Below are 288,358 nucleotides of genomic sequence, written 5' to 3'. Positions count from 1 at the left end.
GAGCTGAGCCTTAAATTATTCTCCTAAACAGATCTTGCAGATAAATAGCAGCTGGCTGCAACTTCGTAGAGATATATAGCAAGTACCTAGCTTTCCCACCAATTTTCTTCTTGACTTTGGATATATCACTCAATGGGTTGCTGTTTCCTTGGAGGTGAGAGAAGGGCGATAGTCCTCCCTTCCCCTCAAATATTTCTTCTCTCCTTGGAATTAAATTAATGATGCTTTTTCTACCGATTTGCTCTTTGTGATGGGTCAACTGGTCCCACCCGCCTGCAGAAATCACAGCTAAATGAGCCCTGACAGATGGTCATTCAGCCTCTGCTTAAAAACCCCTAGCAAAGGAGCAGTGGCGTAGCGTGGGGGGTACAGGGGGGGCCGGCCGCACCGGGCGCAACATCTGGGGGTTAGGGTTAGGGTGCGCAAATCCACGGGTTAGGGGGCGCAAATTACTTGCCTTGCCCCGGGTGCTGACAACCCATGCTACACCACTGCAAAGGAGAGTCCACCTCCTTCCTAGGGAGTCCATTCCATAGATGAACAGCTAGTTATTTCTGATGTTTAGTCAGAATCTCCTTTCTGGTAATTGGAATCCATCGGTTCAGGTCCTAGCCTCTGGAACAGCAGAAACAAGCTTCCTCCATCTTCCATGGGACAGCCCTTCAGGTGTTTGAAGATGGCACCTGGACAAGCAGGCCATCAGACTCATCAAACCATAGAGTTGGGGCTTGTAGAACACTCAGCCCAACTTCCTGCTCAAAGCAGGAAATCCAAAGCAAGAGCATTCCCAAGAGATATAACAAACTTGGGGGGCTCTGCTCCCCCACTCGCTCTGCTGACCAACTCTTTCCCACACCATGCAACTACTAAGCCCCTCTTCAACCTTCCCAGCCACATTTCTGAAGCAATGTCTCTCTTTATTATTATTATTATTATTATTATTATTATTATTATTATTATTATTCTATTGTTCAACCCTGCTTGCACTCCTGTTTCCACCTTCACCCTCATTACCATGCCTGCTCCTTCCCCTTCTTTTCTGCCATCACACTTGTACACCACCACCATCGTAAACTTAACTGCACTAGCCAAAGGCCATGGCATCATCCAAAAACATCGACAATCGTTGCATATACAATAAAACCAACCACTTGCACACGGACCAACCTTCTGGATGTTCCTCATCCCACACATTGCAACTACTAAGCCCCTTTTTTATCCCCCCCCCTTCTGAAGCCACCACCCCTTCTATTCTGCAACCCTCTTTGTACACCCTATTTTCCCCTTCTCCCCACCTTGCTCCATTTTTGCACATTCTCCTTTGAGCACCAGCGGCGTACCGTGAGTTGTCAGCACCCGGGGCAACGCAAGTAATTTGCGCCCCCTAACCCGGGGCAAGGCAAGTAATTTGCGCCCCCCCTAACCCCTAAACTGCGAGTTGCCGCTGCCGCCCAAACGACGCCGCTTGCCCGGAGGAGGAGGGGGGCAGAGAGGCGAGGAAAATGCAACTGCCCAGCAGCTGCAGCAGCACCAGCGGAGGCGGGGCTGTGAAGAGGGGCTGCCTGGCGCGTCCTCCGCGGTGAGCGCTGAGAGCCGCTGCCTGCCGGGCGCCTTCAGCCCGGACGCGCACACAGCTCGTCGGTTCCGCAAGACATGCGGCTCCGCTACAGCCTGCGCCCGAGGCTCTTCGGCGACTCCGGAGGCAGCGAGCGCCCCCCCAGATGTTGCGCCCAGTGCGGCCGGCACCCCTGGCACCCCCCACGCTACGCCACTGTTGAGCACAGATGCCTATGTAATCCCTGAGATCTCCCCACCTCATGCATTTACTACCTCCTTCCCACTTCCCAATTGCTACAATTTCTTCTATCCTGCAGCACCACAATGCACCCTGCATTTTCACCTTACTCCTTTTTCCTACACTTCCCCAATCCCTCCTTTTCTCTTATGGTGCCATCTAGTGGCAGCCATGCAAATCACAGGGTGACAACACTCAAGCAACCGCAGTCAACCAAATACAGTGGTACCTCGGGTTAAGAGCTTAATTCATTCTGGAGGTGTGTTCTTAACCTGAAACTGTTCTTAACCTGAAGCACCACTTTAGCTAATGGGGCCTCCTGCTGCTGCTGTGCCGCCGCTGCGCGATTTCTGTTCTCATCCTGAAGCAAAGTTCTTAACCCGAGGTACTATTTCTGGGTTAGTGAGTTTGTAACCTGAAGCGTATGTAACCTGAAGCGTATGTAACCCGAGGTACCACTGTACTGTAGAGACTTGGGGGCGAGGGGGGGCATCTTTGGGATTCCAGTGTGCTCTGCCTGCCCCATAAGTATAGCAGGGCGGCCTCTTACACATTACCACAAAAGAGGGCACAGATTTGCATAAAGGTCGCACAGGATAATGCACACACCTAGATGCAAACTTATAATTAATTATTCTAATGTAAAACCAAGTCACCATAGTGGGTTAGACTGCAAGCATGTGGCCTGTGTGCTTGCTAAGTCTCATGTCCAAAGAGACCAGAGGCCTAGACGGCTGTATTTGGTCACCCACCCCTGAAAGAGGAATGCCCAAAACAGAGGACTGTCCTCTACAACATACAGCACACAGCCACCAGATTGAAAAGTCTCAAATGAATTGGCACATGGAAATTGTTTGAAGTTGCTCCAGCCGGGGACGTGGATTGTCACGCAGCTTTTCTCCCTAATCTGTCCTGAGTTCTGCTTCCAGATGGGACCTCTTTCCTCGCTCAGTGGCAAGACTGCTCACAGCACTCACGTGTCAGCCGCTCAGTCCCCCACATCCAGCTCATGCGCTCGTCTGGGAAGACCCCTTTCACAAGCTGTTTGACAAGGTCACAGCTGCCAGGCACTCATGCATTTAGAGAGGGGTTGTGACTAAGAACTGTGGGCAGAATCAGCTTTGCTGGCTCGCTTCACTTTGCAGCAGAGAACCATCCATGTTCTCTTTACTAATTGCATCTACACCGGCTCTCGGTTCGGTCCCACACTCTGATCAAAGGCAGCGCTGGAGATAAAGGCACTCCCGTGTTTGTAGAAACAATAACAGAGGGTGTATATGTGCCAGTGAGTGTCCACATTAGTACTGCCTGACATTCCTTCCAGACTTCAAACGGCAGAATTTAAGCAGGTAGCTCGTGGCTGTAGGATTCCTTCACCGCATGCTCAGTTTGCAGCACATTAAATCTGGGTTGAATTGTGCTCTGGCAGAGTCAGCCGTGACTGTTTCACAAGGTGCTGAACTCTGCATAGCTTGGCAATATGAATATGCTATCAGCTCCACCCCCCTGCCCCCAGTACTTAATAATCTATACATCACCCCAACTGTTCCTATGTACCTAGAATCCTTTTAGAAGAGGGGAAATGTTTTAAATAAATACTGATGTACAAGGAATAGACCCCCCCCTTTTTCTGGTCTCTTTCCCTCATAAATCATTATTCCCATTTTGTCTCGTGGGATATTTTGGAGATCCCATTTTTGCAATATCTGTTGTTGTGTGAAAATATGCAGTCACTTCCTTTCCATCATTTCTCCTCTAACTACCTACCCAGATGCAGAATGTGTTTGAGTTTCAGGCTTGTGGTTATATCAAGACATTCTATTAAACCGTGCCTGTGTAGGTGAAATAAATACAACTGTGCCAGTCAGGAACACCTGCTTCAGAATCCAGTGCAAGAAGGATGACTATAGGGTAAATTAATATGTTATATTGCAGGTAGAAGAGAGTCTTCGACAAGATGTAAGTGGGACCGGCAACAAATGGTTGCAAGGTGGAATGCTGGGATCTCCAATATTCCAGCCACTTTGTTCCATTTTCCATGTGCCAAATTTTTGATTCCACCCCCCACCCCCATGTGAGTCTGCGGCCGCTGAGCATGCTCAGTCCTCACTGGGCTGCTTTGATTCTCTCCCCGTCTCTCTCCCCCTGCCTACCCACACACTTGAGTTTTTCTTCTAAATATTTTTGTGCTTCTGAAAACCCTGGTGCTCCCCACAAGTCTTATGGTACTGCCATCCAGTGAGCGGATGGTGCCATTTTGGGTAAATAAGCAATGGGACTCTGAATATCAAAATAAAGGGAATGAGAATAGTGGATGTGGTGGGGACACTTAGGTAGTGATCGTTGGTGTAAAACCAGGGTTTTGGTTTTTTTAAAAATGTCTGTAATCATCCTGGCTTTAAATGACCATGTAGCTATCAATCAACAAACAGGGTAAGGTTGTTAGTTATACTCTAGTGTCCCTTGTTTTTTTTCTTTTGACCCCTATCCCCATGACCCTCTGTTAAACTAAGAAGATTCCTAGACTATGTGGAAGCAATCACATGTGCACATATCTGGTAGGCTGGCAAACATCGGCCTAAATCAGATGCATATTATGGGATATCGAGTCTCCTATAACCATCGTGCTCAACTCTAATTAATTCATGAAGGGGTTAAGATCATAGAGTAAGATGTTCTGCCAGGCTTAGCTAGGTCACTCCCCCTCACCTTGCTGCTGTATGAAATAGCACATGAATCTGACTTATTTGTTATATATTTTTACTAAAAGCGGCTGGGCACTGGCAACATCCTTACTTGGAGAGCTTCATTACTTTGTGCTCTGATTCAGAATAGAAGTCAAAATGCCGGTGCTCACAGTTAAAGACGTATATGGCATTGGATTTGAGCATGTGAAATAATAAAGGCCTGCTGCCACACTAACCTGCCCCTGGAATGAAATTATCTATCAAGGCTTTCTGGATTTAGGCAAGGCAGGTGGTGCCTGAAAGAGCAAGTTTCCCAGTGGTGGCCTCCACCTTTGGAATTCCCTCCCCAAGGAGACTTGGCTAGTGCCAGCACTGTTCTCCTTTCAGCATTACATAAAAGCTTAAGGGGGGGGGGTCTCCTCAGCCGTCTAAAATGGTTTCAGCTGCTTTTAAAATAGCTGGTTTACAATTGCTTTATTATTATGCTTTTATGATGATGTATATTTGGTCTGTTGCTTTTATCTCACCTGAAGGACTTTTTTTTTTAAGGGGAGGAATGGAAATTCCCAAAATAAAAAGAGAAGCATCCCAGGGTGGTACAGAAGCCTTTCTGAAATATCTTTTTGTTGTGTTTTCACCCTACTTTCCTGCCCCTCACCCTCCCTTTTCTCCTCTTGCTATGTAGAGTAATCACTATCCCCTGCAGATGCTCAGATACCATCTGGCAATCGCCTGGATACCAGTGGATATTGCATTTTTTGCAGAGGAGAATTTAACCTATTCCAAGAGCTTGCTCTTCTCCCTGACATTCCATTTAATGCCCTCCTCATTAGACAGCTGCTATCTGGTGAAATTATCTGGAAGCCACTCACATCACTGTCACACACAGATAGATTCCCCCCATATCCCTGCATAGGGAGTTGCCCCTTCCTTTCTTGTTCTAGTTGGCACACATCCCCATTTCTCTTCCATTCCCTGCCGTCTCATACCTTCAGTGCATGTGTGCAACTTATCTTACAAATCTGCAGTTAGTAATTTCTCACAGCATAATCACAAACCTACTAAAGCCCGAAGAAACCTCAGAATTACCCAAGGCTAGGCTGCTTGGCCTCTGGCAGTCATCTCTGTTCCCTCACACCCCTGATAGGTAAGTCCATATTACTAATGATGGGTTGTAATCAACACAACACTAAGATTCTCTCAGTGAAAGGCTTATCCTTGTGCTATTGAACCTTCTTCCCCTTCCCCCACAAAAAAAAATCTTTTCTGAGATCCCCCTGCCCTTGAGCTGATTAAAGGGTGCAGGCTCCTAATGTGTTATCAGCACTGGCTACTCCTAGACCAACTAGTTAGTTGGAGAAGGCCTGTTATTCAGTGGCACCTGACAGAAGAGTGGACATATTAAAAAAGGGACGCGGGTGGCGCTGTGGTCTAAACCACTGAGCTTCTTGGGCTTGCTGATCAGGTGGTCAGCGGTTTGAATCCCCGCGATGGAGTGAGCTCCCGTTGCTCTGTCCCAGCTCCTCCCAAGCTAGCAGTTCAAAAGCACGTCAGTGCAAGTAGATAAATAGGTAAATGGTGTTTCCATGCGCTCTGGTTTCCGTCACGTCATTCCGTTGTGCCAGAAGCGGTTTAGTCATGCTGGCTACATGCAGCGGCGTAGCGTGAGTTGTCAGCACCCGGGGCAACGCAAGTAATTTGCGCCCCCTAACCCGGGGCAAGGCAAGTAATTTGCGCCCCCCTAACCCCTAACCTGCGAGTTGCTGCTGGCGCTGCCGCCCAAACGACGCCGCTTGCCCGGAGGAGGAGGGAGGCAGAGAGGCGAGGAAAATGCAACGGCCCAGCAGCTGCAGCAGCACCGGCGGAGGCGGGGCTGTGAAGAGGGGCTGCCTGGCGCGTCCTCCGCGGCGAGCGCTGAGAGCCGCTGCCTACCGGGCGCCTTCAGCCCAGACGCGCGCACAGCTCGGCGGTTCCGCGAGACATGCGGCTCCGCTACAGCCTGCGTCCGAGGCTCTTCGGTGACTCCGGAGGTAGCGAGCGCGCCCCCCCCAGATGTTGTGCCCGGTGCGCCCGGCACCCCTGGCACCCCCCACGCTACGCCACTGGCTACATGACTCAGAAAACTGTCTGTGGACAAATGCCGGCTCCCTCGGCCTGAAAGCAAGACAAGTGCCGCAACTCCATAGTCGCCTTTGACTGGGCTTAAGTGTCCAGGGGTCCTTTACCTTTACATATTAAAACATATCTCTCTCTCTCTCTCTCTCTCTCTCTCTCTCTCACACACACACACACCAACTAAAATCAATGCAATTCATATTTTCTGAATCAATTAAATAGTTTATGAGATTTGTATTACTTTGTGTCACAGAGCTATAGCTTCCACACTGACAGAACATGCTGAATTTTGTATGGCTGCTGATTTACTGGTAAACTGTCTGAACTTCATGTCCTTAACCAGGAATGGGTAACTTGCAACCTTTTAAACATTAGAGGACTACAAATCCCAACATCCTTGATCATTAGCCCTGATGGCTGGAGCTGATGTCATCTAAAGGGGCACAGGATCCTCACCTCTGGCCCAAAACAAAGGTGTGAGGGGGGGTTTAAGGTGCTGCTAACAGTTGTTTGACTTCACCCCTGGGGGTTCACTCCATTGCCTCTCAAGACAGAGGGATGCCAACAATTACAAAGTGAACTGACTCCCATGCTACATAATGCATAAATTAATACTCTGCTGCGTGCTGGCCAAGTACTTTCTGTTCTTTGTATTACTGTCTCCTTCCACAAACCAACACAGTTCAAGTTCCAATATAACTGCCCTTATATTGATTGGCAGTACCAACAACCAAGTTTTCAGCTTTTTTGAGATAAAATTACATTGAACTTCTTTCCTTTTAAAAGAAAGCCATTTAATTATTTAACAAACATCGTTGTGAATGTTCCTTCACCCATTATGGTAGCATTAAAAAAAACATCTTAAATCTAATAACCCACTTGCTTCAAAACCAGTCTTTTCTGGTGTGCTGCTCTTAGAACCTCTCCCTTTCAAGGTTTATTTTTCTATCCACTGCGACTTGATTGACTGTTGAAAATAGGGTCAAAATGAATTTGTATTAAATAAGTGTCAAGCAAAACCTTCCTCGAAGATGTTTTAATTCTTTCAATATTCCTAACTATGCATGAGATTAGATTTAGGAATTTAAAGAGTGAAAAATGTATTTCCCCCACTCCATATATGAGGCATACAGAAGCGGGTAACTGTCAGGGAACTGCCATCGGAGCTGGAGGCGGAGGGAAGGCTCGAAAGGGATGCAGGAGAGGGTCCCAGTAGGGAGAGAGGCAGCCTATCTGCTGGGGAAGGAAATCAGCGTAACACCAGGGATAAAGGGGGGCAGATGGGGGAAGCAGAGAGGAATCTCCAAGACTCTTCGCTGGAGACCAGCGGAGAGAGTACGGGTCCTCCACTGCCCACACCCTCCCTGCGCAGAAGACTTCCGCGCAGGGAGAGTAGGAGGAGACTTAGCGTCAAACAGCTTTTATGCTGGAAAAGGTTTAAGAAACGCCCACTGACGGATTCTGCCAGCGACTGAGACAGTCACGATGCTGGAGGCTGTTCAGTCAGAAAGGGTTAACCAGGTAACTTAGCCAGGAGTGGCGGCAACTTACGCATGAGCAACCCCTAAAACCATTACAGTAACCATTTGCTGGGGGCCCGACCCATGAACTGTGAGCATTCTCCCAGGGTGACCCATCAGCCAGGTCTGCATCATTGTAACCATGTTGGAGGCAAGGGAAGAGTATACAGTCGTACCTTGGTTTTCAAACAGCTTAGTTCTCGAACATTTTGGCTCCTTGACGCCGCAAACCTGGAAGTGCCTGTTCGTTTGCTTCCCGCAGCCAGTCAGAAGCAGCGCTTTGGTTTCTGAATGTTTTGGTAGTTGAACAGACTTCCAGAACAGATTCCGTTCGACTTCCAAGGTACAACTGTATATTAGTTTCTGTAGGATGGAAGTGCAATTTGATTTGTGCAAGTTTGCAGCATGATTGTAAGGAAGAATCACAGAAGAAAACGGAACATCAGCTGAATCTGAGAAACTGACCCAACTAGCTAGAGTACAGTGGTACCTCAGGTTACAGACGCTTCAGGTTATAGACTCCGCTAACCCAGAAATAGTACCTCAGGTTAAGAACTTTACATCAGGATGGAACAGAAATCGTGTGGCGACGGCAGCGGGTGGCCCCATTAGCTAAAGTGGTACCTCAGGTTAAGAACGGTTTCAGGTTAAGAATGGACCTCCAGAATGAATTAAGTTCTTAACCCGAGGTACCACTGAATACACTCTGGAAAATGGCTGGAAACAGCAAGAGTTTGAAAACACTCAAAATGGAAGCTCCGACTCAGTAGTCAAGATTCACACACAGCTACATTTAGGGACTTTTTCAGTCTGTGCAGGAAGCAGGTTCCCTCCCTCCCTCCCCCCATAGGATTAAACTGAAGCTAGAAAAATATTAATTTCAAACCAGAGGGTCATGACCACAGATTCCTAATTTCCACACCATAAGCTGCAGGCACACACCACCTAGGAGATGCGAGACACTCATTCCTTCTGGTGGTGGCCAATTCATGTAATAAGTGTGCTACTTTTATACTTGGTGCTACTTTTATACTTGTAAACTGAAAGAGGGATCCAAAAGATCAATTCACATGAATTGGCTGGAAGGGAAGCTTTGTTTATTGAAAGTGCTACTGCCATTATTGAAGTGGATGCGCACATGTGCGAACTAGTAACTACATCCATGTGTGTTTTCCCACCACATATAAATTTTGGTATGGCTCCAGATCTCAATACGAGTCAGAAATGCACACTTTCCTACATTTAGTTTGGAAGCAGTGCAAGAGATGCACGTTTCTTGAATTTCTATTGGTGCTGACTTACAGAAACTAGCAGTCAATGTGGCAGGGTTAAAAATTAAAGGCAAAAAACAAATGTTATTTCATGTATTTTAATAGCAAACTTACAGGAACAGCACAGAAGACAGACAACATTAAAAACATGTACTTGCATGTAGGACAACTTAGTTAGAAAAGTATAGCGAATGGATGGAATCTACTGTATGATAAAAATGTTACAGACACCATATAGTTGCCATCAATAAGAAATTTACCTATTTTTTTAAAAAATCCAAATGCTGGCATTGTCCAGAAAAGTTTGAGTGGCATATTTATAATTGTTATAAAGTTGAACTGCTGAAATATGTTCACTGAAATGGTTTTTGATAGCAATAATGCATTATATGTCCCCACGTTTATATTAAAAATCCACACACAAATGAAAATGAAAAAGAGCTTGCCAATACCCGATTCTGTCCTCTATTTTTTTTTTTTTTCATTTTTGCAACCATATACTTAGGTACCTTTTAACCCCATGGAAAAAAATATCTAACGTTCATTACTACCAATAACAGGAAGAAGAGATTTATTTTGTTTTGAGAATGACAAATCCATCTTAGAAGAATTTAAGCACGCTCTCCACGTATGCGGCGTGCTAGCTGGATATCTTTTGGCATGATTGTGACACGTTTGGCGTGAATAGCACACAGGTTGGTGTCTTCAAACAGGCCAACCAGGTAGGCCTCACTTGCCTCCTGTTGAGAGAAGAAAATAATTCGAATGTTTTAACCATAGTGCACGGACTCTCAAATAATTACAAACATTGGCACACTTTAGCTATGTCTCTCTTCTAAATTGTCTTATGCAATTGGGAGGGGGAAATAGATCTTTTGGTGCGATAGCACCTACAATTTGGCACTTTCTGCCTATTGATGTCTGGCATCAGATACCTTTGCTGTATCCTTTTTGGCACCTGCCAAAAAGCCTATCCACACATAGATCTTGGCATGCTTTAGTCTCTTTTTAGTTTACTGCTGATTTTAAATGTGTGTTCCATGTTTTAATTACATGATGTTCCTTGTAAATCATTTGTTAAAATCAAGTGGGATACAAATGTTGGTAAACAGAAAACAAGGTATTGTAGCCCTAGAGTTCTGATGCACCCATCTATAAAATCCTGTCTCTGATTAATTCCACACCTGGATTGGGCACTAACCATCATAATTAACGTATGTATTATCTTCTCCAAAACATTCTTGTAGCTTGCAAAACAAAAGCCCCTTCTGAATCCTGATCCACCACTAAGCAAGTGGTTTGTAGCAAGTTAACTCTTCCACAGGGGAACAACAGTTAAAGGATTGTTTTGAGTAGTTACATGAGCATAATGCTCTTTACACAACAGATATTCCCATCCTCCTACTTGTATCTTCCAAAAACTCTCTTCAGAGGGTTGGGGGCCCTCCTGAATAATGGGGGCCATGTTGTAAGGACTGAAGTGAAATGGGTGGAGAATCATCCAAAATCAGGCAGAGGGACTCTTCCTTCAGTGGGATGCAAGCCCTTTCTGCCTGATTTGGGGCAGGTTCCCACAGCAGCCATGACTGAAAGCCCCACTGTTCAGGAGATGCTCCCCACCCCCCACCCCAAATTAAAGGGAAAAAACCTTCTGCAGATGGAGGCAAGAGGAAAGGCTGATTGTGCAAGCTGTTTTCTGCTTGCACAAGCACTGTATAATACTTCGGAATCCATCTTCACAGGAAAAGCAGTAGGGAGATCAGGATCTACTGAGACATCTCTGGGGGATTTACAGTATGACAGTCAAGTTTTCTGGCTCCCAACTATCTAGCAAAACCAACAATTAATAAGTATTTCCCACTCCACCCTAATTTTGGCTTCTGAAAGAAAGGTAGATGTGGATTTTTAATATGGACCAGGCATATGCTCAGAGGTACGCTGTCCTTAATTCTCATTATGTTATCCCTCCTGAGCCACTATATGCACCTGGCTATGGCTGGTAGGTCTCAGGGTTGTGGTATAAAAATTAAAGCCTAATGCTTGCTCATCCTGGGATTAAAATAAGGTCAGGATTGGACAAGAATCTGGCCAAGGAATGTAGGTGTATTGTGGGTTTTATGAAGCAGCAGCACCACTACTGCTACTTTTTACCAGCAATAAAGCGATTTCTTTGATGTCCATGCTGCACTCTGATTTCTCAACCATTCAGTCTTGCTTTAAAAATCATAATCTGGCAATGGGTAGCCAGAAACCTCATAGCACCCTGGCTGGAGGACTGTACACAAGACAAGTGCAGCCTGTGGACCCTATACGGCTGTCAATAAAATTCCTATTCTTTGGTCATCAGTCTGGGACTGCAAACACAGTGGGTGTCATGCACCAACATGACGGTGGGTTGTGTTAAGAGTTGATGGGCCGTAAATAAGGCAGGCTTCATCTAGAGTCTAGATCTAGACTGTGCTGAATTTTTTAGACACCTGTTTTAGCTTGAATTCTGCATATGCTGTGTAGAATTGTACATGTTTCACGCACAAATCTTGTGATATGCCAACATTATTCTTAGGATGGCTAATGGACTTATTTCTTGTACCTCTGTCCCTTTAGAGCAGGAGGTGACAGTGTTACATCATACAAAGCAGGCAAAGCATGCTGCAAAACATTTGGGTTTATGTGAGTCCCATGACTGACAAATCAGTTCTGTCTGGGAACTGTTTCTGAGAATGTCAAATAGGTCTGTAAAGTATTAAATGCTCTTGACCAAACTGCGGGAGGCAGTAAAAGACAGGAGGGCCTGGCGTGCTCTGGTCCATGGGGTCATGAAGAGCCGGACACGACTAAACGACTAAACAAGGCCCCTGAGTGTAGCACTTACAAACTAAGGGCTGCTTCTCCCTTGTTAAGTCGCTGTCCTCACCACAACTTAGCCAAGCTTACATCACTCTTGTGCACATAAGTGTTGCATGAAAAGGGATAATGTGCCTTTCTACTTTTGGAAAATACACTGGATCTGCCTAGAATTGGCAATGTCATGCTCTTCACATTTAGCTACTTACACATCAGTAATTTGTGGAAATAAATCAAGAAAGAGAACTTGAAAACAGCACGAGTTCCCTCTCCATATTTGGAAATCACCACATCTAACACTAATGCAAGCTTTGTGTTTTGTTGGAGAACATGCAGATTGTCTTGCCGGATCAGAACAAGGTCCTCCCACTGCAGCGTTCTGCCTTCAATGGTTTATCTTATAATAAAAGGGCTCAAAAAGTACATCTCACATACCAGGTGTATCCCAACCACATCCTAACAGGTACCCCTTGCTCTTCCTAATGATGTGTGGAAAGAGGAAAGGTGTGTGGAAGTTACTTGGAGGTTTGACAAAGGCAGAAGCTGCTAAGTACAGTGGTGCCCCGCAAGACGAATGCCTCGCAAGACGAAAAAATCGCTAGACGAAAGGGTTTTTCGGTTTTTGCGTTGCTTCGCTAGACGATTTCCCCTATGGGCTTGCTTCGCAAGACGAAAACGTCTTGCGCTTTTTTTTTAAAGCCGCTTGAAGAGGCGCAGTTGTGACGGACCATGCTTCGCAAGAAGAAAAACATCGCAAGACGAAAAGACTCGCGGAACGAATTATTTTCGTCTTGCGAGGCACCACTGTATTCTGATGCAGCGTAATGTAGATCATATTCCTGACAAATCTCAGAAATGGTTTGGTCAACCTTCATGCAGAGTAAAAATAAAAAAATGAATCTTGAAGGGTGGTGGAAAGAAATAATGGATTCATTTGCAGTTCCTTTAGGAGATCTATTTTTGAAATCCTTATGTTCCAACATTTCAAGTTTTAAGATCTTCCTCAAGGAGGTGAATTACTTTAGTTCTCCCAAATGCTGGTAGTTATCTGTGCACCTACAAACACATGGATGCTTACTTGTGAAACCCACCAATTGCGTGAAGTTTTGACTAACCATAGAAACAGCTGAACCAATAAGATGAGCGTATGGAAGTAACCAATCACATACTCCCTCACGTACTAACGGCACAGTGCTGTTAATGGCTGCACTCTGGAAAGGGCTTTTCATGTCATTTGTGATGGTAAAGCTATACCCACATGTGTACTGTCTGAGGCAGTTGTAAATTAAGTCTCATGTATATATTTTTAAAAGTCAGCTGAATTACTTTAGTAGAAAGAGTTTACCTTTAAGCACCTTTCCCCATGTCTTTTTAAAAGCTAGATAATTGTAACTTAGAAAGAAACAATTTGGGACACAAAATGGCTAATTGAAAACAAAGTTCATATATAAGGTTATGGGGTGGAAAACACTGTTAAGTACTCACCTGAAATTATATTGTTCAGACATGCATTATCAGTTCTATTAAGGGGCATCTTGCCATTTGGGGGGTTAAGGGCAGCTAGTAAGATACAATATGATTTTTACCTGCAAAGCACCAATAGCTGCGCTCTGGAAACGCAGATCTGTTTTGAAGTCCTGAGCAATTTCACGCACCAGGCGCTGAAAAGGAAGTTTGCGGATCAGAAGTTCGGTTGACTTCTGATAACGCCTGATTTCACGAAGAGCCACAGTACCTGGCCTTTAAATGATAAACAAAGAAGAAGAAACAAGACAAATAAGCTTTTTGTCTTCATCTCCGAAAAATAGAGCATACAAAATTCCAGAGAGAGAAATGAAAGTTTGAATAACTGTTCCATTCAAGAGACATGAGCATACAAGAACATTTTGTGCAAGACCAACTTCTACAAAATGAAGTAGTGACATGCTAAAATAAGTCAAATTGGTTTCAGCTAAAAAGAACAGTCCAAAACAGAATGCTAGAAACCATTGAAGAGTCTATGTCCTCTTTATGCAATGTAAATATTATGAGAAAAATGGCTACTAGAAGAATATCAGTAATTACAATTTATCCATTTGTGTATACACAGTCTTAAAAACAACATTTAAAAGTGTAAAGCCTGCTATTTACCTGCTTATCTGGAGTCAGCTACTGCCCTCTAGTGGTACAATGCACAAATTATATCAGTTTTACAGTAACAGCTGAGGAGCTAAACTAATTTAAATAAATGAAAAATTATCAGGCTCGGCAAGTTTTAAATAACGCAGGCTTCTTCCTACACCTTCATTAATCAGCAAGCCCTATTACTACATCCTAAACACGACAGAACCAGATTTGTTTTTTTAAACTTAATATTGTGATTTTCAGATTTTATTTTTAAAATCCATTTAATCAATACAATTGATATATTACTATCAAAGGCGATCTTACAGCTTTTTTCGGAGGAAATGTTCGATATAAAATATTTTTATGTTGAAATTTTTCTTTTCCGTCAAGAGAAGAAACAACGGAGACCTTGCCAGTATAATCCGATTCAATGTGAAAGATTTTTAAAAAAAATCCCCAAAGCAAAAAGTTGCGTTCCGATAAACATTTCCGCGTTGTTTGGGGACCTATAACATCACAATACTTTTGTTTGCGGTCATTTCTATACCTGTAGCGATGAGGTTTCTTGACCCCACCAGTAGAGGGCGCGCTCTTGCGAGCGGCTTTTGTCGCCAGTTGCTTCCTGGGCGCCTTCCCACCGGTGGATTTACGGGCAGTTTGCTTGGTACGAGCCATGTTCCCGCGAACTTCTCTTCCTTACACCTATCGGTAAGAAATCACCCACGCGATCACTATACACAGCAGCCACCAGAGGAGGGGGGGGGAAGGGTTTCCGAAAATGCAGATTTATTTGTTTTTAAAACTGCCTTTACAAAGACAACAACAATGCATCGGGTGTTAAGGACCTCCGAAACCTTAAGCGATTAAAAAGCTGCGGATCCACACCTCCGGTAGCAAGCCAAGCAGCCGACTTCCCCGCCTGCGAGCTTGCCACATAAAGAAATCCTTTCCCTTGCAAGTGCTGGATTGGATGGTAAAACGGTCAGGGAGGGGGGATCTAATTTATTTAACAGTAAAATAAATGCCTAGGATTGTAGTAGCCTGCTAAAATGCAGCCCTTGCCCAGGGCAAAAAACTGGAGCGATGCAGCAGCAGTCAAAAAGATGAGAGAGGGGCGATTCCAACACAACACAAGCGGTTCCTAACCCCCTCCCGTGGGCTCAGAAAAAGTGCCAATAATTTCCGAAAACGCCGGGGGACGTGCAGCTGATTTATGGCTTGCATTGAGCAAAAAACAAAAACAAAAATCGGTTTAAAAACAGAAAAGAAAACAGGGGGACTCCCAAGCCTCAAAGTGTTCTCCTGCAAAGCAGCCACCGTTCCCCTCGCCCTGCCGTGCGCGCGAAGGAAAAACAAATGGAAGCCGTAGACGAGCCAGGTTTTATTCCACAAAAGGAAGGGGGGGGGGAAATATCACGTCAGATTTTAAGTGCAAGAAAGCAACGAACTTTTGGGGGGTCAGGTTTTTCGGTGCTGCTCCCGCCTGCCCAATTGCCAGTGCTGAGGCTGCCTCGCTCCCAAGCGCCTCTCGCTGGCAAACTCATCCCCAACAAAATGGAAACAATCACGAAATGCAGCCTTAGACTCCCTATTGCAGGGAGAGAAAGAGAGAGACGGGGAGGGGGGAAAAATAAAAAAATAAAATAGCAACACAATAACAACCCCCCGGAAAAAAAATCCCCCAGCAGCTCCAAACTATGTGGGGTCCGACGGGCTACCGGGGAGAGGAAAAGTTTGGACCGAGAATCCCCCCAAATCGCGCTGGGTTTGGATCGTTTCCTGGGCACATTTCTCCCCTTTTTATTGTTTTTATGCAATAGGGAGGAAAAAAATATGGTCGGTGACCAGAGAAAAGAGACAAGATGGTGAAGCTGAGCAACAACTGTGGGGAGCCAGGGAAGGCAGGCAGGCAGCAGAGTTTCCCCGGGCTGGCAACGGGCTCCAGTTTGCAGCCGCTTCCCAGCTCCGATGCGGGGCGACGAGGGGCCGAGGGGGCAGGTGAGGGGCTGGGGAGGAGGATGGTGGGGGTCCGGGGTGCGGGGAGGGCGCTGGAGGGGGGCAGGAGCCGCGCGAAGTGGGGCTGGGGGGCCCTGCGCGAAGGAGCCGTCTCCTCGGCTGCGCTGGGGACTCGCCTGCCCCCCAACCGCAGCTCTTCCCAGAAGTTTGCCGGAAAGGTTCGGGGGGGCAGCCCGGAGGGGTCCCTGGCTAAGCTGGAGTGAGGGGGGGGCGCCGCCGCCGCGGGAGGGAGCGAGGCTGACGACTTACCCCCGTCCGCTGAGGCTGAGCGCGGCTGCCGAGCAGGCGAGGAAGAGCGAGAAGGCGCTAAAGCTGCTGCGGGCGACGGCGGCTGAGAGCACAATTGAAAGATGGCTGACTCGGGAGGGCCGTCTCCGCCGCTTAGCCCCGCCCAGGCCCCGCCCCCGCCGAGGAGGGCAGCCAATGGCGCACAATGGAGGGAAGGCGAGGCCACGCCCGCGCGGCTTCCTCCCTGCCCACTCTCGGCTTCCCGCGGCCGCCTCTGTGTGTACAAACACAAAAGACACGCCGCGCGCGCCGCAGACGGAGAGCGAGCGAGGGAGCGAAGCAGGGAATCCCCCCTTGGCCCTCCTGGCTTCCTTCCCCTGCCAGAGGGGAGCACGAGACCCCAAGTCAGCGCCCAACGGTCCAGCGGGAGGAGACCCCTAACCGCCAGGATCCGGCGGCGCGAGGTCAGGACCAACGGTCTCTCTGCGTTGCTTCGGGCATTAGGGGATGGCTTGGGGGCCCCTCGCTGCTCCTGGACTGAACTCTCAGCCCCCCCCCCCAGGTTAGGGTGGCCCGAGCCTGTGAGACTCTGGAGGCCAGGGGGGCCAACCTGAATAAAATATAGGGGGCACAAGGTAAGCCCCGTCCCACCTAATCGATCGCAAGACGTGGCACACGGACACCATTTGAATGGCAATGCCCATCAACTGCGGGGGTGGGGACTCCCTAAAATATTTTATTACGGGGGTGAAGGGACATCGGTCCCTAGGAGTTTCACTCCTCTGCTTGAGGCGCTTCACACGCCTGCCGCTTGATGAAGCCTCAAACTCGGGGGCGAGGAGTACTAGCGTTGAACGACTGAGATCCAACACCAAAGGGACTTTCCATGAAGTTTGAGGCTGCTCGATGAGGTGGGTGGAGGGGAACTCATTGGTGAGGAGAGAGGGATTGGAGCCCGATTGCAATGAATGAGGTGGAGTACGATAAAGGGGGTGGGGGTGTTAAAAAGTTTAAGGCCTTTAAAAGTGTGATTTGTTTTTTCAGAGGACTGACATCATTGCAGCACTTGCAATGGATTTTTATGCAATGCGCAGATTACGCTTCAAGTCAACAAGTGGTGAGCAGAAAGTGAGGTGTTTGGAGTTGGTGAACTGGCCCTCATGAAGTCCAACTTCAGTGTTTTGCTCCTCCAGTAATTCTACAACTTGCCTTCCTCAGAATATTCACATTGAAGCTTAAACCACTAGCTCCACCAGTTTAGGTGGCTTCAGTCACTGGCAGCTTACTCTTTTTATGCTCATCTGAAAAACCACAGTGGAACATTGGTTTTCAAACGTAATCCGTTCCGGAATTCTGTTCGACATTTGAAAATCGAGGATCAAAGGTCTGGCTGCAAAGTCAATGTGGAAAAAAGAAAAATGTGCCACAGAAGCCGTTCACCTTCCAAGGTGCATTCAAAAACGGAAGCATTCACTTCCGGGTTTTTGGTGTTCGGCTTACGAAACGTTCAGCAGCTGAGACTTTCAAAAATTGAGGTTTGACTGTACTGGACCTTCTGGACCATACACACAGAGAGAGATTTGTAATGCCCAGATTTAAAGAATGAGAGCTAGCTTAAAGGAATAAAAACTTCATTCCACAATTTCTGTTTTCTGACAGACACTATATATTGCTGTTAAGATTTGTGAAATCTCAAGCCAAGGCTAGCCTTAGGTTTGGGTGGCCCTTGTCTGTGGTCCCCCAATCCTTCCCTTCTAATCTCTCATACACATTCTTCTATGCAACAGGTGCCTCTCAACTCAGAAGCTGTAGTCATAGGATGAAAACTCCAGATGGTCAGGAACACTTTTCACTAAGTGCCCCTCCAGACTAGTGTTTTTGTGTGGGGGCGTGCTCTGCAGTCATTGACACCGTAATAGGGCATAAGTGGTTGATTTATACCGGACCATCAACACATCATTCCACTTTATTAGTTCTACAGTGCTTTCCTAATGTAACCTCATTATTGCTGTGTGGAAGGGCAGTTTTGCACTACAGCACAACTGAAGCAGGATAAACCACCTTCCCATCCTGAACATTTGTGGTATTAAAAGTTGCATGAATTCATTAGGAAGCTATGGGACATGCACTGATTGGAAATGAAGCAATAGTTCCATCCCAAAACTTTTCAAATCCCATCATAAGCACATATCATCTTGAATGTGCAATAAAAAGGATATCTGAAGGGGCCCTGATTTTATCATAGTAAAAGGCTATGATTTTCTCTATCTCCTTTTATACCTTCCTGACATCATCACTAGAAAATTAGTGAGTCTTCCATGAGACGGCTTTTCATGAATGTTTAGGTGCCTCAGAATACTGTATAACGGAGCAGGGTTTTCAGCAAGAGCATCCTTCACCAATGGAAGCGGCATGTTGTAGGCCCCAGTAGCTTTTTGAGGCTATTGAATATGCATGTTGTGCAGTGGCGTAGCGTAGGGGGTGCAGGGGGGGCCGGCTGCACCGGGCGCAACATCTGGGGGTTAGGGGGCGCAAATCCACGGGTTAGGGGGCGCAAATTACTTGCCTTGCCCCGGGTGCTGACAACCCACGCTACGCCACTGATGTGTAAATGATATGGCTCAATGTACCTGAGATTATCTCATGCCATAGTTCTGATAGTTGTTAATGTCAGATTGGTCAAGGGATGGCATTTATTGGTGACTAGGAGCAGCTGCTAAGACCACATAACACCTGTCTTGAAAGACCTACATTGGCTCCCAGTACGTTTCCGAGTTGAGCTTTAAAGCCCTAAACGGCCGTGGCCCAGTATACCTGAAGGGGAGCATCTCCACCCCCATCATTCAGCCTGGACACTGAGGTCCAGCTCCAAGGGCCTTCTGGCAGTGAAGTTATGGGGAACCAGGCAGAGGGCCTTGTTGGTAGTGGCACCCGCCCTGTGGAATGCCCTCCCATCAGATGTCAAGGAAATAAACAACTATCTTACTTTTAAAAGACATCTGAAGGCAGCCCTGTTTAGGGATTTTTTTAATGTTTAATGTTTTATCGTGTTTTTAATATTCTGTTGTGAGCCGCCCAGAGTGGCTAGGGAAATCCAGCCAGATGGGTGGGGTATAAATAATAAATTATTATTATTTTTCAGAAGGAACCTCACTACACCTTCCTTATGACCTGGTAGGAACTTATTTCCTCTCAAATAAGCACTTATCACTTCCAAAAGCCATTTTTCCAGTCCTGTTCTGACATACTTTTCAAGCCAGTATGTAGGTTACACCGACTGAAAAATATTCAAGAAACAGTGTGCTAAGGGACAACTGGTACCAAGTTGATACCAAGTCTGGCTCCAGAATAACTTTAGTGGAGGCACCGTGAACAACTATATCCACAAGAATGTTGTGCAAATTGATCACATTGTGCCTCTCCCATTTTACTAGCCAGATTATAACAGGCTTCTAACAACTCACAAAGGCTATACTGGGCAACACCAAAGTATGTAATGGTGGGTGCAAAGATTTCTTTACTAGGGAAGTCTCTAATATGGACTTTTAAGATAAATGTTAGGTTGGATTTTGCCCAAATTTTCCACTGTCCTGCTCATTTAACAGCATTAACTCCTCAGAAAACCAAGATAAGAAAGAAAGAGAGAGAGAGAGAGAGAGAGAGAGAGAGAGAGAGGGTTGTTAGGTACTAATAGCAGCTTCCTTCCTGCCGCAAAAAAAGCTTCCACTTTTCCTGAAGTCAGGTCTGCTTCTATACTGGCACCAAACCAGTGGAGGATTGTGAGGGTGTACGTGATAAGGATAGGACATTCTCTGTGGTGGCATCTTACTTCTGGAACTCATAGACTCAGAGAATTGTAGAGTTGGAAGGGACCAAAAGTTTCATCTAGTCGAGTCCTTTGCAATGCTGGAATCTTTTGCCCAACCCACAACCCAGAGATTAAGAGTCTCATGCTCAACCAACTGAGCCCTCGTTAAGTTTATTTAGTCCCTTACCTCCCTGGCTTCAGAAAGATTGTCATTACAGTTTTGTTTAGATGTGCTTTTTTTGCTGCCACTGTTTTATATATGTTGCTGCAAACTTTAGTACGGTTGTTTGTAAACCGATTTTATTGTGCTTGTTTTATTATGTTGTGACCTGCCTTGGGGGCCCGTATGAGTGTATAAATATTAAAAAATATGATTCCCTGTCATTAACATACTAACATGCACAACTAGCTTCTGAACAGCTTTTCACTTTGTGACTGTCCCAACTTCTTTTTGAGAGTTGCAAATCATGAGGGAGCAGTTAATTCCACCTGAAGCAGCATTACCTAATTCCTGATATTTATATTACCCAGTGGCCACAAGGATCTTGTGGAGGAAAGGAATAGCTCCACAGAAAGAAGCAGTTGCATCCCATATAACCTTTTTTCTGCTCATCAACGTTTATAACAGTCTTGGTCTGCATTTTGAACTGCTTGTATCAGAATTAAGATATATAAAGAAGGTAGCAAGTCTAGAATTATGAAGTACTTTCACATTCTGTACAGTAACAGAATTGTAACACTCAGATGCAAGCATTCTTGGATGACACAGATTATTTAGTTCCTTTCCAGTCAGTTCAGGCCAATGGGATTGAATGCAATTGTTTGCCCTGATGGATGACCTTTTCAGAGTGCGGTATACATATATATACATATACATATACATATACATATACATATACATGCACTGAAGAGAAGCAATGAGAAACAATGGTAGGTTGTGCCTGTGGGTTTAGGGTGGAGCCTCCTTTCTCAGTACATCTGCCTCTTCTCTGCCATTGTTGCCAGCTGCTGCTCTTCTGCCTCATCATTGCTACCACTGACTTTCTAGACCAGCATAGGCAAACTCGCCTTCCAGATGTTTTGGGACTACAACTCCCATCATCCCTAGCTAACAGGACTAGTGGTCAGGGATGATGGGAGTTGTAGTCCCAAAACATCTGGAGGGCCGAGTTTGCCTATGCCTGGTCTAGACAGTCACTCTTCCTCACCACAGCTGTTGTTTACTTGTTCGTTCCCCTGGAGCCACAACAAGAAGCAGAGGTGAAGAGGAACGGATCCAAGAAGCTGTTGTTGTGCAGGGTGGCCTTCTGGAGTGTGGACCCTCAGCAGGTGTCCAACCGTGCCAACCCTCAAAACTCCTGAATTATATCGTAGGATACAAAAATAATTTCTGCGATGCTTTGGAACCTTGAATAAATTTCTACACTAATGTCCTTATCCGGTTGTGTACTTATGTAGCTGCAGTTGTTCCATCACTCATGGAGCGATGTTAGAAAGGTGGATGTTGCTCAAATCAGAGTTTGTTTTTGTTTTTTAATGGTTGGGAAGGGAGCAGATCTGAATCCACATTTGCTCACTTTGTCTCCCAAACAGCAGGCTGGATTTTCTAATGGGACTTTGCAGCCCTGACATCTGGATTGGTGGCAGATGGCAGTGAGCTCCTAGCACCCAACTCTGTGCATGGTTCCTTATCCAGTTCGGATATGAACTCCTTAAATGCATTTGGGTGAGATTCCATAGTTTTCAGCCTAAGAAGTGTGCTGAGACAGACACTTCAGTGGCGGAACTCCAAAACAAAGTGCCTCTGTGGGCGCCTGGCCCCACCACCACTGGCCGAGAAGCGGTGATGGCTTCCAGCAATATCTCACAAGATATTGTGTGCACTGTGAGATCTCATGAGATCTCACCAGAACCTGCCACTGTCATTGCTGCTTGGTGGGAGGCTTAGGTGGTGCTGGGGCAACACTTTTCCATTTCGCCTCAAGCGACTTAGTGGGACAGGCTGCCATTCCCCTAACAGAGTTATCATTCACAGGAACTCTTGACAAACTAAAGTGACCAGAATTCGGTGGTGGGGTTGAGTATGTGCTTTGAATGTTCTTTAAAGGTATAGTATGTACACAGCCATGTTCATTAGTTTTAGTTGGCCTATTCTGAGTAAAGGGACGCGGGTGGCGCTGTGGGTTACACCACAGAGCCTAGGACTTGCTGATCAGAAGGTCGGTGGTTCAAATCCCTGTGATGGGGTGAGCTCCTGTTGCTCGGTCCCAGCTCCTGCCAACCTAACAGTTCGAAAGCACGTCAAAGTGCAAGTAGATAAATAGGTACCACTCCGGCGGGAAGGTAAATGGTGTTTCCATGTGCTGCTCTGGTTCGCCAGAAGCAGATTAGTCATGCTGGCCACATGACCTGGAAGCTGTACACCGGCTCCCTCGGCCAATAAAGCGAGATGAGCGCCGCAACCGCAGAGTTGGCCACGACTGGACCTAATGGTCAGGGGTCCCTTTACCTTTACCTATGCTGAGTAAACTTGGTTAAATACCGGTACCTCCCTAAGAATCAACTCTATCCACAATTCAAATATTGTTGGACCACAACTCCCATCATCCCTGATAACTGGTCATGATACTCAGGGTGATGGGAAATGGGAGTGAGAGTACACAAGATTCTCATCCTAACACTAGATCACAGTGCATAATGGCAAGTAGTAGGGAACAGTCCATGGCAGGAACTAAATAACCCTGGCCTCAAGTCTAATAGGGAGCCAGTGTGGTGCAGTGGTTAAGAGCGGTAGACTCATAATCTGGGGAACCGGGTTCATGTCTCTGCTCCTCCACATGCAGCTGCTGGGTGACCTTGAGCTAGTCACACTTCTCTGAAGTCTCTCAGCCCCACTCACCTCACAGAGTGTTTGTTGTGGGGGAGGAAGGGAAAGGAGAATGTTAGCCGCTTTGAGACTCCTTCGGGTAGATAAAGCGGGATATCAAATCCAAACTCTTCTAATAGATTTTCTCTGTGTGTGGAAATCTCACACTTTTATTTTGTGTTTAAAGACTCTTAAAACAGTAAGAAGAAACAAGCAGATCCAGTTCATATTTTTTCTTACATTGAACTCCTACTTTTCTGGCTTTTACTTGCTACATTTTTATTAAAACTTGTCCGCACATTATGATATCCAGGAAATTGGTTCAACGGTAAAGGTAAAGGACCTCTGACAGTTAAGTCCAGTCGTGGACAACTCTGGGGTTGAGGCGCTCATCTCTCTTTACAGGCCAAGTGAGCTGGCATTTGTCCGCAGACAGTTTTTCCGGGTCATGTGGCCAGCATGACTAAGCCACTTCTGGCGCAACGGAACACCAACACCAGAGCAGTGCACAGAAGTGCTGTTTACCTTCCCGCTGGAGTGGTACCTATTTATCTACTTGCACTTTTTGGCATGCTTTCGAACTGCTAGGTTGGCAGGAGCTGGGACCAAGCAACAGGAGCTCACCCCGTCGCAGGGATTCGAACCGCCAACCTTCTAATCGGCAAGCCCAAGAGGCTCACTGGTTTAGACTGCAGCGCCACCCGCGTCCCTTTTTTGGTTCAGCAATAGGTGAGCATTAATTATCATGCATAAATAATAATTAATGAAGGAAGGAGCAAAGTGGTTAATTTTTAAGAGTCAGATTCACATGATCAGCATGATCTTTATTGGGTTGCCTCCTACAGAAAGTGAAACTTCGGCATTAATAGACCATTTGATTTAATCATGTCAATTCATCTGAATGGATCTAGTCTATGACTAACATTGGATACTACCCATTGTTGTCTCAGTTTCCTATGAAAGAAGAAGAAGAGGAGGAGGAGGAGGAGGAGGAGGAGGAGGAGTTTGGATTTGATATCCTGCTTTATCACTACCCGAAGGAGTCTCAAAGTGGCTAAGATTCTCCTTTCCCTTCCTCCCCCACAACAAACACTCTGTGAGGTGAGTGGGGCTGAGAGACTTCAGAGAAGTTTGACTAGCCCAAGGTCACCCACCAGCTGCATGTGGAGGAGCGGAGACACAAACCCGGTTCCCCCAGATTACGAGTCCACCGCTCTTAACCACTACACCACACTGGCTCTCTTCTTGGGATATTTGAATATAAAATATCTGACCCTTAAAGAAATAAATCAGCCTGAAGGGGAAATACAGCGATGACTTACGTTTGGCTGTTGTAGCAGTGTTGCAACAAACCTTTAATGAAATTATTTCCTTGTTAAAGAGAATAGTAGCAATTATTAGCTCAGTTGATGTGTAGCTATACTCTGAACCAACTATGTCAGCACTGCACCTTATATCTGATATGCACTAGTATAATGGGATTGGAACCAACAGACAATGTAGCAGAACTGGCGTGTCTCTTGCTTCAGACAGGATGCTGCTATTGCTATACTGCCACAAACCAGTGTATTCCCATAGTTGGGCAGCACAAAGAATCATGATGTAAGAGTTTATCAGACGTTTCTTCCAAGATATGTCTGGTCCTTGACATTATGCAAACACAGATCTTGAAACAGTGCTGGAGTACCACTGTTAAAATCACTGCAAGAGATTCTTCTCTGTAATGAAGCTGTTACTATAAGAACTGGCTTTACCTGTTTAATTAGCATTGGTTACCCAAAGGGAAGCTAAGGACGAGTTCTGTAAAGATGCAGAATGTTTTCTGCTAGAGACCACCCTCTCACAGAATGACGAATTCCCTGGGTTCCTTCAAGGGGAGGGAGAACACATGATAGTAAAAACACTTAAAAACTGATTTGTACAGATATTAAGATATTAGGCATGCACAGGGGGCCTTCCAACCGTAATTACAGTAGAGGTTAGACCATTAGGGCATATAGGGCACTGCCCCACCTATCTCACCTGCAAGGTCTGGGTGGAATAAAATTAGAATTAATCAGCTCTTCCATCTGTCATTGGCTCTGGCTCCACCTACTGTTGACCTCCCTACATTCCACCCTACCAGCCCCATTGGGCACCAGCCACCACTGCCTAATGAGGGTAAAGAGGCCCTGAAAGCATTTTAGTAATGCTACTGTATTTTTAAAGTAAACATATGGCACAGTATAGCCAAGTGCTTAGCTGGCTTTTTTATGTATAAAGATTTATAGACCACCCAACTCTAATTATTCTATGGTTCTATAGTCATGGACCTCTCTAAGCTTTAGAGATGCATAGTGCATGCCATAGTGCAAATGTTCAAAAAACAGTGGGGCACTGTTGCTGTTCCCTGTTTAAAATAACCTTTCTAACAGCCCTATAGTCATTCAAGAGCTCATCCATGAACCTACACAAGCCCTGCCCCTTTCTTTTTAATGTGACTTGCCCCAAAGTGAGTCCTGGTGAAGTTTGCCCTTTCTTTAACTTTTAGCGAAACTAGTCTCCTCCCTGGCCTGCTGACCAACAACAGAAAGTAATGGCATGCAAAAGACAAGTTTTTGTTAGTCACACCCTTTTCCTGCATTTCCCTTGATGGTGCAATGGGGAGTCGCAAAGAGTGGTTCTGTCACTCTTGAGAACCTGTCTGCTTTGTAAAGAGCATTGTGAATGACTCATTATTTACTAAGCAAATGTGTATCCTGCCTTCCCTCCAAGGCAATTGTTCCATTTTATACTCACAACAACCCTGTGAGGGAGGTTAGGCTGAAAAGTGGAAGAACTGACTCAGAATCTCATGGATGAGCATAAGATTTTGAAACCCAGGTCACCCTGGTCCAAACACAACACTCTACCAACTACATATTCAGGGATTGTTCAGTCTTTTAATGTTGAGCTAAAAGGCTTTTTCCAGATCCTGATTGACAGGACATACACTTAACTCAGAATCAAGGTTCCAGTCTTACAGGTTTTAAGCCTTAAACTATTCCCTACTTTGAAGTGTCTTCTGCATTCCTCCTTAGTTGCTGCCCACTTACGATACGTAAGAGTTCTAGGTGAGCCAATACCATGCAGATGTAGGTGAGGTTTCAGTATCCTGGGAATTACTCCCAGTTACTAGAAATTCAACTTGGCATTACAAATAATGAGTTTACAAACCAGTCCTCATCCCGTTTGTAAAACAATGATTTTCTTTTAATGTTTGCTTTATTTTACTTCAGGCTCTTCAGCTATCATCTTGGTCACCACATCATTAGCTCTGTTTTGCAAACTTCAGATGATTACAAATGGTGTCAAACTCTGTTCCAGGAAGCATATTACAAGGCCATGTGATGCTTGCCCTCTCATTTCCTACACATTTTTATATTCATAGACTTAGTTGGCAGCTCTTAGAAATAACCACTAGACTCATTGCAGCCTGTATGTTCATTTTTAGGCTGAGGATGTTGGCGATTTTCCAAATGCTCAGATGCTAATTAGGAAAATTAGAATCTAGTCCTTATTGAGAGTTTCAGTAATTCAGCAGAATACTTCTCTGTGAGCTATAATTAAATTCAGGAACCTCTGTCAAGGGAGAGCAAAAACAAAGAGGGGTGGATACTTATTTTGTCAATTGTTTTCTTCTCCAAGTCTGCTGTACATTGGATTTGCCAATTCTTCCTGCTCTGACACACAGTCAACCAAAACAAAAAGCAAGCTAACACTACTGGAAAGAAACAGCCTGGATGAGGCCTAGCTGGTAGAGCAGTGTAAATTTGTCAAAATACTCTACAATAAAAATATTATTTTTCTGTTGCCTGAGTTTGAATATATTATATCAGAGACTGCAATGCTGTGTCTGAGTCTGGGACTGGTATGCTGAGTTTATGGAGAAGGAAGTAGGCTGTATGCAAGACCCTTCTAAACCCTGGTTCCAGAAAGTGTTAAAATATAAGCCAGAGTGTTTGTTGTCGGGAAGGAAGGGAAAAGAGAATGTTAGCCGCTTTGAGACTCCTTAGGGTAATGATAAAGTGGGATATCAAATCCAAACTCTTCTTCTTCTTCTCTTCTGTGTTGAGGTGACAGCCATTAAGAGAGACAAAGGAAAGGAGCTCTGTGTGAGATGACAAATGGATGGGTCCCTTCCCCCAGTCAGCTCGCAAAGCCCTCAGTTAGTTAGAAGGACAAAGCCAGAGTTTAGAGTTGAAAGTTGGAGTGGTATCACCTAGTAGGAAAGCAGCAAGCTAGAGAGAGAGTCAGAACAATATTTGAGAGCAGTGTTTGATTTCTGTTTGAATCCAAGACTGCAGCCAGAGACAAGCAAGACCCTTGGGTGTTAATGCGGTGAACCCCTCCACTGTAGGCTCAAGTTGTATATATTTGTAAATAAACCATATATCATAAAGACACCACAGTCTCTGCTGGGCCACATTCCAAAAGGAAACATGAGTCCTAGGTAATTGTCTGGAACCCCTGGAATCTTGCACTACTTAGAGATTGCCATGGCAGGCAATAGTATCTTTGTGTCTGAGGCTAGTAAATTACCACAAACTACTATGAGAGAAGGTAGAGAAGGGAAGAGGTTTGTGCAACATCAGTTCTTGTGATTGGCAGACAATATGAACCCTCCAGATTGCCTGGACTGGCTGTAAATATCAGATGCCTGACTATTATTTTGGCCAGTCAGCAGAGCCAGACTTTCAGAGTCTGCTTTCAGGGTGTGAGTGTAATCTCTCTTCTCAGAAACCCTGAGCTAAAAAACAAAACCAAAAGCGAAACATCCTCCACATTTATATTTCACTGCTGAGATTTTTTTTTTTTAATAATACTATTTGTATATTGTTGGTAGTGACTCATTGGCATGTCATCCTTGCTAATCTTCACAAAAATTATGTGAAATGCAGAACCATTACTATTGCTACTATGATTTAACAGGCAAGATAAGGTGAGTCAGGGTGAGATAATATGACTTGCCCAAGGACACCCAGAAGTTTCCTCAATATAGGAAAGAAGCCACAAGTAAAAGCATCTAAAGCAGGAGTTGAGAACCTCAGGCCCACAAGCTGAATGTGGCCCCCACAGGCCCTTCTAGTCCATAGGACTCTTACAGGATTGTGCCCCCTTCCTAGACCACATACGACCACATCCCTCACTGGCCTTGTTTTCGAACCACCCTCATGTGCTTGACTGGAATCTATCCTTGATAATGTCTCTTACTTGCCTTTTGGGAGGGTTTGAATGTAGTCTACTCTATACAAAGGTAAGAGTCATAGCTTTTGCTCTACCCACTTTTTCATCTGTCCCACCACTGGCACATAGCCTCAGAACAAAAAGAATGCCACCTTTGAGCAGAATAAGGTTCCTTACCCCGGATCTAAAAGGTGGAGATCAAAATAGGACTCCATCCAATGGAGCAGATTGCTGAGAGGTTGAGATTTAAGTAGCTCAAATGGTATCTGAACCCAGCGTATCCACTGAATGAAACCACATACAGAGTTTTGTAGTCCAGCCCCATGTCAGTGCCCAGCACAGAGGAGCAAATGCTGGAACCCATTCAGGGTTAGTGCCATCATTACTTTTAATTTGTTTAAATTAGTCCCCCTCCCCCAAGCTGGACAGTTACCATCCATAGGGTAATAAAGATGGTGATATTGCAGCTGTTTTAGCTCAGCAGTTCCAGGGTAAGCTGCTGCCTGACTCTGTCCCTGCCTTAGTAAGCCAAACTGCCAGACTCTTACTAGAGAGGCACTGAGGAAAGTGGTAGCAGACACAAGTTTCCTGCTTTTCAGGGTAAGCCACCAGGATAGTGCTGCTGAGGACCCTCAAACCTGGAACCGACCCTGTTCATAGCAATAAAACTACATTGCAATGCAAAATGTTAACTATGTATCCAGTCTATAGATCATTTTGCCATTCAGTCCTTGAACTACTACTACTACTTGTGTATATGCTAACTTCATATAAATAATGTCTCAGGCCTATGTCCATTGATGAGGTTAGACCAGGGGTGCTGACTCCTAGGGGCTGAACCCCTTTGACCCCCCCCCAATATTTGTTAGCAGGGGGGCTTTGCCCCCTCAATGTTTGTCTGGGCGCAATGCCCAAACACGACACTGTTGTGCACAATGTTGAGGCTTTGCACGATTGCACAAGCCAGGAATGTGGTGGCGCCTCCTCTTGCTGCAGTGGAAGGGAAGCAGCCCATGGCAATGGCAGGAGACGGAGGAGTTGCTGGTTATGGAAGCCAAGCTGCTGTGTGACGCCTGGACGTAACACGCAACACTGTCGCATCAGGCATCTGAGCGTCACACACAATATCTGGGTGTGATGTTGTGCACGATGTCAGCCCCTCCACGCCAATATTTTTCCAGAGTCTGCATGCCTGGGTTAGACTAGTTCAGTAGTAGAGCAGATACCTTCAAGGAATCACCAACGTGGTGCCCTTAGGCACCAGTGTGCCTGCCACTACCTCCCATGGCACCTGCAAAAGGCCTCAGTAAATACCCCTTAAAAAACCCACAATGTATGCGAGGATGTTTGCTCTTCCAGCTCTGTTTCTGTTTGCACTGACTGGGTCTCTCCTACACTGAACACCTGCCTTAAACATTTCATGTCATTCCAGTACTGAACACCCACTCACCTTCTGAATAATGGAGAGGTGCAAAGAGCTTCTCTCTGTTAGTGAGTGTAGTAATGGCTGATGTAGGTTCTTTCACCCACACTGATGCATACATGTACCATTTTGTGGACCTGTCCCTTTTTACTCTTTTAGATCTGACAGCCTTTTTGTGCTATGCTACACCTCTACAGCAGCCATTTTGTGCTATGCTGTGCCCATGTGGCAGCCATTTTGTGTTATGCCACAACTCAATGGCCCACACAAAAAGATGGTTGACCCCTGTCTTATTGGCAGAAGGTCCCAGGCTTAATTCTTGGCATCTCCTATTTAAAATAAAAGGATTAGGTAACAGGTGATTTGAAATAGCTCTGCTCAAGACTGGAGAACCATTGCCTGTCAGAATTGACCATTCTGAGGTAGATGGACCAATACAGTAGTTTGACCTGGGATAAGGCAAGAATGCTGTTTTCCATCAAGACAGTGCTGGTCAGTGTATTGCATTGCCTGAAATGTTGTTTTGAGGTGTGAGAGACCCACATTCAAATATCTACAGTACTTAGCTCTGTGGTCCAGGGCAAGTTTCATTTCCCTCAATTTCAGCTGGCTTACAGGGCTGTTGTGGAGATAAACGATGTGGAATTTCAAAAGCACATTGAAGAGTTATCCAGAACTGGTTAATAAATAAGGCTGAGAAACTGATTCCTGACTGGAAAAGATTCAGTTGACTTGAAATAATATTGATGTAAAAGCCATATATCCTTCCATCCTTCCATCTGCAGTAGTGTAGCACAATGTTCCTGCACACTTTAATGTCAGAGAGCAGAAGCCTATCAACACACTTGATTTAATTACATTTTTGTCACCTAGCATGATGTCATAGTAGCTTAAGATGGAAAAATGTATTCTCAGGTAATACAGCTTTAAAGAATTAATCTAAGAATGCACATTATAATGCATGGGCTACTGCAACCCTTCTGTGAAAGGTGCTGCTGAACAAGGAGTCCACAAACAGTGCTCAGGATGGGGATCATTTATGTCATGCTGGACTGCGGAGATGCTTGGAGCACATCCGAAATGTGGTGTGATGACAGGAATGTCCCAGCTTCCCAACTCCAAGATTAGGAGGACTAGCCTGTGCTGTGGAGGTGTTCCAAGTACCTCAGAGGTGGAGGAGCATGTCAGGGATGAGCTCCAGCCCTCCTTCAGAGCTAGAAAGGGAGGTAGACAACTGTAAGTAACCTTAGAGATGCCCTGTCTATTCCACCATTACTAAACCAAATAAAATTTATAGTGTTTACATGTAAAAATATTTCGAAGTTAAGTAAGGTAACATCTCCTGACTAACATCTAAACAGGTAGTCCTGTTAGTCTGTTGCTGCAAAACAAAACAAAATTCTGTAGTCCTCATAGAGTTTGGCTATAATCCTGATTTTCCCAGGAGAAATCCCTGTTGGACTTAATAAGACTTACCTCTGAGTAGACATGTCTAGGATTGTGCAATTGCAGTTTTAAGCTGCAGTAAAGAGTGTAGTTACAAGGGCGTAAATTCTATTAAACTACGAGAGACTTGCTTCTGAGTAAATATGTAGAGGGCTGTATGGTTATTCATTTATTACAGTAAAAGCATTTTTGCATCTGAGGAAGTGGTCTGTAGACCACAAGAGTTTATGACATAATAAATTTTATCTCTAAACACACCAACCATTTCTTCTTTGAAATTGATCACAAATGCATTAATTGAAAAGGTGTGCAAGTTGATGACTGTAACAAATAAATAAATTGGGGGGCAGCTTGAATTAACATCTTTGCACTTGAGGATAATGGTTTAAATGCACCAAAATAAAAGAGAGCTGCAGCTTCTTGAAGGCCCCCTGCACAGACAGTTGGGTCAGCCAGAGCTGTTTGTTAGCCTTTTTCCTTTTGCATTCCACTTTCCTCGGTAGCTTTTTATTAGTGATGGTGGAAACCCACTTTGTAAAAACAGTATGCCTTCCATCCTGATCTACTTAGAAAGCCTACTGATTTCAGCGAAATTTGATTATGCTTAGGAGAACGTCGGTCTTAGATTTGCTTGCTGCAGTCCCTGCTCTGCTTTTTATGCTCATAGTAAAGCTGTAGTAAAGAGTGAGATTTAAAAATAGAAGGATTCCTGTGGGAGGACATCCCACTACAGCTCTCAGGCTGCCTGTGAGTGGAGCTCCTTTCCTCCTATTGTCAGGCAACGTGATTTTCCTTTGCAGCCATCGAGGGGGTACCTCTAGTCGAGATCCCCCTTCCGCAGGCAGACTTCTCTCCCAGTCTGCAGGCCCCTCGTTTCCTCCCCTTGGCTGACCTCTGCAGCGAAGCTGTCAAAAGCTCCTAGAGGCGTCTTTCCCGACTGCCTGGCAGCCAGTCATTCAGGAGAAAACCTGCCCCATATTAGAGTTCAGCGAGCCCATGACGTCACCCCCGAGGGCCTAGTTGCCATATATGGCTATCAGCTTGGGCGGAGCTTCCCGTTTCATGGCTGCTCCGGGCCTACGGCTGCTGCTCCCGCGCAGGCGCCTTGTTAGCTTTGCAGCGAGCTGCCGCTTTGCCACACAGCGGGGAGAGGCCATGGCTGACAGGCTCGCGGCCAGGCGAGCGTTCACTTGAGTTTTGCCCTTGAAACTCAGGCTGAACAGTGTGAGGTTGCATGCGGCCTGCAACCTGAACGCTGTTATTAGGTTTCCCAGCAAAGGGCGAGAAGCTGGCTCGTTTTGCAGGAGCGGGAAAGGACCCATCACCAAAAGATTTCACCTCCATTTTTAGCAGAGAAATCTTCCCAGGGTGGAAGTTGCTTCTTCTGCGGCGATGCGGCCTCTTTCCTTTGAGCTATTAATAATTGAGAAAAGGAGTTTCCTTTTGTGCACTGGCCTCCAGAAGTCAAGTCAGCCAGCGCAGCCTCAGAGACAGATCTGTCACCACCAGAAATAGTGACAGCTGCCTGTTCCAGATGTGCGGGGCTGATTGCAATACAATGTATTTAAGCGCCGCAGGGGAAAATAAATAAACCCATGTGATGGTAGAATAAACATGAACGACGAGTTCAAATGCAAAAACAGGCTAGGATAGTGCAATCTGATCCTATGCATGTTTAGTTCAGTGAGGATTATTTCCTATGCAGTTAGTTGTGCCTAACCCCACATAGAACCTGGTGGTTACACACCTACCTATGGGTCTTTCCTCCAAATCAAGGAAGAATTAAAATTCCCAAATTTTTTTCCAGATGTGTGCAGATATATTTAACCAGCAACTGCTGTTTTTCCTATGATTCATGCATGTGTTTAGTTCTTTTCTGAACCAGTGGCAGTGAGTTCCACATATTAATTTCTTCCAGGTTTCTTTTAAACCTGATATGTTTATTTCATTGTGTAACCTCTATTTTTGTCAAGATCACTGGGTGATCTACAATATTTATATTAAAACAATCAAAACAGTCATAAAATAATTACACCAATAGCAACATCTGCATTCCTACAGCAAATGAAAGGTAAGGTCCAATGTAGCGCAAGCAAGCATACGTACACGCAATAGTGGTTTACTCTCCAGCTCTGCAACATCCCATGACTCCTAAATCTGTTCCAGAGGGTTGGGAGACATTCTCAAGCAAATTTGGGGTGTGTGAGGGGGCTGGAGGGGGGGATAAAAGAAATTGGAGGTACTGTCATGCAGCTGAATTTCTGTTAAGTGAGTGGACCTCATTGCATGTCATCCAGAACACTTCAATTTTAATTGGTCTCACCAAACAACTGCACTCAATTCCCCCCCCCCCAGGCAAGGCCTGTTTGAAAAGGCAAGTCAGTGATGAAAACCCACTAGTGAAGGTGCCATATGTATCTTCAAGTGAAAGGACAAGAGACAATAAATGTGTCCGCAGCAGGTTGGAGCTGAAGATTGATATACGCAGATGTTTTCCTGCATGTATTTAGGTTCTAGTTCATTATGGAGTTTTATAGGCTCATCTCAACGCCCTGAATTAGACTGGGTGGCATATTAGCAATTAGTGGAGGTCCCATGAGCCTGAGCTTTCTCATCGCTGGACTAGGGGGGAGGTTGCAAAGTCTTATAAGTCCACTGAATACAATCCTCTCCTTCTGATCCAAGTAGGTACAATAAGGTTGCCATACGTCCAGAATTTCCCGGACATAGCCACTATTTAAGGACATATATAAAAAATGGAAGGGGGGAATCATGAAGGAAAAGTATATACAAATATCCAACAGTTGCAGGGGGAAGGTCAGGCAGGCCAAAGCTCAGAATTAGCTCAGGCTTGTAAGAGAGGTTAAAAATAATAACAGTTTCCTCAGCTATGTTCAAACTAAGATGAAGAATAAGCAAGTACAGCACAGTCGTACCTTGGATCCCGAATGCCCTGGAACTTGGACGTTTTGGCTTCCGAACGTCACAAACCTGGAAATGGTTGTTCTGGTTTGTGAACGTTTGTTTGGAACCTGAACATCTGATGGGGCTTCCACGGCTTCTGATTGGCTGCAGGAGCTTTCTGCAGCCAATCAGAAGCCATTATTTGGTTTTTGAACATTTTTGAAGTCATTTTGGAAGTCGAACATTTTGGAAGTCAACTTCTAAGGTACGACTGTAGTAGGTCCTCTGTGTGGAGAAGACTGAGAAATGCTGATGGGTGACAGAGAGAAGGTGGAGAACTACTTAACACCTACTTTGCATCTCTCTTCACCCAAATGGAAAGCAGTGGCCAACCTGGTGAGAACAGAATAAACGATGCAAGGAGGGACTTGAAGCCCAAGCTATTAAAAGAGGTGGTAAGGGAAGACCTAGCTACTTTAAATTAATTCAAATCTCTAGGCCTAAGGCCTGATGAGTTGTGCCCAAGGGCACTACCGTATTTTTCGCTCTATAAGACGCACCAGACCACAAGACGCACCTAGTTTTAGGAGGAGGAAAACAAGAAAAAAAATATTCTAAATCTCAGAAGCCAGAACAGCAAGAGAAATTGCTGCACAGTGAAAGCAGCAATCCCTCTTGCTGTTCTGGCTTCTGGGATAGCTGCGCAGCCTGCATTCGCTCCATACACACACATTTCCCCTTACTTTTCAGGAGGGAAAAAGTGAGTCTTATAGAGCAAAAAATACGGTAAATTAGATTGCTGATGTAATATCAGAGCCTCTGTATAAATTTGAGAATTACTGGAGAACAGGTGAGGTCCCTGCAAACTGGAGGTAAGTGAATATTGTTCCCTTCTTCAAAAAAGGGAAAGAAGAAGACCCAGGTAACTACCAACAGCTTGACGTCAGCACCAGGAAATGTTTTAGAACAGATAATTAAATGGTTGGTCTGTGAGCACTTAGAAAATAATGCTGTGATTACTAAGACCCAGCATGTGTTTCTCAGAAACAACTAATGCCAGATGAATCTCATTTCATATATTTTTTTTATAGTGTTACAAGCTTGGTGGATCAGGGGAATGCTGTGGACGTAGTGTGTCTTGATTTCAGCAAGACGTTTAACCAAGTCCCCATGATATTCTTGCAGAGAAGCTGGTAACGTGAGCTGGATGAAGTAACTGTTAAATGGATTTGTAGCTGGTTGACTGATCAGACCCAAAGAGTGCACCCTAATAGTTTCTTGTCATCCTAGAAATAAAGGACAAGTAGCACCCAGTTCTGGGCACCACAATCTGAGAAACCTTATGAGGAACAGTTGAGGGAGCTGGGTATGTTTAGCTTGGAAAAGAGGAGACTGAAAGGAGGTATGATAGTCACGTTCAAATATCTAAAAGGCTGTCACATGGAAGATGGAGCAAACTTGTTTTCTCCTGCTCTGGAGGCTGGGCTCGAACCAATGGCTTCAACTCACAAGAAAGGAGATTCCAACTAAACATCAGGAAGAACTTTATGACAGTGGGAGCTGTTCAACAGTGGAACAGACCCCTCAGAAGGTGATGGACTTTCCTTCATTAAGGCTTTTAAGCAGAGGTTGGATGGCCATCTGTCATGGATGCTTTAGTTGAGATCCTTGCATTGCAGCGCATTGGACTAGATATCACTCAGGGTCTCTTCCAAATCAACAAATCTGATTCTATGCTATTTGCTTCCTCAGTGTTTCCTGCATCTGCTAGTACCAGCTCTATAGACTGCAAGAGACAGCAGCTCAGCAATGAAGTCCTGGCCTGCCAAGGACTAACATCTGCCTCCTTTGGCAGCCATTTCCAGGCCAGGAGATTGAATTCTAGAGTGGCAGTTTGAATATCTGAGCACTGGGGCGGCAGTGGGAGGGGGGAGCATGCTAACATAATTACTCCCCCAGCACCCCCTACATCTGCCAACAGAGCCAAAAGCTGTGATAAAGATCAGCAGCCGCCTTTTCGTGATTATACACACAGGGTGCTATTAAACTAAGTTTTACTCAGAGTAAACCCTTTTAAATTAATGAACATGTCTAAGTTAGGTCATTAATTTCAGTGGTTCTACTCTGAATAAAACATGGTTGAATACCACCCATTGTAACTCTTGTCTATTTTACTGTATTTTAAATATATTGGAAGCCACCAGAGGACTCTGGCTAGTAGGTGGGTCTAATAGTCCTAAATAAACTTGGGGTGGAGTAGAGCGGTTTAGAATCAACTGAACTGATCCCAAAGGTATTAATAAATAATGTTTTTTGTCATGCATCTGAAAGCACACGGTGTTGGGGCCCATTTGGCACTCACTGGGGAGGGCACTGGATAAAGTTGGTTTAACAACTGAAGAGGTCTTGTTCCTAGGTATCACTGCTAAGCTTCAGTTGGTGGGGGGGGGCACATGGAGCAGGTCTGTCAGTGTTGAATGGATAACATGTGGGGATACACATGGGCAGAGGAGATCCTTAAGATACCCAGGTCCCAAGGCATGCAGGGTACTAAGGGTAAGAACAAGCACATTGGATTGTGTTTAGAAGCTAGCATTGTATTAAACATTGTTCATGAAGCCATAGTCTCATAAGATAGTCAGATGGGCTGAGAGGGGAGAATAAATGTTTATGGATTGAAATTTGCATTTGCGCATTTATTGTCATAATTAGGTTTTAGATTCAATTAATTATTTCAACATCAATTTTTTAACTGAGCTTTTTGAGGAGTGGGAGGCAATAAAACATATACCAACCGATTTTACAGTCAACATGATAGCATCCCATGGAAGTAACTTCAAAGTCAACATTTACACCAGTGAAAATGCCTAGAAGGTAAACCCCAACCTCTGTTATGAAATCCTAAATCATCCCTCAGAATATGAAAATAGCAGAAAGGAGCTCCTGAGCATATGCATCTTGTCACACTGGAGACCCCCAATAGCTTTTACATTTCTGAGGTTAGGAACCAGGGATTTCAGTTCACAGGACTACCTCCCACATATACTTGCACAATGCTGCCTTTATTTAGAATTGAATTATCATCTCCAAGGTCTCAAACTCAAACTATAACTGCTTTACCACCCTTCTTGCTAGACCATATAATTAGATCTCTATTGTCAAAACCATCCTTCACACTATGCTGGATAGTGACAACATCAGTTTCTCTGTACAGTAATAGCAGATCAAGTTATGCAGAGTCCTTATCCAAAGCTACATTTTCATGATTCCCATTTGAGCGGACATTGACACGTTGGGATGGATTCGAAATGCTGTTTTTTTGGCCTTAGAATGTGAATCTCTTATACAATGCCTGGTGACATTTATGTGCACCCTTAGACTGGCTGGAGAGGAGTGCGCTTTGAGTTAGTAGTGCAACAGGGCCTTCTCCTTGCATTGAATCAACACTGCCTTCATTGTTTTGAGGTTGGCTTTCAACTACAGCGTGAGCCATACATGAAACATCCAGCCACACCTCGACATAAGCACTCATTATGGAGGTCCACTCGGGGTTGCTGCCATATCTTCAGGTTGTTCCCACTCCCCTTTCAAAAAGATCTGTTCAGATTTGCGCCATACTTGTTTTACAAGCTGAAGACCCAGGCGCTGTGTGTGTGTGTGTGTGTGTGTGTGTGCGCGCGCGCGCCTATAGCTGGAAAAGCGAGAGAGCTCTTGCACATATTTATGTTCTGCATCTTTGTAGAAAAGGGATGGCTTTGAAGGAGCCTGGTGGTGTTGCTGGAGTCTTGTGCAATTCAAGTCTCAATTTCCCCTGCCTTAGTTCCTCCCTCCCTTCCTCGCCGCTTGCACAAGTCTTTTGAGGAAAGGCCGGGAGTGAGGCGGTAGCTGTTGCGAGACCGAGGGCTGCGCATCGCCTCCGAAACGGGCACAGCCACTTCTGTCTCGTTGCTGTTGCCACTGGCACGGTAACATGGGCAGTCGCATTTACTATGCTACCACCTGGAGAGCCGGGGGGACGGGGAGAGGAGAGGACACAGATCGTTGCCCCGGAGTTCTCCAGATCGTTGCTCCCAAGCTGGCATTGTCAGGGAATATGGCGTTTGCGAACACAATAAACCGTGCGGAAGAGAGAAGAGGAGCGCGGGGGTGGGGGGGGGAGAGGAGGAGGAAAGGCAAGCTCTCCTTGGCGGGTTTTAAAAATATACCAAGCCTAGCGAAATAAGGGGAAGGAGAGTTGCAAATGTTGCTATGCACCCCAGCTTGCAACATTTCCCACTCAGCTCCCCCCGCACAAGACTCGTCATTTTTCAAAAGGAAGTGCACACTCCTGTAACAACAGGGGAGCTTTCCCTCCCGCCCCCTCGTCGTGGCAAGAAAGCATCGCGGATGCATTTCCACGCACCGCAGAGCGTGCAAGCTTCTGGTTATTGGAAATACTGTAAGTGCGGACAGAAGGCCGATGAGCGGAGAGGCAGCCAAGAGGGAACGAAAAACCAAGGCGGGCTGTTGTCCTGCTCTCGCTCCAAAGGGGTAAATCACTTGAAGCGCCGCCATGAAGCTCCCGCCGCCGCCTCCTGCTCCTTCCCCTGACAGCCTGCCAATTACAACCCTGCCTCCCAGCCCCCACCCGCTTTATCTGCCTCCACCAGGCATCCCTCCCAGACCCACCCTCCGTGTCACGTGGGAAGGAGGGAAGGGGGCTGCCAGGAAACTGTGCTGCTGGCCAGGGAACTTCCAGTGCCCGACTTCCTTTTTGCGTCCATTACGTCACTGGTGCGCGCCGGCGGCCGCGCGTCTTTTCCGGGAAACTGAAGGAGCGACGTTTGGGACGGTGTTGCTTGAGGAAAGGCGAAAATGGCGTTGTGGGTGCGGGACTTGCTGGCTTCTGGAGCGCAGCCGGTACCTCTGCCGGCCGAAGATCGATCGGTTTGTGGTTTACTCCGCGCTCGTTGCCGGGTACAGGTAAAAAAAATGGGCTCGTGTGAAAGAAGCGGGTGGGTCTTGGTCCCTGTGCGAGGGGCGGAATGAGGTCCCTCGGGGTTGCTTATGGTTGGGGCGCGGGAGCTGGGAGGACACCCCCCGGAATTGTTAGACTGCCCTCGCCACCCCCCACCCCCAGTTAGCGTAATTAGTTGCTCGGGGTGGTGGTAGTTGTAGTCCCAAAAGCACCTGGAGGCAAGGGGCTACCCCGCTTAGCTTGACATAATTCCCTTTTGCGTTCAAAGCTGGGTAGGGGGCCAAGGAGAAGGGATTTGGTGCCTTTCCTTACGTAGCGAAAGCATGGTGCTTTTCTCACGGACATAACTGAATCTTCCACTTTCTTGACTAATTTAGAACTAGGGTCCAACTAGGGAAACTGAGAAAGTCCCTCAGTGGTGTTTTTGACAGTCATTGTCAAGTACCGCACAGCAGTTAAGAGATTATTAATGGGGCTGATGTTAACTGATTTGGGAAATTCTTTGAGGTGTATAATTCAACACGTGGTAAATGTGTTTTCTGTTGTTGTTGTTTTGCCCCCTGCCAAGAGCTTGGGCAGGTAACAGCATTAAAAGTATAACAAAATGGTACATGATAAAAAGAAGACTAAAGTCCCCCTGTTAAATCCAAAGTCCTCTTGACCAAAGATAGTTTTACAGCTCATTTAGAAAGTATACAGATTCTGGACTTCAAGGTGAATGGAGTTTCACAGTTCTGTGACTTGGAAGCATTTCTTATAAGCATTCATAGTTTCTTTCTTTTTGTCTTATCTATTACCATTCAGTTAACAGAATCTTTCCAAATTTTAGTAGTGGCACTACCAATTTGTGACTCAGTGGGATGTGACTCATATTGTGTTCTCTGCTGCACATATTTGTATACATTTACTTCACCAAGTATTGGATCTTTACACAGAGAAAGAACCAGATCTCTTATCCATCTTTTCACCAGCATACAGTTTTAAATAACTAGATTGGAAAATAATCTAATTGCCAGTTACTACGTATTAAACTGTTGTAGCATTTCAACCTACAGTATATGTTTAATTTTTTCTGACTTGTTTGTATTTAGGGTCTTCCGGAAGATCACTTCTACATAAAGTGTAATGGTCAACTTGTTAATTCTGAAGATGTGCTACAAGAAGGAGCTGTTTACAGCCTGGAACCAAGGCTGTGTGGTGGAAAAGGAGGTGGGTTCACGGTTGCAACTTTGTGCTAAATAATTAGAATACTATGTAACTCTGAAAGTGGAAATTAATATGTTTCTTTCGTTGCTAGGAGCTTGTAAATGTAGCTATGAAAAGCAAAGTCTAGTTTTCTACCAAGCCTTGTTTCTCAAGCTTTCCCAGAATGAGCTGCTTTCTGCCAACACTAAAATGTTTAACCTACCCTGTGTGTAACTGAGCTAAGAGTAATTCTGTGCAAGCACAAAACATTTTCTTAACTACATAGATGCAAAATAAACTTAGTGAAAAATCCTTAACATCTATCTTAAATTTCTGCATGTAGCAGTGGGAAGAAGACAAATATAAATACAAAAGGGTGAGATCACAGTCTTGATGAGCCTTTCCCAACCTGGTGTCAACCTGTTTCAGACTACACCTTCCATCAGCTTCAGCATCTGGTTGGAAAAGGCTGATTTTGAGTAGGCATCCTTGCAGTTTAACACTACATTACCAAATAATCTTGCTATAGTGTTCTCTTATTCTTACCGTTATGCTGCTGACAGCTTGTAATTCCCTCCTAGGTTTTGGATCTATGCTCCGAGCACTTGGTGCTCAAATTGAGAAGACAACAAATCGAGAAGCTTGCAGAGATCTTAGTGGAAGGAGACTTCGAGATGTTAACCATGAAAAAGCGTGAGTCATTTATTTCTCACAGAAAATTCCTCTCCACAGAAATGCAGACTAGTAATTTTTTTTTTGCAGGCTAGTGTGCTTATTTTCAAGGTTGGTTAAAGCAGTTAGCCCCTTCAGATGCCCTTATTACATTATATATAAGGAGGTGAGCAACACATGTAGAATTGCAGAACAAATGCTAGGAGTGAGCCTGAGATGAGTATTGTGGGATTTTTATTCCTGCCTGAAGTTTGATTGGTCTGGCTTGAACTTTGAAGAAGAGTAGAAGAGTTTGGATTTGATATCCCGCTTTATCACTCCCCTTCAGGAGTCTCAAAGCGGCTAACATTCTCCTTTCCCTTCCTCCCCCACAACAAACACTCTGTGAGGTGAGTGGGGCTGAGAGACTTCAGAGAAGTGTGACTGGCCCAAGGTCACCCAGCAGCTGCATGTGGAGGAGCGGAGACGCGAACCCGGTTCCCCAGATTACAAGACTACCGCTCTTAACCACTACACCACACTGGCTCTCCAGTTGGTTTCAACTGTTAATTTTACATATTTCTGCTCTTGTGAAGGGCAAACTAGAAATATGCTACTTAAAATAACTTTCGTGGACAAGGCATGTATTTACCCTTCCTGGCTTTCTCTGCAGTAGTTAAACATCTGGAGGATTTTTATTTTCCTTTCTGGTGTCTCATTGACAGTGACCCCTGCCAAACCCCATCAATTAATAAAGACAAAAGTAATTTTTAATGTGTTTTGGAAGGAAGCAAATGAAAGTGTTTTCTTGTGTTTTGTAGGAAGATGGGAGTTTTTAACACTCACTGTTTAACATGGTTAAACTAAGGAACTCATCCCCAGTAGTGGCCACCAACTTGGATGGCTTTGAATGAAGATTAGACAAACTCATGGAAGGCAAGGCTACTAGGCATGATGGTTGTGCTCTTTCCCCACAGTTGGAGGCAGCGATGCTTTTGAATAAAAGTTGCTGGAAACCATAGGAGGGAAAGAGTGCTCCTGTGCTTGAATCCTGCTTGCGGGTTTCTCACAATCATCTGGTTGGCCACTGTGAGAACAGGATGATGAACTATATGGACCATTGGCCTGATCTCCTGACACTCTTAATTGCAGGTGGGCAGACTCATGTCCAGCTTGCAGGCTTCCCACAGGCATCTGGCCAGCCAGTGCAAGAACTGGGTGCTGGACTAGATGGGCTGTTGGTCTGATCAGCAGACTCATCTTCTGTCCTGTTCCACCCAGAGCTTTTCCTCCCAGCAGTAGGCAGAAAGAGTGCTTGATCTGAAGCTATCAAGCTAATGGCAGAGTGGACGCCTGAAAGTGCATGTAGTGTCATGTGGCTTTTACTCTCTTAACAGAATGGCCGAATGGGTGAAGCAGCAAGCGGAACGTGAAGCGGACAAGGAGCAAAGGCGTGTGGAAAGACTGAAGCGCAAACTTGCAGAGCCGAAACACTTTTTCACAAACCCAGACTACCAGCAGCAGTGTCACGAGATGGCAGAAAGGCTAGAGGATTCCGTTCTCAAAGGTAGCACAGAGAGCAGCATTGGTCGTTATGCTGGATTGCACATCTCAATTGGGCCCTTATTTAGTTGCAGCTAAATAGCTTGTCATTATGATGGTCTGGTGTTGAAGCGTGTGCCTGTGTATTTGCCTTGAATTTTCAACCTCTGGGTTGGACAGCTCTCTCCTTGAATAGAAAGTTTTCTTCCGTTATAGGTGGGACTATGATCCAAAGGTGTCTCTCACTCTGCTTACTGGATGCTCCTGTGGGCAGAAGAGAAAAGAGAATTGTCAGTGATTTTCCTCTTCTCCTGTAGCTTCCATTCCACCTCCCTCACTGTCCCAGGGAGGGGAAAGGGTTTACCCAACCCTCCAAAGCAGATTTTCAGCGGGTGGAATGTGGGGTTGCCGAAACGTGCCTCCTTCCTCTTCTGCCTGCATCAGCATCCAGTTCATGGAGTTCTGCTGAAGGCAAGTCTAGGTCCACTTCCCAGTCACTGACCTCTCATGATCACTACCTCTCAGTGACTGAGCTGCTCTGTTACAGTGGCTCTGACCATGCAGGGATTGCCATGGTGTCCTCCTTGCTGTCACTGGATTAGCTGCTTCGGAATCATCGTGACTTGCAAGACAACCTGCAGGCACAGAGAACAGTTTGTAGAACCTTATGAGTTTGAACTCTGGGGTCTGTGAACAATCTAAGTGAAATTGAACCCTCTTATTTGTGGCAGTCCTCTGCGGGCCTTGGAATGGCACCTCGGCATGCAGATTGGTTCAATGATATCATTGCCTTGTGATGAAAACGTTTGGGAAAATGGCTGCTGAAAATTAAATTCCTTGGTGTTTATTTTGATAGTTGGATTTCGATAAATTTTAAAAGGCTGCTCTGAGAATTTAGTGGAACACTCCCCCCCCCCCGATTACTCTGTGGAAGAGCAATAAAATGCAAAGCAAACGGGATTTTCAAATTATTGATTTTGTTATATTTCTATCCCACCTTTTCTCCCAAGGAGTTCAAGGTCACCAGTTCTCCCCCTCTCCATTTTATCATTGCAGCAACCTTGTGGGCAGGTTAGGCTGAGAAAGGCAACTGGCCCAGCATCATCCAGTGAGATTAATGGTTGAGTGGCGATTTGAACCCTGGTCACCCATGTTCCAATTCAACACTAACCACTATGGTTTGCTATCATCTGCACTGAGTACTGGTGATGCCTTAAATAACATTGTCAGAGCTGAAAAGTAAGCTAAACGAAACTCCCATTTAGTGGGAAATTAGAGAGAAATAGAAATTGTACTTTCATTTCTTAATTCTCATACCTGTTTTTTTATTATGTCTTTGTCTGTGTTTGATTTGAAATGCCAGGGATTAAATGGAGAAGGAAGAGTTGACTGTTTTTGCTCCTTTTCAGGCATGCAAGCGTCTTCTAGCACAATGGTCTCGCCAGAGAGCAGTGAGAGCCGGAAACGGCCGGCTGATTCTGAAAAGGGAGCCACGTCTGAGAAGAAGAAGAAGTGCTTTTGGTGAGCATTGCAGTTTGATCCTTTTAACTAGATGAGAAGGTGCATGAATAAAGATTGTAAGGAAAAGGAACAGAATTGCTTCCTTTAAAAGGGAGCAGGTGGGCGTAAATACAGTGGCATGGATCCTAAGAACCATAAGCACTGTTCTGCTCGTGAAATTAGGTTTCTCACTGCCTCTGCTTGCAAGTAATCCATTGGATCCAAATGAATAACCATTTCATAGCAATCCTCTACAACAGCTCAGCACGTTGAACCCTTTAAGTTCACTACAGAATGCAGCAGATAAACTAGAAGGCAGCTTATTACAGCAATATTCTGTGTAAGTATTCAAGGTGGCAGAGCTCCATGGTTTCAGCAGAGTAATTGAATGAGCCCCTTGGAATTGGGTGGGAACAGTGTGTTGGCAGTTTCGTGCTTGTTTGGGCGCTTATGGTCTCTGACTTTCTACTCTACTTTTAGAAAGAGTTGCACCATTACCGTGATGTTCAGTTACTTCTATGGAATTTTAGTACTGCAAGAGCTTCACTGGAATTGGTCTTGCATTAATTCCATTGTTAGGACTGGCCCTACTTGGTTGCCTCAGGTGGCAGATGTTGAGGGGGTAGTGAGTGGGTTGGTGTCCCATGCAGCCTATCCTGCACCCCGTAAGCTAGCCTGCTGCCTTCAGGTACAGTGAAGGATGCTGAAGTAAGATCCAGTTACCAGTACCCTCAGCTTCTGTATATGAAATTGGGTAGGAAAATGTGTTCTACATTGCCAGAACTTGTGTTCTTTTCATAGTTGTTGAGGCAAAAGGCCTTTGGGCAAATTGCCAAACCTCTGTGCTTTGCTGATGCTATTTGTTAAAACACACACTTTTTAAAAATGGATTTTCATTGATTGTGGCAGGTTGGGGGTGGAAGGTTTGGAGGACCCTGACAGTTCACAAGACAGCAGTAGCAGTGAAGATGACGACTCACCTGGCACATCAGGAAGTTGCACAGTGTCATCTGGCAACCGCGTGAAGATGGTGGAAAGTACAGAACAGTGTCCCAGCAGTTCCGAGGATTCCAGAAGCTGCTCTTCAGCCTCTGATGCAGCTGAGATTTTGCAAGAAGAAGGGAAGGGTGCTAAAAAGGATCTGGTAGAGGATCCACCTATCACTGAAACTGCAGCTATTGAGAAACATGAAACCGCCAGGTCAACAAAGGACAGAGATCAGGCGCATGCCTCAGATCCGCAGGAACCTGTGAGCCAGTTACAGAGCACAGTAAGTATGATGCTTATTATGTCTGATTAGAGGTGTATGTGTATATATATATATATAAATATATAAATGCAACTTGCTACCATTTCCCCTAGCTTCTGTTTTCACTCACAGTGTGATGATTGCAATGTCATGTCTCATCCTTCCAGATACATTTTTGGGAGTGGGAGAGTAGGATGGTGGTGGCTATTGTTATTTATTTAATTTATTTTTCAGTAGATTCTGCTGACCTACACTCACACTCACACACACTTTCAGCTGGGCCCTGAGAAAAATGCTGTCCCATTTATTGGGCTGCTCTGGTCCATGGGGTCACGAAGAGTTGGACATGATTAAACGACTAAACAACAACAACTCTTAACCATAGATCGGGGTGGAGAAAGTGTGGCCCTCCAGAAGTTGCTGGGCTGCAACTCCCATTGGCTGGAGCAAACAACATCTGACAACATCATCTAACAACATCTGGAGGGCCATAGGTTGCCCAACCCTGCCACAGAACCTCTTTGGTTAAATTGAAACATATATACAGGATTTTTGAGTCCTGTAAGGATGCTCCTATAACTTAAACTCAACACGCACCATGTTAGATGACTGCAATATCCCAGATTGAAAACATGTAGTTGTTTTTCCCATTTCCTTTTTGCTGAAAAGCTTTTTGTCTCTTTGGGTATTCATGGCACACATTTAAAACACTGCCTGTTTCCCTTTGTTTTTTGTTAGGAGACTTCAACAATAGATCTTTTGGATTTCAACTCTGTTGCTGAACTGGAAGCCATAGGACTGGACAAGCTGAAGTTTGAGCTGACGGCTTTGGGACTGAAATGTGGGGGCACCCTGCAGGAAAGAGCAGCACGGCTTTTCTCAGTGAGGGGTCTGCCGAGAGATCAGATAGATCCTGCTTTGTTTGCTAAGCCTTCAAAAGGGAAAAAGAAATAATTTTTAAAACTCTGTTTTTTTTAATTTTTCAAGATTCTTCATATTCTGCTGATTTTGTATAGTGATCTCTTTTCCAGGAAAGAAGAGGCAAATTTGTTCAATCTTTAAATACAGTTCTTATATGAGTAACTTGGGGGGGGGGGAGTGAAAGTTTTTGCCTGCTGACTCATTGTTGCCTTTTTTGTGCAAGTCCCGATAGCTTTTGCACAACAAGATCATAGCAAGATCATAGCAAGATGCCATGTTTGTTTTTGTTTTTTTTCGTTGAAGCCTGTTTCCTAAGAGTAGGGAGTGGCAAATGTTTTAAATGCTATAAAGTTGTTTAAAAATAAAAATAAAATTCTAAGAATGGCATTGGGTGATACAGAAGAAAATGAATGATAGGAAAGAAATGCTGTATGTGGTTGTATGAATAGTTAATAAAAGCCAAAGCTACGGACTGTGGGTTGAATCTTCTCAAAGCTGATTTCATGTTTGCGACTGGTGTTTTTAATGCAATACTTGTTGCAAGGATACCGACAAACATGTGAGAGCTGTTACTCATCAACCTGGGGCAGCGCGCCCTTCCAGGCAACATCTATTATAGTAGCAAGCCCATTTTGGGAACAAACATTGTTTGGATGTTTTTCACAAGCCAATGCTGAGGTTTCAGTTAACTGCTGACAAACACCAGATATGCCAAGGCCTACTAATTTCATAAATAAAACCTTAATTCATCTGTAACTAGAAATAGGCAAAGTGGTGTACTTCCTTCTGTGAAAATTCTCCATGGGCTAAATGACCTGCATAACCATAGTTTGACCGTTCATCCATTCTCCCTTGTTCAATCTCTTTTCTCTACCATTTATTTTAAGAAACACACAAGGAGGCTACATCTACACCAATAAATCATATAAAATACAAGTGCATTTGCCATTTATTAATAGATTCCACTTACATCCTGCCTGCCTTCTACCAAACCCAAAGAGGTGGCCTCCTATCCAGGCACAGACCAGCCCCTCCTTTTTATAATTATTGCCTTAGCTGGACAGGAAGTGGTCTCTCACCTGCTGCCCATGCCACCTTTAACATAACATTTCTCACTTTTGCACTGCTCCAAACCCTTTCTATGGCCTCCGGAATGTCCTGGCTTTAAGCAAGGTTTGTTTATAATGTAGTTACAGTTCGTAGCAGGTGCTAGGACTGTCACGAGAAGGGTTTCCCTTAAAAAAAGTCCTGATGCACAGCTTAAATCAAATGATATCTGCTGAAATCTGCATTTTGCACAGGTATAATCTAAAGACTTCCATTTTCAACCAGCAATGCTGATATGAGGGGAAGAGGGGAGCCTCTGTATGCCTTGCTATATGGGAAACTACTTGTGTAAACGGGTACCGGTACATTTCCTGCAGTTCCAGGGCTGGGACCTCCCATCTGGAGTCTGGGGCTGGTGTCTACGCTACTACTTTATTTGTATAAGCTTAGACCGCCCAATTACAATTAATGATTGTCTTTACAGGTGTGGTTCCCAAAGAAATGGACTCTGAGCAAAATTTCCCATTAGCTTTTCAGTGCTCTAGCCAGCCAGCAATGAGCCTCCAAAGAATGCCAATATTTCTGTTACTGAAGTCTTGGGCTTGCAAGAGCCCTGCTGTCAAGTATAATGTTTAATTGAGTACTTTTGCTGAATATAGAGTGGGAAGGACTGAGAGGTGGTTTTCTATGGCGAAGAGGCCAGCTCTTTCCTCCCAGCCACTGCTAATAATGCAAGGATTATTATGCCCAGAGTAGTTACTTGCTCTGTGGATATGATTGGAAGCTGGATCGCTCTCTATCACTGTTTCCAGAGTCCCTGAAAATGTTCATGTCCTCTTATTAGATCATGGGAAGGCGAGTTGTTTTTTAATTAGTTTTTATTAAAGATTCTTGTGTAACAAGACAAATAAATAAAAGTGTCTCCATTCTCAATTCAGAGTCTTTTTCACAGTCCATTTACATTCGGTATGAGACATATGCATTGTGTGGTTTGGGATGGGGATAATGATATTTTATTCCATTGCGTAGTGTTTGTGCAGGGTTTTTGTGACAGCATCACATGGGTAGGTCATACACACACACACACACACACACACACACACACATGTAAAAGGTAAAGGGACCCCTGACCATTAGGTCCAGCCGTGACCGACTCTGGGGTTGCGGTGCTCATCTCGCTTTATTGGCCAAGGGAGCTTCCGGGTCATGTGGCCAGCATGACTAAGCTGCTTCTGGCGAACCGGAGCAGTGCACAGAAACACCGTTTACCTTCCCGCCGGAGCAGTACCTATTTATCTACTTGCACTTTGACGTGCTTTCGAACTGCTAGGTTGGCAGGAGCAGGGACCGAGCTCACCCCGTCGCAGGGATTCGAACCGCCAATCTTCTGATCGGCAAGTCCCAGACTCTGTGGTTTAACCTATAGTGCTACTCGGTTAGTTGTGTTCAGTTGGTTTCAGTGTGGTTTGTTTGTGAGTGGTGGGTGTTTTTGAGTCAGATTAACCATATCGTTTGGTAGAAGGGGAAGAAGGCGAGTTCAACCATGGAAGTAGCTTGTCCATACTTGTTATGTATGCTCTCTTGCAATGTAAATGTGTGGAGTTGCTTTCGCCTATTAGACGTAGGGTTGCCATGTCAGCAGCACCTCAGACCCTGAGATTTCCAGTCCCAAACCTAAGACCTAGGGGTGGCCCAGTGATGTCACAGGGGGAGGGCCTCTTTCCCCTCAGCCACCCACTGGCGGAGGAAGAGGAGTGCGGGGGGAGCGCACCACTCCCCGCAGCGCAATCCCCAGGGTGGCCCCCCACCCATGCTGGGTGCCCCTCCCCTGCCTGATTTCTGCCCCCTTGGTGCCGGAGCATGAAGATCTGCCACTGCAACCACCATGTCCTTCAGTGACATCACAGCTGTTACCCACTGGGTTCTGTTGGGGAAGAGGAAAAGGCCTTGTGCTTTTGTGACATCACAGGTAGTCCTTAGCCAATGGTAACAGTTTGCACAATTGTGGGTGCACCTCAGCAGAGATTTATTTGTATCCTTGTTGATTATTAAAAAATATTGATTATAGCTCACCCTTCATCTGTCATGATACCCGTGGAGGGGGAAACCACACCATAACACTGTTGTGTAGGGGCATTTTTAGCACAATGACTGCATTCCTTTATGGGGAATTTTCCAGGGGCCACATGCCAGAGTTGAGGAGGGCCAGAGGCAAAGGGGAGTGGAGCAAGAAATGTGACTCTTGATTTTGTGCAGTTAGTTCCATTCCAGCTGTGCAAAAGCCAGAGGTTTCTTCCCCTGCCCTCAAATCTCTCAGTCCAGTTAAGCATGAAGCACCGTCACAGTTGAAGGAAACGTGCAAACCATGGAAAAACTGTTGAGGTGGGTATAGAACAAGACTGGTGAGGGACATGGCAAAGGGAGCATCCTAAGGACCAGATGGAGTGGCCTGGAGGGCTGCATTTGGCCTCCAGGCTAAGGTTCCCTAGGACATGCTATGTAGTCATCTATGATTTCCTTTTACCATAGAGTAGGCACAGGCCTCGTAGGCTATCTAGTCTTTCCTGGGCTCAGTGCAGGAAACAGAGGGCTAGAGCATTTCCAACAGTCTCTATTTGAAGACTTCCAGCAAGAGAGAGACCACCACTCCTTGAAGGAACTGAGCCTAGTGTTGAACTCTCTTGCCATTAAGAAATTTCTCCTGATATTCAGCTGAATTCAATTGGGGCATGATAATCTAAATTTCATATATATGCTCACAGGGTCTGAACTGGTGGTGACTGACCAGGAACGAGACTTGGGGGCATAGGAGCCAACTCCTAGAGGCAGGGGTAGCTTAACCCCCACAATAAAATATTTGAGGGGGTTAGCCCCCCCAAAAAAGTTGATGGGCATTACCACTCACATGCTATGTGTGTCATGTGATTGATTGGCCCCTTGGCTTGATCCAACAGGGCTCTTTTAAGTTTTTCTCCTTATCCTCCTGTGACTTCAGCCCATTAGGTCTAATACTGCTCTCTGAAAGTGCCCTCTTCTACATGACAACCTTCTGGTATTTAAAGAGAGCTACAATGTCCAATCCTTCAGTCTTTTCCAATGGTGAAGAGGAGGGGAGGAGGTTGTATGCTGAAAACTTACATAGTGGGGAAATGTAGAAATCATATTTCACTGTCAAACAACCAGATGATCTGAGCTCATGTATCAGCAGTTCATTGTCGTGAAGAATGATACCAAACAGACTGATCAATCATGCTTGATTTTGTTTTTAATCTCCGCCTTTATCCATAATTCTTCATTGACTTTCAAATATGATGGCAACATTTCGCCACCAGGTGTCACTGGGCACCAACTAAATCTACGAAAAACTCTACACTGCACAACTGTTGAGCTAGATTGCTAGGAGATCCTTTACAATGATCATATGTTTTATTAATAATATATGTTTATTGTCTGGTATGAATAGATTATTTGTTAGTTATTCAAAGGTGCTTCCTCTTTTAAAATGGCATCAACATTCTATTTGCTCAGCATCTCCCTACCAGAATCCTTACCCGATTCACTTTAATGTGTGCACTAGAGTGCATAGGGGCAATTCCTATGGTCTTCAGTTTTATATTTAAGACTAGAGCATAACATATCTTACATAGATTGCAAATGAATTTAAGTCTTGACACTCCCGTCTAACTGGTTTAGGGATTAAGATGGCTGTCTGTTTTGCTGGAAGAGCTGTGCATTTGACAGCTGCAGGAAGGTAGCTGTTCAGCTTATTGTCCCTCATCCAGACAGATGACAATGAGAAACAGAGCTGGGTCTGTGCCATCCACATGCAGATGGCACCTCTCTCCAAATTCCAGCAGCTTCATATAGCTGTTAAACAGCATGGGAGATAAGATGGAATCTTGCAGGACTCCACGGCACAGATTCTGTGGGACTGAGCAACAGTCCCCCAATGCTGCCTTCTGGAGCTGGTCTTGCAGGTAGGATCAGAACTACCAAATTGTCTCTCACACCCAGTCTACAAAGCTAATCTAACAGACAGGGCCCACTCACCCATGAGGCAAGGTGAGCCGACTGCCTCAGGTGGCAGAATTCTCTGGGGCAGCAGATCCCGATGTCAATCTTTATTCCTCCTTCTTTTCATGATGTAGATTTTCCCTCAGCCTTTCTTTCATGGCAAAGAGGGGGGTGCGATTTGGGGGTCCGCCTCAGGTGCCACTATGGCCAAGGGTCTTAAATAACTCTGGGAGATTAAGGAGAAACGATAGGGTCATCCTCCCCCTGTCTGGCTCCCCATAAAGGACATCAAGCATGGGGAGCAAGGCCACTTCAGTCCCAAACCCAGGTCTGAATCCAGAGTGGAGAAAGCCCAGCTATTACTGGACTACACCATCTGAGCAACCACCATCCTCTTTAAGAACCTTCTCTAAGAAAGGGCTATTTACAGCTAATCAGTAGTGCTTCCAAACAGTCAGCTCCAAGGAGGACTTCTTAAGCAGTGGTCACACCACCATCTCTTTTGAGTACAGCAGAAACCACTCCCTCAGGCAAAGACACTTTTGTCACACACCCCTCGCTGCCCCTTTCTGGCTACTCCTGATCAGGCAAGAAGAGCAAAGGTTGAGGGAACACAGGGAAGGTCAAACCTCTTGGTCATATTCTTAAACTGTAAAAGCTGGAAATGATCCTATAGTACCTGACCAGGCTAAATGTACAGTGGTACCTCAGGTTACATACGCTTCAGGTTACATACGCTTCAGGTTACAGACTCCACTAACCCAGAAATATTACCTTGGGTTAAGAACTTTGCTTCAGGATGAGAACAGAAATCGTGCTCCAGCGGCGCGGCTGCAGCAGAAGGCCCCATTAGCTAAAGTGGTGCTTCAGGTTAAGAACAGTTCTCCAGAATGAATTAAGTTCTTAACCCGAGGAACCACTGTAGTTAATAAATAATTTAAATCCCTGTACGTAGGAAATGTACAGATTAATACAAGTAAAATTATTTTGGAAAACTGTTTATGCATGTCTCCAAAGCACTTTCCACTATATACAGAGTTGTTACAGCAATCCCCAGCACCAAAATATAGATTCAGAAAAAGACTTTTGTGTTACCTAGTCCTATTAGGCTTCCATGGTTAACTCTCAGAAAGGCTAGGAAGTCTGCTGCTACAAAAACAACAAAGCGTCTTGACTGTGACACAATTGCTTGTGGAATAAAGCCAGTTCACCTGCAGGGGGCAGCAGAGACCATTGCTTGTTGACAGCTCCATTTCCCAAATAGAAAAGGCTGGGAATTTAGGCTCCTCCACGGCTCCTCCGGTTTATTGAGCGTTCATCATGATTTCCCCATAGGGAGGTTATATGATGTCAGCTCTTTACTGAGCACTTGTTTTGATTTGTTTGTGGGGAGCTAGCTATCCCACACTTTTTAGGCCATTCCTAGCTACAAAGATTCTGTTATTGGGGTTTTTTTGTTTTTAAAGTTGATTTGTTGCACCAGAGCTGCTTTAATTGCACAAACCTAATTTTGTAGAAGGCTAGTATTTCTCAAGCAGTGGATGGTAACTGAGCAGTGAGTGGGCCTTGGGCCACTTTCAGACTGGTTTCAGCAGCTTGCCAATTACCCAGAGGCTTGCTAGAGATCTTCAGAGAGACAGGACAGCTGTTTGTGTAGAATACTCTCACCTCTGGATTTCTTGTATTGAGCAGGGGTGGACTAGACCGATTGCCTGTAAAGCCCCTCCCACACTTAACAAAACTCTCAGCACCCTTAACAAACTACAGTTTCCAGGATTCTCTGTGGGAAGCCATGGCTGTTAAAATGGCACAAGAGTGTTTCAAATGTATGTTGACGCGGATGAGACATGAGGTGAAATAAAAGTAATAATAACTTGCTAGTCCGAATCCATACCACCAAAAGAGAGAAAATACATTCCTCCCAAAAAGAGAAGGCAAAAAGGCAATGGCCCATCCCAGTACAGTGGTACCTCGGGTTAAGAACTTAATTCGTTCCGGAGGTCCGTTCTTAACCTGAAACTGTTCTTAACCTGAGGTACCGCTTTAGCTAATGGGGCCTCCCACTGCCGCCGTGCCGCCGCCGCACGATCTCTGTTCTCATCCTGAAGCAAAGTTCTTAACCCGAAGTACTATTTCTGGGTTAGCGGAGTCTGTAACCTGAAGCATCTGTAACCTGAGGTACCACTGTATCCTGTTCTCACAGGGATCACCCAGATGCCTGGGGGAAACATGAGAGCAGGAGCTTTCAAGGAGAACTTTCTTCACTCTTGGGGTTTTCAGCAACTGATATTCAGAAGCTTTGCTGCCTCCAACCACACAGGCGCAGAGCAGAGCCATTGTGGCTAATAGTCATCAACAGCCTTCTCTTCCATGAATTTGTCCAGTCCTTTTTTAAAAGCCACCCAAGTTAGTGGCCATCACTGCCTCCTGTGAGAGAGCAGGTTACATGGTTTAACTATGTGCTGCATGAAGAAGGACTTTCTTTTATGTGTCCTGAATCTTTGAACACTCAGCTTCATCGAATGCCCACTAGTTCCACTGTTATGAGAGGGAGAGAAAAAGTTTTCTTGAGCCACTTCCTCTATGCCATGCATAGTGTTACAAAAACCTATCACGTTGGATTTTGCTCACTTTTCCTCTCAACCAAAAAGTCCCAAATGCTGCAACTTTTCCTCAGGGAGGGGGGCGTTTTGCTCCATCTCCTTGATCATTTTTGTTGCCCTTTTCTGAACCTTTTCCAACTCAACAATATCCTTTCTGAGGTGAGGTGACCGGAAATGGTCCACAATATCACAAATACAGTCACAACGTAGATTTGTATAATGGCGTTATGATATCAGAAGTTTAATTTTCAATTCCTTCCCACCTCCCAACATAATCAGGAATTCCCCAGGAATCTCTGGATGAGACGGCTTTTCCATTAGTCAACTCTTGTATTATTTTGCACTTCCAGAGCTGAAATGATCCTTCATCCATCTTCCATCTCTCGCTTCTAACCAAGTGAGTCTGTGAAAGTAGAAAGTGAGGGAATGTTAATCCAGAATCCTAATGGGCCAACCTTTCATCTGGGAAGCTCAATGTGCTTTTGCAAACATTCGCAGCAGCAGAGTGGGAAAGAGACATGCCGCAATTTCCACCAATCCTACCTAATTATCCCTCACCAATTGCTCTTTTTGTCTACTCACTGTGGCATTATGCATTGTTGGAACAATTACAGTTTCTAAGTGAAGGTTCCAGTGTCGTAAAATTTTAGGCCTTTTCTTTTTTTAAAAAAAAGCACACGCACACACACAATTATGTATCTTTTTAAAAAATGTATTTATACCTACACATGTAGCCTAAATTAAAGGCATGTGGTGCTCGGACCATAACATTACCATCCATTATCACACAAGGGAATGCTTTTATAGCACAGGAAGTAAGGAGAACAAAGTAATTGTTGGTGATGTAAGAGTTTTTATTTGTGAAGGATAGGAGAGCACAAGCCGTTTATTACTGGGGATATAATGAAAGCAAAACATTCAGGGTGGGCACGAGGCAACTTTCTCACAGGGCTGCATAATGTCCCTGGCAAATGTTTCAGTCCTATTTATGTGCTTTAAAAACTCCATACTGGCAGTTGTAACATATGCAGAGGCGGTACCTGTCTGAAAACATAGTAAATGGGTGGCTCAGTATCATTTAATTTTTTGTTTTTGTTCAAGCGCTCTTTCGTGATTTGATCTCAAACTACCAGGATGTAGTGGGTGGGTATTTTTTTTATTATTTATCTGTTAAGATCATGATGTTCCCCTGTGTTATTTCTGTTAGAATTTTATATATATCAATAGATATATAACATTAAGCATTCTGCTTAATACAGTGAAATATACACACAATCTTTAAAAAACAGTAGGAATTTTGTAATGGGGGGGGGGGCTTCCATAACTTTTTAAAATGACATCCTAATTAGACTCTCCTGCTGTATGTGGGAGAATCAAATTAGTTTCAAGAAAAATCCACTTGGTTAGCACATTCTGCTGTGCAATGAGCCCTGAAATTGTACACACACACAAACACACACACCATCCTTTTTTTAAAATGTATTTTTATTAAAGATTTTCTTGATTTACAAAAGTATGTGCAGTGTCTCTCTCTTGTATCCCCCCTCCCATGTAACATTTTTTACAAATCGGTTTCATTTGTTGAGACATTAGGAAGAAAAGGGGGAAAGAGGTGGAGGGGGAGGGAAAGATGAGTGAGGGTGGGGTCGGGTGGCGATGTTTCTATTTTACTTAATATATGTGTGGGGTTTTGTGTCAGCGTTGCTTGCGCAGGTTCTCTGCTGTTCACTTGTGTCCCTGTGGTGAGCTTTCTCTTCTTCCAGAGCTCCAGCTGGTTTGGGCAGCAGCTAAGCAGAGCCACACTAATTTCCACCTTCCCTGGGATGTGGATTGGGCATTTGTCTTTCTGCTTAAACTACCAATTAGGGGCAGCCTTAGAAAGCAGAGGTGCCAGACATCACTTGCAGGGCCTTGTCAAAAGAAGAGGAGGAGGCGGCAGAGATGGGAGGAGAGGAGTGTCAAGTCCTGGTTGCAGGAAGGTTATGGCTTTGTCACAGGGATGGTAAAACCAAGAAAGGAAAATAGCAACCAGTCAAAAACAGCAGCAGCAGCAGCAGCAACAACTGGGGAATCTAATCAATCAGAACAATATATTCCATTCCTTAATTACATAAGAGAAGATTGTGATTTTTTTAAAAAAAACAGATGGCGCAAAGGCTAAAGTCAAGTAACTGTATCAGTGCTCGTAGAATGATGTTGCATGTAGTTAGAAAAATATTGCCATGGTGTTGTTAGAATCATAAGTCAGCTGTAGAATGGGAAGGGACCACAAGTGTCATCTAGTCCAATGAGTTATGTTGAGGTGCATGCCAATAATAATAATAATAATAATAATAATAATACTGTAATAATAATGCCACCCACCTGACTGGGTTGTCCCTAGCCACTCTAAGAGGCTTGCAACAAATTAAACACATGAAACACAGTAAAAAAAATCAAACATTACAAACTTCCCCACACAGGGCTGCCTTCATATGTCTTCTAAAAGTCAGATGGTTCTTTATTTCCTTGGCATTTGTTGAGAGGGCGTTCCACAGGGCAGGCGCGACTACCAAGAAGGCCCTCTGCCTACCAAGAAGTACCAGTTCCTGACTTAGAAGTTCTCCCTTACCCGTCCCTTGGTGATGACATGTTAATAGTCATTAGATATAAAGTTCCATCCATTTGAAAAAAATGTAAGATCCGGACTGGTAGCAACACAAGAATGGGCCTTTTCTGTGGTGGTTCACCATTTGTGACATGCTTCCCCCAGGAATGGTCACCTGGCACCTTCATTAGGCATCCGGGAAAAACATTTCTCTATGAGCTGGCCTTTGGCTGATTAACATTCTGTGGCCCTTTAAATGTGTTTGTGTTATTGGTTGGTTTTTGTTTTATTATGTATTTTGTGTTCTTATTTTGCATTTTTCTGTTGTGAACCGCCCTGCGATCTTCAAATGAAGGGTAAAAGGTAAAGGGACCCCTGACCATTAGGTCCAGTCGCGGACGACTCTGAGGTTGCGGCGCTCATCTCGCTTTATTTTATACAGCTTCCGGGTCATGTGGCCAGCATGACTAAGCCGCTTCTGGCGAACCAGAGCAGTGCATGGAAACGCCGTTTACCTTCCCGCCGGAGCGGTACCGATTTATCTACTTGCACTATGTGCTTTCGAACTGCTAGGTTGGCAGGAGTCAAATGAAGGGTGGTGGTATACTTACCGTATTTAAAACAATAATAAATGTATCTTATTCCGCAGTAACAATCTTAAATAAATGTTCACTGTTAATGCAGCTTCCCTTTCTATTTTTTTATTTTCTTTAGTCATATCCTTGGGACAATTTTAAAGAAAACAATTACAACAGAGAGAAGTATGGTCCAAAAGTATGGTCCAGCCAAGTTTAAACACTTTTCAGCCATGCTGATTTCAGGAGGAGAGATTTATGCATGCACTTAACTCTCCCAATGAAATAAAGGAGGTTGAATGATATAAATGATACCTCAGCGAGATTTTTTTTTTATTCTTTCTATTCATGCTATGTTTAGAGTGGGCAAATTTTTATCCTTTGGGATTCTATTTTTAGTAGGGCCTAACTAGGGAGTCTAATGTAACCTGACAGTGCGTAGTGACAATGTTTTGTCTTCTCCTAGAAGAGTTCCTCATCACTCAAATAAAAAAATGTCTAAGCAGCAAGGCTGTTCACCTATAATTTAGGCAGATACTAAAAGACAGCAAGACGTCACAGGCAAATGCACAGAAAGAAATTAATTTTTTTTAAAGGAAGTGGAGGAGAAAGTGAAGTTGGGATAATTGCTAGAATTACTTTTAATAATCTATAACTTAAAATCCATTCTCATAAATCTTTTCTGCAATATTTCATATAGTTCTCCTTACAAAACTTCTTGTAGTCCTACAAGCATAGACAATTGATTACAATTGTCTTTCGAAGAACTCGCATATTTAGTCCAATCTTTCCAGAATTTCTGGTCCCGCTGGTCCATTAGTTTCATCTGCCATTCCTCCTTCGTCAGTAGTTCTGCCTGGTTCCATTTCTGTGCCAGTAATACCCTTGCTGCAGTTGTCACATATAAAAACAGCCTGATATTGTTCTCTTGCCCAATTCGTTGCCAACTTCCAATTTATTTGCACTACACCAAATAGCATCATAGAAAACTTTGCTACAGTCACAATTAGGTTATAAGGAAATGTTTTGTGACTCCTTTGATCCCAGATTACAACAGGATGTGGAGATGGTGCAATGCATTCTGTAATTGCCTAAATGTGAGTGTGCTACTTGTGACAACAATATAGGGGCATGTCAAATTACTTTATGCTTTGGAGAGACAGTGTGGTGCAGTGCTTAAATGGCCAGGACCAGAGAGAACAAGGTACAGATCTCCACTCAACCATCCAGCTCACTGGGTGACCTTGGGCCAGTAACTTTCTCAGCCTAACCTGCCACACAGGGGGAACCACCTTGAGCTCAATGGAGCAAAGACGAAATAAATAAATTTCCTGCAGCCTCTCCACCACCACTTTTCTTACATTGCCATCTTAGGCATGTCTACTCAGAAGTAAGTTCCTCTGGGTTCAATAGAACTTACTCTCAGGTAAGTGAATTACAGCCAGTTCCACAGACTTATTCTGTTTGCACATATCCATCTGTTTTGCAGTCTCTTACAAAGATTAGATTTTAGCTCCTTTCTTGTATTTATTTTTTGTTTTAAATAGGATTATTTTAAAGCCTTGGAAGCCCCATTCAAAACAGACTACATTATCCAAATTATAAAACAGCAATTGTTTGTGTGCATATTTTTAAAGATTCAAATAAAATAATCCACTGTATTCATTGTATATTTTATTGTTTTTCTTAGTATGTCAAGATGTACAAAATTCAGGGGAAACTCATCAGTCACATTGTTTGTATGTTACAAATAAAAAAGGACGAGATCCTGCAATCATATGGAGCAAGCATCCTTACACACAAGTCCCACTTATTACAGGGTTTTTGGCTCACTTTTTAACCCAGAAGGTACATAGATCAGCCTTCTGATGGAGATAGCAAATAAGGACAGAGAATATATATGGATTCTATATTATTAATAGGTAAGTGCTTTTTATGATTCCTAAGATAGTTTGTGGTATAATAATATGGTCTGATTGTCATGGCCAGGGCGTGCTGGCTGCCAGGAGCTGAGACGTCTCAGAGGCTGGGGTGGCTGCAGCAGCTGCCTGGAGGACTCCCAAGGAGAGGCGAGAGGAGAGGAGGCTGAGGGAACACTGCAAAAGGGAGGGTGTTTGAAAAAGGGTGAGAGCTTTCCGCTTGGCAGGCAAGGGGTGACATAACTGGGCTCCTGAGCCCCACAGGGGTGCTGCAGAAAGAATGGTATTGGTCAAGGGAGCCGTGCACTCTAAAAGCTTGAAAACCTCTACCCTCAATACACCCATTTACTTTTTCTCCACAGGAGTGAATTGCAGCCATTCACTGCCATGGGAGAAAGTTACACTGCACTCTGGGACACTGTTGCAAGTGAAAGTAAACCTGTCCTCCACCCCTGAGACCAAGGGCTTAGTCTTTACCCACAGGGATCCTGCAAGAGGTGCTGTAGGACTCTGCTTGGAGACACATGCAATTCATCTCAAAGTGCTCCTTGTAGGATGCTGTCCTCTCATCATACAGATGCCTATCCCTTGTTTTGATGGGTGTTTTGTTAGTAAGAACAGAAGAAGAAGAAGAGTTTGGATTTGATATCCCGCTTTATCACTACCCTAAGGAGTCTCAAAGCGGCTAACATTCTCCTTTCCCTTCCTCCCCCACAACAAACACTCTGTGAGGTGAGTGGGGCTGAGAGACTTCAGAGAAGTGTGACTGGCCCAAGGTCACCCAGCAGCTGCATGTGGAGGAGCGGAGACGCGAACCCGGTTCCCCAGATTACGAGTCTACTCGCTCTTAACCACTACACCACATGACAGAAGAACAGTCATGAAGGACTAATGAAAAATTCATCTACTCCAGCAATCTTTCTCTGGTGCTGACAGCTTTTAACAAACTGCTATCGCTCACTGAATTTGGGATTATATCCTACTTAGCTGCTTTGCCGTGGAAAATGATAGCTCAGCAACAAACAAACAAACTCTCAGTAAATAGAATATAAGAACCCAGTAAGACCAAAGGCCAATTTAGTCCCGCATCCTGTTCTCACAGTGGTCAACCAGATACCTATGAGAAGCCCACAAGCAAGACCTGGTTGCAACAGCACTCTTCCCACTTGAGATTCCCAGCAACCTCTTGTACAAAGGCATCCTATCTGCAACAGTGGAGATAGAGCATAACCATCGTGGCCATGAAAGGCAGACATACAAGTTATATGCTGCAAAATTCCATCCAGATTGGAACAACCTGCATTTGCGACTGCAAAATTGTATACCTATGACAGGAGAGGAACCAAATTATTGTTCAAATGTATGAAGAAGACCAGCAACCGAATTCAGTGTGCCACGGGTGATATGTGGTTAGAATTAGGAGAACTAAACGAGGAAAAGAGCACCCTGTAACAGGCTGCCTCTTGCCTTTCTGCCCTTCTGTGTTTGGTGTGTGGCTAGACCGCTGCTATATGGTCCATGATGCAGCCACATTTTTCTACAATCATATTAGGGAACTCTGCCACCTCAATTTCAGTGTAGTTTCCCTTCTTGACAAGATACATCATGGGGAGCGGAGAGCTCTCCACCACAGCACAGGTTCTCTCTCCGTAGCCGAAATGGCGCAGCAAGTTCTTGGGTTGCCGGCAGCCACCCACACAGTGGTAAGCCTGGTAGCCGGCCGGCTCGATAATCCAATACTGTGTCCAGGTCAGCTCTCGGAAATTGATGTAATGTTCCTGGCGGCAGCAGGCAGTCTTCTCAGTCAGGGTTCCTCCTTCACAATCTCCAGGTCCCCTGCCGAAAAGTAGATAGTTTTATGTCTGACATGTGGAAAGACCTGAGCTAGAGACAATCTGGAGCTTACAAATGTTAGAACTGGCGCAAACATGCTTATTCTTCTAGTGTTTAAGTGTTGGTATGTGTTTGATTGTCTATTACCCTTTCGAGGCACACGTGATATCTTCCCACACGGGCTTCATACATACGTATCTTCACAACAACTATGTGAAGTGGGTTAGAAGGGCAGAGAAATCCAATCACCTCTCCTTATACCAAACTTGGGGAAGAAGGGTTGGGTTAGGTGGAGGGGACTCTTCTTCCAACTAAACCGACCTCCCACCGGCCAGTGCTGATGTTGTCAACTTTCCCCTTCTGCCCTCCAAATGTGTGGGTGGGCAGTAGGCCTAACCAGAGGGAGCCGGTGGAAAGCCATGAAATGGTGTGTTCTGAGGGCAGAGAGGAGGCAGGGCTGAGCCATGAACTGGACTCACTGCTGTCACATAACAACATTAGACCCCACCGTCCTGTCCCTTACCTGCACGCCTTGGTTGCCCTGAGCAGCAAGGGCGTGAATGTCCTGCTACTCCACAAAGGCCTCGTGCTGACGGTTTGGTTTGTACCCTAAGATGGGGGTGGGGAACCTGTGGCCCTCTGGATGTAGCCGGACTGCAACTCCCATCATCCTTAACCATACTAGCTGGGTCTGATGGGAGTTGGAGTCCAACAACAACTTGAGGGCCCCAGGTACCCCAACCCTGGACCAAAAGATGGCAGCTGATCCAGACTCAACCAGTGGTCTCCAGGTGAGCAGGGATTTGAACCCTGGACTCCCTGGTCCACTCTATCCACTGCATCACACAGTTTAGCAACAATAAAATCTGTATTTCTCCCTAATAAAACATTGTTTTAATGAACCAAACATAATTAGTTTCACCTATTCTTTGTCTGTGTGTGTGAGTGAGAGAGAGAGAGAGAGAGAGAGAGAGAGAGATTCACTTGCAACACAATCCTACCCATGTCTACTCCAATGTAAGTCCTATTGAATTCAATGCAGCTTACTCCCAAATGGGTTAGGATTGCAGCCTAACCTTTTCTCTCTCTCTCTCATAATGGTTTGTGTGAGTGTTTGTCTCCAGTATACTGCAAGAATGTAGCAGTAATCAGCAGCTTTTGGAAGAGATTAGTTGAATGTCGGGATTTTTGTGTACCACAGTATAGATAGCTGTATATCCAATGCAACCATTGCATCTTTTAAAAGCAATGCAAGGTGGATGAGTATCTCAAGATCAGTTCCAAAAGTACAATGGTAGCAAGTAGAGGGGTAATCCTAAACAAAATTACCTAAGAGTTACTGCCACTAAACATAGCAAGGAAAGTAAATATCCCTGTTGTCATGCTGTAGGACTGCAATACTGAGCAAAATCAACTGAGCTTACTTTTGAGAAAACATGGTTTGGATTGGGTCTAAGGGCTATCTAAACTGTGCCTGAGTTTGTCTTCACCATTAAAGGGCAGAAATAAAATTCCTCGGTCACCAATATGATTAAAGTTTGAAACTTACCCATAGTCTTCCAGGTTAAGGGTATAAAGCACCAACTCAGGCTTGCCCAGTGCTTTGTCCGAAGGATCCTGAGAAGTAAAGCGCACACTTTTGGCCATTTCAGAGGCATAGCTGCCTAATCTTTCTCCTTCAATCCAGATCTCCAGGAGCATCGGCCCCTGCATCTTGGTCTTTAGCCAAAAATGCACTGCCTGGGTGACATCGAAATTCCTCCAGCCAGACTCCATAAGTGGAACTAACCTAAATGGACAAAAAATGGGTTAATAGTGGAGAGAGAACCTAGAATAAAAACACATATAGAGGGATATATCTACTAGCTTCTTTATTCCAGAATAACAGACTGAAATTGAAAGAAAAACATTGGAATGAGTGAGTATACAATATTTGTTTTCAAACAAGGAACTGAACTAATAGGACTTTTGCCTGATCTCAGAGCCTATTCACATATTGCATTCTGAACTTGGGTGGAAAAGGCGCCTCAGTTTAAAAGGCAAAATAAAATCCACTTAGGTTAGAAATGCTGTAAAAGCCTCGACTGCAGACTCTTGATCTGAACTTTTGCATAAAGGCTTCCCTTATAAGTAACAATTCTTTATACACCCCTCCCGCAGGGTGCATTAAGATGTATGCCTGACAGTGAGGTAAACAGGTAAACCCTGCTTTTGTAATTGCAGAGCAACAGATTAGGCAGACAAGCTCTTCAAGAAAATAAGAATGATGATGATCATCTTAATAAATGATCTGATCTGGGAAATACTGTAAGGAAATGAAGACAGTTTGAAAACCATGCATCTATCTGAGAGAAGGCTTGCCCCCTCTGCCCTGGAAACAGCCCTGCTGAGTGTGGTTCTATTCAAGTGCACCTCTCCTGAGCCATTAGATTAGACTCCTCCTTCGTACCTGGAATCAATCAAGGAGGTCCGGTTGGTGCCATTCTCTTGGGGCTGCACCCAGTACACGCTCACCCTGGCATTCATGACTGGCCGATGAGATGGCTTGATGGGCAGGTGTTTCCTCTCCAGGGGCTTTTTGAAAAGCTTCAGCTCAGCCATGGTGACTTCACTGTTTGCTGGTATCCTGCCTTCCATGTCAAAGATAAGTTTTTGACGGGTGGTGTCCGAATAGAGAATGTCTCCAGGAATATCTGTTATGCATTTGGAAACAGCTGAAATTCTTATATTCATCATTGTTTTCGTCTGTCACTTAAAACAAAGACTTTCCTTTTATGTTACATCAGAATAGGGAGAGGAATCATCTGATCCGCCGGATATTATTGGACACCAACTCCTTTCAGCCCCAGCCAGCTGGTCCAGTGGTCAGTCCAACAACATCCGACTGGTCACAAGTTCCTCATTCCTGTGACAGATCAATCATATCTTCTTCATGTGCACCCCAGTGGATAAAGAGAAAGACAGTTTAATAGGTTGTTTTTCCAGTTTGGGACATTTTGTACATATTTTGGTTCTGTATAAATGCAGGCTGTTATTTTAGAATAACAGAAAAAAAGGTTTTAAGTTATGCATCAGGAAAATCTTTTTAAGAAAAGCTTAGCACTGGAAGGAGTTGTCTACAAAAGAAATGAAATCACGTTGCAGTTACATTATTTACTGGACACCAGTTCTGAAGATATGGCAGATTGGTACTCAGTGCGAATCTACTCTCTACTGTTCCTCTGTTCCTCTGCAACTTCATCCCACACTGTTCCTCTCTCCCAACCTCTGGGTGATGGAAATATGCGCTAGTATGGACTGTGTCAACTACACAGCAGGAATCAGTGAGAAAGGCAACTGTTTACGCCCCCCCCAATTTTTTTTACTCCAATTGCAATACTTTCTGCATTGCGAGCTTAGTACATAAAACACAAACAGAGATCATATAAAGGTGCCTCTGGTGCCTTTCTTCATTAAAAAAAAGAGAGATAATTGTGCTAGATAATACACTAAGTAAGTATGTGCTACACAGTCACTAGCATAGTGAGTTGAATTGTGTCACACACTCCCTTGGTTGTTGAGAAATAGTACAACCCACCGTGTGGATGGAACCCATAAATAAGAGGTTCCCTATGTACTTAGAGCCACCGTGACTTAATGGTTAAACCAGCTACCATACAGTATATAGTCATTTTTTCCACCTAATGCCTATTTTAAACCTTCAGTCCCCCTCCCCCGAATGTACATTGCTGAAGCAAGCATGTCTGGTCTGGTCAATGCCTGGATGTGTGTCATGTAGCTTGAAAGCTACATGTACAGTGCCTTTGGTTCCATCATGGAAGAAAGATGTAATATACATGTAAGAAAATAGATAAAGGAAGTACAGATACAGTAAGCAGGCTAAGGAGGGGGCAATCCTACATCCACTTCCCTTGCAAGCCTCATTGAACTCAGTATGGCTTATTTCTTTGTAGGTATGGATATGATTGCATTGTTACTTGAGAATATGTCCTTTTGACATATGGAGTAAACACACAAGATTGTGCTGCCCTTCAGGAAAGGGATGCAAATTAATCCAGTGAATTTCTAATAGCAGATTAACTGTATGAATACCACTTGCAATATAATACATAATAACATGAAGCATGAGATACTTATTCAAGAGGTATACATTCCCATAAATCAATCCTGTTTAATTGTTAAACAAGTCTATTGCACCACCTTATCATCATATTTAGGGACAAATGTATTGTATATACAGAGAGACTTAAGCTGAAAAAATAATCTTTGGGTATAAATTTAGGTTTGCATTTCTCAGAGATACTGTTATAGTGATTTGCATAATAGTTATTACACAGCCTGAATCTATAAAATTCTAGACCAGATGCCAATTTCAGTTTAGGACTGACTTGCTTTTAGTTACTTGTGACGATAACAGCAAAGTTTACCTGCATTGCCAGGAATTCCTCTCAGGATTCCAGCTAGACTTGGCATTGCTCTCCGCTTCTCTCGGCGGCGCTTCAGCATAGACATGTATTTATTCCTTGTATTTTCCGGAATGACCAGATTTTCCATGTCTGTCCTCTGAAGAGCAGGGACCTCAGGAAGCCCTAATTTATCCAGCAATATCTGTTTGAGTCCTTTCTGGGTAAATCCATTCGCGGTGGCAGCTATGATGAGAGCACAGGTTACCAAGCATCTGAGATTCACAGCCATCCTTTGCCTAGCTATCGGTGGGGAGAAGAGCCCCTAAATCTCTCTCTCTCTTTCTCTCTCCTCAGCACAAGCTGTTCTTGGCGAAGAAGAGACAGCTCTGCAAGGTTTCAAGCTGCCTGAATGGGAAAGGGATCTAATGTGGTGGGTTTATATAGCAAGTCTGATCCCACTGGCATTACAAATTCCACAGGCAGAAGTGAGGCAGGGGGCTTGGAAGTGTTACATCCCCTTTGATACATCCAAGCTATAGTAACACCTTCCAGTGCATTTGAACTTAAAACAGAAATATTTAGAAGACTCTCTACATGTTCCCAAAGCTCTCTGTGGCCCTAAACAACTCGGGTTTCCTCCAGTCATTCTCTTGTTGTCTGCCGAATCTCCATGAAGGAAAAGACATGGCAACATTATGAAGTGCGCTGTGTTACCTTTTTTGTGCAGTGAATACATAAACTGGGCAGGGTGGGAGGGTTGGGACTAATTCTTGGACCACTTAGCATTTGTAAATCACATCAATTACTGTTATTAATAAGATTAATATTAGGTCCTGCTTCATAACCCAGAAAACCTCATGCAAAGTCTTGTGGATATCAGTGGAGATATATACCAGTGTAGAGAGCAACTAAACTGCCTTTCTGCCGGGTGCAGATCTATGGTGTTCACATACATAGCCAATGTAGCTCAATGCTACATGGATCACACAGAATTCCTTAAATTTGATCATAAAGATGGAACACACTATAACTTGTAACATATTAATTCTCCTAACAATAGCTACATTAAAAAAATATATCCAGAACAATCTCTCTAGTTCAAGTACTTTCTTTTACCAAGTTAATGAATTACTACAGTTAAACTGTTGTTGTTGCTGCTGCTGCTGCTGCTGTTTAATAGTCATTAATCATAACACTTCAGTAGTTTATCTCCTTGAACCAGGCAAGGTTGAATGTTAGATTTCTGAAACATACAGGTTGGGCATTTAAGGCAGTATTCAACTACCACATCGTTTTTCAGGAGAAAAACCTGGTAAAATCCCATTACTGCAGTAACACCACTTATTACAGAAGACAACCATCTTTGAGAGGGAACAAAGCAACAATGAACTCCTTTCCTCGGGGGTTATTATCCTTCTAATATGGGGAACGTTTGCCTTGTTAATCTCTGTGACATTTCCATCCACAGCAAAGAAAAGCATAGTTACTGAAAAATTAAGCACATATGGAGAGCTCTGCTTGATCATATTGTATATACACTATCATGCATGGGTGTTGCCAAGGGGGGGCAGGGAGGGGCAGCTGTCCCCAATCAATAAAAATAAATAAAAATACACAGCAAACTGAGGTTCTGCCCCCGCAACAAAATGCCTGCCCCCCCGAAAAATCCTGGCTATGCCCATGCTGTCATGTCCAACATCCTGTTCCCCACAATATTCAGCCGGTTGCTTATAGGAAGCCCACAAACAGAGCATAAGAGCAGCTGTTCTTCCCTCCTGAATAATAATACTTTTATTATTTATATGCTGCCCATCTGACTGGGTTGCCTCAGCCACTCTGTGCTCCACAGCAACTGGTATTCAGAGGCATGCTGCCTCTCATCCTGTAGATAGCAAATACAGGTTCACAGCTTAGCTTTACCTTCCATTAATTTGTCTAATCCCTTCTGGAATCACTTGGTGGCCATCGTGACATCTTGGGAAAGCAAATTCCATAACTATGCTCTGTATGTCGAAGTGCTTCAGTTTGTCCTGAATCTTCCACTACTCCGCTTCATTGGAAAATCCTAGTATTATGAAAGAGGAAGGCAAACTTATCTACTTTTTCCACACCAACCATGGTTTTGAAAAACCTCTATCATGTTTCCGCCTTATTTCACTTGTTGCTAAACTGAAAACCTTTCCTCATACTTGCTTCAGCTTCCTGTTTGTTATTATTATATTGTTCTCTCTTTCCTTATATCCTTACAATTTATAAGGTTACCACATTTTTTTCAATGAATCAGGGGACACTTTTCAACTTCAATGGAAAATGGGGACGTCTGGTAACCTTACCTTACAACCCTGTGAACTAGGTTAGGCTAGACCACAACAGTGTATATGTGAAGTTAGGTTCACCCCCTTCCCCGATGTGCAATACTTTACACTTGTTTACATTGAACTGAATTTGCCGTTTCGATGCCCTTTCATCTAGTTGGAAAGATCCTTTCAGAGCTCTTTTCAATACCTTTTAACACTCTAAATAATATCGTGTTTTCTATAGATTTGGCTACTTCACTGTTCTCCCCAAACTCCAGGTCATTTATGAACAAGTTAGAAAGTTTCAGTTCAAATAAGGATCCTTGGAGGGACTTCACTTCTTACATCCTTTCAATTTGAGAACTGTCAATTTATTACTACTCTCTGCTTCCTGCTCTTTAGTCAGTTATTGACCCAAAATAATCTGTATTCTTATCCCATTATGTTTACTCAGGAGCATTTGAGCATCCAAGTGTACACTGTCAACCTGACCACCCCTATCCACACATGCTTGTTGACACTCTAAAAGGTTTTAGAGAGGCAGGACTTGCTTTTGCAGGCCATGCTGATTTTCCATCACCAACACTTGTTCTTCCACGCTCTCATGTACCCTGCATCAAGTGTGCTCCCATCACTGGTTTGAGAAGCAGAGCACACACACTAGCCACAATCCTGTTGCTTCTTATGCAATACTCTGTCTTGATACATTTCTCCCGTAGTGTAATGTGTAATGTGTTCACAGCATAAGTCTTTGATGCTTTTATACTCAGCAATGCTTTCTATGAAAAATAAATTTCAGTTCAATGGAATGGTGGGTTTTCAATGAGGTTTTAATAAAAAGGAATGTACAATTCCAAACAAATGTAATATATATATTTTTTAAAAATACACCATAATTGTAAAACATCATTGGTCATGACCTACTGTAGTCCTAGAGAGATCCCTTACATGGCAATTGTGTATTTACAAGAATCCCCACCACCACCTGACCATAATTATCACCTGTTTGCAGGAGCTTTGCTAGAGTCTTAAAGGACTCAGAACACAGACTCACAAAACATATTTGCATAAATGTAGAGAGTGCCTCTGGGCAAAATAAGATGGCAGGTGGCTTCAGTCACACCAGCACTGCACTTTGTAGCATGCCCAGCTGCCCTGTAAGCAAATAATTTAAGTTTTAAAAAGGGAGGGAAGGCGTCTTCCACGAGAGAATTTTGTACTATGTGAAAGTTGCAGGATTTATTTGGATAGCCCAAACAGCATGATTGAAATGCAAACTTGCAATCTTGAACTGCACCTGTATTAGACGTCTCAAACCCTGTGAAATAAGCCCCCTGAATATTATTTTCTTTTAACCAATCTAATGCAGGATGAAATACCCAATCCTTAGGCATGGATACAAAAAGACCTTCATAGCCCATTTTCCAGGGAAGAGATCATAAAGCATTTTTGTGTATTCTGAAGGAATAGAAACAGAATTATCCAATACAGCTATCCACTTTTGGAATCAGGACTTACAAAGCAAGCATGAACTTTGACCATTGCTGTCACCACAGAAGTACTCTACCCAAAAGTGTGAACGAAGTTCTGAATCACCTGCTCATTATTTTCATGGATTTAAGCAGTATGTGTTAAGGTCTGTTAAGCATTAATGATAAATACCATCTTCTGGTGGTGCACTGCAGTGAGGGACCCTAGATTAGAAAGTGCTTTCTTTCATGTCTGATGTCCAGTCTAATAGAAAGAAAACCCTTTAATGCCAAATGTGTATTGGAAGCAGATTTATGAGCTCAACAGGTAACGTAAAATTATTAGGCAAACAGTTGAAGCTCAGTTAGAAAGAAAAAAATGTGGATTGAACTCTTTTTCACACAGTGGTGATTATCTCCTCCAATTGCTGGATTTACTATTCCCTTTTTGTCATGCAAACAAGAAAAGGCAGGCATTTTATAGGAGCTCCTTCTTTGTGATGTGTATTGGAATCTACATGGTGGATTTAAAATGTCAGACAAGGGATTTAAAGTGTCTGCAAAGAATGAAATATAAGAGACCAGCCAAAGACTACATGTAAAGTTTATAGTGGCCATTTCAGCAAATGTAAAACTAGTTTTTGCTATCTAACCATACCATAAGGATCACCTGCTTTGTTGCAGGTGTGTATTTGCATAATGACAACATTCTCTTTCATCAATAAATCCTATGTGTTAAGTGGGAAGTGTGATAGGCTCAAACCTAATTGTAAAGATAAGCATTTCAAACACATCTGCAAGAGAAAGTATGACAGCATATTTGCTAGAGGTGGCTAGTGCCTCAGTTTATTTAATCTGATGTTTATTCTTATGCTTCCCATAGTTGTCAATGGGCCATGTTACAAGATAGGCTCTACCAAAGTTTACTGTATTTGCAGGAATGAGATGCAACCAAGCCAGACCTGCAGCAAAATGAATAATCCTTCAATACTGGAAAGCCCAGACCACACCAAGCGAAGAAAACTGGATACAGGAACTCCTGCAACTACTATACAAGATTACAGTATATTCTATATACATAAAATCAAGCTTCTGGGAGATTGGAAGTGCATTTTTGGACCTCTTCACTGAGTAATACCCACAACGAGAAACAGTGGGAGGCACAGGGTAGTGAGGGAAACCTGCCTGACTTAATGGATGTTAATCTAGGACTACGGCAGAGCATTGCTGACATTCATTCATCCTAACCTTTATCTAGGCATGCAAACCTGAATACTGTATAGCAGGCATAGGCAAACCTGGCTCCCCAGATGTTTTGGGACTATAATTCCCATGATCCCTAGCTAACAGGACCAGTGGTCAGCGATGGTGGGAATTGTAGTCCCAAAACATCTGGAGAGCTGTTTGCCTATGCCTGCTGTATAGCATGCTAGATAACTGAATGTCAGAGATGAAAATGCTGTATCCAGGCAACGCAAAGTGCCTTAGAAAAGAGAAAAGAGGAAGCAAGAACGAGGTCAGGTGGAGAGAGACTAAGGGTCTGTACTGTTACATTACAGTGGTACCTCGGGTTAAGAACTTAATTCGTTCTGGAGGTCTGTTTTTAACCTGAAACTATTCTTAACCTGAGGTACCACTTTAGCTAATGGGACCTCCTGCTGCTACTGCGCCGCTGCCACACGATTTCTGTTCTCATCCTGAAGCAAAGTTCTTAACCTGAGGTACTATTTCTGGGTTAGCGGAGTCTGTAACCTGAAGTGTCTGTAACCCGAGGTACCACTGTATATGAATGTGAAAAACTTAATAAACCATGGACTAAAAACAAACACCAACTATAGCATTTAAACTTTCAAGCTTCAAAAACCACTGTTTGAAGTTGGTTTGTTTTAAATGAGACGCAGGTTGTCAGGCATGACAAAGCAAACCGCAGTAAGTATGTAAAAACGGAAGAGAAAGTTTTTGAAGTCTTCCTCACACCATGTAGGGGGAGGAGGGAGCACAGGAGTCTCAATGTGGTCTATGAGGCTGTTTCCCCCAAACCATGTCCACCTGTGCAACACCTGACATCATTAGGGGAGGTAGAGATGTGGCTGGATCAGTGGCCTGACTGAGCTCCCTGCAGGGAACTTGCCGACTTCCCAAACACCCAATAGTCAACTCTGAATACTGGAAAGGGCTGCTTTCCCCCATAGAAATTACTCTGATTGTCAAGATTCTGAAACCCTTCTCAGAGTTTTCTTGCTTGCAGAGGTTAGATGATGATTGGGGAGGTGGCCTTTTCACAGGAGGCATCATGTGTTTAGAATATCCTCCCTAGGCAGATCTGCAAGATAACATTATCATCTTATAGACAACAGGTTAAGATACTTTTTCTCTCTAAGGTTTTTATAATGGACGATCAGCAGTGGTTCTGCTCTTTTCATCCAATTTTTATTTTTATATTTTAAAACTGCTCTGCTCACCCTGGCAGCAACCTCTTTGATGGTCTTAGGTGTATGTAGGTTTGATTCAACTGTGTAATTTTTATTGTAAGCCGCTTTGGATTTTTAAAATAGAAAAGCAGCATATAAATATTTTAAATAAAAGCAAACATTTTCATAGAGAATCAAAGGAGGGTATTATTTGCTACAGCCCTCCTCCTGTGTAAATTTAAAGAAGAATTTGCATTATTTGTCCTCAGGGATTATATTTCTCCAACATGAAAAGCATGTGTTCAATACATAAAATGTGGCACATTTCAAGTCACTGTTACTGCAGACCGAGTTTTTACTTCAAGTAGGCTATATGAGATGGTGCATGTTATTGTACGAGTTAGTGGACATTATCTATACCCCATCCGACTGCACTCTGCAGCAGAAAATCGTGGGTCAGTTTTAAATTATTTGCACTTAATTATGCTTTGAATTATATTGAATTATAGTGAATTATATTGCAGTGTGCCAGGGTTTTCTGCATAAAAGACCTTTCTATGGCACTTTTTAGAAAAGGGAACAAGGAGCACAACAGCTTAATTACTTTCCTTCAGCTAGCTATTGCTCACTTCCTCTTTCCTCAGGAGTTGAATTTTGTTTTGCTGGTTGGAGACAAGACGAAAGTTCAGCATACCAAGACCTGGTAAGCATTGCCTGCCTGACTTATGTATACAAACATAGTTTACCAGAGCAATGAAAAACAGCCAGATTATTGCATGTATATTGTTGGACTGCTTTTTATTATTGCTGTTTTATTATCGCTATTTTATGATTGTTAAATTACATCTTGTTCTATCAGTGATATATGCTTCCAGAGGTTGCATTCCTTTAACAGGGATCTATGTTATATGCCATTTTAAAACGGCATGTAAGATAACTGAAGATCTATAGAATTAGAAAATGATGTAGAATGGTGCAATGAGAGAGGCTTGCTATGGATTTCAGCAGGTGGTGGATTACACCTATAATTCATTGACATGCAAGTAGGTTTTCTGAATGTGACTAATTTGACTAAGCTCTTGGTTTCCTCTTACATCTTGTGGCTTCAATTTGCACAGGTTAATTATGCATTGCATAAGAAAAGTTCTTCCTATAATTAGAATTCTGTTGACTTTTAATTTCTCCATGTGTCTCTTGTTCCAACAAAGGAAAAAGTAAATGCTGCTCCATTCATTCCCACCCCTTTTAAAGGTCCTTCTGCAAATAACAGCAACTTCTACTAGGTGTTATTTGGATACATTAATAAAGACCTTCAAAGGCAGAGCCTGTCACAAACCTCATGCAAATAAAATACAAGGTGATTTGCATTTCTAAATTTCCTAGAAGGTGCTGGCCCCATCACCTCAGCCAAAATACATATTAAAGACCAATCTAAATAAGAATTGTGGAGAAAGTCTCCTGCTAAAGACCTGCGAGATGGTTAGTGCAAAGAGCTTTAATTCTCCAACTGTAAATTAGGAAAGAGGTGGCACTTTGCTAGATCTTGGTCAAAAAATTACAGAGACTGCTGTAACATTTCCATATATGGTATGAATAGTACATACACTGACTGTTACACATTATTAACAATAATATCATTTGAGATTCTGGAACAGTTGCTTGAGTTAAGTGACAGAACCTTCCATACTCAGAGGATTTTAAAAAACATTTACTCAAAGTATGTAGTACTTTGGTGTTCACAAAAAGTATAACTTCTGTTTCTCTCTCTTAGCATTTGTGTGGCAGGGCCTAAATATATATACAACTATCTTTCCTTTTACACTGGCTCAGTTCCTACATGAACTCTAGAACTCAAGATCCAGCAATAGTATGAAACTTCTGTGTGTGACATAATGAAAAAGTCTTAAAGGCTTTAAAAATGTCCAGGGGTCACAATAAAGCTCTTTGAGAAATTAACATATATTAACTTCCCATTTATTAAAGCTGGGGCTCCCCAGTGGGAATTGCTTTACTCAGGATTTTCCTGTACATGTTTGTTGTATTTATGACTCATTATTCTTTAAAAAATGACTTTCCTATATTTTAAAAATGTCATATTTAATACATATAGTTAAATCAGCTATGTTAAAATTATAATAATTAAAAAGAAGGTAAAACTAAGCACAGGTGTGTGTATGCAGGTGGTAGCTTGAGGGTCATTATTTCTAGGAACCATCTCTTCAAGCCATTTAGGGCCAAACTATGTGAGATTACGGAGCTCTCACGTGTTCAAAGGGATTTAACCTCTTTTACCTCTTTACTAAGATCTTACAATATGGATATCACACATGTTCAAAGGGACTTTACCCCTCAGGCTCATATATACTCTTTTTAACCTGGGATGGGGAAGCTGTGCTTGACTACAACTCCCATAATATCTGAACATAAACCTAGCTGGCTGGGACTGATGGGACATGGAATCCAAAGACATCTGAAGGGCCACAGCCAGTTCCCCAGTTGTCTTAAACAGACAATCTGAATTACCGTAAACACATTTTGAGCAATGACAATTTCCATTACCAGTTCCCAATAAAAAATGACCTTGCAACACACTGTAAATGCATCCAAGAAAGCCATGCAGAGCTATCCTGTTGTTGCTTATACTTTCCCCGTGCTGCATTAATTTACAAAATACTAGTCACATGCTTATTTGCAAGACAGAAGATTGATGAGACGTGACTGCTGTTTGATAAAGGATGACTCAACAAATATGTTACCCATGTGCTAGGAGAATGCACACTCTCTATATGCGATAAAGGCGGTGGCAAGGGCTCGGAGCATTGCAGAGAAAGAAATAACTTCTAAGAATGCAGGACTGTTTGGTGGAAGCAGCAGCAGCAGTAACCACCCTATAGAAATGAAGTATAAAGCAATTTCAGGGTGGGGGAAGTAACCAACACGAACATGTAACAATGAAAGAAACTAAAATTGTGCAGAGTCGGGTAAGAATGCGGGGTGGGGAAAGAGGGGATTCATGGGTGAGAATTTTTGTGCCAGCTCTTTCATTTTGTGCTTTCAGTTACTACAAATCTGGAATTATTTTATCATGCTATTCTGAACTATAGCCAGCGCCATTCGGAACACGCCTGAATGAAGAGAATCCAAGAGACATTTTCTGCAGAGAGTATATGGGATTATAGTGGAATTCTTCTGTGGTCTGGTTTGGTTCTGTTTTACTAATGTAGGGGTGTGGGGACTTGTGGGCCCCCAGATGTTGCTGAATTACATCTACCATCACATTTCCCAATCAGCCATGCTAGATGAAGCCAATAGGAGTTGGAAGTTAAACCCCATCTGGTGGGCCACAGATTCCCCACTCCTGTGCTAAAGTCATTCCTTTGGGGGGATGGAAGCTGGCACCTCTCTATCTTATTAAAATAATGTAATCGTACATTTCCCTTTCACATCCCTTTGCTGCCTCTAGCTACACTGCATATGTCACACCAACAAGAGCTCCCTGCCTACCTCAAAGAGCAGCACTATATTGTGTTCACCGCATTGGGTATGTTCTGTGAGATTATCAGTGGGAACTCATGCTGCCTTCCTAAAGTGCAAAGGAGGTGTGAATTAAATTACTGTCACTGCAGAGCTGTTAACAACGCGAGCATCTGTACTATTAAAATTAGAACTGTACAAATGGAAGCTCACAACAAAATGCTCCCATTCAAAGTTCTAAGCAGCTTGAAGAAGAAGAGTATTGTAGGGTTGTGTGCAGATCAGGTAGCTGGGGTCAGATAGCAGCGGAGGTTTCAGAATAGAGAGCAAGGAAAACAGAATTTTTTTCCTGTTGTGCATGCATGAAACCTTTTACTACTGCCATGTGATTAAAGAATTTGCATACAGGGTTGGCTTCCAGGCCTGAGCTGCTGTTGTTGGTATCTGTCTGTCTTGGGAGACAATGAAGTGCGCCTTGGGAGTAGAGTGAAACCGTTTGAGAGTTACAGCACCTGCTGTGGTTGTAGAGACTGATTAGGGAGAAGCTGCTGGGGCAGATGAAGGCATCCAATTGTGCTGATGCAGGTGTACCATGGCGTTTCTTCTTCCTGCGCTCCTCCCAGCAGCGGTCATTCGTCCTCTGGCCATTGCTGTGGATGCATGACGTAACTGTCTCAGGCACTGCAAGGGATTCCCACACAGTGGGGTTAATGTTGCCAGTCACGTTTGCAGATGTCTTTATAAGAGAGTTGGTCTCGCAGTTGGGTAAATCCCCAGGACCGGATGGATTGACTTCAAGATACTACAGATCTTTGAAAGAATGGTTAATACAGCCTTTAAAAGAAGTCTGTAATGAAATATTGGAAGGGAAAAAGGCACCAGAGTCGTGGAAATAAGCATATATTACACTTATACCGAAAACAGAGATTGAAAAGACACAGCTTAAGAACTACGCACCTGACCATAACACGCACGTAGTTTTTAGAGGAGGAAAATCCGTAGGCATGCCACCCGTAGGCATTTCCTCCATAACATGCACAGACATTTCCCCTTACTTTCTAGGAGGAAAAAAGTGAGTGTTGTGGTGCAAAAAATACGGTACCGCCCCATATCACTGCTTAATGTGGATTACAAAATTTTTGCAGACATTTTGGCTAGAAGATTAAAAAAGGTGCTAACAGAAGAAATTCATAAAGATCAAGTGGGTTTTCTCCTGGGCAGACACTTGTCTGACAATACAAGGAATATACAGTAATTAATATTATAGAAAAACTACAAGTGAAGATCAATACTAAAGCAGTTTTGATATTCGTGGACGCGGAGAAAGCCTTTGACAACATTTCTTTGAGTTTTATGAAGAAGAATTTACAGGGGATGGGGGTTGGTCAAGGTTTTGGAAATGGTATAGGTGCAATTTACTCAGAACAGAAGGCTAAATTAATTGTGAATAACGTAGTGACGAAAGAATTTAAGATTGAGAAAGGAACACGACAAGGTTGCCCAATTTCTCCATTGCTTTTTATATCGGTCCTGGAGGTTTTGCTAAATATGATTAGAAAGGACCAACTGGTAAAAGGTATACAAGTGGGAGCCAAACAGTACAAACTGAAAGCATTTGCTGATGATTTGGTATTGACTTTACAGGAGCCAGAATCTAGTACTAAAAGAGTTCTGGAATTGATTCAAGAATTTGGTCAGGTAGCAGGTTTTAAGTTGAACAAGACGAAAACTAAGGTTTTAGAGAAAAATCTAACTGAGACTGAGAGAGATAAGTTTCAGAAGGAGACAGGATTAACACTGGTTAAGAAAGTGAAATGTTTAGGGGTTAATATGACCGCTAAGAATGTGAATTTATTTAAGGATAATTATGAAAAATGTTGGACTGAAGTGAAAAAGGACTTAGAAATATGGTCAAATTTGAAGTTATCGTTGTTAGGTCGAATTGCTGTGATAAAAATGACTGTACTGCCAAGAATGCTGTTTCTGTTTCAAACATTGCAAATTTTGGACAAAATGGATTGTTTCAAAAAGTAGCAGAGAGATATCTCTAGATTTGTCTGGCAGGGCAAGAAGCCTTGTATAAAATTTAAGATATTAACTGATGCTAAAGAAAGAGGTGGATTTGCCCTGCCAGACCTTAAACTTTATTATGAATCAGCTACATTTTGTTGGCTGAGAGAATGGATGCTTCTTGAAAATACTGACGTGTTGGATTTGGAAGGTTTTAACAATGTATTTGGTTGGCATGCATATCTGTGGTATGACAAGGTTAAAGCACATAAAGCGTTTAAAAACCATATTGTCAGGAAAGCACTGTTTAATGTCTGGATAAGATACAAAGATCTGTTAGAAAATAAAACCCCGAGATGGCTGTCACCAATGGAAGCAAAGGCTCAGAAAAAACTCAATATGGAGGCCAAATGGCCGAAGTATTGGGAAATTCTGGAGCAAGAGGGAGATAGACTAAAACTGCAGAGCTTTGAAAAATTAAAAAACAGAGTGCGAGACTGGCTCCATTATTATCAAATAATGGAGGCATATAATTTGGACAAAAAATTAGGCTTCCAGGTGGAAAAATCAAAATTGGAAACAGAATTGTTAGACCTCAAAGTCAAGAATTTGTCAAGAATGTATAACTTGCTGTTGAAATGGAATACTCAGGATGAAACGGTGAAATCTGCTATGATCAAATGGGCACAAGATGTAGGACATAACATTATGATGGCTGACTGGGAACAGTTATGGACCACAGGTATGAAGTTTACGGCATGTAATGCCTTAAGAGAGAATCTAATGAAAATGATCTATAGGTGGTACATAACACCAGTCAAGCTTGCAAAAATCTACCATTTGCCTGACAACAAATGTTGGAAATGTAAGGAGACTGAAGGTACATTCTTTCACCTTTGGTGGACATGCCCAAGGATTAAGAACTTCTGGGAGATGATTTATAATGAAATGAAAAAGGTATTTAAATATACCTTCCTGAAGAAACCAGAGGCCTTTCTCCTGGGCATGGTTGGCCAATTGGTGCCAAAGAAGGATAGAACTTTTTTTATGTATGCTACAACAGCAGCAAGAATACTCATCGCAAAGCACTGGAAGACACAAGATTTACCCACCTGGGAAGAATGGCAGATGAAGCTGATGGACTACATGGAATTGGCGGAAATGACTGGCAGAATCCAAGACCAGGGAGAAGAGTTGTTGGAAAAAGATTGGAAAAAATTCAAAGTATATTTACAGAAGTATTGTAAAATTAATGAATGTTAGAAGGATGCTGGAATGAAGTTACATGGTTTTAGCAGAGATGTTATAAAGAACTAAGTAAAAATAGATTGTTAATGGGCCTAAGTGTAAAATTTAAGGTCAGATTGTGTTAAGATAAATTATAGAACAAAAATTGAGAAAGATGGAAAGGATTTGCTGAAATAGCTAATTGAACAAGAATACAAAAAAGGGAGGTGTGAGGAGGTCGATGATACAAGTAAATGAAAGGTAGAGATATAGAGATATTGGATGTGTTTTTTTGAATGTTTTTGCTTTTCTTGTTTTGTTGTATTGTTGTTTTTCCCCTCTTTATTTTTGATGTATTGTGAACTTTTTACTGTTTTCTTCTTCTTTTTTTCTGTAACTATTAAACTCTTAATAAATATCTTTTTTTAAAAAATAAATATAAGAGAGTTGGTCTCACAACAGGCCTTGTGCTTGAAGCCAGCTCCCCATAGAGCACGTCCTGGGGGATGCTGCCATCTTCATTTCTGTAAATATGACCAAGCCAGTGCAGGCGTCGCTGAGTCAGGAGTGTGAATATGCTGGGAATGTGGGCTTGATCATATTCACATATTTGTTTGAGACTCTGTCCTGCCATGCAATGCCCAAAATCTTCCTGATGTAGCGCATGTGGAAGGCATTGAGATGTTGCTATTGGTGAGTGTAATTTGCCCATGACTTACTACCATAAAGCAGTGTACTCAACATGCAAGCCTGGTAGACCTTTGTCTTGGTATTGGTAGATCTGGGCAAAAACATTTTGTACAGCATGTTTTGAATGTCAAGTTAATTCAAATTCTAAATAATAATAGCAAAATCCAATAGATAATTATACAGGTGCCTTCTGAGCTGGCTCAAACTGGTCTGGGCTACAGCCTAATGTTCATGTAACAGGAAAGACTGGCTTGCATCTGCTCAGTATTACAGATGAGTGCAAAAATCTGATTTATATGGTACTTGTGTAATAGTCTCACTTTATGTTATGAAGGTACATGTAAAGCATCAATGGTTTACATCTAAGAAGCATAATATGTGACGAAAACTTCAAAAGGATCTGGAAGTAAAGTGTCAAGAAAATGAATTAGATCTATTAATTAGGGTTTCAACAGGAAAGCATTTAACAGCTAATCTGGCCACAGTTCAACATTCACCACTCAGAAAAAACAAAATGCCTGTGTAGTGGAAATGTTGTGACCACAGGGAGCAGTTATGTAAGTGGTAACTCCTCGTACCACCTGCTGCCCAAAATGTTGAGGATATGTACACCCTACAGGGGCGCTGACCACAGAGGAAAATCCTGCTGGGAAGGATAAATGGAAAGGTGAGATTTATCTGAAATTTGTATGTCCGGGTGTCCAGTAATCTAAGCCACATATGAAGAAAGTCACACAAATGCACTTGCATATTTAGTTTCCTTTGGTGTTAAAGAGCTGTTCAGGGGATATGTGGTATCTTCAAAATAAAATTGTTAAAAGGATTTAAGAGAATCTTGACCCATGTCACAAACACAACTTTTTCATTTATTCCCAGAAATGAAAAGTGCTTGCTAACTAGTGAGCAAATGTGGCTTTTGCCACCAGAAAAACAGTGCCAAACAAAAGCAATTCTGTTCACAAATTGGGGCTTACAGTGATTAGTTGTAACCTTGTGTTTGTGCTGTGGGGTGCAGCAGGGCACTATTCTGTCTCCGATGCTATTTAACATCTATGTGATGCTGTTGGGAGCTATCATTAGGGGATTTGGAGTGAAGTGTCATCACTATGCTGATGACATTCAGCTCTATTTCTCTGTAACATCTGAATCAGGAGAGGCTGTGCAAGACCTGGATCAGCGCATAGGTGGGCTGGATGAGGACCCATAAACTAAGCTTGAAACTTGGCACGACTCAGACAAAGAACATTTCCCAGGTCTCAGTGACCGACCAGTTACTTGCTCTGAATCAACTTGTACTCCCTCTAAAGGAGCAAGTTTGTATTCAGGTGGTGCTCCTAGATCCTATCACTGGAGGCTAGAAGCACCTTTTACTAGCATTAGCTGGTAAGAAACACAGCTGATGAGACAATTTTTTAGTTTGTCTTGAATTTTCCAGCATTCAGCTTCCTTGAATGGTCCTGAGTTTTAGGATCATGGGAGAGGAAGAAAAACTTCCTCTTATACAATTATGCATGTTGTGGAGAAAATGGATATCTTTCTTCCCACCTTAATCAAAATACACCACAATCCTAACCATGTTTACTCAGAAGTAAGCCATACTGAATTAAGTGGGTATTATATCCAGATAAATGAAGTTAGGAGTGCTTTTGAGCATGTGTAGGTTGTTTCCCCCACACCACTAGGTAGAACCACCAAATCCAATTCCAATGAATTTGAAGGGATCCGACCTTAAATAAAGTCACAGAGCTTCTCTTTTCAGGTAGGTAGGCGTGTTGGTCTGACGCAGTCGAAATTATAGATATTGTCCAGGAGCACCTTAGAGACCAACCAAGTTTGCTCTTGGTATAAGCTTTCGTGCACATGCACACTTAGGTATCTGAAGAAGTGTGCAAGCACATGCACACTTAGGTATCTGAAGCACACGAAAGCTTATACCAAGAACAAACTTAGTTGGTCTCTAAGGTGCTCCTGGGCAATTTTTTTATTTATTTATATATTTCGAGAGCTTCTCCCGTTAGAATACACAACCTGTGAAGGGGCCACGAAATACTCGCATCTTCGTACAGCCTGCAAACGGCGGCAGACCTGTACTTGAAAACGAGGCTTGCGTGTGTGTTATCAGTTACCAGCGAAGCAGCAGCTGCCTTGTTTCCTCCCGCCGCACCTGCGAAGATTTTACAAAACGCAACGACCACAGCCTCGTTGTCACCTTACAGAAAGCGGCCTGCCGGTGGTGCCCAAGGGCGTGTCCGCCAGGGAAGGCCGTTCTCCTGAGGCCACAACAAGGCTTGTCGCAGGTGGAGGGAGAAGACTCACACCGAGGAGCGGTGGGCAGGGCCGGGCCGGGCCTGGTCCACATAACGGGGGCGCATGCGCGGCTCGGGCAAGTCATCTGTTGCATTCGCGACGGGGGCGGGGCGGGGTCACCTGCGCCCTGGTCGTTCCCACTTAGCAGAGCTGGTGGCTCAGGTAACGGAGGACGAGGCCATTTCTGGCCAAGGGGTTGTGCGCGGCGGTAACCGGGCGGGCTTTCCTCCTCGAATTAAAGCAGAGGTGGGAAGGTGGGGGGTGGGGGGGTCCTTTGCCCCTGCCCAGCAGGGAGAGCAGCAGCTCCCCTTCGGCTGCTTCCCAGCCACTTCCTGCTCTCTTAAAGTGTGTGTGAGTTGTGCCCAAGGTGTGTGTGTTTTGTGTGTGTGTCCCCGGCACCCACCTAAGCCTCCCTCCCGGCTCCTCTTCCCGGCCCCTTCGACTTCAGGCAAGTCCCCTCCGCCCTCTCTTCACCTGGCTTCCATTTTCTCTTTATTATCAAGTGGAGGCGACTTCCCTGGTGAATTGTGCGCCTCTTAAACAACTTACTCGCACTCTTTCGCCACCTCTAGTTCTAATCTCGAATGGGCCCGTTATTTTATGGCCACGTTTTGTTTTACAACTGTTTTTTTAATGGCTTCAGAGGCCCCGAGTCTATAACAGCTGTATGAGTTGGCAGAAATCCAGCCGCTTTCCTGGTGGGGAGAAGCTGCCCAGTTAAATTTCAGCAGGTTCTGTGGGTGCTAAAGCGCAAGCCCCCTGCCAGGGGGAAGGGGAGGGTGGCAGCCCTAAACTTCTAGGGACGAGGGAGGGGCAATTTTAGACCCTTCATCCCTACTTATCGTAGGGTAGACGCCCACATTTTCTTAATATATCAGAAGTTAAGTTGGGCTGTGATCTAATTTCTGAGCCTCTCCCAAGCACCTGCACTGGGCAGGCTATTGCTGGTTGACATTTGTTAATAAATAAAATACCTTATTCTTCTGTTGAGGAAAGTTTGGGCAGGCTTGATAATTGCTGAGATGATGTGTAATTATCAACCGCTAGTGATAGATCTGGGATGGCTCTCTTCTGCCCTCTGCAGGTTGTAGACTACCCTGAAATTATTTTTGTTGCAGGCAAATCAGAATTTCAGAAACAGAAGGGCATTCGTTGTCCTGTGTTACCTCTCTTGTGGAGCTGTGATTTGGTAAGTAAAATAAGTGCTGCTTTCTGGTTCATTCCCTTGAAATTAAATTAATATGTAGGATGACAAGACACGAACAAGCTTCATCTCTAAACCAGTGTTGCCCAAACTTGGGTCTCCAGCTGGTTTTGGACTACAACTCCCATCATCCCTAGCTGCCAGGACAAGTAGTCAGGGATGATGGGTTGTTGTTGTTGTAGCCCAAAAACTGCTGGAGACCCAAGTTTGGGTGGCATTGATCTAAACAGATAATCCACCCATCAACTTTCCTTTTAACCATGAACTGCATCTGTTTTAGAATGAGGCCTAACGTCATAGAATTTTGTAAAGAACATATTGGATGTCTTCATTTGGATGGTTTCTTGTGTACACTGTAAAATTACAGCTCTGAAAACTTAAAAGTTCCTTCATAAGAATGCAAAATCTGATTTTACATCGGATTTTGCTTTGCCACTTGCTGTGAACTCTTAAATAATTTTCTCTTTGCATTCATCTTTAGATGCACAACTTCATGATGGCTGGTTGTCACCTACAATTTAAAAGACTATTCAGTTGTTTATAGCAGCTGGATGGGGCTGAACCAGTTACCTTCATGCTTAAAGCATGAAATTATGAATATGTCTAAAACAGTTTAAGGTATTGGATAGCTTTGATACTTGGCTTTGCCCTGCAAAACCTCTGGAACAGGTCTTCCCTTTTGGGGCTGATTGGCAGTTTTGAGAGTGTGCTGTGGGCATCACTCCACCTGCTTGTCACAGTACTCTAGGTCATTGCTTCACCCCAGCAATAGAAGCATAAACACTGGGACGCTTTGCTTTCCCATGTGGTTTGGATCAAGGTTGGATCCGGTTGAATTAAAACTTGCTGTCTTGAAATTACAAGATTTTTTACATGCAGTCCTCCAGAACTACTATAAAATTAATACTTGTGTTGATCAACTACATTCCACAGTAAAAATCTGGTGCCTGCCAGTGCCAACCAGAAAAGCATACTTGAGGGCCTTTATTATTTTTACATAGTATGTGGACACAGAGGTGACCTATTATTTGGCGGTGGTGAATTTCAGTCTCTGTTTCTCTCCATCCCTCTGTGATATATATGAATGAGAGAGAATGATAGGGGAGATTCTATGGGGGCATTTTTTGTGTCATAGCTGAGCTAGAAAATGACAGATCTGTGGTGTTTACAGTTCCATCCTGCTGCAGGCTTTTCCCAATTCAATCTTTTCATACTAATTCCTTCATGACTTGGGCCTTGATGGTATAGAACATAGAGGTAGGACTATTGTGACAAAGTACATACTGGCAATAAAAGTTTATGTTTTGATTGTTCCATGGAACTGTTCCAAAGCTATTTAAGTAATGGGGAATAGTTGTTGTTATTAATATAGATTTTGCTTCAGCCATTCTTTTCTGATTTTTGTTGCTCTATATATTATCTATATATATAATGCTTTCCTGCCTGTTGTAACTTGCCCTATAATTTTGTTTTCTAAGTGAAACAACATGATTCCATTCTTTGGAGATTTGTGGCTGGCTCACTCCTGGAATGGGACTAAAACAGATTACCGTGGTGGCAATGGATCCTACTGCTACAGCAGAGCACGGGGAAGTACTGTGCTTCAAGGTGTAAGCTTTGGTGGAGTTCCTATTGTCCTTCTGCTCGATGTTACTTGCTTTTTGGTAAGTTAATTTTAGAAGTCTCAGTTTTGGCAGATAACTTCCTCTTATACAATCTTCAAGTTCCCAAAGCAAGGTCTGAGAAAGGGCCTAGTAGGGCAATGGCTCAAGAAGTATGGTCAGTGTGCCACGTCAATTGAGCATGTGTGTTAAGACAAGTCCCAGAATCCTCTGCAAAAAAGAGAAGCTCTGTGGCGGATATGTAGAAAGTGTTCCCTGTAAATAAGCTGGACTTATTGTCCAATCCAATAGGGCTTGTGTTCTTAAGGGTGAATCATCATGTAATTTAAAGGTAAAGGAACCCCTGACCATTAGGTCCAGTTGTGGACGACTCTGGGGTTGTGACGCTCATCTTGCTTTATTTGTCGAGGGAGCTGGCATACAGCTTCTGGGTCATATGGCCAGCATGACTACGCCACTTTTGGCGAACCAGAGCAGCGCACGGAAACGCCATTTACCTTCCTGCCGGAGCGGTACTATTTATCTACTTGCACTCTGACGTGCTTTCAAACTATATTTCAGAGTACCATGTTAGAATTACCGTAACATGGGTTTGTTTGAATTCTTTCTTGTGAAGCTTAAGACAAGAATTTTGCACCCTTCACAGCACGTTTTATTCTTTTTGCTCTAAAAAAGGCCCTGTCCAGTACTAGCCATAATCTACTTTCTGGTGTTACAACAATAAAAATCCAAAGTTTTTGTCAAGTATGAAAAATTTGGTCCTGGCGCTCTTATGGCGCTGTCGTATCTGAAGCCAGCTTAACATGAAATAACGAAACCTTATGCCTTTGAACGAATGTTACTTCTTTTCTTTTAGATTTTATTGCTGGTCTTTTCTTTTATAAGAAAAAGATTCTGGGATTATGGTCGTATTGCCCTGGTATCGGAAGCATTGAGGTAAATGTTTATTTATTTATATAATGCATTTGCTTATTGCATTTATATTCTTCTCCAAGGAACTCGAGGTGGTGAACATACTTCTCCCCTCCCCCACTTTATCTTTGCATCTACCCTGTGAGGTAAGCTAGGCTGAGAGGCAGTGACTGGCCCAAGGTCACCCAGTGAACTTCATGGCCAAGTGGGGATTTGAACCCCAGCCTCTCAGGTCCTAGTCCCAACACTCTAACCGCTACAGCACTTGCTCTCAAGAGGTAGGAAACATGAGTGTCAAAATGTTACATTGGCCCCCACAGAACATTGGTAGATACAGAGGGCATAGTGCCATGCTGTTGGTGACCAAGGGTGGTATCCATCAAAAGTGTAGCTATGTTAGTGCAAGGACTTCTGGCTCTTCAATGCAACTTATCATTTCCCTTCTCTCGCCATGTGCCCCTGCCCCCCAAAGCAGACTTGTAGGGAGTGTGTGAGCAGAGAAACTTACTGCCCCATGTAACACTTTGATATACAGTGGTACCTCAGATTAAGTACTTAGGTCCGTTCTTAACCTGAAACTGTTCTTAACCTGAAACACCACTTTGGCTAATGGGGCCTCCTGCTGCCGCCACGCCGCCGGAGCGCGATTTCTGTTCTCATCCTGAAGCAAAGTTCTTAACCCGAGGTACTATTTCTGGGTTAGTGGAGTCTGTAACCTGAAGCGTGTGTAACCCGAGGTACCACTGTAATAGGCATTGTCATAGACCACAAACACCAACAGTTCTATGGATTACAAAGAGGAGGAAATGTGACACTAAATACATTGTTAGGAATTGCTTCAGTAGTGGGGTTTTTTTTAATAATAAAAAAGTGCAGCATGTGTGTGTGGCGGGTGTGTGTGTGTGTATGTGCATGTCTGTGGTTCCCATGAAAATTACCTGATCATGCATGCTATTGATTAAAAAAGAAAAGCCCATTGTCAACGATGAGTTTAGAGCATTGCACCTAGTTTAGCCCTGGAGTACATTTTTTTTTAATTTGTGAAACCACTGTTTCGTTCAAAACTTCTCTTGAGCAAAACAGCTGTATAAGACTAGATCTTTAGGAAGAATTGGCGAGTGCAGGGCATGTTTGTCTCTTGCAGTGGCTGAAACAATGCTTACTTCCAAGCGCCCATTTCCAGTTGCTGCATGCGGAGGTCAGGGTTTGCAGAAAACAAAACATAATTTTAATATGAAGGTTTTGCAAAGGCTGCTCTTGCTCAAAACCTCTGTAGCAAAACTGAAGGGGAACAAACAGCTACAATGTGCAAACGTGAATTGGGAGTGAAGGAAGAGAGAAATGTGAAGACAGGTGGTGAAGAGTTAACCTAAGGACACGGAAGAAGGAAAGAATCATACTTCCTGAAACTTACCAGAATGTTGTCAGTTTCATATTTGAAGGGCGAGGGGAGAAGTCTTTGTGTAGCTTCCTCCAAGGCTGGGTTGCATCATGGGTTATTTAGAAAGCTATACCCTCTGCTGAAATAGGGGAACATGCCAGCAAGGGAAAGAAGAACAGCAAGCAGACTTCCTTGACCAGCTTTCTGGTGACAGATCCAAAAGGGATATTCATGTTGCCCATTGTGGAAGCTCACAACATTTGCTGCTGTGCACTTCCATGGTTATTTTTATTAAGGGTGCACACGTTGGTAAAGAAATACCTGCATGAATTCCCAGTTGGGAAAAATGGAAATGGAGGGTAGGTGTTATGGTTCCAAGGGGTTGCTCGAGAGCAAGCAGGCAAATGCCTCCCTGCTCGGCTGTGAAGCCTTGCTTTTGATGCCAAAATAAACTTTATCTGTCCAGAGCGCCACTCTCCCGTGGCTGGCTCATTCACTAGCAGAATCCGTGAGTGGGTGGTCCTTAAACCTTCCCCAGCAAAGTAGTTTCTTGACTGTGCCTCCCCTCTCGGCGTGAAAGCTTACTGCGCAAGAAGGGCGTGGGTAACGGAGGACCTCTCTCCTTCCCGCTTTGCCTAGGCAAGGTGTCCTGGCACTGCCTCGCCTCCTCCAAGCCCTGAAGCTCCTCTCCACTAGAGGTGTGGCTACTCTCCTCCGCTGAGGAGGAGCTGCTTCCCACAATCTTTGGGGGCTCTCTGTAATCCGTCCGGGTTTTCCTCTCTCCCCCATGAGCCAATGGCAGGTCCCTGACAGTAGGTATGTAATTCCTGAGCGGTGGGGACATGCACACACCACATGAATACTTCTCGCGGACCTCTCACTAGTTTGGATGGGATCCACTGGTTTAGTAGTTAAGAGGCAGGAAATGTAAACCACTTATTTGGGAACATCCTTGCACCAATGGGCTTTTGGAAATACTGGATCTAAGCTATGTATTGTGTCACTGTGTCTAGAAATTAAGAGACGGTCCTCTTAGTCATAGAATGAGATCTAGAAAAATATTGCTTTGAGGTCTTTTTTCAGGAGCAAAGCATTATAATAATAATAATAATAATAATAATAATAATAATAATAATAATAATAAATTTTATTTATATCCTGCCCTCCCCAGCCGAAGCCGGGCTCAGGTCGGCTAACAACAATAAAACAGTACAAAAGTACAACATAAACAACATTCTAAAATCATTCATTATAAAAATTAATTAATTCAAGCCACTAGCAACCATTGGGCCAGAGCTCTGCGAAGATTGCCGAGGGAGGGAGTCAGGCTGTGCCCTGGCCAAAGGCCTGGTGGAACAGCTCTGTCTTGCAGGCCCTGCGGAAAGATGTCAAGTCCCGCAGGGCCCTGGTCTCTTGTGACAGAGTGTTCCACCAGATCGGAGCCACAGCCGAAAAAGCCCTGGCTCTAGTTGAGGCCAGCCTAACTTCTCTGTGGCCTGGGACCTTTAAGATGTTTTTATTTGAAGACCGTAGGTTTCTCTGTGGGGCATACCAGGAGAGGCGGTCCCGTAGGTACGAGGGTCCTAGGCCATTTAGGGCTTTAAAGGTTAAAACCAGCACCTTAAACCTGATCCTGTACTCCACCGGGAGCCAGTGCAGCTGGTATAGCACCGGGTGAATGTGATCTCGCAGCGAAGACCTCGTAAGGAGTCTCGCTGCAGCATTCTGCACCCGCTGGAGTTTCTGGGTCAGTCTCAAGGGCAGCCCCACGTAGAGCGAGTTACAATAATCCAGTCTGGAGGTGACCGTCGCGTGGATCACAGTGGCTAGGTCAGGGCGAGAGAGGTAAGGAGCCAACTGCTTAGCTTGGCGGAGATGGAAAAATGCCGCCTTTGTTATAGCTGCAATCTGCGCCTCCATGGAAAGGGAGGTGTCGAAGATTACACCCAAACTCTTAACGGACGGTGCTGGCACTAATTGCGCCCCCGCAAGAGATCTGAGTTGCCCCCCCAATCCCATATCGCCCCGTCCCAGCCACAGGACATCTGTCTTCGAAGGATTTAGCTTCAACCGGCTCCCACGTAACCATCCAGCCACAGCTTCCAAACATCTGGTCAGTGTGTCTGGGGCCGAGTCAGGATGGCCATCCATCAACAGATAGAGTTGGGTGTCATCGGCATACTGATGACAACCCAGCCCAAAACTCCGAACAAGCTGGGCGAGGGGGCGCATAAAGATGTTGAAAAGCATCGGGGAGAGTATCGCACCCTGAGGTACTCCACACACCAAGGAGTGGCGCGATGACAATTCCCCCCCAAGCGCCACCCTCTGTCCCCGACCAGAGAGAAATGAGTGCAGCCATTGAAGGACTGTGCCCTGGATCCCCACGTTGGCAAGGCGGTGGTCCAGAAGTTCGTGATCGACCATGTCGAAAGCTGCTGATAGATCTAGAAGAATCAGCAGCCCCGACCCGCCTCGATCCAGCTGTCTACGAAGGTCATCTGTTAGGGCGACCAGAGCCGTCTCGGTCCCATGACCAGCGCGGAAGCCGGACTGGAATGGATCCAGAGCCGATGTTTCATCCAGAAACCCACCAAGCTGTTCAGCAACCGCTCTCTCAATCACCTTACCCAGGAACGGAAGATTCGAAACCGGGCGGTAATTGGATAGATCTAAAGGATCTAATGATGTTTTCTTTAAGAGCGGGCGCACCACTGCCTCCTTCAGTTCCCCTGGGAATATATTGATATGAGAGTTAATAATTTCTACAGAACGGATTCTACAGAACTCCCCCCTCCCAATTGTCTTAAAATGTTATTCATGTTTTCACTGTAGTATGCTTTCCTCCTAACTATTTGTTTCTTTTCCCTTTGGAGTATTTCTGTTAGCTGCTTTATTTGAGCTTCTTTTAAATATGCTTTTGAATTTTAGCAACTGTTGTTAAGTCTGGTATTCTAATTTTGCGGTCTTCCTTTGTGTATTCTAGTGATACCGCTGTATCTGGTGATTTAGCCAATCCTGATGATTTGGACCCCGATGAAGTCAGTAGTATTTTGCATTTTCTTATTTCCCCACCCCACCCCCCAAAAAGCCTTCCAATTACTTTGGGTATTCTCTGAAACATTGTGTCCTGATATCATTAGGAGGCTTAGGACCAACCCAAAGTGTTTTTCCCCTGTAAAATAAATTACAAATATAAATTTATAATTTGATCATTCTGCCTCCTACCCAAGCAGGAGAATCGGAGAGCTTTTGGGTGCAGGAGCTGTTTCTGCTCATGCAAAGGGGATAGCTTCTAATTACTCCCAGTTTCCTGTTCCAATTTGCAGCCTCTTGCACAGAATGGCATGCCATTTTGGATAGCCCCACAACCCCAAGAGCAGCTTTTCAGGGAACATGTGGATCCCACTCGTTCAAAAAAGAATATTTCTGTTTCTTCTAGGGTTTTTGTTCTTGGATGATATCTGCCTTTCGAATGAGGTGAGTACGCAAAGTAGGAGAGATCTGAGTGCTCTTTATGCTATACATTGCTTAATAACAGTTTCTTAGCAGTTTTGGAAACAGAGGGCTGTACATTTTTAATGTTCTATGCTTTATCATTGCAGCGATTGGATTTTGGTTAGCCGCCTTGAGAATTATAAATTATAAGGTGGAATAGAAAGCTTTTATATTAAATGCAAGAAGGGACAGCACTATGGTTAAAATGGTTAGAAAAACAGTTAGTAAGCCCACAGCTTTGAAATGAGATTTGAATTGTGTTATATAAAGGCATTTATAAATCGTTTAATTTTTTTTAAAAAAATATCTCTAATTCGTATCCCAGTATGTGTGATTTTTTTCTTTTTCTTTTTAAAAAAGGCTAATCCATTATTATATGAAGCAAGCCTACACACTTCTTTGATCTTTTACCATCTTAACAGCTGGATAGACTGGCTGTGATGACACAAGTCCCCAAATAAAAATTCACTAGGGAAGGATCATTAGATCTTGCTGTTGACTCATTTATATGAGCTTGCCAAGAAAACCATGATTCTAAATTGGAGTTTTTAAGATGTTCTCAAAAGTAGGAAGTGCAAGCTTCCTTAGGGACTCCACTTTCGGTTTCCCACCTCTGCAATTTATCTCATTTCAGGAAACTTTTTTCCAGTTATAATGAATAGTAGTGTACTTCTGCTTCTCACTAAAATGGTTTTCAGGATCACAGATCTTACCTACAGCTCTGTGCTTTGCAGTAAATACTGTCATGCTTAAGGGTTAGATTTAATGTTGCGACAGAACTGCCAACCTTATGATGACAATTAAGAAAATACCCTGCTATAATAGTTAGTTGATTTCTGATTTTAAAATTTTATATGGTTTTTATGTATATTGTAAACCTCTTTGTTTTTTAAAAATTAAATAAACAAATGAAATTATGTATCTCTGAAATAAGAGGAAATAATTTTCAGGTTGGTATATTGAAATTGTGTAATGCTGTCTAGCTCAGTAGTTTTTGATGTCAGTATTGCTGGGTTCTACAGTAAGGAAAGCTGTCCTGCCCCATTACAAAAACATTCATTTTATTTATTTTTATTGTGTTTACTGTGTCTTTCTGCATCTGCAGGATATTGTCTTTAGTGTGATAATTCTGTTCAAAAGTTTAGCTGTATTTCAAATTGGCATTTGCTTTTGGTTGTGCAAATAATGCCTCCATAATCCAATTTTTAAAAAGTTTTTCATTTTGTATAAAATTGAATAAGGAGAAAGCACTCACATTCTGTAAATTGTAGACAGTGGGCCAAATGCCAGTTGTTCTTTCCATGTGGATGTGCTTTTGTTTGAACCCGTTCAGCATCTTTTTACTGCCTAGCCTCTTTTGCTTCTGTATCCATGTGACCTTTTATGATACCACCATATTGTACAACACAGAGTATTTTCAGTCTGCAGCTGCAATGCAACCCTTAGTCAGCCTTCTTCTTAAGCATACACCCACCTTTGTAAAACTTGGCAACTGACCTGTTCTGTTATTTGTGGTGCAGCGATGAAGAGATTCGTGTAAAATGTGGGGAGGATGCCATTACCTATCTCGCCTTTCAGCGCCATCTCATCTGCCTGCTGATTGTAGTCAGCATGCTGTCTTTGTGCGTCATACTTCCTGTCAATTTATCAGGCAACTTACTTGGTGAGAACCTTTTATGACTTGGTGTTTCGTGTCGCTTTTAATGCCTTGATGAGCAGGGTTCATTTACTCTTATGTAGGTGGGATATATCATAGTTATTTCATTTTCTCCAGAAAACCTTTGGGCATCTGGTAAAACCTCTGTTGTGGCCTTGACAATAAATTACTGCTTCTATATTGGAGTAGCACATCTGTTTTGATGATAGCCTATTACTACTCCATGGAGAGTATAAACATATGCATCGGTATTCAGTAACTAGTTTTTTTTGCCAAGTATATTAGATTCTCACAATGTGCCTAGATTAGCTGGTGTAGGTAGTTTTCCTTCTGAACCAACAGCTCCGGCTTGGAACACATCCTAGGCTGTTTTAGCCATTCTGTTCACAGTTGTAGCCACTGAAAATATAAGAATTCCATGTCTCAGCATACCAAAGATAATGGCTATGAACAGAGCTAAACAGTCTTTTATCCCAGGATGACACAAAAAGTGAGTAAACAACTCCTAATAAGCCTGAGGCCTCTTTCCATCACTTTTTAAACTAGCCTGTGTTTACATGACCAAGGGGGTTTGAAAAGTTAAGGGGTGATTAAGTTGGCAAAAAGACTACATAAGAAGAGGATTGTATAATGCATAATACATTCAATGGAACTGAGAGTGGTACGCTCAAAATCTGTCTCTTTTTACATGCAATGCTTAAGGCGCTGGAGCTTGTAGGTAAGAAATCAATAAAACTAAGAAGGCATGTTTTTAATATATATATATATATATATATATATATATATATATATATATATATATATTATAATAATCAATATCTCTAGCCAGAGTTTGTGCTTTCTCTGTCTTTTAAAGGAACCCAGAAGCTCATTTTTAGCATTTATTCTTACTGAGATAATATCAAAGGAATCAGGATGTTTATACCAAATGGTTATAAATAATATCCAAGTGGTGGGCCTATGCTATTCCACAGTGGCAAAGAAATTAGAACCCCCTACCTACTCCTCAAACAGCAGAAGGGAGTGGTGGCGGCTTGCTCCTTCTGCCTCTTTCCTTTATATTTCCTGGGGGGGGGGGAGAAGAGTGTTTTCTTCCTTCCTATGTGATTTTTAGGCTCCAAAAGGTGCTGCATAACTGTTGCTAACCTAATGGGCCTGGGATAGGTTCCTCTGTGGAATCTGGCAGAGGGACCCAACTGGTGCAAGCCTGCTTGTTTGGAGTTTGTCTGGGGTGGGAAGGTATTAGCAGTGGGAGAATGGCCGTGTGTCCAGCCCTTCCAAGGGAAGGGTGAGCACAGAGATGGAGGATACATAATGACGTCAATGGATTTTAAGGTGGAGGAGAGTGAGTAACAGGTTATCTATTTCTTTCCTCGCTAACTCAACGAGTCCTTCAACTTGGCCTGACTTCTCTTAGTGCATGCATTCTGATATTGCACGCCAGATTCCCAGTGACTTGATCTTTGAGCACATGTGATAGCTACTGCAGTGCTTTAGGATATGAGGCTGGGGGTCATTTCTGCCCCATTTCTCCATTATTTTGTACGGCTGGAAGGTAAAAAACTCGAGTCTTGCTTACTTACCCTTGACTGTAGCATCCCTGGTGTGTATACTGATGACATGTTCTAGACTAATAATGATTTTTATCTGTATTACAAACTGCTTTGAGATTTATAAATGAAAGCAGTATATAAAGGTAAAAATTATAATAAATCAGTGGTAATATAGTGATTCAAGAGCATTTTGTTCTTTTAAAAAGAATTAATTCAAAGTGTGTAGACTGTGTATACTGTCCTGTTTTTCAGATAAAGACCCTTACAGCTTTGGCAGAACTACTATTGCAAACCTAAGAGCAGGGTATGTAACTATTGAGATGTTAACATCATATATGTATATTGTGTATGTACTGTAGTATTTACCTGAGTCTCACATTCCTTGATTTTACCACTTGGGGACTTCCCCCCTGCCATATAAGTAAAAAGCAAGTATTGTATGTAAAGCAGGCATGGCAGAACAAGATATACGGAAAGTGTACTGCATTTTACTTATCCCTGGTTTGATTTGGAATAGACTTGGGTTGCTATTGGAAGTTCTGTGGGGTCTAAATGCTTGTACCTTTGCCCTCAAAGTTAAGGGCCCTTCAGGTTGACCTGTTTATTGCGCTTTCATCCTGAAACATGCTTGCACAAAGCTTACATGGATTTTGGGTTGTAGGTAATCTTTCTTGAGCATTCTCAATATACATTTTTAATATATTTAATATACATACAAGGTATACATTTTTAAAAAGACACGTGTCCTGTATGGTTTAAGGGGAGGTTGTAAAAGGTAACATAGTCAGTCTTATGATTGCTATCCTGCCTTGCTGACCACTAAACAGTCATAAATTGAATAGTAGCTTAGGCAAATGTTATACTCCAGTCATTTCACTTCTAATACATCAAAACTTGTGTTCCACAGCAACAGTCTTTTCTGGCTACACACTATTTTTGCTGTTGTGTACATGATTTTGACCGTTGTCTTTATGAGACATCACACTCAAGCCATCAAATATGAAGAAGAAAGCATAGTAAGTTTCTATATTCTTAAAAATGTGTATTGCTACTTCTCCTAGTGTAAGCTAACCTAAAACCAGAAAAACTACCCCTTGACAAATCATGTATGCACATTTCTGATTTGTTGGGTTGTGGGACAAGTCTGCAAAACAGAACACACACAAAACCAAGAAATTTGGTGGAGCTTGTATTCCGTTCTGTTACAGCTGGGGGCGGAAAGCGTTTTTGTGTGAACGGGGGGAGGTCAGACTTGTAATCCTTGTTTTTTTCCTCCTTTTCAAATACACACAGTCCAACTTGAAATATATAATAATGTGTCTCTTTTCTGGCTTCTTCCCTAGTTCAGAGTCTCTGAGAAACTAATAATTTCTGTTCTGTAGGTAAAACGCACATTGTTCATAACTCATCTTCCCAAAAATGCCAAAGCAACAACCATAGAAAATCACTTTAAGTAAGTAAAAAAGAGAGAGAGAGAGGGAGGCTGAATTTCTATTTGAGCTTATTTTTCTTTGTTTAAAGGGTCCTTGTAGTTTTAAGCTCCCTTAACGAAATACATAACTAAGTTATTGTTTAATTTTACCTACAGACTATTATTAAAAATTGATGAGCAAAGCCTGTCTAAATGTAGGTCTTGAATTTAGTGTCTACCCTAGCTGTGTTGTGTGTAGTGAGAGCCAAGGATTGCTAAGCTACTAGACTTCCTTCTTAAGGAGAGACCTTGTCCGTATTAGCTGGCACCAGGGGTTAGTCCTATCTACCCACCCACTACAAGAAAAACTGTAAAAAAGGGGGGAGGCTAGCTGGAATGGTACAGAAGAGCAAGGGGCACTGTATCTTGACAACTTTGTAAACTTGTGCCAGCAATTAATTTTAAATTAGCATAAGAGGGGGTCGATAGAGCAGTCAGAGGAGAGCTTTCCAGCACTTGGCTAACTGCTTTGTATAGAATTTGTGCTCCCTTCCCATGTCACCAGAATGTGGGTAGCCTTCATTATTCCTCCTGCACTGACACAGCAGGAGCCCGGAACCTTGGAAAGTGTAGTTTTCAAGGCTGCAGTAGCATGACCAGGGAGTTTGGTAGGCCATTTCTGGCACCTGGCAGTAGCTATTGCAACAGTATTCTAGGGGTTCTGCACCTTCTAGGCTGTGATAGAAGTGTCCTCCTTCTGGCACCTGCCACCAAATCAGTTTTTTAAGAGGACAGCAAGTCTGTGCTTCAGACGACTTTGAGCCCCAATCACAATAGGCTTGTGTTAAAATGTCTAAATTTATATTCTGAGCCTACTTATTTTTAAACACAGTGTTTGTCACCATCTTATTACAGTTTGTAATTATCTGTTTCATCCTTTTGCAGTGAAGCGTATCCAACCTGCGCTGTACAAGAGGTCCAGTTATGTTATAATGTGGCCAAACTCACCTCTCTCTACACAGAAAGGTACCTGCATGAAAAATGTCCTGGTGAAACGGCATTCACTTCGTTTTAAAATACGTTAACAGCAAAATGATCTGGTGCTAGAGATGATCACCAGTACCAGGCTGCTGGTATTATCTTTGCTGTTGTTAAGAATATTTCAGCCTTGCAGAATCAATCATGAGATACTATTAAGTTTTGCATACAGAAACAATATTTTAGCAAGAGAAAGTTATAGTTTTCTATACAGAGGTACAGAGTGACCTTTACCACATGTAGCCATAATGTCCCTACAGTGTGAAACAGCCCTGTAGCTGTTCTTAACTCCAGTTCAGTTTGTGGTTCCTGAAATTGCAAAGCAGTATGTTGGGGTTTGGTGATTGAGGATATCCAGGTTCAAATCTCTTATGAGGCAAAGAAGCTCAGCGTATGATCTTGGGCCAATTGCTGTCTCTCAGCTTTAGTCTGTCCTAGAGGAATATCGTGAGGGTAAAATAAGAGAGCCTCATGGATGACTCCTTGGGGAAGGGTAGGACAAAAACACAATATATTCAGAAATATAGAGCATGATACTTCCACATTATAGGAACACCATCGGTCTACATAGTGCATACCTGCAAGATTTGGCATTCATAAGCTGATACAAGTTTTAGATCTTTACACATGTTGCATTATATGTATGTATTTGGGCTGCTCTGTAACTCTTACTTATAAAAATGTGTTTCTAAGATGGGCACATAGTTTTGGGGAATTAATCTGTTTTTGCATCATGAAACCTTATGTGTTTGTGCCCAGAAAAAAGGCAGAGAAACATGTTGCTTATTATACACAAGCGTTTCAGAAGAGTGGTAAACGATGTCTCATTCACACAAAATGGTTTGGCCAGTTCTGCTGTTGTGATGTCAGAGGTTGCAAAAAGGTAAAGAGCCTGTTTTATTACTTGTCTTAAAACTGTGTGGAAGATAAAATGCTTTGTAGCTTTTGTATATGATGTCTCTGTTTAAAATTGGAAAAGCTTAATATATGAAAAGTGAATACAGTACTATTTCCAGATCTGAACTGTAAGAACTATTCAACACAGTTTTTGTAACAGAATCTTCCTTTCAACAGGAGGATGCTATAGATTACTACACCAAGGTTAGCAATAAATATTTGAGCGAATATTTGAAAGAGGAAAAACTAATTTATGAGAAGCCACTGGGAATGGCTTTTGTAACATTTGAGGAGAAAGGCATGGCAACACAGTAAGTGTTTTGTTCTTTTAATTCAATATGGTCATCAAAGCGGAATTATTTACACTAAATGAAACACAAACCAATCCCAGCTCACCCCACCCCCTGCCCAAAATCATTCATGCATCTGTTTAAATACCACAGGAAGTCAGCAGATGGAACTCAGAGTACATTGCCTTTTCAGCTCATCCGAGGTTTTTCACCCATTCCTATCCTCACATTTAACTAATTTTAGCTGGCAACTGACTTTTGTCTTAATCAAACAATGAACCTCTTCTGTTTGAACTGCATTTATCTGAAAGACCTAAGGATCCAAATTCCAGAAGAGTTTCTGTATTAATTTTTTGGCAGTGAAAGCCACAACAAGGTTGTTAATGATATTTAAAGTATTTGCAGCCTGAATGGCCTACTCAGAGTTAGATTACTTTTATATGTTATAACTTGTGTCTGCATACACAGTTTTAATCTAAGAAACAATATTGATTATTACCCTCTGGTGGCTGTGTGGCACTGAAAGGTTACGCAGGGGTTGCTTTGATCATGCATAGTAACTTTCCTATCAGTTTCTCTGTACATTATCAAGTAATTCCAAGTATGAATGCTGAAATATTTTATTTTATTGCAGTATTCTTAAAGATTTCAATGCCTGTAAACGTCAAGGCTTTAGGTGTGTTTCAGAACCTCAGCCGTCAGCCTACAGCAAGGAACTCTCTGTTTCAAAGTGGAATGTTGCATATGCTACTTATCCAGAGGATATCTGTTGGTAACTTTATTATTTTTATTTATATTATTTATTAGATTTATATACTGCCCTTCATAATAAGATCTCAGGGCAGATCACAGAATAAAATACAGGATAAAAACAAGTAATTAATTTAACAAAACAGCAAAAGAATAACCGCCCTTCTCACAGTCATGTTTAAAAGGGATAAGGCATCACCCTGCCTGTTATTTCCTACTTCAAATCATGCCTCTTTCTTCCCTGCCCCATGCTTTGTACTTGTTTAAGCAACAGGCACATCTGTTAATACCATTATTGCAAAGTATAGAATACTTGCTGATCTGCTGTGTCTTCTCACTTGCAGGGAAAAGCTCTCAGTTCAAGGGGCGAAGTGGTGGTTTCTTTGGCTTAGCATCAACTTGTTCCTGTTTATTGTGCTCTTTTTCTTGACAACCCCTTCCATCATTATCTCAACAATGGACAAGTTTAATGTAACCAAGCCTATTCACTATCTTAATGTGAGTAGCCCATTACATTCCGGTTTCATTCTCTGTTAATGCCCTCATGGGAAAACTCGGAAAGTGTAGATGAGCTGGAAATGGTACAGTCCTATGTAACACCTCCCACAAAGATTTTTTAGAGGGTTTTGCCCAGAAATTGTAATTATGCAAACACTCTCTTTCTTCTTAATCTTTCGTCAAAGTCTGTGTAACTCAGGCTTCCTCAACCTTGGCCCTCCAGATGTTTTTGGCCTACAACTCCTATGATCCCTATCTAGCAGGACCAGTGGTCAAGGATGATGGGAATTGTAGTCTCAAAACATTTGGAGGGCCGAGGTTGAGGAAGCCTGGTGTAACTAGCCAACTCCTAGCCACCACCTCTGTATTCTTCCCACAGACTAAGCCATATTCGGTGAGTTGGATACCTTTCTTAAAAGCTAATATAACAGATATTCTTTCAGCTCAGTTGTTTTCAAGGTGACTATATAGAAATGGGCTTCATTGCTTTCTCTTTCCTCTCCATCTTCACAGAACCCTGTTGTGAGCCAGTTCTTCCCAACACTCATTCTGTGGTCCTTTTCAGCTTTGCTGCCAACAATAGTATTGTACTCAACGTTCCTTGAATCGCACTGGACAACGTAAGAATATATGTTCCTTTTTTGTTAGTTAAAGACCTCAAAATTCTGTGGAAGGAATTTTATAGAAAGTAGAACCGCAAAAACTAGCAGCTTCCATTCCTCCCAAGTAAACACTGATTTTTAATGTAAACATGCCATAATGCAAAGGTGAAGTTAGACATTAATCATAGAGTTGGAAGGGACCATGAGGGTCATGCCGTATTATATAACAAGAGCCACTCTCTTTTTCCCTAGCTGAGTTAACTAATACAGTCTATCATGTTTTTATTTGTTTTGCTAAAGTTTCTAATCAGGTGTAGTGTTTGACTTATGGGAGCCTTCACTGAAAGACTGAATGTTTTTAAGGCAGACCTGTTGTGACTATGGATTGCTTATGGCAAGGATTGGGAACATCCAGATTTTGTTGGACTCCAATCAGGTCGATGGTTAGGAACGATGACAGTTGTCACCCAACAACATCTGGAGGACCACAGGTTCTCAATCCCTAGCCTACGGCACTTATTACGTGTCTTCCATTTTTTTTTAAAAAAAAGTTTACCCTTTATCAGACAATCCTAGCATGGGTAACAGCTTAGTTAAATCATTACATTTCCAGGGAGCTGAAAACACAGCACTGAACTTCAGTAATTAAAAACACCCATAGAGCCTCTCTTGGCTATCAGTTGCTGGGCAGCTATAATCCCATACATGCATGGGCAAACAGATAAACGTTTGGGGCCAAAATGCCACCAGCTTTATTTCTAGAAGAAGAACATTCCACTATCAAGGCACCACCCCCAAGAAGGCCCTATCTTATGCACTGTATTTCTCCTGGTAGTAAGACAATGAGAAAGCCTACCACGTAGTTTGAAGGGCCGAAGCAGGCTGATTCAGGGGTGGTTTTTCCTTCAGATACCTGTACATATAAGACAATACAGTGGTGCCCCGCAAGACGAATGCCTCGCAAGACGAAAAACCGGCTAGACAAAAGGGTTTTCCGTTTTTTGATGCGCTTTGCAAGACGAATTTCCCTATGGGCTTGCTTCGCAAGACGAAAACGTCTTGCGAATCTTGCGATTTTTTTCGCTCCCCCCCTTTTCTAAGTCGCTAATAGCCTTTTAGCCGCTAAGCCGCTAAGCCTTTAATAGCCGCTAAATCGCTAATAGCGCTAAGCCGCTAATAGGGTTGCTTCGCAAGACGAAAAAACCGCTAGACGAAGAGACTCGCGGAACGGATTATTTTCGTCTTGCGAGGCACCACTGTACGAGCACCAGAATACTCAGCCCAGTAGAATATAGGCAACCAATGTAGATCTTTCAAGTTTTGCATTATATTATCTTGGTAGACACTCCAGTCAGTGTTCTTGTCAGCTGCATTCTGCACTAATTGTAGCTTAATTAAAGGAATAACATAAAAAATAGCCCCCCCCGCGCAAGACACATTTAAAAGGCCATAGATTGTTTAATCAGCCGAAGGCACCAAAAGCTATGTAATGAGGGCGTCAGGCGAGCCTCCTTGGGAGAGCATTCCACAAATGGGAGGCCACCACAGAAAAGGCCCATTCTCGTGTTGCCGCCCTCCGGACCTCTCATGGAAGGGACAGCTCAAGAAGGGCATAAGATGATTATCACAAAGTCTGGGTCAGTTCATATGGGGAGATGTGGTAATTAAGGCATTGTGGTTCTGAGCCGTTTAAAGCTTTATAGGTCAAAACCAGCACTTTGAATTGGGCCTGCATACTAATTGGCAGTCAGTGCAGTCGGGCCAAATAGTAAAATTTCATTTTTTGTTACCTGTAAGAACTGGAAACGTAGAAGGAAGACAAAGACCCATGTTTTATAACATAAGTATGTATCATGTGATTAATATATATATATTTTTATATAGGTCTGGTGAAAACAGAATAATGATGCATAAGGTCTACACTTTTTTAATCTTCATGGTGCTAATTTTGCCTTCACTTGGTTTGACCAGGTAAAAACCCAGGGCCGTAGCTAGGGGGTGGTGAGGAAGGCCTCAGCCAGGGGCACAGGTGGGGGGGACGCACAAAATTGGCTTAAAAATATGTCCATAAATACATCTATAAATAAAAATACTGATTATTGCCTCATAAGAAAAAGTGAAAGTGAAGTGCGTGAGGAATTAAATGGGTGGGGATTGGGGGTTGGAGGAGAGGCGGAAAGAAGAGCTAGGGGGAGCAATCTGGACTGTTCCGCCAGGGGCACAAGATCACCCTAGCTATGGCTCTGTAAAAACCACATTAGAACCCCAGCTTTCTAGTTAAGACACTGGATTTTTTGTGTGTGTGCTGAAATTTTTGGCGTACTAATTACATACAAAAGTCGTTTACATTCTTATGTCATGGAAAGCTAACTTCTTAAACTACTTACTTTGGCTTCTTTTATTTCATATTAGCCAGTGCACATGTTGAGGCACTACAGCAGGCATAGGCAAGCTCGGCCCTCTAGATGTTTTGGGACTACAGCTCCCACCATCCCTGACCACTGGTCCTCTTAGCTAGGGATGATGGGAGTTGTAGTCCCAAAGCATCTGGAGGGCCAAGTTTGCCTAGGCCTGCACTACAGTGATGTTTGTGTAAGCAGGGACAGTTGAATCCATATCATCCCACACCTGTGCTCAAGCAACAGAACATTTCCACCTTCTTGTTGCTTTCTTAAACCATATTTTGTTTTGGTGTAGTGTGCAATGAAACCTAAATCCCATTAAAATAAAAGGGATATAAGGACACAGTTCATTGTTTTTTCCCTCATTGATTTCAGTGGGACTTAAAGGCCAAAGCAGAGGTGGCACAGAAAGTCTTGGATTGTTCTTTTTATTTTCTAACTTAAAAAGCAGCTGTGAGGGGAGGTGATGGTCTTTTATGTGCTGCTGGGATGTGTTAACCGTTTCCCCAAAGTTCCCCCACCTTTCTTCCTGACAATATTCAGGCATCTGTTTTCCCCCTCCCTCAAATGAGGCAATTTCAAGGGGTTCAGGGAAATGGTATCTGCAGAAAGAGCTGAACACCCCTTTCCTGAGCATCCATACCCCATTCAAAATTGGAGGCCTCACAGCAGCTGCTTTTAAGTTTGGTTAATTGTGTTTTAATTAAGAAGTTGGGGTAGATCCTTACACAGATCTCCCAAGTCACATCTGTTTTGACCTTTAGCCATATATAACTTCCTATGTTTTGTAGGCAAATGTTCAAAACAAAAGGGTAACTAAAACTCTTAAATAACAATGATGTGCTTAGAATGACCATTTTGTTCACATGTTGGCTGTAGTGAATTATGGAGACTAATGCTAGCATATTTCTTTCAGTCTCGATGTCTTCTTTCGTTGGGTGTTCGACCGCGCATCTGAATCTAGATTTAGATTAGAGTAAGTAGTTAAGATCCTTTTTCTGCCTGCCCAGGGGCTTGTATGTCTTCTAGATACTGTGAACAACCCTACATCTGTCTAGAATATTCAACCATTTGCTTAACCTGCAAAAATAAATTACTCTAGGAGCCCAGAAAACATTATTGCATTTTGTCTTAACAACATTGTCCATAAAGGAGTGACTACAGAATCTACTGGTTGATGCTTACCCTTTCCTTGAACATAAATTTAGAACTTTGAAATGAATAACTAAGAGATTCAACTTAACAACATCTAGAATCTAGGTTAAGCATGTAGCATATTTGGTACCTTCAGTGTCTCTTTTGCTTCCTGTACAGTTACATCCAACATTTTACAATAAATGCAATGCATATAATATTGAGACATGGAAAGATAAACAGTTGTTTCATTTGAAAGACTTTTATAGAAGTGGTAAATCTCCTTTCTGAAGAAGAGATTAAAGAGAGTCTAGATGATGCTTCCCTAGCTTGGCTGTTATGGAGCCAATTATCGTTATTTATGTGTATTATCACTGAAAGTCACAGGAAGATTCATATTTAAATATATGGAAGTTAAACGCAACATCTTTTACTTTCTACAGAATATAAATTATTACTCATTGCTATTATACGAGCCACAACCTAGAATATGCTATGGCAGGAGGACAAGCATGCATTCAATAAAATTAAACCAAATTTAACTATTTTCAATTAAGCAATTATTTTCAAAATAAGCAAATTATCAAGGAAAATGCAAAAAAAAAGGCAGCTAGAGCAATTTGAAAGGATGGTGCTTAGAAGCTGAATGCCTGCCATACATAAAATTCTAGTAGACAAAGGTTACAGGTGTATTCCTGATTTCAAAAATGTGTGGGAATAGAAATGTGATATTCAAATAGAAGTCACAACCTCGGAATAAGCACACATTCTTATATCAGCACAAGCTGGAGAGCTGGGTTTAAAAATAATAATCATAAATGTTATCTCATAAACTTTCTCTTAACAGTTCTGAAGCGTTTCCTTTGGGTTGGAGGGGTGCCAGGTGGTTGGCAACTACTGCCACGTGCACTGTAAATCCCCTAAGTTAAAAAACCATCTTGCTTAATTACTAAACAGCAGGTTACTCCGTCACCACATTTGGCCCTCTGAGTTTGCTGCATCACAAATAATTATTAGTTCATCATCCAGTTGCTACTAGAACTGCTATTGCAATTTAAAATGGACAATCTGGAATTCTGGTTTCAGAAACTTTGGCAAAAACATTGTTGGAGAAATTAATGCAGAAATTGAAAATAGTTAAATGTGGTTTCATTTTATTGAATGCGCAATCAATTGTGAGCACGCTGCCATAGCATATTCTAGATAGAAGCAGTACTCCTGCATTTCTTCAATATTAGCTAAGTCTTTTTCTTTCTTTTATTCAAACACAGTTTTGCCTTGTTATTTGCCTCTTTCTTTCCATTTAGCTACCTTTTCCAACTTAGTTTACCTCCCAGAGATCGGGCATACTGGGGCATATAATGAGATCTAGTAGAGTTCTCCCCAGAGCAGGCAGGGGTAGGGGATGTTAATTGGTGACCAGATGAGGTTTTTCACCACCTTCTTCTTCATCACTCACTTGTGTTTCTTCTTCTTCTAAAACTATGTGCAGGTGTGTCTTTTTGCCTGACCAAGGAGCTTTCTTTGTGAACTATGTGATTGCATCGGCTTTCATTGGCACTGGAATGGAGCTGTTGCGCTTGCCAGGACTCCTGGTATACACTGCTCGCATGTTTATGGCCAAATCCAGTTCTGAGAGAAAACATGTTAAGCAGGTATGAAACCTAGACCTATTGCACAAAGAATTTTATATTCCTGTTAACCATACACAGCAATGTTTTGCATCTCTGTTCATATGGGCTTCCGGCATTCATCCCTGCACTCTGGTCGTCCTGATAATTTCAATCTTGTTGGTGATTCCCCAGCTTTCTGGTGGCCTTCTGTTGGAGCACAGTTAATCTCTATCAGCTCAAACACAGCAGCTAGCTCCCCCCCCCCCATTTTTCTTTTAGGAAGCATAGAACATTTTCCATCTAAGGACCCCAGCATTTGAAAGTATTTACAGATCTGGCTTTTTGTTTAACTTCGTAACATGATTCAGTTCTCCTGAGTAAAGTGGCATTCTCTCAATTGTCGCAGCAAATTTCTGGCAATGCAACTGATATGTACTCATGCTCCCAAAGGTTGCTGACGCATGTCTGCTAAAATGTGGCATGCGTCACTTTTAAAATAACCGGTGTATGGAGAGAATAAGAGGCAGAATATTGTCCCTGCAACACTTAACACAAATGTTTTATTTCCTTGTAGCACCAAGCATTTCAGTTTGCATTTGGAGCAATGTATGCGTGGACACTCTGTGTGTTCACCGTCATCATGGCCTACAGCATCACCTGCCCCCTTATTGTCCCATTTGGTAAGTTGGCCGGTGTGCTGGAATTGTAATAGGACAAACAGGAGGGCTTGGTGGCTTGAATATTGTATTGAGACTGATAAATGTATGTGTTATACAGTGGTACCTCTGGTTACGTACTTAATTCGTTCCGGAGGCCCGTTCTTAACCTGAAACTGTTCTTAACCTGAGGTACCACTTTAGCTAATGGGACCTCCCGCTGCTGCCACGCCGCTGGAGCACGATTTCTGTTCTCATCCTGAAGCAAAGTTCTTAACCCGGGGTACTATTTCTGGGTTAGCGGAGTCTGTAACCTGAAGCGTCTGTAACCCGAGGTACCACTGTACTAGTTTCTGTGCCGGCGGAAAAGAGCGCGACAACTTAAATCATTTTGCTGCTCTCAATGGGAACTTAGTATAGTGCTGGTTAATCTAAATACATGTTCCGCATGCTTTTTAGGTTTGCCTCTATATTATTCTTAGTTTTCATTTGTATACTGTTTGTTGTACTCATTAGTATAGCATAGTATGTTTTTATCTGAAAGGGGTTACGCATTGTAGGAAGTGCAACACGAGAAACATTAAAAGGTCAACATAGACCAGTAAGAAGACTAGGCTATGGATTTTGCGGTTTTGAGGATGAAAAAGGGAGCTGCTAGCTCATGAAACAACCTATGAGAACATAGGTCTCAGGTGTAGATCATACTTCCCATATATTGCAAATGTCCTAAAACATAAGATACTTTAAAACAGCACAGAATAATCGCAAGAATATCTGGCTCATCTAAAAAGGAAACTAAATAGCTGAATAGGCCTGTCAGCATAAAGTCTTCAAGACACATCAAAGGCTTAACAGCATTGATGCCTGCTGGACAAATATTCACAGGGCTGGCAAATTATGGTACACCTGGTATAAAAATGTTTAACATTCTTATTTACGGTAGTGCCTAGTTTTATTGTCTTTGTTTTCTGGAAAGTATTTTTTTTATTCCTACAAAAATCATTCTAGATACTAAACAAAATGTGGATTCTACTAAATGTAATCTTTCATGCCAGGGATCCCAAATAATACATAGCAGAAAACAAACAAACAAACACCAGCTGAATATAGCAACATACTTGGAAAGATGTATCTGATCTTTGTTTCAGTTTGATACAGCAAACAGGCACCATTTTTGCCAACTGAATTTTGGTTAGAAATTGTGTGCTTTGTTTTTCTGTAAAATCTGGTTTCCCAGAAACAAGCATTGGTTTTTATGTTTCAATTATAAAATATTTAACACCCTTATATAAGCTATATGTTTGTCTTCTAATAACAGTTAAGTTGCGGTCCTGCTTATCTGGGAGTCAAGTCTCATTGAACTTCTGAGGAGACAAGCATGGCATTTTTCTTCTTCTGAATGGAGATCCTGTTCTTTATACCACCAAAAGTGTGGTGGTTGTGTTTTTCCTTTGCAATTATTAAACAAATAAAATTATTAACTAAACAAAACCATAGTGAATTCCTCAAACACATGGTAACAGAATGCTGATAGTTCTTCACAGCTGAACAAACACGTTACTAGTGTGCATCACAAAATAAACATGAAAAAAGCAGAATGTTGGATGGGATTTAAAACAACAGAACTTTGCTAGTTCACACAATTTAAAGCAGAGACGTATCGGTGGAAAGAGCACATGCTAGAGCCTTTCCTCATAGCATATAATGGCATCCCACAAGAGGAAATGAAGCATTTGTATAACCTTATAAAACTGAAGCTGCTAATTTATTCAAAGTCAGTAGCAAGAGTCTGGTATTTTATATGCTGTTTACCTTTTGATTCCTGGCAATCACTGAGTCTACAGGCACAAGAACATTTTGGTGCCTTGGCTTGTATAGAACAAAGGGGACAGTTAGCATCTTCATGGTTCTGTGGTGAGAAATGGCAGCAGAAAAAACATTTTTGTAACTCTGACATTATTTCCTATTTTCAGGATTAATTTATTTGCTCCTAAAGCATACTGTTGACCGCCACAATCTCTACTTTGCATACCTTCCTGCAAAGCTAGAGAAACGAATCCATTCTGCAGCTGTGACTCAAGCCCTTGCAGCTCCAATTCTCTGCCTGTTTTGGCTGTATTTTTTCTCCTTTTTGAGGCTAGGTAAGTATGTGTGGCGTGCAAATGGTCAGACTTCTGAGAGGCTTATGTAGCAGGCAAGTAGTAATTTTTGTTGTTGAACGTGGATATCTGCGCTGTGTGAGTGGGAGCAAAGGGCAAAGATACAGCCGAAGTGTAGGGCTGCCAATTCGGGGAACAGCTAATGGTGCAGTCCCAAACACTGAGACCCAAGGACATAGGCAGATCTTCTAGCGCAGGGGTAGCCAGCAAGGTGCCCTCCCCATGATGCTGGACTATTAACTCTCAGCGTCCCTGGCCAAGTTGCCTGGGAGTGGTGGAAGTCAGTCCATCGAGCAAGGCCGGCCTGCCCATGAGGCAGACTGAAGCGGGTGCCTCAGGTAGCAAAATCCCAAGGAGTGGCATCCCCACAGGTGCCTTATCCACCCCTTGCCATCGCTGCCGGAGAACCCAAGAAGTGGCAGCGACTTCTGGCGAGACCTCCTGGAAATCTTGCTGCTACTACTGCTTATAACGCGGGGGGGGGGGGGCATAATAATGTGTCAGGGAGAAGCGGCTGCAGCTTCTGGGTTTTGGCAAGATATGGCCGGAAACCATAGCCATTTCAGCCTGATAAACAAGGCTTCAGCGTGATAGGGGGCCGGCACCTTGGTATTTCAACTCAAGCGGTGAAACAGGACAGTTGCCCTCGCCACATGGCAGAACCCTGTTCTAATTTAAACGGCAGAAGAATAGTTTTCAAATGATACGGTACATTCCCATATTTCAAGATTTGCATGTGTTACCTGCTTGCTTGTGTGTGCGGCTGCTGAGATTTCCCCACCCTCTTATCTCATTCCCTATTTTATTTCATATTTTGTAAACATTTCTCCTTAGGTTTTAGAGCACCTACAACTTTATTTACATTCCTAGTTGTAGCCATAGCAATTTGTGTTTGCATCGGCTATACCTGCTTTGGCTGCTTCAAGTACCTCAGCCCTCTGAATTATAAGGTAAATCACTCTTATTGTATCTGGGAGTTGCCAATCATTTCTGCTTCACTTAATTTGGCACTTAACACTAAATCCAAAGCCAGTTGAGCTACTTTATTCATTTATTTGGTGGTTTTTGTATGCCACACACTGTCAAATATGATTACAGGGTGGGTTACAATCAAATATAACGCATTTTAAACAATAAACCGTTAAAGCAATTACATCAGTAAAGCTAAGTTCTGACTAATTAATAGCTTACCCTAGCTGTAAATATTTATGTTAAAAAAGGAGGGAGTTCTTCCTATATAGCTATGTACTTGCTTCTTCGTGTTAAATGATAGAACTGGGAGTACTGGCAAACAGGAGCAATACAGTTAAATATTATGTTTTACACAAGACTGGGCATATTTTCACAAATTTTAATATTTGTCTCTTCTCTATTGATACTTGCAGACAGAGAAAAAAGATGAAACGGGGACTGATGGTATTTCAGTAACAACAACTCGAAAATCTGCTGTAAGCATTTATCAGAAAACAATTATTAATTCTTCTCGGCAAAGCAAGTTTCTTGCCAGGAAAGGATTTGTTTGTATCAGCAAGTTCTGTGGTGACAAAACACTTGCTTTGGTTGCCTTCAGGCCTAGCTGACCTAAAGTTCTTCTGTTGACAAAATATATTCTTGCATAGGTTTTAGGTGCAACAAAGACATATTTAGAAAACACATTCTCTACAAAGTAATAGTGTTCAGATATGGCCGTCTTACTTAGTTTGAACCAAATATTCCAAGTTTTGTCCTTAATCATGGGGGGAAAGATTTTTGTAGAATCATGAAACACTCATTTCTGGTTTAAGAATCCAGAGAGGAACAAAACAACATTCAGCCTCCATGCAGAAGATAGGTGGGAGAAAGAAGAATAGGGGATGAGATAAAAATATTTGATCCATTTTGAAATTATCATATCTTGCCTCTTTAAATTATTCAAGATTCCAATTTTCTGCCGTTCCAGATGTTTGTACCCCATGTTCTACTGCGTTCTCCTATTGAAAGGTCAGTTATGGATAATTTGGATCACCAGAACTATGGCACCATGGGAAAAACGTCTGTAAAAAGGGACGCTGTCATTCATGTCTCTTATCCTGAGGAACCCACTTTCTTTGGAGAGATGTAAACATGTGTGTCTCCTCGTCAGGGACTAACATAAGGTGGCGCCCTTGGACCTCCGGAGTTCACAAAATATTCTGTGTCGCACAGTCTGTTTCTTCCAAAGGGAGCACCGATCTGGGTTTCATTTGCAGTGCTGATTTTACAAAGTTGCCACTTTGGGTTTGGTCATTTTTCTAGGTCGTTGCACAGATTGTGGTACATTTATACCGAACAACAATGCTCAGAGGAATTATTTTGGGTTTACTTGTTTGCCTTTATGGAAAGATGTGACTGTATAGACAAATGCTAGATCACTGGGACCAAAAGAGTTGTCAAACGTGGCACCTACCTTTTGGGGTTTGGGTTTCATTTTTTGGTTTTTAAAATTATGCCTCCTGAATTTTAACCATTCTGTTAAACACTTTTGGCTTAGGTCCAAAGGGCACTCCTATTTTGATACCAAAAAAAAGCCAATCAAATGTGATCTGGGGAGCCCTCTAGTCTTCTTCCAATGCTCCAGTTGGCTGAGGTGCTGGTTCTCTTAAAAAAAGACAGACTATTTTTCTGCAAATACAGTACAGAGATATGATGTTCCAAAACTATAGGAGATGACAGGTTGTATTTATATGAGAACTTTTAAGTAGGGGCTAAATTTGTTATTATCTGGTCACTATTTTAAGGGCTTCTTACAAGGGAAGTTTATGAGCCAAACAATAAAGGATATGAACATTTTATCACTTTTAATCTCTCTGCTTTATCAAACAAAGATCTGCTTTAAGTGTCAAGATTACCATAAGTATGTAAGACATTTTTTTAAATTATGAAGTAGGTATAAATGTTTACCAAAGGCTATGTTAAAGGATAATTAAGCAATCACATTCAATAAAACACAAATTCAGATACATTTTGGTGACTTAAGTGTATTGATTATCATAAAACTTTATGAAATGTTCAGACCTACAGTGTTGGCATAAGAATGCCCACATTTTGTGCCCTAAAATTATGCAAATTAAGCATGTTTTCTTTGCTAGCCTGCCAATATATTTTACTTTTGCTAGCCATGGGGAAGGGTATAGGGCTATGCAGTACATGGAAACCCACTCCCTAGCTAGTGGAAAATCTGCTAACTCTTGTGTCGTGTTTATGGGCTTCCAAAGACATTTGTGGTTCAAAACTAGGTGCTGGATAATATGCCTCTGAAGAACTGACATGTAAGCACAGTAAATAAAAAGTAGTAAAATGAATTGGATTAGTAAGTCCATTACATGAATGTAAGCAGCTATTTGGTTCCCAAAGTTCACATTATAGTCTCCATTTGCATTTAACTCTTCTATTTTATTGCTTGCTCAGAAGCATGTGTGATTGTTATTTTTTGCCAGTTCTTATCCGCAATAGAATAATTTTATATTACTTGAGGTCTTCAAAGTATTGTTGTGTGTGTGCTTTCAACACAGAACTACCAGCAACCTACTCCCATTTTCCTACGTTGATACTAATTTTTCAAAAAGGTACCATATTTTTGCTGTATCCTGGATCTTGTCCAGAACTTCATATTCAACATAATTGACTCTTTGTAATCAGGAAGGACTTACTCAGTTTTGACTTGCTTGAACTGTTTTACAAGTCGTGATCTTGTTCTGAATTTTAAAACTGTATGGCCTGCAACAGTTGCAGTTGTTAGTTTTGGAAATTACTTACCCAGAGTCTGCATTTTGTAGAGTTTGTAACAGCTGCAGGGGACTGCTTTGGATAGTTTGTGGCCAGCTGAGCAGGGGCAGTATTTCAACTCTAAATGCAGCTGTTCAGTAGAACGCCAATAGCGAATAAGCAGAGAAAGGCAACTGGGCTGAAAGCTGCTGCCTACGGTTGTTGATACATAAAAGTCTTCACCCTTGCACGTTTATTCTTAAGTTATTGCAACTATGTCTCCTAGCAGTTGCATGGTGTGATATCACGCCAGTCTGCATATAGTGCAAAGTGCTAGGATGGCAGCTGGAGCAAATGTGCTGTTCCCCTCTTCCTGACTGCCAAGCCTGGCATTCTGGCATATTTGGTCATCTTTCTCCTTGCAGCCTGCAAGCAGCTGTCCCTTGGGTAGCACTTAAATCACAGCCAGCTGTCTGTCTTCTGCCTACATAAATGTTTTAATTTTGAACCCTTACGAAGGAATGTGGTAGGGATGGGAAGCTGGAGTTGTCTCGAAATGTGCCAGATTTTCCCCTATTCCACTAATCTTCACCCCTAACCTGTTCTAGTATATAATGGACTCTGGGAATTTTGGGCATTGCAGTTCTGTACACCAATGCTCTCTCTAACAGAATTCTCCACACCTGCACCAGACTACAATTGCTAGGATATTTTAAGGGAGACCTTAAGAGGAGCCTGCTAGATCAGAATAAAGGCCCATCTTAGCCCAGCTTCCTGCTCTCACAGTGGCCAACCAGCCAGAGGCATACTGATTTAGAGGGTGGAGGTAGAATGTAATCATGACAGGTGTGTGTCAACGTATATTGTAGCGCACGGGTGGGCAACCTGCAGATCAGGGGGTGTCTGTGAGCCTCTTAATTTCTTGCAGACGGAAAAGAGGTAGCATAACGAATGAAGGGTCTCTCTGTATGTGTGTGTGTCTAACCACTTTTGGGTCATCTTCATCAACGTGCAGTCCTCCAACAGATTACCCCTACGAAATGTGGGCACCCATGATATAGATTGTATGCATGGAATGGATGTCTAACTATTCTGTGAGGTCTGTTTTGGAGCATATCGTGTCGCCCTCCTCTGTTTACATTATAGGGTATGGATTACAGTATACATGCCTGTTGACAGCTGGCAATGCTCATCTTGAACCACTGCTTTGGGATGTGGCACAAAGTATTATCTGGATCAAACTTCAAAACCCTTCCTCCTTGGAAAAGCAGACCCTTGGAGGGTTTGGGGGGTTTGTTTTTCTACAATCAAGCGGTATATAAATGTTGTGAAATAAATAAATAGCCACATGTTAATCTGAAATCCCCCATCAGTTTCAATCATATAATTGGTCTTAAAGTGATGAATCAGAACCCACTCGCAGCCTGATCTAAGATGGGTCACAACAGCATCAGCACCATGGTAAATATGCAGTTAAAAAAAGGGGTTAAAGGCTGAAGACTGCTGAATTTATATGAAACTACATAAGCCAGTTTTAATAGCATTGGTATGGTGGGCAGGGTGAGAAAGAGAACCAGGAAAAATACTCCTCTGTCATCCTCCCCCCTTAATGTGCAACAGAAATGCGGGGAATGTATTTGTAGAGAAAACAATCAGAACAATGTGAACATGTTATTAAATCACTTTTGCAGCAACTCAGGGGACAGAGTGGCCTATGGACCCCTATCCATTAGCTGGAAGGTGAAAGGTTAATGTCAGTATACAGAGCAACTGCTGCAGTAAGACTTGCCGCAGACCAGAAGGGAAATATAGCTGGGCTTGAGTGGAGAGCAGCCTGAGCCACAGGGTACGCTCAAGAGAGCAGAGTGCGTCCTATGCCACCCTGGTAAGCCAAAGTTACTTTGGCACCTGAGACAGAAAATCAGCACATTTATTAAATGGTCACAGATGAGGCCAAAAATTAATACACCAACATTATACAATTCCTAATACATGCGCAGCTAAAACTGATGGTGGTTATATAAAGTAAGGACACAAGCAAACCATGCTGACAGTAAAAAATAGAGTAGTAATATATTACCTATCTGTCAGTTTGCTGTGGACACTCAGAATCTGGGACCTCAGGGCCACGCAAGACAATACATCTGAAGCTGTGCCTTTAGGGGGCAAGGGGCCTGATCCAAATTGAGATCATAGTGTGGGGCAAAGGGTGGAAGCCTACTATGCTGAGCCAAAGGACCCCACACTGGCAATTTTTGAGTGTTTAAAAGCTGCCTGTAAGAACACAGGCACATAGCTAGTAATGTGTCACATAGTGTTGCTCTCACTCTGGTGTGGTGGACATTTTTGTCATGAGTGCTACATGTGTCTGTCTCTAGACAAATTAATTTGAAAAGAAAAAGGAGCACCAGTGTATAGTCACAAGTTTTCCTTGTAGCTACAGTGCTATGCACTTTTTTGTTGCAGCAAGCCCGATCTCTGAGACCATGATAACATGGTTGTGCAAATATGTGAACAGGAAAGGAACACAGTGTCCTTGTAGCACAGGCAGCATTTAAATGGGAAGGTCAATATTCTAAAATGGGGAATCTACCACTGACCTCTTTTGGAGAGAGCAGCCCTTTGCAAGGGGATGGAATGTTAATGAGGAGCTGGCGGCTAAGCCTGAACATACAGGCTAATGGATGCAGCTCTCAAATGGATAGAGAGAGTTGGCTCTAATTAGGTATGAAAAGGTTAGGGGGGAGGAACCCTCAGTGATTAATAGGAGCAGGAGACAATACGTACATATTTTAGGTGAGCTCCTCGCTTCATATCTCCCTTTTGGTTCCGCTGCTTTAAAAGGGCACCGTTTTCAGAAGATGGCAGTTTGGATGTTTTCTGAAAATTCGGCTCCATTAAAAAAGGAGCTCATCAACTTGTAGTTGCCTAATCATATCTTCTTCTCAAAGCCATGGCTTTAATAAAACTGGAGTATGCCTGTTATTCATCTGTGCAACTGTGGGAACAAAAGCCCTGTTCAGAGCAGAATGAAAAACCGGCTCAGGCTGGAAAGCTTTGAAAACAATAAAGATTTATTTTGACCTTGCACTAACCTGTGCGTGAGCATGGCTAAGAGTGTCGAAAGCCACTGAGATACCAAGCAGAAGGAACGGGGTTACATTCCCCAGGTCCTCCTTTCTATACGTGTAATCCATCAGGGTAAGAAGCTGGGTCCTGAACCCAGACTGGAATGGATCCAGATAATATTTCATTCAGAAATGCCTGCAGTTCTGCTATAACCTGCTAAGTCATCATCCCCTAAAAGGTGGGTATTTGTGGTTACAATCCATTGGGTCCAGAGCCAGCTTTCTCAGTAGCAGCAGCACTACACAATGAATTGTTCACCATGCCCAGGACCTACCTGGGCAGCTCCAACCTCCCACCCCCTGCTCAGAAGTGATGGGCCAGACAATCGCAGCAGGTCTCTTGCCTCCAGAGGCTTCCCCTGCTCCCAGAAGTGTGAAACTAAATTCCGCTGGGTCAGTCCCCATCTCTCCTGCCCATCTGGGATTCATTACTACAGGCCGGTGGGTGGTCAATATGAGCAGCTGAAGACTAACAATGGCAGGTCCGAAAGATAGAAATAAAGACCTTTTTTTTTAACTTTTATTTTGCTTTAAACAGGTACATATAAATATAGACAACCAAAATTACAAAGGAAAATTCCTTAATAGTAATGGGGGAAAAACTTTAAAAACTACAAAAAATATTGAAGTACATGACACAGAACATAAGCAACTATGGGAAAGATAAAAGAAAAGAAAAATAGAAAAAAAGAAAAAGAAAAAGGAAGATGAGCCAAAGCAGGAAAGCTCATCTATTGTACACTTCCGTCAAGCTCACAACAGATCATTACTCTTATCAATTATCTCTATCTGCATTCCAAAGGAATCCCTCATCTTGGTATCAGGGAACATATCTCTATGCGGTATCATTCTATATTTTTTTTTAAATAAAGACCTTTTCATTCTCCTCCTTCCAGACTCTTTGGTGCTGAGTCAAGAGGGCCCTGCAACAATGATGAACAACTGAAGGCGAGAGGTGGGGAGGGTGCTGAATTCTGGCACTGCACGGGGCACCCCTGAAATCTTAAAGCCCAAAGTCTGCCACTGCTCCAGCAGTAATTAAGCAAATAAACATAAAACATTGCAAGGCATCTATCAAATGCTGTTACTCCTCTCCATCTGTCAGCAGCTCAAGTGCTGGTCCCTACTGCCAAACCTTTGGATGTCAAATGGAAGTGTGGAGTATCAACACACCTGGAGAATATTTACCATCAACATTTGCACAGGGCCATTTTGGAATTGGAAATTAATTCCAGCTCTTCGAAACCCTGAGAAACTGGAGGAAAATGTGGTATCTTATGACATATTTCCCATATTCTCATATTTAGGTTGGGCTGTTTAGTGTGGGATAGCTCCGGTGGTAAAGGCACGAGACTCTTAATCTCAGGGTCATGGGTTAGAGCCCCACATTGGCTGAAAGATTCCTAAATTGCATGGGGTTGGACCAGAGTGACCCGCATGGTCCCTTCCAACTCTATAAGTCTGTGATTCGGTCTCTTGAACTGTGAGAAGTGCACAAGGCTTCTGAAATTGCCTGAAAGAGATAAATTCTAGGTAAGGAGCTTCTTGGCTTGCCTGTAGGACAGAACATGAATAATACCATTTTGACATCTACTTCCCATGTGGCGGTTGCTCTGTGTGTGTGTGTGTGCTTTAGTTGTCTCCAGTTACACAGCATAGCAGCTGCCAAGGCATCTGAAGTCTTTATATGCAAAGGCAGCTTTCTTGGTAGTATTTATTCTCGCCTTCCAAGACTCCCTCCCTCCCTCCCTAACAAAGATGGTTAGCACAAGAGCACAGTGGCGTGTGCAGTAGCTTTCCCGCAATCCCCTTTCCCTGGGCCGGGCCCCTGAAGTGGGGCTGCTGCAGGAGGCAAGACGCAAAATATTTCTGCACTTAAGAGTGGAAAACAGGGTCTGGCAAACATCACTTAGTGAACTTCCTTCCCACTTATTTTGTCTGTATCGTGACAGATCAGTCTACCGGGGAACATTAATTTAAATTACTGTACAGCTATGTTCCCTCGCTGTAACAGATGCTGGTGTGCACAAGGAGCATTCTGGCGGGTGACTTCATGCCCTGAAATAGGAGACCACACGTGGGGGATGAAGACGCGGGAGGACAAATGAATGTCACTCAGAAAGCCAAGGAAAGGAACAAAAAGGTGCAGATAAATAATGCAGGCAGAGCAGCCTGTGGCCACCAGAGCCGGTTGCTTCAGCAATTTCTAAGCTAAGTGTTAGGAACATAAGAAGTGGCCTCCTAGCAAGTCAGGCCACTGCTCCATCTAGCTCAGCACTACCTACAATGCCTGGTAGGATGTCTCCTACCAGGGTTTCAGGCAAGGGTCATTCCCAATCCTAGCTGGAGGTGCTGGGAATTGAGCATGGGACAATAACATGCAAGGTAAGTGCTTAATCACTGAGCTATGGCCCTTCCTCATTGAGGTATAAACTAGACATAGGAAGCGGCCTTACATGTAGGGCTGAGGGGGAAATGCGATTCCGTTTGCATTTAAAGGTGAACCTGCTTAGATTTGCACTTTCTGAAACAGTACATGAACTGAAACACAACCACCTTTCGAAATTCAAAATTATCCAGTCAAGAAATGTAGACAAAAATGCATGCCCTGGGATAAAAAGCACATAAAAAGGCATAAATTAGTGAAAATTGCATACATACAATTAGAGAAAAGTTGGGCAGACTGCTCTGCAAAAATGTGTACATGGGGCAAAACAGCATACAAACGTGTATATTAGGAAAAATCCATGCTAAAATGCTGATTCATTTATATGAGGACTTAAAAAGAAAATACAAAATGGTGTGGAAATATGGGGAAGTGAATTTAAGATTGGATAAAAAACCAGAACCTGAAATTGACAGATTCACCCAACAGTTTACCAGCTTCTCTGCAATAACATAACGGGGAACTCTGTCAAAAGCCTCACTGAAATCAAGATACACATCCACAACATTCATTTGACCCACCAAGCTTGTAACTATATATATAAAAGATATGCTATTCGTCTGGAATTACTTGCTTTTGAGAAACCTATGCAGGGTCTTAGTACTCACAGAATCCTTTTCTAAGTGGGCGCAGACTGACTGTTAATAATAAATAATAGTAGTAGTAGTAGTAGTAGTAGTAGTAATAATAATAATAATAATAATTTTTATTTATACCCCGCCCTCCCCAGCCAAGGCCGGGCTCAGAGCGGCTTACAAGCAATAATAAAAACAAGTTGAATGATTACAACTTAAAAACAAAATTAAAATACAACATTAAAATATTGAGACATTAAAATATTAAAAGGGAGGGAATCAAATTGGCTCCAAGCCAAAAGCTAGGCAGAACAACTCTGTCCTGCAGAAAGAAATCAGATCCTGCAGGGCCCTGGTCTCATGAAGCAGGGCGTTCCACCAGGCAGGAGCCAGAGTTGAAAAGGCCCTGGCTCTGGTTGAAGCCAATCTAACTTCTAGGACCTTTCCTGGTATCGATGTCAAGTTGACTGGTTGGGAGTTACCTGGTTCTTCTTTTTTCCCATTTTTGAAGTTGGAGACAACATTTGCCCATCTCCAGTTTGCAAGGACCTCACTTGTTCTCCAGGAATTCTCAAAGATTATAGAAATTGTCATGTGCATGGATGGTGATATAGCAATAGTAACCATTAGAATGAAAATCATCCTAATTCACTGTTCACTCTTCTGGGCACTACACTATATAAACTCATCACAAGGTCAGCTTGAATGTGCCTCAATTCAATTTTTATCTAGCCACATGGGAAGAGAAACAGTGCTACAAAAAAAGAAAAACACCCCAGGAACTTCAGCAAAAGCTACCCTAAATGCAAAGCATTTTTATCATTTTTAATCTCAGTTACTTCTTAAGTGTGGGGGGAGGATTCCCTACAGTGGTGATTACAACAGCCCACAACCCAACTTCTTGGCAAAGTTGCCCTTTTCTACTTTCCCCACAAACTGCAAAATATCTGCTGCAAGGAGCTCTGGTTCCTCAAAAGCCGCAAAATGTCCACCTCTGGCCATGTAGCTGAAGGAAACAATGTTCGCATACTTCTGTTGAAGCCATGACTGGGGCATATGCAGGACCTCATGTGGAAATGAAGCAATTCCTGCAGGGACTTGCACAGAGAGCCTGCAAGAGAACCAAGAGGGAAAACATGGAAACTCTGTTCCTTGCAATGAAGGGACCTCTTCAAACAGGACTCCAAACCACAGGCAAAACAGGGAAAAGGAAGGCCGAGGGCACAATTTAATGCATGTCTACTCAGAAGTAAGCCCCACTGAGCTCAACAGGTTCTGCACCCAGGTAGACATGCTGTGGCAGGGCAAGCTGTGCTTTCGCTCCAGAAATATGGCAGTGGAAGAAACTCTGGCGGAGATGCTGTTGAGCCTGAGTCAGCAGAAGACTTTGCGCAACGTAGGATTAGCACCCATTCTGAGGATTTGTGAAATGCCTTGTACTAGCACATATCTTAAGCTCCTGTGCTGGCAGACCTTGCTCCAGAAGCATATGTAAAAGGCAAGGACAGAACTCAGTCATGAAGTTGGAACTAACTCAGGGATGGGAAACGGGGAGGTGAAGGTCTGGAGAGGACCCACAAATTATATTTCTCTGCCCTAAGCATCCCCATCACATTTGCCGGTGGGTCTCTGTTGCCTTCCTAAATTCCAAACAAAGCAGATTGCTGCCGCTTGCCCAGAAGGAGAGGCACAGGGAGCCTGGCACAGGGCGTGGCAGCAGAAGCACTGGTTTTGCTCTGCTGCCACGTGCAACCGCAAGTGAAATGACTGAGCTTGCCTGAGAAAAGTACAAGGACATAGCTTCATGAACCTCCTTGGCCCTACTGCAAATCCACATGAGTCTGCAAATGCATTTAGGACATTTGTATATTATTATTGCTGACACTGAAATGTCTGGATGTGCATTTCACAAGTCACCAGGAATACCTTTGTGTACGCTTTCTGTCTAAACTTGGCATATCTGAGTAAATATGAAAAACTGTAAAAGGACACAGGGCAACTAAATGTGTGTGCGCGCATGTGTGGTATGAAAAGAGCTCTCTAAAATAGGCAGAAGAATCTCTTACTTCTCATGCTTCTGGGTGCCAATTCCTTTCCCAATATTCTCTTTGTAAAAACGCATTGAGGACACTATGCACCCAGATACCCAGTAGATCATGATGTTTGTGAGAAGATCATCCAGTGTGAACTTCCTGAAAAATACAATCCAGAAACAGGCACATCAAAACTCGTCAGCTATGTTTCATCATCAACATCTGCAGCCTTTTTTCATCCTTAGCCTAAGCTGGCACATTGTTACCAAAATCTGGAGCCGTTAAATATTAAGGTCATTATTATTTTATTCTTTAGATTTCACGTCCTTTCCCTCTCAAGTGCTCTGTGCAGGTTACAATAATAATAATAATAATTTATTATTTATACCCCGCCCATCTGGCTGGGCCTCCCCAGCCACTCTGGGCGGCTTCCATAAAAACCAAAAATACAGTAAAATATCACACGTTAAAAACTTCCCTGAACAGGGCTGCCTTAAGATGTCTCCTGAATGTCAGGTAGTTGTTTATCGACTCCCAAGACTACAACTCCCATCAGTCTTAGCCAGCATGGTTGGGAAATGCTGATGTAAGATCTCTGTCAACACATCAACATTTGGTTCAGAAATGTTATCTCCAGCTATTTCCTAAATTTAGCGTGAGTCTCTGGGATATTGTTGGAATACATTCTTCCTTCCATTTATCCTGACTCTCTCTATTTTTCCTTGTTGCTTTTTTTTTTTTAAGGCGGCAACAAAATGATAATCTAGTAAATCAAGCCCTTTCTTTGTTGACTCTGTGGGAACAGGGACAGAATATGGACAGCAAACCCCTCAAGCACTTAACATTTATATAATATACCCATTTATAGAATTGCTTAAAAAAGAAAGAAAGAAAGAAGGCGGCTCAGTTATTTTGCTAAAACCCTGTTATAAATGAGTTAAAGCACATAGATCTACTCCCTTTCAACAGAACTTATTGTAAGGGAAGTTCCCAGAGGATTATGTCCAATTTAGATAATTCACTGCTAGGGCCTCAACATGTTCAGCTGTCCAGGCAGTCAGGAGATGTGAAGCTGACTGTGGCATAAGAGAAGCCTGTAGAGCAGCTAATTTGCAGGCCATAGGACTTTGTTATAAAGGCTAAGTTAAGGCTTCTTTCCTCTCAGAAAGGGGTCTAAGCCATTTTTAACCTGCAGGACTCCACCACAAAACAACCCCAAGTTAGATTGTGGAGCAAGTTCTCCCTGCAAATTCTTGTTCGGCATAGGAAGGCTGCCACCTTCACAAATGTTTCTCCTGTCCAAAGGGGTGCGTTTGCACAATACTCATACATGCATGGTGACCCTAGATGTCAACAAGGACATGCAAGAACATGTGCTCTTCTTTTGAGTTTTCTGACTGAGCTGCGTTTCAAACCTTCAAAGCAGGTGAAGAACTGGGCACTACAAACTAACTTCAAAATCACCTGCAGCATTTGATTTCTTAAATTCAGCAACACTGCAGTCCAGTGCCTCCCTGCTCAGTCAGATTTAACTGCAAACCAAGTTGCGCTGGCATTAAGCCGCTCTGAACATGCACTACAAAGGCACAACATAAACACTTAAAATGAATAGACTGTGGTAAGTTGTGTTGCATTTGGTTCTCTGAGCCTGCCAACACGACTGAAAGCAAACACGGCTGGACCGAGACAGGATGGGGCAGCAGAACAGGGAGAAGTGTTGCTTCCAGGTTCACAATGCTGCTGTATATGAAGCTGAGGATCTCATGGAGGAGGTGGGAGGAAGGAAAAGAGTGGACAGTCCAAACGTAAGAAGGATGTAGATAGACGGGGGGGGGGGGAGTATGGGGGCTATAGGGGAAGATGTTTATACCTCTCTACTCCCATGATGATTCAGCCCTCTGGTTGGAAAGAAGACCAAGAAGAGTGTCAGCTAAGCATCCAACACAAGAGGCGATTGTGACACTAATCTGAGAATAGTGTAGATAGGTAAACAAGCATCAAAGGTAAATAGGCATCTGTAAACCTAGAGAGAGGGGCAGGGAGAAATGACACCCACTTTTCTAGTCCTCCATCTTCTAGATCTCGAAAGGCATGATTGGTCCATGTAGAAAACTTCTCCAAGATGTATGCAGCCAAGCCCACAGGAGAGTCATTCAAACCACAGCCTAAACAAGAATGAAAACCAAGGGTTCGCTTTCATCCAACATATTTTCAGCTAACTTCTCTCCCCCCCCCCCACCGCCCTCGGCCCCAAATAAACACAAGACTCCAGCTGTCTGAAGCAGCTGCTGATTGACAAGACACTAAATAAAGAGACACTTGGCAAGTTGATCTGTAGGATGAATTATGTACCAACAGTATTAACAGCCCTACAGAATAAACAAACATGCTGAAACAGCTTTGAGGATTTTGTTTTTTAAAGTTATAAGGGGAAACTGAAGCTTAAACCAGCAGTGGGATAAAGCTTTGGTAACAGAGAAGGACTGGGCCTTAGTGGCAGAGCATTTGCTATGAATGCAGGAAGTCTAAGGGTCAATCCCCAACCTTTTTGAGGTTGGACTGGGACAGACATCCGTCTGAGATCCTGGAGAGCCACTGCCAGTCAGTGTAGACACTTCTGAGCTACATGGACCAGTGACATGACGCAGGGTAAAGAGGGTACCTATGTTCCTATGGAGGCCAGACAGCCAGAATCTTTCCTTATGTTGCCTGCCTGTCTCATTGGTGATAGCAGCTCTGCTTCCCTGAAAGGCAGAACTGCTTCCACAGGTGGGAGAGCAGCACAGTGGAGCCTGACCATTATCCCACCATGCTAGCTCTGATTTGTCCTGCTGTGGCTTACCCATGAAAGAATCCTGCTAAAATGCTCAACCCGACACAGCTTTCCAATACAGTCAGTGGTGTGACCAGGGCAAATGCAGACATCATTTGTGAAAAGAATCAGCTTTGCGAACCCTAATATCCCGTAGAAACCAATGGCACTTTCAAAACTGTTGCTGATAAAGGCCGTGCAGGTGTTTCCTGCATCAGCTTGTTTAAAACTAGCTTTGATAGGACCCTTTAAATCCAAATATAAAGTCCACCGTGGAGTTCCCCAACAAATAAATAAATCTCTCTTCTTTTTGGATGGTGCCATTTTGGGCACATTTACCGTAGACACTTTGGGCAGTCTGAGTCTTTAAACACCCTCATTGCACCTACTGTATCAAGACACCTGTGTGTCATCTCTGTTGTCACCTGTTAATATTATTACCATTAAATTATATATTAAATTTGTGTATCACCCTTCATCCGAAGATCACAGGGCAGTTCAGAACATATCTACACTGACATCATATGGCAATCTTTTGCCACAGCATAACATGGAGTCCTTTACGAAGCTCTCTGTAGAGCCTCTTATTACCATGCCATTGATGCCTTCCGCCTATACTCTTAACCACAGCATTAAAAGTAGGCAGCACTTTTGGGCGCATTCACTAGACTGGGTGGTGGCGGCAGTGGGAGAGAAACCAACCGCAGGCTTAATCTAGCCGCTGTTGACACTATTAGCTTTTAATCAAGGTGTGCTCCCTCACTCACTCCAGTCTATCCTTCACTCAGGCAAGCAAGAGTCATTATCGGGAGTTGCAGGACACATTTGAGCCAGGCAAAAATGATCAAGGAAGATAAGAAGCAAGGAGGGGAAGGGGGTGTGACCTCAGGGTTTGGCCTGGGAGAGTCCTTAGGGCCAGAGAGAGAGGCCTGGTGCTTGCAAAAGACCCGTGGGTCTGGGGTTCTCCACCTTTGCTATATACAGAAACAAACAACATATGTACAGACTAGATTTAATCATTTTTTGAGTCCTCTTGAACTAGATCAGTATATGCCATTTCTGCAGCAATGCAGTAATACACTATGCCAATTAGGGAAATTATTTCAGTGTAGTGCTATTGTCACTCAGCCCTATAATTTAATCTGCATATACCTGAACGCATGATCCATTTTTTCTTAATTCATTTTTCCAATCAGGTTATAAAAAAGATAATTTTAAACAGAGGCACTTAAAAGTCTGGAGACCTAATCACAACAATACAGTCAAGCTAATTCACTTGCGTATCTAGGTGAAAACCCATTAATCAAATTTGACTGTTTTCTCCCAGGCATTGTCAGCTCATCCAAAAGCTCCATGTATAAAGAGGCAACATTTAAATTGAGTAAAATGTGCCAATGGTTCAGTGTAAGCTAACTAGTCCTCCAGAACAGCTCAACCCAGAGGAGATCAAAGTGTGGGATATTTGTAAATGAATAAATAAAACATTATAAAAGCACCGTTAAGCCTCCAAAAGCAAGTCTGACGCTGGCAGTGCTGCTCTTGGAACTTCTCACCGCTTGGGAAAGTGGGTAGCATGGAACAGTACAACTCTGAACACAAAAGTTTATTAACTGATCAAATATAAATTGACTACTTGGAAGGACAAGCAAGTTTTTTTTTTTTTAAAAAAAAGCCTTTTACCAGCAGTGTCAGGCTTCGTAGAATGTAGGTGAAAGTAGCCACCTTCCCCTAGGATCCTGTAGAGCACTTTTGTCTTAAAAGGAAACATCCGCTGGACATCCACATCCTCAAAACCAAAGAGTCCTGGGAAATACCGTCCCAAGGTAATTGAAAGAAGTTGCTTGAAATGCAGGGTAGTCACTGTTGCCATGTTTAAGTGAACACCTTTCACGTGGCTAAAATAATTTACAAAAGTTAGATAAGTTATCCACAAAAATATTTCTTTTTAACTCCATAGATTTATGACTTACCTGGAGTTTAGATGGCACTGTTGCTGTTTTGAACAAACATATAGGCCAAGCCCACTGGAGAAGAAACAAGCAGCTCCCATTAGGAAGCCGGAATCTTGGGAGTCTCAGGACACACTCAGGACTCTAAGTTTGGGGAAGTAGTTGTGCAATTCCAGCATGTTTGGTTCCTACAGTCTAGCTGGCAGGGTGCTCGAGTCACAGGGCTTCCTCTCCCCCTGGGGTATGTTGCTGATGGGGGAACATCGTATGCCAAATGATTTAATCTAAATCAGGATGGAGGTGCCTCATTTTCATAAGTAGCCAATATGCTGCTTAAAGAACAAATCTGTTTTGCATTTCGCCTGTCAAGAAGATGAACACTCACCTTGGAGCTATCTGAGCCAGATTGGTACTGATCAACGAGCCCCAATCCCCTCCTTGGGTATAGAATTCCTGGAAGCCCAGCCTGAGCATCAGCTTATAGAAGACACGGGCAGCACACACAGAATCAAAGCCTATAGAGAGGGGAGGAAAGTTATCAAGTAGGACTGCTTTCCGCCTCATCCCAAGTGCAAACACAATCTGTGCAATACTAATTTCTAGCTAGATTTAAGGCTGCCACAGGAATTTTTCCCCCAGTCACACTGAGCATTTATTTACTACATCAAGTAAAAGAGCAGAGACAATGCAACCTTCTGATCCACACCTTGCCAGAAAAGCAATAGCCTTTACACTCAGTTTGCACAACTCATCATGAGTTTCTGGAGTGAAGTGTGCAGTTTGGTCCTCTGTCAGAGTTCTTTCCCTACTCCTGTGTTATTCCCCCTTTAAGCGGAGATGCCAAGGACCAAATGTGGGACCTTCTCCAGGAAAATCACTGTGACACGCACACTCTCAGTCTAACCTTCATCACATAACTATGATGAGGACAAAAAATAGCAGCCCTACTGCCCTGAGCCTGGAAAAACAGCAGGATACAAAGGGGAGATGAATCACAACTTGTGCACAGAAGCCTCTCCCTGCAATGTCGCCACCCCACTCCATGCTGAGCAATGGTAAAACAAGGGTCCCAGTTGTGCAGAGGCTTCTGATCACCTTCAGTTGAATGCAGTGAGAGGCCCCTTTCTGAATGTTTGCACTGAACAAGAAAAGGGCAGCAGGAGGAGGGCAGGGCATTGTGGGTGGGACCACGATGCACTGCCCAGCTACACATCTAGACTGGATGCCTGGATGGGGCTAGGGTGCCAAAGCGCAAATAAAGCTACCTTATGTGTACAGCTTTAGTATTTGTAGCTCCCTGTCCCTAGCAAGTACATTTGAGTGTTTCAGGTATATTTGCATAGACAGACATCTACTGCTCTATTTGAAACAACACAGGTACAGAATGGAGGTCAAAACAATCTTGGGAATGGCTATGGCTCCATTGTAGAGCACCGGTGTGTGCAGGTAGAGCTGGGAGAAATTCCTATGTGAAATCCTAGAGAGCCACTGCCGGCCAGTATAGACCAGTGGTCACCAGCATGGTGTTCATTGGTGCCCATGAACCTAGAGAGGTCTGCCCTGCCACCTAAGGTAACTATGAAATACCTTCCCTGCCCCTGAAGAAGCTAGGATTGAAAGAAGCATTCTGTCATAGACGACAGGATAGACTATGCTGTGCACTTGGTTGCAGTGTGTGAGCGTGTATGTGAGTGTGTGTTTTAAGCACAGCAGTTCCTGCTGTTAATAAATGTGCCCCAAAATGTTGGCAACCCCTGTCACAATCAATCCTGAGCTTGATGGTCTGACTCAGTACAAAGCAGCTTCCTCTGTTCCTATGAATTAACAAAGATAAGTGCTGTACACGTACCACTTCCAGATCCTTCAAAATAATGCAACATACCTTGCTTGTGAGGTGCCTCGGAGAAGCCGTAGCCAGGGATGGAAGGGCAGATTATTTCGAAAACATGCTCGCAACTCAGGCCATGGCTCCCTGGATCCATCAGGAGGGGGATTATTTTGTAAAATTCGTAGACTGAGCCAGGCCAGCCGTGGACCATTAATAACGGCTTTGCAGACTGGCCTTCAGCCACATGGGAAGGTTTTACATGAAGAAAATGGACATCGATTCCTATGGAAAATATACATACACATAAAAACTTTAGAATATTTATTAATACAGATTAGGTGGGCATAAACATATACTAGATATATCATTAGTTACTAGCATAACATTATTAAATGGTTTTGTGAATGAGATTTGCTACAGGGAGGGTGCTCTGGAGAGTGATGGTTTGCTGCCTTGTGATTTTCTGTTTAGTAGGAAGGCAGTCTTAAGTGTGCTCACCGAGTTGGTCCTTTGAAATTCCAGGGACCAACACATATGCCAAGTTCCTCATCTGATCACTGAATCACATGTCAATAAAAGAGAGACTTTGGTTTTATAAGCCAGTAACTTGTGTGCGCTGCTTCCTAGCATAACTGGGAACCTAGGTTCAAAAAACAGTTACGAGCTCTTTGACTCAGTTGCTAGATGCCAAATTGATAAGCTGGAAGTAGATGTAGTAGTAAGCATCACTAGCTTCACTTTAAAAAACAACACCCCACACGTAGCCTAAGTCAGGGGTTGCTAACAAGGCAGCTGCAAGTATACAGGTGCCCATTCTACTGTAGCTAATAAAAAAGGTTGTGATGTGTGCTTGGTTGTGGTTGGGGAGGGAGGGCTGGTATCCATGACAGTTTCTCTAGTTTGCTAGTGTGCCTATGGGCCCCAAATGGTTGCCAACTCCTGGCATAAATCTATCCAAGATTACCAAAGAGACTACCTCTGTCACATTAGGACTTGGAGCATACAAATGGCCACTGCTGGATCAGGCATAATACAAGAGGCTGCTGCAAAAAGAGACTCCCCTACGCTCAGCAGCTCAAGTTGTGAATGGACTGGAGATCTACAATCACAGCAGCAGGTTGAAGATGTGCAGTGCTGCAACCCTGCACTGCTTCCACTCCGATGTTGCTGTACTTTTAGTGCAGGGAAGACTGATATCTTCTATCTAGAGAAGACCCATTTGAATTTCAGACTTGAAAGGTGCTAGCACTGAAAAACAAATGTTCTTCTCTGTGGATCCTAGAATCCAAAGACCTCAAAGCCAAATTGGGAAATCTAATTTTATTTATTTAATTATAGGATTTCTTCCCTGCCCTTCACCATAAGATCCCAGGGTGTGTTACAACAATATAGTAAATAAAATTTAAAGTCACATGACTTTAAATTTTATTTACTACATTGTTGTAAATATATAAAAAGTACAGAATAAGAAAACAATACAGTCAAAGCAATCTTACTTTAACAAACTCATGGATAAGCAAACTGATTTCATGCTGAAAACCCATGCAACACAAGGAAAGCTCAAAGACTGATCAGAGCACTATTGGCTACAAACCTTCAATCTTTGTTTTGAACTGTGGGAATTTGTTAAGAACTTCCACTTGCTTCTTCCAGTTGAACTCATTCCTCCAATAAGCGACAACCTTCCTAAGATAATTTGAATTAAACCCATATCGAAAGCGACTATCCTCTAATGGCTCGGCAAACCTCACCTCATCAAGTCTTCTATGTAAGTACTAGACCCCACAAATGTGTGGGAGGGAAAAAGAAGAATGAGGAAATGAAAAGAAGAAGAACTGAAAACTCACATGAGAGTTATATGCAAAAATTAAAATACTTTTTTCTCTCAAATCACATCCACACCACATATTTAAAGCACATGGCTTTCCCCAAAGAATTCTGGGAAATGCCGTTCACCCCCACAGAGCTACTATTCCAAGCACCCTTAAAATAATGTTTTCCTCCCTTTTCTTGCTGTGACTGGTGTCTTTCTGGTAGTTTTGACTTGGCATAACACACATTTGTGTGAAATCTATACGAGACCTTTCTATGCAATATTTCTGTGGTGTGGGATGGACATCCATTTCACACTTGTTCTGCACCACCCACATGTGCAATTCTGGTTGTGCTTCTATTGAGAATACTGAACTTTTATTCTACTTCCACTGCAAAAACAACTCTTCTGACAATACATTAAGTTCTTTTGTGAATGCTCCACAGAATGTAGGTGTCATGAACCTCAACTGGTTATTTCACATGACATTTAAAGAGAGAGAGGGGCTGTACGCTCTCGCTGCGCTGTTTGTAACACAGGAATACTCTTCTACTAAAAGAGGGGAAGTCACAAACATTAACTTCCCACCAACACTCATGTTGCCCTATTGTGTGAACCCTTTTATCTAACCTTTCTTTCCCCCATTCATTGGAGGCAATGCATTTCCCACTCTCCTGATAGGCTATATAGAAGCTTTATGTGGGTTTGTGCAAGTATGGCACAAAGAGAGAGAAAGCGAAAGAAATTTGGGGCACGATTTGACCGATCACACAGCAGTGCTCTTAGAACCAGCTGGTTCCATTTGCCTGAAACAAACAAGAGAAAGTCACAGCCATTAGGATGAAGCTGGACTTTAAAAATCAAAGGCTCTCTCCCCTGAGAACTGAGGACAGGGCCAACACAGCAGCAGATGTTAAAGACAGCTAAAATTAGATTCCGCTCTGTGTGCATTGTACCCTTCTGAATTTCATTGTTTTAAAGCTATTATCAGTGATGTGTGATACAGAAAATAGCCCAGGTTGGGTTGATTAACGCAAACAGACAACTACAACACGTTATTGTATTGTTCTCTGTTAATAGCACAGGCAACGGTAGGGTCATATCCAGATTAATATGATACAGCCGTGACCTCTGAACAAAACCGCTTGTAAAAATTACTGCTGGAGAGAAAATAACTGCTGTTAGTATTTACACAGCAAGCCTACATTTCAGCATGTATCATATTTTCTATATATCTATAGTTCTTGGCTTGATTTAAAAATCAACTGAAACTGATGCGACTCAGTTGAATGCTTTAAGCACATTTTATACATTTAAATTATCCAAGTTAAAATTAAGGGGGTAGTAGAGCTGGTTACAAATGTAAACCTAAAGGAACTCAGATTTATGTTGCAATTTTAACCGAGCACATTTACTTGGCTATAAGTCAGAGCTTTCCAAACCTTTCATGTTATTGACACACTTTTTAGACATGCATCATTTCGCGACACAGTAATTAAGTTTTTCAGCCCCAGAAGGAGTGCGGGAAGCATTTGCGTGACACACCTACACACTGCAGCCGACACACTAACATGTCGCGACACACAGTTTGGAAAGCTCTGCTATAAATGCTACTGAAGCATTTTTAACAAACCGTGGTTGAGATTATGCTGCTACCCTAGAATTTCCTGCTGTTTGTGCAAACTCTGTGACAAAGAGAGTCTTCTTACATTTATCTCGCCGTCTGATGTTTCCACCTTGAAAGGATATATAGCTGCATCTTCTTCAGAGTCAGGCTTCTGTCCTTTGCCCCACCATCCATCTCCCATAGATAATTTGTCCTCTTTCTTCTTGGTCAGAAACAGGTAAATGATTGCTCCCAAGACAACAGCCAACAGTATTTCAAGCAACATCATGACTGCAAAAGAATCACCACAATTATGGCAATAATGACATTTTGGTACTGGTACCTCCCCCCCCCCAAAAAAAAAATAAATTTTAAAAGTGTGGCAGTTACTTTAACAACTTCATGGTGAGTACCAGCACATTATTATTTTTTGAAGAAGCAGCGGCAGCAGCAGCACTGGTTGTGTGCATGCTTTTTCTCTAGAATGCTTATATTTTAGGACCAGAATAAAAACAGTCTTTGGGCTGTTTTGATAAAACATTATGTATTTTCTTTAAACCGTATGACATAAGATACCAATTAGACATCACTTCATAGTAGCTCTCCTCAAGGGTTAATAATGCAAGGTGGTCCTGTTGGACCTAAAGCAAATATTTGACTTCACCTATTTTCTGTTACTGTCCTACCAGTCATTCCCTCCTGTTTCTTCTTAAAGTTATTTCCATGCGGACTGTCACTAAGATGCAATAAATCTTAAGACAAGAGTCTTTTTTTATTGATGCATAATTCATAATAGTTGTTTCAATTTGGGTCACAGGAGCTCAAAGGCGATATAAGCCTTATTCTTTTTTTGGGGGGGGGACTCCCTCCCTCAGTTACCCTTTCCTACAGAGCACACACAGCATTGCAAGCTGAGCCTCCTTGAAGTCCTGGTGTAATTAGCCTCTCAATATGGGTTCTCAGGCAAGGAACTGACCTTTTGAAAAATGTGTCTAAAAGTGTGAAATCTCTGTAGAGAGCCACATGTTGTACGCTGTACCATTAGGACATAAATATGGAATTCAGTCGGGTGCTTGTGCTCTTAAAAACGAGAAAGGCTGCCTTCTGTATATCCCCCTGCCCCATGAATATCTTATTTACCCCCATAGCGATTTCAAAGCATTGAATTAACTCTGTGAAACAACAGCAACAAGGCTCCATCCAGCCCACGAGAGACTGTGCAGCAGAATGTGTTATAAACATGCTTTTGGGGGGAAATAATTAATAATTCCCTGGGTGGCGAGGGCCTTTGAAATGTGTTGTTTATTAACACATTAGCCCCACCCCCACATTTCTCATATTTAAAAAGTTTCTCAAAATAGTTAAGGAGAACCATTCTTTCCATAGGGGGTTAAGTTAGGCACATAGCTTTTTTAAAAAATGAACTCAACAGAATGGTTCAGTATTTTAAAAATGTATTTATTCTTACATTTATAGCATGCCTTTTCTGCAAAGAATTATCAAGGTGGAATACATGGGTCCCCCCCTCCCTGTGAGGTAGGTTAGGTGAGAGACAGAGACTGGTCCAAGGAGCACTGAGTGGGGCTACGCAACACGGTCTCTCTCTTTAAATGCTCGTTCAATGAATATGTGAATGTAGCTAGTATTATTATGTTAAAACAGGGCTATGTGTATTCAAAAATAAATTAAGCCATATAGACTCTTGGGTTTTGTTTTTCCTTTTCTGGTGCATAATCTTGAGTGCATGAGCAGTGCTGGTTCCTCAATAAACACTCCAGGTTTCCTATTTAATCTGCAGCTACCACTGCTAGTTTGTGTGGTCCCTCCAAACCAGGATCAAACCATGGGAATGCATAAGCACAAGGCTCATTCACATAATACCATGATCTGCCGTTACCCCTGAATGGAGCTACAGTGGTACCTCGGGTTACAGGCACTTCAGGTTACAGACACTTCAGGTCAGTGGCGTAGCGTGGGGGGTGCAGGGGGGGCCGGCCGCACCGGGCGCAACATCTGGGGGTTAGGGTTAGGGGGCGCAAATCCACGGGTTAGGGGGCGCAAATTACTTGCCTTGCCCCGGGTGCTGACAACCCACGCTACGCCACTGCTTCAGGTTACAGACTCCGCTAACCCAGAAATAGTATCTCGGGTTAAGAACTTTGCTTCAGGATGAGAACAGAAATTGGGCAGTGGTGGCGCAGCAGCAGCAGGAAGCCCCATTAAAGTGGTACTTCAGGTTAAGAACAGTTTCAGGTTAAGAACGGACCTCCGGAACGAATTAAGTACTTAACCCGAGATACCACTGTACATAACTTGGGTGCTATGCAGGCTGGGATTCCTGCATTGCAGGAGATTGGAGTACTTAATATTTGTGGGGTTTTGTGTCAGCGTCACTTGTGCAGGTTCTGTGCTATTCACTTGTGTTCCTTTGGTGGTGAGAGAGGTTGGGGTTGGCCAAGGTGTGGTTGTTTGTTTGTGATTGGCTGTGGTGATCTTTGTTTTTGTGTGTGAGTGGGGTGGGTGGGTGTTTTGGATCAGGTCAGCCATATTGATGTGTATGCTGTTGGTGGATTTTTGTCATTGTCTTGTTTGGCTGTGTACGTGATAAAGGGGAGCCATACCGGGGTGAAGGCATCTTCTTCTATTTGTCCATGTGTCAGTTTCAGTTTATTGGTTAATTTTTCTAGTAAGGCTGTTTCCCATACTATTGGTACCATTGGTCCATGCTTACTCCTGACAGGTCTCTCCAGTGTCTGGTTGCTGAAAGTATGTGGGTTATGAGTTCTTTGTGGCGTAAATGGGAATTATTGTCTTGGAAGATGTTTAGTAGGGCCAATTCTGGGGTGATTTCTAATACTTGCTTAGTTATTTTACATATTTCTCATATGGCTGTTGTCCAGAATAGTTGGATTTTGGGGCACTCTCACGACACGTGGGCACTCCCACCAAAAAGAGGGTATTGGCAAAGGGCAATAGCTGTTCCAATTGTCCTTATTCTCATGTGAAGACAAACTCTGGGTGAATCAAGAGAAGAAAGCCTATTGTATGCAGCTGACAGCAAGGGAAACAAATGAAAGCCATCATGTTCTCTCTCCATAATGGAACACTAGAGGATCTGCCAAAGCAAATATGCAACAGAAACACTTCAATGTAGCTGGCAATAGCACCAATACTTTAATGTGCTGGGATTTAAAGGAAGAATTTCTAAATATTTATCCATAACCACAATGAAGTAATTATCTTAGAAGCAGAAGCTAGAAAGGGGGGGGGGATTTCCCCATTTGGCTTCCCCACCTCAACACTTAATTGCAGTGATGCATGCTTTTATACCGAAATAATGAATATATTGATCAGCTTTGCACATAACAACTGTAAATCAATTATGTACAAGTATTCAAACAGCAAAAAAGTGTTATGAACCAATTGTTAAATCAAAACAGCTCTGATATTTAAAGGCTTCATGCCAGGAGACTATTCAATGAATGGAAAGTGTGTGTCTAGCAGTGCTTCCCAATAGCTGAAGGCATCTCCACTCTCCGTTACTGAATTATTTGGAGCATCTGATGGGTAAAAAAAATGGGGGTTGGTCAGCTAACAGGTCAAAATAATAGTAAAGTTGAGGTGCTAGATTTGTTCTTGGAGGTAATGATGGCTTGGGTGTGGGCCAATAAATTGAAGCTGAACCCTGAAAAGACTGTGGGGTTATGTGCTCCAAGTTCTTGAGTCCAGGAGGTGAGGAGTCAGCTTGTTCTGAACATGGGTGCACTTCACTGGAAGAAGCAGATTTGTAGCTTGGGAGTACTCCGGTAATGATTATGTTATTACATTTTGATTCTGCTCCTCCCTCAAAGAGCTCAGACCAATGCATATAGTCCCATCCCCCCCGTACACCATTATCTTCACAAGAACCATGTGAAATAAATGAGGCCAGGGATGTGGGACTGGCCCAACATCCTATAATAGGCCCTGAAATTTCAGCGTCTGGGATGCTCCTGGCAGCCCTACTTTTTTTGGGGGGGGGTTAATCAGGATAGGGATTTCAGCATATGGATAGGCTTCCCCCCATCTCTTTCCCCTTGCCCCATCCCTATGATTCCTGAAGCTGCTAATTCCACCTGCCTGCCCCCGGTTGCCCAGGAACTGCTGTTTGCTCCTGGGGTGATTTTTCTCAGGATCACGGCAAGGGAGCAGGGCTGTGTGTGTTAGACTCCTCTCATGTTTGCAATCCTAATTGTGCTCTCTGCTATACAATAAAATTCCCTGGCATTGGCTGGCTTCTAGCTGAGCTCCTCTGTTCCATGTTACAGCCAAACCATTTACTCAAAGCTCTCAGATATTTTCACGTGTTTAGGATGTTGGACATGTTTAGAAGCAGTGGACAGGGAAGCCATATCAGAATGCTCAAGGAATCCAGACCCTAATATGAGCATCCTTTGGATGTGGGGTAGAAAAAGTATTTGGAAAACAAACCCGGGAATGGAAAGAGAAGAAATTTCCACTTTAGATATCTAATAAAACGCATTCAACCTGGTCTGTGTGGCTTGCAGAGTTTTAATTAAAATTATCTGGGCAGAGGGAAAATATCAGGAACTGTTCAACCCAAGAGCCTCAAGAGAAGAAGGGTGGGAATCACCTTCAATATTAATTAAGCGGAGACAAAATATCTTTGGAGAGAGGATACAGGTAAATGGGTTCTATTTTTATTTTCTGACAAATCTTTTAGCAGTTCTTAATATACTTGACACAATTTGCCACCTGCTAGGGAGCAATGGTGTCATTCTTGTCTGTCTTTGTGTGAACCAAGTTTAGGGCAGGGACCCAAAAACCTTTATGATCCACAGATTAATGCTTCTTCCTCAATCACCCCAGCTGCTCAGAATCTCCAGAATTTCTAAACTGTATTTTGAGACTACGGAAGACTATGGGAGACTACAGGAGAGGGAGGGAGGGAGGAAGAAAGTCAGTGCTTACAAGGGATGGACATGGGCAAACACAGCTGAATGTATAGCAGAAAGGGTTAAACTTCTGTCCAGTGGATGATGTCACCAGGAAGGGGCAGCTTTGTTTGTAATATGTAAAGTACTTAGAAAAATCAGATCTGCCTCAGCTCTATTAATAATACAACATGTATTTAGCCTTTATTTCAAAGAGAACACTGTTGAGCAACATATCCTCATAGCACACCTTTAATATCCTCACTATATCAATATCACCTTTCCAAGACAGGTAAATCATGTGTCCTTTAAAAATTAATCATAGCATCATACTGCTTGATAGCCCCAGACAAGCTACAGAAGTCTGGCAGTGGTAACCCTCAGAGGCTATTTTCATGTAGTAAAAAAGAAAAATCTGACTGAGTGGACAATGGTTCTCCTCCTCCCCCCCCCCATCCTTTTTTTAGATCCAAGCCACCAGATACATAAGTATTCCTTCCTACATTTTGCCAAAAGCTTTCATTATTCACTTCCATCTTGTGTGTGTGTTTTTTAAATGTTATGTATTGAAGTCTACTATAAATAATGCAAAACAAGTATATTAGTAATGGAACAAGAATAATTTATAGATTAGCAATTGTCTTCACAACTCAAATTGGGAGAGAGGAGACCCAGAAGAGAGAGTATTAAAGTTTTATGAGTTAATTTGGTATTAAAAGTAGCATAAGTCAAGATTTGTATTAATGTCTTGATTAAGCAACATTCTCCCACAGAGAAAAGTATTAACTTTCTCTCACAGACATTTCTCCAGAGTATGCAACTTCGTCCCAAAGACATTGATCCACTTATAAAACATGCATGGTCAATCTGGGCCAATGGTGAAAGACTTCACTGTTGCCATCCTCCATACATATGGACTGACTAAATGCAAGCCAAGAAAACAACCCATGAATACATCCAGGGAGTAATTCATCTAACACTGCAAAGTAACAAGCTTGGTGGTAGGGAAATCCTGTACAGTTGCACCCCAAATTTCATCATAATACTGTACAGAATATCAAGATGTACCCAAAAGAAAGACAGGGAAAAGTGATCTATTACTAACAATATCCAGATTATATTTTAATTGCATCCCTATGGAGAAAAAAATGTCAAGACTCAAGCTGAGTTCCACTAAACTAAATTAAACCCAAGGATTTTGTGCATCATTTAGCCTGGTCCTTTTCAGCCAGCTCAGTTAGGCAACAAAATCCAGTCACTAGACACTATTTTCCTTTCATTCAGCAAGCATGCCAAGGGAGGTAGGGGGAAGCAAGTTGAAATAGGATAACAAGATTCCCTGGGCTTTTTTCTAGAACCCACTGCAGGAAAGTTATCTAAAAAAAAAAAAAAAAAGATTAGAAGGAGAAACTGCAGACAGCAGTTCAGTAGATACCAAAAAAACTGGCAAGTAAAACAAGCAAGCTACAATAAATACTAGCATAGCAAAGCACATCTTGGACATAAACTTCAATTCTAATCAAAACCAGGCTTAGAAAGACATCTGAGGAACTACAGTTGGAAACATTCCACATTGTTAGCAAAACCGCTGCTGAGTGATCAGTTCTTGCTTTGGGGGGATGGGAAGGGACTCTGATGTCCCCTTATCTTTATTAACTCTGCAGTGAGCAACAGTTTGATATTAGAAAACAGTACAAAATACAAAGTCCTGAAGTTTACTTAAAAAGCAAACAACCACTATACCCCTGGCTTCAAATTCTGCTTACTCTTCTTACAAACTGCAAAGAAGTACAAATTCAGTGGTCTCTTGGCTGCTGATAGTAGATTGCAGTAAGTCACCAAACCTGCCCCTCTGCCCAACAAAAGTCGGAAGGATGGAATCAGAACAGACTTCTTCAAACCTAAGCTCAGCCTTCAGGGTACAGTCTGGAATCCTTACTGAGTTATAATATTAAAAAAATCACACTACGAAAACCTTCAGTGTGCAGTAGCTTGCTAGCAGGATATTTTGAAAATGCAAAGCACTACTAATACAAAGGTAAAAGGTAAAAGTAAAAGGTACCCCTGACCGTTAGGTCCAGTCGCGGACGACTCTGGGGTTGCAGCGCTCATCTCGCTTTACTGGCCAAGGGAGCCGGCGTTTGTCCACAGAGAGCTTCCAGGTCATGTGGCCAGCATGACTAAGCTGCTTCTAGCGAACCAGAGCAGCGCATGGAAACGCCGTTTACCTTCCTGCCGGAGCAGTACCTATTTATCTACTTGCACTTGACGTCTGATCGGCAAGCCCTAGGCTCTGTGGTTTAGACCACAGCGCCACCCGCGTCCCTTACAAAAGTAGGGATATCCATATACACTGTGTTCCATAGCAACTGGCTCCCACTTCTGCTTGGGATAACGGGCCTCTTCTTCATACATAGAAGATCCCTGCATATCGACTCTTCTCACTACTGCAGAGTGATAAAAACACAAGGCACTCTTTTCTGAACTACCACATAATGGCCAAGGTTACAGTGGCATGGCAGACGTCCAAGGGCAGTAAACAGGCAGCTTTGTAACTTAATCTACACACAATAGAGAAAGGAACAGGATTAATTGCAAAAAAAACACCATATTCTTTGCTCTCTCACTCTCTCTGACTACACCCCAGCAATTTCCAGAAAGTTCTAAAAGAACATGGATTTAACTTGGGTTACCTTCTTTTTGGGACGCGGGTGGCGCTGTGGGTAAAACCTCAGCGCCTAGGGCTTGCCGATCGCATGGTCGGCGGTTTGAATCCCCGCAGCGGGGTGAGCTCCCGTCTTTCGGTCCCAGCTCCTGCCCACCTAGCAGTTCGAAAGCACCCCTATGTGCAAGTAGATAAATAGGTACTGCTTTCTAGCGGGAAGGTAAACGGCGTTTCCGTGTGCTGCACTGGTGCTGGCTCGCCAGAGCAGCTTCGTCACGCTGGCCACGTGACCCGGAAGTGTCTCCGGACAGCGCTGGCCCCCGGCCTCTTAAGTGAGATGGGCGCACAACCCTAGAGTCGGACACGACTGGCCCGTACGGGCAGGGGTACCTTTACCTTTTACCTTCTTTTTAACCCTCACAGTAGAAATCCAAGCAGAAAAGAACAAGAGAAAAACCACACACATGTAGTCAGTCTTGTGGAGGGTAAACGGCAGTTCCAGACTTCATGTCTGGGTAATTTCAATTGACAACTAAATCACAACAGGTTCCTGAGCTGCAAAATTTTCTGAATGAGTGACTTCCAGATGATATTAAAGTTCTCTCTATGGTGGCTAATCTGTGACACATGTGCAAATCAGCAATCCTTGCAAACGCCTGTAAACGTTTGTAAGGCCTGATGCAGTCCACTTGCAACTGAAATCCTTAGACAGAACCTGGAATCCCAACGCCCTTAAATCTAAAGGACTCCTTTGGGTTGTTTCATGGGTTATTTGATGTTGGGCTATATTTTACAGACCTACATTGTGTACTTGCAAAAAAAAAAAGTATCCTTTAAAAGTTCAAACCTTAAATAAATAGCACACAAACCGCAGTAACATATCACATACCAAGCGGAAGCAGTGCAGCCCAGTTCACCTGTCAGGGATTCTCCAGTTGCACCTACCCTGCATTGTAAATACTGCATTGGACTGGGGAGGACTTAGACTAGAGATGTTCAAAGGGCTCTTCCTAGTCTATAATTCTGAGATTATATATATATATATATATATACCCCGAAAGCAACCCTCAGTTTGACGAGTTTCCCAGGGAACTCACAATGGGATGCTTCACTTGTGGGCATAAATGAGTTTCTCCCGGGATCTTCGACAGGAACCGCCACGCGCACAACAAGTTCCCCGTCCTACTTTAGCCCTTTTCAGACGTGACGTGACGTGACACTAAAAAGCGCCTTCGCTCGCGCCTTGTGTGAATGTTGTCGATGCGGGATAAGCCGCAGAATACCGGCAAGCCGCCGACTGCGCATGTAGGATTTACATTACCGTTATCAGCCAAATGAATAAGCCTCACGTGTAACAAAAACGCCTCAGAAAGAGCCCCTCTCGAAGTTCCCCCGCGTAGCCCAGCCTTGCCCTCCGCCGTTCACAAGAGCGAAAGAGGCGGGGCGGCCTTTCTTCCCACAGGCTCCGCCGGCGGCGCTGTAGCCGCCCTCTCGCATCGCCCATTCGGATTAAGGCCGCGGGGGGGAGGGTCGAGGAACTCGGCCGGCAACAGAGGATTCTGGGAGGTGTAGTTCTTTGGGGGCCTCCATGTAACGGTTGGGGTGGTGTGTTGGGTGCTCCACCTGGGCTCTCAAAACCTTCTTCATCCTGCTGCCCGAGAAACGTTATGGCCGGCGGCGGGGGAAGGTAGCTGCTGGGAGCACCGCAGAGATGGAAACCAAGGTCGTAACGCGTGTCGTTCGGCGAAAGTCTTGCGTTGGGTTGGACAGCAGCTTCAAGATCCGGGATGGGTTTGTTTTCGCTGCTGCGTGTAACGCGCTTCAAAGGCTCTGAAGGCTTCTTTTCTTTTGGCTTAGGACACGCAACACGACACATCCACCACTGCTCCCCACACCAATTTGAAGCACCTGACTCCCCCCCCCTCAAAATAATCCTGGGAACTGTAGAATTTGGCAGTTCTGTGAGGACTAAACTGCAGTCCCCAGGATTTCTTTGGGGAAGTCATGTGCTTTAAATGCACTTTAAAGGTGTGCCGTGGGTGTGACCACATAGTGAAGCGATGCGCGCCTTAGGCTGTGTACACATTGGTGTTTACTCTTGAATCTGTAGAGTTGGAAGAGACCACGAGGATTATCTAGTCCAACCCCTGCATTGCAGGAACCTTTCACCCAACATGAGGCTCAAACCCGTGACTCTAAGATTAAGAGTCTCGTGCTCTACTGACTGAGTTAACCCCCTGGATCCCACTGGTTTTTGAGTTCATGTTTGCACATTACCCATGGTGCAGAGCTATCCTATAGTTTAGTGAGAAATGCTGATGTTGTGTTTTCCCTCAAACCAGCTTCCATTTGAAAGGAAATATTAAGATGCGTTCGCTTTGCAGTAAACTGAGGTGTGCATATTTGAAACTCCATTGTGCATGTGTGCATGACAGCGTATGTGCAGATGACAGTTTCATGTGTAGGAGTCGGGGTTGGGAATTCAGGGGCAAGGAAACCAAAGAGGTAAAGCACATCACTTGAGGACATCCACACACCCCTCTGGTGTGTACCTCAGCATGCAAATGTGACTTGAAACACAGAGGGGAAATTACCTTGATGCATTTTAACCCAATACTGTAATGTGTTCAGAAATTGCTTTGCATAGGATTTTTTTCCAGCCTGGAGGCTTAATACAGTACACTTCCATTTTCTCCCACCTCTATAAGGAAAGTTTGTCCTGTTCTTGCTACATGTTAGATAATAAAGGATAATGGTGATTGGAAGAACATAATGGGGAGGGGAAGATTCAAAGGGCTATTAAAAATTGCATGTATGAAAGGGGATGGAAGAGTGTGAATTAGGTGGCTGTATTAATGTATAAAAGATGAAGTGAGAGGTCAGGTGGAAGAAGTCTGCTTTCTGATAAATCCACTGAGTTACAGGGCCCTCCCTCAACAGAGTTATGCATGTAATTTTTTCAGCATTGGGGCCCAAAGCATCCTCTTAAGCCCACACGAGGGGAAGTGAAAGAAAAGCAGAAACCGACACAGCTCCGAAGCTGGTTTGTGCAGGTTAAATGAAAGAACAGAAAATCCATTGTGCCAATTGTCCACTTTAAATTAGGCCTGTATTGGGTGGTGTTCAGAAATGGCAGACTGAAATGAACGTCCCCTGCAAATATATGGCTACGTACCAGTGTTCAGAGCCTGCTGGGCAAAAGCTCAACCTGGCAGAACATGGTTATTCTAGCATGCATATAAAACCCATTGCTGCTAGTGTTTATACTCATTCCATTCTCTTTAACAGCTAACAGTGGCTTTTTACTGAAAACACATACTGAGTTGTCGAAGAAATCATGTCAAATGAATTCTGGTATGCAGCAAGAAAATAAACACGTAATCTCACTGGGGTTATGAAGTGCAGAGGAGCTCTAGTCTCTCTGTGCAACAGTAGGGTTAAGCATATTTCATAGAGTCCAAGTATTTAATGACCCAAGTTTCCACAGCTTCATTTGTACCAGAACTAATCTTCATATGGTTTGTGTTAAGAGCACATTTTTCTTTGTACCTTTACATCAATTCCACATGAACCTCCCACATAATATAGTGAGAGACTATGGCTGTGTACACATTACCATTTACTCCGACTCCAGTGCACTCCCGTGGCTGGTGTTTAAAAAAAACAAGTACACAATCCAAACGTATATTGTAGCATCTTGCAAAATACTGTTTTCCCTCATAGCACTTCTCATCCAATTTGAAAACAAGCTGTGGTTAAGCTGAGGTGTGTAAACTTTAGATTGCTGTTGCACGTGCACAGATGACAGTGCATACGCAGATGAACAGGAGTTTCGGAGGGTTGCAGACAGGGGGAAACAAACTGGGTAATGTGCAAGGAAACAAATACGGTAGTTATGTGTACAGCTACGTAAGACACCACTTGAAACACAGCAGGAGGGAATGGCCTTGTTACATTTTAAACTGCTAAAGTGTATGTGCCCTATATACATGTTGCTAGCTGCCAGCAGTAAACACAATACCTTTTATTCGTTTGTGCTAAAGGCTTTTTGAAATTACAGCATCATAATTAAATACATTCCATCTATGGGGAGTACATATCCCAACCATCACACACATAAGCAACTTGCATGCTCCTCTAGACATTATGCTTAAGTTAATAATAATAATAATAATAATAATAATAATAATAATAATAATATACCCCACCCATCTGGCTGGGTTTCCCCAGCCACTCTAATCTAATTACAGTAACCTTTATACTAAATGCTATCAATGGTAAACATGGTGTCATACCAGCAAAATATAGTGGATATGCTTAGGAGCACTCCTTAGTGGGTCTGCCCGATTTTTGCATGATAGTGCATAATTACTTGCCATCTTTTCGTAATGCCAAGCACCTCTCCCTCAACTTCATTGTGATTAGGGATGGTTAGTAAAAAAAGATAAGATGTTGACACAAGACACAAGTTTAATACATTAGTGATAAGTACACCTAACACGGTTATTTTGGATATGCATCCCACCCTATCTTTAGCAATGCAACTCAGGTCAGAATCTCTTATTCTGTCACCCGGCAGGAAGCAATGTATTCTTAGAAAACTCACCTTCAAAGTGTGATTTCTCAGCACAGCACAATCTACACAGTAGCAAGCTTGGGGGACCCCAAAGACTTACAGAAGTACCAAATTTTTTTTTTGAAAAAAATTGGGATGAGCCCAAAATAGCAGTGAGGATTGAGCATGTTCAATGGGCACATAATGCTGACTGCTAGAGGGTGGGATGGAATGGTGTATCCTAGAAAGGGGCAGTCAGCTTGCACCCTGAATTGGAACACTCCACATCACATTTTGTTATATGCCTCACTTGTAATAAGCTAGTTTTATAATTCTGGCTCCACTGCAGATCTTAAAGTTGGATAGAGGCAAAGTGCTATTATTATGTGAAGCTATAGAAATATTTTGCAGCCCTTAATATTATCCCTTTAAAGTTCAAAGAACTTCTAGTAGCAAATTCCCTGTAATTTATTTATCATAGAATAAAACTGAGCACATTCAGTTATGTGCAGAATTCATAAATCAGTGTCAATGGAGTGTTTTACAAATAAACTGACTTTATCCCCCCACATACCCCAATAAATCCTTTACTTATAATAATAATAATTTATTATTTATACCCCGCCCATCTGCCTGGGCTTCCCCAGCCACTATGGGCGGCTTCCAAAAAAATATTAAAATACTGTGATACATCAAACATTAAAAGCTTCCCTAAACAGGGCTGCCTTCAAATGTCTTCTAAAGTCTGGTAGTTATTTTTCTCTTTGACATCTGGTGGGAGGGTGTTCCACAGGGCGGGTGCCACTACCGAGAAGGCCCTCTGCCTGGTTCCCTGTAACTTGGCTTCTCGCAGTGAGGGAAGTACATTGTTTGGAAGTACATTAAAGCTTCTTTTGGTGCACTGCATTTTCTAATGGGACTGCATTAGAATTTGTAAGGCGACTCAGCCAATTCACTCAAAAGTTGTAACTCCATCTTCAAAGTTTAGTACTTAAACCCTGCTATTCCTTGGAAGTAATGCCTTCCCAAACCTTTTTCACTTATACAGTTTCTTACACTTGGCCCTTACTAAATGTATCACACTAACACATCACTTACTCAAGAAAATGTATAGATTTCATAAACATGCTGACTGTATTTAAAAAAACAAACAAACTAGGTAAGCATTTATTCATATACTTATTCCTATTTTTTCCTTAACCTGCAGGCATCGTTAGTGTAGAAAATCTAACCTGCTGCTCTCTATTTTCCTAGGGTTCCTTATGTAAGCTTTTCACTACTTTGCTAGAATGACTTCTGCATCCTCATATAAAATTAAAGGCTTAGAAGGCTTTTTATAATCTATTTCAATGGAATTTCAATCCATAGTAAGTACATAAGATTAGGCATTCATCTTTGTACACTCCATCCAAGATTTAGTTTAGGTGAGCAAACAAGATTTCACAAACTTCTAGGTATTATTCTATTTCAGTTGTTTTCAAGGGATCCTGTGTATCTTTGTTTGTCTACCTTTAGCTTTTTTTCAGATCTCTCTCACCCACTCTGGTTTTATATTGTTAGATCCTGCATATGGATATTTCTGAAAAATATACAGTTATGTAAGGTCTGGATCTATGAGGGTGGTATCACCTTGTCCCTTGACAGATAAATATTTGATACAGAATTACTGCATATTGTGACAGTACATTGGAATACTTAATTCAGTACAAACACTGAAGACAGGGTTTTTCAACTCTTTCAAAGGCATTTTAAGCATCTAGGAATAAGGCATCTTTTAAAAAATAAAATAAAATAAAAATAAATTCACATTATGCCTCATAGCGATCAATTGTCAAATGCTTTATGTTGCCTTTCTTTGCATGCCAACTTGACTACTCTTCTTGTTCACCTGTGGATGTGCCAGCATGAAAGGTTTTAGGTGTGGTACGAGATACAGTAATTAACACACGTCGTTAGCTAGCTCAGGGCAAAATTTGGTATACAAACATGATCATTCACTGGTGTCAGTTTTCCTTATATGAATTCTTAAAAGCAATTTCTTATCAGGATCAAACTACAGGGGAATCCCCACTTATAACAGGATGCCTGTGAGTGGGGATTCCTCCATTCTACCTCCACCCCGTTTAGGCGCTGAAAGCAGTGCATGAGTCACCAGGAGCCTTTGTGATGATCACTTGAGAGTGGGGAGAGGCTGTACTGCAATAAGTACTTCCTCATGATTAGAACACACACACACATCTCTAGGACCTCTGAACTCTCCTTCCTGCATTCTGTAGAAAAAACATGTTTCCGCTTTTAAAAAACTAATGGAATTTCTTATATTTGTACAATCAATTTCCATGACTATGGTCAAGTCATCTAACAATATAAAAATAACATGTAATAGTATGAGACAGTGCATAAAACAAAACACAGATAAAACGTCAGGGAAGGGGGGGGGAGTAATAGGAAAGGCCTTGAGGTTATTTCTAGCCTGGCTAGAATGTGGATTTTTAGGAAGAAAATGACGCCCTAGCAGGCAATTTTTTAACTCTTCATTGAGACCTTCATAACCATTGATGGACCAATATCCCAAGGCCTCCATTTGTATATTCACACCTGCTTTTGATTTTTGGAGGGGATGTTACTGTGGGTGTCAGGAGGCCATTAAGAACACAGCATTAATATAAAGTCCACTGTTCTAAAAAATTCTAAGTGCCTGGTTTTGATATAAGGTATGCTGACTAAGTAAAACCCATAATTACTCCGATATATGCCCTTTGTCCCCCTAATCAAGTAGACCATGCTATCAATACTTTGCATTGTACCATCCCCACAAATATAGATTAAAAAAAAATCAGAGGAAGGAAAAATTAAGCCCAGTTACATATTTCATAAGGTATGCTCTTGATTAGATGTGATAATACTGTATTGATGAACCACTTTTTAACTGCAGCATTACAGCAAGGATGACTCAGATGCTTTTAATAATCATTGCATCTAGCACATGGTAGCCTCATACAGAACTGAGAAAAGGAAGTGGAGCCAGTTACCAATTAGGATCCTGAAGAAAGTGAACAGTAGATAAGCAGCTAAACAAGTTCACTCTGTTATACGAAATACGCAGTAGCAAGCTGCAATTGTAATTGTGCTAAACACATCCCCTATGTGCCATCATAGCTACACGTTTATAGGATGCTAGTGGCTTTTCAGTATGAAATATGGTTGCCTAGTCCTCAGCATTCTCTATAGATGAAATCCCAAACACAATTATCTGAAAAACAACCACCACTACACACCATGAAGGTCTGACTAAAAATACATGGGATCAAGTAGAATAAATGAAAATTTAGGGAACAAGAAAAACAAAAGTAGCCATTTTCTAGGAAACACATCCACCTGTATGGTGCTACTAAGATTATATACTTTCAGAGCCTCTAGTATTTTAAGAATAAAAGAGCATTTTAATAAAAAATAAGAGATCAGTCATTTACCATTCATTGTCACTCAAACCTGAGGCTGAGAAGAATCATTTGCATACACAGTACTTGGCTTTTACAAGCAAATAATTGGCCATGTTCCATCAGGGTAAGTCATAAACCAGTGCATGTTGCTGCTCTCTTACTTAGTGTGAACAGCAGCAACCAACCATGATTTCCTAACCCAAATAAACCAGAATTAGGAAGCCAAGAACAAACACTGCTCATTCACAGTAAGATATAGAGCACAACCTTCCTCAACAAGGCATTAGGCAAAAGCTGAAATACAACCCTTGACTAGAAAAGGTTTTAACTGTCATTTGAGTCATGTAGAAGTAATCTATCTGCCTATCCAGCTCCTTAGAACCTGTATGTTTGGACTTAACACTAAACTATGGTTTAATGTTTACATGGTCAGGTCAAGATATGGGCTTGGCTCATTCTCCCTCCCCCAGCACAATCACAAGAGACAGTATGATCACAAGAAGCAGTATGCATGTGAATACCAGTCGGTGGTAAACACAGATAGCTAGTCTGCTGTTCTGCTCAATTCCTGCTTTTGGGTTTCCCATAGGCATCTGGCTGGCCACTGTGAAAACAGGATGCTAGAACGGATGGCCTGATCCAGCAGGTTCTTTTTGTTATGAGAACAGAAGGACCAAAAAGCAAAGAGGAGATCAAACTCAAAGCATGATGCCAGTTATTCCCATCTGCTTGCATTTATTTTATTCCATGCTCCAACTTTTCCCTCTTCCTCTCCAACGTTTGCTCAGGCTTCACCCACCTCAGAGAGGAAAGGTAAGAAAATGTAGTCCATAACGTTCTGTGTACACAAGGCAAAGGTATGGCTTGCGCTCATTGTACGAACTGGTGTGCATGTACAGAGAGTAAATGGGCTGCATAGTTCAATTTTTTAATACAATGGTACCTCTGGTTACATACGCTTCAGGTTACAGACTCCGCCAACCCAGAAATGGTGCTTCAGGTTAAGAACTTTGCTTCAGGATGAGAACAGAAATTGTGCTCTGGCGGCGCGGCGGCAGCAGGAGGCCCCATTAGCTAAAGTGGTGCTTCAGGTTAAGAACGGACCTCCGGAACGAATTAAGTACTTAACCTGTGGTACCACTGTATCAGGGTTTTACACAAGCAAAAAAGAATATAGGGTACTTTAAATGCAGACTGCGGGCGGCGCTGTGATCTAAACCAGAGCCTAGGGCTTGCTGATCAGGTCAGCGGTTCGAATCCCCACGACAGGGTGAGCTCCCGTTGCTCGGTCCCTGCTCCTGCCAACCTAGCAGTTTGAAAGCACGTCAAAGTGCAAGTAGATAAATAGGTACTGCTCCAGCGGGAAGGTAAACGGCATTTCTGTGCGCTGCTCTGATTCACCAGAAGCAGCTTAGTCATGCTGGCCACATGACCTGGAAGCTGTCTGCAGACAAACGCCGGCTCCCTCGGCCAGTAAAGCGAGATGAGTGCCGCAACCCCAGAATCGTCCGCAATTGGACTTAACTGTCAGGGGCCCCTTTACCTTTAAACGCGGACTATGACTAGGTTCACTATGTTGAAGAAATCGGGGAAAACAAGTGCTTTAGTAAGAAGCTTATGGAAGGCAGCTGGCCTTTGAAATGGTTGCAGTATAATGCTGAAAAAATAAGCAAACACAAGAATGAACCTCTCTATAGCACACCAACTGTAAAAGGTGAAAATGACTGGAGTTCAATCCCGATGAGAAGCACAGATTTTTATATTAATGCAATATAAATTCTGGAGAAAGGCAACATTAGGAGAGGCAGTGGAACTGGCAAGTATTTTATTTTGCTGATCTCATATCAGCACTGGCATCAGACAAATCACCATGCTGTATGAAGCATACTTGTGTAACCAAACGCCCTTGTAATGGTTTCTACAGCATATGAGGACAATACGAAAAGACTGCTTTCTTGGAAAAGAGGCATCATGAAAACAGTTATGATTTGACACTAAGTACATACATACATACAATTTATGTAGTAGCTAAGCTTTCCCTCTCTCAACTGCTGTATTTAACAATATGTAATACCACTCATACTGTAGCACCAATTTTAGTGTTTGGTGATTATGATACCTTTATAACAACAGAAACATTTAAAGCTTAAAAAGTGAAAGCAATGTGGTAAAGGACATTTTAAAAACGTGTACAGATGTTTTAGCTGCAACAAACCACATTGGGCAAATCCAGAATAAGACACTCCAAATAAAGTCCTGAATCTGTTTCTGTGAACACTTGCATGTCATGAACAGAAGTTTATTCCTTATCAGATTTTAGATAACTACTAAGTAGTCGATATATATTGATGATTTTCAGGCCAGTATCAGTTTTTCAGATCCATAAAATGTTTATACACAGGCTTAGCTGTATTGCCAACTATTTATTTTGGCAATTTTAATCTGTTTTGGAAGATGCTATCGCTAACTCAATATATCCATACATAAAGGCTTATCACACCCCATTTCTACATTAGTAATTCATTGTTCTTCTCACTTTAGCCAACACAGCAACATAAAATTCATTAAGAACAAGCAAAAACTCTATGATAGCATCTTGAAGTCCCCTCAGAGGAGCACACTTGCTTCCTCCCATTTATTTTTAAGCAGAGTGCTGAGATTTACAAAAGAAAACCTACAAATCTACCCTAACATATTTTAACCTTCAGTATTGCCAGCAGAGGATATACTCTTTTGCTCAAATTAAAAAAATAAATAAAGGCTTTCAAATGAAAGCATATAGTCCTCTAACCACTCTGAAGTGGAGCCTGAAAATCCTTACAAAACCCCTTTACAATCCACTTTATGCCACACTTCTTCTGTCGAAAAATCTGCCCAAATCCAGTGATATTTTCCTCCTGTGAAATATGACTGGAGCATTCATTTTATTTCCAGCTATTCAGTCTGTTTCCATGACAACACTGCGGGATTCTTTGGCTACCATGAGTCGCATTAGTTGACTGTGGAATTTCTCTATCTTCTTTACATCTTGAGCCTGGTCTGTCCTATAGAGCAGACACTGAAAGAAAAAAAGGGTGGGGGAGATAATGATAGCTTTAATTTTGATTTACCCAAGACATCAAGAAGATGCTTTTTAGAGAATGTTGCACCAGAAATAAAAGATATTGTGCTATATCGAACAACATTTGTTTTGAAATTTGTGCCACTGTATTTTGAGAACACACAACTTTTTCCACAGTCCAATTTTGGTTTACAATGCATGGTACTCTAACGATAGAAAATACCTTTCACTTAAGTTGTTGCAAGGATGGTAATGTCAAACAGTTACTCATCCACACTGTTAGAAACACACTTCTCAAACAGCACATGCAACCCAATGAAGTGCAGATTTACCTAGAAGCCCTACCAAGTTTAATGAGGCTTTCTCACAAGTGTGTAGAGAAGTTGTAGCTTAGGTATTAGATAGCATATTATAGCTGAAATAGAGCATAAGGACACTTTTTAAAAAGCTGTCCATTTAAATATGCCCTTATTCCTACATTCCTAGCCTGTGAAAAGGGCAACTACTTTGATGTTAGGGCCCGGTTTGGCTGGGGAGGGCGGGATATAAATAAAATTAATTATTATTATTATTATCACAGTGCTTTCAGGGAAGTTAAGAAAGCTGCCTAAGGTTAGCTACCTGAACCATGGCTCCAACCTCAAACACTATTTACTGAGTGGAAGTAAAGATTAAATATAACTGTGTAGAATCTTTCCCCAGAAAACGTACCTTAATTTTCTTATTTACCTGAAGTCTTAGCCCATATCTGTTTGCCTTCAGATATGGGCCAATGAGCATGCAACATGAGGCATTCCAGACTCATAATGTTGGCAGGAAAAAAATATTTCAATTTCTTCCACGAGAGACTCATTTCACCAAACACTGTATTCTTAATTTCTGACCCATTTTTTATTAAAAGACAACACTTCTTTTAAAAGCAGGTTAACTATGCAGTGTGATACATCTTTATTCAGATGTAAGTTCTGCAATATTTTGTGGTGTAGCTAACAAATTTATTTAGAAGCAGCTAACAAATTCTGAAAAGCTAACAGTAAAACTGGAACAGAACCAGTTTGTTAAAACTGGACTTGTGAGCACAGCAGGTTATGGAAAGTCTTAAAGGGGGACCAGCCATTATTGTTTCTAAAACAATATCCCAGGTCTTGGTTTTATACAGGTGCAAAAAGAGCCGATTTAGCACATGTTTTGCAGGTACAATAAACATCACAATTTCATTTTATTCAACTTTTCTGAAACAAAGCAGATTCTCATTTCTGTTCAGTTGTTCAAAAACGACGACAACAACAACAGCAAGAAGCTTGGTGCTGCACTACAATGATAGCTTTCAAAGGAGCGGTGTAACAGTTAGCCTGCTAGCCAGGATAGCAAATACCAAATGATTGTGTCAAACAGAAATAGCCATCACCTTGATTTGTGAGTTTCAGACACATCTGGCTTGCCACTGTTAGAAAGTAAAAGCTGGACTACATGGGACATGCAAAGGATTTCTCATATGCCCTTCAATAAAAAGCTAACGAAGAACTAGAACTGGCCATCCTATGGACTATAGCGCCTAATCGTTTTAGCATTCTTTGGGTAAACTCAAAGAGCTTTACATATAGAATACACAGGAATTACATTTGTTAAATGTACTTTACTGTTAACATACTGTTAACATACTGTTAAAGTCATTTCTAATTATGTGCTGAAGCTTTAGTAGTTTTTTTTTTAAAAGTGTATGTTGTTGAGTCCGAGATTAATATTTCACTAATTCCGAATTTTAAAGTGCAATGCTTTTTTCTGAAAGCTTAATGCCCCACCTAGTGTGGTGTAATGGTTAGAGGGTCAGATGAGGATCTGTGAGATCAGGGTTCAAATCCCCACTCAGCCATGAAGCTCACTAGGTGACCTCGGGCCAATCACTGCCTCTCAGCCTAACCAACCCCACAGCGTTGCTGTGGGGATTAAATGAGTGAGAGAACCATTTACACCATCTTGAGTTCTATGGAGAAAAAGGTGGGACATAAATGTGACTGGGGACATATTATTATTATTTGCAATAAATAAAAATAAATAATCTCATAGCCATACCTATATATGGAAGACTTAAGGAAACGGTTTGAAGGCATTAAAGCTGATAAAATAATTTCTCCATTGAGCATTTAGGGTAAACTTTGACCTACAATAGGAGATGCCCCAATAATCTACCAACTTTTTAAATATTAGATGCCAGTGTTGTTCAGGAATTCTAAGAAACACCACCTCCACACACACACACACACACACACACACAAATGTAGTTCTAAAATCAGCGGTCAAAATCAGTGTAGTGCTGTTTTGAAATGTTCCACAACTGTGATTCAAAATGGCTTCTAATAATATTCAAATATATTTTTTTTATAATGATTTTTATTGCATTTTTTCCAGATTACAGAAAGAACAGAAGAATAATATTCAAATATAGATGAAAAATTGCTCCTTGAGCTCAGGTACCATCAAGCCTAATATTGTTATGATAACATAGGAGGCATCCAAATGCATTGTTTGTTGTTCAATCATTTGGTTGTGTCCGACTCTTCGTGACCCCATGGAGCAGAGCACTAAACATCTACTTTCAGTGGAGGAATGTCAAGGGGGCAGAGGCTGCTTAACTCTTCATCTCACCATTTGCCTGTGCAGCAACCTTCCTTATTAGCCCCACCCCTACATACAAGGGATGATGCAAACCAGAAGGAAATAAGCTCAAGATAGGGAGTGAGATTTGCATAGACCAATGGAGGAACTAATAAAGTACCACCTGTGTTGCTGCAAAAACCACCACATGCAATTTTCAGCTGAATATATTAGAGGCTATTTGTCCAAATAATATAGTTTGGGGATCCTTTTTGGCCCAGAGGGCCAGATCTTTATCTCCCCACACCCACGGGTCAACTTTGGCAGATGCCCCAGACATTTCCCAGCCTGCCCAAATCAATAAATTGCAGGAGCTTTACTTACAACTACATCATCTGTTACTTTAATGCACAGATTACCATCACAGTGCCGATATTTCAGTACCACACGGACCTGAAATGAAAGAAGCAACATCTTATGGGTGAATAAATGGCTGTCATCTTCGCACTCAAAAGCACAGAAGCATAGTTTTTCAGTCCACCTGTGAAAATAGCTTTGCGGGGATTAGTAGTCCTTTCATTCATTTTACTAACCCGTTTGCCCAAACCCTACCTTAGGAGTCATTTGACTCCTAAAAGGAACGCACACCAATTAATCACAGGTTTCTCTGTCTGCTTCCCAAATCTAGACCGGCTTCTCGAACTGGAAGAATGTGACTGTGCAAAGTTCGCATGAATGCTTACAACGCCATCTTATATGGAAACCACTACCCGAGGGATATTTTCCTACAGCCATTTAAATGTTTCTTTCCCCCAAAACCCGGGGTGAGAGCCGTTCTGGTCGTAGAGAAAACCAAGCAAAACAATTTCACAAATGAATTCAAAGGAAAGAACCTTAAAAAATAAACCACATGAAGACTTTCAGGATCACAACTACGAGCTCTGGACGTTTTAGTCAGACCGGCGCGCCTGTAATAGACGTAAATCAAAGCGAGGAGCTATTAGGTATTGCAAGATCCTGGCAGATCTTGTGGGCGAGACATTCGACCAGACACTCTCTCCCGCCCCTTCAGCAAAAGCTTGCGAGCCTCCTCGCTTCCCCCAAATTACCTTCATGGGGTCGGACATGTAGAGTTTCTCGGCCGCGCGGGTGAACTCCTCCCAGGTCTGATAGTGCGGCATGGCTGCTCCACTTCCCTTCGGACCGAGAATGTACAGCTCAGCGGTACAGCTCAGAGCGGGCAGCAAGATGGCTCGCCCAGGCGGGCCGGATTCAAGCAACGGGCATCGCCATTGGCTTGAGGGTGCGCGCGCGCACCAATAGCGAGCCGCGTTGTTCAGAAGTGGCTTACTCCTCTTTTCCCACCCACCCTCCACCGCCTCTTCCTGCGCCAAAGGGAATTCGCGGGATGGAATGCTGCCATAGAGAGGAGCAGAGAGGCTTCCGGAGCTTCGCCTAGCGAGGAGCTGAATTCACAGCGCCCCGCGATGGCCGGTAGGGGGTTCCGCAAGTCTTGCCTCTGAAGCCGTTCAAAGACGGCACTCTTTTTTTGCCAAGGAGGGAGGGCGGCCGTTGGTCTCTGCTCGGACAATTCAGAAGGGGGTGCAAAGGGCGAGTAAGAATCCCGTTTTTCTTACCTTCGCTCAGTATTCCCCCCGCCAAAAAAAATAATCCTGGGAACTGTAGTTCCACCCCAAGCTACAATTCCCAGCACCATTAACAAAAATTCCAAGATTCTTTGGGGAAAACCATGCGCTTTAAATGTGCGGCTTTGGATGTGACGGTAGCAAACTAGCAGTGCTGCATCTTACAGAATGGTCTTTCATGTAATGTGGGGCTTGATATAGTATAAACGGGACAGGCAACGAGGCTGGCCCATAGCTGTCAAGTGTCCCTTATTTGAAGGGACAGTCCCTTATTCCAGCGCCATGTCCCACTGCTGTCCCTTATTGATGGATGTCCCTTAAATTTCAAAGGAAGCAGCTCCTCTCCCTCCCTCCCTGCTGGCCAGGGAGGAGGGAGGCTCCAACTGTCTTGCTTGGCTGTGTTGCTCACCCAATAAGAAGTCTAAGAACGACTGGGGGGTGGAGCTTGCATGCCTTGTGTGTGGCTAGTTAATGCAAGCTGAGGGGTTTTTTGAATGCTGGACGCCATTTTGTTGCATGTGCTGCTGCAAACTTTGTAGTGCAAAGCCAGGCCAGGGAGCCATCTTAAGTTGAGGCTGCATAGGCCTTGTGGTGCCTGTGATTCAGATTCTATTCAGTTGAACCTCTGGTTACAAAGTTGGTTGGACAGTGTTCTTGAAGCTACCAGCATGAGAGCCAGTGTGGTGTAGTGGTTAAGAGCGGTAGTCACGTAATCTGGGTAACCGGGTTCGCTTCTCTGCTCCTCCACATGCAGCTGCTGGGTGACCTTGGGCCAGTCACACTTCTGTGAAGTCTCTCAGCCCCACTCACCTCACAGAGTGTTTGTTGTGGGGGAGGAAGGGAAAGGAGATTGTTAGCCGCTTTGAGACTCCTGAAGGGGAGTGAAAGGCGGGATATCAAATCCAAACTCTTCTTCTTCTTCTTCTTCTTTGACCAGACTGCAGGAGGACAGGAAGACTGGAGTGCCTGGAACAGGTGAGGCTGCAGGTCCCTTATTTTGGCTGCTGGTCCCTTATTTTCAAGGCTGCTGGTCCCTTATTTTCAAATCTGTAAGTTGACAGCTATGGGCTGGCCTAGCCTGTGCCATTTCTTGTGATGTGCAGTCAGCCACTCAAGGCTGTTCAACTGCAAGGTAGAGGACATACATCCCCAGTCTAAATCAGTGGGTCCACAACTTCATTGTGGTTATGTTTGCTGTGCAACTTACATGGGAGTAAAAATAAATGTACACAAATGTTCACACAGGCTAGTTTGTTTTTCGAAATACAGTACTTGGCATTCTAAATCTTAGTAGCCTTATTGTTAAAGAGAATCTTGCAGTAGGTTTGGAGAAGTTGTTGGTTGTGCATATGAGAGACAGCAAGACTAGGGGTGGGGTGGGTGGAGGGAGAAAGCTGGAAAAGCTAGACATTTTGGGAAGAGGGACACACACTCTGAAGTGAAGATGCTTTTATGCTGCTCAGCTTATTAAAACTAGCAAAGAGACAAAAGAATTACTCCATTAGGTTTTGAAAAAGAAATTGTTTGATTTTTCCCTGGCTAGAAGATTCCTCATTAAGCAAGAACTTACATGACCATCTACAGAGGAGAAACATTTTGTTCTAAAAATGTCTTTTTAAACCGCTGAATTTGAGATGTTCTAGATCCAGCCACATCTATTTCAAAGCAAAGGCTTGAGTCAGAAGAGGCACTGTAGTTTAGCCAATAGCTGAAATGAAAGCTGCTTGCTTCAGCAAGAGGCTGAAGGTGAGACAATTTTTAGAGATCCTAGCTTTCCTAAAGTCAGTAAAAGCTAGTTAAAATTTATTGGAACAGCAGGAAAAATATGCAAGCTTTTCAGATTAACACAAAATGTGAATGCATAGATGGGCAAATGTTGCTCCATAATTACAAATATAGCAAGCATTATTTGTTGTTTCTGCCCATTCTTAAAAAAAACTTCTATGATTGCCATCATATAGCAAGCAAGAATAGCAGCCTTCTATTATCTGCCTTAGGGGAGATGTACTTAAAACCCAGAAGTTCCTGATCTGAATTACAATGGAAACTGCTGTTTTAGATTAGCCAAAATGAGCAAGCCTCAGTGGTGTACGGCCAAGTAAACAAGAAGCAAAGCACCCCACAGAATAGCTCAGCAAACCAGAAGTTGAATTCTGCAGAGTAGCAGCTCTGGACTCTCCAGCTAGCAGCAGAATAAGCAAAATAAGAAAGTGCAAGCCATGTGTTTATTGGCCGCAAAATGATGGAATGTGGATCAAAGGGTTGTAGGAATTGTGGGAGAAGGTGTGCTGTTATTGTTTTTTCCAGCATTCTAGGGTTGTTGCTTGTGTTTGGGTGAAGAATGCCACCCAACTGTGCTGCTAATACTAATAGATTGTTAGTGTGGGCCAGTTTTTGTGGTGCTAGGTATTCTGTTAAGACATTATTAAATGATGTGCAATAAAATATACTTTCAGTTTTAAAATATCCAGGTCAAACTATACATTACACAGAAAACAGTGTAATGAAAGCCCATTAAAGAGTAATACTCTTAATTGCTCCCCCCCCCCGCCCCGCCAACAGCTCCCTGAACTGATGGAGTTTTATTTGGGCACCAGGTTAGCTGAATCTGGGCTATTACAATGAAAAACACTTAAAATCAATGAAGCAACACACCATCCCAGTAGCAGAAAACTTAAGCAGCACCACTAACCAAACAGCATCATTAGTCCATCAACAGCCTGGGGAAATGGACATTTTTATCAGGTGCCAAATATGTCAAAGAAGACTCGAAGTGGACCACGGGTCACATAAATGGGGAGTCAGAGCGGAAAAGGCCCTCTTGCTTGTCATTGTCCTCCGAGTTTCCCTCAAAGGAGGGAGCCAGAGATGAAGATCTAAGGGTAGGTTCATCTCAGGACAGAAGAGGCATTCCTTGCTGCCTGCTCTCTCTTCTATTTCTCAGAGGGCAGGTGGAAATAATGGCCTATGGTTTGAGAGCCTAGCCCTCATTTGAGTTGATGTTCATTTGTGTAGTTTCGCCCCCTCAGTGGTGCCATCACAATGAAACCTTGGCCAGTTTCAAGCAGCATCCTTTGTAATGTGTAGTTATAATGTGATTATAATTGTTGCTATAATGCCTCTAAGCCTGAGCAGCTGCTGTTTACACTTGTTATTGCTCAGACATATATTATGTATCTTACCTTTGGCTCTTTTTTTCTGCCTGCTCACCCTCCTGCCAGGCAATTAGATGCAATTACACATTATGAGAGAAATACGTTTGTCTCACAGTGCTAACATGGGCGCTGGAGGCGACATTTGCAGGGAGAACTGGTGAGGGAGCAGGGGGTGCTTAACCCTTCCCCTGCCGGCTGATTCTTCCCTGCAAACTACGGTTTCATGAATCCATATCCAAACAGATTCTTGGATCGGAAGAAGCCCCTTATATGTTAAGAGAGAGAGAGAGAGAGAGAATGCATCACCAAAAAGGAAGATCAAAGATTTGCATAAAATTGGCATTTTAGAACTAATTATTATACTAATACAATACATCTCATCCTAGTCCCAATGGCCATCCAACTGTTGTGGGGCTCCAAATCTCATCAGCCCTAGCCAGCGTGGCCAGTGGTCAGGCATGATGGAAATTGTAGTCAAACAACATCTGGTGTATGTGTGTCACAGGTAACCCCCCGCAGGTAACCCCCCCGCTGAGCAGTGTAATTCGGCCCTCACCCAGCTCCATGTTTGAGGGGGCACTAGATAGAGTACCCTAGGGTGAGACCCCTCTTATGTTTGTAGGCCTTTTCTGGTGGATGACAGCCAGTAGGCAGCAGCAAGGAGTATCTGGCCAAAATGGCAAGTTCTTTCAGCTTCAGGAGAAATGTAGCTCCTTTTTAATAGGCTGGATTTTATTTTGTTTTAACCATGTGCAAGTGTTTCCTGATCTTCTAAAAGCTCTGCCATATTTATAGTTTTGTGGGGTTTGGTATTGGGTGTACAGTATATGTGCCTGTCCCATCCTCCCTGCTCCACTCCCAAAAGCATGAATTTATGTCGCCTGATATGGCTTAGTTTCAAAATGAGAGATGTTGTCTGAAAGTCACGTTCCTTCTTTCTTAAATGGAAGGCATTCCCTCTGCCTACAGAGCAGTTGATGTTTCTCAGGGAGGAAAGCAGGGCACACTGACATTTTTAAAATCACTCTTTTCTTCATGGAATCTGTAAAAAATCCTGGTTTGAGGAAGGCACCAGTCCTACCACTTAAAAAAAGATACTAGCTCCTAATGCCTCACAGTTGTGTTTAATATTTCTGAAATCCCAGCTGACTTATCTGGGCCTTGGCATTAAAAAAATCTCAGAGACAAAGCACATTGTAAAAAATATTTGCATCAGTGAGAATGGTTAGCTTCCTCCCCCATCCCTTTCACATCAGCTTTATTAACAACTTGAAATAAACCCTGCATATAGCTCCACCACTGTCTTAAAGCAAAGCAACACATTTTTCTCCTGTGATTTCCATCTCAGGTTGTGTGATAGTATCACAGTCATTTAGGTCCTCTCACAGGAGAAGAGAAACAGGTGTTGGGCGTTCGATCAAAAGCAAGTCTTTAAACCCTTTGGGGTTCATTCTGCTCTTGTACACCTAATAGCTCTCCTATACCATCTATATTATCTTCTATAAAATCTGCCCAGCTATAGCTTGTGCATCAACTGCATCTGTTTCTGAACCAGGATAGCCTGGCCTCAGTGACCCACATTTTAGCATCACTTCAGATTGATTACTCTTTGTTTTCCTTGAAGACCGTCTGTAAATTACTGAGATGAAAGGTATCTCCACCTTAGTTAGAACTAGGATATTTCTTATCAAGCATCTATTTCCTAGCTATCTTATTTTTCCCTAAACTCCAAGTCTCCGTGTGATTATATCCAGGGTAAAGTGTACTCCTCCAAAAGGGATTCAGTATTAAGTTGAACTTCTGCAGAACATTTTAACTCTAAATGCCAACACTTAAGAGGTCATACAAAGGTGTTTTCATGTCCCTATTTTCCCATATGCTCCATACCACACATAAGGTATGGTGATCCCTTATGTAAACTTATTCTGGTTATATTTCAGCTACCTTTGCTCTGCAAGAGAAGAAAACTGTGCCTACACATGCCTATAGAAAAGTGTCATTTTGAGGATGTTGCCAGGTAAGAAGGTACAGGATTGTAGCTTTAGAACACAAATAATCTGCATTTAAATGTATGTGGTCAGGGGAATGTGGTAGCAATATATGTCCCAGTTAGAAAGAATGGTTGAAATGATCTTTCAGGTACTGTATCCTGGTCCCAATCTGTATAGGGTTTTATATGCCAAAACTAGCATCTTGAACTTAGACTGGTAGCTAATATTAGGCTGTGCAGTGTTTGGCTTTGATTTAGGACGATGTTTTAGGAATACAGTGTTGTATTCCCACAACTCAGTGAGTGTGGATCTGGGTCCTTGGCAGAAAGATAGTTTGGCAATTACTACTTTCTCATCCTTCCCCTGCCCTGCAGTTTCATGCAGACGGATCATATGCCTATTTACTCAGAAGTAAGTCTCACTGTGTTCAGTTGCGTCTACACCCTTGTAAGTATGTACAAGATGCATACCCTTGCAAGACTTTGCCTGAGTACAGCTGCACAGTTCAAGTCTCTTGCACTAGGGCAATCTGGAAATACTGAAACTGTGCCAATACAGGAGCATCTATGCATAATCTTATTTATTTTGAGCTCTCTTTGGCAGGAGATAGAATTACTCTCTTTAAAAACTTATAATTGCATAAACAGAATAGCTCCTGCTGAAAGCCAGTGAATGTTTAACATTAGTGAGGTTTTGTGCCTTTAAAAAAATCTCTTTCTGAACTTGTTATTGCAGAGAAATTAAATATTCAAAGCCTTGGGTGGGAAGCGTGTGTGAAGAGAAGCTTTCACGAAACTCATGCATTATGTATATGGGAGGGGATTCCCTCTTTCTGAATATGTATTTCAGATTCTGGCAATCGGCTAAGTAAAATCACTTCTTTCCATGGTAGTGAGTATTTTTAACTTCTCTTGGAGAGAGAAAAAGCAACTCCCTCAAGATGCTAGTGGGGGGAAAGTACTAGCTTTTACAGAAATTAGGCTAGTCTTCTGTCATCCTGAATATTTCCAGAAACCTGTGAGTTTAGAAAAAAAGATTTCCTAGGGTCACTCTTCAATACTGGGGTGAAGGGTAAGCATTTAGGAAGTGTGAAAAACTACCCTGCAGGTAGCTTAGTTTCCAGTACAGTGTCATCTAGTTATTTTCCCTTCCGAAACTTTAGCGGTTTTAGGAAATTGTGTGATCTGTGGTCCTTCAGGAATGCAGAAGGGAGTTTAAAAAGTCTCTCCTGAAGGATTCTCCCCAACAACTCAAAGAAGGTGTCTACATTCAGTCCTGAATTGGCAACATGACCCCATTTTAAGGTTTTGGAATGTACAGTAATATGTCATTGAGAGACTAGTTACATTCCCATGAATCGCCTTCTTCAGATGAAATGCCAAATTAGAACACCTTGCTGTTTCTCTGTTTCCTTAAATTTACATTCATTTGCATACGCCCGCCTCTCATGAGATCGCATATGGACAGTATCTTATGCTTCTTCCATTTCTTTGTAGTTAAAGATGGCAAAAGGCTTGTCGTAGATGCCTTACTGTAGCTGCCTTTTCTTCTTGGCTGGAGTTTTCTGCTGGGAAATCTGAAACAATAATTTGCAGGCTTGTGAACCAGGTCTCCAGCTAGCTCCTGGGCTAAAGGTTGTTCAAAACAGGACTTCTGCTTCCTTATATGATAACCAGTTGATACTGATGTCTTAGGTCCCTTCTATAACATACAGTACATTTAACACACTTTTTTGCTGCTACCCACCCCCAGGAATCCCAGGAACTGTAAAGTACTGGGAATTGTAGCTCTGTGAGGGATCTCCTAACAACTACATACTACGATTCCCAGAATTCTTTGGGGCAGGCCATGATTGTTAAAGTGGTACAAGAGTGCTTTAAACATACAATGTGGATGTGACCTTTGTGCTCCCCAGCTCCCCCAGCTGATAATAGATTTGAAGCATCTTAAGTGAGGAGCATCCTCTTAATATCCCTGAACTTTTAACATTTGTTAACCAAGGCTGGATCTAGACACCTCAAACAAGCGTTTCAGTTAAACGTGCTGTAAATTTAAACAGGGAAAACAGGTAGAGAAAAACGGGAGTCCACATCGCCATCTGGTGGCATAATGTTATACTGCATATACAACACATATAAATCGCTTTTTCTTTACCAATCTAGCTGAGTCCCGAGCTGTCCTCCATTTTCACGCATAATGATTGTAAAACAGCAACAAGAACATAAGAATGCTGGCATACCCCGCCCGTTGGTTTGAACCTTTTGCTTTTACTTATTTAAAGCAAGGATTACAGAGAGACAGCTAGCCAGCATCGCATTTGCCAACAAACATGAACACACAGTTTCTGTGAACTAAACTCCCTGCGGAAGTGTGATGGATCATGAGGTTTCCATTTTTTGGAAGACTGCTGCTTCTCATTATCAAATCTCTGTGATCTCCAGTTTTCTGGAGATCTCTCTAGGGTAGTGTATAATGTTCTTCCTCCATTTCTATTGAGACAAGCGGCTGTTTTACAGGAGGACAAGCTCCTCCTGGAAGAGGAACGTTAATTTGCTTTGCTGGGGATGACTGCCGGTGAAAGACTGACATCACCCTCCCCCTTTAACTAGAAAACAAATCCCAAAAATGCAATAATCTGCATAACATTCCCATGTTGTTTTCTTCCAAGAAACTGCGGCAGCTCCTCATATGCAGTGCACATGTAACACCAAACACCAAACCAAAGCAGAGAGTCTAGAGCTTGAATCAATATTCCAATTTTTGTTGCTGGAGCACAAGCAATAACCAAACTGGTCCCCTAGGGAACCACATAGCTCTGAAACCTGCTGCCACAAGTGGTGGTGATAGCTACTAGCTTAGATGGTTTTAAGAGGGGAATAGCCAACTTAACTGAGAATAGCTCTATCCATGGCTGTTACCCATGATTATTAAATTGATACTATAGATGGGTATGGTAGCATGCAATGGAATACAAGCTGCTGGGAAGCAGCAGTGAGAGAGCACTATTGCTTGTAGGCTTACCAGACTTCTGTTTATATCCTGATTGGCCACTCTGGGAGGCAGGAACCTGGGCTAGAGGCACCTTTGGTCTCAGCTAGCAGGGTTTTCCCTACGGTTTAGTTGCTAAAAGTCCCCCTTTCAACATCTTTAAAATATTGGTAGCCGTAGGCTAGGTCACAAGGTCAGCCCATACAAAGCTGTACCACAATTTGAGAACCAGACATCCCTTGGAAAGTAGTGAATGGGCAGAATAAACTTGAGATATCTGTAAGAAGCATTTTCATCCGCATTATTCATTCATTCATTCATTCATTCATATATACCCTGCCCATCTGGCTGGGTTTCCCCAGCCACTCTGGGCAGCATTGACAAAACATGGGAATCCATCAGTGATGTGCAGTCAGTGGAATAGAAGGACTAGGCTAGTCCCCTAAATGTTCCCCTGGTGCCTCTTTCCCAAAGCCCAGGAAGCTTCTGTCCGGCTTAGGGAGGGAGGAGTGATGCTCATGCGCGTGACGTCAAACACACACACACACACACACACACACACACACACACACGCATTGCCCTCACAAGTTGGCGCTTCTGACTCTAACAGTTCCTCAATGAAAAATTTCAACACACACCTCTGGAATCCATAGGAATTAGTTTAGCACAGTGATTATCTAAAAATTGTACCAGGTTGGTTCATTAGTCGCTGTGGCTACTGTGGTGCAGGGTATAAGTCACAGCCACACTATGCATTTAACACATTCTTATATCACTTTAACAGTTATGACTTGCCCCGAAGAACCCTGGGATCTGTAGTTTTAAAGGGTGCTCTTTGAGGGGCAAACTACAGTTCTCTGGATTCTTTGGGGGAAGCCATGTGCTATTGTTGTTGCTTAGTCATTTAGTCATGTCTGATTCTTCATGGCCCCATGGACCAGAGCACGCCATGTGCTATAAATGTGCTATTTTTTTTTTTTTTAGTACCCCTGCCCGAACGGGCCAGTCTTGACAGACTCTGGGGTTTCTGCGCCCATCTCACATCTATAGGCCGGGGGCCAGCGCTGTCCGGAGACACTTCCGGGTCACGTGGCCAGCGTGACAAAGCTGCATCTGGCGAGCCAGCGCAGCACACGGAACGCTGTTTACCTTCCCGCTGGTAAGCGGTACCTATTTATCTACTTGCACTTTGATGTGCTTTCGAACTGCTAGGTTGGCAGGCGCTGGGACCGAGCAACGGGAGCGCACCCCGCCGCGGGGATTCGAACCGCCGACCTTTCGATCGGCAAGCACTAGGCGCTGAGGCTTTTACCCACAGCGCCACCCGCGTCCCCTATAAATGTGCTATAAATGTGTTTAAAATGTGTGGTGTTTGAAAACTGTAGTTTGTTATGGGTGCTGGGAACTGAAGTTCTGTGTGGGGTCTCAATAATAATAATAATAATAATAATAATAATAATAATAATAATTTATTATTTGTACCCCGCCCATCTGGCTGGGTTTCCCTAGCCACTCTGGGCGGCTTCCACAAAGACCAAAAATACACTAATATGTCATACATTAAAAACTTCCCTGAACAGGGCTGCCTTAAGATGTCTTCTGAATGTCAGATAGTTGTTTATCTCTTTGACATCTGATGGGAAGGCGTTTCACAGGGCAGGCGCCACTACCGAGAAGGCCCTCTGCCTGGTTCCCTGTAACAACTCTTAAGCTACAGTTCCCAGTATTCCAGGAAGCCATGGCTGTTAAAATGGTATGAGTGCTTTAAATGTGTAATGTGGATGTCAACATAGTTTCCCATGCAGAACTGAGAATTTCTTTTTTTTTTTAAGTGCTGATAAAGACAAAAACTAGCCACCACATATGCATGTAACATGGAAAATTGTGTGGTTTTTTTAATCACTAAAAACTGGCAACCATTTACAGTAGGCGCTAATGTGTAAGAATTCTACTAATCCCCAGCCCTTGTTAAACAAACTTGAGTTTGCCCTGTGGCGCTCTAAGGTGAATTTTCTGTTACAAGATTGCCTGGAGAAACTGGAGAACTGGATTCTGAGAGCACAATAAGGTGTCTCTGCTGATGAGAATACTTTGACCTCCTAAAAGTCCACGATAAGATATGGTTAGCAAATAGTGGCATACATCTGTTTAAATGGAAACTGGAGGAACCATTTTGGAGTGAGATGAGTTTGGGGGACCTGTTCTGCCCAGGAACAGCCACATCCTAATTCTTAAGCATAACAAAGACCATGGAATGCCTTTCCCCCAGGAGTAGGTTTAATTCAATACCCCATAAAGCTTGTTATGTATTCTATTCACTCCTCAGAGAAGTATCATGAGGGTTAATTATTTTCCTGCTCTGACTCACAGTGATTCTTGTGCCAGAGGATTCTGGCAGGGAGTGTAATCCTAGTGATACCCCCAGTAAGGAAGCCATTGTTAGCAATGCTCACGAAGAAGCGCTAATGGACCCTGCTGCAGAAGCTAAGAGCTTTGGCTCAAAGATTAAAGGAGAGGCAGGGGCCTAGAAACCTTAAGACCATTGCACTGCCCTTAATAAATTCTCACCACAAATAGCTTTTTAGTAGCAAACAGCAGACAATGCATTTTCTCTCATGGGGCTGAGCTGCTTTGGTAAAAGGGAAAGCATACATTATTGAAGCTAGTGCTGGAAGCTGTTTGCTGCATCAAGAGCACTATAGAGACTGAATCTTAGGTCAAATCTAAAAATGGTATGTGCGTTTTGAGTGCCAGACACTGGGAACAGAAAAACGGACTCTTTCCACCATGACCGGTGAGCTTCTCTGATCAACGTTGGCTAGCCTGTAATGTTAGTAAGCTGCCTTGTCCCGGACGATCGGTTTATCCAGCTTACACTTGGGTTGGGGAATCTGTGGTCCTCCAGATGTTGTTGGACTACAACTGTTGGTCATGATAGCAGGGGCTGCTTGGAGGTGGGAGTCCACCAACTTCTAGAGGGCAACAAGTGTCCCATCCCTGATTTGCATGTGCCAACGGTGGTCCTTCAGGTTCTCAGGCAGGAGTCTTCCTAGCCCTACCTAGAATTGCCAGGAATTGAACATGGAACCTTTTACATGCAAAACATGTGCTCTCCTACTGAGCTATGGCAAATCCTAGATTAGCTATGTTTTTGTTCTGATTCTGCAAACCACTCCTGGTGTTCATATATTCCCATCCTGGTGAAACCAGTGCAGTCTGTTTCTAGGTATATCAAGAGTAGTTTTATTTTTCATGCTAATGAGACTGTTAGTACAAGGACACATCCTGCCCAATGTACAATAATATTTTGTTACTTTCAGCTATCATGTCTTCATAGTTGTTCAGCCTTTTCTTTGGTCTGAAGCTCTATTTGTTTGTGGTTCTCTTTGTTCCAGGTACATAATTGTTGATGATCCTTTTGGTCCCTTCCAACTCTACAATTCTGTGATCATGTAGTCTTTTTTTTTTTTTAAGGATCAGGTAGTAGGGAAAGGAAAATACCTCTGCCAGAGACCCAGGAGAGCTATTACCAGTCATACTGGGCTAGATGAACAAATCTGGTATAAGGCAGCCTCCTATGGTCTTAAAATTTTAATAGTACAGTGGTACCTCGGGTTACATAGGCTTCAGGTTACAGACTCTGCTAACCCAGAAATAGTACCTCGGGTTAAGAACTTTGCTTCAGGATGAGAACAGAAATCATGCTCTGGCGGTACAGCAGGAGGCCCCATTAGCTAAAGTAGTGCTTCAGGTTAAGAACAGTTTCAGGTTAAGAACGGACCTCTGGAACGAATTAAGTACTTAACCCGAGGTACCACTGTAGTAGGAACAACGGTAACATATTTCTTAAGTCCCGGAACTGAAAATCCCTGTATGAGCCTTTAAAAGGATTTTAGAGAGCATTTAGTTCTGCATTACCAGAATGTGGTGCATCCTTTGTTTTTCCCAGTCCCACCACAATGAGACTTTTGTCAGTTTTGCAAACAGATAACGTGTTCTTCTTGGCTCCATTTCCTACCATTTGTGGCTAAGCTCCTATGGTTAGAAGTGTCTAGCAGCTGCAAAATACATCTAAAAACTGTATCACTATTTGTCAACAGCAGCTACCATTGGATACAGTACAGCTCTACAGTACTAGATAAGAAGGCTCTGTGCGTGTGTGCATGCTCGTGGGTGCGTGCATGCATGCATGGACAAATGAATGTGTTATTTGTATGGTGTAAATAGTAAGAGAGGTTTGAAAGGTTTCCATTTTTGTTCTGTGGACAGAGGAACAGAAGACAATATATATGTATGCTACAACAGCCGCCCGAATACTGTTAGCCCAAAGATGAAATGAAGAAAAGATACCAGTGAAAGAAGAATGGAAGATCGAGCTAATGGACTATGCAGAAATGGCAAAATTAAGGGCAAAACTCAAGAGACTACGATAAATGAGAAATTTAAAAAGAGTGGTAATCGTTTATTATTTATGTGAAAAAATATTGTAAACAAGTTGATACACTGGCAGGCTTTTAAGTAAACGCTTGCAACTAGTAGAAAATTAGATAAAATTAAGGGAAATAATCATGGACAAAGTTTAAGAATGGATATGTGGAAGAAATTGGTTAATATAAGGAACCAGAAGAGTGTATGGAGGGAAGTCCAGAAATTTAAAGAAACTCAAAAAGAAGGTTTGTGAAAAGGCATTTGTTTTTATTTGTAAAAAGGTAACTGTGAAAAACTAATAAAAATTTATTTGCAAAAAGAAAGAAAGATCTCAATTTTTGTAATTTTATGCTAAATCATAGCTTCATTTTCACAAGGTATACAAAATGGTATATCCTCTTTTGTAGCAGTACTCAGGATGGTGCACAAGTTTTAGGGTGGCCTTGTGTGCTACTTTACAGAGGACATTCCTCTATTTGGAGATTGCAAAGGACAGCCTGCTATTCAAAGGAACCTTCTATTTGAAGAGCTGTCCAGTCTATGCCTGGATTAAATATAAAGCGCCATGAGAAGGGGAAGCAAGGTCCCTGAAGGTAACACTGGGATAGCAGGCTAAGCAGTCACATAGGTAACCTGGTCACAGTCTTCCTCGCTATGGTGCAATGTACAGAATTTCTATTTAAATTGCAGCAATTATTTCTAAATTTGCAACCATACATAAGAATTAGCATATGCAAATATGTGTCCTGTATTTTGGTGAACGATTATTATTTGAGGATTATGGGTAGGTAGCAACCCTAAATTCTTTATACAGTGGTACCTCAGGTTACAGACGCTTCAGGTTACAGACTCCGCTAACCCAGAAATAGTACCTCAGGTTAAGAACTTTGCTTCAGGATAAGAATAGAAATTGTGCCGCGGCAGCAGCAGCAGGAGGCCCCATTAGCTAAAGTAGTACCTCAGGTTAATAACAGTTTCAGGTTAAGAATGGACCTCCAGAACGAATTAAGTTCTTAACCTGAGGTACCATTGTATAAGATTGGTATATTAATATTCGGGGGTGTTTAAGGATGGAAGGATGCAAGTTCTGTAAAAAGTGACCCTAAGTGCCCTGTCTTTAAGTTCAAGTCATTTTGATTTTAGAGTTTTTTGGCGCTGGTGAAAGTTTATGCAAAGCCAAGGCTTGCACATAGTAACATGATGAGTGGGGAAGGAATAAAGGGGCAAGGAGTCAAAGTTAGAAGGGCAGGCTGCAAAAATAAAAATTAATGTTATGCTGGCAATCGTAATATTAATCTGGAATTATCAGCTTTCAACCTCCAGGGTGGACCTTAAGCGGAAGTTTTTGAAAAAACTTTTTTTTTAATGTAACAAACCTATGGAAAGAAGCTTTTAAGCCAGAGCAGCGCACAGAAACACTGTTTACCTTCCCGCCAGAGTGGTACCTATTTATCTACTTGCACTTTGACGTGCTTTCAAACTGCTAGGTTGGCAGGAGTTTTCTATAGGGTGCTTGCTCAAAAGCCTGGAAGTTGACTGCAGCTGCTCATTGATAAGGGAATGGTACCCTGTACATGCTTAGGGAAGGCATCTTTCAGTATCTTTCTATAGGTAGATAGAAGTTAGGTCTAAGTTACTCAAGGTTCCCTTGCTAAGGAGATACTGACCCACTGTATTTCCCACTGAAGTTCAATTCCTCATTCTTTATTCCCTGCTTTTCACCACTTGCCATACATTCTAAGGATTCTTACAAAAAAGTGTCTGTGTTGTTTCTCTTTGCAAACTGCTGTGCTTTTCAGTCTCTTTCCTTCAAAAAGCCTTCATTCATCCAGCATTGAAATGTATATCCTCCTTTGGGACCCGGGGGAGGGAGGAGTATCCTATCATTTATGGACACCCAGAGACCACTGAGGACAGAAACTGAAGATCTGCTTCTCCAGATGAAACAACAGGAGGAATTTTTAGACCAGCCAGGATATAATTACCTACACTGGAACAGAGCCAAGATCGCACTAAGCTTAGCAACAGCAAAGTCCTAACGGCGCAAAGGGGATTGAGAGAAGCGAAAAAGAAAAATACAATAACCCAAGTGGGATGTCTGATTTTTACCATCTGGGAAGCAGGTTCTGCTGGTTACTGAATACATACCTTCAAGGACTAAGATGTGAAAGACAAGGGAAATGATCAAAAGCAAGGGGAAGGGTAGAGCAGGGAGCCTTCTGTATGGTGAACCTTCTGCACACTGTCAGTGGTGACAGGCAACCTATGGAACCAATTAAAAATGCTGCACAAAAATCACAGGGATTTTCTTACTGAATCTGCAATGTGAAAAGGTTGGGTAAAACTGTTCAGCTTTGGGTAGGTTTCTATGAACGGGGTTTTACAATCGAAAAACACTCTTTAACTTAGCAGCGTTAATTTAATAAAATGTTTAATTTCCATTTGCATTCCAGGGCTAATAGAATGCTAAATGCATAAAAGAAATTAAAAGAAAAATGTGTGGCCCTTAAGAACATTAGGAAGGGCAGGGTACACACACACGCATACACAGTGCATATTTCAGACTGATTTTTTTTATTTAAAAATTGGAGCACCCAAAGTTGTGGCCTGCCCATTAGTGCTACACATTTTAGCAATTGTTATAAACAATTAAATTGCATTACATAACCAACTTGCATTCCAGAGGCCTTTGCTGAAAGAAGATGGTGTGATTGTCCTATGTGGTTGACCTTGTTATGGTTATATGAGATATAAAAAGTAACCACAACAAATGCACTTAAAATGCACTGCCTTTTGCAACTTAATCTTGAACACATCCAAGCCTGAGTCTTTAAATCTTGCTACAGATTTCTCCCCATGCCATTGAAATCTCTTTGTCCTTTGCTAAAAACCCCAATGGAGCTCCTGTTAAAAAAACCCAATTTATATAATCCTTTTATTATAAATCCTCCACAACAACCTTGTGAGGTGGATTAGTCTGAGTGTCTTTCCCAAGGGAAATTCGCCATTCAGTGTGGCTTTGATCCTGCTTTGTTGACATCCAGACAAAATGCTCTCTGCTCCAGAACAGCTTCCTTTAGAGAGCAAAGTGGCAATCCTGCAGTTAGGCTGCTTAATTCCCATTGACTTCACTGGGATTTAGTGCAGCTCAGCTGTGCCTAAGGCTTCAAGCACTGGCAAAGCCAGCTCATTAAAATGCATTTGGTAGTCTTCAGTGTATCCATGCATTTGTAGGCTTCACATAGAAGACGTGGCTTAGGCAGCACATTAAAATGCTTGGAGGTGGCCATGTGAGCAAAATGTTCCCATTGGGCAATATGAAAAGAAGCACTGAAATAAGAGAAAGCAGTAGAAAAGCAATTAGATTTATTACTGTTATTTTTAAAAAATAGTTAATTATAAATGTATTAATAGCAGAGCATCTCAGAAATCTAGGTATTGTATAAATACAGACTCTGCTCAAATCTGGGGCGCGGGGCACAAGAATAAGGGCCACTCCACCCTTCTAATGTCTTTTCTGGGAGTTTGTATGACTGGGTCCTGCAGGGGTCGGTCTTGTCTCCCATGCTGTTTAACTTCTATATGAAACCACTGGCCAAAGTCCTGTGGAGTGCGCTGTCATCAGCATCCTGGTGACTCACTGCTCTATTTCTCCTTTTCATCTTTTGCAAGTGAGGCAGTGGAAGTGCTGAACTGATGCTGGTCGCGGTAACAGACTGGATGTGGGCCAATGCACTGAGGTTCAATCCAAAACAGACTGAGATGTTCTTTGTTTCATCTGGCTAGATGAGTGGTGTACAGCCCGTTCTAGATGGGGATCACACTCCCCCTAGGTCCACTATCATAGCTGAAGGCAGGAATGCCTTCCGCCAGTAGGCCAGTGCCTCCTCATTAGGGCAGGAATAACCTGGATTCAGTGATCTATGCTGCAGTAACTTTAATATTAGATTGCTGCAATGCATGGAGCTGTCTGTGGAGATGACTCAGAAATTGCATCTGTTGCAGAATACAGCTGCAAGACTGCTGACATGAATCAAGCAATCTCAGCATTTAACTCTGGTTCTAGCAGACCTGTACTGGCTATCTGAACATTTCTGAGCCCAGTTCAGCTGATTTTAACCTTTAAAGGGCTATAAAGTTCAGGACTGCAATATCTAATGGAAAACCACTTGAAAAATGCCTGAACCTTGCAATCATTGCGTGAAGCCATTCTCCAGATGCCCCCTGGGAGAGTTTGGGAGGGTGAAGACAAGAGAGATTCCTTTTTTTTGTCAGTGGCTCCCCTTCTATGATATGTTGCAGAATTTCTCACAATTCACATTAGTTCACTTTTTTGGGGTGTTCAAGTACTGTTCTTTGGAACTACCCCCACACCCCAGCTTATGTGCTTCATCAGTTTTTATGGGGAGTTAATGAATCATTTTTGGCTCAGCAAAAAGGGAAATTTTTATTTGTAAGCTAATGCCTAAGTATATACTGACATTACTGCTTCCAAACAACATCTCTGGCCATTAGCTACAATGGCAACAAATCACCTGTACTTGGCTAACTCTTTCCTTGAGTACCGGTAATCTGCACCATGCAGCAACTTTCCTCCTACAATTTTACTGTTCCACTTTTTCAAGAGGGGCACTACTGCCTCTGAAATATGTTACTATAAACTTTTCTGACGTGGCCCAGGTCTTCTGACATTATGTCAGTGACTCCTCTTCCCTCCCCTAAAGGTAGAATAAGAAAGGCCTCAATGTGCTGCTCATAATAGTGTTAGCATAGTGGTATCTTACTACTTTTCACTCTTAAAGGGTTAACATATTCTTAAAAACAGATTATATAAAGCCAGAAAACTTTAAATTGCATGCAGGGAACATAAATCTTTCCATGACTTATCTTCTTGTTTTCAAATCCTTAGGAAGAGTTTATTTGGGTTTACATATTCGTTCATCTGCAATGTTTACAGCCCAAATACTCTAGCAGTGATTATCACAGGAGAACTTGAATCCAATTAAGCTCATCTGTGTGAAGCATGTTGGAAGAGAAAAGGCTTAGCAAGGCAGCTCCTGGGAGGCGGAGAGCACAATGTCTTTTATTGTGCAATGGGAATGCAATGCACTGAGAAAACAAAAGCTCAAGTAAACTTGACCTTCCAGTTTCAATCAGCTAAGCTAAGCTGTGATTCTTTCTTTTTCTTTCTAAAACAAAACTTTATAGTATGCTCTTTGAAAACCACCATTTACGTTTAATTATGTTAAGAGAAGAGAACAGATGTACTAACAGTATATTGATATTATAATAACAGTATATTAATAACAGTATATTGCACTGAACGCAACACAGTTTACTCCCGGAAAAGAGTGCATAGGATTGCAGCCTTATTGTGCTTTCTCAGTCTGAAAATTTAGGACAATAGCAGAGCAATCCTGTATTTATATTACGCTAGGGCAGAAGAGATGTCAGTCAGCACTAAACTGGCAGAACAGCCACCCTATCTAATCTGTGTTCAGGCTAGAAGGGGAAGGAGGAAACTCCTAAAACTGCTTTTACCTTCATAAATTGTGTCATGTAATATGGAGAAACACAATAAATGATAATGGGCAGCTCCAGACTGCTGTTTGGCTGTGTGGGTGTACTTTGCAACATGCTTTTGATGCAACAATAGTGCATTAGTGATAGATTTATTTTGCTTTGGCTTGTTCTGCAGTGTACGCCAATGCTACCACATCATTGCTGCCCGGAGGGGCTGTAGCTCAACAAAAGTTGAACAAAACAAACCAGAACATTTGTGATATTAAAACTTAAAGGATTCCAGGCAATTGTGGGATATGCACTGATGAGGCAGTATGACTGCCCCAGTAGCATCTTCATTACAAATCATCATTAATGTGTGATAGAAAGGATATCTCCAGGAGCCCATGACAAAGATATGATGAGAATAAGATGTGGTGTGCAGTCTCTGTGAGAAACAGCAGTAAAGACAGTGGGGAAATGACAGATATGCCCACAGTCACTGGAAAAGCAGCTCCACAGCTCACCAGGCAAGGACTGTCCCCACCAATGGAGTGAGCCAGACCCTCCAGGTGTCCCTATTTTTCAGGGACACTCCCAGATTTATAGAAGCCATCTGATTTGAAACTGGAATGTCCCGCTTTTTTTTAGGAGCTCCTTATTTTCATCAGAGAAATGTTGAAGGGTATGGAGAGCTTGTCATGATGATGAGGTAGACATGCCCCTTAGTCCATCCCTGCATCACGGCACACAATATGTTGTCACAGCACCCCCAGGCCATCTGGCATAGTGACATAGTCAGCCGTAGACCCACCACTGCCAGTCCACAGACCTCCCTACAGGCAGAGGTTTGAGTCCTCTTGTGGTTGTCTTAGCTGTCAGCATTTTATGAGCAGAACAGACGGAAGGGAGAGGAAGGAAAGGCCACACAACACAGCACCCAGAAAACTCCCTGGTGAATCCCCCGGCTCCTACATGGACAATCCATGTGAATTTCTTCACATGCCCTGGTGGGCAGCAGCACCCAGCAACAGAGTGGGTGCCTTAACAGTCACTGTAGTTGGGTTTCTTCCCTTCCTTCCTTTTGGTCTCCTTTGCCGAAAACTACATAGCTATAGGTCTTTTAGCTTCTCCGTACCAAAATCCGTTTGTACTAATTATTATCACACAGTAGAGCCAGAATCTATTTGTCCCACAAACTACGTAAAATTACCCTGTAGAATGCTGAGCTCTTGTTTTTTTAGTATGCTGTTAAAAATCAAATTATATAGGTTTAGCAACAAAGCTGTTATTAGGGCCAGTGGAAGGCTGTGGGAAGGGTAATACTGTGGATTCTGCACATCTCATCATGTTGCTCCATAATTTGCCAGAATCCAATTGCAATATTACGGCTCCTTAAGGATATTAATGTTACCAGTAAACCATGCCCCCTTCCTGGGCTGGAACTGCTTTTTCAGCATGTCTTAGCCTGCCCTACGATTACAAAGGGACCCAGAGTTGCTGCTATTAAGACGAATGGCAAAACTCCCTGTGGAATCAGGAATGTGAGGATGGCAGAAAGAACGATGAATCTGTAGGAATGAAAAATGGGGAGGGGAGAGATGAAACCGGGTGAATAAACAGCACATTCATGGAAAGTACAAAGCTTTTGGGATCTGGATGAGACAACAACTTAGCCCATTCTAGGAAATCCCATTACATCAAGCCCTTTACTATAAAAACACCCAAAAACAAACAAACCAGCATTAGAATGCAATTTATATTTACTTACTAAATTTACATTCTGGATTCTGGATTTTGTACAAAATTATACATAAAACTTTCTAAAAATAAACATCCATAAAGCATAATGAAACAAAGATATAAAATGTATTCCAGGGGTTCCTTTCAACTCTACAATTCCATGCTTCTATGACCTTTTGGTAAGATGCCCTTAATGGGTGCCCCTCATTGCCATTGCCATCCTTTCCCATTGGTTGCCCTCTTTCTTGAGCCTAGTTAGGTTGCGCCAAGTTAAAGCTGCCCCTGTTCCTTCCTCCTGTCTCTGCTTCCACAGCTGGAGAGGGAAGGTGAATAGGTACTGGGATGTAAAGCATTCCTATATCCTAAAAGGCAATGTGTTACAGCACGCTGAGGCACACTACTACAAGAAGTAGGGCCTATGCAAGACCAATGGCCAATGCTTCACCTATGTTTTAGTTCAGGGTATGTTCACAAGAGCGGTTTGAAACACAGTGAGTTCATTTGCTCTTGTTGCATTTCATGTTGCATTTACATTGTGTTGTTCCCAGCAGAGAAGGGGTGAGGAGGTCTTCACCTGCTGCACATGACCTTTTTGGTTTCCCTGCCCTGTAACACCCTCCGCCCCCAGGAAGCTGTTATCTGCCTATGGATGCTCTATGCAGGAACAATGGTTGTCTCAAATGTTCACATTATTGGTTATTCCACATCCAGTTTTCCAGTCGACTGACGCTGGTTCAAAGTGGTGGTGGTAGCATCATACATTTAAACAAATCTGTAAATTCATGCCTTTGCATTGAGTTTGTCCCTTTAGGCTTTCTGCAATCTGGCCATCACGAAGAGACTTCTCAATATGTCAAAGGACAAAAAGGAGAAGACAATCAAAGAGCAGAATGGAAGAAGTTCATTAGAAACCAGGAGTTGATAATGTGTGTGTGTGTGTGTGTGTGTGTGTGTGTGTGTGTTCAATTACCTAGCACATCCTCCATGTCAAGAATAAGCCACAAAGGCTGTATTTCCTTCTGCCTGGGGACCCACGGGATACTTATTGTACAGCTCCAAGACTGAAAATGGTTAACGAACAATAGCTTTTAGCTGCAACGAAAGTCAAAAACACCACAGAGTTTTCCAAACATGGTTTTAAAAAATAGCTTTTGCAACCAATTATCACACCACGAAAGTATGTGCCAATCTCATCTAATATATATCTAGTGAACATCAGCAAAGAATTGATGGCTGTGAAATATTCGTCAACAGAGATATATAAAAAGTAAGTGATACATAGCAAAGGAATCTCTTCTTCCAGTTACACAGTCTATGTAACCATTGTGGTCTGTGACACAGCTCCACTAGATTTTTTCCATGTTTATCCAGCCGAGCTTAGCAAGCACATCATGCATTCCATTCATTAAATCTGTGCAGGAAAGTACAGAGTGTGACCCTAAGCAGTATTTTTACTACCCGTGAGCTTGTCAGACGGGGGGCCGCTTAGGTTGCTGCCAATGCCGCTGTCAAGTATTTGTTTCAGTTTAAGAGTTTGGTGCTGCTGAGGAACCATAAAGTATTATTTTTAGGGTCTGATTCTCCCTCCACTTATGCTGATGTTATTCTGTTTACTTTCTGTGGGACTGCATGCCTGTGAAATCTGTGTAATGAAGAAGATTCAGGCTCAGATTTCTGTTCATGGACGAGGCCTCGAAAGCTGTCAAGGATGATGCATGCTACACTGACATTATTCAGTTCAATTCAAGCCAGAGCCACTTATCTCTCTCTTGGCTGTGAAGAAAGCACTGTTCCCAAGGTACTCTTGATAACAGTGACGATACTGTAAAAGCATGACACAGGCCTCCTTCTGCCCCATATGTTTTCAGCATACAAAAGTCCTTTAGGTTACAGCTTTGTTCCGTGTAAGAGAGTCCTTACTGAAACCATTCTTCAGAGATCAGCTTCAAGTGTGAAAGGTGGGAAAATCCAACACTAGCCTTACTTAAAAAGGTCACTGAATTAGAGTTGAAAGAAATTTGGGGGTGGGCTGACTGAGTTCCCCAGGCCAATCCTGCTGTTTCCTGTCAGATTTATTCCCAGTTACACATGCAAAAGATGAAACATCAGTCAAATTCTCCAAGCTAATATTTTATTGGGTTGTTTTTTTAAAAGTTCTCTTTATTTCAATCCCAGTTGCAAATGTCATTGGACTTCTTAGGTGAAAGGTAAACTTAATAAGTTGATACTTAAAATTCATCGACAAATATTAAATGAATCTTCTGCTTTCTGTTCCTTCCAGGGAGCCAGAGTGAGGACTGGGGTTCCATTGAACCTGAAGCCTCTTGGTACCTCAGGTACTTAATTCATTCTGGAAGTCGGTTCTTAACCTGAAACTGTTCTTAACCTGAAGCACCACTTTAGCTAATGGGGCCTCCTGCTGTCGCTGCACCGCCGCTGCATGATTTCTGTTCTCATCCTGAAGCAAAGTTCTTAACCCCAGGTAATATTTCTCGGTTAGCAGAGTCTGTAACCTGAAGCGTATGTAACCTGAAGCGTATGTAACCCAAGGTACCACTGTAATCCTGAATATTATAATCTCACCTACCAGAAGCTATGCATTAAGCATAAGGTTCTGGGTGCTGGTGAAGCCTTCCTGCCTGTAACCACAACAACCAGGGTAAATGGGAAATGAGGTAACAGAGAAAGCTATAGGACCAAGGTGAGAAATTACAAGCTTTGCTTAAAACTCAGGCGGTTATAGGTCCACAATGTGATAATAAATTGTTGTATTTCAAACTGTGCTGAATTTGTTGTCATGGCAGTGGCACTTGTGTTGTGGTGTTGCATAGGCCTTGTTTATCATCAACTTGAAGCTGCTGAGTGAGTTGGAAGGGACCCAAGGTTCATCTAATCCAACCCCCTGCAATGCAAGAATCTCTGCTAAAGATGATGTAGCATGAGGTACCCTCAATATAATGATGACACACAGCTCTATTTGTCCTTTTCATTTGAACCAGGAGGGGCATTGATGCCTCAATATCTCTTAGAGGTCTGGACAACTCTGGATGGCTGCCACCCCCTTTAAACAGCAGGTTCATAGTCACAGAGTGATGTTTGACCTGGGTTTTTCCATTGGGTGCTCAAGTTGGTTCTGTGGCATGAAGAGCCTTTCTGCAGTTTAGACTGGTACACCAGCCAGAGTCCCTTCATAGACAAAAAGGAGCTTGCAACAGTTATCCATGCTCTTGTGAGGTCAGATTAGATTGTTGCAATGCATGTGTAGTGGGACTGCCCTTGAAGACTGTTTGAAAGACTTTCAGAATATGGCAGCAATCTTACTAATTAACACATGAGCCTGAACATACTTCACTTGTTTTTAAATGTCTTCGCTGGCTTCCCGTATGTTTCCATCCACAATCCATGGTGCTGGTTTGGCCATTTAAAGTTCTCAGTATCTTGGGACCAGGCTACTTGAAGGGCCACTTTCTGCACACTATAAACCTGCCAGTCCTTAAGGTCATCCTCAGAGGCTTTCACTTGAGTGCTCCCACCTTCAGATGTTAGACAGTTTGCAATGGCAGAAAGGGTCCTTTTGGTGGTGGCTCCTACCTGTGGAATATCCACAAGGCACCAACATCGTTATTTCTGAGATTACAGGGTGGCAAGGCATTTTCATTTCCCAAAGCTTTAAATTGAAGCTCTATGGTTTTGACCCATAAATAAAAAGTTGGACAGCACATGTCAAAAAAAGGTAAGGAATATAAAATGAAGAAATTCCTGTAGTCAGTGCATAGTAGCTTTACCTCAGTGCTTGTAATGAAAGCTAAAGGGAATAAAGGTCTTAATAACCAGTTCCATGAATAATTCCTTAATTAGACTTCATCTTTAAAATCCCCAACTGATTCACTACAATTTCTTTTGATTTCCCCAACATAAAATATTAATTGTATTGATTTTAGTTCCATCAAGTATGCTGACCTTATTTTCATATTTCCCAGTATGTTATGTATTTCCACTCTGGATTTATCAGAGGTGTCTGTTTCCTTTACAAGTAGTTCCTTTTGTCTCAAGAGGCATGCATTTCATAAACCATATTCACTAAACCACATTTCTTGAAATATTTCTTCTTCCTGTATACAAATTTAATATATAATAAAAACAAGCCTGCCATGTACTTCTGAACAATTTCTACCAGTATTGGAACTACTAAGACGTTTCCAAATAAACCCAAGCTGTGAAAATAACTTCTTTGAGCCCTGAGCCCTTCCTGCCTGTCCAAAGCAAGACTTCAGGTTCCCATAGCTGATCAAGGCTTAAAACTGTTTTCATAAAAGCATGCAACTAAGTGATCTTGGCAGTCTTTTGTGTCAAATGTGCCCACAACCTTAATTCCCTTCACATCACACAACTTTTAACAAATACAGAGAAGTATATGGTATAGAAAATGTATAATCATAAATACATCTTTGTTATAGGTTAAAAACTACCAAATCAAGGAATATTTGGGTGGGTGCCTTGCTTCACTGCTTGACTTGGCTGGAAGTACAAAGTAGAGTTTCAGACATATAATGTGCTAAAAATCCTTTGTCTCGGCTCAGTCCACAAGTGATAGCATTGAACCTCCTGATGATGTATTACAAGCCAGTGGTTTCGCATTGCAGTCTCCCTTTGAAGTTCCTTTACTTTAGGATGGCCATTCGAAGCTCACTTCAGCGTATTCAGGGAGGTTGAAATATTGCCACTTTTGATGTCAGGTTTGTCTCCGTTTATTCTTTTGCATAGAGATTGGCCTGTTTGTTCTACATATGTAGAAGGGCATTGCAGGCAGAGGAGGGGATATATATCCCATTGGAAGATGGGCAAGGGAATGAAGCCCCAATTCTATGGATTATTAATTTGTTATTAGGAGCAGCCAACTAACAGGGCAGTGAAGGGGGGTGGGCAGGTGCCTCTTCTCCTGGCACCATCGACAGGAATAGCAGGAAGGACAGAGATCCAAAACAGGGCCTTCTTCGTGGGTGCACCATGGGTGCCCAAGGAAAATTGGGCATTCAGGAAACATGTCGTCCAGACCTTTTTTTGACAAGAACAATAGTTTTATGGTGTTTTTACACTGTTTTTGGTTCCATTCTGTGGAATACTGTTTCAGCAGAGATTTGACAGTGGGGGCAGTCTGTATATTATTATTATTATTTACTGAATTTATATACCATCCTATACCTGGAGGTATATATTTTTATAAGTAAATAAATAAATGTCATGGGAAGGAGTTCCAAATGATAGGTGCCACCATGCTAAAAGCCCAAATCCCATATTATTGCAAAGCAGTCTTCCTGAGCTGGTAAGATTGTATCTGCAGCAGGCCCTGTCCTGCAGATTTTAGCAATTTGTTAGGATTGAAGGGCTGAGACTATTATTGTTATTTTTTGTATCCTTATCCCATGCTGTATAGGTCTTTGTATACCAGTATCAGCAATTTGAGCTGATGTAGAGTGCATTCAGGGCTGGCCCAAGACATGTTGGAACCTGAGGTGAACTACAAAATGGCAGACACCCGCCCCCTAGCCCTGCAAGGGAAGAAGGAGTGAAGAGTTACAGCAGGAACAACAGGGGTGCCAACTTGAATAGCATATTGGGGAGCCCAGGTAAGCCCTGCCCTGCATAATTGATCCCAAGACATGACACGACACACCCCTCCCCCATTTGAACGGTGGTGCCCATCAACTTTGCGGAGCCAGACTCCTCAAATATTTTATTGGGGGGGGGGCAAAGGACCTTGGCCCCTAGGAGTTGGCTCCTATGGGAACAAGGGTGGGAGGAGACTAGCAGTGCCTCCTGGTCATCAACATTTGAGGGAGGGCTGCTGAGAAGCTAGCAGATCCAGCCTCCAGTGAGCACACCACAAATATCACTGTCACTGTGGCAGTTGTGGCGGCAGCAAGCAATGAATTTATTGCAGGCCAGATCTGCTGCCTCTGCGGATCCTGCCACCTCACATTGCCTCACAGATGGCCTGGCCCTTGAATGTATTTCAGTAAAAATGATATTAGGTCAGTACTATTGTTCCTAGAGTAGCCATGGGGACACAGCTGGCCTTTGGGTCGGCCACAGGACTGCTCTATGTGTTTGTATCTCTGTTATGTGGCCTGTTCCTGCTAGTGAGTAGCTGTTTTAGGTTGGAGGGCTGTCTGTTAGCAAGTACAGGCCTGCTGCTCTGGGCTCAAGATGATACATTTGAGTGGTTTTAGCTGGAAATTATAAGTGACATGTAATTTTCTGTCATTTTCTCTTCTATGTCTATCCTTCAGTAATTATTCTTGGCTATCGGGCCAGACTTGTTCATCTGTCATCATCCGTACCACCACAGACTCATAGTACATTAGGTGGCTATTGTAGTTTGAGGAATGACTAATGTAAATTCTTAAGTTATGAGTCTCTGTCTGATGAGCCTGAATAGATGCAGTTGTATTGAGTGGCTTGACTGGAGACAGTAGATGCTGTGGTGTGCTCTGCCTAGAATTTAGAAGCTGGGTGGAAACACTTTCTAGGAAGTCATTGTCAGGGGGGAAAGTGTGTGCAGCAGAGAGGAACAAACAAAGGAAATGCGACATAAACACATATCCAGTAAGGCTGACTTTCCTTGCTTGCTCCCAAAATAGGGTTTTGACACTGTAAAATGGTAATAGTCATGTCATGCAGGTGGAATCATAGAACCGTTGAGTTGGAAATGATCCCAAGGATCATCTAGTCCAACCCCCTGCAACGCAGGAATATGCAGCTGTCTCATATGGGGATTGAACCTGCAACCTTGGTGTTACCAGCGCCACACTCTAACCGACTGAGCTATGCAGGCCAGATAAGCATCAAGACTTTTTCCCTGCAAGGAAACTGATTGTGTAAAAGCCTGGAACTTCTTATCTCATGTTTAGATGAAAGCATGAAATGATGCTTAGCTTATATATAAATTGGGAAATTCTTACCAAAACTCTTGGAGAGTGAAGACGGACCAGAGAGACCCCCTGGTTGCAGTTGCAGGTGGCAACTGATTTTGGAAGAATTCCAGTAATTTTAAAATATAACGCAGCACCCGGTGATACAGCACTGAACCAAAATGGGGGTGTGGTCTCTTGCAGTACAAAGATGGTCTGGGGAACTGCATGAGAAATGGGATGTGCTTGGTGACATCATAGCTGTTGCTCTCCACAAACTTGACGCTGCAGAATGCTAACGTGGGAATAAGAGAAGATGGATCTCTATATGCAGAGAACATGAATAACAGGGAACCCAAATATGTTGTAGGAGCACATTCCCATGAAGCTATTGGACATAGAGCTGGTCATTTTGCTTTTCTGCTTTGCAATTTTGTACACAAAAGAGGAGCTTGCCCAGTTCCAGGGGATCGCAAACACAGCTGCAGACCACACATATTGAACATGTGTTTGTGCTCAAGCCTTTGTTGCTTGCTTCTGAAAAAATGTAGCAGCAGTGACTCTGAGAAACTGAGGCTAATTCCTTTTAGCTAAGTCCTGCCATTCCAACTTTAGCCAGTCCTTAAATATTATGGCGATAAGCACATGCACTGTTCAGCCACTGGTGTGCAGTGACATTTTTTTGCAGGGGAACAGTTAGGGCTATAAGTGCCAGCTTGCAAAAGCGATGAGGAACGGATGTCATGCGTGTGAGCATAGCACCTCCCTCCCTAAGCCGGGCAGAAGCTTACTGGGCATTGGGAAGGTGGTGCCAGGGGAACATTTAGGGGACTAGCGTAGTCCGCCTAGTCCAATGACTGCATGCCACTGTGCTCAGCCCAATCAAAACATAGGGCTGGTCCATAAGAAAAGTAGCAGACTATCTTCCCAATAAGATGAAATAATGCCTAGATTCATTGAACAAAATTATGATAATCAAATACTTTTGGGCCTGGTGTTATTACCTATCCCACTTCCACACAACCAAGTCTTAAATAATCCCATATGGAAACAATTCGTGAGTCTTCCTTCCCTTGCAGTGAATTTCTGGTGACAAGAGTTTACTTATAATTGTATTAATGAGGTGGTTCATATTTTAGAAGATTATTTCCAAGACTCAGTTTATTCAGAGGCTTGTTGCTACATAAACATTTCAAATTTGACATGATTCTATGATACTTTAGGAGGGCTGTTTTAATTTGAAAGGGGACTGGTTTCAATAGGAGTTAATTGCGGAAGAATGTATTATTAGACGACATGAAAAAGGATGTCAAGGTCTCACCCACCCCTCCATATGGTTCTCAGTTCATGCTAGAGGTCTTGAAGTTGAACTGAATGGTTGTTATATGTCTTCTTCAATTTGTTAAAACAAAGTTCCTGGGTTGGATTTAGACATGAGCTGTCTGCGTCATAGTACTAGACCCCCCCCCAAAAAAAAAGTGGTCTCAAAGGACATTTTGAGACTCACCCTCCTTGCCTTAAAGTACAAGGCATTTTGCTGGACTTCATCTCACACTCCTTCACCCAATAACATGTGTAAAAGGTGGTAAATACAGTGGTGCCCTGCAAGACGAATGCCTCGCAAGACGAAAAACTCACTAGACGAAAGGGTTTTTCGGTTTTGCGTTGCTTCGCTAGACGAATTTCCCTATGGGCTTGCTTTGCAAGATGAAAACATCTTGCGCTTTTTTTTAAAAGCCGCTTGAAGAGGCGCAGTTGCGATGGACCATGCTTCGCAAGACGAAAAACATCGCAAGACGAAAAGACTCGCGGAACGAATTATTTTTGTCTTGCGAGGCACCACTGTATGTGAGAAAGAAAGCAGATGGAAGGCATCTCCACAGACACGTAGATGCTTTATATCCCAGTTGCATTTTTCAACATACAAGCTGCTTTTGGGTGTAATATGTGCTTTTGTGTGTGATGGTGAGCAACAGCACAGAGTACTGTAAGCTCTCCCCCCCCTTTTTTTTTGCTGCCTGTGGCAATCATTTTGTGCTGGTTTCCATAGAACCTTTATCAAGACCTTTGTCCAGCCCCCTCAAGCACGGGTGTAATATTAAACATTGGGTAGCCATTGTGGTACCCTCTAGTGTTGCTAGGCTACAAGTCTCGTTAGCCCCAGCCAGTCTGGGTAATGGTAAGGAATTATGGGAATTGCAGTTCAACAAAATGGAGAGGGTGGCCAGTTGTGGGGGAAAGGGGGGGTTAACAGAGGCGTTGGTGGGTATGTAAAGTTGGAAATCCGAGTGAGCAGGGATGGCAGCTCCTTATGTGTGTGAAGAGAGAGAGAGAGAGAGAGAGAGAGAGAGAGAGAGAGAGAGAGATGCACACAGAGAGAACAATGAGCTAACACCCGCGTTCTGAGCAACCATGGGCTTACCATAAACAATGGTTTAGTATTACAGTGGTATCTTGGTTTACGAACTTAATCCGTTCCAGAAGTCTGTTCTTAAACTAAAACGTTCTTAAACCAAGGCACGCTTGCCCATAGCATTTGGGAATTTATAAATGGAACACATTCAACAGGAAGCAGAACGTGTTCTGCTTCCAAGGCAAAGTTCACAAACCGAAACACCTACTTCCGGGTTTGCAGCGTTCTTAATCCAAGTTGTTCATAAACTAAGCTGTTCTTAAACCAAGGTACCACTGTACGTGCATAAAGCAGACTCAATCATAGAATCATAGAGTTGGAAGGGACCAAAGGGTCATATAGTCCAACCCCCTGCAACTCAGGAATCTCAGCTAAAGTACGGTATCCATGACAAACAGCCATCCAACCTCTGTTTAAAAACCGCCAAGGAAGGAGAGTCCACCACCTCTCGTGGGAGTCTGTTCCACTGCTGAACAGCTCTTACTGTCAGAAAGTTTTTCCAAATGTTTAGTCAGAACTTTTCCATTCATGATGGAATACAACAGGAAAAGGGAACTTTTGGCCATCCAGATGTTGCTGGACTACTGCTCCCATAACCACTGACCATTGGCCAGGTAGGCCAGGAATGCTGGGAGTTGGAGTCCAGTGGCATCTGAGGACCCCAGTTTCCTCATCCCTGTAATACAAGCAGGAAACATGCAATTTGTGCAGACTTTGGAGACATTTTGACTGCAGGTTTCGCTTCAAGGCTGCCTTTAATATGAGCCAGACTATTTTAAATCCATTTTGACAGATGATTTTACCCTCGCACTTGCTTTCAGATATCCCTTATCATGTAGCTATGACCTGAGAGGAAAAGGAACCGTTGTACAACAGTGAAAGGAATGTGTGGCAGCACAGTGTTGAAATGCTTAAGAGTGAACTATTCAGCGCTTTCGTGCACACCAGCCTCAAAGCAAAAGTGCTGAAGGGGTAGTGGTGCAGTAGGAGTGCAGGATGTTTCCTCTTATTGGGCCTCAGAGATATTGCTGCGAGACTCCGGGACTGAATTGCTAAGGCAGTTAGCCGGTCTTGATCGCTCCAGTGATAGCAGTTCATCAGGCAGCTATGGATTCAGCAACCAATGAAACTATATGAGAAAAAGAGAGAAAATGGACCAATTAAAATCACAAGGGGATGCATTAGAGAATCCTATTCCTGGAAATTCTGTCTGCACAGTGGTTCATTTTTTATAGGTTTTTCTCTTCCTGATTTGGCCTATCCATGTGGCTCAATATATATGCATGCCAACCAGTATGTACTCTCTCTTTTTAATGCAGTGGCTGCATACACAGAAACCCATTTGTAACACAAAAATGTAGATTTTCTCAATCCAGAATCATGCATGCTCATCCTCAATGTGCTGCTTTCCATTTCGATTGGTTCCAGATCCTGCCATCCATAAGGGTGAGTGTGGTTACTCGATACATGTTTGAAAACCCTCCCCCTTTATTAGGTTATCTGTGCCTCTTTCTCCCCACACATGACCCAAGTGAATGAAGAAGGATGTGTGACTGCGATCTTGCTATATGCCCACCCACAATGTCATTGGGCAGGTGTGGATGCACTCATTGCTGGGACCACCTACCTCTGTTTTCAAATGGACAACCTGGCGGGGAGTCAGTCACATACAGAAATTTAGGTTTGCATAGTTAAGATGTTTTTAAATGCTCTGATGCAACAAATTCCCTTTAAAGCAAACATACAAATAAAAACCTAGACTTTTGTGCTTAGCAAGGGACAGGGAAATGCACTAAAAAGTGTAGGTGCTAAAAATAAACTTGTACCGCTTAGAAACTTTGGTAACTGAGTGGTTCATAAGCACTTTGAATGAATAAATTGATTAATGGGGAAACATATAACCACCCCCACGCAAGCGAATCAGGGCAAATGTGCTCTGCTGTACAACCTCCCTGCAAACAAATGCTCATTAAAGACCAGCCATCTTTCTGAGAGCTCATCCAGCCTTCCTTTTGTGTCATGCTTCTAGGCACAGGTCCATGTTTTAAAGCTCTGTGTTTGAGTGCCTTGGGGGGGGGGGGGCTGGCACTTTCCCCATGAAAACCTGCTTTTTCTTGCTGAAAACAATTCTGCAGAAAACCCAAATTGCCATTTGTTCCAATTCAGCATTAAAGAGTAGGTTTTCCTGGGGAAAGAGGCAGGGCAAAAAAATAAAAGTGCTCAGACTGGAAAAATAAAGATCTGTACCTAGAAAGTGCAGGGCAAAAGGTAAGTGTGAATGAGCCCTAATTTCTGTGTAAGCGTTGTGCAAGCAAAGCAAGACGAATGACTCCTCAGGAAAAAGGTAATCTGGAAGATCACTTCCTTGATCACAAAGGGAAAATGAGCCCGCAGTACGATGAAGCTGCTAAAAAAAAAAAAAAAGCTATTGCAAGACTGTATTCATAATGCATAGTATCCAGATCTCAGGAAATTTAAAGTTCTGTTCTATTCTGTGCTGGCCAGACTGCCTGTGGAGTCCTGTCTCTGGTTCTGGGTGCCGCTCTGACAAACTGCAGCTGGTCTGGAGAAAGGGGACCAGAATGGTGAGAGGTTTGAAAATGAAGTCCAAGGATGAACGGATGAAAGAACTGAGGATGTTTAGCCTGGAGATGATAAGATAAGAGCGAATGGGCTGTGTGTGGACAGTGATCTTCAAATATCTAAAGGGCTGTCAAGCAGAAAGAAAATGGATCAGACTTTTTTGTCTGTTACTCTGCATGGACTCTGTTGCATGGACTATGTCGTTTTCCTGATGTTTCCTTACCTGATCATTTTTGTGCCTTATGCAATCTTCCACATCTTGTAAAAGCCACTTCTGGAAATTTAGCAGAATCTAGCAGACATTTAGCACTCTGTGCATTGCTCTAATGCAGGCATGGGGGATATTTTCCAGTCCAAGAGCCACGTTGCCTCATGGACAACCTTCTGTGGGTCATATACCAGTGGTGGGCACACACCAGATGCAATAGTGGGCAAAGTAATGATTTTGACTCTTACCTTTCTACAGTAGGCCACATTCCAGCCATGCAGAAGTCAGGAGTGTCTACACCACCACCACCACACCTCTTTCCATCAAAGCATTGCCATAGTTCAAGGATCTATATTCCAGCCTGGCAAAAGCACTCCGGAAGGGTATGGCTGGGGAGAGTCCCAAGGGACTGACAGAGCAGTTCCTGAGGACCACATTTGACCCCTGGCCTGAAGGTCCCCATCTTTGTTTTGCTGAATTTGAGACAGTATTCTGGAGCAAAGTCTTCTGCTGCTGTGCGACAGCAGTTAATTTGCATGCCGTCCTCCTCTGCTTGCTGTTTTGCTGTTTTGCCCCACAGCAGGTGAGTGGGAGGCCTTGTGACTCCCCTGGCAACGGTTCACTCCTCCATGGAGGAATCCCAACTCCCTCATTAGGAATCTGAGAAGCATAGCAAGCGATTCAGCGCCGCTTGCCGAAAATTCCAGTTCATCTCCAAGCCATATTTAATGGCTTCCTTGGAACGCATGGCTTGTTCCAAATGTGTGGCGCAGAATTGGGCTGTGTGTGCAGCCACTTAGATGTCTGTCTTTTGACACCTTGTGCTACAAATCTGCTCCACTTCCCAGTGGGGAGGAGTTGCGGTGGACCGCGTGACCATCCACTCCCCACCGGGGGCAGGGGACCTTGTCCCCCGTTGCCTGGGGGATCCCGGCCATGTCAGAGCCCGGCCAGCCAACCCGCTGGCCTGGGGGGCGTGGCCAGGGCCGTTTAAACAGAGGAGCGAGCCAGAGGACTTCCTCTTTGGCTCACTTCAAGTTGTGGCCAAAATTTGCCCAATAACATAAACCTAATATTTCGTGTCCTTGTGTGAGTTATTTCCAAAGAGGGGGTGGCTGCGGGGTCTCGACACGCAACCTGAATTGCAATCGATAGCTGCCCTTCAAATGTCTGTCAGTTCCCTAACAGAAGGAGAGAAGACACAGAATGCTAAGGAACTGATACCTCTTTGGTTGCAACTTGGACACTAAGGCTGCAAATCTTAACCTAACCATGTCTTCTCAGAAGTTGTTATTTCATCTGAGGATCACAGGGCAGTTTACAGACCCAACAAGTTAGTCCTATTGGATTCAGTAGGATGTCTTCCCGAGTAGATGGGGGTTAGGATTGCAGCCTAAAACGTACTTTAAAACTTTACAAAGCTGTCAGTTTCTTTCCTCTTTCTACTTGTTGGTACAGTTGCTGGGGAATGACTGGTTAGTTCTTACAGCATCTTTTCTATTGCTCAAGGCAACTTCCCTTAACAATTACAGTGTTAAGGGTGTTCCCCCAGTCACCACAGTTAAGTAAACTGATTCCAAGAGCATCCCTTAGGGCAGTGTTTTTCAACCTTTTTTGGGCAAAGGCACACTTGTTTCATGAAAAAAATCACGAGGCACACCACCATTAGAAAATGTTAAAAAATTTAACTCTGTGCCTATATTGACTATATATAAAGTAATTCTCTTGAATAGGAATCAAATAAACACAAAGAAAGTATTTTATAATTACTTTATTATGAAATAGTAAGTAAACAGAAATATGAAAAATTATAAAATACTTTATTCAGTGCGCAACCTGGGCCTGTTTGGCTGAACACAAAGCTGATATTCTGGCTGGAATCGAAGGTTGCGGACCGTTCTCTGCTCAGCGGGGATTGATCCGCTGATCCCTGCTGAGCTGGCGGATGACAGCTCTGTCTCTGCACTGTGTGCGGAGAGGGAGATGTCAGAGCCCCGCTGCTCTCTATGGGGAATCGGATGAGAGCGGACCGCCTGTCCGCTCTCATCCGATCCCATCCGATCTGATCCCCACCCAGGACGGATGGAAAATAGGGTGGACACAGTCCGGCGCCCGCCTAGTGGGTTGTTTTTTTTTAATCTTTCGATTTTTTTTTAATCTTTCGAATTTTTCAATTTTTCCCACGGCACACCAGGCAACATCTCACGGCACACTAGTGTGCCGCGGAACAGTGGTTGGGAAACACTGCCTTAGGGCACTGGTATTATCAACTAGTTGACATTGCTAGCATTACTTCCCTTTCATGTATGCTGACTGTATCCTCCGATTGCGACCACACCTTTTCTCTGAGTATTGCGATGGAAAGTAGTGCTGGGCTGTGCACACAGAGAGCTGCTGGCTGGGATCCAAGGGGGTGCCCGACAAGTTCTGCACGCCTCAATGGTAACATCTTGGACGGGGTGTTTCCAGCAGCGACTCTGCATGGTACAAAGCATACCCACCCTCTCTTGAAATGGGATGTAATTTCAAAAGCAGTGTTTAAACAGGGAGGGAAAGGCAGCAATCCTGCTAGATCTTCCTATTCCCTTAGGTATCCCTAAAGTAGCTCTTTGGACCCCGGCCACTGCATCTGTGCAAACCTGTGAAGTGCGTTTCATGTAGAGACACATTCCGAATTTGGCAGAGTCCCTCTTGCTTCAAGAGCTGGAGCGTTTGAGCAGGTGTGACTTTTTCAAGTCACCGAGGGAAGGCAGAAAAGCCTTTAAAAGTGAAAATAAAATGTGACCCACATTCTTCTCCCAAACAAAGGTTTGATCACATCTGTGAACAAAGGGGACATTTTCTTTACCTGTGCTACTCTGGCAAGGTAGCATTACAAAGTGTCCTCCTTCTGCCCTGCCACTGTTCTAATTTTAGTTTTAAGCTCTTTCTTTTAGCTAAGTAACTCTGCAAAGTGCCAAGCCCACTGGTGGCACTAAATAACTAAAATAAAGCCTCAGCACTAAGTATAAGTGGATAAGGCCTGCACAGCTTGTGTTACCAAGCTGAAAGCACCTATTGTGCCCTTCCAGATTCCTGACAACTCATTCTCCCTATATGCCAATTTTGCAGTACCAGGCAAGCATAAAAAACAAGCACTATAGTAAACTGCTGGTGTGCCACAAAATATGGCAAAACATGCCTTCAGCTTGGCAGGTCTCAATTTAGGCAGGCTTGAGGATGATAGAGAAGTTCCTAGAGCAGGCCTGTTGTAGACCAGACTGGCTTTAGATCAAACACCCCAAGCAAGGAGTGTCTTCTGCAAATGAGTTTGAGAGAGCCTCAAAGAGAAGAGTTGGAAGGATCTGTCAGTTTTGGTTCTCTCAGTTTCTCATTTTTCCAATCTCAAATTTGGTTCTTTTTTTTTTTGCAGAAATTTGTGGTTTTCTTTTTAATGCCTATAAAAATTCATTAGCATAACACACTCTTTCAATATCTAGTTTTGACTAATGCACACGTTTTTGGAAGCAATTATCTTCAATATAATGCTTTTTGTATATTATTTTCACTAATATCTTATGCACAATTTCCCCTACTAAGTACATTTTTGCAAACACTGTTTGGTTGGAGGACTGTATCACAAAATTCACATAAGTGTGAATTTCGATGGATAGCTGTGTGTTGGTTGGCGCACAGTTTTGGAAAGTGTGAATTTGATAGTGGTGCATCAAAGCTCTCCTCTAGCCCTAGTCTAGACATGTGGATATTATTGAATATTATTACTCCACTTTGAAGTATTTCACCCAAAATAGTATTTTTCTGGGGTAAATCTAGAGAGACAAAGATGTCAGCATACAGACAATTTAAGAAGGAAATATTTTTCTACTTTGGGTCTACATTAGTGTCGTTACAGATGTATCACCAAAAAAAAATGGTCAAAATATCACACAGATTTGCACAACATTTGCTTATGCTGATTTATATGTATAAATGAACATTTAGAAAGAATTACAATAATTTAAATCGAAATATAACTCCCAGTAGTGGAGAAAAGTGTGACTAGGTGACCTATGGTATGTGTCTACTCCAGGGGTCAGCAAATGTTTTCAGAAGGAGGCCGGTCCACTGTCCCTCAGACCTTGTGGGGGGCCAGACCCACCCTCTCCTGAAAGGACCCCCCCCCACCGCCACTCATGCCTGCCAACGCTGCCTCATCTTCAGCAGTGGCAGCAGTGTCCTCTGCCTTGGCCATGGGTCCACTGGGTGCAGAGCCCAGGCCGCTGGCCTGGGCGGCAGAGGCAGCCTCCCCACTACCACCACTTCCTCTCACTCGGCTCTTGGCCATACGTGCCCGCCTCAGTGGGAAGGAAGGGGGGTTGCCCAGAGACGTCCACAGCTTCAGATTGGCTTCCTGCAGCCAATCCGAAGCCATGGCAGCGTCGATGTCAGTCCCTGTGTGGTGAGGCCTCCACGCCGCGCCGGTTTAGCATGGGGACTGAGCGAGCAGGCGCCAGGGTCTGCAGGCCGGATTTACAAGCCCAGTGGGCTGCATCTGGCCCCCGGCCCGTAGTTTGCTGACCCCTGGTCTACTCCTTTTGCTGTCCAGATGTTAATTGCTGATGAAAATCTTCAAGGACCCTGCTCTCTCTTCTCATGGTTCTTTACAGTGGTGCCTCGCAAGACGAAATTAATTCGTTTCACGAGTTTTTTCGTCTAGCGAATTTTTTGTCTTGCGAAGCACGGTGTCGGGAAAGTTTTGGAAAAGCTTCAAAAATACCAAAGTCTTCAAAAACCTCAAAAAAGGCTACCACACTGCGTTCTATGAGTTGCTCCTCGAAGTCAAGTCGCAACTGTATTAACAGTGTTAAGAAAAAGGAAACAAACTTGCAAGACGTTTTTGTCTTGCGAAGCAAGCCCATAGGGAAATTCGTCTTGCGAAGCAGCTCAAAAAACGCAAAACCCTTTCGTCTAGCGAGTTTTTCGTCTTGCGAGGCATTCGTCTTGCAGGGCACCACTGTATTTTAAAGAGGACTTGCATCAGGCAGTCCTTAAGGTAGAGTAGGGATGTGGTCCTCCTGATGTTGTTGGACTCCAGCTCTCATCAGCCTCAGCTAGCATGGCTAATCTGGAAGCTCATAGGTCCCCCATCCCTGAAACAGACAGGTCCTTCAGAGTAGAGTGTCTGCTGTAAAACAGGATACATGCCTACTTCAGTCTGTGGAGAAAGAATGCATCTGAATACCAGTTGCTGGGAACCACAGAAGAGGAGAATGCTCTTGCCCTCAGATCCTGCTTGCAGGTTTCCCACAGGTGTCTGGTTGGCTGCTGTGGGAACAGGATGTTCTACTAGATGGCCCATTGGCCTGATTGAGAAGGCTCTTCTTATGTTCTTAGTTCTCTGAGCCAATCGGCAACCTGGAACAAGGCTGGCCCATCTGAAGCTAATGATGAACTGATGCCTCATCTCCCTTTCCATATGCTGAAGCTGACCAGATGGGCAGTTGAATCTTATTTCTAAGACAGTTGATGGGATGCCATCACTCAACCTAATGGTAAGATTGGCCTTGCAGTCCGACTTTTTTCACTTGCAAAGTTACCTTTGAAGTTGGTTTCTCCGAGTGGTCTATTAATTGTTAATTATTAAAGGCACATGGAGCAGAAGAGAACCTAGGATGCTTCTTCACTATTAAACAAGACATTTGTCAAGTAGGTCAGGATGTACATGGTGTTGAAACAGAAGTTTGGTGTGAGAGAATCCCCTGTGTACAGGGGCTATTTCCTAAAAGGTATAGTCAGGGTTTTCCCCTGAAGTCTTTCACTCAGTTTTGATGAATGGACGGACAACTGGATTGTGAAAATGCATTCAGATTGAGTTCATATATCACAGTGTTTAGTTATAGCCTGTTGCTGCATTTGAACTACAGTGGTACCTCGAGTTAGACGCCTCAGGTTACAAACACTTCAGGTTACAAACTCCGCTAACCTGGAAGAGTTACCTCAAGTTGAGAACTCTGCCCCAGGATGAGAACGGAAATTGTGTGCTGGAGGCACAGCTGCAGCAAGAGGCCCCATTAGTGAAAGCACGCCTCTAGTTAAGAACAGTTTCATGTTAAGAACAGACCTCCGGAAATAATTATGTTCGTAACTAGAGGTACCACTGTATTGGTGCTTGCACAGTCTAGAGTATTGCTTAGGTTAGTTGGTGTAAGCAAAGGTGACATGGCATCCCTCTTACCATGAACCATATGATGGGGCTGTTGAAGACTTTGCAGAATAAGTACTGAGCAGAGCTGTGAACTAATGCTTTATTATCTCTAAAATGGTCAAAATATAATGTCATATTCTTTAAAGTATGAAAGGGGAGGTCTATTGTGAATACTTCACTATAATTTATTGTATAGATTTTACCTTTCCCTGGAGCTTACTGCTAGATATAGTAATTATAACAGCATGTGCTAGTGATATAGAATATTATAGAACCCTTTCTGTCTTTTTATAGAAACGTTAATTCATCTGGCAACATGTTTGCGATGTTCCTTCTAAAACATTTAAAGGGTATTTTTGCAATTGTGGTTCTGTGTATTTTGCATCTCATGGATGATGTATCACTTGCTAAATTTGAAATCCAAATTGTGACTCTGGCTATGGCTGCTGCCAGGAAGCAAATGCTACAAGGAGACAAGTACTTAAGAACCAATTATCATCCCTTTGACTTTCCAACTTGAGGGATGTTTCACACAAGACAGAATTCCTACATGAGGGCTACCACTTCAGTGTAGGAAACACCACGAGAAGCCTACCCATATCTTATGTCATCTTGCGTACACATCAGATTAGCAGCAAGCTTCAGTTGTGGGGTAACTGGGAAAATAAAAAGAGCTTGCCACACATGACAGTCTCTCTCCCAACCCCCAATGATATGGTTCTGTTAATGGAAGGCTCTTGAAGGGGTGATTTTTGCCAAAAAAAACCATAAACCACAGCACCCTTCACCATGCCCTATGCTGTTGTGAAGGTTCCCCTGGAGCAAAAAAAAACACTTTTTTTGGGGGGGGGATGCAGGAAGATTGGGGAACTGGTGAAAATCTAAGTGGTGTCTTTCTTCACACAATGTATAATTAAACTATGGAATTCCCTGCCATGAGGTGTAATGATGGCCACCAACATGGATGGCTTTAAAAATTCATGGAGGATAAGATTATGCATGGCTACCACCAAGCTGACAATGTTCTTCTACCTTTGCTGTTGAAGTCCGGGTGCCTTGGAAAACCAGCTGCTGGGAATCACAAGTGGGGAGACTGCTGTTGCATTGGCGTCCTGCTTGTGGGCCTTTCCATAGGTATCTATTGGCTACTGTGAGAACAGGATGCTGAGCTAGATGGGTCTTTGACCTGATCCATCAGGGCTCTTGAGATTGGGGTGAGTTATATATATATCCAATCATTTTCTAAATGATTTTGATGGCACAAAATCAGCAAAGACCAGGGGTATAATTTTTATGAAAAAGAAAAGCTCTTGATTGCCACTTGAGCAGTGGTTGGCCAGCTGATGATGTCATCAGAATGGAGACATTGGGAGGGGACGGTTGTCTATATATATCTTCAAGTTTACTGTTGGCACTCAAACTAAAGATCTATATCGATGACTGTGGCTTCTGAGCAGACCACGTAATTAAATACGCGGAATTGCAAAGATAGCTTTTTCCTAATCCTTGTCCATTTGGATGCCAAGCCGCATCTCCGGTATAAATGAGAAGTGAGGTACAGTACTTCCAACAAAGTTGAGAGAAGTCAACTGAGCAGCAATATAAGTGATGAAATTGCATCCCTTAATGCATGTATATACAGACTGGTGGTAAATAGTCCCATTAAGAGGCAGGATGCGAAACAAGGACTCTGATCTGCAAAGTGAAAGGATGAGGTCAATGATATCATAGACCTAAATTAAGATGCTGATGGAAACCATAGCAAATTTTAAAAAACCAAACCAACTGTGTGAGAAGTCTGTAATGCGTTATATCTGGCAAGATGAAGCTAATGAAAAACAAGAGGGTGAACAAATACATGAGCTAGTGTTTTCCATGTATGCTGCATGTGATAGTTATAGAAAGGTCTTGGATTACAAATGATAATTTGGAGCATAGAATATACTCCTTCATTGGTGGAGGGGCAAAGACAAACCCTTTGCTATAAATAGGTTCATAAATGCACACGAACAGATTTATTCTCCTTAATTTAGGGCCACTCTCCATTACTGATGTTCTGAAACAAGGGTTCCTTTCTGGAGAACATCGTCTATGCATGGCTCCTACTTGCTGCCCCATAAAGAGCTAGTTAACTTTTTCTTCTTTCCTCTTTCTATTACAGCCATGCTGTCGGGAAATGTTATATTTGTCTGTGTTACAGAGCAGAGAGAATACAGAAAGCTGGAGCCAACACCTAGGTTACCAGGGGAACCTGCTCATGGATCTGGTAGACAGTGCCAGAGACTCATGGACAACTTTTCACAGGAGGGGGGGTCCTGCCACCACACCTGCTGTTGGCAGTAACTCCCGATTATAATAGAGTAGACCATGTCCCATATTGCTGTATAGTCAGCAAGTCGCTCCAAGTCTCTGCTGCCAGGCTGTCTTTGTTGGAGCCTAGCCCAAGCTTTTAGAAGCAGGAATGGTGCAGCTGTGATATCCGATTGAAGTTCCGTTGCTTGGAGCAGGTCTGCATATTAAAAGAAAATAACATGGGATCAGGGACAGAGACACTAGTCGGCTGGATGTGAGTTCAAAGGGGAATTAAGGCTGGAAAGCAGGACTATTTGGGTGCGCTAGAAACTGGATCGCTCGGCTGAAAACCAGTGTGGTGCATTGGTACTTGAACTAGAATCAAGACCACCACTGAGACCACAGGTGAGCTGCACCTAGACTACCTCCATTATGCTGGGATGGGCGACTGGGATTTATATGCCACTTCAAACCATTGTTTCCAAAGCAGTATACAACAGGAAAGTAAAAAAAAAAAAAAACAACAACAACCCAGATCTAAACAACAGATCCTAAGAACACAAAGTTGCATAAGTTATGTATAGTAAACAAGATAAAATGGTCAGGGAAAACCCTCTTTAAAAGTAAGTTTCCAGTAGCTGCCTGAAAACAAACAAAAAAGATAGATGCTTGTCTAAATTGTGTTCAATCTTTTTTATATTAAAAGAAAACTCAGTAAGGCAACATTTTGCAACATTTCCCTCTGCGATTGGAATGCTTCGGTTACATTTGTGTTTGAAACATCTTGGTTGCATTTTTTCCACATTACATAAGCCACATCTTCAAAGAAAAGCCCAGTGTCTGAGACAGGTTTCATCTGCAGTCAGAAAGCTGGCATGGCCCTCCAGGAAAAAGACAAGAGACTGAAGAAATATACTGAGTGAGAAACAGGACCATGGCACTGTAACGGTAGCCGATCACATTCCTAACTTGACTATGCCTTATTAGGAATGTATGTATTCTGTAAGTGAAAATAATATGTCAAACTGAAATACAATATGCCTCCTATACATAACCATATGCAAAGTAAGTTCCGAGGCTGTCAACTAGTTTTCCTGGAGCAAAGTCTTTGAAGTCAAGAAAATACTCTGATTTGTGGATGCATAGCCTGAATGCCTTTCCTGAAAGGTAACTGTGGCTGCAAACCTTTGGATAAGCACAAAATTAAAGAATTTGAATGAGGAAGAGCATCTTTGCATGAGGCTTTTAGTGATGTGTTACTAGAATTAGGTGCGTTGCACGTGTACTTTTTACTTTTTAACATATAAAACAAGTAAGCTTGTGTCATGATAGTGCATACACAAATCTGTCCTAAGGCTCAGAGCAATCCTGTACTCTTAATTACACCTGGGTGGAGGTAGGGGAGATACTTGTAGAGTAGCTGCTGCATCCTATATGTGATTGGCCCAAGAATGGAAGGAGGAAATGCACAACAGAACAAAAAGAGTAAAAATGACAGACATGCCTACATCCCTGGCAACCAATCAGAGACTGTGCTGGTGACAGTGCCCATATGCTTCCCATACATGGAGGGAACCAATAAACTAACTCCCACTGCATCACCACCCCCACAATCACAGCACCCACAGTCCATCAGGCCCAGTGGCACAGCCAGCAGTGAGGCCACTTATTGGAAGTCTCCAGGCAAAACAATAGGCATGAATTTGAATCCCCTTATGCAACCCCCTGCCATTATTTTTTTGAGCACACTACAGAAAGAGGAGGAAGGAGAATCCATGCAACACAGCACGCCCATAGCTACCTTGGCAGGTCACTTGCAGAGAGCACACATAGCTCAGTGTCTGGGACCGATGGTCAAGCAGACCCATCCATGGTATGAAATGATTCCGTTACCAAGGAGCTAAGGGCATGGGGCAGGACATGGAACAAAGGTAACTGTAGGCCCATATTGATCAGTAGTTCACTCCATAGGATAAGGAACATATTTTTCAAAGCAGCGGTGAGACTTAACACTCCACTGATGTCTTGGGGCTTTTGCCAAATCCTGAAGCTCCTCAACTGACAGGTCTCAAGTCTAGAGTTATTCTGTAAGATTCCTTAGTCTTACAGCACAATCCTATTTTTATAAATAAGATCTATGCAATGTAAATGAGCAGAACTGAGGGTTAAAAGTCATTTGTTGCTCATAATTTTTGATGTAAATGCTGGCATAATTCTGTGCAGCACAAAGTGTAAAAGTACTTTGTTCAGAAGTATAAAAAGCTCAATGGGCCTTGGAGTTTTCATGTGTGTTTGTGTTTTTAGTCTTATACTTTAAAAATCCATTGACGTCAACAAGATGTCCATAAGAATGGAATGCCTGGAAGATATTTTAAGAGAATGAACACCATCATTGTCAAAGTACAGACAGTGTTGCACATGAACTGCAATGTAATGACACAACAGGAGTTATTTTTAGGATTGTCACCATTGGTCAAGGCAGTTCAGGACATGTTACTAAGGACCTTGTTCAGAGAAGGACAGCTGAGTCAGATATCAGTAGCAGAGAGCAATAATCCCAGAATGCCTTGACATGATTGTGGGTGTTTGCAATATCAATGATATCCATTGATTGATTGATTGATTGATTGATTGATTGAATGCCCCTTAGCCCTCAAAGACGACACCCAGGTGCTAGTTTACAACATTACAAATTCCATTTTAAAAGGTTATAAAAACAGAAAGCATTAGGAAGAGAACCAAAACAAATCCACAAGCAGGGAGAAATTCAATCAGAAGCCTGGTGGAAGAAAAAATTTGCCCACCTAAATATAATCAATTAGGAGAGCAATTAAACTCTCTTGGAAGGGAGATCCTCAACCCAGGAGATACAACAAGAAAGCCCTGTTGAACCCATGTTTTCTATCAATAAACATTTTCAACTGTGTTTGTTTTGGAGGGAAAACATGGATGTCAGAGGGCATGAATGATTCTACCCTTCTAGATGTTTGCTTGAAAACATCAGGGGAGAAATTCAATGTTGCATGAAGGTGATCATTCTGCCACACCAAGCATTTTGGCCTGTCAGACAGAGAGATTTCTCTCTCTCTCTCTCTCTCTCTCTCTCCCCCCCCCCCCAGTTCTAGGGGTTCTCCTGACCCACCTGAACCTATTTTGGGGGCCGTGAGATGGGGAGATAGGAACCTTACTGCACAATCAAAAGTCCTTGAGCAGGGCTCCCAACTGGTGGAACGCTTTAAGTGAATCATACCCTGTACATATATTTTTGAAGCATTAGTTATTTTAAAACATTTCTTTAATTCCTTTTGTATGTGCTCGGTGTTTCAGTCAAGTCAGGAGTGGGGCATAGCTCAGTAGTAGAGCACATGCTTTCCATGCAGATGGTCTCATGTTCAGACCCTGGTATTTCCAGGTCAAGAAAATACCATCTGAAACCCTGGAGACTTTCTGGCAATCAATGTAGACCAGCCTTCTCTAGCTTGATGCCTTTCAGAAGTTTGGGACTGCAACTCCCATCATCCCTGACCACTGACCATGGTGGATGAGGTTGATGAGACTTGGAGTCCAATATCACTCTCAAGGAATACAGAGAGATAAATCACAAGCTAAACAATTCTGTGGTTTACAAAAACTCATTATCAATAATGTACAGCATTTCAACACCTTCTGTTACATGTAATCTTAAACAAATATACCATGCCAAAATAATAATGGCATGCGCAACTCAGTATCTCAAAGCCAAGCAATCCAAATATTCCTGAAATAAGTCCATGAGAGAAACTCTCTATGTGTATAGTTGTGCTGGTGTGGTCCCAATGGAACTTTGACATCAGGATACCCGGATTTCAATCTCTGTTTCATGAATCTTCTGGTTGACGTGAAAAGGAACTAATGGCAATTCAATGTTCTACCAAATAGATCAGCTCCAACTTTAGAAGTCCTTGTTTTGGAAAGTCAAAATTTCAAGGCCACAAGGAGCAACTGTCCCGGTTTCTGATTTGATCCTGGAATGTCCCACTTTCCCTTAGTTCCTATTTTCATTGAAGAAGAAGAAGAGTTTGGATTTGATATCCCGCTTTATCACTACCCTAAGGAGTCTCAAAGTGGCTAACAATCTTCTTTTCCCTTCCTCCCCCACAACAAACACTCTGTGAGGTGAGTGGGGCTAAGAGACTTCAGAGAAGTGTGACTAGCCCAAGGTCACCCAGCGGCTGCATATGGAGGAGCTGGGAATCGAACCCGGTTCACCAGATTACGAGTCTACCACTCTTAACCACTACACCACACTGGCTCTCAACATTGGAGAAATGTTGGGGGGTATGGAGTCAAGGAGATAAGTAACTATACAACCTTTAGAAGATATTTGAAGGCAGCTCTGTATAGGGAAGTATTTTAATCTTTAATGTTTTATTATGTTTTTATATATGTTGGAAGCCACTCAGAGCGGCTGGGACAACCCAGTCAGATAGGCGGGGTATAAGTAATAAAATTATTATCATTACAGTGGTGCCCCGCAAGACGAATGCCTCGCAAGACGAAAAACTCGCTAGACGAAAGGGTTTTGCGGTTTTTGAGCTGCTTCGCAAGACGAATTTCCCTATGGGCTTGCTTCGCAAGACGAAAACGTCTTGCGTTTTTTGCAAGTTTGTTTCCTTTTTCTTAACACCGTTAATACAGTTGCGACTTGACTTCGACGAGCAACTCATAGAACGCGGTGTGGTAGCCTTTTTTGAGGTTTTTGGCGATTTTTGAAGCTTTTCCAAAACTTTTCCGACACCGCGCTAGACGAAAAAACTCGCGGAACGAATTAATTTCGTCTTGCAAGGCACCACTGTACTCTTATTATTCTTATTATTTTATGGACACCCCTATTTTCATTGGAGAAATGTTGGCAGGGGAGGTATGCAACAGTGGTGCATTTTAACCAAGCACTCACCAGTGTCAGTAGTACAGTGGTGCCCTGCAAGACGAATGCCTCGCAAGACAAAAAACTCGCTAGACAAAAGGGTTTTCCGTTTTTTGAGTCGCTTCGCAAAACGAATTTCCCTATGGGCTTGCTTCGCAAGACGAAACGTCTTGCGAGTTCTTGCGAGTTTGTTTCCTTTTTCTTAAAGCCGCTAAACCGTTAATAGCTGCTAAGCCGCTAATAGCCGTGCTTCGCAAGACGAAAAAACCGCAAGACGAAGAGACTCGCGAAACGGATTAATTTCGTCTTGCGAGGCACCACTGTAGTGACAATCTGGCAGCCATGAATGGCATACTTAAAGTGGCAATAAAAAGCTGGATCTTCCAAAGGAATATTAGAGAAATAGCAGATTGTGCAGAGTGAGCCTGCCTACTACATAAAAATAACGTCTGGAGCTATGAATACATGGGGCACATTTTATATTTATATGGGGAAATATAGCAATCCACAGCAAAGTCAGGGTAAGTAGAGGAGATTTGACAAAGCCATCAAGGTAGAATAATCAGCTGAAAAGCAGCAGAGCCCTGAAAAGTGATACGATTTGTTAAACCCTGATACATCACACTCATCTGAAAGTAAAGACCCTGGAACTTACAAACCAAAGAATTACAACATAATATAGTAATAATAATAGTACCGGTAATTTATTATTTATACCCCGCCCATCTGGCTGAGTTTCCCCAGCCACTCTAGGCAGCTCCCAATCGAGTGTTGAAAACAATACAGCATTAAATATTAAAAACTTCCGTAAACAGGGCTGCCTTCAGATGTCTTTTTAAAAGAGGATAGCTGCTTATTTCCTTGACATCTGATGGGAGGGCGTTCCACAGGGTGGGCGCCACTACCGAGAAGGCCCTCTGTCTGGTTCCCTGTAACCTCACTTCTCACAATGAGGGAACTGCCAAAAGGTCCTCGGCGCTGGACCTCAGTGTCCGGGGTGAACGATGGGGGTGGAAACGCTCCTTCAGGTATATAGGACCGAGGCCGTTTAGGGCTTTAAAGGTCAGCACCAACACTTTGAATTGTGCTCTGAAATGTACTAGGAGGAGCCAATGCAGATCTCTCAGGACCAGTGTTATATGGTCCCGGCGGCCACTCCCAGTCACCAGTCTAGCTGCCGCATTCTGGATTAATTGCAGTTTCCGGGTCACCTTCAAAGGTAGCCCCACATAGAGCACATTGCAGTAATCCAAGCGGGAGATAACTAGAGTGTGCACCACTCTGGCGAGACAGATTGCGGGCAGGTAGGGTCTCAGTCTGCGTACCATATGGAGCTGGTAGACAGCTGCCCTGGACACAGAATTAACCTTCATCTCCATGGACAGCTGTGAGTCCAAAATGACTCCCAGGCCATGCACCTGGTCCTTCAGGGGCACAGTTACCCCATTCAGGACCAGGGAGTCCCCTACACCCGCCCGCCCCATCCCCCAGAAACCGTACTTCGGTCTTGTCAGGATTCAACCTTAATCTGTTAGCCGCCATCCATCCTCCACCCGCCTCCTGGCACTCACACAGGACATTCACCGCCTTCACTGGTTCTGATATGAAAGAGAGGTAGAGCTGGGTGTCATCTGCATACTGATGAACAGCCAGCCCAACCGCCCTGATGATCTATGCAAATATTATACACCTTTCCTCCTTGCACACCAACAGGAAGGCTTTGCCATATCAAGAAATATTTATAATGATGGCAGCCTGCTTATGTTTTTACAGTGGTCTCCCTACAGTGGTATTTATGGCTTGGGGGTAGGTGGGAAATGGTCACCGGTGTAACTCTTTAGTTTCATGTTTTGACTTTTTTCCATGTCCGCCCCCACCCCCAGCATACCAAATGGAGGCTTATCAGTATATAGAACATAATATATTTCTGTTTATCTTAAAGTAGCTGCTGGAGACTCAGTTTTGCATCATCAGTATAAAGATAATCACATATAGAGTTTTGGAACATACTATCAGCTCTTTATGGACACAGAGGGAGCATATGATTCATGCCTCAGTGCAACCAAGGGATTTGATCCAAATCCCTCTGAGTCACTCGGGTCCTTTATCCTTCAGGCATATTACTCTTCTTCCACCTTTAAAGTGCTGTTTTTGGGGGTGGACAATGAGTATGCACAAATGAATCTGGCTGAAATAAACACAGAACATTGCATATGAGTAAGGCTTATTCATTTTGTAGGGGAAGGTCCATGGGTCAGTGGTGGTATCTGCTCTGTATGTATATGGAAAGTCCCACATTCAATCTCTGGTATCTCTAGTTCAGTTTCCCAACCTTGGGCCTCCAGCTGTTTTTGGACTACAACTCCCATCATCCCTAGCTAGCAAGACCAGTGGTCAGGGATGATGGGAATTGTAGTTCAAAAACAGCTGGAGGCCCAAGGTTGGGAAACACTGCGAGAGGTGGCTGTGAGCCTTCCCTGAAATTCTGGAGAGTTACTGCCAGTCAGCGTAGACAATATCAAGCTAGATTGACCAATGATCTGAATCAGTATAAGGCAGCTTCCAATATTTCTAGGTTCTAAACTATGCTTTTCCTCTAAACCTGTAGATTTCGCTGTTCCCAAATAGTACAGTGGGGTTTTTGGAAGGCGTGGCATAGATGCAGTACAGATACTACTGTAGCTTGCTGTCTTCCACAAATAACTCCTTAAAAGGTTTGCCTCCTGCTCCTTTCCCCTCTCTGGGTAACAGTAAACCAGTCTACCCTTGCCCCACTAATAATAATAATAATAATAATAATAATAATAATAATAATAATATCCCGCCCATCTGCCTGGGTTTCCCCAGCCACTCTGGGCGGCTTATAGCACATAAAAAATTGTAAAACATTAGACATTAAAATTTTCCAAACAGGGCTGCTTTCAGACGTCTTCTAAAAGTCAGATAGTTGTTTATTTCCTTGACATCTGATGGGAGGGCGTTCGAAATGGCGAACACCACTACCGAGAAGGTCCTTTGCTTGGTTTCCTGTAACCTCACTTCTTGCAGGTGAGGGAACTCCCAGAAGGCCCTTGGAGCTGGACCTCAGTGAACGATGGGGGTGGAGACTCCCCCTATCCTTCAAGTTGGTGGAAAGGAACCCCCTCCTTTTATCCAAAGAGCCCCCAGAGAAGTCCCATATAAGTGTTGCCTCTGCTTGTGAACTGAGCCTTATTCTTCCTTCCTGGTTCTAGTATAACTTTATTTATAATATTGTGGGTGAGAGAGTATGGATAGTGATCTAAATATTTTAAGAAGATAAAGCGTTTGATCCAGAATCAGGCTGCAATGAACTCTTTGGGACTTAATTCTGAGTAGCATGCATAAGTTTGTGCTATATGTTAGTTGAACTTTATGACTGAATTGTCCCAGTGATTTCGGTTTTTGATTCAACAAAACTCAATAAAGAAGAGAAAGCAGAACGAGAAAAGAGAAAAAATTTTGGAAAAGATAAAAGAAGGAGAGAAAAAATTAAGGTCAAAACCAAAGTCCCAGGAGATTTTGAGGGAGATTAAATTGTATCAAACACAATATATGGAATTGATGAACCAAGAGATAGAGTGGAAAATAAAGCAAATGAGACAAAAGACATTTGAGTCGGCAGACAAGTGTGGCAAACTCTTGGCATGGCAACTCAAGAAAAGACAGAAATTAAATACAGTTTCAAGTTTGGAAGTGGATGGAAGGACCATATCTAAACCAAATGAGATAAGAAACTGTTTTGTGAGTTATTTCAAAAAACTTTATTCCCAAGGATTACAAAATGAAGAAGACATAGATAAATTCCTTAATAAACATGGATTACAAAAAATCTCTCCTCAAAGTAAGGTGGATCTAAACCAGAGAATAACAGAACAAGAGATTGAGGGTGCCATTCAGGACATGCAATTGGGCAAATCTCCAGGGCCAGATGGACTGACTTCCAGATATTACAAATCGTTAAAGGAATGGTTGATACAACCGTTAAAGGATGTCTGTAATGAGATCTTAGAGGGAAAAAAGGCACCTGAATCGTGGAAAGAAGCATATATTTCACTCATACCAAAGACAGAGACTGAAAAGACTCAATTGAAGAACTACCGCCCAATCTCGTTACTCAATGTGGATTACAAAATTTTTGCAGACATTTTAGCAAAAAGATTCAAAAGAGTATTGATGGAAAAGATTCATAGAGACCAAGCAGGCTTTCTCCCAAAGAGACACCTCTCAGACAATGTTAGGAATATAATAGACATTTTGGAAAAGTTAGAGGTGAACATAAATACTAAAGCAGTTTTGATATTTGTGGATGCGGAGAAAGCCTTTGACAACATTTCTTGGAGTTTTATGAAAAAGAACCTTCATGGGATGGGGGTAGGACAAGGTTTTGAGAATGGTATGGGTGCAATATATTCCGAACAAAAAGCTAAGTTGATTGTAAACAATGTAATAACTGAGGAACTTAAGATAGAAAAAGGAACACGACAGGGGTGCCCAATTTCCCCATTGCTTTTTATTTCGGTCCTGGAGGTGTTGCTGAACATGATTAGAGAGGACCAGCAAGTTAAAGGTGTACAGGTCGGAGCAAAACATTACAAGTTAAGGGCTTTCGCAGATGACTTAGTTCTGACTTTACAAGAGCCATACACTAGCACGAAAAAGGTGTTGGAGATAATTCAACAATTTGGCCAGGTAGCTGGATTTAAATTGAATAAACAAAAAACTAAAGTCTTAGGGAAGAACCTGACAGATATGGAGAAGAATAAGTTTCAAGAAGAGACGGGTTTGATGGTGGTTAAGAAGGTGAAATACCTAGGGGTTAATTTAACATCTAAAAATTTGAATTTATATAAGGACAATTATGAAAAATGTTGGTTAGAAATTAAAAAAGACTTAGAAATATGGTCAAATTTGAGATTATCAATGTTAGGCCGAATTGCAGTAATTAAGATGAATGTATTGCCTAGAATGTTATTTTTGTTTCAAACTTTGCAGATTATTGACAAGATGGACTGTTTCAAGAGGTGGCAGAAAGATATTGCGAAATTTGTCTGGCAGGGCAAAAAGCCCAGAATAAAATATAAAATATTAACAGATGCAAGAGAAAGAGGGGGATTTGCCCTGCCGGACTTAAAATTGTACTATGAGGCAGCAGCATTCTGCTGGCTGAAAGAGTGGATGCTCCTCGAGAATACAGATATCTTGGACTTAGAAGGTTTCAATAACGCATTCGGTTGGCATGCATATTTATGGTATGACAAAATCAAAGTGCATAGTGCTTTTAAAAATCACATTGTAAGGAAAGCGCTGTACAATGTTTGGATGAGATATAAAGACCTGTTGGAAAACAAAACCCCTAGATGGTTGTCACCCTTAGAGGCGAAGGCCCATAAGAAAGTTAATATGGAGGTCGGATGGCCAAAGTATTGTGAGATTTTAGAACAGGATGGAGAGAAACTGAAATTAAAGAGCCATGAAAAACTAAAACCCAAAGTACAAGATTGGCTCCACTATTATCAAATAACGGAGGTTTTTAAACAAGACAGGAAAATTGGCTTCCAGGTGGAAAAATCAAAACTCGAGACAGAACTGCTAGAACCCAATACTAAGAATTTGTCAAGAATGTATAACTTGCTGTTGAAATGGAACACACAAGATGAAATAGTTAAATCAGCTATGATTAAGTGGGCACAGGACATTGGTCATAATATTATGTCTGCTGACTGGGAAAGGTTGTGGAACACCGGAATTAAATTTACGGCATGTAGTGCCTTAAAGGAAAATGTGATGAAAATGGTATACAGGTGGTACATGACCCCAGTTAAGCTAGCAAAAATTTACCATTTGCCTGACAATAAATGCTGGAAATGTAAGGAAACTGAAGGTACTTTTTATCACCTTTGGTGGACATGCCCGAAGATTAAGGTCTTCTGGGAGATGATATATAATGAAATGAAAAAGGTATTTAAATATACCTTTCTTAAGAAACCAGAGGCCTTTCTCTTGGGCATTGTCGGCCAATTGGTGCAAAAAAAGGATAGAACTTTCTTTATGTACGCAACAACAGCAGCAAGAATACTGATCGCAAAGTATTGGAAGACACAAGATCTACCCACCGTGGAAGAATGGCAGATGAAAGTGATTGACTATATGACATTGGCGGAAATGACGAGCAGAATTCGAGACCAGGGAAAGGAGACTGCGGAAGAAGATTGGAAGAAATTCAAGATTTATCTTAAGGACTACTATAAACTTGATGAAGTTTAGAATGTCGAGATTCTATAGAGAGAAAGGGTTGCAGTAATATAAGATTAGAATAAGAAAGGACTATGATGAATTAGAGTTGGAAAAAACATTTATAAGTTGCTATAAAATTTGGACATGAGGATGCAGAAAGGGGAGGTATGGGGAAGTCCGAGGAAAGAAGTTTATGAAATGACATTATGAAATTATATTTGTTTGTTTGTTTGTTTTCTTTTTTGTGTTTGTCTGTTATAAAAACTTTTGTAAAACTAATAAAAAATATTATTAAAAAAAAAATGAATTGTCCCAGTGATTTCAATGGGACAAAAAAAATAGGGGGGGGGGGAATGACCAACTGTGCAATCCTAAACACATATTCTCAGAAGCTAATACCCATTGATAAGTGGGATTAGGGTTGCTGCCTAATTTAGGATTTCAGCCTAAGAAACACTTGCCCTGAGGTGTGTCCCTCACCTAGCTCAGTAGTACTTAGTCAACATGTATAGGAGTGCACTGTCAGTCTGTATCCAGCCCAATAAGTTTATGCTATCTTATTGTTCATTACCAATTGCAACAAGAAAATAAATAACCCAGGAATAATATGGAATAGTCATATATTAGAGTAGTTCAAGAACGTTCGCATCCTGTCTACACAGAACCCCTCTCAATAGAATTTATTTGCAGAATTTACAAAGGGAAGACATTTTGTCCCAGCTATATCTGTTGTCTGGAGTCCTTTCTTTGAGGGGTCCTCCAGATATCTTTGTTGCTGCACACTGATGATGATTTGTACTTAGGATGCTATGAGGCAGTGGCAAAATTAGACTTTATTTCACCCAGGTCAAAGACCCAGTTTGGCACCCCCGCACACACATCTGCGCGCGCACACACACACATTGGGAACCTCAATGGCACCCCTCTGGAGGCTTCACCCAGAGTAAAAAAAACTGGCTAGCCCTTCTGTAGCTACAGCACTGTATAAGAGCAGTCACACATGATCCCATTTTTCAGTTTGTACATTCCCTACAAAGGTTTTGGGGTGGTCAAACAGCTTTGCTTCCAAGCAGTACATATCCCTTAACTTCCTGGTGAAATCCCATAACTTTTTATACCATAAAGGTTCTGGTTTATTTTTGTTCAGCTTTTGCTGGATCCCTCAGTGGCCTTTGATACCATCAACCACAACATCCTTCTGGGCCGTCTGGAGCAGGGGTCAGCAAACTTGCAGGGGGCCGGTCCAGTGTCCCTCAGACCTTGAGGGGGGCCGGACTATATTTTGAAAAAGAAAATGAACGAATTCCTATGCCCCACAAATAACCCAGAGATGCATTTTAAATAAAAGCACACATCCTACTCATTTAAAAATACCAGGAAGGCCCCACAAATAACCCAGAGATACATTTTAAATAAAAGGGCACGTTCTAGTCATGTAAAAACATGCTGATTCCTGGACCGTCTGCAGGCCAGATTTAGAAGGCAATTTCGCCGGATGCAGCCCCAGGGCCTTAGTTTGCCTACCCACGGTCTAGAGAGGGGCTGGGAGCTGGGGGCACTGTTATACAGTGGTTCCACTCCTTCCTCCTGGGCCATGTTCAGAAAGTGGGGGGGCATGAATGTTCGGACCCTGGGCTCTCACTTGTGGGGTGCCTCAGGCTTCCGTCCTCTCCCCCATGCTTTTTAACATCTATATGAAGCTGCTGGGAGAGATCATCAGGGGGTTTGGGCTGGGTGTTCATCAGTATACAGATGACACCCAGCTCTACCTCTCTTTTCAATCAGAACCAGTGAAGGTGGTGAAGGTCCTGTGTGAGTGTCTGGAGGCGGCTGGAGGATGGATGGTGGCTAACTGAGGTTGAATCCTGACAAGACAGAAGAACTGTTTTTGGGGGACAGGTGTGGAGGACTCCCTGGTCCTGAATGGGGTAACTGTGCCCCTGAAGGACCAGGTGTGTAGCCTGGGATAAATTTTGGATTGACAGCTGTCCATTGAGGCGCAGGTCAATTCTGTGTCCAGGGCAGCTGTCTACCAGCTCCATCTGGTACGCAGACTGAGACCCTACCTGCCTGCAAACTGTCTCGCCAGAGTGGTGCATGCTCTAGTTATCTCCTACTTGGACTACTACAATGCACTCTACATGGGGCTACCTTTGAAGATGACCCGGAAACTGCAATTAATCCAGAATGCGGCAGCTAGACTGGTGACTGGGAGTGGCCACCGAGACCATATAACACTGGTTCTGAAAGACCTACATTGGCTCCCAGTATGTTTCTGAGCACAATTCAAAGTGTTGGTGCTGATCTTTAAAGCCCTAAACGGCCTCGGTCCAGTATACCTGAAGGAGCGTCTCCACCCCCATCGTTCACCCCGGACACTGAGGTCTAGCGCTGAGGGCCTTCTGGCGGTTCTCTCACTGTGACAAGCGAAGTTACAGGGAACCAGGCAGAGGGCCTTCTCGGTAGCGGCGCCCGCCCTGTAGAATGCCCTCCCATCAGATGTCAAGGAAATAAACAACTATCTGACTTTCAGAAGACATCTGAAGGCAGCCCTCTTTAGGGAAGTTTTTAATGTTTGAAGTTTTATTCTGTTTTCAGTGTCCTGTTGGAAGCTGTTCTTGTTCTTGTTGTTGTTGTTGTTGCTGCTGCTACTGAGCTATACCCATTCCAGACAGCAATGATGCGTAGCACTGGGGAAGCATCACATAACAAACAAAAGCTGAATAAACCCATCATTAGTGCACTATCATAGTGTCAAGAATATGCTGAAGAATACATCCATAATAAAATATCGGTCTGGAAGGGCCCTGATATAACTGTTATTAGCCATCTGTAATTGCAATGCCCTGTAAGTTCATTAACCATTCTTTTTTTATTGTCCAGAACAAAAATGTTTAACATCAACTCTATTAAACTTAATTTAATTTTAAAAGTATGGGATCCAAAGGATAATTATAACAAACTGCCGAAACAAAATTTAAAAATTCCTTCCAGTAGCACCTTAGAGACCAACTAAGTTTGTTATTGGTATGAGCTTTCAAAGAAGTGTGCATGCACATGAAAGCTCATACCAATAACAAATTTAGTTGGTCTCTAAGGTGCTACTGGAAGGATTTATTTTTTTTGTTTCGACTACGGCAGACCAACACGGCTACCTACCTGTAACCATAACAAACTGTGTTATTTATAGTACTGCTTTTGATCATTTAGGAGGATTAATTTACTTTGGGGCATTTCCATCACCTGTGGAGGGTGTCTCCCTTTGGCTCATAACTGTTCAATTGTTTAGTTAATTCTTATTTAAGCTCCTGATATGGGGAAGTGAATCCTTTAATACTTTCATTTGTTCAGCTTAGATAGCAGGGGTATGATAAAGCGAGCAATAATAATAATAAAGCACAATTTTCACTGCATGCTGAGGAGCAGCCTGCATTCTTGATGATACAAACAACTGCTTTGCCGTGAAGTTGGATAAGGATTGATTTCATCAACATCTGGTCATGCATCAAGTGTCACACGAATCAACTATAATACAATCAGTTGTGTGGAAGAGAAAGGAAGGAGAGAAATTGCTTGCTCTAACGACTTTATTATCTCGCAACAAGAGACAATATTTATTCACACTCTTACCTGGAAACCCTAGAGCAGCATCTAGGACTGGATTCAGTTCAATAAACTGACAGTTACCAATCTGGACAAACCAGAGGTGCTCTGTTTCAGTGAGAAGGCCATTCCCTGAATAGGGTTGCTGCCTCAGGTACAGGATATCTGAAGGACTTTCTCTTCCTGTATAAGCCAAACATTGTCTGAGGAGGTTCCCCTACATGTTGGGTGGTGGAAACACGGGAGACAACACAAGAGCCCTGTTGGATCAGACTGAAGGCTTAAATAGTTCAGCATTCTGTTGTTGCAGAATATATTGTTGCAAGCAATATATTAGTGCCATATCACTCTCTCTCCTTTGTGACTGTGCAGTGGAACTCTCCTTCTTGAGAGATTAATTTGGCACCTTTGCCAAGTTTTTCACTGCCTTTTAAAGGTGCATATATTTCAGGAAGCAAGGCTGGATCTGTCTGCCATATTATTGGTATTTTATCTGCCACACACTTGAACTTAGTTGTTTTATATTACAATCAAACATCGGTTGTCGAACAGCTCCATTTTCAAACATTTTGGTTCCTGAATGCTGAAAACCTGGAAATAACTGCTACGGTTGTCGAACATTTCGGAAGTCGAATGGTCTTCTAGAATGGATTACGTTCGACATCCGAGGTTTGACTGTATTGTTTTAACTGAAATGTTATGGAATCAGCACTGACATTGTTTGCTCTGTTTTATAGTATAAACTGCCTTGGGCATAAATACACTCAAAGGAAGTTAATGAATGAATGAATGAATAAATGCATCACTGCGGATACCTAGGTGAGAAATGTACATAAACAATCTGTTTGATGGAGGGTAGAGAGGGATGTGTGAGTGTGCATATTTTGCTCTGTCCACTTTAGCCTTTGCCACCCACAATCATCGACATGTAGCCCCTGGAACATTGCTCAGAAGACAATGTGGCCCTCAGGCTGAAAAGGGTTCCCCACTCCCATCTCACGGGTATGTTTACACACAGTGGGTGCTTCCAGGTTTTTTCTATTTTCAAGATCAATTCAATCACACACTGGCAAATTCCACTTGTGCAATTATAGTTGATTGGGACATTTTGTGCAACAAACCCACTTCCCCAAAAGACTGGATTCTTTGTGATAAGGAAAGAGTCAGGAAAATGCACTGGGAAGGTGTGGGATGACCCTTGCTTTGATGCAACATCGTCTAATCTCCCTGCAAACAAGTAAGACTGAATGCGAATTGAAGAGCCAATGTTGTCTAATCTCCCTCAAAACAAGTCAGGATGAATGGTCAATAAACTGTGCCCAAAGATGGGGGGAGTATTTTTCCTTTCCAGGATAAACCTTGGAGCGGTTACTCTTAAATGCAACATTAGCACTTCTTCAACCTTGTTCTTACGATGCGTTATTTTCCTTTTATTTCAGCATTTCTACAGAAGGCTAATCATATCTAAATTGGAGAAATAACTCAGCTAGAAATAACAAGGAAGTAGCCAGCAAATTCTTATCCATGGAGAATAAACATGTCATTATTTTTTAAAAAAACAAAAATAAAAAGCAATATAAGCTAACAATGCAGAAAACAAGGCAAATGTCATTGTGATGGGGTTCAGCTTCGATGATTAATTTGAGAAGCTGAAGGAACAGAAAGGCAGTACATATCATTTATTCATGGCCTAAAATTAGACTTTCGTCAAGCCTTTGACCTAACCACAATAGTCTGTTACATTTAGAACTTATGCCAGTCCTCAAACAAGACAACCTCATACCTAACCTTATACACACACTTACTTGGGGAAATGAACAAAGTATTTTGATCATGCCTTAAGCCGTAATGGACTAGAATCCCACTTCATCAGGTTGTCACAGCCTGTATACCCTTTGCATGGTCATTTAATTCCAACCTTACACCCACCCCTTCAAATCCATATGTGTGCATATTTATCTGATGACTAATGATTTATGCATCTGATGAAGTGAGCTCAAGTCAACGAAAGCTTATGTCATGATAAAGTCTCTTAGTCTTTATGGCGCCACGAGACTATTTGTTGCTTTTTGCTGAAACAGATGGACAAGGCTACTTCCCCGGAAATATTTGATTGTAAGTCCTACTGAATTTCGTTTGAGTTATTTCTGAAGAGGCATGCATGGGACTGAGCAGGAAGCCAGAATATTTGGATACAACCAGACATACAGCCCAATCCAATTATACTTACTTGGAAATAAGGCCCTTCTGAGTTCAATGGGACCTACTCTCAAGTGTGCATTTCAAAATGTGACCTTAAGTGCACTTCCAGGATAGAACAATGGAAACAAACGAGGTTCATTTCCAGGCGAATATGCTGAGTACTGGTGTTATGCATAGCATAGGTGCAGCTAAACTTGGGTACAGCAGTGGGATTTCTTCCACGGATTTAATATGCTCTTCTTCCTGAACCATGGAAGAGAAACCAAGATTGGAATTGAAACAGGAGTCATATTCCCAATTGGGACGCGTTAACTGGAAAGTGGTGCGCACTGGTGGCAATCTGCACGCTGAATACAGGAGGACCACGCCGAGACTAAAGTCCAGAAACTTTAGGTAAATGTGGATTGAATAACAAGGCGCATGGGAACCAGGCAAAGCAGAGAAGCAACCGGGGCGTTGAGCAATAAAGAATTCAAGGCAGGTCTCGCGGTAGAAAGGACTGAACAGTAACCAGCGGCTTGAACGGTAATATATGCAACGCACGTGTCCTTAGTAACCTACACGGCACGCAGCCGCTAACAAATGCAGGATGCTGTGCGGAGCAGAACATCGAAATACCGTATGCTTTAAGCACGGGAAGCCTGGAGGAGAAACCAGCAGTGGAAAATTAGCCATTCCGTGCCCATAGTCCCTTGTGACGATCTGCAAACGGCTCGTTCCAGAGAGGGCAGTCTTCTGGAGACTGCAGATTCCAGCCTTTTCGGTCGTAGGCTCGGGAAGTGCACCACCACCACCGTCGTCTGCGATGGCGGCGGGGGGGGGGGTTTCAGCTGCGCGCCACACCGGCACACGCGCCCAAGGTGCGCAAGGGAACCACCCGGGCGGTCAGCAGGGGTCGCCAAAGCGTATGAGCTCACCGCAGTGGCTTCCTCCTCCTCCTCCTCCTCCTCCGCAGTTGGTTGCTCCCACATCTCTCTACGGCGCTTCCACCAACCTCCCCCCCCCCGCGCCAGAACCCGCATGGAATGCACAGGGAATGCAGAGCAGCCAAGGAGGCGGGGCTTGCTCTGCTCCGCCCCCTTGGCGTCCCCCCTGCGTCCCCGCCCCCCCTATGCAAGCCGGCGTCTCGAGCGAGCCGCTCGCGCGCTGCCCCCCGCGTTCCCGACGCTCCCACCTTCTCTTGTTCTCCCCTCCTCCCCCCCCCCGCGTGCGCCATTCCTCCCTCCCCCCTCCCTTTCTTCCCTCCCTCCTTGGACTCCCCGCTGTGGTCGGGTTGGGCCAAAGCAGCCGAGCCGGAGGGCGCAGGCAAGGCAAGGCGAGCCAGTCTCAGGGTTGCCAAGGCAGGGACTGGCTGGCGCCTGCGGGGGGACCCCCCCTCCCCGCTGCTGCTCCTCTTCCTCCTCCCCTCCCTCCCTCCGCACTCGTCGCCTATTGAGAACGACCCAGCCGGCTCCTGAGGAGAGAAGAGCGAGGAGCGGGGGGGAAGACGCCCCCCCCGGCCCTTGGGCAGCAACATGAGGTGAAGTGTGTGTGCGTGTGCATGCATGCATTTGTGTGTGTGTGTGTGTTTGGGGGGAGCCTTTTTGCTCTTTCCTCCTCTGCAAGGAGGGGAACCATTATGCCGAGAGGGGGGCCTTGTGGGTCCGTGTCCATGGAGGGCTTTTTTTGTTGTTGTTGCGACGGTTTGGGGTGGTGGAGGAGGAGGAGGGGGAAGAGGTTGCAGCCGAGAACGGGGAAGCCTTGCGCGGGTGGGTTGAGGAAGGGCCCCCTCCCGAGTGGAGCGACTGAGGGCTCGAGGGGGAAACCCCGACGGGGTGGGCATGACTGGGGGGGGTCGTCTTAGTAGGGAAGCCGCGGGCGGGATATGGGAAGTGTCGGCCGCTTTGGAGGGAAGGAGCTGCGGCGAAAAAGCAGGGTTGTGTGTGGGGGGGGGAGGTTTCTTCTCTCACCCCCATGTTTTTCCCCTCTCCCCCCCCCTTCCAAATTTTGCATTGATTTCCCGCGGTGTTGTAGTTGCATGTCCTTCTCCCTATCTCTCTCTCTCTTCCCCCCCCCCCCGCATTGTTCTTTTCTCTAGAATGGGGGGAAGTTTGCGTGTGCGTGTTTGCCGGCAGGAGAAAAAGAAAAGGGATTGTGCTGATGGTGTGACCATAGGGATAATAATGGCTCGTCTGGCGTGCAGAGCTTTTGTTGCAAGCAAGGGTTGTGGAAGAGCTTTTGGGGTGTGGGGGGTGTACAGAAAGGAAGGGGGAAAGGTGACACTGGTTCGTTTGGAGGGTTGAAAAACCACCTTTATTTTCTTTGGGAGGGGCAACTGGAGCTGGAGGGAAGAGGACGGGCTATTTTCGGTGCCCTTTATTCGCGGTTAAAAGCAAGGCATAGAATCACCTATCCGTTCGCCCCAGCTACAGAATTCAAGGCGTAGAAGTGAAAAAGAATCTCCCCCCCTCCAATCTGAAATCGGCGTATGTTGCATTGCAGCAGCCCCTGCTGGGTTTTTCTTTGTGTAATCGATAAATAGGAGAAAATCACATACACAACACTAGCAATGACGAATATGTGTTTGGGTGGGTTTTCTGTTTTTGCTTTAAAAGGGGTTTCTTCACATATTGTCAGTAGTGAAGTGGGTATCTCCCCTCCCCCACTCCCATGCCTAAACGGTTTTTAATTTCTGTATTTTATATTCTTTCACCACTTTGACGCAAGACTTTGAACAGGGGACTTGCTAGGCTGTTGACCAGGCTCCAGGGGGACCCTATCCTTGTAGTTTAAACTATTGAGATTGGGACTAAATTACTCCCCCCCCCAAAAAAAAAAATGCTTGTCACTGTATTTGAATTTCCTTTGTGTTAAAGATTAATGACCAACAGTTGCCAAGCCCTTTAGAATGTAATACAATAAGATTCACATGATATGGCCGACCACTTCTTTTAGTGAGACAAAATGTCAAGTAACTTGACTTCACCAGGAATTTTAAGTACTTTCTTCTGAAAAAAAGTTTAGCAGAGAACGTACATAAGCTGTGCAGTCTTGGCAGCCTGCACCCATGTTTAGTACTGTTTAGTACTTCTCATGGCTCTCACTTGGTCCGTTTATAAATCTGTGGTTTTGTTCATTCATTTCATTGTTGGGTGTCCTCCTAGTGTGTGAGCGAGGTATAAATGTATTTTACAAATCCTCTGTGAATATATTGAGGAAACCAGCTATATTTATACAACGCACAACCAGAAAATGCCATATATTGTGTGTTCTAACTGAATTAGAGCTGAGTGCCCTATGTATTTGTTTACCTTTAGTTCAGTATAGTATGGATTACATATTAGCGTTTCTGAAATCTTCCCATTTACTTTTCCAGTGGTGTGTATTAGTATATTAGAAACAGATTAGAAATTATAATGTTCTTATATTTGATGTTCTAAGTTCAAATATCAGAATTTCTACAACTTTTGTTTGCATTTGATTGTGTCTTAGAATGCCCAGATACTACAGAGATTGGTTTTTTTTTAAGGATGGTTGTGAGTTCTTTTGTGGACACACTAAAACCCTTTTAAAAGTGCCTCCCATTAATTGTAGGGTATGTCTGTAATGTGTTGAACACATGGCAAAAAGATGTATTGATATGTGTTCTAGTGTTGGTGTTGATGGGCTACTGTGTATTTAAACGTATGTCAGCTAGTTGAAGTAAGCTGTATTCCTGGCAAACATTTTTTCAGAAGTGAGGACATTAGTACGCTAAATTGGCTGCCCTTGATTTATCAGTCAGTCATTTTACCGTACAAACTTCTTCCAACATAACTTGCACAATTAGTTTTCTTAAACTTTAATATTTTCAATACTTTTTAAAGACTAGAACGTACGTTCTTTGGATTTTTATTGCAAGTATCAAGTATCCTAAATGCACACGAAAGGTTTTAACTAAGCAAGTACATGAAGGGGGAGCAAACAAGTTTGTTACTATTTAAAACACATACGGTACTTTAAAAAAGTATTCCGTGATCTATTGGCTAATTTATTATTATGAGCATAGAATTTATCCTAGCCAGAACATAACTGTTTAGTAGTGACTTTATGTCCCTGCTGTATCTTTAAGTGGTATTCAAGTTTTGTGGCCTATTGTTCATAATGGGTTGATAATACCAGTTTGAAACAATAGGTGCTGCTATAACTATATTCATGTACAAATAATGGCTTTGAAATGTAATTTAATATAATAGCAATGCAATATTTTAAATGTAAGTTAATATAATTATATAATGGCAAGTTAATATGTATGAAACAAAACAAGAATAGCTGTTTTAAAACCTCATTTATTCTGTTAGCATTTACAGGAACATCTTCTGTGGCATGGTCCTATTAAGCCAGTGTCACGAATTCGCAGAAGTATGGACTGAGTGTTTTCCCTGGAAGTAGTGAAATCACTATTTCTATTCAGTACAGATATGTAATGTAGCAAATTTGGTTTTGCTCTGGTTTAGAACTGCAAGTCACCATGGGAATTGGGGCAGGAGGACTCCTGATTCTCAGTGTCATTGGTCTACTCTGGAAGGATTGTGAAGACAGTACAAGAAAAGAGTGTATAGTCTTTCTCTCCTCTCCTCTTGGTTGCTTAGGATTCTGAAAAAATGAAACGAAGTCAAGGAGATGCATTGCTGTGGGCACTTAGACAAGTAGGCCAGTCAGGTGGGTGACCTCCCTCCACTTTGCCATCTTGGTAAATGTTGTATTGTGTGAAGTGTTGGGGAGATTATTCATCTTCTAGTATGGTGAAACATTGAATATTTTTAGTGGTTTTGACCACAGGCATGAATATACGCAGTTGAGGAGTTAGATATCATAGAATCATAGAGTTGGAAGAGACCACAAGGGCCATCGAGTCCAACCCCCTGCCAAGCAGGAAATATGCCATTGGTGTTTTAAATTCAGTTCCTTTGCAACAATTACTGTTGGTGCCTTTGAAAATGGTTATGTCTAATGTTGGTAATACTCAATATCTTTCAGTAATAAGGTCTCTGAGTATGAACAAGTACTGCAGAGTGGTGGGATAACATGTTTGAGTCAAATCTGAAGTATTTGTAAAGCAGTCTATATGAATAGCTGTTTTTTTTTAGCTTTCGTTATCTGAGCGATCAAGTGCTGTAGACCATTGTGAGCTTTTGCACATGTTGAAATAGTAAGTAATTTAGATGTTTTAGTGCATTTATGCAACTAATAACATGTATGAAAACTTGGTTATAATATTGATCTAGGCAATACAGAGGCTATACAAAAGAGAAGCATTTCAGCAATAAAAAAGCAATGTAGAATTTTTCATTATATCTGGGTACAGAGCATATGTATTGCTTCCTTTGGACTCAGGTTCATTAAGTGGTGTCGCTTGAATGAACCAATAATGGGCCATCTTGAAGAGATATGTATCATATTATATAACATGTCCAGGGATATTTCTTACTTTGTCATTTGAAATATGATAAAACCAAAGCTTGAGTTTGAGTATGGTTTCTGAAACATTTCTCCCCCCCCCCTTCTTTCCTCACTAGTGGTTTCAATCAGATGCCACACTTAGCCACAACCTGCAGATAAGCAAATGAGCTACATTCTGGTTTTACTCCAAAGAAACCACAGTCTGAAGCCTAGGTTTGTTATTTGCTTTCTGATCATGGATAAGCAGTGTCAAAGTTGCTGCTTCACTCCTCCCCCACTCTTGTACCTGGTATGGCTTATTGTGTCATCTGGACCTGGACTTGTGATTTGTTTATTTCCAAATAACCATAAGGCAGAAGCCAAGGTTTGTTCTTGACTTACCACTTATGGTTTGTTTGGTGGCAACAAACTGCAAGCTTGGGTTCAGATAACTCAACAAGCCAGACTATGGTTTGTTCCCAACAGCATGAAAAGAAATGGGAGAAAGAATGAAGAATGACACAATTTAATCAGCACACTGCTTGTTCATATTAAGCCTTTGGGTTATAGTCAGCTAAATCATTGTACATGTGGAATGACTTTGAGGATAACGTATCCTCCCCCTCCCCCTTCACACCACCCACAATTCTATTTCAGAGGGTTAGGGGAACCCCAAGAGCAAATTCTAGGGCAGCACCCCCTACTCAACCCTATAAAAAGCATTATACAGAATAGTGGTTTGCACCACCCACTAAGGAAGAGAATGACACAAAAAGAATTCAAAACAGTAGCAATTAATTACACATTTATTAAAAATCCAATTAAAACTATTTAGCTTAATTCATCAAAATTGGTGAACATCATCCAGGGATGCCAGCTTTTCAAAGTCTTAAAGTCATTTATGTATCCAGCACCTCCCTGCTGCCCCTTTGCCTCTTAGCACCCCCCAGGGTCAGAGGGGGGTCCAGCTTTTTGAGTCCACAGCTCCCTTGACTAACTACATTCTTTCTGTGGCACCCCTGTGGGGCTCAGGAGCCCAGTTATGTCACCCCTTGCCTGCAGAGCCGGCAGCCCCTCGCCCCTTATCAAATAGCCTCCCTTGTGTAGTGTTCCGTCAGTTTCTTCTCTCTCCTTGGAAGTCCTCCAGGCAGCCACTGCTGCCGCCCTTGGTCTCTGAGCTGCCCCCCTCGCCCCAAGGAGAGGTGCCTCCTCACACTGCCCCACAGGGACCTGGAAAGCACCCCCTGGCCAGCCCCAGAGGCACCATTAGCCTGGGGAGCCTGTAGCCAGGGCTGCTGCAAGAAACAGCTGCACAAGCCTTTGGGAGGTAGAGACACAAGAGGGCATCAGAGAGGGAGGTAAGGAAAGAAAGAGGGACAGAGGCTAGTGTTGCCCACGGCACCCCTGAACATCATTCAAGGCACCCCAGGGTGCCATGGCACACTGGTTGAAAACCACTGTCCTAGGCAATCCCACTGCTTCCCAAGGGGTGGTACCAACCACTTTGGGAACCAATGATTTAGTGTAATGTGTGAACCAGGTCACTTCTGTAAAACAAAGGAAGGTGTTTTTGGTGTAATGTTTCACTGTGGTGTTTTTATAGATTGGTAACTTCAAGTTTTCCTACATTTCACTGTGGGGAGGGGTAATGGGGAGAGAGGATTTTCTAAAGGTCATGCAGAATTTTTGAGATCATTTATTTAGATATCCATTTCCTTTCAGATGTGCACATCCATAATGTGAAATTTCAGCTGAAAGTAAAAATAAGTTTTTGCTAATATGTAAATATGAAATCATTGGTAGTATCAAAAGCAGTAAATTCAGCACATTACAAGAAAACAAACTGCCTGTGTTTTTTCCAAAGAAAGTATTTTCAGTTACTTTAGAACAATCTGATACTCTGTTTGGGACACCAAGGTGCTTCATGTTATTTTAGAAATGTAATTTATAACTTGTGTCTATGTTTATACATTTTTACCAAGCTTTAATGCAATGTCTGATAAAAGGAGAGAAGACCTTACCAGAGGGTTGCAACAGTACAAACAATATAAACTCAAAGTGTGTTGAACATATTATTGGCATGACCATATAGTCATACCATAAACTGAAAAATCAAATTGTAATACAACTTGGGGAAATGTCAGTGTTGCTTGTTCCTGGGGAAAATAGGTTTACCTCACAGTGGTTGAGAGTACAAGGGTGTTGTCTTGTTTCCCCCCATATTAATTATTAGGATGAATAGTTGAACATGTTTGAATCCAGTGCAGATCCTAGTGGCATTTCCTTTTGGTTCTATAGTGGGCTAAATGTTTGACTTGAATGGCCCTGCTATTTTCAGTCATCGTTTCCCGCTTTAGGATTTTCTTTCATACGATTATAGACATTTAGGAAGCTACCTCATACTGAATCAGACCATCTAGCTCAGGATTCTGTATATTGATTGGCAGTGATTCTCTAGAGTTTTTCCATCTGGGCTCTCGGTCAGTCCTGCCTGGATAGGCTAGAAATTGAATGTGACACATTCTACATGCAAAGCAGTTGCTCCACCACTGAACTGTGGCCCTTTCCCCCTGTTAGCCTCTGAGGGAAGTGTGCCTGTTGATTTTTTTCAGAAATGTGACATGCAGGGGACAGAGATACAGACTAATGATACCTTCCTAGGAAGTGCTTTAGTCCATTTGTTGAGTCCACAATGATGATGTTGGATCCACAATGTTTGATGCTGATGTTTTTTACTGCTCAGCTGTCTGATGCCCTTTTAAGTCGATGTGACATACTGAATTGGGGTTTTACATGTGCCATATGTAAAATAAATAAATAAATAAATAAATACAGTGGTACCTCTGGTTGCGAACGGGATCCGTTCCAGAGCCCCGTTCGCAACCTGAGAGGAACGCAACCCGTGTCTGCACGCATGCATGGGTCATGATTCGCCACTTCTCCGCATGTGCATGAAGTCATTTTGAGCATCTGCGCGAGCAGCAAAACCCAAAAGTAACCCCGTTCCATTATTTCCGGGTTGCCGCGGGATGCAACCTGAAAAGATTTAACCCGAAGCGTCTTTAACCCGAGGTATGACTTGTATGTAAGCATATGCTCTCATCAGTGAATTATCTATGATTTTTCAGGAGTGCATGGCCATAAAAGTTCAAATTCAACTGTACTGGTAAAACTTCAGTGTCACCTTGACATTGTCTGTGTTCAGTCATACATTCCAACCACACCTTGATAAATGAACCCCAGGATCAAATCTGGGTTGCAGCGCTAGGCAAACATTGATTCAGATGTAATGAATGTCCAATGAAACAGGCCCTGGCAGTTTTATTCACCATAGTGAATTGTCGTTGGGTGAACATGATGAGCAAGACTTCTTCACATACTTGAAGCGCGGCAGATAGAGAGGTGGGTGGGGATTGTCTGCTAGGTTTCTGGTCATCTTGCTTCCTTCCTGTGTCCATGTTTGGGTGTTTGGCAACTGCATGGCAAAGTTTCCAGAGCCCCACTGATTCCATTTTCTGGAGCAAGAAAGAGAGGGATGCTTTTGCTGCTGTGCAGAGATACAAGACACATGCAGAGCAGTAGCCCAGGTCAAGCTTGGCTCGATGTTTTCAAGCAGGAAAGAGGGGTGTAGAGGTCTTCTTTGCAGCTGCTGTTGGTATAGGGCCAACAATCTGGCAACAGTTTCTGGCTTGGTTACAAATTCCAGTCAAAAAATTGTGGACTTTGGAAGAAGCTCAGACATAAAGTCAAACATGGGTACCTCTGACTTACCTTATTTTAGCTGTGGTTTAATATAATGTCTGAATTGAAGAACTATAGTTGCAAACTGGAATTGAAAGCCATGTGTTGAAGTGGATTTGAAAAACATGGTTGGTTTGGCATAATGTTGAATTGACAAATTGCAGTTGAGGCAATTTTTCTACTTCCAAAAACTGCTTCATTGTAGAGATGGGGAGGCAGAAAAAGCAGACAAGCACTGTAAACATGATTAGACCAATGGTTTATCAACTTATACCATAGTTTGTTCTAAACTGGTTAGCATGAAGCAATGCTCTCCCCAGGGATGTTTGCCTGGCAACTTCATTACATATCTTTAGTCACCAAGCAAAAACATTTTTCTATAACCAGGCTTTTGGCTAATTAAACATTCTATAACTTTCTATAGCCTTTTAAATGTGTTTTTGGGAAGGGGGTATTGGTTTGTTTTTGTCTTGTGTATTCTGTGTTCTCATGTCATATTTTTATGTTGTGAACCACCCTGTGATCTCTGGATGAATGGTGGTGTACAAATTAAATAAATGTCTGTCTGTCTTGCTGGTCTGGAGCTATACCAAAACAAGTTCTTTTTAAAAATAAAATGTGTGTGTGTGCATGTGTATGCATTCGAGCACACACAAACATAAATATAGTGGGGATACTGAACACCATGGTTTGTGCAAAAGTGTTTCCCTTTGACATGGACAGTGATAAAAATTCCTTTTCAAGCAGACTTTGGACTGGTTAACGTCCTATATATACCCTTTTAAATCTGTTTGTGGGTGGTTATTGGTTTGTGGGTGTTTTTTGTTTGTTCTTGTTTTTATTATGTATTTTGTGTTTTCATACTGTATTTTGATTTTGTGAACCTCCCTGAGATCTACAGATGAAGGGCAGTATACAAATTTAACAATAATAAAATGTTTTGCCTTCAATTACTTCTGGAAGGCCTTGGACACTTGGTCTTCATGCTGTCATGCTGAGCTAAGTCTAGGACTGTGACTCTCATCTTAAATGAAGCCATTGTGTTGTGGAACGGAGGATTGCTACCCAACTGCTACTCAGTTCTTCATCTCCAAATTTGTGAGGGAGGCAGTCGTTTGCTGCATCTGCTATTGAGCAGTGAAACATTCATTGTCATGAGTGAAAATGTGAAAGCAAAGGTGTAGAGCGCATGTGTCGCATACTGAAGGCCTAGGTTTGATCCCCAACTTATTCAGTTAAAAACAAAACCTTGGCTAGTAGGTTCTCCAAAGGACCTCTTGCTTTCAAATTATGAAACCATTCCGAGGGAATTTGCATTGGCATGCTTGATAATAATGTTGCAGGCAATATACCGTATATTCTGTCCTGATAAGAAGTAGTGGCTTGTGCAGTTCCATTGTCTTTACAGAGCAAGCATGTGCAGATGTCGGGGTTGAGGGATCCAACTTGTTTTTGTTTGTTTGTTTTTGTTTACTAGAACTCTTAAGATTCACCAATCCAGAGCTGGGTGCAAAATGATGGGTTTGGAGTCAGATACCAAATGGTGACCCAAGGGACAGTATCTGAAGAAGTGTGCATGCACACGAAAGCGCATACCAAGAACTAATTAGTTGGTCTTTAAGGTGCTACTGGAAGGAATTTTTTTATTTTGGCCAAGGGACAGTGTTTGTTATCCATGCCATGCCATGAGCTATATACAGTGTTGGCGCATCACATGCGCATTTAACTTGCGCTGAATCAATTACATGTGCTCAACTCCAGCTTGTAGCTTTCAGCGTTTAGTTTCTCTCCAGGGGTCCCCAGTGCCAGCTCCCTTGGCTGCGGCAACCAGCAGGGAAGTTGTGGTGCGGGAGAGACCAAGGTAGAAGGGAGGAGGAGGAGGGTGGTGGCAGGGAGAGATGCAGGCTAAAGAAAAAGGCTAGAATAGATGAAGCTGGCACTTCTGTCTGCATCCCTCTGTCTCCTCCCTTCCACCTTTGTCTCTCCTCCTCCTCCACTGCAACCATTGCCCAGAAGGCTGCCACCGCCACCAAAGCTGTTCACCCCACTGTCATGGTCATCAGTGAGGGAACTGGGTTACTGCTCCTGACTCTCACCACAATACCCCAAAGAGGAGGGAAAGCAATATGCAACTGCCATGTGTGGAGGAGTGAAGGGGAGATAGTGGAGACACTGAGAGGGCTTCTATGTGGGACTTCATCCCGCCACCCTTCCTGCCAGAAAGCAACCAGGTAAATTTTGGCTATACAGTATGTGAATTTGTGTATTCATGCTGCCTCTGTAACTGGACCTTCACATATAATGTGACTACTGTACACTATTATCGGTTGACATGCAAAAATACGTACAAATTTACTACAGATCAGCAGGGATCCTAACAGCCTAATATGAAAGAAGAGGACTTTTGTTGTTGCTGTTGTTAAACAGTTATGAGTTGGAAACTCTTTCACGTCATCTACCGACCCACCAGTAGATTCTGATCTGTCTTTTGCCCATTCATTTTTAGAAGTTGGAATTGGGGGTCATATTTATAATGGGTTTGGCATGATTTATACAGTGGTGCCTCGCAAGACGAAATTAATTCGTTCCGCGAGTTTTTTCATCTTGCGTTTTTTTCCGTCTTGCGAAGCACGGTGTCGGGAAAGTTTTGGAAAAGCTTCAAAAATACCAAAGTCTTCAAAAACCTCAAAAAAGGCTACCACACTGCGTTCTATGAGTTGCTCCTCGAAGTCAAGTCGCAACTGTATTAACAGTGTTAAGAAAAAGGAAACAAACTTGCAAGACGTTTCCGTCTTGCGAAGCAAGCCCATAGGGAAAATCGTCTTGCGAAGCAACTCGAAAAACCAAAAACCCTTTCGTATTGCGAGTTTTCTGTCTTGCGAGGCATTCGTCTTGTGAGGTACCACTGTATTGATCACTGAGCCCACTAATGTCATTGCAACTTTGCAAATTGAATGCAGTGTTCACTAATACCAGTCCACCTTTTACTGCATAATTTGGTGGATGTTGGGCACATTCCTTGAGCAATCTGATCACTCTCTGTCAAAGGAGTTTTCCCATTTGCCAAAGCGAATTCATTTGGGTATTTTAAAATCTCAGTACTGTAAACAGCTCACTAAACTGACTGTCAGTGTTAAACATTCACTGATAAAATACCTGAGCAGATTTACTATTATACCCTGCATCTGAGTTACATTTGAAAATCATTCAGAAATATCACCTGATCCAGAATATGGAACACCAGTTATTAACTGGTCCTGGCCAAAGAGAGCAAACTGCACTGATGTAATAAGAGTCCCATTGATTAATAGGTTTTCAGGTGCAATTCAGTTGCACTGTTTTGTTTTTTAAAAAGTATCTACCGTATATGTTGTTTTTCAGACTCAAAAAATCACAATACAATAGAAATATAAATTACTAAATGCAACAACAATAATAGAAAAAACACATAGCATTAAAATCCATTTACCGTATTTTTCGCCCTATAAGGCGCACTGGCCCATAGGACGCACCTCCTTTTTTTGGGGGGGGATGAATACCAAAAAAAATTATTCCCCCTCCCCGCCGCGGGGCTTGGGCGGGGGAAGCCCGAGCTTCCCCCAACCCCAGCCCACAGAACAGGCTGCTGCCTGCAAGCCTTGCGAGCCTGCGGGAACTCCCGCTGGGCGTGCAAGGCTTGCGGACACCTGCCCAAAGCACGGGGCGTCCTCTGGAGGACGCTTCGGGGTGCAGGCTGCCGCCCCAAGCCTTGCACGCCCGGCAGGAGGTCCCGCCGGGCGCGCAAGGTTTGCGGACATCTGCCCGAAGCATGGGGCGTCCTCCGGAGGGCACCCCGTGCTTCGGGCTGCAGGCTGCCGCCCGCAAGCCTTGCGAGCCCGGCGGAACCTCCCGCCGGGCTCGCAAGGCTTGCGGATAGCTTCCTGAAGTGTGGAGAGCGAGAGGGGTCGGTGCGCACCGATGCCTCTCGCTGTCCAGGCTTCAGCGAAAGCCTGCATTCGCCCCATAGGACGCACACACATTTCCCCTTCATTTTTGGAGGGAAAAAGTGTGTCCTATAGGGCGAAAAATACGGTAAATGTAACAGCAGTGGAGATGACAATTAACAATGACTGCAGCAGGCAAAAGCCTGCTAGAATAAAAAAGAGTTTTACCAGCCAGTGAAAGAAAGAGGGGATTTTGGAGTTCCTGAAAATAAAAACTGCATCACTGAATGGACCATAACAAAGGATTCAAATTAAGCCCCCATCATCTAAGAGTGCAGGGGGGGAACAGGCCAAGAGTGTGCCTTGCAGTGTGGGTGGGTCTTTGAATTGAGAGAAGCTGTGGAAGTAGTTTTTAAGGTTGAGAAACTCCTTACAGCTACAATTTTGAGAACCCTTAACAAGCTACAGTTCCAAGGATTTTTTTTGGGGGGGAGGGGATGTTGCTGGTTAAAGTGATATAAGACAGCTTTGAGTATATTGTGTGGGTGTCACTTGTGTGTTCTAGATCATACATTCATGCAAACACATTTGTGTACACTTGTACTTGACTGATACATGTAATAATATATCTTTAGTTTAGAGACATGGTACCCCAAAGGGAGATTACCCTTTAAGTCATAATATATATATATAGAGAGAGGAAGTCAACAACAAACCAGAATTCAGAATTTTAAAAATGTAGAATTTTATTACAAGTTAAGATATTGATTAATATAAAAGTTGTTACAGAATGAAAAAGGACTGATTAATCAAGTAGCATTAAAGTTGGATTGGCTGCTTAGTTGCAGCTAGGGCAGTTTGAGGTGGGAAAAGCCCCTTACCAAATAGAGGGAGAGATAGTAAGAGATACAAAAATAAATAAGTGGAGCCCAACTGGTATAAGAGGAGGAATTAGATATGAATCATTATGAATCACTTCCCATGGGGCATGCCAAAGCAGTTTACTGATATAAAACAGTTGCCTATCCAAAAACAATAATAGCACATACATAAAATCAATTCAAATTCAAGACAGATACCAACTGTGATAAAGATTTTTGAAGACTCCTTAAAATAGGAATGTCTTTAGCCTGTCTGATATGCAATGAGAGGGTTCAAAAGGGCAGGTGTCACCATGACTAAAGGTCCGATTCCAATATTGTGCAAAATAGACTTCCTGATAGGATGGTATCTGCAGGATGCACTCTCCTGCAAAGTACAGTGATTGGTTAGGTATGTAGGGGATGAGATTATCTTTTGGAGAAGTACACATTGCTAGTGCCAGTGGGAATAAACTTAGAGCGGAAGAAAAGAGCACAGTTCAAAAGGAAAGGGATGCTTCAACAAGGTCCTTCTAGAGGTGAGAGGAGGAGGTGGTGGGAGTGAACCTGGAGTTCATCATTAGCACCAGACTGATTAATGTCCCTGAACTTGCTGGAGCTGTGGATGTCCAAGCTATGCAAGTCCCTGAAGCTTGTGACCTTGTGAAACTTGCTTGAGTATCGCTGGGAGAGGAAGCACGTTCCATAAAATCTCCTAACTGAAGCAAGTTCAGAACAACAAACCAGAACATGGAAAGGAATATCAAGGAGCAGGGAAGGAAAAGGGGACCAGGCTAGCTAAATAAAGGAAGAAGGTTGGAGCAGCCTATCCAATGAAGTAATCCTCTTCCTAGACCCATAGAACAGCCCATCCAAGAATGTGTCCAAGGCTCACCATGATGGGGGCTAGAGCAGCCTGATCTGAACCAAACAGTTCAACTTTAAGACTTAACACTGAAACCTAGGTGGAAACCTATTGCTTAAATAGGCCAGACTACACCTGGTGAGAATTTCCTCTCATGAGCCAGAAGTGAAAGGGTCTTGATAGGTGACAAGGAGTTGCCATGTGTGTGGAATGGATGCAAAAAAACGGTGGTAGTGATTTACAGGTGACCTGTTAACTGCAACCAGGCTCTCTGGAGAATCGAATTAAAGGTGTGCTTTTGGATAGCTTGATTAAACTATGTGTTAATCAAAACTAAGATGAGGGAGACATAGACATGTCTGGAGCTACAGTGGTGCCTCGCAAGACGAAATTAATTCGTTCTGCGAGTTTTGTCGTCTTGCGGTTTTTTTCGTCTTGCGAAGCACGGTGTCGGGAAAGTTTTGGAAAAGCTTCAAAAATCACCAAAGTCTTTAAAAACCTCAAAAAAGGCTACCACACCGCGTTCTATGAGTTGCTCCTCGAAGTCAAGTCGCAACTGTATTAACGGTGTTAAGAAAAAGGAAACAAACTTGCAAGACGTTTCTGTCTTGCGAAGCAAGCCCATAGGGAAAATCGTCTTGCGAAGCAACTCAAAAAACCAAAAAACCTTTCGTCTAGCGAGTTTTTTGTCTTGCGAGGCATTCGTCTTGCGAGGCACCACTGTACTGGTATGCATACTTAATGAGAATATTTCATTAGCTGAGGTCAGCAAATACAAACTAATTTAAAACATTGGAAAAGGTTTTGTATGGGTGCTTCTGAGAGAAGTTCTTCCTTTACTAGTCTTTCTCTGGAGCCAACTGAAGAAATTTTATGCTCTCAAAGTAGTAAAGGAAGCTTAACTCTGATACCAAAATAAGTATTGCATATTTCTGAATTTACCAAAATGTCCATTAAAAAAAACAACCACACTTTTCGCCCCTCCTATGGATTCATAATTTGTGGAAATGGTAAATTTCTATGAGGGTGTAGTTATTCTTTAGAATTATTTGTTATCGGAGTAAACTGGGGCACAATTTCTGAACGCACTGAAAATGGTCTTGTGGGTGTATGGGAGAGAGTCAAAGAGCAGGCTGAGTAGGGAGTTCTAGCAGTGGACAATCAGTTCATTAGATGAACTGCAGCTTTCCTCAAGACCTAGGTTTAGTTTCCTCTACTGCTTGACTTCCCTTTTTTCCAGAAAGAACTGTAATTTGGCAAATCAAAAGGTTTTTCTACTTCCCTGCAGTAGATTCTTGTTGCCATGCAACAGTGTTACTTGGAGCACAATATGTTAAATTGTTTGCTCTGCATATTCATTTTATTCCTCTATATACCTGTTGTAACATCAGGGTTGAATCCTGTTGTGCCTTCAGGTGGTAGAAGAGCTTTTGATCCAGTGGAAGCCTCTGCTAATGGAAGAGGAGGGGATAAGGCTTTTGCCCACACCCCCAGTTGTTCCAGAAGGTTGGAGGCATTGTGGAAGAGAGCAGCGTGGAAGGTGGTGTAGGGAGCTACAGGGGAAACAGGGAATCTCCATTTCCATTAGCCGAGATATCAAGGCTCTTCTGCAAATGGAAGAATTGGACACAACACTTAAATTTGTTAAAGATTGGATACAAGTTTAGATCATTTAACATATGTTATAACCCTGGTTACATAAAAAGTGACATAGTCTTTATTCGCCAAAGATTGACACACCTGTATAAATATGAAAAAAAAATGCTGATTTATTCTAGACTATGGGTTGAATCCTAACCATAGCTGTCAACGTTTCCCTTTTTTAAGGGAAATTCCCTTATTCCGAATAGGATTCCTCGCAAAGTTGACAGTTATGATCCTAACAATCATTAAGTGGAGTTTTACACATAGAATAGGTTGGAATAGACTTTCCCACCCACTTCTTGGCAGTTCGCTGTGTCCCTCTGAAAGTCTACTGACCTTCAGGAACAACTTGCAAGAATTGGTGTGGCGCAGGTACCTCATGGTACCTCATCTAAAATCTGATGTCTTGTACCCCACCTTGTGCTCAAATGAGTTCTATTACAATCTCAGGAAATGAATATACATTTGAAACAAGGCAGAGAATAGAGTGCTGGAGGAAGAAACCTGAACCACCGAGAATGATCCTTATAGGGTAGGGGTGGGGAACATCCAGTTTGTGGGCCTACTTAGGCTTCCCAGGCCTCTCAGTTTGGCTTACAAGACTATGCCTACGTATCAGTTACCTGACATCATGATGTCATATGATATCAGGCACAGAGATCTGTTGTTACCTTTGATCTAAGCATTGTCAGGAGTGATGAAGCCTTCACCCTTCAGATGTTGCTGAATATAATTCCCATAATCCCCAACAAGACTGGTCAATAGCTAGGGATTATGGGAGTGGTACTACAGCAGTATCTGGAGGGCTAAAGGTTCCTCACGTCAGCACTAAGTGTTCCCACAGTGCTAAGTTAGGAGATACGGCTCTGCTGCTGGCTTTTAAAGAGCAAAGTTGTGCCTACTCCCTGTTTCAAATTTGAATTGTCTGATGTCATGTGATTGACAGGTGGGTGGCCAGTTGTCGATCCAGTCCTGAAAAGGCTGAAAAAGCTTCCTCATCCTTTTACAGAAGCTTGCCTGTAAGAGCAGACAGTCGAGGGATGGTTCAGAGCTGAGAAAAGAGTGTGGCTCACAAGGACTCCTTGGACAGCAGGAAAAGATTATTTTATATTTACCTGATGATGCTATCCTGAGTATATATTTTTCTCCTCTTCACATTGGGCTGCACCAGTGCTCTTTAATGGGCTGTAACAATATTAAGGATACTCTGTCTGTAGTCTCACAGAGAAAGATTATAATAGCAGCCAGTCTGAGAAAGTGAATGCAAACTTAAAATAGCTTTTAAAAGTCAAAGCTGCTTTTTAATGTTTGATCAATATTGTGTAGATCACAGCTTCAGAACTTCTAAAGCTTTTAACTTTGGTAATTTGCTTTTTTGTAACTTCTGTTTTGTTCCGTGCTAAATCTACTCTTAAATTTCTTTTCCTTGAGAGTTTGCAGCACCTGTTTCTCCTCGACTGGGTGCAACAGACATTTGGGACTCAATGCATGAGTGATCAACTGCTTTTTTGTGGCTTAACTTTAAAAGCCCCCTCCCTCCGTGTAAAGTTTTTTTAAAGGCAATTTTTAATTAAATATTCAAAACGCTTTAAAAAAATGTATAACTATAGTTGGATGATGGAACAAGTTGCAGAGGAAAACTTGGAGATTGTCATTGACAGGTAAGAGGATATTGGCTGAATATTTATCTGTCTTGGATGGTTTACATACAACATATTGAGCATGAAATCTTGAAGTTCTGGATATTTTTGTTTCAAGTTTTCTGGCACAAGGTATGGTTTTAAGGCAGTGGATTGGAGAAAGGTGAAGGGAGAGGATATATAGCTAGGCTATATCTTGCCTGCTCATTTTTCCATTCATTTTTATGACTTTGTTTTTTAATAGATGCATGTTGATACATGATACAACATAAGTAATAAAACAAACTTGAGTGAGGGAAAAAGCAGCTAGCTGCCTTTTAATTAAATTCTACATTTGTCTGGAAGATCATAGGGCAATACCAGTCTGTCTTTAATAAATGTGCTTTGATCTTAAATGCCAGCCGTATTGTTTTGGGCAATAGTACTTTCCCATTTTTGGGTGGAAACTTCATAATGGTATTGAGATGAGGATCTAACTGTTTCTCAGGAGTTTCCTCACGATTTTTGGAAGATATGTTGAGGGCTGTGCCACTGTCTAAAGATGCATGCAGTATAGCACTCTGCTATAGATAAATGCTGAAGAATCATTCATGCCAGTGTCTTTGAGAAAGGAGCATGTATTATAGTTCTAGAACTGCACATTCATTTACCTTGGAACGAAGATTCACTGTTGAGCCGTACCATGCCTATCAGTAGTAATCCAAGAAGGGATGTTTTGTTTCAGTTCCCAGGCAGTGGAAGAATAGTCCTTAACCTGAGGTGCACCATTGTAATCATAATACTTCAACATAGGAGGTTGTACCTTTGAGTCTTTGTTGACATGTTAAAGAATCTTTCAGCTGACTCTAGGATTACATGCTTCTCTTACAATTTGCTGTCCACATGTCCTAGGACTGGCCTCTGTGCGTTTCCAACACAAGTTTCTGTCTGTACAGAAATGCTTGCTGCTTGCAAAGAGGGATCTATATTCACCGAAGTAGGTCTGGCAGTCAGGTATCTCTCTTACACCTGCAATTCTGTGGTTTTTATTTGCTTTTTCATTTGCTGTAGGGCCAAACTAGATTTGTGGTGTGTGGTTGCATTTTGCAGATCTGGGTTTTGTTTTGGTTTTTTGTTCTTGGGACACCAGGATGCAATAGCAAGATCATGGCACAGGGGAAGAGATTGCTATTGCCGCCTCCCCCATACTTACATATCACAATCTCAGTCCTGATTTAACCTCCACACGCCTGTTTATTCCTAATTTATCCCCCCCAACACACACACACACACACACACACACACACACACACACACACCCTGCCATGAAATCATGGGCCTGCTCTGTGGCCACAGTGTATTCTCTAATTTAGCAATGGGTTTTACTGTGTGAAAAAAATCATGAAGATCCAATGAGCACCTGTGTCTTGGATCAGTGTTTCTGTGGTGCTGAAAAGAATGGGAACTTTGATTTTTACTGTGCGGTTTACAAATGTACCGTGGGACGTGGGTGGCGCTGTGGGTAAAACCTAAGCGCCTAGGGCTTGCCGATCGCATGGTCGGTGGTTCGAATCCCCGCGGCGGGGTGAGCTCCCGTCTTCGGTCCCAGCTCCTGCCCACCTAGCAGTTCGAAAGCACCCCTAAGTGCAAGTAGATAAATAGGTACCGCTTTCTAGCGGGAAGGTAAACGGCGTTTCCGTGTGCTGCGCTGGGGCCGGCTCGCCAGAGCAGCTTTGTCACGCTGGCCACGTGACCCGGAATAGTCTCCGGACAGCGCTGGCCCTCGGCCTCTTAAGTGAGATGGGTGCACAACCCTAGAGTTGGACACGACTGGCCCGTACGGGCAGGGGTACCTTTTACCTTTTTACAAATGTAGGCTTTAATCTAATGGTGCGTTTTTTTGTGTGACCCTATGCAAAACCATGTACGCTTCAGGAAATCTGCTTTAACTCTATTGCCTTCCGAATGCCACATGTGTGCATGTGCATGCCTGTTTCCCCCCCTAGTATGTGTGGAAGCAGGGTAAGAAACAGCCCAGGGGTGTTGGTGCCCATGGTACCCTCAAAATTCCAAATGAGGCCAAACTGTTGGTGGCCACATATCTCTCAGTCTAATCCACTTAAGAACATGAGTACATCAGACCAAATGCCTATCTAGTCCAGCTTTCTGTTCCCACAGTTGCTAACCAGGTGCTGTTTGGGAAGCACACAAGCAGGACCATGAGCACGGTAGCACTCTCATCATGTTCTCCGGTTGTTGTGGATAAAGTGTTGGTGCTGATGAACCATGTATGCTGCCCTGAGCTCCTTGGAGGAAAGTTGGACTGTATATATAATAAATAAAATATATGCCACTGTTGTGCATAGCTAAGGTTTTTCCCTGGTCCTGTCCCCCCCCCCCTTCCCACCATAACCCATAAAATAGCATTTATTTGTGCCATGATAAGCGATCAGATGACTGAAAATCTGCCATTGGTGTTGGTATTCTTTCAAAGGTAGGAATGTAGTATTGCATAATTCCAGTACTTAGCCAGTCATAAAGCATCATTGCCTTTCCCCTGTAAAGTGGAGGAACAGTTTCATGCTGCTTGCATTCACTCAGTCACATCTTGAACGTTTTCTAAAATGCTAGAAGGCATAAAACCCGTGAGCCCTGCCACATTACTTACTGGTGATGGTATATGCCCAACATGATGGAAGTCATTGTGACATGGGAAAACGCTTGCATGCAGTCTTGGAACTGCAACTCACTTGGAACTGTACCCATTAGTTTAAATCAGGGGTCAGCAAACTTCTTCAGTAGGGGGCCGGTCCACTGTCCCTCAGACCTTGTGGGGGGCCAGACTTTATTTTTTGGGGGGGATGAATGAATTCCTATGCCCCACAAATAAACCAAAGATTCATTTTAAATAAACGCACACATTCTACTCATATAAAAACACGCTGATTCCCAGACTGTCCGCCGGCCGGATTGAGAAGGCGATTGGGCCGGATCCAGCCCACGGGACTTAGTTTGCCTACCCATGGTTTAAAGTGTTATGCTGGTGCTTACCACTCTTATTTTCTTATTTTAATGATGTTTATTTTAATGGTTATATTTTTGGAACTCACCCTTGGCCCGTGGGGTGAAGAGTGGGCTAAGAGTACAAATCATAATTTTTAAAATAGATCAGTTTTACTGCTTTGTGTCACATGAACATTCATGGGTAAATTTTGCCTTTTCTGTGGCCACGTGACTGTTGTCCTGTTCAGTGATTTTTATTTATCCGTGTGGTACTAAAATTGCTTTGATTTTCATAAAGTGTCTGGCATAAACCATCACAGCGCTACTGGAAGTTTGTATTATGAGCTCTTATTTGATAACATATGCTTGTTTAGAAACAGCATTGATTTACAATTTCACAGTTTGCTTGTATCAAAATAGACAATAGTCTGTAATTGCATGTAGATGTTTATATATTCTTCTAATGCAATATATATCAGTAAGCTCGTTTTAGTGCAAAATCTCTCAGTTGAGAAGAATCTTAGAATTAAAGTGCCTTTTGTTTGAAGAATAACTCTGAATACATTATAACTAATTTCACTGAGATGTAATTAGCAGTACTTGTGTCTTTAATCTTGCAGCTGTACCAAATGGCTGACAAGGCAGGTGCATCTGATCTTTCCACCTGTTCACAGAGCACCAAAATATATATGGAACTATTTTTCCTAGCTTTAAAAAAAATAAACTTCACTTTAGACGATTTTCTTGGCAGTAAACCTGTAGCCTGAATATTCTAAAAATTGCCCATAGTAGTTTGTATCTAGTCTAACTGCTGAACAAGTAATGCTGGCCATTCTTTTAAATGTATTATTTCATACAGAGATGTGCATTTATCAAACTTATGGTTGGAACTTCTCATCTATGATGACATGATGTGCAAGAACTGATTTGCAGTTTTGGAGAGAAAATTGTTGCTATAACTGTTCTAGGGCTTGCAAGCCTGGCACTGTTCCCCCTGCCCCCGCCCCGAAAAAAACCCTCATTTATGACTAAGGAACAATAAGCTATTTCTTTTTGCAGTTAGGTTCCCTTCAAAGCACTGCCAACCCAACTTGTTGTGTCTCTCCAATTAAATTCTATTCTTTGTGCTGTATTAGTTAAGTAAAGTTTTGCGGACCACTTTATAGCAAGTGACTGCATTTGGATGGTGATGATCTGAACTGGGTCAATATGTCACATGGAAATAGGAATATGTACAGTTTGTGAAATGCTTCATGATAGCAGATGAGCCTGTTTGGAACAGCTTAATTCCTTTATGGGATTCCCACTGTTTGTCCTTCTGGTACTGCTGCCTCAGCAACCAAATCTGCAATTATTCAGTCTCATGGCTTGGGGAATATGATCTGCAACCTAGAAATAATAGTCACTTATCATCAAAATAGAGATTTGGAAAGTGCAATAGGTAAATGAAACTATTTCTTACTTTGGGCTAAATCATATATTGCCTTCTAGGAGTACTCCTCTCAAAGTTGTAAGGCGATTCTTCACTCTGGAGTTACTGTAATATGTTAAATATGATGTAGTGCAAATGCTGGTAACAAGAAACTCTTCACTGTGCTTCAGCAATTGATCAGAGACCTAAAATTTCAAAATACCCATCTGCAGTATCACTGACAATATGGATTTTTTTCTTTGTGATTAATACTTCACTTTTCCAAACTTTTGGCAACATATTTCATTGTCAGCATCTACAGCAGGGATGCTGGGTTTGGGGGGAGTTGTATAAGGTAGAATATTCTAAACCAAAAGTTTTATGTAGTGATTGTAGTTATGTGGTGATTGATTTTATGAGATGTAATTATATTTATGTAATTTTTAATTTTACTTCTTACTTGTTTGTTGAAAGTTGCCTTGAAGCTTTGGCATAGGTGATGCACAAGTCTAATAAATAATATAATATTAATTTCACATTTTCTGTTTTAGCAAATTCATGGCAGAACTGTGCTGGTGAATGGATTCTTGACAAAATGGGTCAGAATTGGAGTGGCGAATCTCACTCTCCCAGTCTCAGTAACCTAAGGAGCAATGCCAAAAGTCTCTTGACTGGAGGAAAGGAGAGCAATCCTGGCTTTCTCTCAATCAGAGGTTTCTATTACTGTCCTCTACCCAGCCAAATTCCATCTTAAAATTAATGCTCTGTGTTATTCTGCCTCCAGCATTGACCGTTTGAGGTGTGTTTAGGGTAATGTGTACTTTGTTCTTAACCTGTAATTGTGATGGAGTTTCTCATGGCATCTGTAATTTGTGATTTAAACCATGAGATATTCAGATGAAATTGGCAAGATTAGAACCTGACTTTCTAGAGGCACTCAAAAGCAAATGCAGCTGGCATCATTGCTGTGGAACATAGAAGGGCTTAATCGGATACATGGAGCATTGGCAGAAAAAAATGAGTGTTTCGGAGTATCAATTTACGCCAGTAATGCCTTATTTGTATAATTGGCATTATGCTGCATTGTTTATTGTAAGCTGTTTGTGCTCCATGAGAAAATAAAAACTTGGTTTAAAAGCACACCAAATTCTACATCATGCTATGATAGACCTGTTATGATGGAGTCTTGGCTGTTGCTAACTCACATTCTCTCAGCATGTACCCTACAAATAGCCTTTTAAACAGTTATTTCTAAAGATGCCTTAGGCTGCAGTCGTATACCCTTCACCTACTACCTTTGAGTAAGCCACACTAAACTAAGTGAGGTTTACTTTGGAGTACACAAGACTGCATGGCTAATAGGCTTAACATTTTAAGCTGGCAGTTGTAATAGTTAGGCCTGCTAGGCCTGTGATTACAATGAGGATTGCTGGAATAACCCAGACCTTCCAATATTGGCGGGAGGGGGGCTTGTCCTGTGGACTGTTCCTGAACTGTGTGAGTTTACAGTAATTAGTTGTTAAAACACTGAGGCGGCATAGGATATTGGGAATGTCATGATGGTTTAGATGTAGAGATATAAGAAGATGGGATGCATGCAGGAAGTAAAATTGATGAAGGGGAAATATGGAGAGAAGTAGGAAGTTGAGGCCCCCAAGGATTGGTATTGAGGCGTGTGTGTTTTAACTTGTTCATAAATGATCTAGAATTAGGAGCATGCAGTGAGGTGGTCAAGTTTGGTGACAAAGATACTAAATTGTTCAGAGTCAATAAAAGGAAAAAGAGATCATGAAGAGCTCCAAAAAGACCTCTCCAAACTGAGTGAATTGTTGGTAAAATGGCAAATGTAATTCGTTCTGAATGAGTGTAAAGTAATGCATGTTGGGACAAAAAGCATTAATTCCACATAAATACTCATGGGGTCTGAACTGGAGGTGAACCTCCAGGAACCTTGGGGTCATAGTAGATTGTTTGATGAAGATGTCAACCCAGTGCGTGGTGACTGAAAATAGCAGATTCCATGCTAGGGATCATTAAGAAATGGATTGAAAATAAAACTGCCGGCAACATAATGCCATTATACAAATCTATGGTGCAGCCACATGTGGAATACTTTGTACATTCCTGCTTGCCACACCTCAAAAAGAATATTCTGGAGTTGTAAAAGTTTCAGAAAGAGCAACCAAAATTATCAAGGGGATAAAGCAACTCCCCTATGAAGAAAGGTTGTAACTTTGGGGACTTTTCAATTTAGAAAAAGGCAAGTAAGAGGCAACATGATAGAAGTATAGAGAATTATGTGCAGCTTGGAGAAAGTAGATAGAAAAAGTTTTTATCCCTCATAACACTAGATCTTTTGGACACCCTATGAAGCAGAGTGTTAGAAGATTCAGGGTGGATAAAAGAAAGTGCTTCTTCATAGCTAAACTATAGAACTGACTCCCATAAAAAATGATGGGCCAGATTGAGTGAAGTCTTTCAGTGTGTGAGCTAGTGCAACTGGAGAATTGTCAGAGAGTAGGCCCTACTGAGTAGGGCATAGTGTGTGTGTGAATGTGATTTTTAAGTGCATTTGGAACACCCAATAATATGTTTTGAAACTAGTGCTGTTCACATTTGTCATATCTTTCCTTTGTTGTTTTATCATCTAATTGTAGAGTTGGAAGGGGCCCCGAGGGTTAATGCATTTTCTTGAAACCAATATGTCTCATTGAATAGGATAGATATTGTTTGTCACTTTAAAACTGGTTTTCAAATTCTCTGTCTTCCACTTCCAGGGAATCCTGTCCTTCTCTTGTCATTTGTCACAGAACAGAATTTTGCAAACAGTTTTGGGTTTCGTGCTTTGAGGCAGACTATGCTGATGTCAGTCTTGCATAGTCTAAAATAGGAAAATCTCCATGATCCATAAGAATGCATACCCGGGGCCACTTAACACAGATTAGTTATGCTTTAACAATTAAGTGGGCCTGATAGGAACCTCTTGAGCTGGACAGAATAGCTGGATGTACATGTACGTTCAGTGAAATGTTTAAACAAACAGACATGCACACTATACAATTGGTTGTATCTTTTCAGCCATTTTTATCTACATTGTAGGGAATGTTTAGTAGCAGTGAACAAGCCTGTCTTCAGAAAAGCCTTTCTGCCAGTATTGATTGAGTCATAGATGATTCCCTGATAAGCTTCCAAAGAACTCCAGGATTCACCAGTTCCAACTTGAAAACCACTTACATAAACAAATGTGAGCAAGGTCATAGAAGCATAGCATTGTAGATTTGGAAGGTATCCCCCTTCTAGCCATCTAGTCCAACCCCCTGCAATGCAGGAATCTCAACTAAAGCATCTATGACAGATGGCCACCCAACTTCTGCTTAAAAACCTCCTCCACCTTCTGTGGGAGTCCACTTTTGTCTTAGAAGGTTACTGCCGTTAACAGCATCTGAAGTGATAAAATACTTCCTGTTCAAGTCCGCATGGAAATAATTGAATGGTAATCCCTCTAAAAGAATATTGGCCATATGCCACACTAGGGGAGTGAGTCAGTAGTACGGTCTTTACTAGCATTGCCAATTATATATAGGTCAGTGGTAGATGATGTAATATAGGTTATTTCCTGTGGTCATGAAGCAGAGAGTTTGTCATTAAAGTGTGTGTGTGTTTTTGAAATAATGCTGCTCATCTAAAGGATACATACAATTGAATTCTTGGACTGTAACGTGGATTGCTAAAACATGTACTTTGAAACTATTGGCTCAATTTATAGAAATGTGCCTCATGATTGGCTGCTTCTCCCATTTTGCGCATTGTTTCCTTCCTGTACTTCCTTCCCTGCAGATTAAAAAAAAAATTTTTTTTTGCATCATAGCCTTTGGGGGCTAATCTAGGCTTCTGTTTGTCAGAGCTAGCTGGGATATTTTTGATGGTATGCTAGTTGTATGTTCTTTAGGTGAATTGGATATCTTGGTTGTTTTAAGCTAGCTGTGTTGGTCTGACACCGTTTTACTTTTTTATTTTTATTTGGTTGTTCTAAATATGTTTTATTTTATGCATTTATATTTTGTTGTAAACTGCTACAAATATTTTCTGTAAATAATTAAAAATAAAAATACTTAGCTCTGATGTCTAAACTCCACAAATTATGTTAACTGCTTAACTATAGATTTCCTCCAATGTTGATTAAAAATGGATTTCTAGTTCTGGTTTGGGTGGCACCCTGTGTACTAACTGGTTAGTGGGAGCATATTTCTGATGGCCAAAGCATGGTTTGGCTGACTTCTTAACTGAGCTGTTGTATTTGGTGTTGTCTATAAATTTAGATGCATTTTGAGCAACTTTCTGTGGCATAAGGGCATTGGGATACTGTGCTGGTTTGGAACTTAGAGATATGTGCCATAGCAATTAAATGAAACTGCACAATAGAAAAGGCACAGACGGTGCCATTATGAGATTTGACATTTCAAGAGCTGATTTTAAATGTGTTCATCTGTATGCACACATTGAATAACTACTGCTTTTTATCTAGCCCTGGAATGATAGAAATGAGAGCTCGATTTATGAAAAGTCAGTATGAGCAGAAGACCTGATTGCATTAGCTTCAAGAAGCAGTGAACGTTTTAAGATTTTAAAATGCCCTTACTGCTTAATTTACCGCACGCGGTATCCAAAACAGCTTACAATAGAAACTAAATACAAAAACAAAAAAACCATCCAACAGTACAAAATCTAAAGTACTTTATTCATTCATTCATTCATTCATTCATTGCATCCCAACTTTTTCTCCAAAGTGCACAAAGTGGTGTACATGGTTCTGCTCCTCTTCATTTAATCCCCCAAACAACCCTGTGAGGTAGGTTAGGCTGAGAGGCAGTGACTGGCCCAAGGTCACCCAGTGACCTTTATGGCTGAGTTGGGATTTGAAACATAGTAATAATAATAAAAATAATTTATTATTTATAACCCGCCCATCTGGCTGGGTTTCCCCAGCCACTCTGGGCGGCTTCCAACTGAATATTAAAAACAGTACAGCACCAGAAATTAAAAACTTCCCTAAAGAGGGCTGCCTTCAGTTGTCTCTCAGGTACTAGTCTTATCCACTATACTACACTGCCTCTATTACTACTGTATAATAAGTACAGTACAGACATATGTCTGAATGTTTCCTGTCTCCTGAATCGTGGTTGGGTTGTAGTAAAATTTGTCTTGGGTGTGCTGTGGATTTAACTTCTACACGGGAGGCAATGTCCTGCAGTCTCATTATGTGAATGAAGGGAGTGAACCTTCCTCCCTCAATCTCAACCAATGGGAGAGTTCCTATGAGGAAAAGTGTTCACTTAAGTACAAGTCGCAACCATTTTGCGCTTGTCCAGTTGATACAAGACAGGCAATGTGTGGGTCTTTTGGGACACGGAAGAGGGCGGAACAGGCTTAAGCATGCTCCACTGACATGTGCAGTCTCCAAGAATGGAACCCCGTGCAAAATGGTTGCCATCTGTATACAGAATTCAGTCACCTTGTAGATAATAACATCAATTTGTACCATTTTTTAAATAGATGAAAACGGTTGACATGTTGTGTGGAACACTTCCAGTCACCATTATTTTTTACTATTTATGTGTAGTGATTTATAGCCCACCTTTCTTAAATTATGGAACATAAGGCTCCCCAGCACCTGTTTGACCTTCATTAAGGGTGTACTAGGCATGTGTACTAGGACTACTGTTTCTTACTGGAGCGTCATCAAAATATTCATTAGCAGATGCTGTGCTAATAATAATGACACTAAAGATCTGGAATGCAGATTGAGAGACTTGCCTTATCCCTTACATACCCAGTAAGTTAATGTGGTCTGGGAGAGCAGCTTCTTCAAGTTCTGAAGATCTCAGAAGCTTCCTCCACAGTAGGGCTGGGCAATATATTGGTATATCATCCAAAGCGGTTGGACGTCTATATTGTGATATAAGTTTCATAATATTTGACCTGGCAATATATCGCAAATCATGATGTGTGTGTGTGAGCTATGCAAAAATCACAGTGGGAAAAACCATGAGGCCAGCCAATGTTTCTCTTGATTCCTGTAGCCCCTATTAACTCTGCCAGCTCACCTCTCCTCTGCCTCCTACAAGAGCAGGGGCTGGCAAAAATCACAACGGGGGGGGGGGGGGACAGTGAAGTCAGCCAGTACCTCTACATAGCCCCATTATATCTCAGACATCATGATATATTGGCGTATCACGTTGTTTAACTGGTGTTATATCATGATGTTGAAAACCAGATACTGCCCAGCCCTAGCTGAAGGGTGGTCTTTCAGTTCTTGAAATAAAATAAAAACATACCCATATGGTTTGACACTAGTTAAGCAAAATTATTTCCCCTATAGCTAGCAAGAGGATAGAGAGCTACAGTGAAGGCACTTTTGATAGGCTTTTAGTTGAATCAAGTAGTACTCGCTCAACGGTGGTGCTAGCCATTGTGGGCTTTTTTCCCTTTTAACTGTCAAGATACTGGGAGGAGTTTCAAGGCTAGCGCCTGCCATCTAATATGTTTTGCAGTCTTCACTGAATATTTTGCATCTGTTTTTAAGGCATTCCCCCCGACTCCTTGTTTGTACTGATTCTCACTTCACAATTTGTGCAAAGCTTTTCATAACATAGCATTAATTAATAATATGAATGGTGGTTCTTCAGTGCAAGAGACGGAACAGTTCTCCTTTAAAATATCTGGTGAATGCTAAAAAAAGAACAAAAAAACCTGCAGATGATTAGCAAACAGGTTAAGAAATGCCGCCTAGTCTACAATTATTTATTATTTAGCAAATAGAACTTTTTAGAAAGCTTAAGAGCACTTGCTGATTGATACGGCATTCTTGTTCCCCAAGAGCTGTTCTACAGAAGTGATTTATAACACTTAGGTAGGTGGCGTGCGCACTCCATACATTATTCTATTTGTATATGAAGAAAGACAATTTTTCTTTTTAAAAAAATTCCACCAGTAAGTCTTAAATTACTTCTACTGTTCTTGTAGAAGAGTAACAATTGTGCTTAAGCACTTGAAAACAACACATATTCCTGTGGTAAAGTGATCTGCTACAATGGTAAACTGTTTCAATGCTATCTCTAAGAGTTTGCCTGTCTATAGTGTGTAACTAACCCCTTGTTTGGGGGTGGGGGAATCTAGATTACTATTTTAGACGTTCAAGAACTAAGGGTTGTATCCAGCTTACACAATAGACTTTTCATTCCTCTCCTCTTCTCTGCAACCCTCTGTGTACCCTCAAAATCTGCACCAGAGACAAGAATACATTTCCCCTCCATATATTCTATGTGTATACTGAGCAGTTGTGACTGTGAGAGGAATTAAGTCATTTCTCAAAAATTGCTCCGTGGAAATTAGTTATGGCAGAGTTCTGACAGAGACTGCATAGACTTAATGCATGAATGGTAATGCTGCTCTAACATGGTAGGTACAGTCGTACCTTGGGTCTTGAACAGAATCCTTTCCGGATGTCTGTTCGACTTCTGAAAATTTTCAAAAACCAAGGCGCCACTTCCAATTGGCTCCAGGAGCTTCCTGCACTCAATTAGAAGCTGCGGAAGCTGCATCAGACGTTCAGCTTCCAAAAAAATGTTTGAAAACAGCAACACTCACTTCCAGGTTTGTGGTGTTCGGGAGGCTAAATGTTCGAGTCACAAGGTGTTCCAGAACCAAGGTACGACTGTATCTTGTAAGCTTTTCTGTACAGCTTGCTCAAAGTTTGTTACAAGAAAGTGAAAGGCAAGACTGCGTACACTGAGATGTGGTTTAATGCATCACAATTCCAGGTTGCCTTAGAATACCAGCTGGTATTCCCAGAATAGGATTGGTTGTCTAATATGTATCCTGCTTATTCTGCAGCATGTTGCCATCATGAACATCATGAAGTAGCACATATGTAGTAAGCAGATGCTTAGCAAGCACATATTTACTTGTTTGCCATAAGCTTGCCTTCAAGCATTAGTGTTCAGCATTGGAATATGTAGTGAGCGTTCATTGTATTGTGAAGCTGTCCTTTGATAGTAGGTGAGTGCCAGAACCTTTGCAGCTGAAAATGAATCTGTTAGATGCTTCTTTTTAACATATACAGGGATGTCCAATGGGTTGACTGCAGCTAGCGGCTCAGTTAATTTCCTCCGTGGGGGGAAGCATCCGGCCCTGGCCCTCACTCGTGCACAATCGCAAAAGCGGCAGATGGGGTAATCCCTTAAAAAAAGCTCAACAACTTGGACCTGCTCCCCTAAAAAAAAAATCAACAATTTTGGTGTCCCCCCCCAAAAAAATGGGTAGATCACTGCCAGCTTTTTATTGTGGGAGTAGATCGCAGTCTCTCGGGAGTTGAACGTCCCTGACATATAGTAATAAAATTTCCTGCACTATTAATAGTTTAATTCATAAGCATTTTTTAAATGCTAAAAATAGCATACTTGATGGATTGCATATTGTGCTCATATTCAAACACCCATGCAAGTTTTGATGTCACAAAAAATGAGTACTTGCCTCAAGTAGCTGTCATGTGCTATGAAGACTCATTGCTTCCTTGCAGGCTCAGGGCATCTAGTGATCAAAGAGGGCAGACAGTTCTGCCCAAGACTAGGCCAGTCTTCCAAAACTTTGTGCTCTGTATCTGGCTGGGGCTGATGGGGTTTGTTTATTTTAAAGCATTTCTAGGTGGGGCCTGCTAAAAGTGGCTTACAACAATAAAATACAACATACAGAAAAACATGACTCTACAAAAGAAATAAAATTGCCCCCAACCCCCCCCCCCCGAAAATCCAGTAGAACAGCAGAGAATAGCCATAGTCCGAACAACAAAACATCGCTTATGGAAGGCAAGTAAGAAAAAAGTTCTTCCAAAATCCTTGAAGCCAGGGCATTTGATTGCTTTTCTACTGAGAGGGACTTCCAGAGTCACAGGGTCCCCATGTAAAAGGGCCCACAGCCTTATGTCCAGTAAGATCCAGCCAGGTGGTCTGATCATCTCACTGGCAGTATCTGCATTTTGGACCAACTGCACCTACATTCTAAAGCAGCTGAAGTTTCAGTAGAATCAGTTTCGATAAAATCATTCCATCAAAGAAAAACAACAAAAATTTCAACAGCAAGGACATTCTTATCAAGTAGGCCTTCAACCAGCTTGTCATATTCCCATCAAATGCCTGGGATAAAAGATGAGTTTTATTTTGGTGCTAAAAGGAGGTTAATGATGACCTCTTTTTAGACCTCACTGGGGAGAATTCCACAGCTAGGGAATCCCAGCCCAAAAGGCTTTGCTCTTTGTGAACCTTCCTCACATGGAGAATGCCCTCAGATGGATAGGTTCGTATTGGGAGAGGCAGTCACATATGTATTGTGTATTTTAATTTCTTGCGGATCGAGTTGCATTGTTTCGGTGTAATCTCCCATATGAAGGAGTGATGTGGAATGATTCCTTTGGAGAAATACCATGATTAAACAGTTGAGGAATGGTTTTGCAGGAGTAGGACCTGTCTGTGCTGCTCTATTTTTTAAGGTATTTTTAACCTGCCCTTAAACAAAATTTCTGGGATGGATGCATTGTGCTCATCGATCTTTTCTGCACAACCTGTGAAATCTTCCATGCTGATTTTCTGCTTGTATTCCTTCATAACACTTTATGCAGAAGAAAATGTCCTTGCCTGAATGCCTGTGATAGTCACTTTGTAGTAGCTTGGTAAAAGTTTCTCCAGTTGAGTCCTGTATACACTTCACTGTTACCTACTACATTTAGAGAATGAGTTCAGGAAGGAAAAGAATTATAGCATATGGCTAAGATTTCAGTGGCATGTTTATTTTAGGGACCAGTTACATTCTTGCAAGACTACTCTCTGACTTAATTAGAAATTGGGACATTACTTTCAAGCTTCTAGTCTAGTTGAGCACTCAAAAGTCTTAAGAAATATCCATTGCGGGGGGTTATACTTTTACTATGAGAATTTTAAGATTGTCTGACAAAGAGCAGCAAACCATGAAACTGGCAGATATACCCTTGGCTGTGCTCCAGCTGCCTGTAGCAATGTAAGTACACACCATAGCTCTTGCTTGTGATAAAATGTACAGAAATTCTGCTTCTGAAAGATAATACAAACTTTTAAATTAATTTAAATTGTTGTTGAAAAGAGGTTGATTTCTTTCTGATAACAAGTGGAAAGAAATTAATTGTTGCACGTAGTTTTTTATATGTAGCAAACTATTTTTAGCACAAATAGCTTGAGCACTACAAAACAATTAACAGAATAAGAATTAAAGGTACATTTGGAAGATGTTCCTGCATATGTGACTTTCTGACAGACATAAGGGAGTGGCTGATATGAAGCGTTTTCTCCGAGTACTTATAAGATAGTTATATTTATCCTTTTGAACCTTTTAGGATTAATGGTGAAAGTCATTCTTTACTGGACAGTACTTAAACTGCTCAGGTACTACTCGTTTTCTTATTATTAGGATGAACAGAAAGGTTTATCTGGTTTCTCCTTGCATCATAGATAAAATGTTTTTAAACAAAAAACAAAAATGGGCTGTGTGCCAAGAAAAGGTTTTTGTACCAATATAATTTTGTATCTTAGTCGCTTAAAGCATGCTGTTTTTCAAAAACATTTTAAAAGGGGAAAGTGAGTCATTACTGGTGTTCCAAACAAAGTTAGTGTTTAAGATTGAACTGTTACTATCTCAGTAATGCCATTTATAACTAAATCCAAATAAATATTACATTTAACTAGCATAGTAAATTATTTTGTTAGGAACACAAATCTTCAGTTTATATAACAGTAGCATAATCTATAACATCATTTCCCTAGGGGAAAAACTGCAACTGAAAAGGCAAAGAAAAAGCGACTTTGAATTGATTTGCCCTTTAATAGATAAAGTTTGTTCACTGTAAATCATGGGTGGCATTCTACTAAAGTTTAGAGTAGACCTGTTGAAAATAATGGGCCTAACCCAGCTCATTTATTCCTGTGGTTCTACTCTGAGTAAAACTTAATTGAAAACTAGCTCATGGTTCCACAACACATTTAAAAGGGTATTGGATGTTCATCAACCCAAGACCTGGTTTCCCTCCCCCCAGCAGGGTAATGAATGAGTAGGTCTGATATGTATAAAAATATATAATGTGTATAAAAAAGGATTCAGAGCAGGAGTTAGGGGGGAGGCTCCAACAAACAATGCATACCAGTAAAATACTGCATTTTCTCCAATACTGTCCCTCATTTTGATACACTGTGCATTGAAAGCTCTCAGTCATTGTGCTTGCACATTTTGATTTAGTTCTCAAACTGCAATTCCCTCTGGAAAAACTAGATAAGTATTCTTGTCTTGTCTAGCTAGGCTTCATGTTGTCTATTGGTGACGGTGCAAATACTCTGGGGTTATTGATTTGGTTTTTCCGTTTATAGCATGAAGAGACTAAATACCTTTGCAATAAATAACACAGCTGACATACATTGGTGTACTCTAGAAACAGCCTTAACTAAAATAACTTCTACTTTGTACCAAGTATAGACAGGGGTATAAAGTCTGAGTAAGGCAAGTGGCATAATCTGTGTTTTGCATCCAATATCTGCATCAGAATTGTGATGAAGATATCACTAACATGCCCCTAAATGCTTTACCACTGAGTATCTGCTTAAGATCTTAAATGCCAGAGAAGCTAACCTAGTCAACATGGTGAGCTCTTTGGTCAGGATCCAGCATTTAACATTGGAATGCAGTTTGCACATAACATTAGAAAATAACTATGGTTTAACACAGATTAGTAGCATGCTGGTACCCACTGCTTAAAAGGCTTCTACAACAAACCACAAGCTCTAGCTGCTCGCTTATTAGTGCAACAGAGCTGCTACATTTGTGTTGGTGGGTGATCTGGACTAATTCTGTGCAGGTTTATTTCAGTAAGCCAGTTAAATATGAAGAGATTACTGTCTTGCTGCAAGGCTGCTATATAAAACAGGTTATAGTTTTCTAGGTAAAATCCGAAGTCTTCATAAATAACCCCAATCCAGGTTAATTGTGACCTCTTTTTCCTCCACCAACACTTTAGTTTTTACATGCTGAAATCCTGTACCCACTTATCTGGGAATAAGCCCCTTTGAGCACACTGGGAGTTACTTGTGAGTAGACCATGTCTAGGATTGTGATTGTGCTGTAACAAATGTTTAAAGATAGATTAACGTAGTTTGTGATAGAGAAGGGACTTCACTCTTGATGTTCATAACGCTCATCTATTCACTGACTCTAGTGCTTGTGTTCTCTTAAACTAGCAGACTATCTTCTCATTTTCATTCAACAACCATGACCTGAGAATGTTTTAGGACTGTGCAAATGGTCTGGTTTCAGTGTACTTTACTGAAGTACATTGACTTAACTTTTCCCAAGTATTTGAGGAAAGGGCATTGTACGCTGGGCATTTCTGTTGGATCTAGAAGTAGGGTTGTTGTATCTAAAAAAAGAGCTATCCAAATAACAGCTGGGAAAGTATGCGTCAAACACCACAAGCTAGTTTGTCTCACTCATGAAGCAGATGTCCTTGCAGTTTCTTTGAGGATGAGCTATGTAGTCATTGTTTTTATGTTTCATTTTTGATATCTGATTCTATTGTATTTTTAGTCCTGTTTTTCACATGTCATAGTGGATGTTTTCTAGCGGGGAAGGGCAAAACTTGAATGGGTTGTTTATACTTCAAGATTATACTGAATAAATGGTTTATACTTAAAAAATATTTTTTATTTTATTTTATTTATTATAATTGATACAGCCTGTGTTAACATTTTTATTTAATTTATATTTAGAGAACAAATCAAAACTAGCATTTCATGTTAAATTTATATGCTATATAATTGCAAAGCAAAAAAATAGTTGAAATGACATATTTCAAACGTGTATTTAGTGTGGTTTAACTATTATAATGAAACAAATTCAGACAAATATTTTAAGACATGACAACTAAATATATGGGAAGTTTATATTGCTATTTAATTTTTTGGGGTGGGGGGATGAAAATGCTGAAAACTGCCCAAGGTGTTGTCAACATAAATCTGCAGGTTAATGGCTCATTTGACAAAATATTTGATCCTCCTACAACAGGGGTAGGCAACCTAAGGCCTGCATGCTGGACGTGGCCCAATCGCCTTCTCAATCCGGCCCACGTATGGTCCCGGAATCAGTGTGTTTTTACAGGAGTAGAATGTGTCCTTTTATTTAAAATGCATCTCTGGGTTATTTGTGGAGCCTGCCTGGTGTTTTTACATTAGTTGAATATGTGCTTTTATTTAAAATGCATCTCTGGGTAATTTGTGGGGCATAGGAATTTGTTCATCCCCCCCCAAAAAAAAATATAGTTCGGCCCACCACATGGTCTGAGGGACGGTGGACCAGCCCACGGCTGACCCCTGTCCTACAAGATAGCAGGGTTTATTAATGTTATTTTTCCCATATTTTTTTCTGAATGCATTGTTGCTTTCAGTTTGCTTCATGTTATTATGTAGCACTGGGAATTACAATAAAATGTAATAAATAAATATGTAGTAGTGAGAGATGGTCTTCTGAAAAGATTAAAATGCAGCTTTTGATTTTAGATTTGACTAAGAACATTCAGATTACTTTATAATTGCCCAGTTTGACTTGAACCCTGCCATATTGAATAATTTCCAGCCAGTCTCCAATACTCTATTCTTCGATAAGGTGTTCAAGTATGTGTTCTGTTCTGGTTGGATAATGCCTTGGACGAACCTAGCAGCTATTTGTTCAGGCCAGTAGATTATCTTAGCAGGCTTTTTAACATTATGCTCCTTTTGGTAAATCCTATTGAGCCACACTCTGCTTTATGTCCCTTGGAATCTGGGCTAAAAGCCAGTTATTCCCAGATTAATATGGGTTATTGAATATTTGGGCAGTTATAAATGAAAGAAGAATCTGTGCTCTGAAGTTGCAGGTTGGATAGGTCTGGTTCACATCTCATATTAAACCTTAGTTTAAAACAAACCATGATTTAATGAGAATGAGCAGTATACTGCTACACAATGTTCAAAGGTTTCTGTGGCATCCCATCCCTGCTTTTCCACCACAAATTAAACAAATCACAGTCTGTCTTGTTATGTTGTTCAAATCTGGGGCTGTTGGTTTGTTTCCTCCAAACAAGTCATAAGTGGTAGCCAAGGTTTCTTACTGGCGAGTGTTATGTGGTTTGCTTGAGGAAACAAGACCAGGAGCCTGTGTTCTGTTGGCATGACAAGCCGGATTCTATCTTGTTTCATCCATGGTGCAATAGGAGAGAGGGGAAGCTCTGTGAGCAGCATGCACTAGCATATTAAACATTCAGATTAAACCATGGTTTGTTTTAAACAACTGTGGAAGCCTACCTGTATTTAAAAATAAATAAATCAAGAGAAGCCTAATAGTTAAAAGCAAGGATGCTTACTGAATCTCTGTTGGAAGAATGTTCCATAACCTGGGACCAGTGTCACTAAATACTGAACTTCTGATTGGTCAGGCCTCTAACATGGGGGGGCGGGGCGGCATAACTAGCAGTGCTACTCTGGATGATCTCAGTCATCGAACTGGGATATAAAGGCTTAGGCAGTCCTTAAGGCACTGTGAGCCCAAGTTGTTGCTGTATTTACAATGTTTATTTTCAGTCATTTTAAAGCTGTATTTATACCAATTTAATATAAGCCATTTTGTGAAGATTTGTGCTTTGAAAAGTGGGTTAGAAACGCATGAATTGCAAGATTGGATTATTATTATTATTTTAATGACATAAATTGGTTCACCGTGGTCATCCCTCCTCTTCCCCTATTCAGAAGAATTAGATGAACTGTTCGGAAACAGTGTCTGATTTTACTAATGAAACTATGTATGAACGTTTCAAAATGGGAAATGAGTGGTAGAATGTTGCCTTTGTTTTGAAAAGGTGTTTCCTTTCATATAGGACATTTAACATCACTTGTTGTTTTTTTCCTTCTAATAATTTGTTTTCCCTTGTTTTAACAGTGAGCAGAGCATCTGCCAAGCACGGGCTGCTGTAATGGTCTATGATGATGCTAATAAGAAGTGGGTACCAGCTGGTGGATCTACTGGATTTAGCAGAGTTCATATATATCATCATACAGGCAACAATACATTTAGAGTAGTTGGCAGAAAGATTCAGGATCATCAGGTAAGTGATTAAGCTCAAGTAATTAAAATGGCCTTTTATTTTAGTTGTTCAGATGTAAATGTTCTCTTACATTGATGGAAGGAGATGAACTTCTGGATCCACCTCAGAGCCTTTAACTTAATAGAATAATGGGACAGTCAAACATGTCAGAGGCTTTCAGAAGATTTTCACCACAAATCTGCATTTTTTATAATCTTTTGCCTCTTTTACCAAAAAACAAATAATGCCAACTGAGTGGAATTATCTGGAGGTTTTGGAATGTAGAGTCCAAAGAGTTGGTGTAGGTGAGATCAAAGTTTCATTTATTGATTTAACAAGCCAGCTAGTTCCTAAGCGGAAAGGATTGCATTTGTGACTTCAACATTCTGATTTTTAAAAACCAGTATTAGTATGTGTATTGCTTACCTCTTGAAGGATCAGGGTATCAGGGACTTATAAAACAGAAACATTTGTTACAACAGATTCATGACCGAGGAGCCAAAGGTATGTAATTGATAATGTTTTGAAGACAAAATGAAGATCATCATGCAAATCTTTAGTGCAGCTGCACCTGGAATACTGTGTAGAGTTCTGGTTGCTTCACCTCAAAAAGAATATTGTAGAGCTGGAAAGGGCTCGGTAAGGGGCAATCTAAATAATGAAGGGAATGGAGCAGATCCCCAAACCTCACCAAGAAGTGGACTGACCATGACAACGAAGTGATATTCACCACCACCCCATTTCCAGACAACCTCCCACACCACATGGAGCAAAGACTAAATCAAGGCTATTTCCTGCTCTCTGCCTTGGACACATGACCACTTGAGACAGGCCCATGATTGCCATGGAGGCAATGAACTCCCAGGCTGGACCTGAGGCATGCTCAGCATGAATGTTGAAGTCACTCAAAACCACAGAACTGGGGTTCTCCAGCATCACACTTGAGACAAGCTCAGCCAAGGAGGCTGATGAGCAGCAGGGTGGGCAGTACACCAATAGCACCCTTAACCAGTCTCTTTGGCCCAGCGTCAGATGCAGACCCTCTAGTACTGCTCCAAGGAAGGTGGTACATGATGATGGTATGTGGATAGTCTCTCCATTCTGGGCTGATGTCGCACCAAGTACCTGGGTGGGCAGAGCTGAGTCAAATTGGCCTACCCGGCTGCCCCACCCAGCTCTCGGTGAGACCTAGCCTCAACCAGGTCAGCCTGCTGAACCACACTCAGATCATGGATTAGCATTCATTGCGAGCTGACCAGCAGAAGAACCACCAGACTGAAGGGGACAGTGTTAGATTATCCATTGATTCTGCGATAAGGGGGAGTTTAATGAGGAATATCTGGTACAAACACATGTCATCATCCCTTCAACATCTCATTCTGTAATGCCTACCCTTCCCCTCGATCACTTTCTACTCTGATATCCTTCCCTCAAGACATATCCTGTATGTGGAACACTCTGCTAAAGTAAAAGTAAGAATACACTGGTGCCCCGCAAGACGGAAAACTCGCTAGACGGAAAACTCGCTAGACGAAAGAGTTTTCCGTTTTGGAGGTGCTTCGCAAAACGAATTTCCTATGGGCTTGCTTCGCAAGACGACAATGTCTTGTGAGTTCCTGCTGGTTTTTTTTCCTTTCCCCCCCTTTTTCTAAGCCGCTAAGCCGCTTATCAGCTGATCCGATCAGCAGATAAGCCCCTAAAAGCCGCTAATAGCGCTAATCCGCTAATCCTTCAATGGGCTTGCTTCGCAAGACGAAAAAACCGCTAGACGAAGAGAATCACAGAACGGATTCTTTTCGTCTTGCGAGGCAACACTGTACACAATTTATCATGCCACCAGGCCATGCAGACAGACATCAATCCACAATAGATCACATGTACAGCTCACCATAAAGATGTCAAGCCACCAGCTGAGAAACAGAACAAAACCATCTTGTACAGGCATCCCACCCCATCTCTCACCTGGGGTATAAGCAATCACTGCAGATGGACCATAAATAGACACCAACAGGTGCTGTAATGAAAATATTGTCATTCAGCACTCATTGGTAAATAGTAACTGGCCCTCAATAAAGAAAACTGTAAAAATTCTCCATCTGTTCCTATCAGCTCATCTAATATATAAATCCCGGAATCTAGCCACTTCTTCCATAGAAAGAATTATCTTTAAATCAGGGTTAGGCCATGAAGATAATTTAATTATCAGCATATGGGTCAAATTATAGCTGGCAAGCCAGCATACACAGTGACTCCCTAGTTGCTGAAATTGGTGATGTAGACCCTTTTTTACATGTATAGACTGCAGTACCACCCATCCCAAAAGAGGTATTGCATGAGCCACCTCTCAAATTTCCCATGCTGGGGGTACTCCTAGAAAAAGAAACTTGCCACTTGTTTATGCCTTGTAGTATAAAATAAAATATGGAAAATTAAATCACATTTCCATTTTATTTTAAGTGATATACGAGGTGGTGAATTACCCCAAATAAACATCAGAAATAATACATTAAACTTTGAAAATATGCTTGGGAAACTTGTTGACAAATACCACTCAGAAAAATTATTGTTCATGGCAGTACATCTTAAGTGTGTTAACTCTACCCCTAAGTGCTAAGTTTAAGTAGTGCCAGATCTCAGTTATGAACCTATTTAAGCTTAATTTAATGATTTGAGAAATACCTGTAGAAACCAAAATCCCTCGTGAAAATGCTTAGTGAAAGACATACCCAGCAGGTAATTTACACTTGCCCTCTGGCACTCTTATTTTAACCACTTTATTGTTCATCCTGGAATTTGACTAAACTTATCCATTGATCTGATAAATTCTGAAGTAACTGTTTCGGGCCTGCTAACAAATAGTAGCAAATCATCTTCAGACAAAGCTAATCTAAATTCCACTTGTTCATGCACAAACCATAAATCTTTCTGTTCTGTCTAATTGCATATGCCAACGGTTCCAAACATAAATCAAATATCATTGGAGAAAGAGGACATAAGAACATGGGAATAATAGTCTCTGTAACCTATCCCTAAGCCTTTCCCCACAGCCAAATCAATTGACGCAAAGGCAGGTCTCATCTGCAGGTGCTGCTTTTCTTCCCTAGTCCTCTTCTATAAGGTAAAGTTGAAGGACTCCTGTACAGTTAAATCCAGCGACTATGGGGTTGTGGCGCTCATCTCGCTTTCAGGCCGAGGGAGCCGGCGTTTGTCCACAGACAGCTTTCCAGGTCATGTGGCCAGCAGGACTAAACTGCTTCTGGCGCAAGTCTTCTGTACAGCCCTACTGGCCCAGCACCTGTTTCCAATGCAAGATCTCACCTGGAGCTGCACTCATTGGGGCAGAAGGATGGAAGAGTAGTGATACTGTGTTACACCTAGCCCTCTGTTCTAGTCAGAGAGGGTATGCCCGGTACTGGAGCATACATGTACCTCTGCCTTTAAAAAAAAAGAAAGGGAAAAATCCCTAAATGAAGTTGGAACTATGAGAAATACGTGTCTGAATGAATGAGTCGCAAGAGGAGTCGTACTTAGCATTTTCTTCCATCTGTGCACATAGTTGCTCATTAACTGCCTCTTAAGTTTCTTCTCAGTCCATTTCTATTAATGCTGAACAACGTAGTCAAACACTGTGAAATACATTTATTTAACGACCACTTACGCATTTTCATTGGAAAATTAGTGCTTTATAATATATTGGTGGGGTGGTGTTTTTTAATTGTTATTTGGAGTGAACTAGCTGGCACTGCGGGGGGGGTTATGGATGATAATTAAAACAATATAATTGAGGAAAATCAATAGAGAAGGGGACATTTGCTGATAACAGGAAGTGTATTCAAAGGCATTGGGCCCCTTAAGCAGGACCACAAGCAAATCTCTCAAATACTTTTGGAAAAAGGGGAAGGGGGAAGGAATACACATCCATAGGTGAAAATGCTGCAAAACACCTTTAAGCCATAACTATACTTTTACTTTTTTTAAGGTGGTAATAAATTGTGCCATTCCAAAAGGATTGAAGTACAATCAAGCAACACAGACGTTTCATCAGTGGCGGGATGCTAGGCAAGTGTATGGGCTCAACTTTGGCAGCAAAGAAGATGCCAATGTCTTCGCAAGTGCCATGATGCATGCCTTAGAAGTGTTAAATTCACAAGACTCTGGTAAGGCTGCCACAAATTTCTACAATGGTTTATAAATAGTGGCTTATTGTTCAATCTTACTTTATTCTGTTTATCCTTAGTTGGAGTAGAATGTCCAGATACATATTTTAACCTAAGCTGTTATCTTTCCAATAGACACAAGTTAGTTAGAAGTAGATGCCTTAATCCTATGACTGTACATAACAGAATGTTGCTATCCTATATGGTGAAGGATTAGCAAATCAGTCTTATGCACATCACAGTTCACTTCATGGGTATTGTAGAGTGAGTAATTACTTACATTTGGGAAGAGACTACCAGGTGGAATGAAATAAGAACTTCCTCAGTAGGGGGTGGGAATCACCTTCAAGAATGCGTAGATGAAACTACAGTTTGCATCCACAAACCTTCAGGAAGAACGTTATCTTTATTCCTGGAAATATTGTGGCACTGCTTTGGAAATATATATATTTGTCTTTAATGCAGCATTAGCATTTCTGTGCCATATAACACAATGGGTGATATCCAGCTAAGGGTGGTTCTTGAAGCCCATGACTCTCTACTGTTTAAACCAATCTTAAAATGACTATGGCCACAAGGCAGCAGAGGTTTAGGGTCAGAGTTTTCCTTCTCCTTGGATGGGCTCCCAGCTGTGCAAAAAAGAACTGTTTATTGAACTCATTTTGACAACTGAAGTCCACATAAACTTTTGAGCATGAAATAGCTTTGGTGTTTTCTTTATTGCGAAGAGAGCTTTGCACAGGTACTATAGGAACAACTGCTAGGCAAAAGATCCAGCAAGTTGATGCATTAATAGTCCAAGGCTTCAGATCTTAAAAACTTAGCTCTGTCAGTCAAAAACAAAGACATCTTAATTAGAAGACCTGCTAAAAATCATTCATTCCCTGAAATGGCTTTTAGGAAAGACCCAACTTTAATTAATGGAAGCAATTGCTTAAAACATAACATTAAAGTGGTCTCATATTGGCCTTCTGATGGAGCATGAACAGCAAAATTAGAACATGGGTGTTCTCTGTGCCATCTGATGAAAGTGAATAAGACCAGCAAGCCGATTTATCCAGCAGTACTTTGAATTCAACTGACCTCTCAGGCTTGAATAACAATGAACTCTAATCATACATGGTAGTGCAGTTGGTTGCATTCCTGTTGCCTTTCAACTATACTGTATGCAAAATGGTTTTTCTTGAAAGAGAGCCAGCCATTCCACCCCTCCCCCTTTTTCCCAGGGCTCTCTGCAACAATGGAGAGACATAGCATTAAGTGACTGATATATTCATCAGTGTTTCACAGTCATCAAGCCCCTCAGGGACAAACTAGATGATACATTAAATATGTGAATTATCTGTTGTTAAAGATTTAAACAGCAGCATATAGCTCTGATCAGTATTAGGGCTGTGGGCAGGGGTTATTTAACAATTTCCTCTGCTATTCAGACAAAGAAAATACTGGTTTGGGGTGGGGATGTTTTTAGTTGGTACCATGAGGTGGGGTGGAATGATTAAAAATCTTGCCCAACAATCCACTGTCCTCATCTGCATTGCTTTTTAATTTTTCTTTTTAAAAGATAGCATCAAATATGTGACAGCAGTCACATCTAGTTTAGCTCTGAGATGATGGCTTGAAAAAAGGAGTTTGGTTTGAAAATCTAGGGTGGATACTGATGCGTAGAGTCCTATATGGCTATTGTGAGAGTGCAAGCATACAGCAGGACTAGTGAACCTTTGGCCCATCAGTCCCAGCCAGCATGGCCAGAGCTCCAGATGGGAGTTTTAGTCCAGCAACATCTGGAGGGACAAAGCTTCACCAGTCCTCCTATATAAGGTTGCCATATTTGTGACAGTCACAAAGCCCCTCTCACCACACTTCATGGATCGTGTTTCAAGTAAAAAAGATCGATTTAAAAAAAACACACAGGTAGAATAATCATTATCTCAAGAAATCTGTCAGGTGCCTGGAAAAGAATTGTTTTTTTAAAGTTGCATGCAAAATAACTGTCAGCACTAAAACTAGGAGAAAGACCACAGGAGAAAAGGCTCCCTTGTCCTGGAGTAAATACCATATAGAACTTGTTTGCGTTTTATTTTGAGGATGTGTATGAGACTGCGCTGTAAGTCACCACACAGCACATGATCTGCTATTTAACACGCTGCAGCTGGTGCTTCATTTTGAACTGTTGATCACATATCCTAGAACAATTATTTCTAGCAACTCCTTTACTGATGATGATGAAGATTTAATAAATTTGTTGCCTTCCTTTCACCAGAAGGCCTGCAGCTCACAACATTTTAAAATACAATGTTATGAATAGTTTAAAACAAATTAACAATCATGGGACTGGGGTGGGTCCTAAAAGTATGCAGCTCAGCTGCCAGAGGCCCAGGAAAACTGCGTTATGTAGGGAGGGAATTCCACCACTTAGGGAATGCTGCAGAGAATGTCCTTTTCCAGGCAGCCACACCGAAAACTTTGAGGGTAGTAAAACTGTCAAGAGAGGACCATCAGCTCACTCGAGTATAAGCCGAGGGGGGCTTTTTAAGCATAAAAGATGTGCTGAAAAAGTCAGCTTATACTTGAGTATATACGGTAATCTTGCTTCCCAAAGAATTGTTTTAAAATTTTGGAATCTTTTAAAGGTTTATAAATATGTGTTTTCTCCACACTCATCATATTCCTGCTGAATATATCAGTTTCCATTTTGAAAAGATGTGGAGCAATATTGATGGTGATGCACAGTTTGTTTTATGTATTTTGTAGGCTATTTGCTGGAAATTTAATAAGTAGTCAAAAATTGAAAGTTGATTTCTTATTGGACTTTACATGTGACTTTTGCATAAGAGCTGAAGTGTAACTTGCTTTACTAGGTCCAACGTTGCCTCGACAAAATGCACAACTTCCCCCACAGGTGCAAAATGGCCCATCACAAGAAGATTTAGAAGTGCAGAGAAGGTTAGTGTGGTTTTGCATAAAACAGTACTATTATGATGGTGACTGGGCAAGTATTTATTGGGGGGGGGCAGTTATTGTTTAGTACTATGGTATGCATTTTTGTGTTTTTATATTGTAAACCACCCTGTGATCCTTGGATGAAGTGCGATGTAGATATTTAATAAATAAATATTTGTTCATGTGAGGCTTTTCATAGTACACCAGAAAGCGCAGCATGGCCTTCTCTGAGTAGACATGTATATTTCCACACAGATTGGCCCATTTTCCATTCGAGGCCTAGCCATTGCTTGTTTAAGTCATGGTTTAGCAAGGTGATTAAACAAACCATGATTTATTTCACCAAACATTGGTTTGTTTTCCAGCTGCTCTTGTATCATAGTTTTGTGGTTTTGGTTAATGATGGGTATTGGGTTCACATGTACTGCCAAGACCTAGTTAAAACAAACCAAGGCTCATAAGACAACCCCCAACCTCAAAATGGCTTCACACTGTGTTTTGTTAAGCTGCAGGGCAAGATGTGTACAATACACAAAGCCATTGTTTAATAAACAGAAGTGTGCAGGGGGTAATTTTTGTGTTGATGCATTTCTTTCTAGAGGGTTATTTTTTGTTGTTGTTTTTTGTTTCTGTTGTAAAACTACATTTTACCAAGGCTATGGTTTACTACTTAATGTTAATGGACCTAATAGAACTATACTTGTTATTATATTGCTTTCTTTAACTTTCTGCATTTTGCAGTCTTATATTTAGTGTTAGAGGAAATATATAAAACAATCAATACCAACTTTGAAGTGCAAAATGGCCTACAGGAGCCATTTTTGTAAGAAATAAAGTGATGTCACCCAGTCAGATATATAGGACAGGCAGATTTCCCAAGTTGTTCATGCTAGTTTTTTTTTTGGGGGGGGGTTGGTTGGAATGATTCCTTGAGCTTAAGTTTAATTTCAACAATTGGAAAAGGTTCATTGGAAATGTACACAGATGATAACATGTTTAGAAAACAGACTCTATGAAGCAGTTCTGAAGGAATTGGGTACAGCATACTAAGGAAGAAGAAGAAGACTGAGCGGGGAAAGAGGGAATTTAGGTATTTAAAAGGAGATTCCCAAAGGGAACTGCTGGTTTAATTGTATTATTTTCAGCTTTATTTAAAGTGCTAAAGGCAGCCATCCTTTATACGCTTATAAGCACCAGCGAACTTAATGGGATTTATTTATAAGATGTCCATCAAGGATAGGCTAAGAACCAAGCAATTATAGGCTACTGATATTAAACATTTTGGAGGTGGGAAGTTCTTATAAGAACACTTGAGCACTGATAGTAGCTAATAGATCTGTAAGGGGTGCTTCAGGCATAAGAATATGTTCTAGGGAGACAGGAGGCTGGGATTAAATGATAACTTGTTGCTGTTATTTCTTTTGTAAGCACAAAAGTATGGGTAGTGTTTGAAAGTAAGGAATTGATCAGACCAGTGAATCATATTCTTAGATTGTGCATTTGTTGCTGTACACATACAGCACTTCTCTTAATGTGAAGTAAATATTTGTCAAATGTGGATTGCCTCCTGTTTGGCTATCCCTGCAGCTACTGCCCATGCCAATATGGTGCCCTCCAGGAGTTGTGGACTACCAGTCCCACCCAGCAACCCTTCATGCTGGTCGGGGAGTTGTAATCCAAAAACATTTGGAGGGCACCTCATTGATTTCCACTGTTCTAGAGTCTTTCAGGATGGTTGACACCAACACAGATAGTAACAAACAGCTAAAATAATTGCTGGGCTTGTTCAGTTCTAATGCATTCTCTGTTGAATATAATATCGGGAACCCCATTTTAAGATTCTCAGAATAAAAGATCCTAACTGTTGTGTTTAAATAGAGCATTAGTTCATAATATATCTTTAAACGATTCATGATGTTAATATAGCAGCTAGAAGGGGTGCGAATGTCATGAATGTAAATCCGTTGCTGTATCTTATATCAGTTGGTAGCTGATTGAGTTAATATCTATAAATAAAGTAATTACTGCATGCCTATGCTTATAAAGAGGGCAGCTGTAAGAATTAGTATACAGACTTCAGGAACAATGAAAGTGTATAGGCCTCCACTTATCCTTCAGAGGTATGATGGACCAAAGGTTGACCGGCTTCTGCTGTAAGTAATCAATTTTAATTTTTCCAAAGAAGCTGAATTACTCTTAACCTATTTCCACACACTTAGTGAAAGTCTAGCTGGCCTCATGTAATGAAAGTTAGTGAAACTACCTAGAGGTATTACTTTTGAAAATCACTTGAGGGGGATTTGTCTCTGTATAAATTTATAGGCATTTTTGTGTCACAGGAGTATTTGAATATGGGTGTATGTAACCAAAACAAGTTTTTTAGCTGTGTGTACAGCAGCATTCTGTTCTACATCTTTTAAAAATAATAGACTAGATCTGGGACCTTATGAGCACTTCTCAGTCTCAGGCAGCTCCAGGTGCCCTCTGTGCACCCTTTCCCTTCTAATTTTTATTTTTTAATTTTAAAATTAGATAGGTTTTTTGAATTTATTAGAGTGACTGCCTGTTCTGTTTTGGGTGGGGGGAGCTTGTCTGTGTTTAGTGGGCATTTTGCCTGTTGTTGTTTTTGTTGTTGTTGGAAAGGGGGGGGGGTCTGAGCATTACTAGCTGTTCTTTTGTGAAATGGGCATTTTGTGGTGCTTGTGACAGTTTCTTAGATTTTCAAATGTGCCCCCAGGCCCCAGAACATTAGGAACTGTTGAAATAGACTGATATCCATTTGATAATATAGGATAATATAGAAAATATATGATTTTGCTGATGATCCACACTTTTGAATGTTTGTGATGAGGCTGTAAATAAAGACATTTTGGTTACTGTGTGCTTTTAAATTCCTAACCGATCCTGCAGTATTTATTTTTTTTAAACAACTTTAGTAAACCAAACTAGCAAATTTCAAAACAGCTTTTGAATGACTTTTAAGACACCAGAGTGACTTTAATCTTTGAAGAGGTTGATTACACTTTTGCCCAGAAAAATCAATGCAGACTCTATTTTTAGGTAGTCTTCAAGCTCTGAAATAAGCTTTCCATGTGTGACATGTCAAAAGCACTTTCAGGTGATCAGGCAAGAAATATTTGTTGACTAGTGGAGTGTGTGTGTGTGTTGGTAGTCTCAGGCTGTAGATGAGGCAAAATCACTGAAACTTGTGTGTGTAGACAGGTACAGTAATAAAGTAGGTTAGGAACTTCTGTAAGCTTGCTTGCTAGTTTGGTTGAAGTTGCCTTTGTTAACTTCTTTGAAGGTCCTGAATTCAGTAACATGTCAGTATTTTCTACAGCAGTTTGCTTAAAGGCACATAAGGGGAAAAACAACAACTCCAAATGGGCAATGCCTTCATTCAGACCAACCAAAAAAGCCACAAAAAATGTGACAAATTTTCAAGTTCTCCAGAATACTATATCTGTAAGACGTTGCAGAAATCCCGGTCTGGTGGGATGTGGAAAAGGTTTTGTTTTTTAAAAGGCTATACAGTGGTGCCTCGCAAGACAAAAATAATTCGTTCTGCGAGTCTTTTCGTCTTGCGATGTTTTTCGTCTTGCGAAGCATGGTCCGTCGCAACTGCGCCTCTTCAAGCGGTTTTAAGAAAAAAGCACAAGACATTTTCATCTTGCGAAGCAAGCCCATAGGGAAATTCGTCTAGCGAAGCAACACAAAACCGAAAAACCCTTTCGTCTAGCGAGTTTTTCGTCTTGCGAGGCATTCGTCTTGCGAGGTACCACTGTATGTTGTAGCTATTAGGCAAGCTTGTAGACTTAGTTCCAGAATGGGGATTGCAGGTTCAGTTTGTCCCTTCCAGGTACTACAGGTAAAAGTACGTGCCTTCCACTTAACTACTGGAGTAAAGCAGTCATGGCTGTTTTCCACATTGTTTAAGAAAATAAAGTCTGGCTTGTAACCTAGCAATGCAACTTGATACAGTGGTACCTCGCAAGACGAATGCCTCGCAAGACTAAAAACGCGCAAGACGAAAGAGTTTTCCGTTTTTTGAGTCGTTCCGCAAGACGAATTTCCCTATGGGCTTGCTTCGCAAGACGAAACATCTTGCGAGTTCTTGCGAGTTTGTTTCCTTTTTCTTAAAGCCGCTAAGCCGTTAATAGCCTCTAAGCCGTTAATAGCTGCTAAGCTGCTAATAGCCATGCTTCGCAAGACGAAAAAACCGCAAGATGAAGAGACTCGCGGAACTGATTAATTTCGTCTTGCGAGGCACCACTGTAACTGTAGCACCCTAGGCGAGATATGCTCACCTTGCAGTCTGATTAAGAGTTATCCAACTCAAAAGTTTGCCACATTTTTGTGACTTTTTGTTGAGCCTAATAAAGATTAATCAGTTGTGGAGTCAACAATAGTTTAAATTACCATTATGCATTGTATTTGAGCATGCCTTTGGAACTTCAGTTGGTCCAGTATAGGGTTGAAAGGTTGTTAACTGGAAGTCAACATTTTGAATATATTTTATAATATTTATAATATTTTATCAGCTCCACTCTTCTAGTCCATTTCTGGAACCAATTAAAAGTGCTGTTTTTAACCTTCAAACCCATAAATGGCTTGGAGCCAGTTTACCTGAGGCATTGGCACCTCCCATATACTACCTCGACAGTGAAGTTGCAGAGTGTCATTACCAAGTGATACCTGATGGGTGACTATGAAAAGAAGGGCCTTCATTCTCTCTGATAGCATTCCAGCTGTGAAGTCCTCAATCTCTGCCATGATTCCCGCCCCACCCACCTCCCTAGTTCATATAATATATGACAGTTTTTATGTACGCTACACAGAAAGTTTTTGGTTATGGGCACCATGGAAATATTGTTGCTAATATAACAATAACTCCTAGTATATTTTAGGAGTTAGCATGGTATCCTTCTTAGTACTGATATGTAAGGAAGATTCCCCCTGTGCCATTGTGTCCAGAATATTTCAACACTGACAATATAAAACCAGGGAAAACAGTTTGTATTCTTTTCATGCAAGAAAAGATTAAAGATCTGCCAAGCTGATATTTTAAAGGGATATTAAAAGCAAATGAGGATCAGCTTTTCAAGTTGTAAATGTTTTTCTTCTGAAGTATGAATTTCCTTACTTGGCTTTTGAGATATATTAGCCCAGTTTGAGTATAATGCAGCTAAAAGATAGTTTAATCATGAGAATAGGTATTTTAATTAACCTGAACTAGCTATTTAATCAAGAAAATAAGTAATTGTAAAATGTTAAATAAGTTTTCCATTTTTAAAAAGTTACTCTACTTCCATTCCTTAAATCTGGGACAGGAATTTATTTTTGCGTTTTTAAAGAAGAGAAAAGTAGGACACTAAAAATAGCTTTAGTGACTTAAAGAAAAAAGAAACTGAAAGAAACTGTTTTTTTTAATAGAACATTTTTATCTCCCTTTCAGCATTGGTCAAAAGAAGGGTCAGGCTTTTACAGTGGAAGCTCCTCTGTTGACCCTCCAAAGCTAAGATCCAGCCTTTCTCCTCTGACCACAGTCATTATTAATACATTTCCACCCACCAAGAGGCTTCCCAGATGCTTCTGCCCATCTTTTCTGCTTAGCCAGTCAACAAAGTCACTAGCAGCAGGTGGGGGTCAGGGAACCATGTATTCCTTCTGTGGGTGTTCACAAGCCAACCAGAACTGTGTACCATGAAAGCCGAACAGAATCAGTTCCAGAAGTTCGTTCGACTTCCAAGGTGCAGCTTCTGATTGGTTGTAAGAGCTTCCTGCAGCCAATCGGAAGCCCCGCCAGACATTCAGCTTCCAAAAGAAAGTTCGCAAACCGGAGCACTCACTTCCAGGTTTGCGGCGTTCTGGAACCAAAACGTTCAACTAGTAAAGCGTTTGTCAACCAAGGTACGACTGTATTCCTTTTGGGGTGTGGTCTGCAGCATGTGCCAGAGAGAAATATACATTTACGTTAGAAGCCTTGTTTACTTATATTTTTGTCTGTGTGTATGTCAGTGGGAGGAGAGCAGTAGGATATCTTCCTGCCTTTGTCCCTACGGCCTTGTTGCCGCCCGTATTTTCTTTGGGTCTTCCTCCCCTCCCAGTGTCTTCACTAAGGAAAAGCAGGACATTCTGGGATCAAATCAGAAACCAGCTTTTGTAAATCTGGTGCTGTCCCTGGAAAATAGGGACACCCGGAGGGTCTGCTAACCTGAAGTATACTTTTAATCACGTTTTAAATTGCAGATTGTGTTATGATTTAGGTTACAGTTTTAAGTGTTTTGCCTTGCTTTGGGAGACACCCAGAGACCAGTTCTGGGACATGATGCAGTTAATAAATTAGTAAATTAATGCAGTAAATAAATTAATTTGATAAATGAAATGCAGTTAATATATTAACCCCACTTAACCTGGGCGTAAGTGGAAAGAACACTCTAAACAAAAAGGTAGATTTATGAGATTCGCTGTGTTGTTCCTTAACTGCAGGGGCAAGCCTAATCACTTTTAATTGATTCTGCATTATTGTGAAGGGAATTTCACTATCCTACATTTTTTTCTTACAACACTTTAGGGTTTGAAATCTTAGGAAGTAACTGAAAAACTGACAGGCTTGGTTGCACCCAACTTTTACAATAAGATGAGTTGCACTTAACTGAGTGGGGCGTTCCCCTGTCGTGTTGCAGCCTCTTACACTGCCAGGGAGATGGAATTTCTCCTGAAATGGCATGAGATGCAACAGGGGACTGTAGAAGGAGGGGGAAATTGTCTTATATCAATCAGGAACTTCCCTTCTAGATTAAGGGAAGGCCTTTCCACTCACCCTGATTCTTCATTGGATCCATGTGTAGGGTTTTGTTGCATTTATATCCTAACCTTCCTCCAAGTATCTGAGGGTCATTCATTCTTACTTAAACAATATTTGAGGTAGGTTTAGGCAGAACTAGCCCACCAATCTTATGTCAGTCGAATGCTTGTATTTATGGAGAGATGCATCTTTTAAACAAAGGTAAATCATTTCCCAAAGGGAAAACAGGAGATGGGTAAATTAATAGAACCTCAGCTGGAATAATCTCTTCCTGCTAATTAGCTAGCTTGGAGGTTGTTTTCCACATGAACTGAAGCTAAATCTATGGTTTTATAATGCATGTTCAGGGATATGGCAGCAATAACTTAAACATTAATTGGAAATTTAAGCACTGAACTAACAAGATGACAGGATAGGAGTCTTAATGAATGGACGTGGGGAGTGCTGATTCTGCAGAGTTGTTGAAACTAAGCAGGGTGAATGTAGTCAGTCACCTTGTGACTATAATAGTTGAATATGATACTTTCCCCTTTTATCTTCTGCAAAAATTCCAAAAGAAAAGTTACTAAGGACATTAAAGTTGTAAGTGCTGTTATTCTATATACGAGAAGGGTCATTGTGGTTCCAAGTGAGCTGGAGCAAAATTTAAAACTGAAAAAGTTTAAAATGCACAGATTAAAAGGGAACAAGTTAAAACTAGCTAAATTGGTTTGGGAATTGAGGCGAACTACAATGAAGAATGATACAAATGTGTGGAAGCTGTAAATCTCTACTGCCCTCTGTTGGGTGATCCTTCTGATGTGAAGAAAACAGAGCTTCCTTTTCAAATCACTTCTGTGAGGTATCCAGCGATTCACAAGGTTTGCTGTAATAGGTTCAATTTTCAGTGGCTTGGTGCTAAGATTTGCTGCTTCAGGAAATTGGTGTATATGGTGGTGCAAATCCACTGCTGCACAGAGCATTAAATTACGATTGCAAGGATGTTGAACCAGTGTTTTATATGCAAACACCCCATAAAATCTTTAAAATTGTGGTGCTGCTCATGAGTTGTTTTATAAAGGGTTGTAGTTACCAGTCAACCTTAGAGACTGGCTTGGATGTCTTAGTGTTATCTTCACATGTATCACTTTATTCTTCTCTAAAATCAGTTTTGTAATGTGGAAATGGCTGCATCAGTTTGCCGTAGTATATTTTGAGAAACGGGCATGCATCCGTGTCTCTGTAAGCATGGATATCAGGACCTCAAATGTTATATAGCAAATAGTCTTTAGCAAAAAGAGAGAGATTTTAATTAATGTATTAACAATGTATGTGCATCATCAGGCAAAAAAAGATACATTATTCTGAGTATTTTTAGCCAGTATTTTTGTTTCAGTAAGCAACAAAAGGGAACAAATCTCTGCAATAGTTCATTGAAAATCCCTTTCCTCTTCCAATGGCTACACTTTGTAGCCATTTTTTAAAAAAATCAATAAGAACCTTATCTTTAGGGTGTGCTAGATTCGCTTCAGATATGCTGCAGGGGAACATAATCTTAGCACGTCTGTAAAAACAGAAAATAATCTATTTAAGACACACATACCCCCAAATTGGCTCAACAATGGATGCTCCCAACATGTATGCATGAAATTATCACCCATTACCCCATACTCACTACAACTAACTTGAGTGGTTTTATATAATTTACATCTTTGTGGCAGTAAGGTGTTACCTGTGTAATATTTTATATATCTTCTCTTGTGCTTGCAAGACTACATCATGTGGGACTCTGGGTCCCTTCCAACTTTACAGTTACATGATTCTATTACTGTATTCTATGATTTGAGCTCCGCCTAGCGGTAGCAGTCAGAGTTTGCCGTTCTGAGACATTCTGGAGCTCGTCTCCCCTCACGGACACCACCTAAAATTCTTCCTCAGTGCTGTAGTAGCATTTCTACCCCCAGTGCAAAGTTTTGTCTGCTTTCCACCCGTTACCTTCTTCCTTTCTCCTGTCTTTCTCCCAACTAAGAAGACCTGCCATTCCCTTGAGGCCCCTGAAAGCCTATATTGCCACAACTAAAGCTTTTTATCAGTCTGTCACCCTTATTCCTTGCATAGGGAAGTTTCTAATTCCACCTTCGCCAGGTAGACTAGGGCCTGCGTCACTCTGGCATGTAATTGCCTCATTTAAAGCCTCCCAAAATTCTTGATTCATTATTTGAAAGCTTTCCTTGAGCAGTGCCACGTGAGTAGAAGTAACTTTTTATTATTATTTACTTAAACTTCCTTGGGGATGCTTCTGGATCAACAGGCAAGTAAAAATGCAAATTAAGTAAGAAGTGGTATGGAGACTATTGTCTGAAGAGTGGGATATAAGTTATTACCTGTGTTCAAAATTAGCCAGGTGTCAGGTGCATTTTGCACCTGTCTATCAACCATTTGTGACCAAGTGAAGGTGCCCAGGTGCCAGGATGGCACCTGACATCTCCACCATCGGGAGGGGCATGCCTGGGGATCTTGACTGTTTTCACACACGTAATACCACATCCTGGAGAATTCTGTCAGTCATATTTTATCTGCACAATCAGAATGAATTTCAGGAACCAAAATGATTTTTTCTGTGCGGCCTGAGCAGGAGCAGTGAGCAATATTATAGTTAACTATTGTAGCTTGCTCACAGTTGTGAAGAATATTCTTACGTTATGAATGCTCTGTGTCACCATAAAGAAAAAGAGGTCAGAGTCGGCCAACATATATGTACTGTGGTGCCTCGCAAGACGGAAAACTCGCAAAACGAAAGGGTTTTTGGTTTTTTGAGTTGCTTCTCAAGACGATTTTCCCTATGGGCTTGCTTCGCAAGACGGAAACGTCTTGCAAGTTTGTTTCCTTTTTCTTAAAACCGTTAATACAGTTGCGACTTGACTTCGAGGAGCAACTCATAGCACACCTTTTTTGAGGTTTTTGAAGACTTTGGTGATTTTTGAAGCTTTTCCGAAACTTTTCCAAAACCGTGCTTTGCAAGACGAAAAAAACCGCAAGACGAAAAAACTCTCGGAACAAATTAATTTCGTCTTGCGAGGCACCACTGTAGACTGTCCCTGGATCAAGTGAATTTTCCACTTTTAAGTTCTCAAACTTCTTAACCTTGCTCAAGGTTGTCATCTGAACTAGCCAGATGTTTAGCTGATAATCAAAAAAACAAGACCTCAGAGCCATCTTGCCCCAAAATGGCAAGTAGGTACCGCTCTTGCGGGAAGGTAAACGGCGTTTCCGAGCACTGCTCTGGTTTCGGTGTTCCGTTGTGCCAGAAGCGGCTTAGTCATGCTGGCCACATGACCTGGAAAAACTGTCTGTGGACAAACACCGGCTCTCTTGGCCTGTAAAGCAAGATGAGCACCACAACCCCAGAGTCGTTCACGACTGGACTTAACTGTCAGGGATCCTTTACCTTTACTTTAACCATTTGGTGTCTAGCTTATATATCTTGAGTTTCCAACACTGATTATTATGTCACACATTGGCTCGCTGTGTATGTGTTCGTAGCCAGGTGGCCTTTAATCTGGTTTTGGCTCTTCATTTTAACACTCCCCGTTTTCCTCTGTTGCAGGCAGCTTCAGGAGCAGCAACGGCAAAAGGAGTTGGAAAGGGAGCGGCTGGAACGCGACAGGCTGGAGCGCGAGAGGCTGGAGAGGGAAAGACTAGAACGAGAGAGACTGGAGCGCGAGAGGCTGGAGAAGGAGAGGCTGGAACGAGAGCGGCTAGAACAGGAGCACCTGGAGAGGGAGCGGCTGGAGAGGGAGCGGCAAGAGCGAGACCGGCAGGAGCGCCTGGAGAGAGAGAGGCAAGAGCGGGAAAGGCAGGAGCAGGAGAGAGCAGAATGGGAAAGGCAAGAAAGGGAGCACCAGGACCAACTGGAAAGAGAGCAGCTGGAATGGGAAAGAGAAAGAAAACTGTCAAGCGCTGGTAAGAATTGCAGTGTGTTGTTTTGAACTGTTAACGTGATGAAATTGATCAAAGTAATCACGTATTGAAATGGCTTCTTTCCCGTTTTCCTGTAAACTAACTTCCAAAAATTGGAACCTTATTGCCAGCAACCAGACTTTCTGTATTTCTCAAATAGTATATGTGTAGGATGGTGTTTTTGAGCTTTCATTAAGTGCCTTCTTTCTTTTTTCTGTTAATCTTAAGAAGCAGTTTATATAGCATCAGTTAGGAAAGAAATCCTGCATTGATCACTTAAGAAGGAAGCCTAGAGTTCTGTGCTAAGAGAACTACAGATTCTCACAACTCAGAATCCGTGTCCCTTAATGCTAATCCCATTGCCAGAACTTTAAATCCTCCTCTTATCCTGGGCTCTGTTTCTGTTCTTGCCCTCTTGTTGTCCTCCCTTTCCTCTCTGCCTTAGCCTCCTCTATCCTGTCCTGTAACCTTAGGCAGTTGTCTTCCACCTGCAGCTTGGGCCCTGTATGTCCCTTACCTTTCAGGACTTGGGTGAGAGGCGTGTTGTGCTTGAGAAATGCTGCTTATATTTGGCAGTGTTCGTTCTCTCAGTGTGGCTCCAACCATAAGCACACTAGGGATTTGATGGCCAAGTTCTCTGGCAGTTTTACCAGCCAAAGTTGGTAATTGAGAGGAAACTTTGACATTGATGTCTGTCAGTTGTCTGCGTAATTGAATGTTTGGCATGAGAGTTTAATGTCAGTAGGCATACCTCGTGCGAAGAGTCTTGCAAGAGTCTTTTAGCAAGTTGTATGGATAGTATTTTAGATGAGTCACTGTACAAAATTACTTGGATCAAAGATGGATCTGTATTCTTCGGTTATTTCTTCTTTGAACGCAGAGCTATGGCTTTCGTTGTTGTTGTTGTTGTTGTTGTTGTTGTTGTTGTTGTTGTTAGAGACTACATTGATAAATGGTTAACTTGAGAAAAACTTTCAAAATCTTAGTTTGTTTCCAAAGACCAACCAATAAAATATGAGATATAAACTGACCGTTGGTGCAACAGATCCAATAAAATATGACCCAGCCAATAGTTCTTGCTATGATAGAGTAGCACAGAATGCTTAGGATGCCTGACTGTTTATATTTTTTTGTTTTACGTGATCAGAAAGTTGGGTCATCTCTTTTTCGGGAATGTGACATTATTCTTTTTATATTCTTCCAAGGCTACATGCCTCAGAGACTTGTGTATAAATATACAGCATAGGACTTGCTTCATTGCTGAACATGAATGCAGGCCGGTGTGTGTGTGTGTGTGTGTGTGTGTGTGTGTTTTCCTGAGGCTAAATGGCTCAGGAAATGTGCATCACTCTTGAGTATAAAACCTAGAACTTCAGGAATGGATGCAAGTTCATTACAGCACAATGTTCTTGTTTGGACAAAACATTAACAGTAGCCCAGCTTTCCCAGGGAATGAGTGCTTTTCTTCTACAGTGTAAATGTGAGAGGAGTTCAGAAGCTTTTGCTTTTGCATTTGATTAACTACAGCTTGCCATGTTGTCTGAACCTGGAGGAACTATGGTTAGTAGCAACAAGCCAACTTCATAAACTATAGTTCGTGAAGCTGGTTGGTTTTGGCTAACTTTAGTTAATCTTAATTACAGTTTAGGCTTCAGATGAGACACTGAAATGCACTTAATACAAAAATGGAAAAGGAAGCTTCTGATCTCCTCTCCTGCATTTGTTCTTGTCTGAATGAAGCTAGTGTAATAGCATATGCAGGCAATGCCTGTAGCTGTGTAAAATATTTTGTTTCTCAGTGTAATAAACATACACTTGGTTTGTGCAGATTTGCTCATAAGTCCACAAAAATTATTAGCCCACATTTTTTACTAGTATGCCTGCAAATATTTTTGATAGCTGCAAGTGGCACATCAGCACTCTAAAAGAACTGATTTCTCTTCCAATGTCCTGAAGCTAGATTCTGCCTTGCCTTGTAAATAGGAGGCAGTTCTTGCTTGACAAAGGCAAGCAGGCAAATGGCTATTTGCAATCCTGAATTCTCAGCTACTTTTTTCTACTGCATTTCCTGTTTCTAATTAATAAAATATTTGCTTGAAGAATGAACGATCTGTAAAGTGGAAATTTGTATAAGCCAGTCACTTTTGAGGAAGAATTTTCTAATTTCTCATGTTTCACATGCAGTTCTTACTTTTGGGGCATAGTTTCTACTTACTGTTGATGAAGTGTCAGCTTTCAGCTGCAATCCTGTTCTCACTTACCTGGGAGCAAGTCTCACTGAACTCTGTGGCCTGGTTCAAATACCATTTTAAATCATTGTTAAACTTAAACTATGCTTTAATGTGAACGAACAGGGTGGGTGGCTGTATGTTGCATGCTATTCCATGCCTGTGAGTTGATTCTCTCTCAACAAACCATGAATGGTAAGCCAAGAAGAAATGTTGTCTTCCGCTCATGATTTGCTGGGAGAGGAACAGGCTGCTAGTCTCGATTCACATGTAATGTGAAGCCAGCCTCGGGTTTGTTGAAGGTGTTGGGGAGGAGGACAGCAGGAACTTTCAAAGACTGTGCAACAGCACACTGTTTGTTCACATTAAACCATAGTTTAACTTTAACTATGATTTAAAATGATACCTAAACCATGCCAATGGGGCCTACATCTGAGAAGAAAATGCACTGGATTGCACTGTTCATATACTGAAATTGTCATTCAGTAGTATTTTTTAAAAAAAATTCTTAAGATCACTTCACTTGATTCCAACCAATTGATTTTGCTGATTACCTTTGAGAACTTACTGTGTAGTGAAGGGGTTTGGGCATTGTTGTTGTTTTTGCGTTTCCAGAATGCGCTTGTAAATTCAAATGTTGGCACAAATATATAAGGCAAAATTGGAAGCATCTGTTGACAGTGTATAAATTCTCCTAACAGTAATTTACTTGTGCCTAATCCTCTGGTACTAACTATAGTCTACATTTATACATTTTGTTTGAATGCTGGTTTTGTTGCTTCATTAGCTCCCTTTTTCTCTCTCTCCTCTTTTATCCTGCCTTTGCTGCTGCTTTCCATCTTCTGTCCAGCTCCATCTTACGACAACTCCCCGTATAGTACTTCACTTCCTGAATACTCCAGTTGCCAGCCTCCTTCGGCACCACCTCCTTCATATGCTAAAGCAATGTCAGACTCTACTCCGGATTATGCTAATGTGACTTCTGCACAATCGGTTTCCTCTCCCCCTACACCACCACTAAGGCACTCTGCTTCACGTTTCGCTACATCTTTGGGCTCTGCCTTTCACCCCGTCCTTCCGCATTACGCCACAGTTCCTCGTCAAGTAAACAAAAATTCTCGGCCACCTTCACCCGTGAACCCCCCAGCCCCTTTGCCCCCTAGTACCAAGTCCACTACTTGGTCTGCTTCTAGTTTTGCACCTCTTCCCCCTTCTCCTCCTGTAATGATTAGCAGCCCCCCAGGCAAAGCCACTGGCCCAAAGCCTGTTCTCCCCATTCCAGTAACCGCTCAACTCTCCCAGTTGTCCCCATCCCCTACTGCACCCAATGGTCTTCCAGAACTGGCAAATTATCCAGCACCTTCGCCACCTACCTCTGGTCCAACGCCACCACCTTCCTTTCAGCCTCTCTCGCTCTCTGGACCTCAAGCTTCCTCTCCAAGTTCCCCATATGCCTCGACTCCCTCATCCAAGCCTAGTGTTCTCCCTTCTCCCTCTGCAGCTGCCCCTGCCTCTGTTGAGAACTCTCTAAACTCTGTGCTGGGAGACTCCTCTGCTTCTGAGCCAGTCTTGCAGACAGCCTCTCAGCCGATTGAACCTCCTCCGTCCCAGCAGGGTAAGGTTTCCGTTACTGCTACTAATTAACTAATCAGGAATGCACTCAAAACTAATTCGCACCTGGAACTTGATTTATCCTGAAGAATTAGCATGTTGAAAAGCTGCAGCGATCTTAATACCCTCAGCAAAAGTTCAGCAGAATGTCATGAAACTTTGAAGAGCGGAGATACGTTTTTTCAGTCAAATTTAAATAGTGTATTCTGTTTTTGTTTTTTTTTCATTTCTGGAAGTCCGCTGAAAGAGTTTTGCTAGGTGGTTTCTTGCTTTTTTAATCATTGGACATTAAATGAAGAATGTTGGCTGTGAATTGGGTTTTTCTCAGTTCAGTATTATTCACAAAAAGTATAAGGAAAGCATAATTAGTAAGATTTAATAAGTCCATTTACACATACTTTAATTTGGTTTGTTTGTGTATCCAAAATAGTTTTTAAATTGCAGGTGTAATTTCTGAGGAACCCAAAGGCAGTTACTTAATGTGATACAAATATGGTTTATAACAAGATGAATTGATCCTTTTAATGTTTCCCTCAGTCTGGGCTAAACATTTTAAAGAGTCTGTTACTCTAAATAACACACAACCCAGGAGCAGGCAACCCTTTATTGATTTGAGGTGTTCCACCACTGCAAGGACAGATGAAAATCAACTTGCATTTCATAGTAAATTTACTTCTGTAATTGTGGACCACCCTTGGTTAGGGATTTTTTTAAAAAATCTAATCTTATTTTTCATCCAGGCAGTGGGGCAAAACTACTCATTCCACCAACATTTAAAAGTCTTCTAACTCACTAATGTATGCTGTATTAATATTTCTGGAAATAAGCACGGGCATGGGTTGCAAATGTATAAGGTATCTTGTCTTAGGTTTACTTAAATTGGTGGAATTTAGGCCTGTGTTCTTTAGACTTATAGTGGGGATAGAAACATTAGTGATGTTGTGATCATCACCTTGAATGGAGGGTATTTTTTATTTTTCTTATATTATGTCTTTTGTGTTTTTATGTTGTAAATCACCCTGTGGTCTTCAGATGAAGGGCAGTATATAAATTCAATAAGTACAAATAAAGAAGAAATGTTGTAGAACTGGAAAAGGTGCAGAATGTGGGCAAAATTATGAAGGTGATGGAGTAGCTTAGAGCTTTATAGTTGGTGAAAAGGGGGTAGGCATAATAGAGGGGTACAAAAGGGAATAGACAAGTTTTTCTTGCTCTTTTAGTTCTAGAACCCGAGATCATCCACTGAAGGTGAACCCTGGGAGATTAAAGACATACAAAATGAATTACTCATTCACCTAGTTTAGGCATGGGAAACTTCCTAGTACAGCTCCCAGTTTCTCCCTCATTGCTGTCTCCCCAGCAAACCACACCCATCTTTCTCACATCTGACATCACCTGTGATGTCAGGCGTGGGGCAGGTAGAAATGTGCCTGCCAGTGCACACCTGGGGAATCTTAAAGTGCACTGCCGAGGGAGGCTCCACCTGTCACTATTGATCAGCAGATTGCTGGTGAGAGCAAACCAATTGGAGTTGGCTGCACTATGAATTTACTCATGGGGAACTCCATAGCCAGCAGATTTGAGCCAGACTTGATCAGCTGATTGGTAACTTCAAGCAGCACTTGTCTGGGCTTGAATACAGAGGTAAATGGGTCACCTGGTATCATAGTGCTGTCCGATGATTGACAGGTCAGAGTCACCCTTGGAGGGTGAGAGAACCCAGCATTTGGCCCACCAGCTGAATCCAATTCCTCGCTCCTGACGCAATGCGTAGTTAAACTATGGCATTTGGTACCACACGGTCTAGTAATAGACACCAACTTGCACAGCTTTAAAGTAGGGTTCGATATATTCATGGAGGATAAAGCTATCAAAGACTACCTGCATCAAGGGCTATATGCCCTCAATACCCGATATGGGGAATCATGAGCAGGAGAGTGCTGTTGTGTTCCTGTCCTGCTTATGCGCTTCCCATGCGCATTTGGCCACCATGTGAACAGAGTGCTGGACTAAATGTGTCCTTGATCTGATTCAGCAGGCTCTTCCTATGTCACTGGACTTCTGGGCATAGATTTTTCTTGTGTACATCATGTTCTACCTCTGTCTTTTACGATAGGGGTCTGTTTTGTTTTTTGATAACGTTGTGCAAAGATCGCTCAGTATCACGCCCCTCAAAACATTCACATGAATTTTGATTGTGGCATCTGTTTCCTCTTAAGAAGTTTTGAGGGTGTTTTTATTTCAAGCTGAATTGTTTGTTCATTACTATTTATGTGTGCTTATTAGAATGAAGGAATGTTTTTCTTTGATATTGAAACCAGCATGGGGACCGTGCAGGTTTTTTTCTTTCTTAATGTAGTATAGAATTGGTTTCCTGACAGTCTTCCCTTTTTGTCACAATTTTTGTTTGGTTTTTGTGTGTGTGTTTTTAATTAGGTGTTATCCAAGGACCACCTGCACCCCCACCCCCACCCCCTCTCCCACCTGGCCCTGTCCAGTCACCACCAGCAGTCCCCCCTCCCCCTGGACCCCCTCCCCCTCCCCCTCTTCCACCATCGGGGCCGCCTCCCCCACCACCTCCCCCCCTTCCTAACCAGGTTCCTCCCCCACCTCCGGCCCCTCCTCTGCCTCCTGCGGGTTTTTCCATGGGATCGATGTATGAAGACCACCGTCCTTTAACAGGACTAGCAGCTGCTCTTGCTGGAGCCAAACTCAGAAAAGTGTCACGGGTAAGCACAGTTCCAGACATTTTAATTTTAACTTTCGAATTAAGGTCTTCATCTGCTCAGACTGTTCATAATGAATGGCTAAAACAGCGATCAATAATGTCTCTAAAATGCCCATATCTAACTTTATTAGAATTAACTATACAGTGGTAGCTCGGAAGTTGAACAGAATCCGTTCGACTTCCAAAACGTTCGGAAACCAAAGCACAGCTTCTGATTGGCTGCAGGAAGTTCCTGCAGCCAATTGGAAGCCGCGGAAGCCCCATCGGACGTTCGGGTTCCAAAGAACGTTTGCAAACCAGAACACTCAATTCCAGGTTTGCAGCGTTCGGGAGCCACAATGTCTGAGTACCAAGACATTCGGGAGCCAAGGTACAACTGTAATGGGATACTGTTCAGATGGAACCCAGTATTGGCCTTGCAGGTCAAATTGATAGGTGGGCAGGCTGCTGCTATGCTCCTGCTGCTTCCGCAAATAAACAAAACAAGAAGCACATCTTGGAGTCTCCTCAGCCCTGGGGTATGGCTAGGCTTTCGCTTAGTCAAATTAGGCGACCTACTGGTAATTATTAAAATACTTTGAATTTTCCCCAGACTATTTCAGACCTTTGTTGCCATCTATAAAAGCTGACTCCTCATTCTAACAATATAATTTCCATGTCTCTTGGGCCTTGTCAATGTTAGAATGAAGATTCTCCTAATACCAGTGGAGGAGCGAGCTCTGCTTCACCCAAAACAGATACTGGCCGTGGGAATGGGCCGCTCCCGCTTGGAGGAAGTGGCTTAATGGAAGAAATGAGTGCCCTGCTGGCAAGAAGGTAAGATGATAGTTTAATTTTTACATCTTTAATATAGTTCTCACTGTACAGGTTTGGCAGGTGTGTTTTTCCCATCATGGGAGCAAATGGCAAAGAGCTATAAACACCTCAGATTCTTGGTATGCATACTATATGATGAGAGCACATTTTCAGTGTTGCACACTTAAGTTTTTGCATGTTGAGTGTCATTTGTTTCAGTGAGGACAATTTTCACAAGCTGCCAAGGAGCGATAGCAAAGCCATACATTGGCAAGCAGTGTTGAGTAAGGAGTAACTGAGTTCACTTTTTGTCCCTGCTTGAAGGAGACGAATTGCTGAGAAGGGATCATCAGAAGCAGAAACAAAGGAAGAAAAAAATGTAAGTTGACAAATTAATCTGGCACAATATGCAACATACCATATAACCAAATTACAGGTAGCTCACACCTTATGCTTATTTTATTTACGTGATCTCAGCTTTGCACACACCACACAGCTGCGATTGTGGGCTTACCTGGCAGCATCTCAGAGCACTTGCACCTCCCGCCTTTCTTGCTGGGCTTTGAGAAGGCAGCAGGGGGGCTCTGAGACCCTGCCAGAGGTCTTAGGCCACCTTCCCACACCTGGGTAAGCAGCCCTCCACCTTGCAGAGTGGGGGTTCCAGGGGTTCCTGATTTTACACGTTTTTGTGTTTATACATGGACCCTCAGAACTAAACCCTCACATAAGATGCAAATTACCTGTATTTTAATTTTTGAGATTAACTTGCCTTGAGGTGCTTCATATCTGCTAAAAAAAAACCCAACAATTTTAAATGTTCCATCTGATTATGTCACCTCACTTCTGGAAATTTTGACTAGACTTGCAGGTTGACTATTTTTCATCTAATTTAAATAGGAAGAACCAGAGCATTCAGCTTCAAAGCCTCCTTCAACAAGCACACCTGGTAAGTTGTACAAATCTGTGACATTCACATAGCTGACACAAATTCTGTGCATTCATTGTCCTTGCTTTTAAGGTTCACTTTCCAAAAATCAAGTATGTCAGTAACAACTTAAGCTCTATATCTAGAACAGATTTCTAGTTTGACAAGCAAAAAACAATCTCTGCAGCTTTTAACTGGATGCTGTTGCTTACCGTAAATATGGATGCAACAAAATTCTTAAGATAGAAATGTTTGAATTCCTAGAATAATAGAAACGTAGTGATGGAAGGAACCGCAAGCCTCATCCAGTCTAACCCCCTGCAATTCAGGAATCTCAGCTAAAGCATCCATGGCAGATGGCCATCCAGCCTCTGCTTAAAAACCTCCAAAGAAGGAGAGCCCACCCCCTCTTGTGAATTCTTCAAGGTGAGGCATCCCCAAACTCGGCTCGCCAGATGTTTTGGGACTACAATTCCCATCATCCCTGACCACTAGTTCTGTTAGCTAGGGATGATGGGAGTTGTAGTCCCAAAACATCTGGAGGGCTGAGTTTGGGGGTCCCTGTTCCAGGTGTTGTGTGTACATCAGGGGGGATTGAAGCCACCCTTTCCATCTTAACCTATCATAATGGGGCTTGTATATGGGCTCCCTTTTTTTACTCTTCCTTTCAACCAGTTTTTTAAAAAGGGGAATATAGCACATATTTCCTTTTAAAGGACTGGTTGAAAGGAAATAGGTAAAAGGCAGTGAGGTAGATGATAACCTGTGATTCAGCATTGCAAAATTCTTAGCAGGAGCTTAAAAAACCCCTCTCTGAAGTGAGAGGCCCACAGGATGATTGCGTTTGTACGATGGGTGTACATAGGAACAAAATGCCCTAATGGCTGGGGTCTAAATTGTCTCTGTCTCCCTGGGAAGACTTTCAGGTCACAGTGTATCACTTACTGAAAGCATTGGCTCGGCATGCTGTGGGTAAAATTCAATATGGATTATTGGGAAATGGGTGGAGTACACAAGACAGCAAGTTTTTCAATGTCACTGCTTAAATCTGTGGTACACAGCCAGGCGCAAAGTGATTGGAGCCATACAAGTCATCTTAGCTCATAAAGATTACTCTTTTTAAAGTACTATTGTTAACAGCTCAGAGAAGGACTTTTATACAGCAGTAAACAAATGTATGTAAGTAACATCCAGTGATTTTTATCTCCTGCAGAACTAACAAGAAAGCCTTGGGAAAGAACGAGTGCAATGAATGGAAGCAAGTCGCCCATTATCTCGAGGTAGTTGTCTTTTGTTTGCAGGGTACAACCCCCACCCACCCCAATGTGACTGGAACAGAGGAATTTTATTTTTAAAAACTGGATATTAAAATGCAAACCTAAGTATTTTGTGGCTATAGATAGTGTTCAAATGAATCTTGTGCCAAGGAGTGGAAGAATCAAATACCTTTTAGCCCTTCAATTATTTGTCCTTTAAAGATTTTTGTTTGTTTGTTATAACAAAGCATGCAGTGAAAGATGAAGATCAGTAATAAAAAAGGGTGAGGTTACTTTCCTTTTTCAAGAAAGCCTGATATTGAATTATTAATTTTACATTGTCATAGCAATTTTTCCTCAGGAATTAAACAAGTAACATATTTGGAATAAAGTTATACTAAGCTTAAGTAGTAGATTGTGTATGAGTTCAGCATTAATAAGGAGTTGAAAAATGATTTCACTACAGAGTGTTTCCCCCAGGCTGAGGGCAGTGAAATAATAGCTGAGATGGCTAGAGCGCTGGTGGAGAAAAATTTGTTCTGAATCGGACCGAACAGGGGTTAGAGCTCAACGTCGAGCCTACCAAGTGCCGATAGCAGCAGCGAAGAACACCTTCTTCGCCGCCTCTATTGCATCTGCTGAAAACAGTTCCATGAGACACTTTCAGGTAGTTCGTAATTGAACAGAACCACCTTCTCCATTGGGGACCTATAAGGACTCCCAAGATCTCTTGCAGTGATTTTGCAAAAATAAATAAATAATGGAGATAAAAATCACTCAAATTGGAACTAGTAATGGTGGTGAAGGTCCTGTGTGAGTGACGATGCAGTTGGAAGGTGGATAGCAGTTAATGGACTGACATTGAATCCCAAGAAGACATAAGTACTGTTTCAGGGGGGGGCAGGTGTGGGGGACTCCCTGGTCCTGAATGGGGTAACTTTGCCCCTAAAGACCAGGTGTGCAGCTGTGGGGTCATTTTGGACTCACATCTGTCCATGGAGGTTAATTATGTTTCCGGGGCAGCTGTCGACTAGCTCCACCTGGTGTGGTGGCTGAGACAGTGCCTGCATAAAGTAATGCCTTTAGTGGATTCCTCCACTAGATCAAAAGCCTGTGGACAGAAGGAGCCCATTGTTCACTGACGGTGAAGTTTGGGTCCAAGCTTCACCAGCAGTGAACACACAAATTTACCATGTAACCAAACATCCCATGGCCTTCCATTAGTTGTGTGTTTATAGAAGGACACAGAAGCATTATTATAATTATAATTTAATATTGTTGCTGCTTTGAAGACTTTATATCAAGGCAGAATATAACCTTTTATGTAAAGGAATACACTCAGAAGTGAAACTTCCATTTAAAATCAACAACACAGCATTCTACTTTTAATGGTCAGACTGCCATTCTCCTTATATTTTTTCAATTTGAGCAAAAGACCATCTAGGTCCAGCAGAAGCAGTTTGCTCATCAGTCAAGAAATCAGAATAACTAAACTTCTTAACTACTTGGCGGGGTGTGTGTGTAAAGGCATGGTAGGCAGCAGATCACTGATCTTATAAATTGAATTTCTGGTGGAAGTAGCAGGTAGCATAGTTAACTGGAACCATGTTTGTTTGTTCTTCACAGACCAAAATCTGCATCCTCTGGGCAACCCAGTACAAATGGAGTACAGTCTGAAGGGCTAGACTATGACAGATTGAAACAGGTAAATATTTTATACTAGAACTCTAGCCCTAATGTTGTTTATGATATTGACTTTAATTATTTCCGATGGACAAAAAACTTTATTTCTATAATTTCTCTGCCATTTGAGCAGCATGACGGTGTACTACACGATAGAAAGAATATAAAGTACAACAATAAAACATTTTAAAAAACCACAAATATGCTTAGTATGCAGGTCTTAAAGCAGTCTATTGAAAACATCTACAGAAAACATCTAAATATAGCTGCCTTCAGTCACTATGAAACACTTTAATGAAAAGGTTTTAACCAATTGTCAAACTGTCAACATAGGTGGTTAAACATGCATCCCACAGACATTATTAAGCTTCTGGGCTTAATATCCTGGTTAATTAACAGACATTCCCAGATTTGACCTTAATAAGGAACTCTAGTTTTAAATGAGCAGGATCTCTGAACGAATGGCAGAGGGGACATGGGCAAAGTGCACAGGCCTTAAACCAGTTTCTGGCGTCATAAATTGTGGTTACGAAGTAGGTAAGAATACCTCCTAATCTGACATAGAATTGCTACTTAGCTACTTTCATTGTAAGCTACTGCCCCTGTTTTACAGAACATTAGCTACTGCCCCCTGTTTTACAGAACATTTCCTCTGGGAGGGGGGTTTTCTGCAACACAGTGAGGCAGCAAAATGACCTTTTTCTTCCTTATCCCATCACCCTTGCCTATCTTGCCACTGAGATCCCTGAGTTTCCACAAATAGATGCAACAATCAGTATGTGATCAATTTCCAGATTTGTGTGGTGGAGAAGAATTAGCTCTACATTTTGAGCTTGTGTTCACTGGATTCTCTCTGTGCACAAGCTCTATACAAAAGTAGGGGGAAATTATAATTTGATCTAGGTCATAGAAGCACTTCATTTGGAGTGTCGCTGCTTGAAATTTAAAAGTAGGCTTGTTAATAAATCTTTTTCAATTTTGATGCCTTTTAAATTGCCTTGGGCAAAACTTTTGACTTTTTAATTCTGTTCTGATACTATAGGATATTTTAGATGAAATGAGGAAGGAATTAACGAAACTAAAAGAAGAGTTAATTGATGGTGAGTATTTCAACCTATGACTGGTTTTCAGTCATGGATGGAATTGTATGAATGGGTTAGGGTTTTGAAATGGAAAATTCTCAGACCTCACATACTTACCTTTCATTGGTACATGATAAAGGTAAAGGTACCCCTGCCCGTACGGGCCAGTCTTGCCAGACTCTAGGGTTGTGCGCCCATCTCACTCAAGAGGCCGTGGGCCAGCGCTGTCCGAAGACACTTCCGGGTCACGTGGCCAGCGTGACATCGCTGCTCTGGCGAGCCAGAGCCGCACACGGAAACGCCGTTTACCTTCCCGCTGGTAAGCGGTCCCTATTTATCTACTTGCACCCGGAGGTGCTTTCGAACTGCTAGGTTGGCAGGCATTGGTACATGATCCTGACCCCCAAATATTCCACTATCACAATTACAATGGAGGAGTATGTTTCAATTGATCAAGAGTTTGGCTTCAGGTCCATGAGGCCTTTATCTTTTATATCTAGTTTTGGAGCAAGTCACTGTTTTGCCTCAACCTCCCTATCTATAAAATGGTGATGTAAATATCTGTTAACCTGGCCTACCTTCAAAAGGTGATGTTCAAATATAAACTTGGAATTTAAAGCAGACTGCAGATTAAAAGCTATGGATAAATAGTAAAAGTCTTAAGACCCTGCCCCACTTTATTATGTACTTGGGCTGGCTGTGGCACTCCCAGAACATTAGATTACCAGAGCATGGTTTACTGTGACAAAGCTATCCATCCAAGAATAACAATAGCTGTAAACCAGCTAGAGCTGGAAAAAGGGCCCTCAGCTCCACCAGAACCACTTGGGCTTCCCTGGACAAAGCTGGATCCAAGAAAACGCCCAGGATATGTACCTGGTTTTTCATGGGAAATACAATCCCATTTAGAGCATGCTGTCTACCTAATTCCCAGACCCTAGAAACACCTAGCAACAGAGCCTTCATCTTGTCAGAATTCACTTTCAGTTTATTAGTCTTTTTGGGACTATCACACTATAATGTAGCTCCCTCGACCTGAAGTGAGATTAGCGCCACAACCCCGTAGTCACCTTTGACTGGACTTAACCATCCAGGGGTCCTATACCTTTACCTTTTACCTATAGCCACATTGTCTGTACTACGTTTGAGGAAACACTGTCTTGATACAGGTTTTCTCAAATGAACAGACCACATCCTTTCTCTGTTGAGATACTGCAGAGTTTAACAGCAATTTCCCTCCTCTTTCCAAATCAGCAATCCGGCAAGAACTGAGCAAGTCGAATACAGCATAGTAGGACTTAGCCGTTGTGACCACTGGTCTTGGCACAAAATCGACTACATTTTGCGAGCTGTTAGAAGAAAATGGAAAAAAATACACTTGGAAGAAGGGCAAGATTCTGAAAGCTTTCAGACATCACTTCGGTATACGATTTCCCTTTGCTGCTGTTTTCTGACTTTAAACCTGGTGGAAAATGTTCTTAAGTTGCGGTAACGATTTATGCAGAAAATCCTATACCTGTCAGACGAGATCACAGTGCATTGAAATGTTTTCATATCGAGATGAAGCTGCACATTCACAATTCATTAAGACTAAAAGAGAGAGAGAGAGGAGAGAGAAAAGCTTGGGAAGGCTTTTCAGAGAGGTTTTCTTAGTGAAGGATTTAGCAAGTTATACTGTTGTACAAATGTATCTCAGGTTAGTCTTCCTATCATATGGGGTGTTTCCATGAATTAAAGATCAAACATGACTTCAGTTCACAAAATAAAGAACAGATAAGAGTATGTTGTAAAATACAATATTGGTGAATGAGAGATCTTCTAGGATGTGATGATATATTGAGTTTTGGAATCTTATGATAGGAAGCCTCTCTAGTTAGCCTTCGTACAGTTTTGTAGGGGAAAATGCAAATGCTGTCCTGAGTATAAAGATGTAGATGCCTTCCTAAATTGTAATGCTTTACCAAATCTAAGACTTCTCCAGAAAACAAATCAATGGTCAAATGTAAATTGTTAGATTGTTAGAGACTTACCGTAGGTTTTTGAGCTTTTAAGATTTATGCATGTAGACATTTTTGTAATATAACACAACCACAGAGTTGGCTTTTTAATTTAAAACATCCTTGCATGCCACAAATATTAAGTAGCCTTTTTACAGTAAGGCCTAGTTAACGCCCAGGCAAAACTTGGGAGGTGTAGGGTTGGGGGTAGGGTGACTTTTTTTATTTAAAAAAATTTGTATTAATTACTGCACTATTTTTCCTTTTATTGCATGCATGTGTAATAATAAGGAAAATGTTGTGACTTATCAGTAACCATGTTAAATAGAAGCAGATACTTAATAATTTTTTTGTATCATTTTGTTTGTATTTCAAAATTAGTAATGCTTCAGTAAGAGGTTTGGAAACCCTTAAGCGATTTTGCTTCTTTTTCTTAACTTGGTATAAAGTTAAGCATCATGATTAAACTTAGAGGTAATTTTTTTAAAAAGAGGCATACAAAAGCAGTACAGAGCAGCCTTTCCACAACAGCTACTTGAACCTGTGCATTGAGGTCAGTTTCTACTTAATTTGGGAGTGCGCATAGTACAGGTGTTATTTATGCTGCCAATCCTTTAATCCCAGTTTAAGTGACTAGGAGCAGGTCATGAGATCATGTACTTCTTCCCAACCTCTCTCCAACGTAAATCCTCCTGCCCTTCTCCCTATCTCTGAATCGTGGTTAACAGTTGCATCATCACTGGCCGGAAACTTGACAAGACCATATTTTAACCAGGACTGGAAAAGCTTTTGGTGCCAGTGCTGCCTGTAACCAGGGTTAAGGAGCCAGGGGGTGAGCGGGTCATGCCAGGAAAGGTGCACATTTCCCTACAGCTTGCTCCTGTTCCTTTAACCATGCAGTGGACCTAGGTCAGGCATGGCCAAACTTGGCCCTCCAGCTGTTTTGGGACTACACCTCCCATCATCCCTAGCTAACAGGACCAGTGGTCAGGGATGATGGGAACTGTAGTCCCAAAACAGTTGGAGGGCCCAGTTTGGCCATGCCTGACCTAGGTAGTTTAGGTCAAATATTGATGCACAAAGTCACACAATGGAAAGTCTTAAGAACAGTGGCGGCAACAACATATTCTTCAAAGATGAAATTCACTTTGTTCCATCTCCTGTTCCAGTGTCCAAACTTTTACTAAGATATCCCATACAGACTTCCAGAAAGGGATGGGGTGGGGAATCCTGCAATTTTAAATGTTGTAATTCGGCAAATAATGTGCAACCATCTATAATTCCCACTGCCTCTTAAATTCTCCATGCTATATAATAGTGCCATATTTATCTTGTGAGCTATGCTGATTTGAAAAAAATAACTTGTGGCTATGGACAGAATTATTCATTTTCTTGAATTACCCACTTTCATCCAGTTTAGTTCATAAGAAAGCTTTATTTACCATATCCTCCCAAGTGTTGGGCACCAAAGCAAATTAACAGCTGCTTATTGCTGCTTAAAGTTTTCATTGAGGACATTCTCTGTTTCCCCTCTTTCTGTAAGATGGAAGTATGGCATATAAAATATGATCCAAAAATCAGTGGTTACATTTTTTTAAAGTGTTATCTGCATGCATTAGTTGAAGGCATTTTTTAAAATAACAAGGCAAACAGATGTTGCTCTCAAATTAAGAGGAGGCATTTTCATCTTTTAAAAGTAATTTCTGATTAAACAGTATAACCCTAAATGCTTACTCTTTTCAGAAATCATGTCTGATTTTGTTTGTAAAAAAAATTCAGAGATAGCCTAGCAGAATGTTAGAGGTGTAAGTGGTCCAAAGGTAAGAAAACTGAGTTACTAGATTGTGAACGAAACTGGTTAATGCACTAAACGTTTTGTGCCTTGGTCTAAAAATAACATGATTTCTGTGCAAAAGGAAAAAAGAAACAGGTCTTTGTACTCTTTCTACATGCATAGTTATGTGATCCTGAATTGGACCGTTCCAGGAAATCCAATTTTAGTTAAACTGTAAATTAAGGCTGTTTTAACGACAGCTATGCCATTGATAGATAGTCCTGTAATTAAAATGAGCTACAGAGGAAGCTTAGGTTATTTTAATTACTGTTCTTTTAAAAAAATGTTATGATGGTTCCTGTGCTTTTGTACAGCGGATGCCTTAAGCTGAATATGGTTTAGGGGATCACTTTTAATTCCAGGAAGGTATTGCTTTCCTCAACACTGTGATCTGATCTGTGATAAATCTGTCCTATTCATACACAAGTGGCTAACAAGTCAATTGCAAACAAACTGAATGTACAAATCTTAGTGCTGGTGCTGAAATCTCTTCAGAGTTGTCATGAAACAAAGTTCATTGTTCAAAAAATTTGCAAGCATCAAGTGTCAATCAAAACTGAAGATTAAACACTAATGAATGTTGAATTTTCATGCATTTAGTTTTACCTCCTTTTGAGTTTTTCAGTTAATTCTCTGCTATTTTTACCATATTGTGTCATTTTAAAATTTCTTAAAATGCTAACTTTGTTTTGTTTGAGCAGATGAAATAAAATTGCAATATATACATGCTGCTGCTATTGTTTATGAGACTTGATGTCATAATGAGAAACCGATTCCTCCTCCTTGGCGTTACCTATTCCTATTGTCCTAAATTCATAGCATACTAAACATGCTACCTCCACAAAGAATGTAACAAATAACGCTCATAATTCAAAACTTATGCTGAATCCAAGAAAGTGGAGCTATTTCATCTTGAAGTTGCTTTTGAGCTTTGTTTTGTCTCCATCCAGGCTCCCCATACCAATGAATGAATGAACACACACAAACACAACACCACACTACATTATGCTACACAAAAGCAACACCATACATTTTGTCCAAACAGTTGTTTGTGCTTGTTCCTTTGTTCCATTTCTTTTAACCCATTAGTCCCAACCCCTTTTTTTCTTTGCTGACATCTTGTGTTGGATATAACGCAAAAGTGATTTGTGACGCTTTCTTTGTCAAGCTTCCACCCTTTCACTCAAATCACTTCTCACTTTCTAGATAATGTCATTTATGTGATTTGACAGACTAGATCAGGCATGGCCAAACTTGGCCCTCCAGCTGTTTTGGGACTACAATTCCCATCATCCCTGACCACTGGTCCCGTTAGCTAGGGATGATGGGAGTTGTAGTCCCAAAACAACTGGAGGGCCAAGTTTGGCCATGCCTGGACTAGATCATAAAAAGCTCCCTGTTTAAGTTAGAAAGACAAGATCAGACATTAATGAGGTCAAAGAGAAATTATGGGCTTCATTAATTAAATGGAACCAGGGAGCACTTTCCCATCAAGTAGAGAGTATGTGGGTATCTTGACAGTGAGATTAGAAAGAGGATAAGTCGCTGATATATGTAGAAAACAGAAGCAGAGGAGGAGGGACAGTAAAGACATAAACCTCTGATTTGAGGCTGGAAGGGAGTACTATGGATAATTGTTAAAACACTTAAGTAGGTAACCATATGCCTTTCACTTAGGAAACAGCATTTTGAAGGCATTGGATTGTGCAAGCCTAGGTTTCCCTCTGCTGACTACTGTTGGAATTTCAACTATTTAGGCTTGAGCTTAGTTTGTTAAAAGCAAGTAAAATGTGATGCTCCATAAATAGGATTTAAATACTTTATACACTCAAAATAAATATTTGTCCAACTAAATCATACTTGGAAATAAATGGACTTGTCTTAATTTGAAGAGTCTGTATGAGTAACCACTGGATATCACCTTATGCAAATAACTACACAGGGACATTTCATTTTCAAAAATTACGCCTAGTAATTAAAGCCTGCCAAGCTATCATAACATCTCCCATGAGGGAAGGGAGGGCTGTTGTCACTTGTTGGAGGGGGGAGCAACCTATTATATTAAAGTTTAGTGCACTGCATATAAATTACAACTTATTGAGTGTAAGTTTTGGGAGCAGATGGATACCATGTCAGCCTGATCAAAGTTCTTAAGAGCCACATACAGCAAGGTTTTGGTATGCAGCGCAAGAAGCACAGTCCTTGTTCCTGCAGCTTTCCCATTAGCACTCCCACATATTGCCTCCACAGTTGGTTCATTTCCCAGGATCCAGTCATTGCTCTCAAGTTTTTCATGGCATATGTCCCTCCCCACGTCTATCATTCATCCAGCTCTTCTTTGGTAGGTGGGTTGTCCTGTTCTTGCTGCTGCGACCTTTGCTCGATTATGCCAGATGGTGTTGGCAGTCGCCATCAGTTGTGTGTTCATCCACACAGCCATCATGGGAAAACACAAGATCACCAGATTTGCTTGTGCCGTAGCTGTTGTGCCCAGTAGCATTTAACATTCTTTTTTCCTTGCCATCTCTTTTAAGGCATTTCCAAGGGTGATGGTATAATCATTAGCGGCTGGTGAACAAAGCCAGCGTCATTATTTTGATTCTTCCTTCCATATCGGTCATGACAGGAGCAAATGCTTCATAATCACCTGCTTCTTGTAAAGGCCTTTAATGCGTTCTTCACAATAGCGGTGCCTTCTTAAAGCATTCCCGAAACCAGCTCAGCATTGAACTGAGCTTGGGCAGAATTAAATTCCTTTAACTCTTTTCTTTTTAAAAAAAGAATGAAATGTTGGCAGGAACATTGTAAGATTCCATGATGATCAGTTTAAAACAGGGATGGAACACCTATGACCTTGATAAGTGTTTGCTGGTCTACAGCTTCCATCGCCCTTGAGCGTGCTGGCTGAGCTTGTTGAGAGAGTCCAGCAATATCTGGAGGGCTGTAGGTTTCCCTCTCTTTGTTTATGAAAAAGGGATGGACAAACCACATGGAGAGGGACAGGAAATACTGAATTGGGCTGAGAATGGGGGGAATCACTTGGACTGGGGCTGAGAGCAGGTGCTGGATGGTAGGGAACCAGACAGAGGGCCTTCTCGGTAGTGGCAACCGCCCTGTGGAACGCCCTCCCATCAGATATCAAAGAGATAAATAATTACCTGACATTCAGAAGACATCTTAAGGCAGCCCTGTTCAGGGAAGTTTTTCATATGTAACGCTGGACTGTTTTTAACACTGATTGGAGCCGCCCAGAGTGGCTGGGGAAACTCAGCCAGATGGGCGGGGTATAAATAATAAATTATTATTATTATTATTATTATTATTATTTTAGGGAAGTGATTGGACTGTGAACCCTGTGAGGATAACAGTCCAGTTTTTTGTTCCCCTACCAGAAAAACTGTCTGGACAAACGCCAGCTCCCTCGGCCTGTAAATCAAGATGAGCCCAGAGTCATCTGTGACTGGACTTAACTGTCAGGGGTCCTTTATCTTTATATTGGGTTGAATGGTTCGTGTGACCCAACCTAATAGGGCAGTCCGAAAGCCATGAGAAAGGCATTACACCTCTCAGTTCTGGGCAGTCAGGGAGGCTGAAGGAAGCAGGAGAGACTTGTGGTTCCTCCAACTTTCCAAGGCACATTATATAAATAGAGCTGATAGGCCCCTTATTGAATACTGGATCTTGATCTTGGCTTAACCAAGCTGACAGAACAGCACATGTTCCACTTTGAGAGGTTCGTGCTGCCACTTTAATTTCCAAGGCTCTCCATGCAAATTTCAAAAAGCAGATCTAGCCTGATAGAAAATTAACAGTATCTGAAGCAAGATGAGATCAAGAAAAAGCTATAGCAAGTGTATTGTACCCAGCCACAAGGAAGGCAGTAGTTATCTGAGAAATTCAACCTCATGAGGCAGAAATTTCATACATGCCACATGGATCTCTCTGAAGTTGCCACTTTCCAGATCTTAATAAAACTCTCTAATTTTGAATGTAACTTTAAACAAAAGCAACCCCTCTTTTTAAGCACAAGACCTGTCTTTGCTTCATTTTCCTTCGAAGTTGAGTGTTTTCCTTGCACAAACGTACCAAAACAGCAATGGTTTAAGAAATAAGCGACCAAGTGGTCTATTGCAGCCTTTGCCAATGTAGTCCAAAACATTTAGAAGGCACCGAGTTGGGGAAGGCTAGCCTAGTGGTATTTTAGAAGTTCAGTGTTTTAAAATATTTAAATGACATAAAAATGGATGACTGTCTTCAGTTACTTTCCAGCAATAGGAATCCCAAGTATCTGTTTTCTTCCTGACAGGCAAAATCTGGGAGAAAAGTAATGTTTTGGTTTTTCACAATCAGACACAATGCAGAAAGCACCTTGTATGGAACTTGCTTGACAGTAGGCTCTCAACCTGAGAGCTACTGTGCTATCTACATTATGTTTAAGACTTCATGTACCATATACCTGCAAAACCAAAACAACACTTGAAAAGTAGTAAGTCCTTTCATTTAGCAACTATTTTTCACTATATGGAAAGCCATAATTGCTGCTGATGGTGCTGCCTACATTGGACTGCTTACTGAGAACCTTTGCAACTTAAGTTGATAGCTTCCTTGTAAATCAGAGCAGGCAAGTCAGACAAACATGAAAGTAACTTGGTGTTATGAAATTCTTTACTAGTATCAGATTCAAGTCCATTGCTTGTACTTAACATTCTTGTATTAACCTTTCATTCCCCGCTTAATTTTATATATACATTCATTTAACAGCAATAATTTCTTGCAAGTTTTGGGAAGGTGGTCTTTGGCTTGCTGTTGGCCCTTGCATTTGTAATAAAACCCGATCTAAGCTATAGTTATAATGGCACCTAACGTCTCTGTGTCACTTAATAAAATGAACTCTAGACCTGCATGTCTTTTCCTTGGCAGCTACTGTGGTCTAACATAAATTTGTCTTAAAGTTGCAAACCACTAAGGTAGGATGCTAACATAACCTAGTAAGGGGGGGTGTTAAGTAAATTAATTCAGTTTTTATATTGATAAGTACCTAATTCAAGACTTAGATTTGATAAAATGTGGTACATACAAATACATAGCTTAATTTTGTAAAAACCAGTTACAGCTCACATTGCTGAATTTTAGTGTGTGCATATATATATAATATATACGTGATGCATATATGTGAAGTGTATATTTCACTAATCTGTAAAATATCCATGAATTGATTTGAGTTCTGCTTTTAATATAAATTCAGTTCCAGTTGTAGCATTAACTGGGACAGGAGTTTTCTGCCAAAGTGACAAAAGGGGGGGGGGAGGGGAGAGTGCAAACACAGTGTGTGTTCTCTATAAAACAAAAGTGCCTTAATCTCACATTAAAAACTGTATGAAATGCATGCTAATTTTCTGTAATCACTTCTATACCTAATGTGCATGGCATTAATATGTAAGTCTGCATAAATAATCATCATTGGAATCAGGTTGCTTTCTTCTGTCCTAGTTCTTCCATCATGTCCATTCTTTTTGCTTTGCTGGTTTTCTAGATGGTTTCTTACTCTGCCACTTGGTATCTAGTTACCTTATGAAATAAAAGTTAATCTTATGTAAAAAAAAGTGAACGTTGTATTATTTTACCCCATCCAAAGCTCTACTGAACCGTATACCTTGGCAGACCGTAAAGAGGACGTAACCTTAAGCACAAGGAAAACCAGTTTCTGTTTGCTTATTTACTTCTCTTTTCAAAGTTTTGTATCCTGTCCTCCAAATCCATTCACGTTACTGAGAGCAGCTTACAACAATCAAAATGCCACAGCCTGCGAAAACAATATAAAAACGGGCTCTGCAAACCTAGCACAGCAAACCTTGCTGGAACAGGAATGTTTTTGCCAACTGACAGCAAGTGGCGAGGGCAGAGGTTTTCTATAGTATGAGGGTGTCCATTGAGAGCCCTTTCTCTCCTCCAAGCCAATTGCACATCTCCCAAAAGTCAGACCCAACAAAGGGCCTCTGCGGCTGGCACCAGATTTTGGGAAGTGGACAAGATGATCTAGAACAGGGTGGCCCAACTGTTCATATCAACTGGGGCTCAAAAGTCCTTCGACATGGAATCTGCAGGCTGCTTCCCAAAACCAGGGAAGTGCTAACTAGGCTTTGGGAACGGGGCTGGTGGATTCTGGGGCCCTGCCAGAGCCCTCACACCTCTGTCCCAAGGCCTAGCATCTTGCTTACCTGGGTTTTGGAAGGCAGCACAAGGGCTGTGGGGTGGGAGGACTCAAATGTTGCTGAGAGCTGCCAAAGAAGGCATTGAAGGCCCCGAGGCTGCATGTTGGAGCACCCTGATCTAGAAAGAGGCAGTCCTATTCAGCCCATTTAGAGATTTTAAAGGTAGTTGCTAACACGTTGAATTATGCTTGAAAACGAACTGGCAAGTATAGACGTTGATGGTTCAGATGCCGGCTAACAAATCGGCTTCAGTCCAGTGCTGATACACAATTCAAATGTACAAAAGCACTTTTGAAACAATGCCTGCAAAACTCGTGACCTGCCAAGGCAGGCGCCAGCCCAGTTGTGATGGATGGTAGTCAACCAGCATTTCTGATGTATGCTTGATTCTACTAAAACAAGGGAGTTGCTGCTGACAAGTCACGACACATTGCTGCTTCTTGGCTAATGACTTGGGCCGCCAAGTTTGAAATATAAAAATAAATGACAGTACCATAATGTGTTTACTGTAAACTGTGATCAGATATACGATAAAATCCTCCTAAAAAGCTATTTTATTCATAAAATTTGTTTCCAGCTCCTCAGCATAACGTCCCAGGTGGGTTACAACAATATATTTTGCAATTATAAAACAAACAGTTCCAAATAGAACAGTTATGCTGCTGTTCACCATTGTTCTTCCTACTTGTAGTGTGTGCCTGTATCACATCACACATATCTTTAGGTGCACACCCAAAAAATGTAATCCTTCCAAAGGGGGAAATGGCATAATGATCTCATACACATTTCCCCTTTCAATCAGTTAGAATTCACTTGAAACTGTTTTTGAGTTCCTTTGTTGAACGTTCTTAACAGGTGAGTAAAAATGCAACGCGCCAAGCCAAAGTTGTGTCTTAAATTTGTAAACTACTGTGTCATGCGCTGTACACTAAAAGAGTTTTATATGACAATTGGAACTGTAGTCCACCTCCCACCCCCATTGCCACAAAGATTGGGCTTTCTCAAGTCCAAATACTATACAAAATTACATCATAAGCTGTGTGAAAAGGTATCATTACTCCAAGAGTGATGTAAGTGTATGGCTCTCTAGAGAAGCTATTCCACAACCTCAGCGCTGCTGTGTAATTCCTAATGCAGGGATAGCAAATGACCACTTCTTTCCTAACGGTTTAAACCTGAAATGATCCTTTCCTCTTCCACTTGGACCTTTCTTAAGTGAGGGTTTCACACACACACACCCCATAGTAATAGGCCTGTTTGTATTCTATGCAAGGAGATGGATTATCACTGGGGAAGGTCTGAATCCATTGCTACGTTAGAACCAGACCACACTACTAACCCAGTTGGTTGCCTGTTTCCCAAAGGCATGGGAATGCACCCCATAGAAGTATGTGTGAAGGTTGGGCCCCCCTCTATTTTAGCTAGCCAGTCTCACTCTCTTAGGTTTCCTACATCATCCCTACAAAATGTTTTAGTATCTGACTTAATCCAAAATGGATGGGGATTGTTTCTTCTCCCATACACACACAGTACCCAAACGTTTGCCGAGTTTATTCTTCAGAATAAATGCTCTTTGGGCATGACCACTGAAGTCAGGAGAGGCTGTCAGTCCATGCAACCCTAGGCATGCCTAATCAGAAATGAGTCACACCACGTTCAGTTGCTCCTTGTAAGCTTGCACAGGATTTGCATTAGTATTAAAAGCAAACATTGTTTTAGGAATATAGGCAACTCTAAGGGAAAAGTGTGCTAAACAAACGCTGCCATGCAAAAAGTGTTCTGCTTGACAGTAGTGCTAGCATATATCTGTCCAGCCATGAAAAGTTTTTCTTTGGAGGATAGAAATGGATGCATGTTTTAGTTTTGAAATTATTTTGTTTGCAAAGACTATGTGTTCATATCTGGATCATGGGTATCCTTAGTTGGGTCATCTATCTAACTCATTTTGATAG

The 288,358-nt window shown here is 42.3% G+C and overlaps 7 protein-coding genes and 3 long non-coding RNA genes across 27 annotated transcripts; 5 read left to right on the top strand and 5 right to left on the bottom strand.

Moving 5' to 3' along the window:
- Positions 1–9,472: 9,472 nt before the first annotated feature.
- Positions 9,473–16,745, bottom strand: H3-3A (H3.3 histone A). 2 transcript variants are annotated; one of them, XM_082218476.1, is made up of 5 exons: positions 16,604–16,741; positions 15,787–15,926; positions 14,886–15,040; positions 13,819–13,972; positions 9,473–10,128 (listed from the first exon to the last, which is right to left on the bottom strand). In XM_082218476.1, exons 3-5 carry the CDS (start codon positions 15,011–15,013, stop codon positions 10,000–10,002), a joined length of 411 nt encoding a protein of 136 aa, XP_082074602.1. In that variant the 5' UTR covers positions 15,014–15,040; positions 15,787–15,926; positions 16,604–16,741; the 3' UTR covers positions 9,473–9,999. The 2 variants fall into 2 exon arrangements, with proteins under 2 accessions (XP_082074602.1, XP_082074601.1); XM_082218475.1 differs by lacking the exon at positions 15,787–15,926 and having other exon boundaries at positions 16,604–16,745.
- Positions 16,746–16,849: 104 nt separating this feature from the next.
- Positions 16,850–18,224, top strand: LOC309530014. 2 transcript variants are annotated; one of them, XR_014218586.1, is made up of 2 exons: positions 16,850–17,046; positions 17,627–18,224. It is a non-coding gene; the product is annotated as an uncharacterized lncRNA (long non-coding RNA). The 2 variants fall into 2 exon arrangements; XR_014218587.1 differs by lacking the exon at positions 16,850–17,046 and adding an exon at positions 17,053–17,217.
- Positions 18,225–39,024: 20,800 nt separating this feature from the next.
- Positions 39,025–46,738, top strand: SDE2 (SDE2 telomere maintenance homolog). Its single transcript, XM_082214866.1, has 7 exons — positions 39,025–39,196; positions 40,283–40,400; positions 40,958–41,069; positions 42,425–42,594; positions 43,979–44,090; positions 44,979–45,339; positions 46,057–46,738. Exons 1-7 carry the CDS (start codon positions 39,089–39,091, stop codon positions 46,270–46,272), a joined length of 1,197 nt encoding a protein of 398 aa, XP_082070992.1. The 5' UTR covers positions 39,025–39,088; the 3' UTR covers positions 46,273–46,738.
- A 12,315-nt stretch (positions 46,739–59,053) lies between these two features.
- LOC309527878 (left-right determination factor 2-like) lies at positions 59,054–81,129 on the bottom strand. 5 transcript variants are annotated; one of them, XM_082214870.1, is made up of 7 exons: positions 80,928–81,024; positions 74,905–75,555; positions 67,144–67,288; positions 65,245–66,218; positions 63,267–63,510; positions 62,367–62,606; positions 59,054–60,820 (listed from the first exon to the last, which is right to left on the bottom strand). In XM_082214870.1, the coding sequence occupies exons 4-7, from the start codon at positions 65,510–65,512 to the stop codon at positions 60,481–60,483; spliced, it is 1,092 nt and encodes a 363-aa protein (XP_082070996.1). In that variant the 5' UTR covers positions 65,513–66,218; positions 67,144–67,288; positions 74,905–75,555; positions 80,928–81,024; the 3' UTR covers positions 59,054–60,480. The 5 variants fall into 5 exon arrangements, with proteins under 5 accessions (XP_082070996.1, XP_082070997.1, XP_082070995.1 ...); XM_082214871.1 differs by lacking the exon at positions 74,905–75,555 and having other exon boundaries at positions 80,994–81,129; XM_082214869.1 differs by lacking the exon at positions 80,928–81,024 and having other exon boundaries at positions 74,905–75,628.
- TMEM63A (transmembrane protein 63A) lies at positions 71,971–109,363 on the top strand. Of its 3 annotated transcripts, XM_082214816.1 has the most exons (24): positions 81,134–81,270; positions 82,227–82,297; positions 83,791–83,976; positions 84,791–84,870; positions 89,214–89,268; positions 89,670–89,707; positions 91,246–91,388; positions 93,188–93,239; positions 93,843–93,951; positions 94,318–94,388; positions 95,292–95,372; positions 96,144–96,267; positions 96,459–96,592; positions 97,206–97,343; positions 97,666–97,819; positions 98,333–98,439; positions 100,306–100,392; positions 101,740–101,799; positions 103,450–103,612; positions 104,145–104,250; positions 106,200–106,367; positions 107,220–107,335; positions 107,771–107,833; positions 108,325–109,363. In XM_082214816.1, the coding sequence occupies exons 3-24, from the start codon at positions 83,800–83,802 to the stop codon at positions 108,484–108,486; spliced, it is 2,388 nt and encodes a 795-aa protein (XP_082070942.1). In that variant the 5' UTR covers positions 81,134–81,270; positions 82,227–82,297; positions 83,791–83,799; the 3' UTR covers positions 108,487–109,363. The 3 variants fall into 3 exon arrangements, with proteins under 3 accessions (XP_082070944.1, XP_082070942.1, XP_082070943.1); XM_082214818.1 differs by lacking the exons at positions 81,134–81,270; positions 82,227–82,297 and adding an exon at positions 71,971–72,103; XM_082214817.1 differs by lacking the exon at positions 82,227–82,297 and having other exon boundaries at positions 81,153–81,270.
- A 7,689-nt stretch (positions 109,364–117,052) lies between these two features.
- EPHX1 (epoxide hydrolase 1) lies at positions 117,053–137,416 on the bottom strand. Of its 3 annotated transcripts, none has more exons than XM_082217747.1 (9): positions 137,219–137,416; positions 128,402–128,589; positions 126,474–126,654; positions 124,934–125,161; positions 123,437–123,566; positions 122,783–122,997; positions 120,347–120,455; positions 118,324–118,449; positions 117,053–117,368 (listed from the first exon to the last, which is right to left on the bottom strand). In XM_082217747.1, the coding sequence occupies exons 2-9, from the start codon at positions 128,585–128,587 to the stop codon at positions 117,134–117,136; spliced, it is 1,410 nt and encodes a 469-aa protein (XP_082073873.1). In that variant the 5' UTR covers positions 128,588–128,589; positions 137,219–137,416; the 3' UTR covers positions 117,053–117,133. The 3 variants fall into 3 exon arrangements, with proteins under 3 accessions (XP_082073873.1, XP_082073874.1, XP_082073872.1); XM_082217748.1 differs by having other exon boundaries at positions 137,247–137,415; XM_082217746.1 differs by lacking the exon at positions 137,219–137,416 and adding an exon at positions 136,995–137,206.
- LOC309529760 lies at positions 128,598–130,946 on the top strand. The gene is made up of 2 exons (XR_014218425.1): positions 128,598–130,256; positions 130,412–130,946. It is a non-coding gene; the product is annotated as an uncharacterized lncRNA (long non-coding RNA).
- Positions 137,417–137,593: 177 nt separating the features above from the next.
- ENAH (ENAH actin regulator) lies at positions 137,594–281,111 on the top strand. 8 transcript variants are annotated; one of them, XM_082217485.1, is made up of 15 exons: positions 137,594–137,620; positions 156,293–156,369; positions 246,064–246,229; positions 250,188–250,365; positions 253,227–253,311; positions 263,703–264,058; positions 267,134–267,898; positions 270,331–270,623; positions 271,305–271,438; positions 271,742–271,796; positions 272,315–272,363; positions 273,556–273,622; positions 275,225–275,303; positions 276,324–276,381; positions 277,618–281,111. In XM_082217485.1, the coding sequence occupies exons 1-15, from the start codon at positions 137,609–137,611 to the stop codon at positions 277,653–277,655; spliced, it is 2,412 nt and encodes an 803-aa protein (XP_082073611.1). In that variant the 5' UTR covers positions 137,594–137,608; the 3' UTR covers positions 277,656–281,111. The 8 variants fall into 8 exon arrangements, with proteins under 8 accessions (XP_082073611.1, XP_082073613.1, XP_082073614.1 ...); XM_082217487.1 differs by lacking the exon at positions 137,594–137,620 and adding an exon at positions 150,946–151,045; XM_082217488.1 differs by lacking the exon at positions 137,594–137,620 and adding an exon at positions 152,132–152,172.
- Positions 145,708–150,846, bottom strand: SRP9 (signal recognition particle 9). The gene is made up of 3 exons (XM_082218061.1): positions 150,661–150,846; positions 149,936–150,004; positions 145,708–146,953 (listed from the first exon to the last, which is right to left on the bottom strand). The coding sequence occupies exons 1-3, from the start codon at positions 150,730–150,732 to the stop codon at positions 146,834–146,836; spliced, it is 261 nt and encodes an 86-aa protein (XP_082074187.1). The 5' UTR covers positions 150,733–150,846; the 3' UTR covers positions 145,708–146,833.
- Positions 191,090–209,629, bottom strand: LOC309529775. Its single transcript, XR_014218443.1, has 3 exons — positions 208,590–209,629; positions 206,387–206,619; positions 191,090–191,812 (listed from the first exon to the last, which is right to left on the bottom strand). It is a non-coding gene; the product is annotated as an uncharacterized lncRNA (long non-coding RNA).
- Positions 281,112–288,358: the final 7,247 nt, after the last annotated feature.

Source organism: Podarcis vaucheri (assembly GCF_965113315.1).
Source record: "Podarcis vaucheri genome assembly, chromosome: 3".
NCBI classification, from domain to species: Eukaryota; Metazoa; Chordata; class Lepidosauria; order Squamata; family Lacertidae; genus Podarcis; species Podarcis vaucheri.
The sequence above is the reverse complement of the archived record's forward strand: the minus strand, read 5'-3'. Positions and strand labels throughout refer to the sequence as shown.

Excerpts from the sequence above, each read along its gene's own strand:
- TMEM63A (XM_082214818.1), top strand. The coding sequence starts at position 83,800 with ATGATTCCATTCTTTGGAGATTTGTGGCTGGCTCACTCCTGGAATGGG. Across the intron at positions 96,268-96,458 it reads ATGTCAGAGGTTGCAAAAAG|GAGGATGCTATAGATTACTA; the intron begins GTAAAGAGCCTG and ends TCCTTTCAACAG. Across the intron at positions 97,820-98,332 it reads AGCCTATTCACTATCTTAAT|AACCCTGTTGTGAGCCAGTT; the intron begins GTGAGTAGCCCA and ends CCATCTTCACAG.
- ENAH (XM_082217485.1), top strand. Across the intron at positions 267,899-270,330 it reads ACCTCCTCCGTCCCAGCAGG|GTGTTATCCAAGGACCACCT; the intron begins GTAAGGTTTCCG and ends GTTTTTAATTAG. Across the intron at positions 271,439-271,741 it reads AGTGCCCTGCTGGCAAGAAG|GAGACGAATTGCTGAGAAGG; the intron begins GTAAGATGATAG and ends CCCTGCTTGAAG.
- SRP9 (XM_082218061.1), bottom strand. The coding sequence starts at position 150,732 with ATGCCGCACTATCAGACCTGGGAGGAGTTCACCCGCGCGGCCGAGAAA. Across the intron at positions 150,005-150,660 it reads ACATGTCCGACCCCATGAAG|GTCCGTGTGGTACTGAAATA; the intron begins GTAATTTGGGGG and ends CTTTCATTTCAG. Across the intron at positions 146,954-149,935 it reads AAGTAACAGATGATGTAGTT|TGTCTGCTCTATAGGACAGA; the intron begins GTAAGTAAAGCT and ends TTTTTCTTTCAG.
- SDE2 (XM_082214866.1), top strand. The coding sequence starts at position 39,089 with ATGGCGTTGTGGGTGCGGGACTTGCTGGCTTCTGGAGCGCAGCCGGTA. Across the intron at positions 42,595-43,978 it reads AGAGGATTCCGTTCTCAAAG|GCATGCAAGCGTCTTCTAGC; the intron begins GTAGCACAGAGA and ends GCTCCTTTTCAG. Across the intron at positions 44,091-44,978 it reads AAGAAGAAGAAGTGCTTTTG|GTTGGGGGTGGAAGGTTTGG; the intron begins GTGAGCATTGCA and ends TGATTGTGGCAG.
- H3-3A (XM_082218475.1), bottom strand. The coding sequence starts at position 15,013 with ATGGCTCGTACCAAGCAAACTGCCCGTAAATCCACCGGTGGGAAGGCG. Across the intron at positions 13,973-14,885 it reads AAGAAACCTCATCGCTACAG|GCCAGGTACTGTGGCTCTTC; the intron begins GTATAGAAATGA and ends TATCATTTAAAG. Across the intron at positions 10,129-13,818 it reads CAGCTATTGGTGCTTTGCAG|GAGGCAAGTGAGGCCTACCT; the intron begins GTAAAAATCATA and ends TTCTCTCAACAG.
- EPHX1 (XM_082217746.1), bottom strand. The coding sequence starts at position 137,019 with ATGCCCACAAGTGAAGCATCCCATT. Across the intron at positions 125,162-126,473 it reads GTTCAAAACAAAGATTGAAG|GAATCGATGTCCATTTTCTT; the intron begins GTTTGTAGCCAA and ends TATTTTCCATAG. Across the intron at positions 120,456-122,782 it reads TACGAAGCCTGACACTGCTG|GCTGTGGTTTGAATGACTCT; the intron begins GTAAAAGGCTTT and ends ATTCTTGTTTAG.
- LOC309527878 (XM_082214871.1), bottom strand. The coding sequence starts at position 65,512 with ATGGCTGTGAATCTCAGATGCTTGGTAACCTGTGCTCTCATCATAGCT. Across the intron at positions 62,607-63,266 it reads ACCTCCTTGATTGATTCCAG|GTTAGTTCCACTTATGGAGT; the intron begins GTACGAAGGAGG and ends TTGTCCATTTAG. Across the intron at positions 60,821-62,366 it reads CTTAACCTGGAAGACTATGG|GGGACCTGGAGATTGTGAAG; the intron begins GTAAGTTTCAAA and ends ACTTTTCGGCAG.